This window comes from Carcharodon carcharias, chromosome 4 (genome assembly GCF_017639515.1).
Source record: "Carcharodon carcharias isolate sCarCar2 chromosome 4, sCarCar2.pri, whole genome shotgun sequence".
Taxonomy (NCBI): domain Eukaryota; kingdom Metazoa; phylum Chordata; class Chondrichthyes; order Lamniformes; family Lamnidae; genus Carcharodon; species Carcharodon carcharias.
In genome coordinates this window covers 186,223,191-186,511,548 of record NC_054470.1, presented here as the reverse complement: position 1 = coordinate 186,511,548, position 288,358 = coordinate 186,223,191, and the positions used below count along the sequence as shown (strand labels likewise).

Below are 288,358 nucleotides of genomic sequence, written 5' to 3'. Positions count from 1 at the left end.
CTATTATTGTTGTTGTTCTGCTCTTCACATGGTTGTTGGCTGCTGTGGAATACCTGAGTGATGTTTTCCCATCACTCCAAAGGTTAATGTAAGGTTACTGGATATTTGTCCTCCCCACCCCGCCGCCACCCACCCCCCCACCTTTCTCCCAGCTTTGCTTTTGAAATCACTGAACCATATCAACCCCTCAAGCCTTCCTGCGACCTCTCATTGGATTTGCCTTGGGACTGCTGGGTGTTAAGCAGCACTATTCATTTCCCTGTGCAAAAGCATTACACCCTCTGTGATTTGTAAGTATAGGAGCCCCCTGAGGTTGACCTCTCCTTTTTTGCATGTCTATGACCTTCTCTTAAGGGCAGAGTTCCTTTGAAAATAAGACATTGTCTGATTGCCCCTGGAATGTTTCTCTAGCAATTGGGCCCCAAGTGGAGCATTGTTTCCATTTGGGTATACTGCACTTTAGTGTAAGGCTGCCAAAAGAGACTTGCTAGAATGGCAGCAGGGGATGAGGGACTTCAGTTATGTGGAGGCACTGCAGAAGCTGGGATATTTCAACTTACTTTTTATTCATTTTACGGGATATGGGCGTCACTGGCTGGGCCAGCATTTATTGCCCATCCCTAATTGCCCTTGAGAAGGTGGTGGTGAGCTACCTACTGGAACCACTACAATCCATGTGGTGTAGATACAGCCACAGTGCTGTTAGGGAGGGAGTTCCAGGATTTTGACCCAGCGACAGTGAAGGAACGGCGATATATTTCCAAGTCCGGATGGTGAGTGACTTGGGGAACTTCCAGTTGGTGGTGTTTCCATGCATCTGCTGCCCTTGTCCTTCTAGATGGCCGTGGTTGTGGATTTGGAAGTGGTTAAGGAGAGATTTGATAGAGGTGTTCAAATCATGAAGAGTTTTGGTACGGTGTAGAAAAGGAGAAACTGTCTCCAGGAGCAGGAGGGTTGGTAACCAGCGGACAGCCTGTTACAATAATTGATTGTTTTTTTTTAAAAGCCAGTGGGAAGATGAGCAGAATATTTTTCACCTAACAACTTATGACCTGGATTGTGCTGCATGAAAGGACGTTGGAAAGGGATTCAATAATAACTTTCAAAAGGGAACTGGATAAACAAGGAAATATTTGCGAGGCTGTGGGAAAAAGTTGGGGACAATCAAAAAGCAGGCGCGATGAGGCGAACGGCCTCCTCCTGGGGTGTAACATTCTGTTGATGACCATATCTAGTTCTGACTCAGGTGCCCCTTCTATTGGTTTATCAGTGGACGGTATTGACAGCAGTTGAGTGTAAAACTCGGACATGGGGAACTGGAGGGAAGCTTCCTGGTTGTTTCGTCTGCTGACATGTTCCCGGGGTGGGTGGGTGGATCTGGATTCTGGAAGCTGAGTCCTCAATGGTGCCTCCATTTAACCCGCTGACCTTACTGGGTGAAATGTTGCTTTGGGTTTGGCATTGTGCCCTCATCCTGGGGGTTGGGGTAGGGGTATTGGTGAGAAGGGCTCGACTTGCCAAACATGGGGAAAGGTTTAGGGGGAACATTAGGGGGAATTTCTTCACTCAGAGAGGGGTGAGAGTGCAGAACGAGCTACCAACTGACGTGGTAAATGCGGGCTCACTCTTAAGTTTTAAGAATAAATTGGATAGATACATGGATGGGAGAGATCTGGAGGGTTATGGACTGGATGCAGGTCAATGGGACTAGCGGAATAATATTTCGGCACTGACTAGAAGGGCCGAATGGCCTGTTTTTCTGTGCTGTAGTGTTCTATGGTTCTATGTCAGCTGGTTTTATCTTTAGCAGCTAGTGACAGGATGTGATAACATGGCCCTGGACGCAGAAATCTCAGACAAGTGAAACAAAGATATGGGTGATTGAAATCAGGATCCTGAACACACAAACGGTGGAATTTTCCAGTCCTGCCAAAGTCGATGGACTTTTGATCAGCTCGCCACATCTTCCAGCCCCGCCCCCATCACGACTGGGCCTTAAAATTCCACCCACGGTTTTTAATTAACTCTTGCCTTCTGATATTGCCTGTAAAGTCCTAAACACCAGTGGCATTCATTACTCCGTATTGGCCTGCAGTGATGTCAGGTGAGATAAGAGCTTACAGCAGAGAAACAGACCATTCGGTCCATAGATGCTGTCATTTATGCTCCACCCCAGCCCCCTCCCTACTTTATCTAAACCTATCAACATAACCTTCCACTCCTTTCTCCCTCTTGGGCTTATGTGGTGGTGGCGTGTTACAGTTCACCCAGAGTCCAAGTGGCAATATGCACTTTTACATGCATGTTGTATTCTGGAGCAGTGGATAGTGATGGTAGAGGCTCCAATATTCTTTCCATCACATGGCTGACCATGAATCTCTCCCACTCTTACTTCCTACCTCTTGATGTGTTGGAAGGATTTGCAGATTAATAATCAACCTGCTTGGCCACATTGTGAATGCATCTTCCTTGGCCATCAAGTCCTGGGGTGGGACTTGAACTCAGACACGGATGCTGCCTGTTGTGTCACAAGACCTCCTCTAGCTTCCCCTTAAAGGCATCTGTGCTATTGGCCTCAGTTACTCCTCATATTTCACATCCTACCGCTCCCTGGGTAAAAGAGTTTCTCCTGAATTTCCTATCCGATTTATTGTCTTATCGACCCTTATTTTGGATTCCTTCAATGAGTTGAAGCATAATCTTACTGGGCAGAATTTTTACCGTATAACGGACTGGCGCTCGCAATCGAGCCCAGATGGCAATTTCACGCTGACTGGCCAATTAGCAGCCAGCCAGTGTGAATCGCGCGCTGATAACCTCAGCGCTGCCTGGGTGGGGTGGAGGGAGGAGGGTGAGCGCGGAAGTCAGCATGGGTGGGCTCAGTGAAGGCTCCCTGAAGGCACAGGGCTGCCTCAGGGAGCTGAAGATTTTTCACATCAAAAATAAAGTTTTCAAAAAAAAATGGAAATCAGGTCCCCTCATGTGACTCTGACGCATGAGCAGGAACATGTTGAAAAGGAGTTCGAAAAATCATGTTATTTTCGATTAAGATCGGGAACTTCATCCCGCCCAAAATCGTCTATCCACCTGCTAACCATAAGGTTGGACGGACAGGGAAAAATTCAATTTAATTAATTAATTAATAGACCTAATAGTGCTCTTAATTGTTGGCAGGCGTGCTGCCGACTCCCGCGCCTGTCCACCGATCGAAATATCGCACGAGTGCGCGATGACGTCGGAACGCTCACCTGATGTCATCACGCAATATTTTTCTCCCAATTGGCTCGGGTCTGAGCCTGCCTGACAAGGGAAAGATTCTGCCCTATTCTACGGAATCTATTGACAATTTTCCAGACTTCTCTTGGGTCGCCTTGTCAGTCCTCTCTATTCTAGAGGGAAGCATCACAGTATAGATCGATTTGTTAACTCATCTTCTGTTTGCTGTTGACATTTTGGGTTTGTTGGTTTTTTTTTTAGGAATACAAGGTCTCCAGCTTTGAACAGAGGCTGATCAGTGAGATTGAGTTTCGCCTGGAGCGTTCGCCCGTGGATGAGTCCGATGAGGAGGTCCAACATGATGAGCTGCCCGAACATGGCACCGCACCAACCTTCGAGAGGAAACTAAAACATGTCAAACTATTCGAGGGGACGTCAGTGACCTTCACCTGCAAAGTGACCGGAGACCCCATGCCAAAGGTACAAGCTGCAATGACAAGAACACAAGAATCAGGATCAGGAGTTTAATTTTTCAGCAGAAAAGGAGGCCATTCAGGCCATGATGTCTATGATAGCTCTTTGAAAGAGCTGTCCAATTAGTCCCCCAAGTTCTTCATTTTCAAATATATATCCAATTTCCTTTTGGAAATTACTGCTCCTAGCTGGAGAATACAGCGACACACTCTCACGATAAGGGGTTCATCGTTTAGGACTGAGATGAGGAGAATTTCTGACTGAGGTGGTTGTGAATCTCAGGAATTCTCTGTCCAGAGGGCTGTAGATGCTCCATCATTGACTATATTTAAGGCTGAGATAAACAGATTTTTGGCCTGGCAGGGATTTGAGGGATAAGGAGAGTCAAGGCAGAACATCAACCATGATTGTATTGAATGGTGGGTCCAAATGGTCTACTCCTGATCCTATTTCTTATGTTCTTATTGAATCTACTTCCACCATCCTTTCAGGCAGTGCATTCCAGATCACAACCTGCCTGAATTTTATATAGAAAATAGTTATTCTCCTTATCTCCTCTTGAGTTCCCTCTTGCCAATTATTTTTAAATGTCTTCTGGTTACCAATCCTCCTAGAATCATAGAACGTTTATGGCACAGAAAGAGGCCATTTGGCCCATTGTGTCTGTGCCAGCCAAAAAACGAGCTGCCCACTCTAGCCACCCGTTTCCTGCCAGTGGAGGTAATTTCTCTAATCTACTCCATCAAAACCCCGCATGATTTGGAACCCCTTTATCTCCCCTTAACCTTCTGTACCCTAACAAGCACAAACCAACTTCTTTAGGCTCTCCAGAGGAGAGAATGCAACAGGACAAAGCCTAGTGATAGCAGCTAAATGCTGCTTTCATTTACATAAGCGATACATTTGAAAAGTTTTGCTAGGTGTGGTAAGTAAGTTGAGTTGAATGTACCATGACACAGGTGACATCAAGAAAAGCCCTTCCATTCTTTTCTTTTACATTCCCAGACAACGAGGTCATTTTTATTAATTCAGTTGATGTGGGCGTCGCAGCAAAGCCAGCATTTGCTGTCCATTTCTATTGCCTTTGAAAAGGTGGTGGTGAGCTGCCACCTTGAACCACTGCAGTCCATGTGGTGTAGGTACACCCACAGTGCTGTTAGGGAGGGAGTTCCAGATTTTGACCCAGTGACAGTGAAGGAACGGCGATATATTTCCAAGTCAGGATGGTCCGTGGCTTGGTGGGGATCTTGCAGGCGGTGGTGTTCCCATTTGTCTGCTGCCTTTGTCCTTCTAGGTGGTAGCGGTCATGGGTTTGGAAGGTGCTGTCAAAAGAGCCCTGATGAGTTGCTGCAGTGCATCTTGGAGACACTGCTGCCACTCTAGGTTGGTGGTGGAGGAGGGAGTGAATGTTTAACCTAGTGGACAGGCTTCGTTCAATGTCACAATTTGTGATGTTTTTAAAAAATAATTTATTCAGCAAATGTGAGTGTCGTTGGTCAGGGCAAATTTATTGCCCTTTTCCAATTGCACTTGAGGAGGTGGTGATGGGTTGCAAACCACTGCCTTGAACGACTGCAGTCCATGTAGTTGGGTTAATTAGTGTTGTTGTTTTCTCTTCTTAATCACACTATTAACGAGACAGTCCAGTGTGGTCTTTGTAACACTGGAAAACATGTAGTTCCTCCTCCCCCCCCTACTGTCTGAATGTATGAAGAGAATGGGATTGTTCTTGGCCTTTCAGTACTAGTTAGTTACTCTTCTTTCCTCCACACCCCTGGTAGGTCTACTGGTTCAAAGATGGCAAACAAATCTCCAAGCGCAGTGAACACTACCAGATTTGTCGAGAGGCAGATGGAACTTGTTCCCTCCACACTGAAGCTGCCACGCTCGACGATGATGGGAATTACACCATCATGGTGGCCAACCCACTGGTAAGTGGAGTCACTTCACAGTTTTATACATGAGTGAGTGGAGAGGGGGGGGGAAGAAAAGTCTGAACTGCTTGTGAATGTTGTGTGGCAAAATTGGAAGTGAGAATGATACTTGGCTTTTGGAGCTGATGTCTTGGTGTGTGACTTTTTTTTCTTTGGTCATTGTTCATTCTCAGTCCACAGTGCTCTTCCAAGGCTATTTAAATCAACTGTAGATACTGAAAATGTTAGGGTTGATTAGTAGGCGAGGCGACACTGATTAGTTCAGCCAATCGGCACCCTTTTCTCCCTGTAGTATGAATTGTTGTGATCACTTGAAATTTGGTATTCTTGCATTTGTCCTGTTGAGTGCAAGTTGAAAAGCTTCGACAATATGCCTCCCTTTTCAGCAATATCCCAATTCCACCCTAGAGGCACGCTGTCTCAAAACCAGTGACCTCGGGACCCAAGTTTCTGATCTTGCGGGTTTTCAGGCTGGGTGGGTCTGGCTCAGACAGTTTGAGCCGGGTCGGTCCGGTCAAGGGTTGCTCGAAGCACGTGGTAAAGAGGCAGGCGTGCCAAGTTGATAACTAGTCGGTGTGCCACTGTGCCAACACAGTACCCAACCGAACAAACCAGTGTGTTATTTTACTCACATAATAATAATTAAAATTATAATGCATGGCAGTTTTCGGATAGCCGGGTTTGAGATGCTGGGTGGGATTTTCCGGCCCTGCCTACCACAGAAACCGCCGGCAAAAGGCCCATTGACTCCGGGCAGGAATTTCTGGTCCCACGGTGGTACCTGTTGCAAGCAACGGTTTAAATCTATTTTCAGTTTTCTCTCTCTTTCCACCCCACCCCCACCCCATCACGCTGAGGTCAGTTGGTAGAGAACTTCTCCAGGGTACATATTAAAATGCAGAGGCCAATATATTAAAGTGAAGTCAATGGACAACTTGGCCAATGGCGCATATTTTTTTCTTTCTGAACATGTTTGCTAAATCTGTTTTTTTTTAAAAAAAAAGTTCTGGCTAAAATTCTTCTGTACAGAATTCTCCAGGTATGCAATGATTGGATTTGTGGATGGTTTTTTTTTTATTTAAAGTTTCCTAATATTTTTAAAAGACAAGACAGAAAATCTGTTCACTTCCAAACCCCAGGACATGGTCTGTTTACATAGTTTTGGCGAGTTTGTGGTCGTGTTTTACCAACCCACTCATGTTCCTGTTTGGCCTGTCTACCTAACGTAATGCAGGATGAGTGAAGAACTCCAGCCCAACAAAACAGCATTTAAGAAAAGTATCAAACAACAAAAAAAAGTCTTTGCAGTGCAAAAAAAAATCAGTCAATCTAGTTCAGATCCAACAAAATTTGACTATGGACAGAATGAGCTTCCTGCACCCCGGGTTCCACCTGCGAGCACAGATTTCTCCTTAACCACTTGGCTACCCGACAACACCCAACCCTCCCCCACCCCCCTCCCCAAGTCGTAAAACCATACAGAACAGAAGGAGGCCATTCAGCCCATCGTGCCTGTGCCAGCTCCTTGAAAGTCCCACTTGCCTGCCCTTTCCCCACAGCCAATGCACAATGACCTGCAGCCACAGGGAGTATGATACCAACAACAAGGGATTTTTGTTTTATATTTATTCTTTCGTGGGATGTGGGTGCCACACACAAGGCCAGCGTTTGTTGCCCATCTCTAACTGCCCTTGAACTGAGTGGACAAGGGCCAATGTGTCATTGCTGGAGTCTGGAGTCACGTGTCGGCCAGACCAACTAAGGATTGCGGATTTCCTTCCCTGAAGGGCATTAGTGAACCTGATGAGTTTTTATATATATATATTTTTTTAAAAATGATAGCTATCACTGTCACCATTACTGAGACTACTAGCTTTACATTCTAGACTTATTAATTGAGTTTAAATTCCACCAGCTGCCATTGTGGGATTTGGACCCATGTCCCCAGAGCATTAGCCTAGGCCTCAGGGTTACCAGGCCAGTGACATTACCACTACACCATAGTCTCTCCCAATTCTGGAAATAGGCCACACCTAGAGAGTGGGGAAAAGACAGAACAATGTCTCTTGCTCTAAACAGTAACATCACTCTCTTCTTACTCAGAAACATTTCCAATTTTTTTATATTGAGCACTGATTATAGAACACAGGAGAAGTTTCAGAGTTCAACACCCACCCCATCTGTAAAGGACATGAAAGCAGTTCAGAGCGTAAATGAGTCGCCACCCAACTGTATGTTGAAGTGCAGATATCCTGTGATTTTGAATGAATTTCCATTTGGATGGATCCCAATTATATTTCTTCATCCACCTGCTTCCGGCTCTGTCAGCTGTGGCTTAGAGTTGCTTCTGAGCCAGAAGGTTCCAGGTTCAAGTCCCAGTCCAGGACTTACAAACATATAAATTTAAGAATTAGGAGCATGAGTAGGCCATTCAGCCCCTTGAGCCTGATTCGCCATTCAATAAGACCATGGCTGGTCTGATTGTGGCCTCAACCCCACATTCTGCCTATCCCTGATGACCTTTGACTCCCTAGTTAGACAAGAATCTAACTACCTCCACCTTAACAATACTTGTTAATCCTGCCTCCACTGCTCTCTGGGGAAAGAGAGTTCTAAAGACTCTCAACCCTCAGGAAAAAACTTTCTTCTCATCTCCATCTTAAATGGTGGATGCCTTATTTTTAAACTGTCCCCTGGTCCTAGTGCTTGAGCACAAAAATTGACGCAGTGCTGCACTGTCCTTTAGATGCGATGTTCCCTGGTAGGCACCATTTTGAAGATGAGCATCCCCAGTACCCTGGCCAATATCTATCCCTCAAATCAATACCACAAATGCAGATTATTTGTTTATTATCACATTTTAGTTTGTGGGAGCCATGTGCAAACTGACTGTCGCATTTCCTACATTACAACAGTGACTACACTTCAAAAAAAGAACGTCATTGTCTGTAAAACGTTCTGAGATGTCTGGTGGTCATGAAAGGCGCTATATAAATGCAAGCCTTTCTTCTCTGTCTTTTATTTAAGATACTGAGACAGTATTGCCCGAACAGTACCTGGGCCTGATAACTCTATACCCCACGATGTAAAGGGCTGAATTTTCAATCTCGAGTCAGGAAAATTCCCAACTCCACAAACCCGACTCAGGGGAAAGCGCGCAGGACTTTCTCATTTTTGTTCGGGGGGGGTGGGGGTTGTGGCGGGTGTTAACAAGAGTTGGATGAGCCCGACACTTCTGGAAAGAGTTCTGGAGGGGGAGTGGCCACAGGGGCTGCTGGGTGCAGAAGCGGGCTGTGTGAAAGGCCTGCCTCGGCACTCTTTCTGTCCCCATGAAAACTCAGGCCAAAGTTTTCTTTTATGTGGGATATGCATGTACAGAAACGTGCCAACCGACCAAGCCTTGCCTGCCTGACTTCATCTCACCCTAGGTGACAGTGGCATAGTGGTATTGTCACTGGACTAGTATTCCAGTGACCCAGGGTAATGCCCTGGGGACCTGGGTTTGAATCCCACCACGGCAGATGGTGGAATTTGAGTTCAATAAAAGTCTGATGATGATAACCTATGAAACTGTGTAAAAACCCATCTCCTTCACTAATGTCCTTTAGGGAAGTAAATCTGCTTTCCTCACCAGGTCTGGCCTACATGTGACTCCAGACCCACAGCAATGTGGTTGACTCTTTAAAAATGTCCCCTGGAAATCTGAAACAAAAACAGAAAATGCTGGAAAAAAAAACTCAGCAGGTCTAGCAGCATCTGTGGAGAGAGAGACAGCGCTAATGTTTCGAGTCCACCATATCGAGGCAGACCCCTCTCCAATATTTCTATGCTGTTCACCTTTTCCACATCCCAACTCCTCTCTGGGTAAAGAAGTTTAGTGAATCCCTGCATTTCCGGGGTCAGTAACATCAGGTAGAATAGCACTGAATAGAAACTGAACCCACAAATCTGCTGTGATGAGCCACCATCTTCTAATTAACTGAACTATAATTGGCCCAGCACACTCCATGCGTTGCCATAGCTTCCAGGGCCATGGGCCAAGCGTTGGAAAATGGGATTAGTGTAGTCAAGCCTTTGTTGACCAATGTGGACACAATGGGCCGAATGGCCTCTTTCTGTGCTGTAAACGTCTGAGCCTGAGTCACATCGTTGCATATTGCCAGTGTTTACCAAGTGGAGGCAAAAGTCTTGAATTAAACTTTGGTACTGCAAGGTGGATTACATGTTTTCTCGAGCGGTTCATTGAGATGGGTCAATTTTTTTTTAAATATTCACTGGGTCCCTTGGGAAGGTGGTGGTGAGCTGCCTTCTTGAACCGCTGCAGTCCATGTGGCGTAGGTACACCCACATTGCTGTTAGGAAGTTCCAGGGTTTTGACCCAGCGACAGTGAAGGATCAGTGATATATTTCCAAGTCAGGATGGTGTGTTGCTTGGAGGGGAATCTCCAGATGGTGGTGTTCATCATTTAATCTATTCTGCATAGTGTTTATTCTTTAATGCGATGTGACATCACTGGATGGGCCAGCATTCGTTGCCCATCCCTAATTGCCCTTGAACTGAGTGGCTTGCTAAGCCATTTCAGAGAGCAGTTAAGAGTCAACCACATTGCTGAGGGTCTGGAGCCACATGTAGGCCAGACCAGGTAAGGATGGCAGATTAACTTCCTTAAGTGGGCATTGGTGAAGCAGATGGGATTTTAATGACAATCAATGATAGCTTCATGGTCACCATTACTGGGACTAGCTTTCAATCCCCGATCTTATTAGTTGAATTTAAATTCCACCAGCTGCCATGGTGGGATTTGAGCCCTTGTTCCCAAAGCATTATACTCAGCCAACCATTCTGCTCACTGACCACCTGAGCTCCCCCTTTTATCAAACGTCATTGGCTGCATGTACCCAGCGAATCCATTCACCCATCTTCACCATCTTCAGACCCTCTGCCTTCACTATATCAAATCACAAATTGCTGACAGCAACCAACCCCACCACCCCCCAGGCTTTTACAAGTGCAAATGAGTCAATCGGCCTTCCTCATTTAATCTATAGTGCAGTGATTGGATTATTCATCCAGAAACACAGGGGACAGGACCAATAATTCAGAGAACGAAAGATCATATCCCATCCTGCTGATTTGTAATCAGTTTTTTTTTGAGTCTGGAAATAAAGCACTGGTATCTGTAAAAGTGGTTGTGACAGTGCCTGATTGTCATTTTGATGTATAAAAATCCAGACTGGCTCACTGTCCATTTAGACAAGGAAATGTGAGAAACTGAGAAAGATTTATAGCACAGAAGGAGACAGTTGTCTGTGCTATCTGGTCTAACGCCACTCTCTAGCTCTTGGTGTGTAATCCTGTGACAACACTTCAAGTGCATATCCAAGGGTTTGTTTACATGTGAACGAGGGTTTCTACCTATACCACCTGTTCAGACAGGGTGTTCTGGACCAGCTGTCCTCATCCAGTCTGGCCGACATACAGTCTCACATTGTCCTGCTTGACTCTGAGCTACTCTCCCGAGCAAAACACTCCATCGTATCAAACAGCAGCAGTTCAAGCAGAAGGCCTCCCACCTTTAGTTGTTACTAAGGTGTTAAAGACAGAGGTGTGTGCATGTGCTGTTATTCTCGTTGTTGGTCTTAGATGAACTTGTGGTCTGTGCTTACAGATACTGCTGAAGGCAAGGCTATTGGTAAACTTTACCCTTTCTTGAAAATTATACTAACCAATTAAAGTACAGACTTAGCTCGAGGCTTTACATAGAACTATCTCTCAGCATGCTCTGTCATGTGATCTTATGTCACTGATGTAGACTATGGACAGGATTTTCTGCACCCACCTGCCGCTGGGATCTTCCGGTCCTGCAGCAAGTCAATGGACTTCTGGCTGGGGCACCACAGTGGGTCCCACCGATGACCGGGCCTGAAAATCCCGGCCTATACATGTGCGTATTTAACGTTAACCCTTTAAACTACACATTTTTCTTCCCTTTCATACAACACATTGTTTTGGCAGGATCCCTTCACATGGATTCCTAAACAGTCAGAAACCAGCAGTCAGTCTGTCAATGAATCAGACTTGGTTGAGTCTGAATTGAGTTGACTGATAAACTATGCTGCAAAGATATTTTTGATTTGAGCCTTTTTAAAAAATTTTTTTTTTATATGTTGGATCTGACTCCATCTACATTATATTCGATAGACCAAACAGGAGCTTCAGTGGGTTAGTGAAACATAACCACAAACTACCCAGAAATATGTAAATGGTCAATTTCCCTCATATTTGAAGTCGAACAGATTTCCGTTTTGCTTTTTAGGAAAAGGCACATGGAGCCCACAAGTCCAGTCTTTGTGTGTGCATGTCTGACATTGCACAGGAGGATTTTACCACAATCTCTTCATAGATTTTGTACAGCTCAGTTGTGCAGTTTAAGTTACCACTCGGCTAAGCCTTCAATAAAAACACATCCTTCGCTAGCTTGAGCCATCTAAGCCAGTGACTGAGCTTCATGATATGCAGGAAGGTTTCAGGTTCAATCCCCCAGGCCCAGAAGTTGCGCTAAGGTTCTTAGTGCTTTGGCTAATGCTTTCTGCCTGTCCAGTCTGATTATTCCAAAGTGTAAGGATGGAATGGGTCTAGGTCAGCAATGTGAGACATGCTGTCTGTATTACACTGGGCCAGTTTCTACTTTCCAAATGAGTTGGAAAATATTACCAAGATCCAATCATAAAATCATATAAATTTACAGCACAGAAGGAAACCATTTGGTCCATCACATCCATTCTGACTCTTGGTCCAAGGTCTTGTAGGATTTCCAGCATCTGTAGTTTTTTTGTTTTTATGTCTTGTAGGTTATGGTACTTCAGGTGCACTTCCAAGAACTTATTAAATGTTGAGTGTTTCTGCCTCTACGACCCTTTTAGACAGTGAGTTCCAGATCCCCACCATCCTCGGGGTGAAAAAGATTCCCCTTGGATCCTCTCTAAACTTCTTGCTTCTTACCTTAAATCTATGCCCTCTCATTATAGATCCCTCAACCAATGGGGACGGCAGTTTCCTATCCACTACATCTGGATCCCGCATCATTTTATACACTTCAATTAGGTGCCCCCTCCGCCTCCTGTGTTCCAAAGAAAACAACCCGAGCCTATCCAATCTTTCCTCATAACTAAAATTCTCCAGTCCAGGCAATAGCCTTGTCAATCTCCTCTGCACAATCTCTAGTACAATCACCTCTTTCATATGGTGCAGGGACCAGAGCTACACACACTGCTTCAGCTGTGGCCTAACTAAGGTTTTACATAGTTCCAGCATCATCTCCCAACTCTCTGCCTTAACTAATAAAGGCAAGTATCCTGTGTAGGCCTCCTTGACCACCTTATCTAACTGTCCGTTTACCTTCAGGGGTTGGTGGACATACACACTAAGGCCCCTCTGTTCCTCTACGTTTCTCAGTATCCTAAAGATTTTTAATTTCATGCCAAGTAAAAGCAGCGTTCTCCACTGGTTGGAGTCGTACCTAGTACAAAGGAAGATGGTTGTGGTTGTTGGAGGTCACTCATCTCAGCTCCAGGACATCACTGCAGGAGTTCTTCAGGGTAGTGTCCTCGGTCCAACCATCTACAGCTGCTCCATGAATGGCCTTCCTTCCATCAGGTCAGAAGTGGGGATGTTTGCAGATGATTGTTCAATTTCAACACTTTGTGACGACTCAGATGCTGAAGCAGTCCACTTCCAAATGCAGCAAGACCTGGACAATATTCAGGTTTGGGCTCATAAGTGACAAGTAGCGTTTTCAGCACACAGGTGCCAGGCAATGACCATCTCCAGCAAGAGAGGATCTAACCACCTCCCCTTGACATTCAGTTGCATTACCATTGCTGAATTCCCCTACTGTCAACATTCTGGTGTTTACCATTGACAGGAAACTGAACTGGATCAATGCTATAAACACTGTGGCTACAAGAGCAGGTCAGAGGCTAGGAATCTTGCAGTGAGTAACTCACCACCTGACTCCCCAAAGCCTGTCCACCATCTACACGGCACAAGTCAGGAGCATGATGGAATACACTCCTGGACGAGTGCAGCTCCAACAACATTCAAGAAGCTCAACACCATCCAGGATAAAGCAGTCTGCTTGATTGGCACCCCATCCACCACCTTCAGCATCCACTCCCTCCACCTCTGACACAGTGGCAGCAGTGTGTACTGTCTACAAGATGCACTGCAGCAACTCAACAAGGTTTCTTCGACAGTACCTTCCAAACCCGTGGCCTCTACCACCTAGAATGACAAGGTCAGCAGATATTTGGGAACACCAAGGTCCCCTCCAAGCCACTCACCAGACTGACTTGGAAGTATATCACCATTCCTTCACTGTCGATGAGTCAGAATCCTGGAGCATCCTTCCTAACCCACATGGACTGCAGCAGTTTAAAAAGGCAGCTCACCACCACCTTCTCAAGGGCAAATAGGAATGGGCAATAAATTCTGGCCTTGCCAGCAACACCCACATCCCATGAGCGAAAAATTTAAAAAAAAGCCCAGGAACACACTCAGGAATGCCAACGGACTCCCAGAGCATCCCTAAAGCATCTAGTGCCCGACCGAGGGATCCAGCGTCAGGAAGATGAAGGGCCTGCTGAGTATTGAGCCCCTGCCCTTGCGTCCAACACACCCCTCTCCCCCTCGCCAGCTGCCCCTTCCTGTGACCCCCTTCCTGCCCTCAGATACCTGTGGCCGTGGTCCCTTGTTGATCCTAGGCCTCTGGTGAGTTTGTTGCTGGCAGCAGCCATTGCTCCTGGTGGGGCTGATGGGCAGCAGAAAGCTGCCAACCTTGGATTGGCCAGCAGCACTCAGGAGGTGAGACTTCTGCCGCCGGGGTCCTAAACCCTGCGGAAGGCCCCATGCTGGCCATTTAACTGCCTGTGATTTAATTAAGGCGCTTAATTTAGGTTGCGTCTTCCCCCAGTGAATTGACGCGGGTCTCCCGCCAGTTCTCCAACCAGTGGATGGGACCCGTGTCAGGAACACTAAACCCCACCCTGTGTGTTTGTATTGTTGTGGTGCAGAAATTTGTACTTTTTAACTGACCTTTATTGCTAGGCTATAGGGGTTTGGAAATAAGAAAGGCATTTTGCACTCGTAGTGCTTCCCACAGTTTCTGGGTCTCTAAAACTGTTTCACAGCCAATTAGGTACTTTAAGTATAGTCATTGTTTTAATGTAGGAAAAATGCAGCGGCCAATTTGTCTACACCAAATCCACACAAACAGCAATAAATGACCAACTGATCTGTTCTCGGAGGTGGTGTTTGTGGCGGCCCTGCCCTGTGCCTGTGTGATGTCCAGCAACCCTCTTACTGGATCTGGGTTTGTTTAGTAACCATGGTTACCTATCCTACCAACACGTGTGGTCCAGACCAGAATCACAACAGCACAGAAGGAGGCCATTCAGCCCATCATGTCTGCATCAGCTCTCCTAATGAGCATTATGGCCTAGTGCCATTGCCCTGCCTTTTCCCTGTACCCCTGCACATTGTTTCTATTCAAATAATCACCTAATGTCTTCTTGAATGCCTCGATTGAACCTGCCTCCACCACACTTCCAGGCAGTGTATTCCAGATCCGATCCACTCGCTGTGTGAAAAAGTTTTTCCTCGCATCACATTTGCTTCTTTTGCAAATCACTTTAAATCTGCGCCCCCTCGTTCTTGATCCTTTTACGAACGGAAACAAATTCTCCCCTTCCACCCTGTCCAGCCCCCTCATGATTTTGAACATTTCTTATCACATCTCCTCTTAGCTGCCTTCCCTCCAAGGAGAACAGTCCCCAAACCCTCCAATCTATCCTCAAAGCTGAAGTTTCTCACCCCTGGAACCATTCTGGAACCAGCATGAGTATGGTGGGCAGTTCTGGTCTCCATATGATACAAAAGATAGCGAGGCAGTGGAGAAAGTGCAAACAAGGTTTACAACGATGATGCAAAGACTCAAGGTTATAACTATCAGGAAAGACTGAACAGGCTGGAGTTCCTTTCTCCAGAACAGGACAGATTATGCGGTAGTGGTAATGACAGTCAGAATTCAGAGGCCCAGGCTAATAATCTGGGGACACAGGTTCAAATCCCACCACAGCAGCTAGTGGAATTTAAACTTCAGTTAACATGGCTGGAATCATAAAGCTAGTCCCAGTAATGGTGACCATGATAACTCTCATCGATGGCTGTAAAAACCCATCTGGGTCACTAATGCCCCTTTAGGGGAGGAAATCTGCCATCCTTACCCGGTCTGGCCTACATGTAACTCCAGACCCACAGCAATGTGGTTGACTCTTAACTGCCCTCTGTAATGGCCTAGCAAGCCAGTCAGTTCAGGGGCTATTAGGGATGGGTAACAAATGCTGGCCTTGCCAGTGATGCCCACATTCCATGAAAGAATTTTTTTTTTAAATAAGGCTAAGGAGTGACCTGATCAAGGCGCTTAAAATCCATAGCAGGGTTGATAGTGTAGTGAGTAGACTTTTCTACTCATGGGGACAGTCCAAACCCAAGGACCATAAATATAAGATAGCCACCAATAAGTAATTCAAAAGTAACCTCTTTGCCCAGACAGTAGTTAGAAATTGGAAATTCCTACCAGATGGAGTGATTGAGAACAATGGATTAGATGATTTTTTTAAGGGAAACTTGATAAACACATGATGGAGAAAGGAATAGAAGGATATGTTGATAAGATGGGAAGAGACTCATTTGGCACATAAACACAAGCACAGCCAAGTTGGGCTGAATGGCCTGTGTGGTAATCTGATGTGTAATATACTTTTAAGAAGAATGTTATAATGGAAAATCACATGATCTTAGTATCCAATAGCGCAGTAGTCATGCTACATCAGTAGTCAGTAGTGAGTAGTCTAGAGTTCGTCTGTAATGTTAGAGACAGGGTTTGAGTTCTACGTACACCAGTGTAGCTGCTGAGTTCCTTTGTAAATGAATAGAATGTGTTCTACGTAAGAACTGTCTGCTGATCTACTGTCTATTGTACCAACTCAGCCATCCTGAAGCAAGTGTGCAACCCGGATCCATTAGTCCAACAAAACTAGTGATTGGGATCCAAACAGCCTGTCTCTGTGCTGTAAATTCTAGGTAGCTAGCTGAGTGTGAGAGGGTTGCCAGAACTGCGAAAATTGTGTGTAGCCTTCAGTATTGCTGTATATAGAGTTCAGACTGCCTTTTCCACTGTTGGTGCAATGCTTGTGGCTAGTAGTACCATCAATATCTAATTCCAGCCATAGATTGCTGTATGAACCAATTATCATAGCATTATGTGTGATTTCAAATATTAGAATTTTATGAATATAATTTTTTTATATTCAACAGCTTGCGCTTTATATAACGGCATAAAGATAGTAAAACAGTAGGTTTTGAGGAGTGTCTAAATAGAAGAGAGAGAATGAGATTTAGAGAGGGAGTTCTGAAGCTGAGTCTAAGCAGCTGAAAACTTAACACCAAACATTGGAGAGGGAGAAATCGGAGCTGCTAAAGGGGCCAGAATTGGAGGAGCATAGAGATCTCAGCAGTTCACTGGTTTATTGGACCTGCCATGAATGTTTTGATTGTTTCTTGCTCTTTTCACAGGGTAGGACCAGCTGCACGGGCAGATTAATGGTTCAAACTGTGAGCCAGAGAGGACGCTCTCCCCGCTCCCCTGCTGGGCAGTCACCTGGACGGAGGTAATGTTATTTCCTTACGTGGAAGGATCCAGGAGTCTTGACAAAACCTACCCCTCTACCTCAATCTCAGGCATACATAGACGTTTACATAGAATGTACAGCACAGAAACAGGCCATTTGGCCCAAATGATCTACACTCGTGTTTATGCTCTACAAGAGTCTCTTTCCCCCCCACCCCGACCCCACCCCACCCCACTGCTCTTCATCTCCCCCCATCAGCCTATCCTTCTATTCTTCCTCCTTAATGTGTCTTCCTAGCTTCTCCTTAAATACCCCAATGATATTCACCTCAGCTACTGGTGGGAGTGAGCTCCACATTCTGACCATTCTCTGGGTAAAGGAGTTGCTCCTGAGTTCCCTATTGGATTTTTGAATAACTATCTCATATACATGGCCCCTGGCCTTTGGTCTGCACCACAAGTGAAAGCATCTCTCTGTCCACTGGATCCCTCCATAACCTTAGAAATGTAACAGGTCACCTCTTGGCCTTCAGTTTTCTCAAAGGGGCCTCGGCCTGCTCAATCTGGTCTGATAACCTCTCAGTTCTGGTCATCATCTTTGCAAACCACTCCTTCACCAGTGTCTCTGTGCTTCTTGTAAGATGGAAACCAGAACTGTGCATGGTGCGATCCAACCAAGATGAGACACATGCTTGACATTACATTTGTCTTGGTAGTACATCCATCCTTTTCATTTTCTAATTAAGAAAGAAGAGTCTGCCAGGGAAAAAAGGCAGCAAGGACTCTGTTGCTGAAAGAGTAACGATGTCTTTGGATTTCAGTGGTGACTCCGCTGGAACTGGTCCTGTACCGAATATGAGCCTCTCTGATAAAGTCCGCCTCCCTTCGCCCCACCTTCAGGCTTTTGTTTCTAATCTTTTGTAATTAAATGGCTGGGAGTAGCTACATGGCAATAACCCAACTGAGTGAGGGAAATTTGTAAACCAGTCGAGTTTTGCTCTCAACCACTTGCATTTATACAGCACCTTTTAAACATGCTTAAGCATCCCAAGGTGGTTCACAGAAATGTAGTCTGACAAAATTTGACATCCAGCCACATTAAGGAGACATTCAGATGGCCAGGCCCTTGGTCAAAGATAAAAGCAAAATATTACGGATGCTGGAAATCTGAAATGAAAATAAAGTACTGGAAAAACTTAGCAAATGCAGAAAGAGAAACAGAGTTATTGTTTCAAGTCCAATGTGACTCTTCCTCGGAACTGAAGAGAGGTGTAAAATGCCTAATCGGAAGGTGAGATGCTGTTCCTCCAGTTTGCATTAGGCTTCACTGGAACGTTGTAGCAGCCCGAGGACAGACATGTGAACGTGAGAGCAAGATTGGGAATTGAAATGGCAAGCAGACTGGAAGGTCGGGGTTCTGCTTGTGCATTGAGCGAGGGTGTTCCACAAAGAGGTTTTAAGCTGAGTCTTATACGAGGTAGAGGAAAAAAGGGAGGTAATTCCAGAGCTTGGGGCTTTAGTGGCTGTGCTTTCAGCTGCCAGTGAAGGAAGCAGGGTTTGTACAGGCGCCAGAGTTGGAGGATTGCAAGGACCTCAGAGGATTGAAGGGCTGGAGGAGGTTGGAGTCAGTGGAGGGTGAGGTCATGGAGGGATTTGGATGCAAGAATCGGTTTAAAGATGCAAACTTTTTTACAAAATTGTGAATCAGTAACCATACCCATTTATGCATTCCATATACTACAGAGGTTGTAATGGGAACTCATCCAAGTATTGTAAGTACAGGAAAATGAAGCACTTCCCACACTAAATTGGAAAATCATGATCCTTTCCTGTGAGATTTGTCTGTATCAAATTGAATAAATTGGTCTTGAGTGACATGCACTTTTATTGTATTTGAATTAGCTAGTGCTTTCTTTAACGTAACACCAATTCGGGGTCCGACCTGTTATTGTTCAGTTGGATCAGGATACCTTTCATGTCCAGTGTTGGTGTCAGTCATGGCTCAGGGTGTAAAACTCTCACCCGTTAGTCAAAAGCTTGTGGGTTCAAGTCTCACTCCAGAGGCTTGAGCATATAATTTATGCTGACATGTCAAGTGCAGTACTGAGGGTGTGCTACACTTCCTGAGGTGCCGTCTTTCAACTGAGCAGTTAATACAAGGCCCCCGTCTGCCCCCTCAAGTGGACAAAAGATCCCTGGCATTATTTTGAAGAGGATCAGGGGAGCTTTCGCTGGTGTCCTGGCCAATGTGCATCCCTCAATCAGCATCACTAAAGCAGATGATCTGGTCATTATCACACTGCTGTTTATGAGAGCTTGCTGTGCCCAAATTGGCTGCTGCATTTCCAACATTACAGTAGTGACTACACTTTAAAAGTACGTCATTAGCTGTAAAGCAACTTGGGATGTCCTGATGTTGTGAAAGGTGCTATATAAATGCAAATCTTTCTATTTTTGAGAGACTTATTAATGGCTCCTGTGTGCATAGTCAATAAACAGCCCAGTGACTCCTCCAATACTGAATATTGAGCAATCCTGGTTACACCAGCAAATTGTCCTTTTATTCCTAGCTTCACACTCAGTTAAATAAATTTAACTGCCCTTGTTGTGCTAGTGCATATGCCTTTGTTACTTTTTGGAATTGTAGAGTACTGCAGCACAGAACCATTTGGCCCAGCCTGTCTGCGCTGATGCTTTGGAAAGAGCTCTGTAATTAGTCACATTCTCTCACTTTTTCCCTATTGCCCTGTAAACGTTTCGTCACAAATAAGGAACCACAGACTGACCAAATCAGATTGTTTGGATCATGCATTTCCGGTGGATTTATCATTGCAGATCGAGGAGAGACATCCGTTGGAATACATAAGACAATTTTTTAACCCAATTTCCTTTTGAAAGTTACTCCAACCTCCCTTTCCAGGCGCTGCATTCTGGGTCGTCACAACAACAACAACAACTTGCATTTATACAGCACCTTTTTGTGCAGTAACATGTCGCCACATAAGTGGAATTCCTCTCCTCTCACATCTCACGGCTCTTTTGCCATTTCGCTTGAACCTGTGTCTTCTAGCTGCTGATTGCTGTGCCAGTGACTCCAAGAAATGCCACTTTACTCTTGAGCTGCAGCTGTAGTTGGTGTGGACACCAAATGGGGGGGTGGGGGTTGTGGGGAGTGGATATTTTATTACAGGAACCTCGCTGAGGCATCTGGTCCTTCAAACAACTAGAGCGATAATTTTAATCCAGACTTGGATGAGTACAGCAGCTTATGGTATCAAAAATGTCTCAAAGCACTTCAGGCAATGAATTTCTCTTTGAAGCTAAGTGGTGCTAATCAAGGAATTGTTTTTTTATTTAAAAAAAAAAGTGAAAGATCCCAGGATTTCAGACCTAATAACATGCTCATGCTAGCTTTTTCTTATATTGGATCATTTCATTCTTCAATGAAGCCCTAAAAGCTTGTAGTAAAATTTCCCAGAAAAGCTCACGGGGTATGTTTTCTTTTGTGCAATTAGATATTTAAGGAGACACGAGCATTTCGTAAGGAGGGGGGGGTGTGCGTGTGGCTGACCTGTCTTCATGCTGTTTCAATAACAGTTGGCATTTTTGGGGGTTGGGGGTGGGTAGTGGGTGGGCAGGAGCGAGGCAGGGGGTCTTGTGTTCCAACAAGCGATTCTTTCAGTAAAGCATTTCTGGAACATTTTAAGGAGAAGTTGACCGGAGACAACTCATTTACTGCCCTCCATAATTGTTGCCTGTTTCTGTTTGACAGTCCAGCTGGAGTTTATAACTAAATATCTTGTCAAAAGACCCAGTTTCTGTTTCACTGACTGTAGGCGTGTACTTGTTCACATTTGGGACTGAAGGCTTAAAGTTTTTTTTTAAAAAGAAAGTTTGACTTGTAAATGCAATAAACCAGCTCCATTTGTGCAGCCGGGCTTTACACTGCAATCTGATCTTGAAATTTTAACTTGGGACGTTACTTCCATCACTTCGTGGAATTGGGAATCATGAAATCTGTGCGTCAGAGTCCACCCTGACACTGAGACATTCTTTAACCTCCAAGTCGGAAGACGTAAATCAAAAACTTTCATTTATATTGCGCCTTTCGTGACCACTGGACATCAAAAGCGCTTTACAGCCAATGAAATACTTTTGAAGACGGTGGGTTCAGAATCACGCTCTGGAGATTTGAGCATGAAATTGAGCCTGGCATTCTCAGTGCAGTGCTGAGGAAGTGCTGCACTGTCAGAGGCACCACCTTTTTAATGAAACATTCAAACTAGGGCCCCAGCTACCCTCTTGGGAATTACAATTTACAGGCCATTCAGCCCAGCAGGTCCATTCTGGTGTTTTATTTCACATAAGCCTCGATGCTATTTACCTCAGTTACCCCCTGTGACAGCAAAAGTCACAATCTAACCACCTCCTGGGTAAAGAAGTTTCTCCTGAATTCCCTATCAGATTTATTAGCTGCTATTGTATATTAAGGTACCTAGCTCTGGTCTTGCAAGTGGAAACATCATCTCTATGCCTACCCTATCTAACCGTTTCATCATTTTTAAAAACTTCTATCCAAATCACCCCTCAGCCATCTCTTTTCTAGAGAAGAGAATCCCTGATTGTTAAATCTTTCCTGACAGGAATGGGTTAAGGGGACAGTGTTAGCAGTAATGTCACTGGGTTAGTAATCCTGAAAGCCAGGCCAAAGCCCTGGGGACGTGGCAACTGGTCAAATTTCAATTCAATTGATAATTCTGAAATCGAAAACTAGGCTCAGTGATGGTGACCATCGGTTTGGCATTTAAAAACTCATCTGGTTCACTTATGTCCTTTAGGGAACAAAATCCGCTATCCTTGCCTGGTCTGGCCCACATGTGACTCCAGACCCACAGCAATGTGGTTAACTCTTAACTGCCCCTCTGAAATGACCTAACAAGGTCAGTTCAAGGGCAATTAGGGATGGGCAACAAATGCTGGCCTTGCCAGCAATGCCCACATCCCATGAAAGAACAAAGAACTCTCAATTCTAATATCATTCTATCAATTCCCTTTGCTTAAAGGACTGTTCAGTCAAAGGTATTATACCAAGGTGAATTGGGGCAAATGGATAAACAGTAGCAAAAGTAAACTGAGCTAGCCTTGTTATTATTTTTCCCAGTGGGGGAAGGCAAACAAAGCAAGGGAATACTCAATAAATGGCAAATTACTGAGAGGGGTTGAGGAAGCAAGAGACCTTGGAGTGCATGTCCATAGGTCCTTGGAGGCGACAGGACAAGTGGACAAGGTGATCAGGAAAGCATATGGAATGCTTTCCTTTATTGGACAAAGTATTGAATACAAAAGCAGGGATGTAATGCTGGAACTGTGTATAAAACACTGGATATAATGATGAAACAGTATAAAACACTGGTTAAGTCACAGCTAGAATTGTGTGCACCATTCTGGTCACCATGTTACAGGAAGGACATAATTGCTCTAGAGACAGTGCAGAGGAGATTTACAAGAATGTTGCCAGGGCTTGAAAATTGCAGCTATGAGGAGAGATTGGATAGGCCAGGGTTGTATTCCTTAGTACAGAGGAGGCTAAGGGGTGATCTAATTGAGGGGCCTAGACAGGGTAGACAGGAAAGACTTGTTTCCCCTAGCTGAGAGGGCAGTTACCAGGGGCATAGATTTAAGATACCTAGAGAAGGAATAGAGGGGAAATGAGGAAAAACCTTTTCTCACAGCGGGTTATGGGGCTTGGAACTCGCTGCCTAAACGTTGGTGGTTGAGGCTGAAACGTTCAACTCATTTAAAAGGTACCTGGATCTGCACCTGAAGTGCTGTAACCTACAATGCTACAGGCCAGGTGCTGGAAAGTGGGATTAAAATGAGCAGCTAGTTTTTTTTTTCCCTTTGGCCAGTGCAGACACGATGGGCTGAATGGCCTCTTTCTGTACCATAACTTTCCTATGGTTCTATGGGTAACCATATTCTCCGAACATTGGGATTATTTAAAAACCTGTGCCAGCTAATGTGATTTTTGTATTGTCCTTAGACCTCGATCCCGTTCCCGAGACAGTGGAGAGGAGACTGAAGCCATCCAGGAACGCTTCTTCCGGCCTCACTTCCTCCAAGCACCAGGAGACATGGTCATTCAGGAGGGGAAACTCTGCAGGATGGACTGCAAGGTAACCAGAAATTCATGATGACAATAAAGGCAAAATACTGCAGATGCTGGAAATCTGAAATAAATACAGAAAGTGCTGGAAAAACTCAGCAAGTTTGGCAGCATCTGTGGAACGAGAAAGGGAGTTAACGTTTCAAGTCCAATATGACCCTCCTGCGGAACTCAACTGGAAACTCTTGCCAAGGCTAAAAGAAATAGCTTGATGTGGTGTTCTTCCGCCAGGGCCCAGTAGGCAGCACTCTTGCCTCCTGAGTCAGAAGGTCGTGGGTCCGAGTCCCACTGCAGAGGCTTAACGCAGTATCTAGGCTGGCACTCCCAGTGCAGAACCAAGGGAGTGCTGTGCTGTTGGGGCTCCTTACCTTTCATCTGAGATGTTATACCAAGGCCCCAGTTGTGACACTGAGCAGAGAGAAATGGGATTGAGTAGATAGCTCTGATGTGAACTAATCCCGGCATGGGCACAGCGAGCTGCATGGATTCTTTAAGCTGGAATTTCTGATTCTATCACCTTTGACCCTGAAGGGGAAGAGGTCCTGTGATTCTGGCATCATGGGGCAAGTAAATTGTGCATCTGGTTTAAGCATTAGTTTATATTTGAATCTGTGGCATTTGTTGATGTTTTCTGTAATGGTGGTGACCCCAGGTCATCCAACAAAACTTAAAGACTTCCAGATGAAAGTTTCAGCCCTTGTTTGCTTGATGATCCTTCGTATACAAACATTTTTGTTCTGTTTTAGTGGTTGAGGTCTGTCTTGAACTGGAAAGGAAATCATGCTGGTATAAGATAAACCTGACATAAGGCAAGCGTGCTTAGTCTGTTGCTTACATCTGGAGGAACTACAGAAGTCATGCAACTCAAACAACTTAACCCATCTTGTCTTAACTAATGTACACTTGTTGTTTTGCACTCCGGTGACATTATGGTTCCCAATCGTTAACACCAATACAGTCTGCCATCCTTACCTGGTCTGGCCTACCTGTGATTCCAGACGCACAGCAAAGTGGTTGACTCTTAAGTGCCCTCTGAACAAGGGCAATTAGGGATGGGCAATAAATGCTGGCCTAGCTAGCAACACCCACATCCCATGGACAAATGAAAAAAACTCACTGTTCCTGTTTGGTCCAGGCAGCTGCCTATGTTGGGTAAATAGGGTTGACCATTTACCATCACCCATTGGCACCATGATGAAGGTGGCCCTTAAACTGTATTAAGCACACTGGGTGATTTGGGTACCTGTTCACACCAGCCCCCTAGAGCTACTGCCGGCTTGTTGAGCCAGATGCATCCTGACGCCATTTGAAACGTTGGCAAGAGATTGTTTCCCTCATTGGGTTAAGTTTGATACAACTTGAAAGATAATTAAGAACTGTCCTAGCTCCTTTCTAAGATGAGAGAGAATGGCCGTTAGGGGGAGGCTGTGGCGTAGTGGTAATGTCACTGGACTAGTAATTCAGAGGCCCAAGCTAATGCTCTAGGGAGGAACAGGGATTCAAATTCCACCACAGCAGCTGGTGGCATTAAAATTCAGTTAATAAATCTGGAATTATAAAGCTAATCTCAGTAATGGTTACCATGAAACTATCATCGATCATTATAAAGACCCATCTGGTTCACTAAGGAAATCGGCTGTCCTTACCTGGTCTGGCCAACATGTGACTCCAGACCCACAACAATGTGGTTGACACATTAGCCCCAGGCCACTCAGTTCAAGGGCAATTAGGGATGGGCAACAAATGCCACATCCCATGAAAGAATAAAGGGAAAGAGAACTTGACAAAAACAAAAACTGCGGATGCTGGAAATCCAAAACGAAAACAGAAATACCTGGAAAAACTCAGCAGGTCTGGCAGCATCGGCGGAGAAGAGCAAAGTTAACATTTCGAGTCCTCATGACCCTTCAACAGAACTAAGTAGAAATAGGAAAGGGGTGAAATATAAGCGGGTTTAAGGGGTGGGGGGGGTAGTTGTGGCACAAGCAAGTAGTGATAGAAGGAGATAATCAAAAGATGTCACAGACAAAAGAACAAAGAGGTGTTGAAGGTGGTGATATTATCTAAACGAATATGCTAATTAAGAATGGAGAGCAGGATAAGCAAGGTAGCTCTAGTGGGGGTGGGGTGAAATAAACCATGGGTGGAATACATTTAAAAATAATGGAAATAAGTGGGAAAAGAAAAATCTGTATAAATTATTGGATAAAACAAAAGGAGGGGGGAAGAAACGGAAAGGGGGTGGGGGTGGAGGAGGGAGTTCAAGATCTAAAGTTGTTGAACTCAATATTACGTCCGAAAGGCTGTAAAGTGCCTAGTTGGAAGATGAGGTGCCGTTCCACCAGTTTGCGTTGAGCGTCCCTGGAACAATGCAGCAAGCCAAGGACAGACATGTGGGCAAGAGAGCAGGGTGGAGTGTTAAAATGGCAAGCGACAGGGAGGTCTGGGTCATTCTTGCGGACAGACCGAAGGTGTTCTGCAAAGCGGTCACCAGTCTGCATTTGGTCTCTCCAATGTAGAGGAAACCACATTGGGAGCAATGAATGCAGTAGACTAAGTTGGGGGAAATGCAAGTGAAATGCTGCTTCACTTGGAAGGAGTGTTTGGGCCCTTGGACGGTGAGGAGAGAGGAAGTGAAGGGGCAGGTGTTGCATATTTTGCGTTTGCGTGGGGAGGTGCCGTAGGGGGTGATGGAGGAGTGGACCAGGGTGTCACGGAGGGAAAAAACTGGAGGAACAGCGCCTCATCTTCTGACTAGGCACTTTACAACCTTCCGGACTGAATATTGAGTTCAACAACTTTAGATCTTGAACTCCCTCCTCCATCCCCATCCCCTTTCTGTCTCTTCCCCCTCCCTTTTGTTTTTTCCAATAATTTATATAGATTTTTCTTTTCCCACCTATTTCCGTTAGTTTTAAATGTATTCCACCCATGGTTTATTTCACCCCACCCCCCCACTAGAGCTACCTTGCTTATCCTGCTCTCCATTCTTAATTAGCATATTCTTTTAGATAATATCACCACCTTCAACACCTCTTTGTTCTTTTGCCTGTGACATCTTTTGGTTATCTCCTCCTATCACTGCTTGCTTGTCCCAACAACCCACCCCTCCCCCCCAAACCAGCTTATATTTCACTCCTTTCCTATTTCTACTTAGTTCTGTTGAAGGGTCATGAGGACTCGAAACGTTAACTTTGCACTTCACCAGAAAAAGAACTTGGCCTGTTTGTCTCATCCTCCTACAGACAGCAGCCAGTTCCAAAACTTTAATCTCTGAAAAGCTGACTGATTCATTAGTTTGTCAGAGTAGGTTTCTGAATTACCCTCTCTTCAAGAGCTGATCACTGTCTTGAATTCTCCACAACTTCACGCAGCCATTTCTTTGTTACAAAAACAAAAACAGAATTACCTGGAAAAACTCAGCAGGTCTGGCAGCATCGGCGGAGAAGAAAAGAGTTGACGTTTCAAGTCCTCATGACCCTTCGACAGAACTTGAGTTCGAGTCCAAGAAAGAGTTGAAATATAAGCTGGTTTAAGGTGTGTGTGGGGGGGGCGGAGAGAGAGAGAGAGAGGTGGGGGGGCGGGGTTGTGGTTGTAGGGACAAACAAGCAGTGATAGAAGCAGATCATCAAAAGATGTCAACAACAATAGTACAAAAGAACACATAGGTGTTAAAGTTAAAGTTGGTGATATTATCTAAACGAATGTGCTAATTAAGAATGGATGGTAGGGGGAGAAGAAAAGAGTTGACGTTTCGAGTCCTCATGACCCTTCGACAGAACTTGCGGGAAGGGTCATGAGGACTCGAAACGTCAACTCTTTTCTTCTCCGCCGATGCTGCCAGACCTGTTGAGTTTTTCCAGGTAATTCTGTTTTTGTTTTGGATTTCCAGCATCCGCAGTTTTTTTGTTTTTATCTATATGGATGGTAGGGCACTCAAGGTATAGCTCTAGTGGGGGTGTTTTTTTTTTTAAAAATAATGGAAATAGGTGGGAAAAGGAAAATCTTTATAATTTATTGGAAAAAAAAGGAAGGGGGAAACAGAAAGGGGGTGGGGATGGGGGAGGGGGAGCTCACGACCTAAAGTTGTTGAATTCAATATTTAGTCCAGAAGGCTGTAAAGTGCCTAATCGGAAGATGAGGTGTTGTTCCTCCAGTTTGCGTTGGGCTTCACTGGAACAATGCAGCAAGCCAAGGACAGACATGTGGGCAAGAGAGCAGGGTGGAGTGTTAAAATGTCAAGCGACAGGGAGGTTTGGGTCATTCTTGCGGACAGACCTCCCCCCTCCCCACCCCCTTTCTGTTTCCCCCTTCCTTTTTTTTCCAATAAATTATAAAGATTTTCCTTTTCCCACCTATTTCCATTATTTTTTTTAAAAAAAACACCCCCACTAGAGCTATACCTTGAGTGCCCTACCATCCATTCTTAATTAGCACATTCGTTTAGATAATATCACCAACTTTAACTTTAACACCTATGTGTTCTTTTGTACTATTGTTGTTGAAATCTTTTGATGATCTGCTTCTATCACTGCTTGTTTGTCCCTACAACCACACCCTCCCCCCTCCACCTCTCTCTCTCTCTCTCTCTCTCTCCGCCCCCCACACACACACCTTAAACCAGTTTATATTTCAACTCTTTCTTGGACTCGAACTCAAGTTCTGTCGAAGGGTCGTGAGGACTCGAAACGTCAACTCTTTTCTTCTCCGCCGATGCTGCCAGACCTGCTGAGTTTCTCCAGGTAATTCTGTTTTTGTTTTTGTTTTGGATTTCCAGCATCCGCAGTTTTTTTTTTGTATTGTTTTTTGTTTTTTTTTGTTTTCATTTCTTTGTTATACCATCCACCGGGTATAGTGGGCAAGTTGCATTGGCATGAACGATATCCGCTGTAAAACAACATATTAAAAAGGGAAACTTTCCCTCGGCGTTGAATGATCTGCTGTCTGTTGGCAGTAAGTGTCGTGTGTGATACAGAACAGTTTCCACCCTGTTCGGGTGAATGTGGGACTACAACAAACTACCCACAATGCTGTTCAGAATAACAAATTCACAACCTCAGGATTCCCCTAAGTGCTTAACAGCCAATGGAGTATATTTAAAGCCATAATGTATGAAATGCAGCAACCAATTGTACACAGACCAAAAAGCAGTACGATAATGACCATGGAATTTCTAAGCAATGGTTGATTGAGGGATAAATATTGGCCAGGACACAGGGGAGAATCCCTTTGAGTCTCTTCCAAAGAAAGTCATTGGCTCCAACATTCATTCACACAGCTGACCAGGAGTGCCTCCCAAGCTTTCTGTCTGCCATTGCGGTGTGCTGGAAGGATTTGCAGGTTGATACTGAACCTGTTTGTGAATTCACATTGTGAATTCACCTTCCTTGGCCATCAAGTCCCTGAGCTTGTGGCTCAGAGGCAGAGAGGTTTACCCATTGCACCACAAAACCTCCATGAAATATCTGTAGCAGTGCATTAATGTTCACTGCAGAAGATAGAAAATGACAGCAGAAGATCCTGGACCAACCCAGCATCTGCCTGACCTGCTGAGTGTTTCCTGATCTTATCTCCAGCTTCCAGCATTTGCAGTATTTTGCTTTTATGGGGCTGCATATTATGGTGGGGGGGTGGGGGGTGTGTGCGGATGGCTTACACCCCCCACCCCAGAAGGAAAGTCAGTATGAAGCCAACTCACTCCATGCCAGCCCACCCCCACCCCACAACCGTAATGCACAGCGGGCAGGCTTAATTGGCTGACCGGGGAGGAAGTCTGGCCCTCGGCACCTGCTGGCCACTCAGATTGGCCGGCAGCTCCAGCCGTCCCGGCAGTGCCAAAATCTCATGAGCAGACACTGCCGGGACTGCAACCAGTCCTAAGAAGGCAACTCAATGAATGTCAGAACCCCAAGTCCAGGGTATTGGGCGGGGAGGGTTTGACCAGCTTGGGTGGGGGTCGCGGGCAATGGTGGGGTAGGGGTTGGTGTCGTTTGAAGAGCAGGTGGGTAGGAAAAAAGGGAAGGGGTACTATCTTAGGGGGCTGCCCCTAAAACGCTTTTAAAATTTTTCTTAACAAAAGCAGCCTGCCAGCTCACCTGACTGCCCACACTAACCATATTATGGCACGGGCAGCACATTATTGAGGACAATTGGTTTATTAACGAGCTCAGTTGATCCTTGATTATTTATTTATTTACATATGGCAGATGGACTGCCGATTTCGGGGTCCGCCCACCTACTATATTATGGGGGTGGAAAGGTGGCGGGGTTTTGTGTGTCCCTCTGCCAAAAACATGCCCAGCTGTGGGTGGGAGGGGCACATAAAAACCAGCCCTTTGTCTTAATGCAGCTAGTTATAGAGCAGGATTCCAATGCTTGGGTTTCATTAACTAGACAAAATGGAGAGGATCTATTAGTTTCTGGTCGAACACTCACTGCTGACAGGAGCTGAAAAATCCAGTTGACCAAAAAAATCTTTAACATGATGACAGTATCAGCCGTGACTCAGTCAGACTCTTGGCTCTGACTCTGAAGGGCATGGGATCAACCCCCACTCCAGAGACCTGAGCACAAAAGAGCTGGCATTCCAACGTTGTACTGAGGGAGTGCTGCACTGTCAGGGGTGCCTTCCTTTGGATGAGTTGTTAAAGCGAGGCTCCTGTGCCCCCTCAGGTGGAAGTAAAAGGTCCCATGGCACTTTTTTGAGGTAGAGCAGGGGAGTTCTCGCCAGTATCCTGACCGATTAATTTATCCCTGAATCAACATTACTAAAGCAGATTCTCTGGTCATTCTGATCACAGTGGGCATCATTCAGCCTCATTCTACGCTGTAACCATTCTACGATTATCTCAGTGCTGTTCATGGGAGCTTGATGTGTGCAAATTGGCTGCCGTGTTTCCTACATGCTGAATCAAAATCCTGGGAATTCCCTTCCTTACAGCACTGTGGGTGTACCTATATCACTTGGACTGCAGTGGTTGAAGAAGGTGGCTCACCATCACCTTCTGAAGGGCAATTAGAGATGGGCAACAAACGCTAGCCTAGCCAGCAACACCCACCTCCCATGAAAGAGTTTTTTTTAAATTACAACAGTGACGACACTTCAAAATTACTTCATTGGCTGTAAAGTGCTTTGGGTATCCTGGAGGCTGTGGAAGGCACTATATAAATGCAAGTCTGCCTTTTTCTTGTAACAATGAAGTTGGGGGCAGGTGGGAAGCTCCCATTAGCTTTTGAAACTCAGGTCATCACAGACTGGATCGCACTCACATTTTAAACAGTAGACTAAAGAGAATTACGTTTCTGAAAGAAAGACAGAATGTTAACATAAATAGCCTCGAGGCATTTCTGACAACAGCTCTTAATAGACATTATACACATATGTATAATTTCCACTGAGGTAACACAAGTTTTAAAAAAAAATGCATAACATGAGACACTTGAGGTCACATCCATTCTGGGCTGAGTCAGATTGTCTGAGATGTGTAGTCAAACCAAATTAAAGATGTGGAATTCAGCTGTCTGCTTCTGAACCAGCAGAGCGAGCTGACACTGCGTTGGTAAGGTTACACCTTCCCCAGCTCATGGTAAGAATTTGCAACATGAAGGACATTGTACTAATATCACCTCACTTGTGCTCTTGATCAATAGCAATAAAAACTCGCCGCTATCAGCGCATAACCTCTTCTTTCAAGCCCTACAATGACTTTTCAAGGTTTTGACAGCCAAACCAATTTGTATAGTGTCGGTTTAACAAGTATTTCTGTAGCTTGTTACTTGAGCGTAGTTAGTGGCTTTGGGCTGGGTTTATATCAGATGTGTTGCATTGTGCACAGGTGCAGTTCTAACATCTACCAAGAACCTGTTTACGTTCCTGCACTGAAGCCTCACAAAGAGGACCCTTATCTCCACATCTCTGGGCATGCATGTCCCTTATCTCCAGGCCTCAGGGCGTGGGTGTTTTCCCACGGGAAAGTTCTTAACTTATGTTTTTGTTAAATCACCTCTTGCTGCTGAAGTGTGTGCGAGTTGAAATGTAAATATACAAGCGTTACAAAATTGACTGTCAGGAAAAGGCCAGCTGGTCTAGCAAGTGTAGTCCACACCAGGATGGTTGGAGAATCAAGACTTAACACATGCCCCAACTCCGCCCCCCCCCCACCCCCCCCCAAACCCAGGGACGAAACCACACAAAAAACCCAGGGTCAATAAGGAAAAGAGATCCTCTGGAAAGTTGCTCTCTCCAGCCCCTTCAACTGAGTGACACCATTCCAGGAGATCCCACGACCAAGTGTAACTTGCCTTCTATATGATGCCCTCACTATCCTGTTCAGAAATCAATCCAGTTCCCTCCTTGAAGGTAGAGATTCAACACTCACCACAGCAGCCATTACTCCAGTACTCCAGAGGCTCTATTCTCTCTGGGGAAGAAAAGAACTATCTAGCATCCTGACCATTCCCACTCTTAAACTTATTCATGAGCCCTGTCCTTCTCAAAGAATCAATCAAGTGGATTGGCATATAGAATGCTTACACTGCAGAAGGAGGCCATTCATCCCACTGTGTCCATGCTGTCTCCTTGCAAGAGCAATTCAACTCGTCCCACTCCCCTGCTGCCTTTTCCCACCACTACCCCTCACAGCCCAGCAATTTTTTTCTCTTCAGGTAATGATCCAATTCTCTTTTGAAAGCCTTGATTGAATCTGTCTCCACCACACTCGCAAGCAGTGCATTCCAGATCCTAACCAACTGCAGCATTTTTTTAAAAAGTTTCTCCTCATTTCATCATTGCTTCTTTTGCCAATTACCTTTAAATCTGTGCCTTCTCATTCTTGATCCTTCCACCAACAGGAATACTTTCTTCCTATCTCCTCTCCCCAGACCCTTCATAATTTTTCATACCTGTCAAATCTCCTGTCAACCTTCTCCTCTCCAAGAACAATACTCTGCATAAATTGTACTGCAGTTTTTCCTTATCACAACTGTGACCACACTTCAAAAGCACTTCATTGGCTGTAAATCAATTTGGGATGCCCTGAGGACATAGAAGGCACTACTTAAATGCAACTTGTCATTGTACTTTGCATAGGCAACTAAGCACCTAGTTGTAGACTTATTTCAATAGCTCACGCATAGTATGCACAGACACTGAGGAATGTTTGCAGAGCAAAAGTATTTAAACGAAAGGAGAAAATATTTTTTCTTTTAAAAAGGCTTTCATTTGTATAGCACCTTTCATGTCCTCAGGATGTCCCAAAGTGCTGTACAACCAGTGAAGTACATTTGAAGTGTACTAATTTTTGTAATATAGGAAATGCAGCAGCCAATTTGTGCACAGTCAGCTCCCACAAATAATAACAAAAGAAATGACCAGACCATCTGTTTTGTTTTGGGATAAATAATTACCAGAACATGGGAGAACTCCCCTGCTCTTCCTCAAAATACTTTTTTTTTTACGACCACCTGGGAGGGAAGATGGGGCCTCAGTTTAACGTCTCATCTGAAACACAGCACCTCTGACAGCACAGCACTCCTAAGTACTGCGAAGAAAGTGTCAACCATGATTTTTATGTTCAAGCCTCTGAGGACATGAACCAAAAACCTTCTGACTCAGAGCTGAGACCGTTACCAACTAAGTTCAGACTGACATCTAAGGCTGACACACAAATGGAAACCTTGGCTTGCAAAGTAATAATGCACTTCAGGAGAATGTTACAAGCCTGTGGTGTGATCAATCTGTCACCTGTTTCACACCTATCAAAATCTTCGATGCTAGAGGGGAAAGCTGTTGTGTTTTGTGCTCACTAGCTCTCATTTGTGTGTTCTGACAGGTCAGTGGCCTACCAACTCCAGACCTAATCTGGCAATTGAATGGGAAGCAGATCCGTTCAGACAGCAGCCACAAGATGCTTGTGCGTGAGAATGGTGTACACTCCCTGGTCATTGAACCAGCCACTGCCAGAGATGCCGGGATGTACACATGCATAGCCACCAACCGAGCTGGCCAGAACTGTTTCAGTCTCGAGCTAATAGTTGCAGGTACAAAATTTTCTCCTTTGCTTCCCACCCACGATAACTTAAGTTCCACTGCTCCAGGTTTCAGATTAAAGTTGGACTCAATACCTAGTCTGAACTCTGAAGATTGACATTTAGTCCCATCTGAGATGGGTCCAGGTCAGAGGCTATGTTACTGAGCATCAAACAGAGAGAGGCTTTCAGAGTTCCACATTACATTGCCCAGTCTCCATCAGATCTGCCAAACTGGGTATGTATTCTGGCTAACACTCTTCTCATTTAGCCTCAGAATATCCCTTACAGTGCCTTACAGCCATTGAATTGCCTTTAATGCAGTGTAACCACTGGTTCAGTGTAGGGTACACACCAGCCAATTTATGCACAGGCAAGCTCCCAAGCAATGAATTAATGACCATGTCATCCGTTTAGGTGTTAGTTGACAGATGACTGTCGGCTAAGACACCAGGGAGATTATCCATGGCGACCTTCAAAATGGTGCCATGGGATATTTCAGGTCCACCTGAGAGGAGACGGACTTCAGTTGGATGGCACCTCTGGCAGTGTGCCACTCCCTCAGTACTGCACTGGGCGTGTACTCTGGACTATACGTTGAAGTTTCAGGCATGGGGCTTAAACGCATGGCATTCCAATTTAGAGACAATATTACCACCCATGGCTAGTGCTTCAGTATGAATATTTAACATACCTGCACTGTATCCCACCTTGCCCCATTCTAACACAGGCACTTGTTTTATGTGGTTTAATCCCCATGTCGTGGGTGAACAAAACGTGCAGAAGTTTAGTCTGATTGCAATGTATTGCAATTATTCGCATACGGGGATGTTCACGATTTTGTAATCCTTTTATCACTTTACACTTTATTTTTATTTTAATGATTGTCTCTGTGTTATGAATTGCGATTGCTTGTTTTATTTGTACTGTCATGACCATTCGACACATGCCACCAAGATGATTCTTTTCCAGGAACCAGTTATCTACCCATCTATCTGATAAGTATTCCTACGGGAACAGTATCAGCCTGGGAACGTGCTCCCACACATCCCCAAGGGAGAAAATCTAATTCGTCAAAATCACAAGTTTTTATGACAACTCATCCACTGAAAGCAGTTTTCTGCTGAATATCTTGTGACTGAAGCATGATATGCTGCCTTGGGGCATGTGCCAATATAACTTTAGTGAGGAAATAATTAAGAAATGAAGGTAATGGTTCAAAGATGTAGTCAAATACATTAAGGAATGCTCTGCTGTCAAGTCTATTCCTGTTCAAAGCGCTGCGTTGCAGAGTTTAACAGAGGGGTAAAAGTTGAACTAAATCCCTTACATGGACCACAGTTACTGTCTAAGCCCCCTCTCAGATGTGCATCCAGGTGTGTGCCCTGGTACCTGTGCCTCCGAAATGCCACCAACCATCGATAACCGATCACTGGATGTTCTCACTCTTGGCGAATTGCTTTGAGGAAGAAATTCTTACTCTTTGTAGGGAAGCCCTGCCTTAACTGTTGGGACACTGAACTGAGCAGCAATCCACAATGGGCTGAGAGTGGGACATTGTTTGTCCCACTCCAACAGGTTTTCTTCAGGGGGTTAGAGAAGACTCGGAAAATGAACAGAATCTTGGACTTCAATCTTTAACCTAAAATAAGAAACTGCATGGTTTTTTACTTGCTGATTTCATTCTGTTCTTTCCTCACAGCTAAAGAGATGGTCAGAGCCCCGGTGTTTATAGAGAAGCTGCAGAACACCGGCGTGGCAGAAGGATACCCAATACGGTTAGAGTGTCGTGTCTTTGGTGTGCCATACCCTCAGATCTTCTGGAAGAAGGACAATGAATCTCTCACTCAGAACACTGAGAGAGTAAGGTGAGCGGGTTCATGATTCCTGCCTGGTTTGCACTGCCAGGAGTTGACTGTCATGATGTGCATGCACCTTTAAGGGAGTGCATCTTAAACTGCGGTCTATCACTATCCACAACAAGACAGGCTATGATATATAACCCCATTTACTCTGTAGACTCTGGAACACAGCAGCAGTCCTACAGACCAAGCATATCTACATAGCCTCCCAGTTACCATTGTCTGTATTTAGTCTTAATTTCAAATAAAGAACCCACATTATTGTTTTACCAATCCTCACCATATGATTACTACCTTTGTGACAAAGAGAAGAACGCAAAGTTGACCTCTTGAATTGTTTTTATTCATTCACAAGATGGCAAGGCCAGTATTTAATGCTGATCTCTGATGGCCCTTAAGCAGGTAGTGGTCAGCTGCCTTCCTGAATACAACTGAGTAACTTGCTCGGCCATTTCAGAGGATGGGTAAGAGCCAACCATTTGGTGTGGGTCTGGAGTCACATATAGGCCAGACTGGGTAAGGATGGCATTAATGAACCCAGCAGGTTTTTGCAACAAGAACTGAGCCAGCTTTATATTCCAGGTTTATTAGTTGTTATATTTTCCAGCTGCTATACTGGGATATGAACTCACGTCACCAGATCACAATACGGGTCTCTAGATTACTAGTCCAATAGCATAACCATTGTGCCACCATATCCCTAAACTGGAATGCTTCCTTTTTGTTAAAGGAACGCCCTCAGCACTGTGGGCGTACCTACACCACATGGACTGCAGCAGTTCAAGAAGGCAGCTCACCACCACCTTCTCAAGGGCAATTAGAGATGGACAATAAATGCTGGCCCAGCCAGTGACACCCACATCCCTTGAAAGATTTTTTTTTAAAAAACTTGTAAAACCAAATCAACTAGAAACCACAAAATAGTCATTTATTTTCTGGTTGACGGGATAAATCTGTCATTTGATCCTTCCAGAGATGGTTGTTCAAAGACTCTAGTTCCTTTGTAGTGACTTTGCGATTACTTGCATTAAGCATGTAAGTAGCTATTAGTCTGTCCAGGGAGAACAACGGCTCCTTTTTTGGCATCAGCCTAAGCCAGTTTCTCTTTTTTCAATAAAAAAAAATTCCCCCAACTATTTCGTAATACATTGAAATGCTAGGTTTCTGTCTTCTGTAAACAATCAAATTCCATAAATTCCTTCCATGCTGAAACACTCTCCTCAATTGTAACCCTCAACTACGGTAGCCCTCCATCAGATAAGAGGAGAATAATTAGTTTGTTCAAACTGCTTCAATTTTGAAGCCACCCATTGAAAGGTAAACCTGATAGCCAAAGCTTTTTTAAATATATGTATGTGGATAAAATACATATGACAGTTAACACACAGCCATTTTCTGCACTGTTCTGCATCTCCTGAGGTAGATGCATTCATTATCGACAATAACTTGTATTTATATAAAGTCTTTAATGTAGAAAAACATCCCAAGGCATTTCACAGGAGTGGTTATCAGACAGAGCTTTGGACAATGAGCCACTTCAGGAGATAATATGCAAGTTACTAAATGTTTTGTCAAAGGAGAGGACAGTTAAAGGGGTAATTTCCAGGGCTTATTTTCCAGGTAGCTTTTCATTGTCAGCAAAGTAAAGTTGGAACATGCACCCTCACCTGCAAAAGCTCTAGCCTACCTAGTTTTGGATCATGCAACTCCGAGTGCTGCGTCACGCTAACAGGAATACAGCCAAACTGCAGAGATATGGTTCCCCTGCATTGTCTGCAGTACAGGTGAAGAAGGGTCCATGATTCTACAGTTGTAGAAACTGTTTTAGCTATGTAAGTGTGCAGAGTCAGTCCTTCGCATTTTACTTTACTGCAGCAACTCACCAAGGCTCCTTAGACAGCACCTTCCAAGCCCGCGACCTCTACCATCTAGAAGGACAAGGGCAGCAGATACATGGGAACATCACCACCTGGAAGTTCCCCTCCAAGTCACTCACCATCCTGACTTGGAAATATATCGCCGTTCCTTCACTGTCCCTGGGTCAAAATCCTGGAACTCCCTCCCTAACAGCACTGTGGGTGTACCTACACCACATGGACTGCAGCGGTTCAAGAAGGCAGCTCACCACCACCTTTTCAAGGGCAATTAAGGATGGGCAACAAATGCTGGCCCAGCCTCTGATGCCCACGTCCCATGAGCAGATAATAAAAAAGCCCAGTAAGGGACAAGCTGGTCCTCCGTTCTCAACAGGCAGGATACAGACTGTACCCAACCAGCCCATGCTTGCAATGCTTAAAACACAGTGTCCAACATTAGATGTGATTCTACGATTGCACAACATTTGCTAAATAATCCTGTGCTTAGAATTACGCTGACAACCAATTTAAGATTGTTAGTTGGGCTCACAATGTGGCACATTTGCCTGTAATAGAAGCTACATATATTAATACACAGGGCCCTGTTCTTTGCAGACAGAACATATACATACATTGTGCCTTTTTCAGCTAAACAAAATAAGGGACAGCTGGTTCATTCCCCAGGGTAATGCCTTGACCAATCGAAGTCAAACTGCCCTGGTTTAAATTTCAAACAACGCTTGACTGTTAACTATCAGTCACAATCAACTGGTGCACTCTCCATGGTAATGCATCTACCAGTCAGATTCCACTTCCCAACCAAGTCAATTGCAGATTGTCCTGATGGGTGCAAGGCTAAAAGCTTCGACAAAAAATGTATTTTTTTAAGCCATATTCAAGTTCTGTCCTACCAAATGACTGTTTAAACAGTTCTTTTAAGGATGAGACTTTAAAGAAAGACAGTGCCATTGGTGTCATTGGGACATTCCCAAAGTGCTTTGCAGCTAACTAGTTACTTTTGAAGTGTGGTCAGTGTTGTAATGCAGGAATCATGGCACACGATTTGCACACAGCAAGCTCTCATAAACAACGTTGCAGTAATGACTGGATAATCTGTCGTGCCTGTTGGGGTTGAGGGATAAATATTAACCAGGACATCGATGAGAACTCCCTGCCCTTCGTAGTGGACATGGGACCTCTTGTGCATACGTGAGAGCGCGGACAGAGCCTCGTTTACTGTCTCACCCGAGGGGTGGCACCTCCAACAGTGCAGCACGCCCTCGGTACCTGCACTCGGAGTGTCAGCCAAGAAGTTGTGCTCATGTCTCTGAAATGGTGACTTGGACCCACGATGTTCTAACTCGGGTGAGGACGCTACCACCTGAGCCATGGCAGAGAGGAGGGATCGTAGATCTTTAAAACGCTGGTGGGCCTTTTTATTGCTTTTTAAATGACGTTAGTAACGTTTTAAGATCTGATTGGACTTTTCTAGAGATTTGTGTGTTTTGAACTTATTTTATTACTCTTGTTAGAGTGAAATCCATTTTCTCCATTACTTGGGTTAAGTCCGAATTTAGGCAATTGTTATACTTATTAACATTACGGGTGGAATTTTACGGCCCAGTCGGGGCAGGGTCAAGGCTGTAAAACGCGGCGAGCCATTCAAAAGTCCATTGAATTTGGCGGGACCATAAACACCCGATGCTGTAAAATTCCGCCCTGTGAGAATGTGCGGAGATCCGTTCTCCATGTGAGAAAACAGGTACAGAGGCCCTGGGGGAAAAAGTGCAACTAAGATTTACAATGATGTTACAAATTTACAAGTGGGGAGATGATGGTTATAGCGGTGTCACTGGACTAATAATCCAGAGGCCCAGGCTAATGCTCTGAGGATAAACGCAAAATACTGCAGATGCTGGAAATCCGAAACAAAAACGTAAAAAGAAGAGTCGTGCAGACTCGAAACATTAACCCTTTTTTTTTTCTCCACAGATGCTGTTAAACCTGCTGAGTTTTTCCAGCGTCTTCTGTTTTTGTTGATGCTCTGGGGGCACGGGTTCAAATCCCACCATGGCAGCTGGTGGAATTTACATTCAATGAATAAATCTGGAATATAAAGCGAGTCTCCGTAACGGTGGTGACCATGAAACCATCATTGGTCACAAAAACCCATCTGCTTCACTGATGTCCTTTAGGGAAGGAAATCTGCCATCCTTACCTGATCTGGTCTACCCACAGCAATGTGGCTGACAATTAACTGCCCTCTGCAGTGACCTAGCAAGCTGCTCATTTCAAGGGCAACTATGGATGGGCAACAAATGCTGTGATGCCCATCAAAGAATAAAGGGGAGAAAAATTAAGTTATAACTACAGAAAAGGACTGAAACAGGCTGTGCTCTTTTTCTCTTGAAAAGAGAAGGCTGAGTGGTGAGCTGATAGAGGTCTTTAAGATAATGACAGAGTTTTTGATTGACTAGATGATGGTTCCATTTGTCAAAGAAAGCAGAATTACGGGCAATAATTATAAGATGGGCACTAATAAATTGAGTAACGGGGATTGCGAGAAACTATCTTTACCCAGAGTGTGTTTGGAACGTGGAGCTCACTGTCGCAAGCAGCAGTTGAGACGAATGACATAGATGCAGTTAAGGGGAAGCTGGATAAACAGATGAGGGTGAAACGAATAGAAGGATATGGTGATAGGGTGAGGTGAAGAGGGTTGGAGGAAGGCTTGTGTGGAGCATAAACACTAGCACTGACCAGTTGGGCCAAATGACCCCTCTCTGCACTGTTAATTCCAGGTAAAATAATGGGATTTCATTGAATGATTCCTTACTGTAGTTCAAATTCTGTTTGAGTAACCTTGATCATTTTTTCATTTCCCAGCATGCATCATGACAACAAGGGCTACATCTGCCTGTTAATTCAGCCAACCACAAAGGAGGATGCTGCATGGTACACTGTGTCTGCTAAAAATGAGGCTGGGATTGTATCCTGTACAGCCAAGCTGGATGTTTACTGTGAGTCCAACTCTTCCTTTCAACAACTCATTTCCCCAAAAGTGTAACATTATTGCTGATTTGAGAGAAAAGAGATCAAGAAGGACTTGCATTTATATATAGAGATTCCGGGGCCTCGGTTCAATGTCTCTTCCGAAACACGGCACCTCCAACAGTGCAGCACTCCTTCTAATACTGTACTGGACCCACGACCTCCTTTTGTTTAGGTAGCATTTGTCACATCCTGCAACTGTCTCAAAGCATTTGGTACAGCCAGTGACATACAAAGATTAGAAAGATTAATGGTATGGGGCCTAATTCTAAAGTTTAAAGGTTAATAGAAAATGCTGGTTTGAGGACAATTGAAAGATTGGTCTTTTAGATGGCACCTTTCAAAATGTCCCAGTGCATTACAGCCAATGAAGTGCAGTCACTATTGCAGATGTTATGACACAACTGCAATGGTCTGGTTGTCAGACCTTCGTTAAACGTGTTAAATTTTGTCTCCACCTCATAACACATTGAGTGTTATCCCCAACAATGATCTGAACTCAAACTCTCGCTCGATTTGTAATGCTCTCTGACAGAAAGAAAGACTTGCACTTATTGCCTTTCATGATCTTGGGGCCCAAAGTGCTTTATAGCTAATGGGAGGAGTCTTTTTTTGACTATTTTCTGAAATGCTTTTTTTTTTTAAAACCTGCAGCTCCTCAGTGGCACCAGACTCCCAGCTCCAAGCCAAAGAAAGTGCGACCCTCCACCAGTCGCTACGCAGCACTTACCGACCAAGGACTCGACATCAAGTCGGCATTCCTGCCCGAGGCTAACCCTATTCACCTTGGTCCTCAATCCAACCTTGTCGAAAGTGATGACCTGTAGCTAAACTCTTGGAGAGAGGGGACGCGAGAGAGAAAGAGGAGGTATCGGGATTACATGCAGAGGGAGAGAAACTGCCTCTCGTGGGGAGTGACTACATCCAGACCATCATTTCGTCAAGTCCGTACACACTGAAAGCCTTTGTTTTTTTTTTAAAAATATGCATCGATACAAAAAAACCTTATGTATGGGATAAGGTGAAGAAATTTTGAACTGCAATCGGGAAGAAGGTATTGGTGGCCAAGCGAGCTGGCACTGGATAGAATTGGATTTGGCACATGCACACATTTTGTTATCCATGTCCCACCTTGCATGGCTGGATTATAAAGTAGGTATTTTGCTACACAGTGGCTTCAATTTATTATAAACCATTATATACACATTGTTAAAAGGATATATCTCAGATAATCAGCGTCACCAAGTGCCTGGGCTAAAACTATATTATTCAGGTTGGGTCAAGACTTGGGTATGATGTGTTCCATTAGTGATAACTCTGAGGGTTTTTTTTTTGGAAAGGGGTTATACTAAAGGGAGAGCGGTGTGGTCATTTGTGCATTCTGGGAGTCCTAATTCAAATCCAGCTTTCAACACACTTAGGAACTTTAGACAGGGCTGTTCCTATAAAACAGCAGAAGGTGCTACCAACTCAGATATCTGATGAGGCAGTTAGCTCTTCACTTCCTATTGACAATGCAGTCTTTCTCCGACTCTGGTGTACATCACCCAATTTTGTTTAAGCACTTGCAGCCTTTTCATCTTCTCTTAACTCAGTCTGCTAAAGACGCTGCTCATGGGGAAACTTCTGATGCGGCTTTTATAAAGCAGAACAGTTAATCTATTTGACCACCTGTGTGCATTGTACTACTTTTTTGGGTGTATTAGACCGAAGCCAAGGGTGAATTTTGGCTGGATTGGCACGGTTTTAAGGAGCTTGAGGCATGGTTCTGTGAACCAATCCGCATCAGGGCAGTTGTGGTCTCTCCCTCGATTCGGAATTGTCCGACTGATGCCGCCTTCTGGGAGAATGGCAACAGATCCACCTGCCGTGTTGGGTTGAGTTATTGGCAGATGCACAACTGTACAGAAGCCCTAGGCGCGTGCATGGGGAAGGGTATGCACTGAAAGCTCCAGTGAGGAAAGCACAGTGGCAACACTGGTAATGGTGCTGATTCTCCAGGCCTTGACTAACCCCCCTCCCTCTATACGCAGCTCTCCCTCTATACGCAGCTCTTCCTCCATCCTTGGCCATTTCTCGCACGTGTAGCATCGTATGGATCTCCATGACATGATTCCGCTATACTCTAGCGATGGAACCACATTGACGATCATGGAGTACCCAATGTTTAAAGCAGCCCTGCCTCCAGGTTAAGGTTAAAGAGACAGAAAGCATCACTTTTGGATTGGAATAGGAAGTGGGGGGGAAGAGGAAGAAGGGAGGGTAAATGCTCCCAGTGCTGTAGTTTTCCCTGGTAGCTGGAGTTTTAGTTCAACTATTGCATGTTATTCTTTTTTTTTAAAAAAAGCACCTCTTTATTGAATCATCTTAATCCCTGGAAGTCCTGAAAGTTTTTAATGCCTATAGCACTCCTTGGTGCATTTAGGTTGTTTACTATGAAGTGGGCTCACTTCAGACTTAATATAACAGTTGATTTTTGGTAGAGTGGGTGGCTGATAATTCCTTTTATCCACCTTTCTGATTTGGCAATAAGATGGTTTTTGATAGTGCAGAGAAGGTGATGGTGGTTGGAGTTAGTTAGCTGGGCCAGTTAATAATTAGGTGATTATGTTGATGTGATAGAAGCTCGAAATACGTTTGCCGCACAGATTATAGCTCACTTGCCCTGGGAGTATTTTTGCTGTCATGATACAATGGCCACTAATTTAGAAGCACCAGGTTAATCACATTTGGAGAGTGTGGCAGGAGATATAGCTTCCATTGTCTTGAAAAGGATAACGTTATATTTAAAGTTTTAAGACGGGAGTTAGCCAAGGTCTCTCTCACTCACACACACACACACACACACACAGCTTCCAGAATGCACTTTGTTTTTTAAATGTGCTAAACTGTGTGTAAACTGCCTTTTTAATGGCAATTTGTTCTTTATGGTGATGAGGAAAGACCCAAGGCGGGATTAACCCGAGCTGGTTTAGTTTCAGATTCCCTAAAACATGCCCTTGCCAAGTATTAAATAGATCGCTCACCAGAGGCAGCCAGTACGTTGCTGGAGTTGGTTTGTCTGTGCCAAACGCTGTCTTAACCCGCCCGTTCCCGGGTGCTGATGGTTTTCCATTTGCCAACCCCAACAACCGAGCCCCACCAGTGAGGGGGTGGGTGGGCGAAACCCTAAGCGTCCTCTCTGAGCCCGGAGCGGCATTTCATTCAGGCGTCAGCAGCAGTTGGACTCAGGACCGGAAAAGGAACATGCAGAAGGACTTTGGAAGCACGGAGTAACTAGATGATGGTACAAGGACGCTTCACATTATATCAAAAATGACTGTGTATCCTCGAAAACAAAAAAGAAAAATGCACACATTCATTATTTAAAAATACGCAAACTTAAGTGTCTAAATTCGGCTCAGACCTTGCAATTAATCTGCTGTTGTTGTTGTTTGAGGTATTGCGTTGAAAGAATTGTTCTAATGCTATCTGGTACTGTATATCCCAGCATTTTAACTGCTCAATATTTTATAAAGAGAATCTGTAGGCGTTAGTGCAACTGGTTTCACCCGTTTAGCTAACTGATTAAGGTTGCCACTGATGCAAAGTGGTTGAGAACCGGAAAAAATGTGATTGGTACAAACGCAGGTGGAAACTACGACACCCAGTAGTGCCTTTTTGCGATGCCTGAGGTTCTTCGATTGCAACCCTCGTATCAGCAAATATTTGAATGTAGCCTGCTAAATTCCTACAAGCTTCACCTGCCTTGGGCTGGACTGCTCACTTTCTCAATTTATTGCAGCGTATTTTACTGAAAATGCTTCTTTTTCTGTGACAGTGTAAAGTTTTTTTTAAAAAATGCTGCATTTGCTGCTTCTGGCTTGTTCTGCTGAGATTTGTTCTTGTGCCGTTTATAAATTTAATAAAAATGTTGGAATAATTTGAGTGGTGTTTATTTTACATCGCCTGGCACTCGGATACCAAGCTGAACACCAGCTGCTCCCACGGGATATGGTTGGCTGTCTCTTACCCCCCTCATTTGAAGTGGTCATTGTTAAATTCTGAGCCCAGGTAGGGGCTGGACTTTTACAGCCCCCACCCTCCCGCCGGGGGCAGGGTCATAAATTGAGTGGGAAGGCAGGGGTGCTGTGCCCACATCACCAACCCACCTCCACTAGAATTTTACCAGTGGCAGGATAGTTGTGGGACAGCTCACCCTCGGGTCAATTGAAGCCCCGTAAGTAACCGATTAATGCCCACTTCAGAACCTTCTCGCGCTGACTTGCAGGACCCCGGGAGGAGTTCAAGGGGGGGAAGCCCGACAGGTCACCCTTCTCGGGTTTTGGGCGGGAATGGGGGAGGTGTGTCTCTCATAACGGCCCCCAATCCACATCTGGCAACCCCCCAAGGTCTGCTCCCTCCAACCATAAGACATAGGAGCAGAAATTAGGCCATTCGGCCCATCAGGTCTGCTCTGCCATTCAATCATGTCTGATAAGTTTCTCAACCCCATTCTCCCACCTTCTCCCTGTAACCTTTGATCCCCTTACCAGTCAAGAACCTATCTATCTCGTTCTTAAATAAACTCAATGACCTGGCCTCCACAGCCTTCTGTGGCAATGAATTCCATAGATTCACCACTCTCTGGCTAAAGAAGTTTCTCCTCATCTCTGTTCTAAAAGGTCTTCCCTTTACTCTGAGGCTGTGCTCTTGGGTCCTAGTCTCTCCTACTAATGGAAACATCTTCCCCACATCCACTCTATCCAACCCCCAGCCTGCTAGACCCACAGCAATGTGGTTGACTCTTAACTGCCCTTGAAATGGTTGAGTAAGCCCTTCAGCCGAAGGGCAATTTAAGGGTGGGTGACAAATGCTGGCCTTGCCAGTGACATCCACGCCCTATCAATGAATAACAAGATCTTCTTTATGAAGTAATAGTCGGTTGAAATAAAGACTTGCATTTATAAAGCGCCTTTAATGACCTCGGGACATCCCGAAAGTGCTTTTCGGTCAATTATTGAAGTGTAGCCACTCCTGTAATGTGTAAGAAAGAACAGCAATGGGGTGGGAACATCATCGGCCCCATGCTCCCCTCCAACTTGCCCACCGTTCTGATTTGGGTGTGTATGGTCCATCCCTTCAATACCCTGGAATTCCCAACCTATTGGTGCTATGGGTGCCCCATAATGAAAAGGACTCCAAGCAAAAGGCTCACCACCATCTCAAGGCCGCTGAGCAATAAATGCTGCCTCGCCAACATTGCCCACTTCCTTGGAACAAATATATTCTTTTCAAGCATTTAATCCAGGTGCGGTGTTTAAAGGGGAGATGGCAGTCCATACGATTTGCCAAAACCTGGGCCTCGAGATTGTAGAATCATGCTCCTTGCTTTTCAATTTTGACAGTACCTGTTCCCTGTCATGAGTTCAGTGTCACCAATTATTGGTGGTATTCCTTCATTACAACCGTGAACACTTGGCAGAGCATTAATGGATTAACAATCTCAACATCCACCTTTTTTAAGGGGAAAGAAAAACATAATCATGTAATCCTTTCCCAAAATTAAGCACTTTTATTGTCCTGCCCTCAAAAATTACCTTGCTCCTGATTAACATTCTTGGAGTTAAGTATAGGTTTGCGAGGAGAGTCTCTGTCCCACAGCTACCATCATAGGCTGCATTGTCACCTTTCTGACGCTGCAGAGGTAAACCTAATACGGAAAGGAAGAGGCTTACGTTGTTCACTACCTGTGTCATTTTAGGGAGTAAACTCTGGCAGGCTGATCGTTTAAACTATCCAACAAGTTCATTTGAAATGCAAAAATTTCTCCTCTTTCCCCCACTCTTTCCCACTACACTAAGTTTATGATGATTTGAAATAACTAATACTTACAAAGCACCTTTAATGTATTGTAAAAATGTCACAAAAGGCCATCTAACATCCCACAAACAGGTTAAAAACTGGACTATGGGGAATGAGCAGGGTAGTGGGGCACATTTGATAGCTCTTTCAGATGGGCCGAATGGCCACCTCCTACACACTATGATCCTATGGGCTGGATTTAATGGGTTTCCAAGGTCCCCGCTCCTGGGGGCTGACCCACAGACTTTTAATGGTTGATTGGTCGTTAATTGGCTTGAGGTGGGATTTCCATCTCGAGCAGGAAGCCCCGCCTCAGAAACCTGCTGGCCAATCAGAGGCCAGCGGCTCTCTAGTGCCAGGAGCATCACCATTTTCATACTGGAGGAAGGTTTGCAGTGGAGTTCCCCAAGGGTTGGTGTGTTAGGACCTCTCTCTCCCTGATATATATTAAAGATCTAGACTTTGCTGTACATGGCCCAATTTCAAAATTTGAAGATGATATGAAGCTTGGAGGCATTGTGAACTGTGAGGAGGATAGTGTAGAACTTCAAAATGACATAAGACAGATTGGTGGACCAGTGGCAATTTAATGCAGAGAATTGCGAAGTGATTCATTTTGGCAGGAAGAACAAAGAAAGGCAATATAAAATAGCGTACAATTCTAAAGGGGTACAGAAGCAGATGGACCTGGGTGTATATGTGCACAAGATGAATTGAAGGTGGCCAGACAGGATGAAAGTCTGGTTAATAAAGCATACAGTATCCTAGGCTTTACTGATAGGGACATATTGTACAAGAGCAAGGAGGTTATGTTAAACCTGTATCAAACACTGGTTCGGACTCAGCTGGAATATTGTATAGCGTTCTGGGCACTGCACTTTGGGGAGGATGTGAAGGCATTAGCGAAGATACAGAAAAGATTCATGAGAATGGTTCCAGGGATGAGGAACTTCAGTTAGATAGATAGATTGGAGAAGTTGGGGCTGTTCTCACTTGAAGAGGAGGAAGCTTAGAGGAGATTCGAAAGAGGTGTTCAAAATCATGAGGGTCCAGACAGAGTAGATTGTAAAATACTGCTCCCATTGGTGGAAGGATTGAGAACAAGGGGGCACAGATCTAAGGTAATTGGAAAAAGAAACATTGGAGATGTGAGGAAAAACTGGAATACACTGCCTGAGAGTGTGGTGGAGGCAGGTTCAATCGAGGCATTTAAGAGAGAACTGGATTACTATCCAAAGAGCTACAGGGAGCAGGCCGGGGAATGGCACTTGATAAGTTGCTCCTTCGGATGGCCAGTGCAGACACAATGGGCCAAATGGCCTCTTTCTGTGCTGTAACTATTCTGTCATTCTGCAATATCTTGGGGATGAGACGTTAAACTGAGGTACTGTCAGGTAAAGGTAAGGAACTCTTTGAAGATGTTCTCCACAGTTTCCTGACCAAGATTTAGCCCACAACCAACAGATTATCTGGTCATTTATCACATGGATCTTGTGGGATCTTGCTGTGCGCAACTTGGCAGCCCATCCCCTCCATTGCACTTCAAAGTACTTCACTGGCCATCAAACACTTATGGAAGTTTTGAAAGGTGCTATATAAATGCAAGTCTCTCTCTCAGTAAAGTCACAGCCCTTTGCAAGAAATTCACTCCATGTTTCAATGTGAAAATCATTAGGTTAATGCAGCAGCGTCCCTATAATTTACCCCCTTTACAAGCTCGACACCCAGTCTCCCAGGGTACAAACTGCCCTCGGGACAAGGACAGCCCTCTGGCCTTCTTTCTGCAAGAGAATGGGATCACATTCACACCCACCCACTGATCTCCTGTCTGTCTCTCTTTCCCCTCCCCCGACAATCCAAAGAAATTGGGAAGGCGGGTTGTGGGGGGCTGGGGGGAGGGGCGTTGTCGTGTGAAGGGTAAAATAAAGGGTAATAATTCCCAACATATCTCTAATCCTCCCTCACTAATCCTGCCAGATATTTACTTCGATATGGATCAGACCCTCAACTGGACAAGTACTTAATGTCACTGTTGCTTCGGCACACTGGTCTGGAAGCCTTTAATCCAATGAAAACATAAAGCAAAGTCAGCCAGTAAGAGAGAAAGAGAGAGAGAGAGAGAGAGAGACAAAGACACTACATCTGCTAACAGAAGAGAAACCAGGATTAGGGAAGTGCACTGCTTTGAGTAATCTCTTTAACCAGGCACATAGCTAGCTACCTGTTGCCCATGTGTAGCCTGGTTTCACTAGCCCTTATAACCTTCCCTTACATTCGGGAGATTTATTGGAGCAGTACACTTCACACCAACTAGGGCCAGGCAACTGATGGGTTCCTCATAAAACATCCCGAAAACTCTTCTGATCCCTGCAAATCCTGCATCTGTCGAGGGATGTTTTTAATGGCGTGCAGAGATTTGCCAGCTACTGCCCTGCATAAATCCACGACAGATTTCCCGGACCTTGGCATCCCCGACTCCCAAAAGGTGGAAGATTTACAGTGCAGGAGGAGGCCATTCAGCCCATCCTCCCTGAGCCAGCTGAAAATGAGCCATCCGGCCTAATCCCGCTTCCCAGCTCCTGGCTCACAACCCCCCTGGGTCGCAGCACCTCAAGTACCTATCCGAGTGCTTTTTTTTTTAAATACGATGAGGGTTTTCTGCCTCTACCACGCTTTCAGGCACTGAGTTCCAGGCCCTCAATACCATCAAGGTGGAAAAAAAAATTCTTCTCAACTCCCTTCCTGATCCTTCCGCCGATTATTTTAAATCCATGCCCCATTTTTTATTCCTTCACGGGCTGTGGGCATTGCTGGCAAGGCCAGCATTTGTTGCCCATCCCTCATACCCCAAGTGGCTTGCTGAGCCATTTCAGAGGGCAGTTCAGAGTCAACCACGTTACTATGGATCTGGAGTCAACATGCAGGCCAGACCTGGTGAGGGTGGCAGATTTCTGAAACAGGTGAATTTTTGCAACGTACGAATCAGGAGCAGGAGTAATCCCCTGGAGCCTGCTCCACCATTCAATAAGATCGTGGCTGATCTGAATGTAGCCTCAACCCCACGTTCCTGCCTACCCTCGATAACCTTTCACACCCCCCCCCCCCCCGTTAATCAAGAATCTATCCACCGCTGCCTTAAAAATATTCAAAGAAACCGCTTTAACTGTCTTTTGAGGAAGAGAGTTCCGAAGACTCGCAACGCACCGAGAGAAAGAATTTCTCCACATCCCTGCGTGGAATTGTCCCAGATTTGCACCAAGCCTGGTAGCGAACAGGTAAAACGACAATGGCGGGTTTTCACGTGGTAGCGTCCAAAACCCGCCTCATTACTTATGTATTCCTGGGAAACACGCCGTTTCCATAGCGGGCTGACTTTCATTCACCCGCCACACCTCACGCCGGGCGCCATATTTAAAGTCCACCCACCCGCGCACATCTCAGTGTTTCCAGCCCACAACTGCTGCAGGGAAGACATCCATGAGAGGCAAAGAGACTGCAGCCTCCAGGTTTAGTAACGCCTTTTGGATGCCATGGAGGACCACCAAAGATGTCCTCTACCACAGCTCTGGCCACAGGGTGGGCAGCGGTGTGACCAACCAAGCTTGGCAGCTGTGGTCAGTGCCAACGCTCTTCAAAAGAGGATCTCCTCTTTTCACTCCTCTCACACTCTCAACTCACACACTCTCAAACCCATCACACATCCACAGGGTCCTCACTCACTGCCAGTTCAAGGGACATCACCATTCACTCTCTCACACACACCTACATTGCCCTCATCCTGGCCATGGGCCCACACACCACCCACACAGGCCAGGCATAGTTATCATCTGGCCTGGCAGGCATCCTGCTTACGCTTTCTCCATCTCTATTCATGCAGGACAAGCTGGCGCACAACAAGAGGGAGAGGTTGCAGACTGGTGGAGGAATACCTGAAATCAAGTTCCTCACGGAGAGCCATCCAGCTGGCCGGCGATGACCGGGACCGGTCCTGCGCTGACAGTGAAATTGGCGCTGCTCTACCAAGTGAGGATCCAGCAGTGCAACATCCATCAGGTAACCATGCTGTGAGAGATGTGTCCTCTTCCACAGGCCACTGCCATGCACTTATTATCTCTCCTTGCTATCGTAGGCACATCCGCCAAATGGCCAACGGAGTCCATGACCCAGGGCCTCCAATCAAGGCTCGAAGAAACCTCTGAAGAAAATCTGAAGGCACCCTCCCTGAAGTCCCATCACAGCACTCACCCACAGCCTCCACCAGCACAGAGACACACACCTCGGTGGGACCTAGCTTTAGAGTAGCCTCGGGATCACAGTCTGGTGAGCACATCGCACTGTCTGATCCACTGCAGTTGGAGGCAGGGACTTCCCATGTCCGGCACTCAGGGGACGGCTGAAAGCCAGGAATTTGCTGGGTCTGAGTCAGATGATGAGCCTCTGGTCTCGGTCATGTCACAGTTGCTGGAGCTGCAAAGACAAGCTCAGGAACATCAGGAAGGGAAGTCCGCTGCATTCCTCAGATTGCAAGACACGATGGGGGAGACCGTCCGTCTTCAGGCTGAGGCGATAACACCGACATGACAACGCACCCAGGTCAACACTGGTAATGTGGCAGCCACCATGGAGACCTTAGTCCAGGGTGTTGCTCCTGCACTGCTGCACAGGTTCAACTCCATCGCTCATGCCATAGTTGGCCTCCATTAGTGTGTAGGCGAGAGGGGTGCTGGGCAGCTTGATCTCACTCCAGCTACCCATGCTCCTCACAGAGTCAGCCAGGGGCCCTCGGACACCCATAGGGAGGAGGATCAGCAGGTGCAACTCCGGGGCCATCCACCCAGGTGACTCTGGGAGTGTTCGGCTCATCAGGCTCCCCTCTCCCTGTTACCTCCGCAGCTCCAGCTCCACAGGCCGAGGAGGGTGCCACTGCCACACAGCAGGACCCCAAAAGCAGGCCGGGGCCCTCTAGGTCTCGGCCCTCCAGAGGACGCCCGCCAAAGTCATCACAGACAGGGCGTCACAGTCAGCAGGGCTGCCTCCACCTCCCTGTGGATGTCCGGGGAACACAAAGACATAGCGGCAGGGTTAGGACAGTTAAGAAGATGTAGTTGCACAGCCTGGGCACGGGTGTTGATCACTTGTACATAATGTTCACTATTGTCAATAAACTCCTAAGAATGTCTGCCTGCCTGTGGCTCCTTGTTCTGATGAGCAGTGTTCTTGTCAATCAGATGTGAAATCTTGCTGCACAAGATAAAGGCAGGTGTCTCAGTCCAGGACCTCTTCCCTGTGGTTCTGTGCAGCCTTCAGAACCACAGTGATGGTCCAGCCTCACACTCCCTGGAAACATTACTGATGCCTGCACCTCGGCGATGCTGGTCATTGCTGCCAGAATGTAGTGGGCAGACATCACAGAGTTCTCTCATACTCTCTGTGTGCTCTCAGCACCTTTAAGGTGGGGCTGGCCCCCATCTCTTCAGCAGCTGTGACCAGTGACGCTGTGCACCAGCTCCTGAAGGGCTCAAGTCTGAAGGTGGACAAAAGAGCAGGCGATTTTAAAGTTTCATGGCTGCGTCTCTATGATATGGCCCTGATCACAGAGCGCAAGCGAGCTGCCCTCGGCCAGACAGGAGTCAGACATTCTCAGAGGGTATGTGAAGATTTATGGAGTGTCCTCACTGCATGTTGTCATTATTCTCCTGCAGTCAAGCAACTATTAGGGCCTCCACCACATCTCCATGACAGGAGCCTTATCACAGAGGGTATTCACGCTGCCATAAGCCAGACTGGAGTCAAACATTCACAGATGCGATGTGAGGATCTATAGGGCCTCCTCACTCCATGTCATCATCATCCTCCATAAATCTAGCAGCTATGAGGGCCTCCCGAGTGCGCCTCCCTCATGTGGCCAGTGTGAGGGCCTCAACCCCATCATCACCATCTTCGAGGACCTCCTCACCTCATCCCTGTCGCGATCCTCCTCACCGGAGGAGACATGCAGCTTCCACATCTCCTCCTCAGCCAGCTCCTCACTCCGTTACAGCGCCAGGTTGTAAAGGGCGCAGCAGACGACGATGATGATACACAACACCCTCTGCGGACTGTATTGCAGGGATCCACCAGACCGGTCCAGGCACCAGAACCTCATCTTCAGCATCCCGATGGTCTGTCCACTCAGTTGCGAGTTGTAGCATGAGCTTCATTACAGCGTCGCTCTGCTGCAGTCTGAGGCTGCCACATGGGTGTCATCAGCCACGGCCTCTGTAGGTAGCCCTTGTCCCTGAGGAGCCATCCCTGCAGCTTCTGTGGGCCCCGGAACACATCAGGGATCTGTGACCAGCTGAGAATGTAGGAGTCGTGCACACTCACTGGAAACTGTGCGCACACCTGCAGAATGCGTTTCTGATGGTCCCACACCAGCTGCTGTTGGCCGTGTGCTGTGATGGAGATCTGAGCACCACATGAGTGCAGTCATTGGCACCCTGCACCTGTGGGAAACACGAGATCTGGGCAAATCCAATCGCTTTTGCATCCTGGCTGTCCTGGTCCCAGGTGAAGGGCACAAAGTTGTGTACCCTCATGAAGGTGGCATCTGTGACCTCATGGATGCATTTGTGGGTGGAGGCTTGTGAGATCCCACAGAGGTCACCTGTGGAGCCCTGAAAGGAGCCACTGGCATAGAAATTGAGCACCACAGTCACTTTCATGGCCACAGGCAGTTGATGCCCTCCATGTCCCCATGGCGCCAAATCCTGCAGTAGCTGACAGATGTGACCAACCAGTTCCCTAGACATGCACAGTCTCAGGCAACACTGGTTCTCAACCAGCTGCCGGAATGAAAAGCAGCATCTATAGACCCTGGGTGTTGCTCATTGCCAACCAGCGATGGCTCACTGTGGCTCATCAACAGCATGTGCGAGACCCCCAGCCACCCCTTCTTCCAGAGGGTGCTGCTCCTCCCTCTGCGCAGCCAGGCACCTCTGTCGCTCTGTCCTATGTCGTCTTCACTCTCTGTAAGCCACGAGACACACAGTCAGTTCACCAGGCTTCATGCTCCTCACATATTCCTCCTGCAGGGTGAAAGAGAGAGACACATGGTTAGCATGGGTGTACTAAGAACCTGTCCTGGTTAAGTTAACACATCCCGGAGAGTGCTGGCCACCACATGGATGACCAGAGTTTAGTGCGCTGCATGGCTGTCCGAAACCCCGCCCACCTCCGCCCCACTCCACCTGACCGATTGGCAGCAGCTTTACCCATTGGACTGCAGGCTGTGCTCTCAGCTCAGACACAGGCATTCTCCTAACCCGCACTGCAAGGCTGCACTGTTAGCTTGAACCATGGGGGAGACTGGTCCAAACCGGGATGATAACATTGCGAGGGGCTGTGAGCACCTCCACCAGTGACTGCTCCATGGCCAACTTTAGCAAGTAGATTGTACAATGTGCCCAGTCATTCAACTGTTCTGCAGTCCACTAAAACACTGATTAGTTACAGTCTGTGCCCGAGGAGTGAAAAGCTCTGGAGCAGTTAGTGGCACTTTCATGTCTCTGCATTTCTTGAGTGGGCAGATAAGCTAGAAGCCCGACTCCAAGCATATCAATTGCTGTGCCTGAACTGTCTCAGTTGCAGAGGAATGGTCACTTTATATAAGGTGTCCCTACTGCGTTGCCGCTTCCCTCGCCCACCCTACCACCCAATCCCCACCCCCGCTGAATGCTAGCGCACTATATTCAACCGCAGGGCTGCGCTTGACCCCTCCAATGTGCCTCAAGCTTGAAGTCCCACAGGTGACCCTGCTGAGCGCTGTGCAACGTTACTGTGTACTCCCCTCCGAGGTTACTCTCAACGTGCAGACCACCAAGTACACACCTCTTATATGCTGTTGTGAAACACGTTGGCGTGTTTTCCCGCCAAACTGGGCAGGCGATTCCAGAGGGACTGGCCTAAAAATGATATTCAAAGGCTGGGAATCATGCGACGAGTAACTCACCTCCTGACTCCCCAAAGCCTGTCCACCATTAACAAGGCACAAATCAGGAGTGTGATGGAATACTCTCCACTTGCCTGGATGAGTGCAGTCCCACAACACTCAAGAAGCTCAACACCATCCAGGGCAAAGCAGCCCACTTGATTGGCACCTCATCCACAAACATTCACTCCCTCCACCTCCGACGCACAGTACCAGCAATGTGTACCATCTACAAGATGCACTGCAGGAATTCACCAAGGCTCCTTAGACAGCACCTTCCAAACCCACAACCTCCACCACCTAGAAGGACAAGGGCAGCAGACACATGGGAACACCACCACATGGAAATTCCCCTCCAAGTCACTCACCATTCTGACTTGGAAATATATCGCCGTTCCTTCACTGTCGCTGGGTCAAAATCCTGGAACTCCCTCCCTAACACCGCTGTGGGTGTACCTACACCACATGGACTGCAGCGGTTCAAGAAGGCAGCTCACCACCACCTTCTCAAGGGCAACTAAGGATGGGCAATAAATCCTGGCCCAGCCAGCGAAGCCCATATTCCGTGAATGATTTTTTAAAAAGATGTATTAAGTAAGGTCCCTGACATCCAATGGCAGGAAATGCAAGCAGGTTTCGCACCATCATGAAACCAATCACACCATATTGTCCACTCACTCCACCAGACACCCACCCCCAACACCAGCAGGCCGGGAAAATCCTGGTCTCGGTCTTAATTCCAGATTTTACTAAACGAGTTTAAATTCCACCAGCTGTGGTAGTGGGATTTAAACTCATGTGCCCAGAGCATTGGCCTAGGTCCCTGAATTACTAGTCCAGTAACATTACCACAGGGCCATCATCTCCATGCTACAAAGTGAGCCTTCCTATTCACTGTGTGCAGTGTTCTCATTACTTCACACACATCAAAATCTCCTCTCAGCCTCTCCTGGCAGCTTCTGTAAAGAGAGAAACAGCATTTCACATTGATGACCTATCATCAGAACTATTTCTTTCTCTACAAGTGCTGCCAGGCCTTTTGATTATTTCTAACATTTTCTGTTTTTCATTTCAGATTTCCAGAATTCAAACTGTATTTTTTTTTAAACATTAGCGAACCTTACCATCACATCCAGCTTTTCATTCCCAATTGTCTTTTAACAGAAACACAAATTTGGAACCTATTATGATGGGATTTGAACTCATGGTTTTAGACTGCCTTATTAATCCAGTAACATAACCACTGCGCTCAAATCTGGGAGGAAGGTGTCCATACGCTCACTTAAGTAGAAGGTGAGTGCCGCAAAGGGTGAGCACAGGGAAAATTCCTGACCTGAAAGGGTCAGCAGTACCACATTCTCGCAGCAATAAATGACAGCCTATAGCCAGGGCCCTCCATATCCCACCATTTAATTCCTGGCATTGGGGATCAGGGGTCACTCCATTCAAGTGTGCTTCAGGCTGGGATCTCCTGTTGAGTAAGGGGAAATTAAGCCTGTCCTCCTCCACTCCTTTGCTACTCACCCATTCTCCATACGCACCAGAGATTGTACCCAAATCCTTGCTGCAACTTAGTTATCTCCTTGAATCGTCCATCATATCAGCCAGTTAAAGGAAGATGGTCTTGCATTTATGCAGCACCTTTCATGATGGCAGGAAATCCCAGAGATATTGTTTCAAAAACATATTTTATTCATAAAATTACATTGCATAACAGTTAAAAGTGGACATCACCAGAAGTTCAATAGAGTTCAGGCCTTGCTCCGTGCAGCACGTGACTCTGTGAGGTGCCTCAATGCAATTGCAATCGCATGTGATATTTACAATATGCATTCCATGTCAAAGGTACCCCCGCAAGGGCTTTGCACCATTTCTAGCCTCTTGGTATACCACGACAGATGGACCTTAGACTTTGACCTTTCCCCATTGAGCATTTGTGGTGGTTAACCCAAGCCTTAGTGCATCTCTCAATACATAGGCCTGGACTTTGTCATGTGCCGGTCTGCAACGCTCAGTCGTGGACCACTCCTTGCACAGGAAGACCAGAGAATCCCAGAGTGCCCTCACAGCCAATGAAGTGTAGCCACTGTAATGTCGGAAGTGCAGCAGCCAATTTGCACACATCTAGCTCCCACAGCAGCAGTTTCGTGGTGACTGAATAATCTGTTTTTAGGGAGTTCGTTACATTGGTCAGAATTCCACTACTCTTCTTTGGAATGGCACCATGAATTTATTTTGTAACCATCCAAGGACAGACAGAGCCTTGGATGGTTGTAATTCAGGCACTACAGCACTGGCAGGTTCAGCGCAGAGTTTGTGCTCAAGTCTCTGGGGTGGGGATTGAACACACAACATTCTGACTCAGAGGGAAGCTAACTGAGTTAACAATCATAACAAGTGCATTGCAAAATCCCAGGAAATGGCACTGCACTGTCAGTAAATTGTGACTTGTGAGAAAATTTGTTGGCTCTAATGAATTTTGTTCTTTCCCTGTGCAATCAAAGCAGAGAAGAGGTTATTGTTAGCACTGAAGTGTACAAGCAGAGATATTGTTGAAAAGAGACATGTCACCAAAGCTTTTCATATATAGTTCACCTTTGCTTTCTCCATGGCAACCACTTGGCCAATCAGAGTCGACTCACCAACCAGTCAGCACCCTTTTCTCTTGTGGTATAAATTGTTGTGATAGTCTGAGATTTGGCATTCTTGCGTTTGTCCCGTTGAGTGCAAGATGAAAAGCTTCAGCAACATGTCTCTCTTTTCGGCAATATTCAAGCTCTGTACTAACAAGCTGAGATCTCAAAAACATTCTTAAATTTGTTATCCAAACGTCTCATTGATTCAAGAGCTAACACATGTCCGGCAGATTCTGCATTCTACCCAGAATAGGTTGCTGCTTTTGTCGGTGCTCACTGCCCTTAATAAGTTTCTCAATAGACACTTGACCTGGTCCAAGGGGTCCTTTCTGTCACCTCATTGTGGTAGTTTGACCCCACCTCCTCCTCCCCCCCCCCCACCTCCCCCCCGCCCCCGATCTCCTTTGGCTTTTCATTCACTTCCATTCATGTTCAAGGAACGATCCTTCACAAAAGTCCGCTCACATCACATTTCACCAGAATTCAGCCCCTTGTTGGTGCTTTACAAAGCAGGAAAGAGGGAGCTGGTGGAGCTGCTTTCCTCCGGTTGCCTTTTAAAGACAAAGCGTGTAGGGCTGGAACAGCTGAAATTGCTCTTTACACAAACACATGAAAGGGGGGTTTCTAATCCTTCAGTTGAAAGGCAGAGTTCAAAGAGACAGGTGTGTCCTGGGTATGGTTATAGGACATCATCGTTGCAACAGAAATAAAACTAAGGACGACGATCACAAAAGAGGCGCTTAACAACGTGAAGGAGTTTCTGCACGGCTGCAATATGAAAGATAGTGACCATTCAACTAAAGTAGAGCCATGGGCTCTTTTACATCCCACCTGAGAGACCTGATAAGGCCTTGGTTTCATATCTCATTTGAAATACAGCACCGCTGACGGTGCAGCATTCCTTCGGTACCACCACGAAATGACAGCCAAAATTATGTTCTCCAGTCTAGATGCGCAGCACAGCAAGCTTCTGACTCAGAGGCAAAGTATTGCCACTGTGCTACAGCTGACACCTGTCTGTGTGAAAATTTAATGCCTTTGTAAGTTAGCAGACTGGCACACGATGCTTCCCCCTTTAGCATTTGCCAACAGCTTTAAGCTCTATTGTAAAATTACATGTGCACAAGCAACAGAATAGATTCATTGGGGAGTAGGTTTCTTTCACTTTCTCTGTGTTAAAATGCTTTCTAATGATATCAAGTTTTTAACTAAGCCTAGCAATCCACCTCTATCAATGGCCCGAATTTTCCGGGGTCCTCTCCTACTTTGCCCCCACCCCAAGCCAAACTCCGCACTTCTGGCCGGAACTTTTGATCCCTGGTAGCGGTGACAAGAGCGAGTCAGAGGCTAGGAATCCTGTGGCAAGTAACTCACCTCCTGACTCCCCAAAGCCTGTCCACCATCCACAAGGCACAAGTCAGGAGTGTAATGGAATACTCCCCGCTTGCCTGGATGAGTGCAGCTCCCACAACACTCAAGAAGCTCAACACCATCCAGGACAAAGCAGCCTCCGTGATCACAGTGCAGAAGAGGCCCTTCGATCCATCAAGGCTGCACCGACATGTGAGAAACATCTGACCTACCCACCTACCTAATCCCATTTACCAGCACTTGGCCCATAGCCTTGAATGTTATGACGTGCCAAGTGCTCATCCAGGTACTTTTTAAAGGATGTGAGGCAGCCCACCTCCACCACCCTCCCAGGCAGCGCATTCCAGACCATCACCACCCTCTGGGTAAAAAGGTTTTTCCTCACATCCCCCCTAAACCTCCTGCCCCTCACCTTGAACTTGTGTCTCCTTGTGACTGACCCTTCAACTAAGGGGAACAGCTGCTCCCTATCCACCCTGTCCATGCCCCTCATAATCTTGTACACTTCGATCAGGTCGCCCCTCAGTCTTCTCTGCTCCAACGAAAACAACACAAGTCTATCCAACCTCTCTTCATAACTTAAATGTTTCATCCCAGGCAACATCCTGGTGAATCTCCTCTCCACCCCCTCCAGTGCAATCACATCCTTCCTATAACATGATGACCAGAACTGCACACAGTACTCCAGCTGTGGCCTCACCAAGGTTCTATCCAACTCCAACATGACCTCTCTACTTTTGTAATCTATGCCTCGGTTGATAAAGGCAAGTGTCCCATATGCCTTTTTCACCACCCCACTAACATGCCCCTCTACCTTCAGTGATCTGTGGACACACACTCCAAGGTTCCTTTGTTCCTCAGAACTTCCTAGTGCCATGCCATTCATTGAATACTTCCTTGTCAAATTACTCCTTCTAAAGTGTATCACCTCACACTTTTCAGGGTTAAATTCCATCTGCCACTTATCTGCCCATTTGACCATCCCATCTATATCTTCCTGTGGGCAAGAAGACAGCTCACCACCACCTTCTCAAGGGCAACTATGGATGGGCAGCAAATGCTGGACTGGGCAGCAACGCTCCCATGAAAGAATACATTTTTTATAAAGCAGACTCGGGAAGCTCCATCAGCATCCAGAGCGGACTGGAATTGTTCAGGTGAGCCACAAGACTCAATGTCAGACAGACCTCAAACCTCAGGATATTAGCTCGCACTGAGCGTCAATATAACAGGGACTAAACAATCTACTCCCATTCCTGTATCTCTGATCTAACAGACAGCTGTCTTCCACCGTGTGGAGTCTCAACTCATTAACTCAAGACTCCCTGCAATATCAACTGAAGAACTGTGCATCTGCCCCTAGTCAAACTCTAGTCATCTCTAGATGGAGACAAGGAAAGTGGAGACTTGCATTTATATAGCACCTTTCACAACCTCAGGGCTTCCAAAAACACTTACAGACAATGAAGCATTTTTGAAATGTTGCAATGCAGGAAAATGACCTGGCCAATCAGCTCCTTGATATTGTGTGTTATTTGGTTACTGTGTTTAATTCCATGATAAAGAATTGACCACAGGGTGCTTTGGGGCATCCCCAAGGTGTGATAGGCTCCACATTACTTAAGGTGATCAGATTTTCAAAAGTCAAACCAGGGCACATTGACCAGCTCCAGGTCATGTTGAGTTTCCCATTTAGGGGATAGGAGAGTCCATGTGATTGTCCCCCACTCCAGCAGAGTACTGAGCTGTTCCTCTCCAGCCCCCTCATCACTGAGCACTTTTACCTGGAGCTGACACATCCTCCGCTTGTGCTTGCTAAGAGACGCTGTCAACGCCACATCCGGGGAAGGAGAGGCCCAGACAGATTTCGCTAGAGCTCCCGCTTGGGAATGTCTCCCTGGGATCAGCTGTTAATCATCCCCAGTGTGGGGTCCCCCTGCAAAGCCCTCCTCAGTTCACATTCCAACGGCCACCCGGTTCCCACTTAAAGGGCTGGCCAAAAAGAAAAATCTGGAAACTGGGACCTTTGACCCACTCTGAGGAAATTGTTGGGACACCAGGACATTTAATGAAAACCTGGGACCGTTCCGGAAACCCAGGATGTCTGGTCAACCTAACGTTAATACAAATTGTTCATCTTTCTCTCTTAGTAGAGAGCATCATGGGAGAAAGAGCAGAGACATTCTAAGTTAAATCCTGCGCACTATCACCATTCGTCACTTACCTTCCAACTGTTAACCTTTTTGTTTTACTTCATACCCTTTAAGCTTCCAACTCTTGCAATTTTTCCCCACCTCTGTTTCTGCTCAAAGTGTTGACAGAGCAAAGTATTACAACAGAAGGTGTCTTTACTTGACTATTCCAATGCTTTCCTGGATAGTTTCCTACCTTGCAACCTGCATATTCTTGAGCTCATCTAAAACTCTGTTGTCCATATCCTGACTCGCACCAAATCCCATTCACCCATCACTCACTGTGTTCGCTGACCTACACTGGCTCCCAGTCCAGCAATGCCTCAAAATTTAAAATTTTCAATCTTATCATTCTCACATTGTTGTTTCTGGGAGCTATTTTGTGCAAATTGGCTGCCTCGTTTCCCACTTTGCAACACTTTCAGAGTATTTATTTTATTCTTTCATGGGATGTAGGCGTCGCTGGGTGGGCCAGCATTTATTGCCCATGCCTAATTGCCCTTGAGAAGGTGGTGGTGAGCTGCCTTCTTGAACCGCTGCAGTCCATGTGGTGTAGATACACCCACAGTGCAGTTAGGAAGGGAGTTCCAGGATTTTCACCCAGGGACAGTGAAGGAACTGTGATATATTTCCAAGTCAGGATGGTGAGTGACTTGGAGGGGAACTTTCAGGTGGTGCTGTTCCCATCTATCTGCTGCCCTTGTCCTTCTAGATGGTAGCGGTCATGGGTTTGGAAGGTGCTGTCTAAGAGCCTTGGTGAATTCCTACAGTGCATCTTGCAGATGGTACACACTGCTGGTACTGTGCGTTGGTGGTGGAGGGAGTGAATGTTTGTGGATGGGGTGCTAATCAAGCAGGCTGCTTTGTCCTGGATGGTGTCAAGCTTCTTGAGTGTTGTGGGAGCTGCACTCGTCCAGGCAAGTGGGGAGTATTCCATCACACTCCTGACTTGTGCCTTGTTAATGGTGGACAGGTTTTGGGGAGTCAAGAGGTGAGTTACTCTCTACAGAACCCCCAGCCACTGACCTGCTCTTGTAGCCACGGTATTCATATGGCTAGTCCAGTTCAGTTTCTGATTGATGGTAACCCCTGGGATGTTGATAGTAGGAGATTCATTGATGGTAATGCCATTGAACATCAAGGGGCGATGGTTAGATTCTCTTTCATTGGAGATGGTCATTGCCTGACACTTATATGGCACGAATGTTACTCGCCACTTGTCAGCCCAAGTCTGGATATTGTCCAGGTCCTGCTGTATATGTACTTGATTGTCTATAAGGCACTTTGGAAAGTTCTGAGGTCATGAAAGGTGCTGTATAAACCATCTAGCCAGTGGTGCCCACATCCTATAAAAGAATTTTAAAAACCTATGAAAGTATCATTGATTGTCGTAAAAACCCAACTGGTTCATTAGTGTCCTTTAGGGAAGGAAATCTGCCATCCTGACCTGGTCTGGTCTACATGTGACTCCAGACCCACAGCAACGTGGATGACACTGAGCTACCCTCTACAATGGCGTAGCAAGCCACTTAGTTCAAGGGCAATTAGGGATGGGCAAAAAATGCTGGACTTGCCAGTGATGCCCACATCCCATGAAAGAATTTTTAAAAGAACAATGTTTTTAATATCACGATGAATTTTCTGCAGGATTCCGCTCAGCAGCGTCCTGTGAATTAATCTTCAATTACTGCAGATTCCGACAGGATAACCCCAGAGGGTTGGCAAGCACTAAACTGCATCCGGAGCAGTGTTCATGGCTGTCCATGTGTTCTTCGCTTGACAAAATCAAAAACAGAAATACCTGGAAAAACTCAGCAGGTCTGGCAGCATCGGCGGAGAAGAGCACAGTTGACGTTTCGAGTCCTCATGACCCTTCAACAGAAATAAGTAAAAATAGGAAAGGGGTGAAATATAAGCTGGTTTGGGGGGGGGGGGTGGTTGTTGGGACAAGAAGAGCTAGGTAAAGGACCAGTGATAGGTGGAGATAACCAAAAGATGTCACAGACAAAAGGACAAAGAGGTGTTGAAGGTGGTGATATTATCTAAAGGAATGTGCTAATTAAGGGTAGAAAGCAGGACGAGCAAGGTACAGATAGCCCTAGTGGGGCTCCAGTTCAACGCAGTCTGGAGGAACAGCACCTCATCTTCCGACTAGGCACTTTACAGCCTTCCGGACTGAATATTGAGTTCAACAATTTTAGATCTGACCTCTCTCCTCCATCCCCACCCCCTTCCCCTTTCTTCCCCCTCCTTTTTGTTTTTTCCAATAATTTATACAGATTTTTCTTTTCCCACCTATTTCCATTAATTTTAAATGTATTTCCATCCATTGTTTTATCTCTACCTTTTAGCCTTTTTAGATTCCTTCACCCCACCCCGCCCCCACTAGGGCTATCTGTACCTTGCTCGTCCTGCTTTCTACCCTAATTAGCACATTCCTTTAGATAATATCACCACCTTCAACACCTCTTTCTCCTTTTGTCTGTGACATCTTTTGGTTATTTCCACCTATCACTGGCCCTTTACCTAGCTCTTCTTGTCCCAACAAACCCCACCCCCACCTTAAACCAGCTTATATTTCATCCCTTTCCAATTATTAATTAGTTCTGTTGAAGGGTCATGAGGACTCGAAGCGTCAACTCTTTTCTTCTCCGCCGATGCTGCCAGACCTGCTGAGTTTTTCCAAGTATTTATTTATGTTTCTGTTTTTGTTTTGGATTTCCAGCATCTGCAGTTCTTCGCTTTTATCACTGCTTTTTGCTTGAGTTCCTTATCCAATTGGTCAGGGAAATTGCTGAGGGCAATCTGATTTGAATGGCTGACTGTTAAGAAAGATTTGGGGCAGCCTTGGTAAATATACATTTTCTCTTGTGTAAAGATAACGAAGAAAACCATTAGCAGTGCACATCTCATCAAGAATGCTGCATCAGATCCCCAGCGGTATGTGAAATAAAGCTGTGAGAGACTGCCACCTCCTGTTAGGATGAGGTAATTCCAGAGAAAACTAAATAAAACTGACAACCAGGAAGATTTCAGCAATAGTACCTTGCATTCATGTGGCACCTTTAAAGTAGCAATCCCGGTTATATACTGGAAAGCTAGTTAGTGTAAGATAGTAATAAAATCAATCTGTACTGGACAACATTCAGACTTGGGCTGATAGCTGTAAGTAACATTCACACCACACAAGTGTCAGGCAATAACCATCTCCAACGAGAGAGAATCTAATCATTGCCCTTTGACATTTAATGACATTACCATCACTGAATCCCCCACCATCAACATCCTAGGCGTTACCATTGACCAGAAACTGAACTGGACTAGCCATATAAATACTGCGGCTGCAAGAGCAGGTCAGAGACTGGGAATTCTGCAGCGAGTAACTCACTTCCTGAGTCCCCAAAGCCTGTTCACCATCTACAAGGAATAAATCAGGAGTGTATTGGAATACTCCCCACTTGCCTGGATGAGTGCAGCTCTCACAACACTCAAGAAGCTCGACATAATCCAGGACAAAGCAGCCCGTTTGGTCTACATCCCACCCACAAACATTCACACCCTCCACCATGGACACAGTGTAGCAGCATTGTGTACTATACACAAAATGCACTGCAGCAACTCACCAAGGCTCTTTCAACAGCACTTACCAAACCTGCGACCTCTACCACCTTGAAGGACCAGGGCAGCAGAGAGATGGGAACAACATCACCTGGAAGTTCCTCTCCAAACCACTCACCATCCTGACTTGGAAATATATCGCCGTTCCTTCACTGTCGCTGGGTCAAAATCCTGGAACTCCCTCCCTAACAACATGACATGGACTGCAGCGGCTCAAGAAAGCAGCTCACCACCAGCTTCTCAAGGGCAATTAGGGATGGGCAATAAATGCTGGCCCACCAGCGACACGCGCATCCCATGAACGAATATTTATTTTGAGTGAAATATTCCAAGTATGCATCTTCTAATTCAGCAACAACCCAGGATCAGTGTCTCTTTACATCAGCTCAAGTGAAATCCCAAATAATACGCTTAATGCAATTAAACATGCACGATATACAATTAACAAAGCCTCCCAAAGTGTTTCGCAGACAAAACATGACCCCACATCACCTATATGAGGACAGATGACAGAAAGGCTGCTCAGAAAGGTAGGCTTTAAGGTGCGTCTTAAAAGAGAAGAGGTGGAGAGGTTTAGGGAAGGAATTCTGGAGGTTGCCAGCTCAAGGCACGGCTGCCAATGATGGTGTGATGAAAATGGGGGAAATTTCCTTGCCAGTTGCAGAACCCATGTAAGAAATTGGGGTCTTGAATAAACAGATATTTTCTGCATAATATAACACCCCGTAAAAAACTTTCTCAAAAAGGCAACAACTTTTAAACAGTCTGTAGAAACAGGCAAGATCACTTAGTTCACATTGTCATTCCTAAGTTAAGATGGCGTCTTCTGTACCCCCCTTATCTATGCAATTGTTTAAAAAGGACTCGGACATGACCCTCCACAAGATGTCAACTAAAAAGCTGACTTCGAGCGGGGTGGCGCACAAGGGGGGTGGTACCCACCCTGATGTTTGGAGTACCTGTCCTGTATCCATTGGTCAGAATAGTTAGGTGGATGACTGACACTGGATAAGCTACCAGCTCCCCAAAAAGGGTATTTAGATTGCTGTCATATTGGTGAGGGGCTGCCGTACTGCTGGTGAGGGGCAGCTGAGGTGCTGGTGAGGGGCAGCTGAGGTGCTGGTGAGGGGCTGGTGGGGGGTTGAGGTGCTGGTGAGGGGCTGAGGTGTTGGGGAGGTGGTAGTGCCCGTTGGGCAGCTGCCTTCTTCAGACAGAAGATGGACCAGAGGAGGAGGAGGAAGACCGAGAGGTCGAGGGAGGAGTTTCCCAACACTTCGACTAGCGAGCAGAATGCTGTTATCACAAGCTGTTTGCTTGTTTTCCTGTCCAATTAGTTAATGAATCATATCTAAACTGGTGTTTCTTAATAAACTCAATAAACCATCTTAAAATTACATCCGGATAGTTGACTGCCTGCTTAGGTATCTGTGGGCCCGAATCCAGGAATCTTACACCCATTTTGATATGAAAGCCAGCAGTGGAAGACTTCCCTCTACTGTTAGCAAACCAGCATTGCAGTTGTAGCAGAGACCAGGAGGGCAGAAATTACAATTGCTTAACACCCTCAGATTAAATTCCCTCATGCTATTTCAATGTGCTATTCATAAAATTACATGGGTAGCTCCTGTGTTAATTTATACAGGGGGATGAATTTGGCCATGAATGCATTAAGCATTTGGATAATATGCCCATGTTAAATTTTCACCAGCTCAGCTCCCACCCTCTTCTTTCTTCCCGATGTTCTCCTAGATTTCCAATCCCTTCCCTCCAGAAAGTGTCACTCTCTGCTTGAGTACAGTTCCCCAGCTAAGCAGCCATTGTTCATGTGTGCACCTCACTAGCCACCACAGACACAAAAATACTCACCACAGAGGGTGTCCAGGATTGCTGTCGTCGGCTGTGCCTTACAAAATGTGGCTTTACAAAGGGGAGAGGAATTGCCAATGGAGGAGCTGCTAACCTCCTCAGGTGAGGATGAGGGGGAGGAATATGAGAAGGAAGAGGACAGAGATCTTGCGAAAGTTCACCCAGACGCCAGGGCCATCCAGAGATGTACCAGGGCTATCAGGGACAATCTCACTCTCCAATCGTTTTGACCATGAGCGATGCATCTACCTGACCATCATTTCCTTGTCCGCAAACCTTTGCCTGCTCTGATTGTGCACCCACATCTGCCAGCCTCCATCCAGAGCTACCTCACTACACACATCCTCTACCCTCGAGGAGACCAAGGACAGTAGGTCATTCCCGCATGGGGATAAAAAGAGATGAATGCCACCGAGGATACCAGCTGTGCACTGGCCCTCAAGTCAATGAAGCTATCGTGAACCATCTCTCTGCTCCTTGCCCACATTGTCAAGGCCATGATTGCATGAGTGGCGTTCATCAGTGACCTCCGCCACTCTCCTTGGCCAGTCACTTACGGAGAGGTCAGCAGATGCTGCATGTGCAGCCATGTCACATTGCCCTGGGAACACAAACCACATCACAGACATTACTGTCCAATAAAGACCGACCTCTAACACAGGGGAGGCAGCGGCATAGTGGCTTTGTCACTGGACTAATGGTCAAAAAACCCATGGTAATATCCTGGGGGCTCGAATTTGAATCCCACCAGATAGTGAAATTTGAATTCAGTAAAAATATCTGGAATTAAAAGTTTGACGAGTCCTACAAAAACCTGCTGAACTTACCTAGTCTAGCCTGCAACGTGGTTGACTCTTGCCCTCTGAACAAGGACAAATAGGGATGGGCAATAAATGTCCACATCCCCATGAATGAAAGGGGAGATGTCCCCTTCATTGAGCCAAACATGAAGTAAAACAGTGAAATTTGTCATCCCAACCAATGTGTATCTAGGTGGGTAAACAACATATATTGTGATATCTATATACAAGTATGCACCATAACAGTGTCCTTAATACTTCTTATGACCTCGACATCATCATGATGAGGAGGCAGGCTGCTGTGAAAGTCCCCTGCCATGAGATTGTATGTTAACATTTACAATGTGCTTGTGTGCATGGTGCCTCCCGACACATAAGCGGAAGCGGTGCCCTCCATCGAGAGCCGTGCTCTACTTATTAAATTCCATCCATGGTGTTTAAAGTGATTGAAGCCTCTAACAGGGGAAAGAGAGAGAAATTATTTCCTCTGGTGGGGTGGGGGGTGGTGGTGGGGGTGGGGGGGGGGGGGGGGGGGGGGGGGGGGGGGTGTTCCCAACCAAGGACTCGTAACCTCAAAATACTCCCTGTGCCACGTGCTAGTGAGTATAGGAATAGGAGAATGGAGAGGACGAACGCAGGGCTGTAGAGATGGTGCAGGAGGGAGGGCTTTAGTTTCCTGGATCACTGGGTCTGTTTCTGGCGAAGGTGGGGCCTGTACAACTCGGACAGGCTGCACCTGAACCGGAACGGGACAAACATCCTTGCGGGGAGGTTTGCTAGTGCTGTTGGAGACTGGGGGATTAAACTAATTTGGCAGGGGGATGGGATACAGAGTGGAAGTACTGTAGGGGGTGATGCACAGCCAAATAAAGAAGAGAAACTAAGTCAGTCTGGAAGACAGAGCAAATATAGACCGGTTAAAGCACAAGGGAGTAATGCAAGGTTGGATTGTATCTATTTTAAGGCAAGGAGTCTTACAAGTGAGGCAGATGAATTGAGGGCCTTGATTACCACATGGGAATATAATATTGTTGCTAATTTGCCAAATTTCCCTGGATCCCATGGGCTCTTACTTTCTTGCCCATTCTCCCATGCAGGACTTTGTCAAGAGCCTTACTGAAGTCCATGTAGACTACATCAACTACACTACCCTCATCTACACAACTAGTAACCTCCTCAAAAAGTTCAATCAAATTTGTTAGACATGATCTCCCCCTGACAATGCCATGCTGACTGTCCCTGATTAATCCCTGCCTCTCCAAGTGGAGATTAATCCTGTCCCTCAGAATTTTTTGCAATAGTTTCCCTACCACTGATGTTAGACTCGCTGGCCTGTAATTCCCTGCAACCCTTCTTGAATAATGGTACCACATTCACTGTCCTCTAGTCCTCTGGCAGGTAGCCAGAGATAGGTGCTTGATGGCCGGCATGGACACGATGGGCCGATGGGCCTGCGTGGTTATAACCCTCTGACTCTATGACTCTAGAGCTAGGTCATTTAGGGATGATGTCACGAAGCATTTATTCACACAAAGGATAGTGAAAATCTAGAACTCTCTTCCCCAAAAGATGTTGGGCATCGATTGAAAATTTCAAAACTGAGATGGACAGGTTCTATTAGGCAAGGGTATTACAAAGTATTTACAGCACAGAAACACAGGAAATAGGAGGAGGAGTAGGTAATTCAGCCTTTCAAGCCTGCTCCACAATTCAATATGATCATGGCTGATTCTCTATCTCAACACCATACTCCCGCTCTCTCTCCATACCCCTTCGTGCCTTTGGAGTCCAGAAATCTATTTCCTTCTTAAATATATTCAGTGCCTTGACCTCCACAGCCCTCTGTGGTAGAGAATTCCACAGGTTCACTGCCTTCTGAGTGAAAAAGTTTCTCCTCATCTCAGTCCTAAATGATCTACTCCGTATCCTGAGACTGTGACCCCGTGTTCTAGACCCCCCACAGCCAGAGGAAACATCATCCCTGCATCCAGTCTGTACAGCCCTGTCAGAGTTTTATACTTTCCAACGAGATTCCCTCTCATTCTTCTAAACTCCAGTGAAAACAGGCCTAGTCAGCCCAATTTCTACCATCCCAGGAATCAGTCCGATGAACCTTCGCTGCACTCTTTTTGTTACAATTCTATATTTTCTTAGGAAAGGAGACTAAAGCTGCACACAACACTGCAGCTGTGGTCTCACCAAGGCCCTGTACAGCTGCAGTAAGACATCCTTGCTCCTGGACTCAATTCCTCTTGCAATGAAGGCCAACATACCATTTACCTTCTTAACTGCTTGCTGCACCTACATGCTTGCTTTCAGTGATCCGTGTACAAGGACACCCAGGTCCCTTTGTACATCAACATTTCCCTATCCATCACTATTTAAGTAATACTCTGCCATTCTGTTTTTCCTACCAAAGTGGATAACTTCACACTTATCCATATTATACTGTATCTGCCATGTATTTGCCCATTCATTCAACTTGTCTAAATCACCTTGAAGCCTCTTAACATCCTCCTCATCATTCACATTCCCACCTAGTTTTGTGCTGTCAGAAAACTTGGAAATATTACATTTGGTTCCCTCATCCAAATTATTGATATATATTGTGAATAGCTGGGGCCCAAGCATTGATTCTTGTGGTACCCCATTAGTCACCGCCTGCCACTCTGAAAAGGACCCACTTATTCATACTCTTTGTTTTCTGTGTGTTAACCAACTCTCAATCCATGTCGATTTATTACTCCCAATCCGATGTGCTTTAATTTTACGCACTAACCTCTTATGTGGGACTTTATCAAAGCTTTCTGAAAATCCAAATACACCACATCTGCTGGTTCTCCCTTATCTATTCTGCTAGTAACATCCTCAAAAAATTCCAGTAGGTTTGTCAAACATGATTTCCCTTTCATAAATCCATGTTGACTTTATCTACTGTTTCGGTGCTGCTTCATGCTCTCACCTGGGCCTGGAAATATTTATCAATTTTACTTCCAAATTCCACCCCTCTTTCACTTTCACGTGGTCCATCTCTGACACTTCCCTTCCCTACCTTGACCCCTCTGTCTCAATTTCTGGTGATAGACTGTCCACCAATATTCATCACAAGCCCAACGACTCCCACAGCTACCTCAATATAGCTCCTCACACCCCGCTTCCTGTAAGGACTCCATCAATTCTCTCAGTTCCTTCACCTCCGTCGCATCTGTTCTGATGATGCCACTTCCCAAAACAGTTCCTCTGACATGTCTTCCTTCTTCCTTAACTGAGGTTCCCCCCTGCACTGTGGTTGACAGGGTGCTCAGCCATGCCCGACCCATCTCCCGGGCATCCATCCTCACACCTTCCTCTCCCTCCCAGAACCATGATAGGGTCCCCTTTGTCCTCACTTATCACCCCACCAGCCTCGCATTCAAAGGATCATCCTCCACCATTTCCACCAACTCCAGCATGATGCCACCACCAAACACATCTTCCCTTCACCCCCCGCTGTCGGCATTCCATAGGGACCGTTCCCTCCTTGACACCCTGGTTCACTCCAATCTCACACACAACACCTCATCCTCTTCCCACGGCACCTTCCCATGCAACTGCAGAAGGTGCAACACCTGCCCTTTTACTTCCCCCCTCTTCACCATCCAAGGGCCCAAACACTCCTTTCAAGTGAAGCAGCATTTCACTTGCACTTCCCTCAATTTAGTCTACTGCATTCACTGCTCCCGATGCGGTTTCCTCTACATTGGAGAGACCAAACGTAGACTGGGTGACCGCTTTGCAGAACACCTTCGGTCTGTCCACAAGCATGACCCAGACCTCCCTTTCGCTTGCCATTTCAACACTCCACCCTGCTCTCATGCCCACATGTCCGTCCTTGGCCTGCTGCATTGTTCCAGTGAAGCTCAACGCAAACTGGAGGAACAGCACCTCATCTTCCCACTAGGCACTTTACAGCCTTCCGGAATTAACATTGAGTTCAACAACTTCAGATCATAAACTCTATCCTCCCTTTTTTTAATCCCTTTTTCTACATTCATTTTTATTTTTATCTATTTTTATTTATCCATCATTATTCATCCGTGGTTTTATCCCTTTTTTATCCCCCTTCTATCCCAATTTCTATCCTTTTTTTCCCCACCACTGCCCCCTCCCCCCACCCCATCCCTATAGGGTCATCAGTCACTTGTTCCATGTTGTTCTTTCACACAATGCTTACCCTGGATCTGCTATTATCATATTCTGCTTTCTTACCTTTATGAGACTATCAGCACCTTTTTTAGCACTAACCACTACCGTTAACACTCCCTTTGTCCTTTAGGTCGTAACATCTTTGTCAATCACTCCTTTGTCCCCACCTATCACTGGCCTTTTATCCAGCTCCACCTGTCCCAGCCCCTCTTCAACAGTATAAATTTCATCACATTTCCACCAGCTCTGAAGAAGGATCACACGGATTCGAAACATTAACTCTGTTTCTCGCTCCACAGATGCTGTTAGACCTGCTGAGCTTTTCCAGCAATTTTCTGTTTTTGTTTCAGATTTCCAGCAACCACAGTATTTTGCTTTTATTTTGACTTTGCTTAATCCCATTGATATATTCTAAATGTCCTGTTATCATATCCTTTATAATTGAGTCTACCTACTGAGCTTAAGCTAACAGGTCTGAAATTCGTTGTTTTCTCCCTCTCTCCTTTTTTAAATAGTGGGGTTATATTTGCCACCCTCCAATCAGCTGGGGCTGTTCCAGAATCTATAGAATTTTGGAAGGTGACGACCAACACATCCCACTATTTCCATGGCCACTCCCTTTGGCACCCTGGGATGTAGATTATCAGGCCCTGGGGATCCAAAGCAAACACATCTGTACCAAGTGTTTGCAGCTCGAGGAACTTCAGATCCGAGTTGAGGAGCTGGAGTCCGAGATGCAGGCATTGCGGCACATCAGAGAGGGGGACAGTTACCTGGACACTTCACTCCAGGAGGCAATCACAGCTCTCAGATTAGGTCATTCAAACTTGGTCTGTGATCAGGGCCAGGAGAGTGTGACTGCAGGTGAAGCAGGTTTGGGGACCCAGGGGGCAGCATTCATGGAGTCTCAGCCCCTGCAGCTGTCCAACACTTACAAGGTTCTTGCAAGCTGAGTGGACGAGAGCAGGGACTGCAGAGAGGATGAGTGAACTAACCAAGGCACTACGGAACGTAGTTGTGTTAGGGGACAGTATAATTAGGGGGATAGATACTGTTCTCTGCAGCCGTGATCATGAATCCCAAAGGCTGTGTTGCCTGCCTGGTGCCAGGGTTAAGGACATCTCCTCAGCACTGGAGAGAAACTTAGAATGGGAGGGAGGGATCCAGCTATTGCCGTCCACATTGGTACCAACGACATTGATAAGACTAGAAAGGAGGTTCTGCTGAAAGAATGTGAACAGTTAGGAGCTAAATTAAAAAGCAGAACATCCAAGGTAATAATCTCGGGATTGCTACCCGAGCCACAGGCAAACTGGCATAGGGTAAATAAAGTCAAGGAGTTAAATGTGTGGCTCAGAGATTGGTGTGGGAGGAATGGGTTTCAATTCATGGGGCACTGGCACCAGTACAGGGGTAGAAGGGAACTGTTCTTCTGGGATGGGCTTCACTTGAACCGTGTTGGGACCAGAGTCCTGGTGAATTGAATAACTGGGCTGTAGAGAGGGCTTTAAACTGAATAGAGAGGGGGAGGGTTCTGCAGAGGGGATACATAGGCTTACAAAGCAAGGCCTTTATTTCAGAGGGGATGGATTATAAAAATAAGGAAGTTTTGTTAAAACTATACAAGGCACCAGTTAGGCCACACCTAGAATATTGTGAACAGCTTTGGTCCCCTCATCTAAGGAAAGATGCACTGGCATTGGGGGCAGTCCAGTGAAGGTTCACTGGGTTGATCCCAGGTATGGAGGAATTGTCTTCTGAGGAGAGGTTGAGTAGGTTGGGCCTGTGCTCATTAGAGTTTAGAAGAATGAGAGGCGACCTTATTGAAACATATAAGATTCTTAGGGGGCTTGACAGGGTAGATGCTGAGAGGCTGTTTCCCCTTGTGGGAGAGCCTAGGACCAGAGGGCACAATCTCAGTGTGAGGGGTTGTCTATTTAAAACAGAGATGAGGAGGAATTTCTTCTCTCAGAGAGTTGTTAATGTGTGGAATTCTGTACCACAGAGGGCTGTGGAGACATTGAATATAAACAAGGTTGAGATAGACAGATTTTTAATCAGTAAAGGAATCAAAAGTTATGGGGAAAAGGCAGGAAAGTGGAGTTGAGGATTAGCAGATCAGCCATGATCTCACTGAATGGCAGAGCAGGTTCGATGGGCTGAATGGCCTACTTCTGCTCTTACATCTTATGGTCTTATGGTCTGGGGATTTATTGGCTTTCAGTCCCATTAATGTCTCTAGCACTATTGTTTTAGTAATGCTAATTTCCTTCAATTCCTCCTTCCCACTAGACTCTTGGTTCCCTAGTATTTCTGGGAAGTTATTTGTGTCTTCCTCCATGAAGACAGAACTAAAGTAGTTGCTTAGTTGCTCTGCCATCTCCTAGTTTTCTATTATAAATTCTCCCGTTTCAGACTATCACTGACCTAAATTGGCCTTCACTAATCTTTTTCTTTTTACATGCTTATAGAAGCTTTTACAGTCTGCTTTTATGTTCCTTGCAAGTTTACTCTCATACTCTATTTTTCTCCTCTTAATCAATCTCTTGGTCCTCCTTTTCTGAATTCTAAACTGTTGCCAATCCTCAGGCTTGATACTTTTTCTAACAACTTTATCTGACTCCTCTTTGGACCTAATACCATCCTTAATTTCTTTTGTTAGCCATGGTTCCTGTTGTGCTTTTGCACCTGAAAGGAATGTACAACTGTTGCAATGCATACATTCGTTCTTTAAATATTAGCCTTTGTCTATCCACCTTCTAATGAAGTTCTCTGATCTACCTTTGCCAGCTCACAACCCATACCTTCATAGTTTCCTTTGTTTAGATTTAGGATCCTAGTTTCAGATCGGAGTCCTTCCCTTTCCATCCTGATGAAGAATTCTATCGTGTTATGGTCACTGTTCCCTAAAGGACCCCACACAACAAGACCATTAATTAAACCCTTTTCATTACACAGTACCAAAACCAGGATAGCCTGTTCCCTAGTCAGTTCTTCGACACACTAGTCTAAAAAAAACCATCTCGTACACACTCGAGGAATTCATCCACCACAGTATTATTGCTAATTTGGTTTGCACAGTCTATATGTAGATTGAAGTCAACTATGATAACTGTATCACCCTTGTTACACACATCTCTAATTTCCTGTTTAATGCCATCCCCTACCTTATCACTACTATACAGAAAACTCCCACTAATGTTTTCCGCCCCTTGTTGCTTCTTAGCTCCACCCAGACTGATTCCACATTTAGATTTTCTAAGCTAATATCCTTCTCACTATTGCACTGATTTCATCCTTAACCAACAACACCACCTCACCTCCTTTTCCCTTTTGCCTGTCCTTTCTAAGTATCGAGTACCCTCGGGTATTCACTTCCTAGCCTTGCTCTCCCTGCAGCCATGTCTCCGTAATCCCTATCATATCATACCCATTTATATCTATTTTCATTGTTAATTCATCTACCTTTTCGCGAATGCTCTGTACATTCAGATATAGTGCCTTTAGACTTGCCTTTTTAACATTTTTACACATTTTCTTTGTTTTATGGCCCTATTTGCTGCTAACCCTTGTTCTCCTCTGTCCTTCCACGTTTGCTTTCTACTTTTCTGTCTTTCATTCCTGTTAGGCCATTCAGCCTAACAGATTCATACTAGCACATGAGCGCCCTACTTTATCTCATTCCTTTCCACTTCAGCTACGTATCCAACTCCCCCTGAAGTGCATCAATGCTTTTTGCCTCAATAACTCCATGTGATAGCAAATTCCACATTCTCACCAATCTGGGAAAATGGGATTTCTCTATAATCTCCATTGAATTTATTAGTGACTACCTTGTATCTATGGCCCTTAGTTCTGGTCTCCCCCTTAAGTGGAAACATCTTCTCTACCACTATCCTCTATCCGAAACTTTTCATAATCTTAAAATCTTCCACCAGGTTACAGCACCCACCCAACCTCTACCCCCCACCCCCACACCGCTGCACCCCACCCACCCCCCCCCCGCCCCCGCCACCCAAACCACCACCCCGCCACTTCGGTCTTTTCTAGAGGAAAGAGCCTCAGTTGGGAGTTGAGATACAGATCAGCTAGAACAGGCTTGAAGGGTGAATAGCCAACTCCTTTTCCCAACCCGAGTCATTGCTCTGAGAATGCTGGAGGAACTAGTGGAGCTATAGCGCCACCTCGTGACCATAGCCTTCATTACGTGTCTCTCTTATTTTCCCCATTCCCTTCCCTCCCAGAACCATGGCAGGGTTCCCCTTTTCCTCACCTTCCACCCCATCAACTTCTGTATTCAACTTTTAGTCATCGCCATTTCCGTCACCTCCAATGTGAAGCCACCACCAAACGTATCTTCCCTTCCCCTGTCAGAATCCCGAAGGTGTCCTTCCCTCCCCATCACCTTGGTCCACTTCTCGGTCACTCCCGACACCCCCTACCTTTCCTATGACACCATTTCGTGCAAGTACAGGAGATGCTACACCTGTCTTTTTACCTCTTCACTTTTCACCGTCCGAGGCCCCGAACAATCCTTCCAGGTGAAACAGTGATTTATTTCTTTCAATTTAGAATAATACAGTCTCCTCTACACTGGGGACACCATACACAGACAGGGTGACCGCTTCGTGGAATATCTCCGTTCACTCCACAAACGTGACCCTGAACTTCCTGTCACTTGCCATTTCAATTCTCAACCTTGCTCCCACTCTGACCTTTCTGTCCTTAGTTTGTTATGGTGTTCCAATGAGCCTCAACACAAGCTTGAGGAAGCTTGGGTACGCTACAGCCTTCTGGGCTCAACATTGAGTTCAATCATTTTAGATCATAACATCTTGCCCCATTTTGTTTTGCATTTTTTTTTGCTAGTTTTGGGGTTTTTGCTCTTGTTTCTTTCTTAATCCCTTTACTTTGCATTCAGACAGTCACTATCCTGCCATTGTAAATGTGTTGGAAGCAGCTCAGAGAAGGTTTACCAGACTAATACCTGGAATGGTTGGTTTGTCTTATGAGGAAAGGTTGGACAGGTTAGGCTTGTATCCGCTGGAGTTTAGAAGAGTAAGGGGTGACTTGATTGAAACATTTAAGATCCTGAGGGGTCTTGACAGGGTGGATGTGGAAAGGATGTTTCCTCTTGTGGAAAAATCTAGAACTAGGGGTCACTGTTTAAAAATAAAGGGTCACCCATTTAAAACAGAGATGAGATGACATTTTTTCACCCAGAAAGTCATAAGTTTTTGGAACTCTCTTCCTGAAAAGGTGGTGGAAGCAGAGTCTTTCAATATATTTAAGGCAGAGGTGGATAGATTCTTGGTAAGCAAGGGGATGATAGGTTATCGGCGGTAGGTGGGATGCAGATTTCAGGTTACTATCAGGTCAACCATGATCTTATTAAATGGAGGAGCAGGATCGAGGGGCTGAATGGCCTACAGCTGCTCCTTGTTCGTATGTTCATATTCACACCTCCTTTAATCTCTTTTGTTTCTTTGCTTGTCCCATTACCAACATCTTTGCCTTTTGAACTGTGAAACCTTTTGTCATTTAGTTTCTCCTGCTCTCCACCCTATCATGGAACCTTCCCTTTGATCCTCTTGCCAGCCCTCCCCCCACCACCACCACCCCCCCCCCCCACCCCCACGACCCTTTCACTTGTTCAAAACTCATTACATGTCTAACCTTTCCCAGTTCTAATGATAAGTCACAGAGGCCTGAAACGTTAACTCTGCCTCTCTCTCCCTCTCCACAGCCGCTGTCGGACCTGCTCAGTACTTCCAGCACTTTCTGTTTTTATTTCAGGCTTCCAGCATCTGTAGTATTTTGATTTTGTTTTATCTGCAATTACCATGTTGCTGTGACCTCTTCGCCTGGGGAATTCCCGTTATGACTTTGTCAAGAGGCACAGATCCAAGTAAGCTGCGGGAATCAGTGGTGGTACCTCTGCTATCGGGGTGCAAGCAGCAAGCTCAATGTTTCTCTAAAATAAAAACAAAATACTGCAGATGCTGGAGATCTATAATCTGAGTGGAGGTGGTTCTGAAGGAGAGTCCTATTGGACTGAAGACGTTAACTCTGTTTCTCTCTCCACGGACCCTGTCAGACCTGCCGAATTTTTCCAGCCCTTTCCGTTTTTATTTCAACCTTTCGCTACCCTGTTCATTTACTTGTAGAATCGGACGGCACAAAAGGAGGCCATTCGGCCCATTGTGCCTGTTCCGGCTCTTTGAAAGAGACATCCAATTAGCCCCACTCCCCAGCTCTTTCCCGTAGCCCTGCAGTTTCTCCCCCACCACCCCCTTTTTAACAACATATCCAAATCTTTTTTGCAAGTTACTGTTGAATCTGCTTCCACCACCCTCTCAGGCTGCGTGTTCCAGATCTCAACAACCCGCTATGTAAGAAAAAACATTCTTTTCATTTGCCCCCACATCACCACTCCTGTCCCGCCCCAGGATTTTTTGGTGATTATCTTAAAACTGTGGTCCTCTGATTACTAACACTTCTGCCCCTTGAAACAAAACCTTTCTTAATTTCAAACGTCTCTACTAAATCTCCGCTAATCTTCTCTGCTCTAAGGAGAACAACAAGAATTTGCATTTGTATAGCACCATTAATGTAGTAAATTGTTCCAAGGTGCTTCACAGAGGTGTTATCAAACAAAATTTGATAAACAGCCACCTAAGGGGGTATGAGGGCAGATGACTAAAAGTTTGGTCAAGAGTTAAGGAGGCATCTTAAAGGAGGAAAGAGAGGTGGAGGGTCTTAGGGAGGGAATTCCAGAGTTTAAGGCCCAGGCAGCTGAAGGCACGGCCGCCAATGGCGGACACAGATAGGAAGGGGGCAAGGCCATGGAGGAACTTGGATACAAGGACGAGAATTTTAAAGTTGAGCCTTTTCTCAGTTAGGAGATAATGTAGGATGGCGAGCCCTGGTTTGAAAGGTGAATGGGACTTGGTGCAAGGACACAGTAGAAGGGTTTTGGATGAGCCTCGATTATGGAGTGTGGATGATGATAGGCTGGCTAGCAGAAAATGGTCTGCCACCCGTGATTGGCCCCCAACCGTGATTTCACGCCAGCTGGCCAAATAACGGCCAGGGTGAAACGTGCTCTGAAAGGGCTCCGCGCTGCCAGGGCAGGGGTCAGGAGGAGAGCGAGCACTGAGGTCTCTGCAGGCGTCGGGGGAGCTCGCAACGAAAGCTCCCTGAAGACAGAGAGCTGCCTCAGGGAGCCGAAGAATTTTAAAACAATACAATAAAGATTCGGAGATTCTGAAAAAAAAATGCCCCTGCATAGGACTCACTCACGTGAACATATACATAATAAAAGTTATGTCAAAACAATTTTTTTTAATTGTTGGAAGCCTTATCTTACCTGTGGGTGAAGTTTCCTCAAAAATGCAAAAGGCCGCTTGGCCAATTCGCCGGAACGCCAACCAGGAGGTTGGACCAGCGGCGAAAAAACTCTTAATTAATACTTTAGTGGCCTTAATAGGCCCCTTAAATGCCGGCGGGCGCGCAGCCAACTCTAGCATGCGCCCACCAACCAAAATATCGCTCAAGTGCGTGATGACATCAGGACACATGCCTGACACCATCGCACGTTATTTTACACCCGATCAGGTCGGCCCGCCCGTGGGATGTAAAATTCTGCCCTAAGTTGTTTTTTTTTTAAGTTGTTTTTTTTTAATAAATCTTTCCATGTCTAAAATCCTAAAGGTGTTACTGGAGTTCTGTGCTTCTGGGGTCGGTAGCTTTTCCTTCTCGTTTTAAAAATACAAAATAAAATGGTTTATGATCGGTAAGACAGGTTTCCCTCTGGGGTCTGGCTTGCTCAGCAAATGACATCTGCTGTGGTCATAACAATCCCCATACCCCACGATGTCATTGGCATCTAGAAACCTCTTGATCTCTGTCTTGAACAAATTCAATGATTGAGTTTGCACAGCCCTCTGGGGTAGAGATTTCCAAAGGTTCCCCACCCTCTGAGTGAAGAAATTCCTCCTCATCTCAGTCTTAAATGGCCTGCCTCTAACTTCCCAGACTTTGTCCCCTGATTCTAGACCCACCCAGCCAAGGGAAACATTCCTTTTTGTATCTACCCTGTCTAGCCCCTTAAGAATTTTTAAAGTTTCAATGAGACCATCTCTCATTCTTCGAAACTCCAGAGAATACAGGCTCATGGACTGCAGCAGTTCAGGAAGGCAGCCCACGACCACCTTCTCAAGGGCAATTAGGGATGGGCAATAAATGCTGGCCCTGCCAGCATTGCCCTTATCCCATGAAAGAATAAGAAACAAGTCTCAATCTCTCCTCATAGGACAATCCCGCCATCCCAGGAATTAGTCTGGACTAATTCCACCGCAATCCTTCTATGGCCAGTATATCCTTCCTTAGGGAAGGAGACCAGAACTGTACACAATACTCAAGGTGCAATATAACCCAGGTGCTATACAATTGAAGCAAGGCATCTTACTCCTGTACTCAAATCCTCTTGCAATAAAGGCCAAAGTGACAGCCAGAAAGTGACAGGCAGTCAAGGGAAAGAAAAGCAGTCACTTGGATGGAGCGAAGTCAAAAACTTCAATCAGTGGAGGATGTAGCTCATCTCTTCTCCTTCCAGAGCGACCATAGCCAAACATCGCAAAAACTAATTATCTGATCAATATCACATTGCTGTTTGTGGGATCTTGCTGTGCAAAACTGACTGTTGCGTTCTGACATTGCAACAGTGACTACACTTCAAAAGCACTTCAGTGATTGGAAAGCGTATTAGGACATGAAAAGCACATATGATTACATTGGGTATACAGCACAGAAACAGGCCATTCTGCCCAACCAGTCCATGCTGGTGCTTATGCTCCACTCAAGCTTCCTCCCATCTTTTCTCATTTAAATCTACCATCGCAGCCATCTAGTCCCTCCTCCCTCATATGCTTGCCTAGCTTCCCATTAAATAGATCCATACTATCCACTTCAATTGCACTCCCTGTGATAGCAAGTTCCACATTCTCTCCCCTCTTTGAGTGAAGAAGTTTCTTCTGAATTCTCCATTGGGTTTATTGGTGACTATCTTACATTGATGACCTCTAGTCAGTGTATAAAAGCAAGTCTTTCTTTCAATGTAAGCAGGAATCAGGGTAACAGCAGAGATGGTGACATCTTTTTTATTAATGGTTGAGTTGCAACATTACGCTCATCAGATACTCACCCAGTATATTGCTTCTGGTTACAGCCTCTTCAACCCTAAGGCGCAGGTTAATATCTCAGTAAAGCCTTACCAGTGGCTGAAGGCAATGTATCTGGTGCAGTTGCTAAAGCAGCGATGGCTGGAATCGCGAAACTGCTTCATGAAGCAGCATCAAAGCAGAAGCATGGGTTTCAATGAGCAGGTTTGGAATCAATTCTGGGCGCTATCATTGCCAGCCTTGACTCAGCCAGTAGAGGGAGCCGATATCCACTTCAAGTGCAGTGACCGTCCATTGTAAATTTTGTATGGGGCCTTTAGATAACAGATTTCACAGGTACAAAATGTACATTTTCATTTACCATTCCTTGGAAGCTAAAACTTCCTTTACCATTCAGTAAATGGTTAATGCTCCTGCAATCTCTGCTCCTTTTATACTCAAAGCACGTGTTGATTCTTTCACAGGACCTCAAACTTGTGGAGCTTTTTTTCTCCATCAACCTGCCCCACAATCTTTACACCTTTCGAACCCATGGTTCATGTTACCCGCTCGTTGCTTCCTGATCTATATAATCTCTTTTATGTTTTCTACCTTGCTGGAGCACTGCACCATTGGCCTTACTACCCTTCATCATGGTTTCACAATTAAATAACTTTTTAAAAAATTTTGAGAGTACCCTACATATATATATATATATTCAAAAAAAAGTCATTTCGTGGACTTTGGAATGATTAGAAGGGCCAAGAGCATGGGATCAGGAGTAGGCCATGCATCTTCTCAACCTGATCCTTCACTCAATTGGTTCACAGCCAAACTGTGTCACAATTCCACTGACTATCCTTTGTTCCATATCCCTTGACACCTCCATCCAACAATAATCTATCCGCAATTGGACAATTTCAATTAACCCAGAGCCCTTTGGAGAGACTGAGTTTCCTAACTCCACTCTCCTTTGTGTGGGGGAAAGAGTGCTCAGTGGGTAGCCTTCCTGCCTCTGTGTAACAAGGTTGTGGGTTCACATTTCACTCTGGGGCCTTGAGCACCTAATCTAGGCTGACACTTCTGCACAGGCCTGAGATGGTGCTGCACCGCCAGAGATGCACATGGCAATGTGTAGGATGAATACGCCGGGCCTCTTTTCTCTATAAGAGATGGCTGAGGGATAAACTGATAGTGTAGACAGGGAGAACGTTTCCACTTCTTTATTATTCTTTCACTGGATGTGGGCTTTTATTGCCCTTGAGAAGGTGGTGGTGAGCTGCCTTTTGGACCTCTGCAGTCCATAGTGCTGTTAGGAAGGGGGCTCCAGGACTTTGACTCAGTAACACCGTACAGCGATATATTTCCAAGTCAGGATGGTGAGTGGCTTGGAGAGGAAATTCCAGGTGGTGGTGTTCCCATGTGTCTGCTGCCCTTGTCCTTCTAGATGGTAGTTGTTATGGATTTGGTTGGTGCCATCTAAGGAGCCTTGGTGAATTCCTGCAGTGCACCTTATAGATCGTACAAAGAGCTACTACTGCTGCTCTTGTGGCCACAGTATTTATATGGCTAGTCCAGTTCACTTTCTGGTCAATGTAACCCCCAGGATGTTGATAGTGGGGGATTCAGTGATGGTAATGCCATTGAACATCAAGCGGCGATGGTTAAATTCTCTCTTGTTGGAGATGGTCATTGGAATGTTACTTGCCACTTGTCAGCCCAAACCTGGATATTGTTCAGATCTTGCTGCATTTGGACCTGGACTATCTGAGGAGTTGCAAATGGTGCTGAACTGTGGAGGGGGTGGGGGGGGGGGGGGGGGGGGGTGGGGTTGGTGTTTAAAACTAGGTATATAAATATAAAAAATAGTCACTTAAGGCATGAAATGCACTTAAGCATAAACTAGGTAAACATCAGGAAGAAAGAAATAGAAGGATGTGCTGAAGTATTGGTGCGAGGAGTCTCATGTTGGGTATAAACACCAGCACAGACAAGTTGGGCTGAATGAATAATTCGGTGCTGCACATTCCATGTATGCAACAGGGTGATTTTCAAGACAAGTATCCCAAAAGATCAGTCTATCCAAAGCCTCCCAACTTTGGCAACACCTTTCTGGGAAAAAAATTGAATACCCATCTCTCTGCAATCACAGAATCACAGAATCGCAGTGCAGAAGAGGCCCTTTGGCCCATCGAGTCTGCACCGACATGTGAGAAACACCTGACCTATCTACCTAATCCCATTTACCAGCACTTGGCCCATAGCCTTGAATGTTATGACGTGCCTAATGCTCATCCAGGTACTTTTTAAAGGATGTGAGGCAACCCGCCTCCATCACCCTCCCAGGCAGTGCATTCCAGATCGTCAGCACCCTCTGGGTAAAAAAGATTTTCCTCACATCCCCCCTTAACCTGCTGCCCCTCACCTTGAACTTATGCCCCCTTGTGACTGATCCTTCAAATAAGGGGAGCAGCTGCTCCCTATCCACCCTGTCCATGCCCCTGACAATCTTGTACACCTCGATCAGGTCGCTCCTCAGTCTTCTCTGCTCCAACAAAAACAACCCAAGTCTATCCAACCTCTCTTCATAACTTAAATGTTTCATCCCAGGCAACATGCTGGTGAATCTCCTCTGCACCCGCTCCAGTGTAATCACATCCTTCCTATAATGTGATGACCAGAACTGCACACAGTACTCCAGCTGTGGCCTCACCAAGGTTCTATACAACTCCAACATGACCCCCCTATTTTTGTAATCTATGCCTCGATTGATAAATGCAAGTGTCCCATATGCCTTTTTCACCACCCCACTAACATTCCCCTCCGCCTTCAGAGATCTCTGGACACACGCTCCAAGGTTGCTTTGTTCCTCAGAACTTCCTAGTGTCATGCCATTCATTGAATACTTCCTTGTCAAATTACTCCTTCCAAAATGTATCACCTCACACTTTTCAGGGTTAAATTCCAACTGCCACTTATCTGCCCATTTGACCATCCCGTCTATATCTTCCTGTAGCCCAAGACACTCAACCTCACTGTTAACCACCTGACCAATCTTTGTGTCATCCGTAAACTTACTAATCCTATGCCCCACATAGTCATCTATGTTGTTTATATAAATGAGAAATAATAGGGGACCCAGCACAGCTCCCTGTGGTACGCCACTGGACACTGGCTTCCAGTCACTAAAGCAGCCTTCTGTCATCACCCTCTGTCTCCTACAACTAAGCCAATTTTGAATGAACCTTATCAAATTACCCTGCATCCCATGTGCATTTGTCTTCTTTACAAGTCTCCCATGTGGGAGTTTGTCAAAGGCTTTACTGAAATCCATATAAACTACATCAACTGCACTAACCTCATCTACACACCTGGTCACCTCCTCAAAAAATTCAAATTTGTTAGGCATGACCTCCCTCTGACAAAGCCATGCTGACTATCCCTGACCAAACCTTGCCTCTCTGAGTGGAGATAGATTCTCTCCTTCAAAATTTTCTCCAATAGTTTCCCTACCACTGACGTGAGACTCACTGGTCTATAGTTCCCAGGCTTCTCTCTACAACCCTTCTTAAATAGCGGAACCACATTAACTGTTCTCCAGCCCTCTGGCACCTCCCCTGTGGCCAGAGACGAATTAAAAATTTGGGTCAGAGCCCCTTGATCTCCTCCCTTGCCTCCCTCAGCAGTCTGGGACACAAATCATCCAGACCTGGAGATTTGTCCATTTTTAAGCCTGCCAACATCTCCAATACCTTGTGGAGTGCCCTATATCAATTTGCTCAAGAACCTCACAGTCTCTCTCCCTGAGTTAGATACCTTCATCTTCATTGTCTTGGGTGAAGATGGATGTGAAGTATTCATTCAACACTCTACCAATGTCCTCTGGCTCCACCCATAGATTGCCCCCTTCGTCCCTAATGGGCCCTACTCTTTCTCTGGTTATCCTCTTCCCATTGATATACATAGAATATCTTGGGAATTTCCCTACTTTTACCAGCCAGAGCTTTCTCATATCCCCTCTTTGCTCTCCCAATTGCTTTCTTAAGCTCCACTCTGCACTTTCTGTACTCCACTAATGCCTCCGCTGATTTGCTTCCCTTGTGCCTGCTAAAAGCCTCTCTTTTCCTTCTCATCACATCCTGAATACCTCTGGTCATCCAAAGTTCTCTGTGCTTGTTACTCCTTCCTATCACCCTGGAGAAAACATGTTGAGCCTGTACCCTCCCCTTTTTCTTTTTGAACGCCCCCCCTGCTCCCCCCAACCCCACTGCTCCTCTGTAGATTTCTCCACAAGTATCTGTTCCCAGTCTACCTTGGCCAGATCCTGCCTTATTTTACTAAAATCCGCTCTCCCCCAATCCAAAACATTTTTTAGCAACTTGTCTATTTTTTTGTCCATAACAAACTTAAACGGTGCCATGTTGTGGCACTTTCACTAAAATGCTCCCCCACCACCACCTCAACCACCTCTCCGGCTTCATTCCCCAAAATTAGATCCAGCACTGCACCGTCCCTTGTTGGACCCTCTCCATATTGACCTAAAATGTTCCCCTATGCACATTTCAAGAAATCCACTCCGTCCAAGCCTTTAACACTATGTCTATCCAAATTAATGTTGGGAAAGTTGAAATCACCTAATATAATTACCCTATTGTTATTGTTTTTACACGCCTCTGCAAATTATGCACAAATTTGCTCCTCAATTTCCCGCTGACTGTCTGGGGGTCTATAATAAACACCTAACAATGTGGCTGCCCCTTTTTTTATTCCTAAACTCTACCCACAAAGCTTCATTCAATGCCCTCTCAGATATCATCTCTCCTTTCTGCAGTAACTGACTCCTTAACTAATGCAATGCCTCCTCTTTTACCCCCTCCCCTGTCTCACCTGAAGACTCTATATCCTGGAATGTTGAGCTGCCAATCCTGCCCCTCCCTCAACCACGTCTCAGTGATGGCTACTGTATCACAATTCCATGTGTCAATCCTCACCCTTAATTTATCCGTTTTACCAGTAATACTCCTGGCATTAAAGTACAGGCCATCCAGCCTTGCCTTATTCCCTTGAGACTTAATTCAGCTGTACTCCCTCTGATTTGATTGTTTTACTGTATTATGATGTGTCTCTATTCTGCTAACATTCTGTGTCCCCTCCCCCTGCCGAATTAGTTTAAACTCCTCCCAAAAGCACTAGCAAACCCACCCACAAGGATGTTAGTCCTGCTCTGGTTCAGATGTAGACCGTCATGCTTGTACAGGTCCCACCTTCCCCAGAAATGGTCCCAGTGATCCAGGAATCTAAAACCCTCCCTCCTGCACTCATTAACTTTTGTGACTGCAGGAAAAGTTTGAGCATGAATTTACGTGCAGCCTGTTTGCATAAATGCAGAGTAAATGATCCTTCAGTTGAATCAGTGATATGCTAACAAGCTTTGCCAATTACTATGATTACCTCCGTCACACGATACTGCGGTTTGTTTTTCACTAGTGTTACCTGTTCTCAGATCCTTGGACACAGCACCTGTCAGTAGATGATATCTCAAGTTTCTTTAACATTACACAGTTAATTCCATACCTTGCGTCAGTGCATTTGGGGTGTGTAAGAAGCCTTCTGGCAGTATGAAATCAGCAAAAGTTACCAACCGCTAGGCTGAGAAAGCAGGGAGAGAGGTTTGCTTGTGTGTGTCTATGTCTGATCATGGGATGGATCCACAACACTGAGCAACAACACTCCACTGAAAAAATAATCACTGGATAGATGATTTGGTCTTTATCCCATTGCTGTGTGGAGTGTCAGCTGTGTCAGTAGCACTCCCACCTCTGAACCACAAGGTTCTGGGTGATGTATTAGTCTGGATTGAAGATTGGTTAACACACAGAAGACAGAGTCAGGATTAATGAGTCTTTTTCAGATTGGAAAGACATAGCTAGTGGAGTGCCACTCGGGCAGTCCTAGGGCCTCAATTATTTACTATCTATATTAATGACTTGGCGGAGGGGGCAGAGTCTAATGTATCCAAATTTGCTGATGATACTAAAATAGGTGGGAAGGCATGTTGTGATGAGGACACAAGGAATCTGCAAGGGGATATAGACAGGTTGAGTGAGTGGGCAAAAGCTTGGCAGATGGAGTTTAATGCAGGAAAGTGTGAGGTCATGCATTTTGGTGGGAAAAATCAAAAGGTCGACTATTATTTAAACGAAGAGAGACTCAAAAAAAGTGCAGCACAGGGATCTGGGTATTCTTCTGCATGTAACACCATGTCATGTGTTTGTGTACTTCTGCATGTAAAGTGCAGCAAGTAATTAAGAAGGCAAGTGGAATTTTGGCCTGTTTGCTCTGGGGTTGGAGTTTAAAAATAGGGAAGTTTTGTTACAACTGTACAGGGTGTTGGTGAGGCCACACTTGGAGTACTGTGTGCAGTTTTGGTCGCGTATTTAAGAAAGATTATACCGACATTGGAGACAGTTCAAAAGAGATTCACTAGGCTGATTCCTGGGATGAAGGGGATGACTTATCAAGAACGGCTAAACCGGTTAGGCCTTTATTCATTAGGATTTAGAAGAATGAGGGGTGATCTTATTGAAAAGTACAAGATTCTGAGGGGGCTTGACAGGGTAGATGTTGAGAAGATGTTTCCACTAGTGGCGAACAAGGGGACATAGTTACAGAATAAGAGGGTGTTCATTTAAAACTAAGATGCAAAGGAATTTCTTCCCTCAGAGGATAGTGAATGTCTGGAATTCTGTTGTGGAGGCTAGATCACTGAAAGTATTTAAAGAGGTAGACAGATTTTTAAATATCGGGGAGTTGAGGGTTATGAGGGGCTGCTCGAAAGAGGAGTTGAGACCTGGGGCAGATCAGCCATGATCTTATTGAATGGTGGTGCAGGCTTGAGGGGCTGAATGGCCTACTCCTGCTTCTATTTCTTATGTTCAAGACCCGCTCCAGGGCTGGAGTGCAAAAAATTAAGGCTGACACTCCAACGCAGTACGGAGGGAGCACTGCATTGTTGGAGGTGTTAGCTTTCGGATGAGATGTTAAACTGAGGTCACATCTGCCTGGTGGATGTAAAAGATCCCATGGCACTATTCAAAGGAGAGCAAAGCAGTTATGCTCGGTGTCCTCAATTGACATCACAAAAACAGATTATCTGGTCATTATCATGCTGTTAACCACGTTCACAGAAAATGAATACTTGGCTGTGATGCTGATAGAAACAAAGCGGAAATTGCTGTTTCTGAGACCTTAGTGCATGCAAATTGACTGCTGCGCTTCCTACATCACAACAGTGACCATAATTTAAAAGTATGTTAGCAGTGCAGTGGGACGTCCTGTGGTGTTGCATAAATGCAAGCAGTTTCCCTCCGATTACAGGATTGATCGTCACTGTTTTGGGGTTTGTTTTCCGAGATGCAGTCCATTATTTATTGGAAAACTGCGACACAGTGGCCTTAATTCTAATGGCTGGCATTCCATCATTAATGATGTCTATGCATGATACACCAGTCCACTTGTGTCTGAGATATTAGTCTCAAATTTGCTTTCCTTCAGCTTTTGTTGTTTACAATAGATACCGAGCATTTTATTCGTGCTGTTCAGAGTTCTAATCTGACCGCTTATGGTATTGTTCCGACAGTGGCATCAGAACATAGGAAATTGAAGCGGGGTAGGCTATTCGGCTCCTTGATCCTGTTCCACCAGTCAACTATATCATGGCTACCTCAACATCATTTTCCCACCCTATCCTCATAGCCCCGATATCTTTAATATCTAGAAATATCTGGCAGCTGACAGCAGTCGTGACACATTTTAAGGCATGTTGCAGTTCATACACTAAATCATTTTTACTAAAGAAAAGCCGCTTTAAAAGAAGTTTATAAAAGCAGTTAATTAAAATAAACTGCACTGATCCCATGTGGGTTCGTTCCTCTGTAGATTGACAGCTGAATGTAGCGGAGGACTTTAATGGATCACGACATCTAGAATCTGGCTTTATGGATAATAAATCCTTTCAGTTAATTTCCACCTTTGACAATGCGGCACTCCCTCAGAATAGTGCTAGACTGTCATCCTGATCAGGTAATATGGTACAAACTGACACTGGCAATCCTCTGAAATAGAGAAAAGAATCTGAATGAGAGACAAGGGTCTGAATCAGAGACAAGGGTCTGAATCCGAGACAAGAGTGTTGCTATTTGAAACAAGCAAACAGATGGCAAATCTGGTCACCTGAATAGGTAGATAAAGTACAGAAAAGCAAATTGCTGCAGATGTTCAAAATCTGAAATAAAATGCTGCAAAACACTCAATAGGACAGGCAACATTTATGGAGAATGAAAAACAGAGTTAAAGTTGCAAGTCGATGACCTTTCATCAGCACTGAAAGATGTCAAGGATTTAACCATTTTTAAAGCGGGTTCAGAGACAGGGGAAAAGGGGGAAGGGCAAAGAACAAAAAGGAGAAGTCTGTGATAGAATAGACAGCAGGAGAATCAAATGACAAAAAGGGATGAAGGTAGAAGGGAAGACACTTGTGACAGTGCAAGTGTGATTTGGCAAAATTTTATTGGTTTTAATATGAATCAAATTTGTTCCAATTTATTTTATGTTACAGGAATGTTTTAATTACAGTGCCTCAACATCTCTAAATTCAAATTATCAGATAAAACTATCGATATCATCCCCTCCTTTGCTTCGAGCGAGCTTCTCGATTGAACAATCATTCAGAGTTAGCTGTGTATGGTGGGAATATACCCTCCTTGCACACTGAATTCAACGTAATAATTGCACCTTAATATAAATTCATCCAAAGCCTCATCCAAATAAGCAAAGCTCCGTAGATGCGACCACAAGAAGGTAAGGTTAGACTGGGTCACTCTAACGAGGAGGAAACACTGACCACAAAGCTTGGTCCAATGGACTCAGTCAGGGCCCGTGGATGGCTTGCTACAGAGCAAGAACACCAGGGTCACATCCCCTTGGAATCTGGTGGAAAGGATAATTTGAGTGTAGCATTAAGAAGACCTCCTGATCCAATGCGTGCAACAAAGCACTTATAATGGAGGCAAATCTATCATTCTCAACACTGAGTAAAACGACAGATTTATTACATGAGCAGTATTGTGCGTTGAAGAGTTTTCAGCAATAAATTACCTCTTTGTCACACTGTCATTAATTGAGCAATGCACAGCAAACAACTGAGTCCCGAGCCAGTGGCAACAACTAAACTTGAACATCATTCCTCGAATGTAGGAATGATCCCTCCCAGTATTGTTGCCAAAAGACAGGCAAAATTAGAACTCCCTACATTGGGAACAAGATCTCAATCAGTCTTTCGGATGAGACATTGAGCAAGACCACAAGTGTTCTTTCGGATGGTGCTATTCAAAGAAGAGCAGAGGAGTTCTCCCCTCTGTCATCGCTCATACTTATTCCTCAACTAACATCATTAAAAGTGATTATCTGGTCATTATCACATTGCCATTTCTGGGCACTTGCAGTGCACAAATTAGTTGCCACATTCCTTATGGTACAACATGGACTACGCTTCAAATGTACTTCATTGCTTGCTAAAGCGCTTTCGGGCACCTGAAGATTTTGAAAGGCACCTCATAAATGCAAGGATTTTCTTTCTTTCAAACTGGATCAGAAGCTATTATATTTCTCCAGCATAATCAAGGTGAGGCACCTTACTTCAGGGCCAGCATGTCTCCTCAGGCATTCTCAAGTCAGGTGTAGAATTGGTAAAATACGCTGTGAACCTCCCTCTGACCTGTTCCACCAATCAGCATGTCCTCCAGGGCACCCCTGTGCTATTTTGCTTACCAGCTATCCTTGTGATCCCACAGAGATATTGCCAAGTCAATGCTAAATTATGGCTAGGTAGGTTGGCGCACTGGCACCATGTCCACAAGGAACTGGGTTGACAGCAGTGAGATTATTACAGGCAGAAACCTCAAACAGCCCAGGTGGATGCTAGAAGTAAGTGTGTGACTGCACCAATTCTTACTCTGCCCCTGAGCAAAGCAAAAGAACAAGGTGCATTTTTATAGCTCTTTTCAAAGCCTCAGAACTTCCCAAGGCACTTTTACAGCCGCTGAGATTGTGCTGAAGTGAAGTAATCTATGAAATGCTGCAAGCAATTTGCAAAGAGCCCATTCCCATAAACAGCAATCCAATAATATCCAGATAATCATTTTAATAATATTGACTGAGAGATACATATTGCCAAGGACACTGGAAGAAATCCCAGCTTTTCTCCAAATTGGGTCTTTTATGATGATACCCTGAGAGGTACTGAGCCAGAGTTGACACCTGATCACTAATAGACACCTTGTGTGCAAATGAAATGTTAGAAACACAAGGAAGTGACATGCGTAATTTTCACAGAATCATCAATGTCAATTAATCTCTCTATTTTGTAATCAGATTACCCCAATTATATGTATATCTCCTAATCACCTTTGCTAACTCAGAGACAGAAGGTGATGGGTTCAAATTCCACTTCTGAGACTTGAATCCATAATCCAGACTCTCACTCCAGTGCAGCACTGTGGCAGTGCTGCACTCAGAGGTGTGGTCTTTTCGACAAGACCTCAGGTGGACGTAAATGATCCCACGACACCATTTTGAAGAAGAGCAGCAAAGTGCAAAGCAAATATCGTAGCTGAATAAGTCAAAAGCTGGATGTTATCTGAGAACACAATAATATAGAGGGTCAGCAGAAACTACACAGCTTCATCCAGTTCTAAAGATTTAAAAATACTAAGCACTTTCTCGTACCTCTCATTCCTATTCTCTGCCATTGGAATATAAACAGAAGTAAATAGACTTCCTTTGCTGAAAACATTTGATTAAATGTCACAGAGAACAAGAAAACAGCAACATAGTTGTAACAGTAGCTGTAAACAGTAATAATACAGCACAGGTGGCCATTAGGCGATTATGTCCATGCTAGCTCTCTGCTACAGCAACTCAGCAAGTACCACTCCTCCACCCTTTCTCTATAGCCCTGCAAATCTTCTTTCTTCAGATAATTATCCAATACCCCTTTGAAAACCACGATTGAATCAGCCTCCACCACACACACTGGCAGTGTATTCCAGATCCTAACCACTCACTGCTTAAGAAAAAAATTATCTTCATTGCCTTTGAATCTTTTGCCAATCACCTTAAATCTATGAGCTCTGGTTCTCAACCCTTCTGCTGATAGGAACAGTTTCTGTATACCTACTCTGTCTAGGCCTCTCTTCATTTTGAACACCTCCATCTAAATCTCTTCTCAGTCTTCTCCCCTCTAAGGAGGGCCGAGCTTCTTCAATCTATCCACGTAACTGAAGTCCCTCATTCCCAGAATCATTCTTGCAAATCTTTCCTGGACTCTAGAAAGCCTTCATATAGTTCCTAAAGTGCAGCACCAAGAATTGGACATAAAACTCCAACTGAAGCCCAACCCTTTATGAAGTTTATAAAACTCCCTTGCTTTTGTACTCTGTGCCTTTATTTACAAAGCCCAGATTCTGCATGCCTTCTGTAACATTCGATAAGGCAAACAATGCAAATTGTGAATAAGTCCTTCCAACAGCTTTTGGAGCAAAGGAATTGCATCCACAGAGGGCTAAAGAAAGCAGCAGTGTAATGCAAATCCAGTAGCAGAAAGAAATTTGTAATAAAACATTTTTGGAAGTACCTGGCAACTGACATGCTCCTGGTCACATATTACAAGATCTGCACATATCAGATTTGATCACAAGAACAATGCAGGTCATCTTCCACACTCCAAAGGTCTCTTGATACGTGCACAGGAGAACAAGGAGTTTCTGAGCTCTGGTACACCTGCATGTAACAAATGCCGTCACACCCTTTGGAGCTCTGCCCTTTCTCTATCTGGTTAGCTTGTTTACACAACTTGATCAACTTTAACCGATACAGTTATAGCATCCCATTTACTTCTGATTTATTTTGTTTTTGCCCCATTGACCCAGTCATCGACAGGAACTGGGTTCAATGAATTTTAAAATTGCACTTATGTTGCCTGTATTGACCCGTCAGAGGATGAAGGCTTCCTTGAGTTAAGCTCTCCTCTCATGTTGAGTACTGTTGGCCTTTGGAACATGGTAATGTTATGGGAAGTTTTAATCCAATTCAACCATCAGGGAACTTGTTGGGATCATTGCAATGTTGGTTTTACCCTGTGCCTGATTTTTACTCCTCGTTGAAGTCAGTATTGGGTTGGTGTAAATGCAGCTTTCCATGCAATTTGGTGGATTTCCCGCCTGGTGAGAAGTGCATGAAGGCTACAAGTGTTCACTCTACTCAAATTACTACTAAAACTGCCTGCATTTACATAAGGCTTTTTGTGTCCTAAAACACGCTCCAAAGCGCTCAAGGGGATGCATAATTATTAACAATGTGCCTCAAAGGAGGAGACATTAGAACAGGCGATCAAAGCTTGGTCAAAGAGGTGAGATTTAAGGATTATTTTAAGGGAAGAATGAGGTAGTGAGGTGGAGAGATTCGGGGAGGGAATTTCAGAACTTAGGGTCTAGGCAGCTGAAAGTAGAGTCCATGCTTTCATGGGTCTACGATTCCCTGAGCCTGGGGCTAGTTTTATTATGGAACACAACACATGGAGAGTGAGAGAGACTCCTACATCTCTTAATTCCATAACAAACAAAGTGGCAACTATGACTGCTGAGTGAGAGGATAGGTATGTGAGTACTCCCCAGGACTGTATCAATATTTGGAAGGTACAACCTCTCAATTTGAAAAACACGCAATGATACAGAACAGGAGGTTATTCAGCCTATCACTGACTAGATTAGACAAATTCAGCCGTAAATAAACTGTAGCTCTGGATAAAGAATTGTAATGCCCCTGGAGATTTAAAACAAGACAAACCAATGTGTTGTGCATTCCCAAACACGTATCCTACACAAAAACACACTGAAAGCATCCAGCAAACTGGATGTCCAACAGTACGAAGATGGAGTTTCTTTCTCAGTTTTACTGAGAGAATGGTAGCCCAAAAGAAAAATGATCCCATCTTTCATCTCCCAAAAGTCAGGAAAATCTGTATATCGTGTATAGCAAAACTTTCCACTTTGACAGCTAACAAGAAGTGTAAAACTGGCGTGACTGTGCATTCGTATTATACACATGCAAGCATGTGTATGTTGTGTGCGTGTGTGTGTGTGCACGCACGAAACATTCTCTCAGAACATGCGGAGGAAATGGTAAGTGCATTAACATCACATACTTACTAAGTGGTGGTGCTTTATTTATGAGATAGACAAGTCAAGACAAACCCACAAGCCCACATTTGAGATTTGAAAAATCCTACACTTCAGGTTTTAGATTTGATTTACTGCTCCCTAGTAATATTTAAGGTTACTCTGTGAAACACCAGAATCTATCAAGACATAGCTTCAATCTGCTGCAGGGGAGTACTGATGCTAGTTTCTCCAGCCACGGCAATTTTCACACATCTAAAAAGAAAAATCCAGGTTAAGATATGTAACATTTAATTTCATTCACGTACACAAACAGTTTTTTTTGTGAGTATGTCTCTTAAGGAATCATAAGAGAAAGGTTGGTCGCATCATTATATTTCAAGGACATTTTGTGTCCATTATAATAAGGTGCAGGCCATGTGGAAAAAGATGTGCTTAAATGTTTAAAGCAGGCCGCTAACCTACTCAGTGCTGTACCAACATGGTGCCAGAAGAACCTGCAGGTTGCTGCACCCCCCCCACCCCCCCATCCCCCCACCACCACTGCAATGTAGGTTTGAAGACCTGGAACCAAATGATTCTGGCCAGTACCACATCTCAGGTCCAAAACATTCAGGCACAGCACTGGGAGACAAGCCCGAGTCAATAGAGGAGACTGGGCCCAAAACAATCTAAGCTGAAGACTGTAATGAAGAGAGAATTTTGAAATAAAGAAAAGTGGTAAGTGGTCCTGCGCTATTGCAGATGGCCAAGCAGTATTGGTATCAGGTTCTGAGCTGTACGCCTAAGGTCAGGTCTTGGATAGCGAGCTGGGAGCTGTGGGTTCAAAAGGCGTCCATGTAGCCATTTAGAATATAGGCAGCTTGCACAGCTTGAACTACTGCATGGGGGCCATGAGCAAGGTACAGCAGGCCACTGGTTTACTGCACTTCAATAAGTTAAAAATCAATTTTTATTATCCCATGGGCTAACCAGGTCGTAAAAGGGCTTTTTGGGAATAGCTTGGCCACCCTGTCCACTTTTTCCGTGCAAGCCACAAACAGTTGGCCTTGGTCATAATCAGACATGCTTTGAATGGCAGGGGGAATTAAGAACGGGTGGTTACAGAGTGGAGACTTCCTCTCCTTCATAAATTTGTTTTCCAGTCTTACACTACCACTTCACAGTTTCCTTCTTGAGGTTTTCTTAATGTCATGACTATCTTTGGGGGCCCTCCGTACAAAACTACAAAGCAAGTTCTTAAACCTCTGCAATTTACAGTTCAGGTCAACACCATTACAAACCCACACCAGCCACAACACGCAGAACCACCATAGAACATTACAAGACCGTACAAGCTCTTGATAACAATTTTTTATAAATTCATTAAACCAGCAATCAGTAACGGAATTAAATGGGATGTGTGTAGAAGAGGTACTATGTCGAACTGAAGCATGAGGAGAGAATCCAGCTTCCCCTCTCAGATAATAACACTTATAAATTATCACAACTTTCAACATTTGACATTATAGAACTTTCACTTTACATGATGAATCAAGGACTAAAAAAAACTCTAATCCAATAAGTTACAAAGTTTTGTCTTAATTACAGCCTCTTTGTAAACAGTTGATTTCATTACGTTGCCAGACAATAGCTCGGGTGCTTGTGATTCAGTGAAGAGGGAAAAAAGTAGCTGATGACAGACTGAATGACAGTGAAAGGCACAGACTGAATCTTAAAGAATCACACAAGCTGTACACGCCGGGAGTCGTGTCACTGGTGAACATTCACTGTGCTGTTGCTGTACCTCTGGAAACTCAACACACAAAACAAGAAATCCAAGCAGCTAATACCTTCTGACAGAAGAATACAAATGGAGTCTTATATCTCCATTTCAGCTCTTGGTAGGAATATTCTGCTAAATAACCGGTGCTTTAGATTGTTGTGTGTGCTTCATGAACTTCTCGGTTGTAGATGGCGTGCATGTGCTTTATAAAGGGTCCTCAGATGCTCTCCACGAAGCTGCCAGGGAAGAGTCCGGTTTTTCCGTTCCGCTGCAGGGTGCCCTTGAACCAGCCGTCCTCACGCTTCTTGTGCACAAATACAATGTCGCCATCTTTTAGCTCCAGCTCAGCATCACTTTGCGGGGGATAGGATACGACAACTCTGTACCTGTTTGAAAAGAAACATATATCACTAGCAAGGCCTCAGCTGAAGCAGTGTGTTAAATTTTGAGCACCACATTTCAGGAAGGGTGTCAAGATCTTGGAGAGGGTACAGAATAGAATTGTACCAGGGATGAGAGATTTAAGTTACATAGATAGACAGGGAGAAGCTGCAGTTATTCTCCTCAAAGAGAAGGGTAAAGGGGTATTTTATAGAGAAGTTAAAATCATGAATTATTTCGATACAGTAAATAAGGAGAAACTGTTTCCAGCTTCCAATAGTCAGAGAACACATGTTTAAAGTGACTGGCAAATGAACCAAAAGTAATATGAGGAAACTTTGTTTAAATTATACAGCGAGTTATGGTGATGTGGAAAGCACTGCCTGAAAGGATGGCGGAAGCAGATTCAATAATAATTTCCCAAAAGGGCTTTGAAATATTTAGAAATAAGGGGAATGAAGGAGGTTGTGGGGCTAATTGGATAGCTCTGCCAAAGAGCCAGAACAGGCAGGATGGACCAAATGGCCTCCTTTTGCACTGTATCATTCCATGATTCTGAAATGAGGCAGTTCAGCTATTGGACACCCCTGTTTTAGAAGGGCAGCAACCATGTTGTGGTTCAGTTGGCGAGCGTTTAACAGTCAAATGGCTGAGAGTTTATGCTCCACTCCAGGACTTAAGCCCAAAATCTAGGCTGACACTTCTGTGCGGTACTGAGAGAGATTTGAAGATGAGCAGGGGAATTTTTTTTCCCACTTCCTGGCTGATATTTAACTCTCAACCAACACCTAAAACAGGTTACCCGGTCATTTTCTGATGTGGGACCTTGATGTTTGCAAATTGGCTGCCATGTTTCCTACTTTACAACATTACACTTCTAAAAGTACTTCATTGGTTAAAAAGTGCTTTGGGGCATAATGAGATCATGAAAGGTGCTATATAAATGCAAGTCCTTCTTTCTATAAATACAGAGCAACATTGTGATATCAACATGTAGCTGGGCCAAAGCCTGTGTGATCTCCTTAACAAGAGAATCATTTTCCGCACTACTTTTTTTACCTGATTGGCCATGGGGGATTTCTCTTATCTATTTGCCTCTTCCAGGAGATTATATGGTAGGACATTATGTTCTAGACATTATGTTCTGTGTCTTGATTGCCAAGATAGCCTTTTGCTGCCTGTCGATCGATGTATTGATAGGTATATGCCTCTTTAATGCTACAAGGTCTAAGTGATAGGTAAACACTAGACGAACTCAAAGATATCAGACACGGTAGCTCCATTATTACACACTCGCATAGACTCCGTACCTTCCAAGATGTCACCTTTGGTCTTTTGTACTGTTTTTTATTCTTTCATAGGAACACAGGATTTAGGAGCTGGAGTAGGCCATTTGGCCCTTTGAGCTTGCTCCACCATTCAATAAGATCATGGCTGATCTGAATGTGGTCTCAGTTTCACTTTCCTGTCTGCCCCTTTAACCCTTGTCCATCTAAAATCTACCTAACTCAGGCTTGAATAAATTCAACAACCCAACCTCCACTGCTCTTCTGGAGAAGAGAATTCCACATACGAATAACCCACTGAGAGAAAACATTTCTCCTCATCTCAGTGTTAAAAGGGAGACCCCTTATTCTTAAGCTGTTTTCCCTACTTCTAGTCTCTCCAACATGTGGTAACATGCTCTTGGTATCTACCCTGTCAAGTCCCCTTAGGATCTTCCCTGTTTCAGTAAGATCACCTCTCATTCTTCTAAACTCCAGTGGGTATAGGCCCAACCTGTTCAATCTTTCTTCATAGGATAAGCCCTTCATCCCAGGAATGAGTCAAGTGAACCTTCTCCATACTGCTTCTAATGCAATTATATCTTTTTACAAATAAGGAAGCCAAAACTGTAAACGATGCTCCTTACATGATCTCACCAAGGCTCTGTACAGCTGCAGTAAAACTTCCCTACTTTTAAATTGCAATCCTCTTGCAAAAAATGCCAACATTCCATCTGCTTTCTTAGACCCTTGCTGTACCTTGTTTTCATGGGATGTAGGCATCGCTGCCAAAACCAACATTTGTTGCCCATCCCTAATTGCCCTTGAACTAAGTGGCTTGCTAGGCCATTTCAGAGGGCAGTTAAGAATCAACCCCATTGTTGTGGGTCTGGAGTCACATGTAGGGCAGGTCTAGGTAAGGACAGCAGATTTCCTCCCCTAAAAGACATTGGTGAACTAAATGAGCTTTTGTAAAAATTGATGATAGACATCATGTTCACTATTACTGAGACTAGCTTTATATTCCAGATTTATTAGTCTAGTGACATTAGTGCTACACCACCATCTGTCTCCCCTTATTATTTTTGTAAAATCTCTTGCTTTCTCAAACGTAACTCAAATTGTCACCAGGCAGAGTTTGACATCTTGCATGTGACAGTAAAAAAAACCCCATGCTCTCAGAAAGACTATATGGGAGTTGAGATTATTAATGGTTTTCAGGGGTTTAGTTTTAGGTTGCAATATTTTACAACAGGCTGTAACTGGTGACTCTGATTTCCTATGTCTAGATGAATCAAATTTCAATACTCGGAATTTTTTTCAGCTACTGTTTCACACCACACATCCTGCGATTTTAACCATTCCTACATGGCAAATGTAAACTAACCATTTTGTAATTAATCAATCAATGCATGGGGTAAAGAAATCCCCAAGCATGGGCCCATCTTAGAAACAGCAAAATAATGCACTGTCTGACTCAACAGTAACTTTCAGAAAGGAATTGGACAAATACTTGAAAAAGGAGAAATTTTCAGGAAAGTGGGGAAAGAGCAGGCTTTAATGGGAACAATTCGATTGCTTTACCGAAGGGCAGAATGTCCTCATTCTGCTGTTTGTATCCATGAATGTAATATTACAGCCTCAGAAATTGGCTTGTCATCAAGCTGTTTGCAATGAAAAGGTGCAGAAAAGCACACGTTTTTACAACCACATTAACCTGGACAGGTTTGGGAGGACGAAAGATCAATACGAGCATGCTGATGTTTAGATCAAAGGAAAATCGGGAAGACCTGCAGCACTCCAGTTTCCCAGGTCGCTTGCCTCACAATATTCTAGGCACATGAAGGAAATTATCAATTAGCAGCCGGCAAGCAATCTGCAGCCTTGTTAGCACTAGGTTCTCCCCACCTGCTCCTGTTGCAGCTGGGATGCGTTAAAGGCAACCTCAATTCAATCAGTCCCGGAGCAAAACCACACAGAACATTTCCAATTAAATGGCACTTTCTAGACTAAATAAGCTATTTTAAAGACCATGCAAATAAGGTTATACTTTATGCCGCTTAATTTCACTGTGCCTCATTAGTCTCCCGTCTGTTTTCTTGCACTTTAATAGCATGCCAAATAAAAACTGGTCTTTACCAACTTTCTCCAAATTTACCCTCGTTCTTGAGCTTCAATTGTTTTTTTGTCTGCAGACCTTCTTCCACGGGCTGTTTTTAAAAAAGCCGTAAAATACCTGAAGCCACCTTCCGCAACCCTCACCCTCCCCACCCCAGCCCAGGTCTTTAAAATCAATAAAAACTGACATTAAATGATCCTCAATTACAATTTTACCACTTTATAAAAGTACCTCCAATAAAAGTACCCACTTTGTCAATTGCCCAACTGGTAAATTCCAATATGATTAAAAAGGTGCAAAATATTGCACTCACATACTGGAAGTACCAATCAAGGTCAAAATGGTTCATGGTTTATTGAAAAGCACGGTTTCTCTGTCTTTCTTTCAGATGAGACGCCAAACCAAGGCCCTGCCTCGGCTAGATGTAAAAGATCCCGTGGTACTAATTTGTAGAGCAAATGAGTTCTCCCTAGTGTGATGGCCAATATTTATTATTCAGCCAAAATCACAAAATTGAGAAATTATCTGATCATTATCACATTGCTGTCTATGCAACCTTGCCATGTGCAAATTCATTGCTGCATTTTCCACATTACAACAGTGGCTACTTTGGGTGGCTATGAAGTGTTTTGGAACATCCTCTTGTGAAAGGTGCTGTGTAAATGCAAATTTTCCTTTCTCTTTCCAACCACATTGCTTTTGGCTCTGCCGCTCATTGTCCCTGTCTGGTGAGGCACATCACAATGTTAGCACACTCGCAAGCAGCACTCAAGCAGAGGTCTCAGCCAGTCTGTTCCCATGGTAACCCTTAGCTGAAGCAAAATAAAACAAAGTTATTTGGCTTCGCAGTTGCTGCTTTTCTAATATGTCACGTGCTCAAGATTAAAGTTTAAAAAAAAGTAAAAATGTAAATAAATAACATCTACAATGTTCCAAATGCACTCCACAACTTTTCTTGAGAAAACCTCATGCAAGGTACCTTCATAGAGAAAGACTTGCATCAATTAGTGGCAACCAATTTGCTCGAACTGAACACAGCGCTCCAAACAGAGAATGAACAAAGCTCTCTTCAGGGGAGACTGTGGCATAGCGGTAATGTTGCTGGACTAGTAATCCAGAGGCCAGGTTAATGTTTTGGGGGCAAGGGTTCAAATCACACCATGGCAGCTGGAGGAATTTGAATTCAAATAATAATCTGGAGTGGGGGAGAAAAAGCAGCTTGTCTCAGTACTGGTGACCATGAAACTGTTGTTGATTGTCTTAAAAACGCATCTGGTTCACTAATGCCCTTCAGGGAAGGAAATCTGCTGTCTTTACCTGGTCTGGCCTACACATGATTCATGACCCACAGCAATGTGGTTGACTCTTAAATGCCCTCTGAAATAGTGTGGCAAGCCACTCAGTTCAAGGAAAATTAGGGTCAATGCTGACCTTACCAATGATGTTGATATCCCAGGAAGGAATAAGTTTTAAAAAACTGAAATATCATTTCCCCCTTTTTCTACTCCAGTCATCTTGAAATCAGGTGAATATTCCATTAGCCTTTCTGATTAATTTCTGTATATTTAATAAGACCATAAGATGTAGGGCAGAAGCAGACCATTCAGCCCATCGAGGCTGCTCTGCCATTCAATGACATCACGGCTGACAATCCTCAACTCCACTTTCCATAAAACCATAAGGCATTGGAGCAGAAATCAGGCCATTCGGCCCATCAAATCTGCTCCACCATTCAATCATGGCTGATAAGTTTCTCAACCCCATTCTCCCGCCTTCTCCTGTAACCTTTGATCCCCTTACCAATCAAGAACCTATCTATCTCGGTCTTAAATACACTCAAAGACCTGGCCTCCACAGCCTTCTGTGGCAATGAATTCCATAGATTCACCACTCTCTGGCTAAAGAAGTTTCTCCTCATCTCTGTTCTAAAAGGTCTTCCCTTTACTCTGAGGCTGTGCCCTCAGGTCCTAGTCTCTCCTACTAATGGAAACATCTTCCCCACGTCCACTCTATCCAGGCCTTTCAGTATTCTGTAAGTTTCAATCAGATCCCCCCTCATCCTTCTAAACTCCATCGAGTATAGACCCACAGTCCTCAAACGTTCTTCATATATTAAGCCTTTCATTCCTGGGATTGTTCTCGTGAACCTCCTCTGGACCCTCTCCAGGGCCAGCACATCCTTCCTGAGATACAGGGCCCAAAATTGCTCACAATATTCTAAATGTGGTCTGACCAGAGCCTTATAAAGCCTCAGCAGCACATCCCTGCTTTTATATTCTAGTCCTCTCAAAATAAATGCCAACATTGCATTTGCCTTCCAACTACCGACTCAACGTGCAAGTTAACCTTAAGACAATCCTGGACTAGGACTCCCAAGTCCCTTTGCACTCCACATTTCTGAATTCTCTCCCCAGTTAGAAAACAGTCTATGTCTCTATTCTTCCTACCAAAGTGCATGACCTCACACTTCCCCACGTTATATTTCATCTGCCACTTCTTTGCCCATTCTCCTAACTTGTCCAAATCCTTCTGCAGCCTCCCCGCCTCCTCAATACTACCTGTCCCTCCACCTATCTTTGTATCATCTGCAAACTTAGCCAGGATGCCCTCAGTTCCTTCATCTAGATCATTAATATATAAAGTGAAAAGTTGTGATCCCAACACTGACCCCTGCGGAACTCCACTAGTCACCGGCCGCCATCCTGAGAAGGACCCCCTTATCCCCACTCTCTGCCTCCTGACAGACAGCCAATCTTCTATCCATGCTAGTACCTTGCCTGTAACACCATGGGCTCTTATCTTACTGAGCAGCCTCCTGTGCAGCACCTTGTCAAAGGCCTTCTGGAAGTCCAAGTAGATAACATCCATTGGCTCTTCTTTGTCTAACCTACTCGTTATCTCCTCCTCATCTCTGTATTAAATGGGCCACCCCTGACTCTGAGATTATGCCCTCTAGTCCTAGACTCCCCCACAAGGGGAAACAACCTCTCAGCATCTACCCTGTCAAGCCCCCTAAGAATCTTATATGTTTCAATAAGGTCCCCTCTCATTCTTCTAAACTCCAATGAGTACAGGTCCAACCTACTCAACCGCTCATAAGAAAATCCCTCCATACCTGGGATCAACTTAGTGAACCTTCTCTGGACTGCCTCCAATGCCAGTATATCTTTCTTTCGGTAAGGGGACCAAAACTATTCACAGTATTCTAGGTGTGGTCTAACTAGTGGTTTGTATAGTTTTAGCAATACTCACCTATTTTTATACTCCATTCCCTTTGAAATAAAGGCCAATATTCCATTCGCCTTCCCTATCACCGCGGAACTTGTATGCGAGCTTCCTAGAATCTTTCTCCCTCACTGGGATATATCTTTGTTGTGAGTCATGAATTATTTTCTTAAATGTCTGCCATTGTTCATCAACCATCTTTTCTGTTAAACTCCTTTCCCAGTCGACTCCAGCCAACTCTACCCTCATTCCTTTGTAATTACCCTAATTGTTGGACATCCAATTATCTTTGTTCCTCTACAGCTTCTCAACATTAAGAAAATACGATTCATCTTTCTTGGATCCAAAGCAGATGACCTCACCGCAAGGAAATCCATTTGCCACAGCTAAGCCTACTCACTTAATCTGTCTATATCTTCACCAGAAGGAAAGAGATAAGGAACAGCTCTGCTGGGGTGCTCAAAATTATACAGGGTCTTAAAAATTTCTCCTGATTGAGGCAACTAGAAGACATAAATTAAAGTACACCATCAAATAACGGAGGGAGGGGTGAGCAGAATATGTTGCCTGCAGCATGGAACTTTTTTATTATTATTAATTTACAGGATTTGGCCTTCGCTTGCTATTGCCCATTACTAATTGCCCTTGAGAAGGTGGTGATGTGCTGCCTTCTTGAACTGCTGCAGTCCACAGTTTTTAGGGAGGGAGTTCTATGATTTTCACCCAGTGACAGTGAAGGAACAGTGGTATATTTCCAAGGCAGGATGGTGAGTGGCTTGGAGGGGAACTTCCAGGTGGTGGTGTTTTCATGTAACTGCTGCCCTTGTCCTTCGAGATGGTAGCAGTCATGGGATTGGAAGGTGCTGCCTAAGGAGCCTTAGTGAATTTCTGTAGTGCATCTTGTAGATAGTGTACACTGCTGCCACTGTGTGTTGGTGGTAGAGGGAGTGAATGTTTGTGGAAAGAGCTCGAATCAAGCGGGTTGTTTTGTCCTGGATGGTATCGAGCTTCCTGAGTCTTATTGGAGCTGCACCCATCCAGACAAGTGGAGAATATTTCATCACACTCCTGACTTGAACCTTGTAGATGGCGGGCAGGCATTAGGGAGTCATGAGGTGAGTTACTCGCTGCAGGATTCCTAGCCTCTGACCTGCTCTTGTAGCCACAGTATTTATGTGGCTTGTCCAGTTCAGATTCTGGTCAATGGTAACTGCTCCCCCCACAACCCCGCGCATGTTGATAGTGGGGGATTCAGTGATGGTAATGCCATTGAATGTTCAGGGGCAACGATTAGATTCTCTCTTGTTGGAGTTGGTCATTGCCTGGCACTTGTGTGGCGCAAATGTTACTTGACACTTGTTAGCCCAAACCTGGATATTGTCCAGATCTTGCTGCATTTGTGCATGGACTGCTTCAGTAACTGAGGAGTTCATGAGGCCAAAAGTCAATTAAATCTAAATTTTTCCATCCTGTCTGCAACAATGCTGCTGTGGGTGGGCCCGGAAAATCCCGCCCAATAATTCTGTGCCATTTATTTCATGTTCAGCAGAAAGTGACTTTTAGACGCTGCAACTGAAGTTACTAACAGACCACGTCCATCAGCTGTGATAAAGTCAGTAAAGTAGAGAAGCACAAATTGGGGAGGGTGAGAGGACTCAGTGCTGAGAACTGAGAGAGAGAGAGATCAGGCTGCCCTCAATTTCCAATGCCCACTGCAAAACTCACACTCATCACCTGATTTTCCAAAGAAATTTTCTGACTTTCTTTTTTATTGTTATTGGAGTTAGGTTACCATTTTGCAAAAAACACTACTAGTAGATTTTCAATATTAATGATTAACCATTAGAAATTGGATGGTTTCACATTTTCTAAACATCAAGATACAAATGTAAAAAAAAAAACAAAAAAACTGCGGATGCTGGAAATCCAAAACAAAAACAGAATTACCTGGAAAAACTCAGCAGGTCTGGCAGCATCGGCGGAGAAGAAAAGAGTTGACGTTTCGAGTCCTCATGACCCTTTGACAGAACTTGAGTTCGAGTCCAGGAAAGAGCTGAAATATAACCAGCTTATATTTCAGCTCTTTCCTGGACTCGAACTCAAGTTCTGTCGAAGGGTCATGAGGACTCGAAACGTCAACTCTTTTCTTCTCCGCCGATGCTGCCAGACCTGCTGAGTTTTTCCAGGTAATTCTGTTTTTGTTTAAGATACAAATGTATCCGGGTGATTTTGCTGCAATTTGTGAATTTTGTGTTGCCAACAAATGATTTTGTTACTGATTTATTAACTTCGCACTGTTGATGTAATGTCTGTGATTCACCAGGGGAGAGAGAAAGAGAGAAGAAGAAAAGAAAGAGTGAATCAAAGGGATATTTTGCGCGAGGGAGGGGGAGTGAAGAGCAGGTGGCACATTGCGAAAGGAAGGGGGGGAAAGCGAGGAGGGAGGAAACAATAGAGAGAGAATTACTCTTTTCATGTCATTGAATTAAGCCTTAAAAGCCTTAGTTAAAATAAGTTTTAGGATCACGAACAAGCAAAACTGAAATGTTCTAAAGTTCTTTAAATGGGACTAATACTTTAGTGAAGAAGGGATTATGGAGTGAGCAGCATGCAGTTTACATTTATTTTCCCATTTCACACAGAGATTATACTGAAACAATTAAATGAATACCTTTCACATGGTATGGATTTGGATTCCAGCTGAACTGAAGCCATGGATGAGCAAGGCTGCCTTGGAGGAGGAGCAATGGGAACGCCAGAATCTAAAGAAGCTGTCTTTCGATGAAGTGTTTCCAGCGTTGCTCCTTGGGCCTCTGTATCCACAGGGCAGGACCCGGCTCTGCCGTGGCTAACACTTGAAGGGACTTCTGGCCCCACAGCTCCCTGGAGAAATGTCTCTGAAGCCGCCTGTTCAGATTCTAACGTAGGCGAGGAAGGTGGTGAGGGCCGAGACTTTCGCTTCGTAGATGCGCCTGACAGGAGTTTTAAGAAACCTTTCTTTTCCTTCTGTGAGGCATCAAATAAAGAGTTTAAAACAATAACTTCCAATTGCAATCAATGTCACATTTAACAGAAGAGTCTGATAGTTGGCACAGAGAACATTGGTTATCCATTAACATGCAACAAATAAACAAGAACATGCTCCTAGTGAAAAGTATGCTCACGGACAAAATTCTATAAAATCACTCTTTATCTGCTTCCACTTTTCGTCAATTTTCTTCCTTGATCTCTCGAAGGCATAGACATCCCAGAGGTGCTGTATAGTTCCATGGGTGCTGTTATCACCCAAATGGTCATTCTTCATGTGAAAGCCTGGCCTGTGAGAGCTGGCGGGCTTTGTGTGTGAGGGGTATCACCATGGAGCCTGCCCTTGTCCCTCACCAAAGCACACTACCCAGTAGGAGGCTCTGGATGTAAATTGGGAACGCCACACAAGTGCCAGGCAATGACCAACTCCAACAAGAGAGAATCTAATCGTCGCTCCTTGACATTCAATGGCATTACCATTGCTGAATCCCCCGCCATCAACATGCGGGCGGGGGGGGGGGGCGTTTACCATTGACCAGAATCTGAACTGGACAAGCCACATAAATAGGCAAACTATCCTCTGCCTAAGCTAATGGGTTACGGCTAATTGTAACGGCCTGGCTGGCATTAGTTATCATCAGTATAGACCAAGGCACCAGAGATCAGGGAGGGTGCTAGTGCAGGTATCTGTTGAGAACAGGATCAGACTTAGCTGTGATTCTCCTGTCAAATCTCAGTATGAAGGCTTTTTAAAAAGAATTCTTGGGATGAGGGTATTGGCCAACATTTATTTACTGCCATCCCTAGTTGCCCTGAGGTGATGGTGAGCCACCTTCTGAATCTTTGTGTTGGTTTGATATAATTGCCTAGTTTGCAAGTCCATTTCCAATGGCAGCTCAGGGTCAATATGCACGATATGAGATAAGCATAGGCCAGATCAGCAGGTTTCCTTCCCAAAAAGGATGCAAACGAACCAGGTTGGTTTTAACAATAAACCAAGTTTCCTGTTGATTTTTTAAAAAAATTATTCTTTCATGTGATGTGGGTGTCATTAGCAAGGCCAGCATTGCTGTCCACCCCAATTGCCTGGCTTACTTGGCCATTTCAGAGCGTAGATAAGAGTCAACCATATTGCTGTGGGTCTGGAGTCACATTTAGGCCAGACCAGATAAGGACGGCATAAAAACTGAAAACACTGAAAAAACTCAGCAGGTCTGGCAGCATCTGTGGATGGAGAAACAAAGTTAATGTTTTGAGTCCAATATGGCTTTTCTTCGGAAATGAAGATGGATTTTATGCTGTTGGAAAAGGGAGGAGGATCAGGTGGGACGAAAGGTAAGGTCATGGACAGGTTAGAGGACGTGGGAGATTAAATGCCAAAGATGCAAAAGGCAAAGGGAGTGGTAATGGTAGTAGTAAAGGAACAAAGCATTGGTCCAGAGTAGATGTTAACTGCAGAATAGAATTTGTTGAACTCAGTGTCGACTCCAGAAGGCTGTAAAGTACTGAGACTAATTTTATATTCCAGATTTATTAATTGAATTTAAATTCCACCAGCTGCCTTGGTGAAATTTGAACCCATGACCCCAGAGCATTAACCAGGCCTCTGGATTACCAGTCCAGTGACATCAACACTACACCACCATCTCCCCAATTCTGATCTTAGTGATGACTGATTTTTATTTCTTGATTTTAAAAAAATGGATTAAAATCCTCAACCTGCCATGGTGTGATATGATCTTGCTTTCTGATTAATCTTGGTGATTATTACACCACGCCTTTCTATCTCACTAGTGCAGCAGCGTAACTAGGAATAAAACTCTCAATGCTGCTTGCTCAGCTTTTTAGTCACAGTGCACCAAGTGACATTTTGACTGCAGGGTTGGAGAAGTGTTTGAGAAAGGAAAGTTGGGGGGTGGGGAGTTGATTAATCTAGTTAAATTGTATTCACTGTATGTAGTTGACAATAAAAGCAATCACGCTGTTGCCTCCCACATTAACAGTGCTGTCAGCTGCAGCGAGACTGCAGCTTCACTGCAACACAATTCTGAGTTATTATTCGGCACGTTCAGTTTTCACAATTTGAAATCATTATGAGAACAATATGTTCCCAACGAGGATGCCAATTTAAATTTATTGATGACCGTTATTTTCTTGTTATAATTATTGGTTCCCTGCCCCACTCCAGTCAAGTAAAACATCTTATAGAAAACAGCTTCTCTTCAGATCAATGGCTATTGACAGTGTGACAAGGGGCTGAGATAACAAATTAGTCCCTGAAAAGGCATTCTCAGGTCAGGAACACAAGATACACAACCAGAAGGGTGGCCTGTATCGAAGTCAGCCCACCTCTCTCCGCCATATTCCTGGCCCATGACAGCCTTACCCTCCTTGTCAGATTTTCCATGCTTCCCTCCCCCTTTGCTATTATACGTTTGCCGTTTACACCTCCTCCGGACCCAGCTTTTTCTTCACTTGACCCATTATGCCCACAATTGCCTTGCACTAACATCGTTTTTGTGATGAAATCCGTCATTTGCAAGCTGGAGTTTCAAAGCCTGTATTTATTTGAGACTGTCCCTAACTGAAACAGAAAACAGGTGCAGATTTCTAGTGGAAGAACTTGTTAACTGCATTTCCTGGCTGTGACATCAGACTTCTGTGAAATCAGCCTCTGGTAGGTTGCTAGGGAAAAGGAATCTGATTGGGAAAAAAAGAACAGCTCAGTGATTGGATTTCAGCCAGTGGCCAAAAAACAGGCTCAAAAAGGTTCAGTGTGGCTGTGAATCGATGTGTGAGAGCTAACTGAAAAGACGGGAACCTAAAAAACTTTGTGTGTAGTCCAGGCACTCTGAGGAGCTGGGTGGTTTTAACCAGAGTCAACCATACTGTGTACTGAGATATTATTGAAGAGTCAAACGATGGTGATTCTGGGCAGCAGGAATGTCGTGAGCTGAGTGAAAGAGGTTCTGCAGAAGTGTGCCTTTTTGGCGATAATTATATTGGTAGAACTCAGATGGAGTAAAGTGGATGTTGGATGATCAAATCATGCACAAGGGAAAGGAGTTAAACTCTACTTGAGGAAGCCAGAATTGTGCAAGACAATGGGGAGTGTATTTTTGCTGGGGAAACAGCCAGTAAATCTGACAGACTTATCTTTGTTGTATTGGCTATTTACAGTGTAATGCATAGGTTCTACTGAATACCATTTGCCTGTTAAATTCAGGTTTATTTTATATTGATTTTGGTTTGACCGTTATAGTAAAAGTTTTAAAAGGTGAAGCCTTGTCCATTAGTTTCTTCTACTGGTGTCTTTTGGGAGATCACGTTATTGATCTCCACAGGGATTATAAAACTTTTGTCATTTAATCTCTCCTGCCTTTCACCCTATCACAGACCTTCCCCTTTTGCACTTTCCTCCCAGTTCTCCTTTTTCCCTGACTCTGGACTTGCATAAAAGCTTTTAATCTCTAACATTATCCACTTCTGATAAAAGGCCACCATCCTGAACGCTAACACTGTTTCCACAGATGCTGCCAGTTCTGATTAGAGTTTTCCAGCATTTTCTGTTCCAGCACGTGTAGTATTTTTGCTCTTGCTCCTAATTTACTGTTGTTTTAGAGGATATGCCATCATCTGAGTTCTTCAGAAGGGAGATATGCATCAGCTTTGCAATCGCATCAGAAAACAGTACTACATTGAAAGGAAGACTTGAATTTATATAGTGCCTTTCACAACCTCAGACATCTGAAAGCCTTTACAGCCAATGAAGTATTTTTGAAGTTTAGTCACAGTTAGGACATAGGAACAGGAGTAGGCCATTTGGTTCATTAAGCCTGCTCTGCAATTCAAACAGCATATGGCTGATCATCTACCTTTACATCATTTGTCCCCAATATCCCCATATCCATTGATGTCATTAGTATCCAGGAATTGATCGATTTCTGTATTGAACATGGTCAATGATTGAGCTTCCACCATCCTCTGCGGTAGAGAATTCCAATGAGTCGCCATACTCCGAGTGGAGAAATTCCTCCTCAACTCAGTCTGTCCCTTATTCTGAGACTGTGTCCCCTGGTTCTAGACTCACCAGACAAGGAAAACGTCCTATGCACATCTACCCTATCATGTCCTGTAAGAATTTTTAAGTTTCAATGAGATAATTTCTTCTTCTTCGAAACTCTAAAGAATACTGGCCCCCGGCCCAGTTTCCTCAATCTCTCCTCATAAGACAATCCCGCCATTCCAGGGGTCAGTCTGGTGAACCTCTGTTACACACCCTCTACGAAAAGTATATGCTTCCTTAGATAAGGAGACCAAAACTGTACACAATACTCCAGGTGCGGTCTCATTAAGGCTCTATACAACTGCAGCAAGGCATCTTTACTCCTGTACGCAAATTCCCTTGTGATGAAGACCAACATACCATTTGCCTTCCTAACTGCTTGCTGCACCAACATGTAAGCTTTTAGTGACTCCTGAACAAGGTCAGACAGTCTCTCTCTGGATACCAACACTTCCCAATCTCTCACCACTTAAGAAATGCTCTGCCTTTCTGCTTTTCCTACCAAAGTGGATAACTTCGCACTCATTCACACTATATTCCATCTGCCATGTTCTTGCCCACTCTCTGTTGTGATGTAGGGAAACGCAGTAGCCAACATGCACGCAGCAAGCTCCCGCAAACAGTATTGTGATAATAACCTGATAATTTTTTAAAGAGGGAAGTTGGTTGAAATTTAAATATCGGTCAGAACATTGGGGACAAACCCCATGCTTCTCTTCAAAATAGTGCCGTGGGATCATTTGGGTCCACTGTGAGGAAATACGAGGCCTCGGTTTAACATCTCATCCCAAAGATGGCAGCTCTGACAGGGCAGCACTCCCTCAGTACTGCACTGAAGCATCAGCCTTGGTTTTGGTATTCAAGTCTCTAGTGTGGGGTTTGAACCAACAACCTTTTATCTCAAGAGACGTGTGCGCTATTCGCTGAGCCACTTTTCCAAGAAATTTGAAAAAAAAAGAAAAACACCTCTCACCTTTTCTCTGCTCTCCCTTTCAAATTTATTAGCAGCTGAGGCTGTCACAGGCGGGGTGGTAAGAACTGCTGGAACAACACAGGCTGCGATGCCTGGTGTCTCTCCCTCCAGAGACGTAGCACTGATGTTCGGAGGGGTTATGGCAGCGGTAGCAGAAGTTAGAGCAGTACCTGGCCTCGCTAACGTGGGAGCGGCAGCAACGGTAAAAGGGACAACAGCCTGCTGTGGGTGCTGCGAGGACACGACTTGCTGAGGAGCCACTGTCGTCGTAGGGATGGGGGAAACTGGGTTGTGGGCTTGTATGGGAGTCACTGCTGCAGTCGGTCTCTCCTGGCCCTGGGCAGCAGCTGTTGGGTGAAAAAAATTTCATTACTTAAATATTACTGAATTACAAAGCAAAGGGAGTTACGTGAATAGACTAGAGAAAACTGAATTGTTCTCCTTAGAGCAGAGAAAGATAAATGGAGAATTAACAAATATGCTTAAAATTATGAAAAATTTTGATAGAGAAAATAAGGACAAACTGCTTCTATTGGTAGGAGGTCAGTAACCACAGGACACAGATCGAAGGCAGCTGGCAATAAAACCAGAGAGATGAAGACAATTTTTTAATATGCAGTGAATTATGATCTGGAATGCACTGAAAGGGTGGTGGAAACATATCCATTAGTAATCTTCAAAAGAGAATTGGATATATATTGAAAGGAAAAATTGGCAGACCTATAAGCAAAGAGCAGGGAGTGGGAAAAATTAGTTACCTCTTCAGAATGGCACAATGGGCTGAATGGCCTCCTTCTATGTTGTATGATTCTATGATAAAAGCCCCAAGCAAAAACACAACTCAAGGAAAGTTGTCTAGTCAGTATCAAGCTACAGAAAATCAAGCCAGCAATTACAAAGAAAATCATGGGGTAGAGAGAAACTACTATCTTTGCTGAGGAGGTCAGAACAAGCAGGTATAAGCTTAACATTAGCGCTGGTATGTTCAGGGGTGATGTCTTTACATAAAAGGTAGTGGAAATCTGGAACTTGAGATTAAGGCTATTAAGGCCATTTGTCAATGGGACATTTAACAACTGAAGTTGATAAGGCTTTTGTTAGATCAGGGTATTAGAGGATATGGACGAAGGTGAGGAGATAGAGTTAAGATAGAAATCAGCTCTGATCCAAATAAATGATGGAACAGGCTTGAGCAACTGAATGGCCTCCGCCTGTTCCTTCCTACATTTCTAAGCTTGTCAGCCTGATGCGGAAAAAGTGAACCAATTACAGGAACTTTGATTTAAAACTAAGACAGGAGGTATTGTTGTAGAAGTCTTCACATGGGCTAATTAGAAACTAATGAGGCCCATTAGAAACCAATCAGGCCAGGTGCTGGGAGGGGAAGTTAGAACCAGATGAGCAGATCATGGAATGTACATTGGGAAATACAAAGGATCGATCTGAGAAGAGGGAGTATGTATTTCAGGCAAAAGGTGAATATTGCTCCTGCAGGAGATTTAAAAAGATCAGAGGAAAAAAAATAGGTGAACAATGTGAGGAAGATAAGCAAGAAATGGTGGCTCTTGCCTTGTCACCCAACTCACTGGGATCAATAGTTTGAGTAACATTGTATTTAATGAATGGCAACATTAATGCCACACTGAACTCACCTGTCCGAACAGCATTGCGAGCCTGGTTGACCGTCATCTGACCCGTCATATGCATCAGAACCTTGGCCTGTGGATTGGTAGCCTGTACATGTGCAGCTGATATCACTGCAGTAGGGATTGGTGGGGTTGGACTAATTGGTCTGCTGAAGTCCAGGCCATTTCCAGGAGCTTTGGACTGAGGCGTCACCACTGGCAAAGGCACAACTGCGGTCACTCCTCGCGCGACCTGTGCCGTCACCACCACCGGCAGTTTGGACTGCCCTGTTGCAGAAGATGCCCTACAAATAATTAAAAATTGCAAGATTGAAATAACAGGCTTAAAAGATCAAAAGCAAAATACTGCAGATGCTGGAAATCTGAAATAAAAACAGTAAACACTGGAAATATTCAGCAGGTCTGGCAGCATCTGTGGAGAGAGAAACAGAGTTAACGTTTCAGCTCTGTGACCTTTCAATAGCTTAATATGAAGTTTCCCTTCTCATAAATGCAGGATTTCACAGACCATTCTGCTGACGAGCTCTTTCTCATGTTCAGTGATAGCTGAGGCTAGGCTAACTTAAAAAGGAGTTGTATTATTTAATTAGCTATGCAGTTCTGTTGCTACTCCTACCAGATCATCTGCTGTCATAGTTTGTCACGCTTGTCTGTCTTGCACCATCCTCACACAGCTACTGCAGCTCCTCTGCAACCACTTCTCTTTGAAGTCTGTCATCCAACTACGCCTACTACTTTGCCCTCTCGAAGAGATCTCTGTAGCTTTTCAGCTCAGATCAAATGGCCGAAATGCTGACTTTTTTTCTGTTCTTTTCTGCTATTTCAAGTCCCTCTTCATTTGTCATATGATCTGTATATGGAATTTTAAGCCTACATCTGAACATCTACATTACAAAGGCCTCTATTTTCTTTCAGAAATCTTTATTTATTGTCTAGGTTTCTGAGGCATACAGGAAAGTGATTAGAATGCAGGATCTTAGTAGTTTTTGCTTGTTACAGGTTTGAGTTTTCTTGTTGTTAACACATTCTTCATCTTCACAAAATTACTCTGGCTATCTCTATCCATTTTCTGACTTCAGCATCACATCTACCATCTTCTGTTACCATTTGTCCTAAATAGACAAACTTATCTACTTGTTCCAGTGTGACACCGTCCGCTTCAATCTTCATTCTACTTTCTCCTAATGTATTCCTTTCAAATACCATTGTTTTTGTCTTTTTGGTGTTCATACTCAATCCATATTATAAACTTTACGATTTTACTTGATCTACGATATTTTGTAGGACCTCTTCTGATTTTGCAAACAGCACTGTGTTGTCACCGTACCACAAGTTTATGTTCTTGCCTTCAATTTTTACCCCTGGAAGTACATCTAATTCTCTGAATATTTGCTCTGTGGACAGATTGAATAATTTTGGCAACAGTACACAGCCTTGTCCTATTCCTCCCTTCTCTTGAAACATATCTAATTGCCCATCTTCTAGTCTGATGCTCGCTATTTGGTCTCAATATAGGCTCTGGAGAAATCTCACATCTTTACAGTCAATGTCACTTTTCAGGAACACCTCTATTAACTTTTGATGATAAACACGATCGAATGTTTTTTTCCCTAGTCTATGAAGCATATGTAAATGTTCTCGTTTCCTTCTAGATATTTGTTGAAGATTGTTCTTAGGTTAAATATTCCCTCTTTTGCTCCTACTCCAGGTCTAAAGCCAGGCTGTGTTTCACAAATTTCTACTTTAAGTGTGTTTTCTTTCTATTATGATTTTCAAGATCACTTTAATAAGATGACTCATTAAGCTTATAGTTCTAAAATGATTACTCTAGGTTTCTTATATAACTTAACCAGTAATGAATGTCTCAAGTCACTTGGAATGTATCCTTTGGTACATATTTGATCACAAATTTCTGTTATCACTTCTATTTCTGTTTCTGCAAGGGCTTTTAGATGTTCTGTTCATCTCTTCATCTATGCCTGGAGCTCTTCCTGTACTCATCATTTTCAAAACATTTTTTATCTCTGATATCAGAATGTTTGGTCCATCATTTGCCTCTCTATCTTGAGGACTCCCTCGATTTGGATCATTGTACAATTCACTTATATATTCTGAGCATCTTGTTGCTACTGCTTCCCTATCAAACAATATTTCACCATCTTTGTCTTTTATGCACCTACTATCTATTGTTATCCCTTTCTTTCTATTTGTCAAAAATTTCACCTTCTGGTGCATAACTCTCATGCTGTGATTTCTTTCCACTTCCAATTACTTCATAACATACCTCATTGTAGCATTTCTCTTTAGACTCCCAACATGCATTATTTGTTTTCTTTCCAATTTCATCATACTCAGGTATGTTTCTGTCCTCTTTCTACCATCCTTGTGAGCATGTCATCTGTCATCCATTCCTTGCGTCTTTTTTCTTTTCCGTTCTGTGCTAATCCTCCCATTAGAGAAAATGGTCAAGCAGTATATCACTGCTGCTACCCTGCCAGGGCTACTGATTTACAAGAAAACTTGCTGGGCAGGCTGCAACTACACTTTTCTACCCACCTGCAGAATGGCTTTGTTAAGCAAGCTGTTCATGGTATAACACGTCAGACACACTGTTTTACGTCTGTTGCACCAGCTAATCCTGAGCAAAGCGGGACCCAAATGGGCATATTACAACTATAAAAAAATGTTTAAATAAGCAACCCCACCCATCCTTCCATCCATTTCTGGATATCTTCATCAGAATGGAAGACATGGTAAAGTATCCACCTGCATTTATGCAAAGCATCCCTCCAGTGTTAAGTGGGGTGGGTGAGGATGGAAGAGGAGAATGGTGCAAGATGATAAAAAATAATTAAGAGAGATGGTTCAAAAGCATGGAAATAGGTTTTTAAGAGGTTTCTGAAGGGAGGAGAATTGTAGGAAGGTAATGTAGTTTAGGTAGAGTTATTCAAATAGCAAGAAATAGTGACCAGAAAGACAAAAAGCCTCCTAATGTAGGAATATATTTAGGCAGACAAAACCTGTCATACAGAATGATATCCCTTTGGATTTGCAAGAAAATGTGTCATGGATTTGCTATCAGGACACATGGGCCCAATGTGTACTTTAGACTAACATACAAACGCCTGAAATCCTTAACTCCTTACAACTTCTCCATTCCACTGGCTCCAATTCTTAATGGTCATTCCACAATATAGACAAGATTTTATTATATTCCTAAACAATTTATTTGTTAATCCAGTTTAGACAAGGTCAGGTTTAGAGTCATAGAGTTATACAGCAGAGAAACAGGCCCTTTGGCTCATCGTGTCCATGCTGGCCATCAAGCACCTATCTATTCTCCCATTTTCCAGCACTTAGCCCATAGCCCTGTGTGCTATGGTGTTTCAAGTGCTCATCTAAATGCTTCTTAAATGTTGTGAGAGTTCCTGCCTCTACTGCCCCCTCAGGCAGCATGTTCCAGATTCCAACTGCCCTCTGGGTGAAAAAGCTTTTCCTCAAATCCCTTCTAAGCCTCCTGCCCCTTACCTTAAATCTATGCCCCCTGGTTATTGACATGTCCACTAAGGGAAAAAGTTTCTTCCTATCTACCCTATCTATGCCCCTCATAATTTTGTATACCTCTATCAGATACCTCAGCCTTCTCTACTCTAAGGAAAACATCCCTAGCCTATCCAGTCTCTCCTCATAACTGAAACGCTCCAGCCCAGACAACACCCTGGTGAATTTCCTCTGCACCCCCTCCAGTGCAATCACATCCTTCCTAAAGTGTGGCGACCAGAACTGCTCACAGTACTCCAGCTGTGGCCTAACTGGTGTACTGTACAGCTCCAACATAACCTCCCTGCTCTTATATTCTATGCCTCGGCCAATAAAGACAAGTATCCCATATGCCTTCTTAACGACCTAATCTACCTGTGCTGCTGCCTTCAGGGACCTATGGGTATATACACCAAGGTCCCTCTGATCCTCTGTACTTCCTAGGGCCTTACCATTCATTGCATATTCCCTTGTCATGTTAGTCCTCCCAAAATGCATCATCTCATGCTTCTCAGGATTAAGTTCCATTTGCCACTGCTCTGCCCATCTTACCAGCCCATCTACATCATCCACCTCATTATTTATGACACCACCAATTTTCATGTCATCTGCAAACTTACTGATCGTACCTCCTATATTCATGTCTAAATCATTAATATTACTACAAACAGCAAGGGTCTCAGCACCGATCCCTGTGGTACACCACTCATCACAGGCTTCCAATTGCGAAAACAAACTTCGACCATCGCCCTCTGCCTCATGACACTAAGCTAATTTTGAATTCAATTTGCCAAATTGCCCTGGACCCCATGGGCTCTTACCTTCTTGTCCATTCTCCCATGCAGGACCTTGTCAAGAGCCTTACTGAAGTCCATGTAGACTACATCAACTACACTACCCTCATCTACACAACTAGTAACATCCTTGAAAAATTCAATCAAATTTGTTAGATGTGATCTCCCCCTGACAATGCCCTGCTGACTATTCCTGATTAATCCCTGCTTCTCCAAGTGGTGATTAATCCTGTACCTCAGAACTTTTTCCAATAGTTTCCCTACCACTGATGTTAGACTCGCTGGCCTGTAATTACCTGGTTTATCCCAAATACTTGAATAATGGTACCATAGTCCTCCAGTCCTCTAGTGGCCAGAGATTTAAAAATTAGTGTCAGAGCCCCTGCAATCTCCTTCTTTGCCTCACATAGCAGCCTGGGATAGATCTCATCTGGGCCTACGGATTTAGCCACTTTTCAGTCCGCTAAAACCGCTAATACCTCCTCCCTTTCAATGCTAATTTGTTCAAATGTATCACAGGCCCCCTCTCTGATTTCTACATCTACATTGTCCTTCTCCATAGTGAACACAGACGAAAAGCAATCATATAAAACCTCACCTATGTCCTCCGGCTCCATGCACAGATTGCCACTTCGGTCCCTAATGGGCCCGACTCTTTCTCTGGTTATCTTCATGCCCTTAATATATTTATAAAATGCCTTGGGATTTTCCTTTATCTTGCCCGCCAGGATGCTGATCCCCACAAGGATGTTGATCCCGTTCCTGTTCAGGTGCAACGCGTCTGACTTGTACAGGCCCCACCTTCACCAGAAACAGACCCAGTGATCCAGGAAACTAAAGCCCTCCCCCCCTGCACCATCTCTTCAGCTACGCATTCACCCTTCCTATACTCACTAGCACGTGCCAGAGGGAGTAATCCAGAGATTATAATCTTTGAGGTCCTGCTTTTTAATCTGCTACCTAGCTCCCTAAATTCTTGTTGCAGGACCTCATCCCTCTTTCTACCTATGTCGTTGGTACCAATGTGAACCACGACCTCTGACTGTTCGCCCTCCCCCTTCAGAATGCCCTGCAGCTGTTCTGTGACATCCTTGATCCTGGCCCTAGGGAGGCAACACATCATCCTGAGGTCACATTTATGGCCACAGAGGCGCCTGTCTGCACCACTCACTATTGGGTCTCCTACCACTATTGCTCTTGCACTCTTACTCCTCCCGCCTTCTGTGGCTGAGCCACCCACAATGCTGTCAACTTGGCTCTGGCTGCACTCTCCAGAGGAATCTTCACCCTCACCGTTTTCCAACACAGAAACGGTTCTTGAGAGAGATACACTCTGGGGCTTTCCTGGCTACCTGCCTGCCTCCCTTCTTCTGACTGTGGTCACCCATTCCCTCTCTGACTGCACTTCCTTAAGCCGTAGAGGGACTACATCTAAAAACTTGCTATCCACGCAGCCCTCAGCCTTGTGGATGCACTGCTGTGTCTCCAGCTGATGCCCAAGTTTATTTGTGGGATGCTTTCTTTAATTTGCACATATTACAACAATTTGAATTTATTTAATGCCTTTACATAGTAAACATCCTAGGGTGCTTCACAAGAGCAGACTCTGACAAAAAAAGATACCAGGTGTAAGAAGACGACATTAGGACAGATGGCCGGAAAGCTTTGTCATGGAGGTGGGCTTTAAGGAATGTCTTAAAGCAGTAAAGAGAGATGAGAGGTTTAGGGAGCGAATTCCAGAGCTTAAAGGTGAGGTAGGTGAAGGCACAGCGATCAATAATGGGACAAAGGAGAATGAATTGGAGGAATGCAGAATTCTTGGAGAGTTGTAGGGCTAAAGGAGGTTACAGATATAGGGAGTGGGTGATTTGAATACAAAGATGAGAACTTTAATATCATGGTTTTCAGGCCCAACATGCACAATGAATTTAACAACATCTGGTCAAAGAAAATTACTTTACAAAGCTCGTTTGAAACACAAGGGCATAATTTGAAGCCGTGACAGAAAATAAATGAGTATTTTCAGCAGACAAAGCTTATTAATTTAAACATTTCTGCTTTAAGAAAGTGGTGTGTTTAAGTAAGGTCGCTACCAGTAGAGGTTAAATTTTAACAATGATGAGTTACTGTAGTCTTAAAACTTAATTCTGTGTATCAATCCATCCTAAGATTAAGAAAAACCTCAACTACGCGCTCACCATAAAATGTCATTTCTGGCTGACAACTTTTATTCATCATAAATTCCAACATCTACATTGAAAATGGAAACTACTTACACAAACTTATACTGCAATTCCACCCTCCTGTCAGTGGTAACGCTTTAGTGCCGAGTATTGCATCTCTCAGCTTCTCAGTCTGTATTGCAGAGAAATTCCAATGCTACAACTAAAGCTATATTTCTGAGATAAGCTTTAAAAATTAGCTATAAGTAATATAAAGTCAAAGTATAGAAAAGGAAGAGAATGCATGATGAAAAGTGAAGTGACTAACAAGCAATAGGTTAAACATTTTGGATGTAGCGTATGTTTCCAGTCAGTGCCAAACTTACTTCTTGTAATGTTTTGCTCCATCACACTTGGTTGATAAGGGCCTTGGGACATTTGATTACATTAAAGGTGCTATATAAATAGACATATATCACAAAGGATTCCACAGGAGAAATGGCACAGAAACACGCCATTCAGCCCAATCAGTCCATGCTGGCATTTATGCTCTGCTTAAGCGTCCTCCCACCTTTCTTTGTCTAAACCTATCATGGTAGCACGTTCCATAGTCTCAGCACTGCCTGTAACAGCAGTAATAAAAAAGTGCTAGAAAAACTCAGCCAGAATGGCAGTATCTGTGGAGAGAGAAACGGAGGCCAGAATGTTCCGGTCCTGCCCACTGCGGAATTGGAAATTCCCCCTCAAAGTCAACAGACCTTTGGCTGGTCCATCAAATTTGCCGTCCCACCCGTGACAATTTCCGCTGCGAGAAGCATCGGAAAATTCAGGTAAGAGTTAACGTTTCAAGTCCAATATGACTCTTCTTCAGAACAGCCTGATGTTGTAACAGCCCTAGTGTTATATTAAAAATGAAGTGTGTACTCTAATTCACCATGCGATCTCATTAGCAAGTTTTATTTTATTCCTTTGTGGGGTGTGAACGATTCTAGAATGTGAGAAGAGGTCATGTGCCCTCTACAGTCTGTGAGGTCTTGGTATTGTTTGTAATCCTTTTTTCATACGTAACTAGGCCAATTAAGAAATCCGTTGTGAGTCAACCACACCGGTGTGGGGTTGGAGTCACAATCTAGGCCTGATCGAGTTAGGATAGCAGATTTCCTTCCCTAAATGGCATCAGTGAATTAGAGGGCAAACTGGCAGTCTCATCCTAGTCACGTATTACTGATGCCAGCCTTTTTAATTTCCAGGTTTTAATTTATAAAACTGAATTCAAGTTCCCAAAGTAGGTGCAGTTTGAACGAATGTTCTCTGGATTATCAATCCAGTAACATGACCACTACATGACACAGGAGTAAAGTGGTGCAAAGTAATATCATACTTTGAATTAGGTTCAGAGAATTGACTTACTGACCTGGTTACAGGAGCCATGTAATTCCCAGGGAAGACACCAATTTTGCCTGTGTGCATAGATGTTCCCTTGAACCATCCATCTTGACAACGCTCAAGCACAAGAAATATCTCTCCCTTTCGCAACTCAAGCTCATCCTCTTTGCGGGGAGTGTATGGATATAAAGCAACATACCTACAAATAAAGTATGAGGAACTTATCAGTTGAAGGAGGCAGGTTGGCTCTGGCTGGAGATAAAGGCTACTGCACAGCTGTGAATCCCATAATTAGTGGATTCATTTTAAGAGTGAAGAGAAATTGCATTGCGGCCTTAAAGAGACAAATATCTATACTTTAAACAGCACAAAAATACATTGTGCCTTCGAAGGCATATGAGTTCTGTTCTTGTAAAACACATCCTGACTCATTGTGAGCAATACTACAAGTATGTAAAACAAATACAAGATGAAGGGAATCTAAACAATGTATTGTTAAACACTAAAATATGTAAAATTTCATTTACATTTTATCTTTTTCAAAACTCATTCATATGCATCTAACTTCCTCAGAACTTAAAGCACATATGAGCATGCATTATGTTTTGTGTTAAAGAGACACTTCAATTCTAGTGCATGGAGTGCAATGTTAGGATGCCATGATTAAGAAACTAGCAGGTAATGAGCAATGAGGTGAAGATATTTGCTGAAATTAATAATTGGGGCATCTCTGGAAAAAGAGGAGACCAAAATGTGATTCGGAAAATGTATTCAAAATTAATAAAAAGGGATCGATAGGGCAAATACGGAAATGATGTTTTCACTTATAAGATGATCCAAAACAAAGGGTCATAATTATGAGGTAGTCACTAATAAATCTGAGGTGCAACCTGATCGAGGTGTACAAGACAATGAGGGGCATGGACAGGGTGGATAGGAAGCAGCTGTTCCCCTTAGTTGAAGGGTTAGTCACGAGGGGACATAAGTTCAAGGTGAGGGGCAGGAGGTTTAGGGGAGATGTGAGGAAAACTTTTTTACCCAGCGGGTGATGACGGTCTGAAATGCGCTGCCTGGGAGGGTGGTGGAGGCGGGTTGCCTCACATCCTTTAAAAAGTACCTGGATGAGCACTTGGCACATCATAACATTCAAAGCTATGGGCCAAGTGCTGGTAAATGGGATTAGGTAGGTAGGTCAGGTGTTTCTCACGTGTTGGTGCAGACTCGATGGGCCAAAGTGCCTCTTCTGCACTGTGTGATTCTGTGAAATCCAATAGGGAATTCAGGAGAATTTTATTTATTCAGACAGGTTAGAAAGTAGATAAAAGCAAAAAACCGCAGATGCCGGAAATCCAAAACAAAAAATAAAAATAAAAATAAAAATACCTGGAAAAACTCAGCAGGTCTGACAGCATCTGCGGAGAGGAACACAGTTAACGTTTCGAGTCCGTATGACTCTTCAACAGAACTAAGTAAAAATAGAAAAGAGGTGAAATATAAGCTGGTTTAAGGGTTGGTGGTGGGGGGGGGGGGGGGGGGGGGGGGTGGGGGACAGGTAAAGCTGGATAGAGGGCCAGTGATAGGTGGAAATAACCAAAAAATGTCATAGACAAAAGGACAAAGAGGTGTTGAAGTTGGTGATATTATCTAAGGAATGTGCTAATTAAGGCTAGAAAGCAGGACAAGCAAGGTACAGATAACCCTAGTGGGTGTGGGGTGAAGGGAAGGGATCAAAATAGGCTAAAAGGTAGAGATAAAACAATGGATGGAAATACATTTAAAAATAATGGAAATAGGTGGGAAAAGAAAAATCTATATAAATTATTAGGGGAAAAAAAGGGGGATCGGAAAGGGGGTGAGGATGGAGGAGAGAGTTCAAGATCTAAAATTGTTACTCAAAATTCAGTTCGGAAGGCTGCAAAATTCCTAGTCGGAAAATGAGGTGCTGTTCCTCCAGTTTGTGTTGAGCTTCACTGGAACAATGCAACAGGCCAAGGACGGACATGTGGGCATGAGAGCAGGGTGGAGTGTTGAAATGAAAGTGACAGGGTGGTCTGGTTCATGCTTTCGGACACACCAAAGGTGTTCTGCAAAGCGGTCACCCAGTCTGTGTTTGGTCTCTCCAATACAGAGGAGACCACATTAGGAGCAACGAATGCAGTAGACTAAATTGAGGGAAGTGCAAGTGAAATGCTGCTTCACTTGAAAGGAGTGTTTGGGCCCTTGGACGGTGAGGAGAGGGGAAGTAAAGGGGCAGGTGTTGCACCTTCTGCGGTTGCATGGGAAAATGCCGTGCGAGGGGGTTGAGGTGTAGGGGGTGATAGAGGAGTGGACCAGGGTGTCCCAGAGGGAATGATCCCTGTGGAATGCCACCAGGGGGTTGAAGGGAATTATTCCTCCAATAATTTATATAGAAGGTAATAAGGGAGCAGACCGCAGGGTGGAAATATGAAGGCCAAGGTCTCAACAGCAGCAACAGGCAGGAAGTTTCAGTCAGGTGTTTGCTTCAGGGAAATGAACCTTATAGATGGGTGATGAGGAAAAACAGGAATGAAACAAAATTAAATTTCAAAATCACCCTTTTCCAACTTCACCTCGCCTATAAATAAATTGAATTCATTATATACATTTTTTTTGTTACTTACATATTTGGCCGCACTTGAGGCCTTGGATGTGCCACCTGCTCTGTTGGCCCCAATGTCGGTCTTGGAGTATTAGAAGCAGAGGTGGTAACTACAGCATTCGAAGGAGGTGGTGGTGGAGGCGGTGGGTGATTCTCCTGCGTAAACACAAGACATGGTGTTAGGGCAGTATACAGGCACAGCATATACAGCACAGAAGGAGGTTACTAAGCTCAATTGCTATATGTCAGCATTTATGCTCTACACGAGTCTCCTCCCACTCTTATTTCATTTTAAGAATATGCTTCCATTCCTTTTTACCACATATACTTATCTAGCTTCCCCTTGAATACATTTATGCCTTTCTCTTCAACAACTTCTTGTGGTTCCATGGCCAATTCAGAATTCCCGATTGATTTATTAGTACCCATCTGATATTCATGACATCAGTTTTGGAAACATCTTGTCTACGTCTACCCTATCAAATCCTTTTCAAAATTTTGAACAACCCTATTAGGTCATCTGTTGGCCTTTTTGTTTCAAGAAAGACCAGCATGAACCAGGCATGGAGCAATCGCAATTTGATGGGATAGGCTGGATGGACTATCCAGTCTTTTCAAGGAGCAAAAGCCAAATATTGTGGATGGCAGAGGTCTGAAATTAAAAACAGAGTGCTGGACAAACTCAGCAAGTTTGGCAGCATCTGTGGAGAGGCCAATATGACCCTTCTTTGGAACTTCCTTCAGAACTTCTTCGTGTTCTGAAGAAGAGTCATATTGGACTCAAAACATTCACTCAGTTTCTCTCTCTACAGATGCTGCCAGACCTGCTGAGTTTGTCCAGCACTTTCAGTTTTTATCTCAGGTCCTTTCCTGGCCCTTCTTCGTAAGTATATTATTAAAGTGTGTGTTATGTGTATGTGTCAGGTGAAGAAAGGGATCGGGTGATGTGGTCAAGTCGTGCCAGGGTGGAATGGGCTGTACAAGCAAGTTTTGTCTTCTTCTGTCTTTCTTAGAAACAAAGAAATTTTACAAGCCATTCAGCTCATTGTATCTGTGCACTCTTCATATTTTCTTATCCCTAAATTGGCCTAATTATCTTCCTCTGATTTTCTTTGCCTCTCTCAGGAGACTGTGCAATGTTGGGTTGGAGGATAAGGGAGGGGAGCTGAGATTGGAATTTTTTTTATTCTTTCGTGGGATGTGGGCATCACTGACATGACCAGCATTTGTTGCCCATCCCTAATTGCACTTGGACTTAGTAGTTTGCTAGGGTATTTCAGAGGCCAGTTAACCAGAGTCAACCAGAATGTTGTGGGTCTGGAGTCACATATAGGCCAGATCAGATAAGGATGGCAGATTTCCTCCCCTATAGGACACTGGTGAATCGGATGAGTTTTTACAAAACATGAGGATAGTTTCAGTATCACCATTACTGAGACTAGCTTTCAATGATTATATTAATTGAATTTAAATTCCACCAGCTGCTATGGTAGGTTTTGAACCCATGTCCCCAGAGCATGACTTGGCTTCTGGATTACTAGTCCAGTGACATTACCATTATGCCACCATCTCCCTTTCATGTTGATCTCTGAAAGTTTTAAGCTATGTCAGGATGGACAGTACCGATAGACCACCTGTTTCTTCTCCTGGCTTTTTTCAATTGCCGGCATGATTGTGTGCTCAGTTTCAGGCACAAGACATGGATGTCGAGTGTTCAGGCAACCAATCAAAAGGCAGCCACTGTCACAAAATGAGCTGAATTTTCAAACAGAAAGCTTTCTAAGTGCAAATTATGGAAGAAATGTATCCCAGGCTGTTGAGTGAGGCAAGGGAGGGGATAGCAGGGTTGCTGGCAATAATTTTCAATATCTCTCTGGCCACAGGAGAGGTGCCAGAGAACTGGAGGACAACCAATGTGGTACCGTTATTCAAGAAGGGAGGAAGGGATAAACCAGGGAACTACAGGCCAGTCAGTCTAACCTCAGTGGTGGGGAAACTATTGGAAGCAATTCTGAGGGACAAAATTAATTTACACTTGGAGAGGCAGGGATTAATCAAGGACAGTAAGCATTGTTTTGTTAAAGGGAGGTCACGTCTGACCAATTTGATTGAATTTTTCAAAGAGGTGACCAGGTGTGTAAATGAGGAAAATGCAGTAGACGTAGTCTACTTGGACTTCAGCAAGGCTTTTGATAAGGTCCCGCATGGGAAGCTGATGACGAAGGTAAGAGCCCATGGGATCCAAGGCAATTTGGCAAATTGGATCCAGAATTGGCTGAGTGGCAGGAAGCAGAGGGTGATGGTCGAGGGGTGTTTTTGTGACTAGATGCCTGTGTCCAGTGGGGTTCCACAGGGATCAGTGTTGGGTCCCTTGCTGTTTGTGGTATATATAAACGATTTAGACTTGAATGTAGGAGGGTTGATCAGTAAGTTCGTGGATGACATGAAAATTGAAGGGGTAATAAATAGTGAGGAGGATAGCCTTAGATAACAGGAGGATATAGGCGGGCTGGTCAGATGGGCTGATCAGTGGCAAATAGAATTTAATCCGATAAGTGTGAGGTGATGCACTTGGGCAGGACAAACAAAGATCGGAATACACAATGAATGGTAGGAACCTGGGAAGTACCGAGGATCAGAGGGACCTTGGTGTGCATGTCCACCAGTCCCTTAAGATAGCGGGACAGGCAGGTAAGGTGGTTAAGAAGGCATATGGGATACTTTGCTTTTATTAGCCGAGGCATAGAATATAAGAGCAGGGAGATTATGCTGGAAATGAAAAAACACTGGTTAGGCCACAGCTAGAGTATTGCATGCAGTTCTGGAATCTGCATTATAGAAAGGATGTGGTTGCACTTGAGAGAGTGCAGAGGAGATTTACCAGGATGTTGCCTGGGCTGGAGAGTTTTAGTTATGAGGAAGATTGGATAGACTGGGGTTATTTTCCTTGGAGCAGAGGAGATTGAAGGGGGACATGATTGAGGTGTATAAAATTATGAGGGGCATAGATAGGGTAGACAGGAAGAACTTTTCCTCTTGGTGGAGGGATCAATAACCAGGGGGCATAGATTTAAGGTAAGGGGCAGGAGGTTTAGAGGGGATGTGAGGAAGAGATGTGAGGAAGAATTTTTTCACCCAGAGGGTAGTGGGAATCTAGAACACACTGCCTGAGAGGGTGGTAGCGGCAGAAAACTTCATAACATTTAAGAAGCATTTGGATGTGCACTTGCGATGCCATGGCATACAAGGCTATGGGCCTAGTGCTGGAAAATGGGATTAGAATAGTTAGGTACTTGTTTGACCGGTGTAGACTCGATGGGTTGAAGGGCCTTTTTCTGTGCTGTAGACGTCTATGGCTCTAAGAAATTGCTGAAGAAAGAGACAGGTCTAAGTTTTTTGTCTTGCACTCATCAGGACATGAAAGACTTAGGAATGTCCTGATGAGTCCAAGACAAAAAGCTTAGACAAGTCTCTTTTTTCAGCAATACTCAAGTTCTGTTCTACCAAATGATTATTTATTGAAGAAAGTTTAGAAAGTGGGTTCCACTCCAACATAATTTTTAAAAAAACACAACAGAACATTGTGGCAAACTATTGGGCACCAGTCTGCTGAAATATCTTCAAGTTGTTCAGGTGGATTAACTGGTATCGTACCACAAATTTCAACCCCATAATTCAAACACTGCAGCAGAAGATTAATAATAAATATCCTTTGACGCATTCTCCTCTAAAATAGCTTTACATGCAATTTTAATGAGCCTGAGAACCATCGCTACACTGATCAATTAGGTCGCATGCTATTTCAGTCATAATACTGTTTAAAATCCTTAACACTGCCAAGCTTTTAGCAAATGCAACAGCATTTCAGTTAAAAGCTACATATTCTTATGTTGAACTTTCAAATAGATGATAGTGCAGTGGTGCTGAATTTTACAGCAGTCAAAATATGGACGTCATGCATCTTACAAAATGTGAAAAGTATAATGGAGAGAATGAATAAAATATTTTCTGTGACGAAAGTATAATAATTTTCATAATATTTTTCTGGTCTTTTGTAAAGTAGGTTTATGGGTGTAAGTATAGGTGGTTTTGTCTGTGTGATTTAATTACATTTGGAGTCAAGCAGACTGCAAGCTTGAAATCATCAACAGAAGCCAGGTGTAGAAAGGTGCTTGAAATGCTAATGAGTAAACATGGATGCTGGCTTAGCATATAAATTGTGAAGGTAATTTGCATTTTTAGATAAGAGAAGGGATTGTTTGAATTTCAAAGGCATGTTAGTCTGTTTACAACTAGTCATATAAGTAAGGCTAAGGAGTGTGTTTATTTTTCCCCAAAGATTACTGACAATATTGACAACATGAAAGTTTTTATATTATGAGGAAGACACCGTTTCAAAGACAGATGGAACAATAGAATTTGCATATTAAAGCGAGAGAAACATATATAAAGGAGAATGAAAGGCTATGTGAGGAGGGGGCCATGTAAGATCCAACAGGAGTGTGTGTAACAGCCTTCAAGAAGCCTTCAGCCATTTGGATATAAGTCTGCTATGTAAAGTAACTGAAGTTGGGGAAGCCATTTGGAATTCCACTGTCAAGTGGATACTGTGTGTTAATTTGTTGGTTTTGTTTTAAATCCAAAATCTATTTTGGACTGTTGTCTTAAAGGGGGTATATAACTGGGAATCAAGATAATTAGGAATTTTAGGAGTTATAGTAATAAGTAATTGTAGTCTTATATATGTGCTTGAAAACTTTTATTTTGTTAACAAATATTCTAATTTAATTTTTAAGATCTCTAAAGGTCTTGATAGACTTATTACTTCTGAATTCAGTGCATGTATCTTCTTGTAATAAATACAAATTGCAAAACCATTATGATAGCGCGACCAATTTTCCCTTGTGGATTTGGTCCGCTTGGCACACATCATCTGCCACGTCATAATATTTCCATTCCTCATTCTTCCCATGGAAATCTCAAGAGGAGCCATCAATGTTACTCTTCTTGATCAACAATAAAGAGGCATGTTTATATAGTATGAGAACAAGACAGTCTCTATCTAGCTACTTTTAACTGCCGCAATGTCTTAAACTGACATGCAAACTCTCAAGTTCCTAGCTGACAGTTCAGTAATCCAACACTAGGCAACCCAACACCCTTAGGATAATGTGTAGGGGAGAAGATAAAAGCAGACATGTGTATAAACTGAAAGTGTCTCCTTTGGCAGTGGCCAAAAAGGAACTGCTCTGATCGTTGATCATATTCTGTGAGCTTCTGATCAGGATGAGGATGTTACTATTATAGGAAAATTAGACATTGGGAGATCTGGAGTGCAGCAGACAAGTCAGATTAAGTTACATGCTGCGGTACAAATCAGTGTTGATTCTGGGATATATTGTGTTGTTTTCACACCTGTCTCAAAAGGGGCATCAATACAAAAGAATGAGTTCAGGGAAGGATGATCAGACTGATTTCAGTCTTTCAGGGAGCAAGTTATGAAGAAGGACTCAAGTGACTAAACTTATTTTCACTGAGGGAAAAAAAAAACAAGAGGAAAGTTATTTCACACAATGAAAGGCCCAGATCTAACTACAGTAAATGCAATGTTAACTAGAACAATGGGCACAAGATAAAAGCAGCAACTATGATATTCACAAGCCTCAACCAAGGTTAGAGCTTAGAAAGAAATAAAAACAAAGCGCTGGAAAAACTCAGGTCTGGCAGCACCTGTGGAGAGAGAAGCAGAGTTAGCATTTTGAATCAAACATGACTCTTAGGAGAATTTTCTCCCTTCAAGTATTTATCCAATTCCCTACAATTGAATCGGGTTCCATCACCCTTTCAGGCAGTGCATTCCAATTCAGTGTTTAAAACAAAGTTTCCTCTTCTTCTCTCTGGTTCTTTTGTCAATCACCTTAAATCTGTGTCCACTGGTTACTGGCCCTTCTGACACTGGAAGCAGTTCCTCCTTATTTATTCTATCAAAACCACTCATGATTTTGAACACAATCGAATTTCCTCCAAATCTTCCCTGCCCTAAGGAAAGCAACCTCAGCTTCTCCAGTTTCTCCATATGACTGAAGTCCCATGTCTGGTGTGTACCATTCTTGTAAGTCTTCTTTGCACCCTCTCTAAGGCTTTGACATGCTTCCTAAAAGTATGGTTCCCAGAATTGGACACAATACTCCAGCTGAGGCCCAATGATTGCAAAGGTTTTGCATAACCTTTTTTTTATTCATTCATGGGATGTGGCTGTCGCTGGCTACTTATTGCCCATCCCTAATTGCCCATGAGAAGGTGGCGGTGAGTTGCCTTCTTGAACCACTGTAGTCCATGTGGTATAGGTACACCCATAGTGCTGTTAGGAAAGGTGTTCCAAGCGGAATAGAGCATAAACATATAGAAGTCAAGGATCCTATAAGCTTACCTTTTCAAACAGCCTTCTCAACTTGTCTTGCCACCTTCAAAGATTTGCATAACTACGTCCCAATGTTTTTCTGTTCCTGCATCTTTAAATTGTACCATTTAGCTCATAATGCGTTTCCTCATTCTTCCTACCAAAATGTATCACACTTCTCTGAGTTAGATTTCATCTGCCATGTATCTGCCCATTTCACCAGTCTATGTCAGCCTGAAATCTATTACTAGCCTCCTCACTGTTTACCATATTCTGAGCTACATCCCAGAGTACTTAAGAAAGTGGCCCTAGAAATCGTGGATGCATTGGTGGTCATCTTCTGAGATTCTATAGACTCTGGAACAGTTCCTACAGATTGGAGGGTAGCTAATGTAACCCCACTATTTAAAAAGGGAGGCAGAGAGAAAACAGGGAATTATAGACCAGTCAGCCTGATGTTGGTAGTGGGGAAAATTCTCGAGTCCATTATAAAAGATTTAATAGCTGAGTACGTGGAAAACAGTGGCAGAATCAGACGGAGTCAGCATGGATTCATGAAAGGGAAATCATGCTTGACAAATCTACTGGAATTTTTCGAGGATGTAACTAGTAGAGTTGATGAGGGGGATCCAAGTGGATGTGGTTTATTTGGACTTTCAGAAGACCTTTGACAAAGTCCCACATAAGAGATTAGCGTGTAAAATTCAAGCACATGGGATTGGGGGTAGTGTATTGAGATGGATAGAAAACTGGTTGTCAGACAGGAAACAAAGAGTAGGAATAAACGGGTCTTTTTCCGAATGGCAGGCAGTGACAAAGGGGTACCACAAGGATCGGTGCTGGGACCCCAGTTATTCACAATATATATTAATGATTTAGATGAGGGAATTAAATGTAATATCTCCAAATTTTCAAATGACACAAAGCTGGGTGGGAGGGTGAGCTGTGAGGAGGATGCAGAGATGCTTAAGCTTAAGAGTGATTTGGACAAGCTGAGTGAGCAGGCAAATGCATGGCTGTTGCAGTATAATGTGGATAAATGTGAGGTTATCCATTTTGGTAGCAAAAACAGGAAGGCAGATTATTATCTGAATGGCTATAAACTGAGAGAGGGGAATGTGCAACGAGACCTGGGGTGTCCTTGTAAACCAGTCGCTGAAGGTAAGCATGCAGGTGCAGCAGGCGGTAAAGAAGGCAAATGGTATGTTGGCCTTCATAGCCAGAGGATTTGAGTACAGGAACAGGGATGTCTTGCTGCAATTGTACAGGGCCTTGGTGAGACCACAGCTGGAATATTGTGTGCAGTTTTGACCTCCTTACCTGAGAAAGGATGTACTTGCTATAGAGGGAGTGCAGCGAAGATTTACCTGACTGATTCCTGGGATGGCGGGACTGACATATGAGCAGAGATTGAGTCGATAAGGATTATATTCGCTGGAGTTCAGAAGAATGAGGGGGATCTCATAGAAACCTATAAAATTCTAACAGGACTAGAGAGGGTAGATGCAGGAAGGATGTTCCCGATGGTGGGAGAGTCCAGAACCAGGGGTCACAGTCTGAGGATATGGGGTAGACCATTTAGGACTAAGATGAGGAGAAATTTCTTCACCCAGAGAGTGGTGAACCTGTGGAATTCGTTGCCACAGAAAGTAGTTGAGACCAAAACATTGTAGGTTTTCAAGAAGGAGTCAGATATAGTTCTTGGGGCAAAAGGGATCAAAGGGTATGGGGAGAAAGCGGGAGCAGGCTATTGAGTTGGATGATCAGCCATGATCATAATGAATGGCGGAGCAGGCTCGAAAGGCCGAATGGCCTACTCCTGCTCCTAGTTTCTATGTTTCTCTATCATCTGTAAACCCTGAAATTAAGCCCTGTGGTTAATGTTCATATTAAAAATACCAGTGGGATCCATGGGGAACACCACTATATACTTCCCCGCAGTCTGAGAAAACAGTTCACCAGTACTCTCTGCTTCGTCTCTTAGCCTATTTTGTTTCCATGCTGTCACTATCCTTTTAATTCCATGGACTTTGATTTTGCTAACAAGTCTAATATGATACTCTATTAAATGCCTTTTGAAAGTCTATATATATATATATAAACCGCACTTCTCTCATTAACTTTGTTACTTCATCAAAGAACTCCAGAATAGAGTAGATAGTCAGAAGCTTTTTCCCAGGGTGGAAGAGTCAATTACTAGGGGACATAGATTTATGGAGAGAAGAAAACTATAGAGGAGATGTGTGGGGCAAGTTTTTTACGCAGAGGGTAGTGAGTGTCTGGAATTCGCTGCCAGAGGAGGTGGTGGAAGCAGGTACGATAGTGATGTTTAAGAGGCAGCTTGACAAATACATGAATAGGATGGAAATAGAGGGATACGGACCCCGGAAGTGCAAAATGTTTTAGTTGACGGGCAATATGATCGGCGCAGGCTTGGAGGGCCGAAGGGCCTGTTCCTGTGCTGTACTTTTCTTTGTTCTTTGTTCTCAAAGTTAGCAAAGTTAGACTTGCCTTTAACAAATTCGTGCTGACTTCAATTTATTAGCCCATACTTTTCTAAATGGCAATTAATATTGTCCCAAATTATTGTCTCTAAAAATTTCCCCACCACCAATTATTAGGCTGAGTGGTCTGTAGCTGCTAGGTTCATCCTTTCCTCTTTTTTTGAGGAAAGCATAACATTTGCAAATTGGAGTGGAACTGAACTCACCATTTCGTCAAACAGAGTAGGAGCAGCAGGTTTCCTTCCCTGAATAAGATCAGTGAACCAGCTGGATTTTTAACAATAATTCACTGCTACTAATACCAGCTTTTTATTTTTAAAAAACCTGAATTCAAATTCTCAAACTATTGTTGTGAGATTTGACCTCTTACTTTTCTGGATTATTTGGTAGGCTTCTGGAATACCAGTCCAATAACTATTAATGCCAATTAAATGTGCTGAATTTGTAATCTATCGCAACTTGGTTCAGTTAATGGGTTGCAAAAGTAGCAGTGAGCAGTGTAAGTAGCAGTGAGCAGTGTAGCCAATACACTGCTGCATATAACATTCAACAGTCTTACAGTCAATTTCATCGTTCCACAGATTTCAGATTTGCTCAATTATCCCTGTTGTTAACATGAACATTATTAACATGAGTAAAATAAAACCCAATGCAACAAAACACTTGGCTTTAAACTGTAACCTAATGCACATCATAATTCAAATGTTCCACACCCAATACACTGGGATGAAACCTATCCATTCACCACCTGGCAGCCTTTGATGTGCAGCTCAGTGAAAGCCACGAACACAGATCACAATGACTAGCCTATCATTGTCTCTTTCTATGCCTCTATTTACGTTCAGAAGCCTTTGAAGTTGTGCATTCATGAGGGTCAGTAATCTTTAGCAATCAGACCTGAATAATGGTGACTCATGAATAGCTGCAATCCTTTGTCATGCCACTTTGTCCACATGAAGCTCTTTTAATAAGAATAGTTCAGTTATAGTTGCTGATTAATGAAACCTCTTGCTGATTAAGAACAGATTTCCAACTCCTCTCCAGCTCTGAATACTGACACTCCTGGGAAACCTGACACAATAATATAAATGTGTGCACGTACACCATCAAATTACCTTATAGGAAGCACCAGGCAAGGCACTTAGTGTGTCAACTGTAACCTTTTGCACATTGCAAAAATTTAGATGACAAACATATGAAATTAACAGGCGTGAAAAGACCAACTGGGTCCATTAAACCTGTCCCACACCACGATGGTCAGAGCAGCACGACTAAACCCTCAACCCATACAGTGCCCCGCAGCCATTCAATCTCCTGGGAAAGGCAAAAAGAGAAAACATAAGCAGGAAAATTTCTCTCCAACCTCATCAGTCGATCGAAACCAGTCCAGAAACAAGCGTTATTTTTCTCTATTTTTATGCCACCAAAGTGTAGAGCTGTGTGACTGGGATGATAGTTTACAGAAAGTGAACAATTTTTGCTTTTATTTCCTCTGATCCTGCTTTCTGCATTGTTGCATAATTTGACAGTTGTAGAAATCATGCACCAGCAAGTCAACTAATAGATAAATCTGATCAGTCAGGTATCCAGCACCCAATGAGATTTACCTGAAAAACTTGAAAGGGGCATGCAGCCTTTGAGACTTGTATTAAAGATCTCTCTGGATACTGCACTGTTTTTAGTCTGATCACCCACACTACCCTTATACTATAATCTGAAAGGAGCCATAATGCCATTAGCTCCAATCACTTGATTTGCCCAGCAGACATCTGCATTGTCAACTGGTCCTGAGCACGGCTGCCTTGCAACAGTAATGTTCTAAGCAGGAGAAGGATGCATGAACTGAGAAGATGACAAAATCTGCAAACAGACAAGTTCCTGCGTAAGAGAAATCCTACGTAACTGGATAAATTGTCACTTTGTTGAAGGATCAGTTGTAACTTACCCTTTTCTTACACACAGCTTGGCAGCATTAGCGTTGACAATGTTTTGTAACCTTTGGCATCAACTTTACTCAAGGCCACTGTTGAATTCTTGGCATGAAGAGGTGTCTGACAAGGAAGCAGTGTGCATACTCTGCAGCCCAGTTACTTAGGCATTCAGTGCTCGCCTATTGTGTCAGGAAGTACGATATAAACTTAGGGGTGTGCAGCACAAACTACATGCAAATTTGTCAAAGATGCGTTATCTCCTCGTAACTGAAGTCAAACATGGGCAAGGAAACCTCCTGCTGATAACCACGTACTGCCCTCCCTCAGCTGATGAATCCTCCATGTTGAACACCACTTGGAGGAAGTACTGAGGGTGGCAAGGGTGCAGAATATACTCTGGGTGGGGGACTTCAATGTCCATCACCAAGAGTGGCTCAGTAGCACCACTACTGACTGAGCTGGCCAAGCCCTAAAGGACGTAGCTGCTAGACTGGGTCTGCGGCAGGTGGTGAGGGAACCAACAAGAGGGAAAAACATACTTGACCTCATCATCACCAACCTGCCTGCCGCAGATGCATCTGTCCATGACACTATCAGTACGAGTGACCACCGCACTGCCGTTGTGGAGACGAAGTCTCACCTTCACATTGAGGATACTCCACTGTGTTGTGTGGCATTACCACTGTGTTAAATGGGATAGATTTCGAACAGATCTAGCAACTCAAGATTGGACAACCATGAGGCTGTGGGCCATCAGCAGCAGCAGAACTGCACTCGGACACAATCTGTAACCTCAGGGCCTGGCATATCTCCCACTCTACCATTACCACCAAGCCAGGGGATCAACCCTGATTCAATGAAGAATGTAGGGGGTATGCCAGGAGCAGCACCAAGCATACCTAAAAATGAGGTGTCAACCTGGTGAAGCAATAACACAGGACTACTTGCATGCCAAACAGCATGAGCAGCAAGTGATAGACAGAACTAAGCGATCCCACAACCAACGGATCAGATCTAAGCTCTGCAGTACTGCCACATCCAGTCATGAATAATGGTGGACAATTAAACAACTCACGTGAGGAGGAGGCTCCACAAATATCCCCATCCTCAATGACAGGGGAGCCCAGCATATCAGTGCAAAAGATAAGGCTGAAGCATTTGCTACAATCTTCAGCCAGAAGTGTCAAGTGGATGATCCATCTCGGCCTCCTCCGGAGGTCCCCAGCATCATAGATATCAATCTTCAGCCAATTCAATTCACCCACGTGATATCAAGAAACGGCTGAAGGCACTGGATAGTTCAAAGGCTTTGGGCCCTTACAATATTCTGGCAATAGTACTGAAGACTTGTGCTCCAGAATTTGCTGCACCCTTAGCCAAGCTGTTCCAGTACAGCTCCAACACTGGCAGCTATGTGGAAAATTGCCCAGATATGTCCTGTACATAAAAAGCAGGACAAATCCAACCCAGCCAACTATCACCCCATTAGTCTACTTTCGATCATCAGTAAAGTAATGAAAGAGGTCATCAACAGTGCTATCAAGCGGCACTTGTTTAGCAATAACCTGCTCAAACGCCCAGTTTGGGTTCCACCAGGGCCACTCAGCTCCTGGCCTCATTACAGCCTTGGTTCAAACATGGACAAAAGAGCTGAACTTCAAAGGTGAGGTGAGAGTAACTGCCCTTGACATCAAGGCCACATTTGACCGAGTGTGACATCAAGGAGCCCAGGCAAAACTGGAGTCAATGGGAATCAGGGGGAAAACTCTTCACTGGTTGGAGTCATGCCTAGCACAAAGGAAGATGGTTGTGGTTGTTGGAGGTCAGTCATCTCAGTTCCAGGGCATCACTGCAGGAGTTCCTCAGGGTAGTGTCCTCAGCCCAACCATCTTCAGCTGCTTCATCAATGACCTTCCTTCCATTATAAGGCCAGAAGTGGGGATGTTCGCTGATGATTGCACAATATTTAGCACCATTCACGACTCGTCAGATACTAAAGCTGTCCATGTCTAAGTGCAGCAAGGTCTGGACAATATCCATGCTTGGGCTGACAAGTGGCAAGTAACATTTGTGCCACACAAGTGCCAGGCAATGACCATGTGCAACAAGAGAGAACCTAACCATTGCTCTTTGACACTCAATGGCATTACCATCACTGAAACCCCCAATATCAACATCCTGGGGGTTACCATTGTCCAGACACAGGACTGGACTAGCCATATAAATACTGTGGCTACAAGAACAGATCAAATTTTAAGAATCCTGCAATGAGTAACCCACCTCTTGACTCCCCAAAGCCTGTACACCATCTACAAGGCACAAGTCAGGAGTGTGATGGAATGCTCTCCACTTGCCTGGATGAGAGCAGCTTCCACAACACTCAAGAAGCCTAATGTCGCCCAGGCCAAAGCAACCCACATTGGCACCACATCCACAAATATTCACTCCCTCCACCATGGATGTCCAGTAGCAGTAGTGTGTGCCATCCACATGATGCACTGCAGGAATTCACCAAGGCTCCTTAGACAGCATCATCCAAACCCACGACCACTATCATCTAGAAAGGCATGTGGGGCCATCATGTCCATCCTTGGCTTGCTGCATTGTTTCAGTGAAGTTCAACGCAAACTGGAGGAACAGCATCTCATCTTTGGACTAGGCACTTTACAGCCTTCTGGACTGAATATTGAGTTCAACAATTTTAGATCATGAACTCTCTCCTCCATCCCCACCCTCTTTCCGATTTTCCCCCTCCTTTTTGTTTTTTCCAATAATTTATACAGATTTTTCTTTTCCCACCTACTTCCATTATTTTTAAGTGTATTTCCATCCATTGTTTTATCTCTACCTTTTAGTCTATTTCGATCCCTTCCCCCCACCCCACCCCCACTAGGGCTATCTGTACCTTGCTCGTCCTGCTTTCTACCCTTAATTAGCACATTCCTTTAGATAATATCAACACCTTCAACACCTCTTTGTCCTTTTATCTGTGACATCTTTTGGTTATCTCCACCTATCACTGGCCCTCTATCCAGCTCTTCTTGTCCCACCCCCCCATCCCCTTAAACCAACTTATATTTCACCTCTTTTCTATTTTTACTTAGTTCTGTTGAAGGGTCATTCGAATACAAAACGTTAACTGTGCTCCTCTCTGCAGATGCTGCCAGACCAGTTGAGTTTTTCCAGGTAATTTTGTTTTTGTTTTGGATTTCCAGCATCCGCAGTTTTTTGCTTTTATATTATCAATCAAGAACCCCATCACTATTCCTTTATTGTACTTCTGAATGACTTGCTAGGCAAAATGATGGGGCTTAGAGGGAAAAAAGCGACAGAGGCATTCATATAAGATGCAAAATCAAATGCTTCTGCTTTTTCTCTTGTGACTGCAAACACTAAGAATTTCTGATAACCCCAGCACCACCCCCTATATTTAATTTAAACACCATGTATAAAAGCAGCAACTAATTCCCACATTACAATAGACACAAAGTTGGAGAATGTTGTCACTGAGACAAATGTTGTCACTGGCACTTCAAACACATTTGTGAAAGCAATTCAAATTAAATCTTGCCATCCCAAACAATTCCCAGGAGCAGCAACAAATTCTGTCACTTCAAACACAGTCATATATCTTCCACTTAAATTGCTGCAATGTTTCAGTTCTATTTACCCACATACACTATGACAGGCACCAAGTGAGAAGGTTTCAATTTAGTATCTTTTTGAAAAATCTTTTCTCGATGATATATGTTTAAACCTGACAAATCTCAGAATACTTTGGCGTCTAATTAGGTAACCCTTTAATCATGCTATGCTTGTTAAAAACACCTGGGAGCCTTGCCGATCTGCTGACTACAGCTTATCATTAGAAAGCTGGAGCATTAACTGTGAATACAGAGGAATGTAATCTGGTTAAATATTTATCCTACTTCTTCAGCGAGTGCTGGTAGCTGGTTCACATGACTTTCCATTCCGTCTACTCCAAAGACAGTTTATGGTTAGCTGCATCTTTTAAGTCGACAGTAAAACTCAAAAATATCACTTATGAAAGAGGTGTGAAATAAGCCAGTCAGGGCCTCATTTGCAGAGGTTGTCTGGCATACCTTAAGGCAGAGTGGATAGAAGGCAACAAAAATAGTGAAGGAAAGAGGAAAAAAAAATTGAAGAGCAAGAGGTAGAGAAGGAGTGCAAGACAGATTTATGGAAAGTATATAGAAGCAAAGCAAAAGGGAGATTAAGAAAGTAAAATGTGAATCTGAAAAGGCTTGAATTACAGGAACCATGCTGAAAAGAAGCATTAGTATTATACTTGGGAAAACTCAGCAGGTCTGGCAGCATTGGCGGAGAAGAAAAGAGTTGACGTTTCGAGTCCTCATGACCCTTCAACAGAACTAGGTGAATCCAAGGATTCACCTAGGATTTCCTTGGATTCACCTAGTTCTGTTGAAGGGTCATGAGGACTCGAAACGTCAACTATTTTCTTCTCCGCCGATGCTGCCAGACCTGCTGAGGTTTCCAAGTAATTCTGTTTTTGTTTTGGATTTCCAGCATCTGCAGTTTTTTGTTTTTATTAGTATTATACTTGTTGGAATCAGTGGACTTGCAATAAGTGCTAATGGAAAGCCCATCCCGAGAGACCAAGAGAAAAGTTTAAGTCCAAGTGAAGAGTCACTTGGTAGTACAGAACTTGAATTTAGTTGAAAAGAGAGACAATGCGCCAAAGCTTTTATGTCTTACACTCATCAGGACAAATGCAAGAATGCCAAATTTCAAACGATTACAGCAATTTATACTACAGGACAAAAGAATACTGACTGGTTGGCTGACGCATTGTCATGGAGAAAGCAACAGCTCCCCAAGCTCCCAGATAATTCAAAAAAGGTGCAAGGCTTGAACATATTCCTTTTGTTTGCAGAGAATGGGTACCTGCGTATAAACGTATGTTGCTTCTAGCAAGCTTAAATGAACCATGTTACGAGCTCGACTGATTATCTTAAATTGGCTGCTAGTATAGCTAATAGTGGAATCAGGATTGTTCAGCAGTTGCTGCCTAATTGCGGAATCACATCAATCAGTAGATGTGATTGCAGAGGAGGTTTACCAGGATGCTGCCTGGTCTGGAGGTTATTAGCTATGAGGAGAGGTTGGAGAAACTCGGATTGTCCTCACCAGAGCGACAGAGATTGAGGGGCGACTTGATAGAAGTTTACAAAATTATGAGTGGCATGGACAGAGTAGATAGAAGCTTTTTCCCAGGGTGGAAGAGTCAAATACTAGGGGACATAGATTTAAGGTGAGAGGAGAAAACTATAAAGGTGATGTGCGGGGCAAGTTTTTTACGCAGAGGGTAGTGAGTGTCTGGAATTCACTGCCAGAGGAGGTGGTGGAAGCAGGTACGATAGTGGGGTTTAAGAGGCAGCTTGACAAATACGTGAATAGGATGGGAATAGAGGGATACAGAAAAGTGCAAAATGTTTTAGGTGACGCGCAATATGATCGGCGCAGGCTTGGAGAGCCGAAGGGCCTGTTCCTGTGCTGTACTTTTCTTTGTTCTTTGTTCTAGACGTTTTATGTGTCTTGCAAGTGCGAGTTGGTTGAGTATAGACTATACTTTGCTTATTACATCATGTATGCATTTCAGTGCCGGTGCAATGACAGATATGTGGCTTATACGTCCCAGTGACTGAAAAAGTATTGTCTCAAAAATTTGAACAATAGGTTAAGCAAGCTGTTTCACGCTGCTATTATGCAGTGTCTACGTGAATGGTATTTTACACCAATAGGATGCTGCTATCAGTCCAAAAAAAGTGTTCTGCCTATCATACAATTATATCATACGATCATGTGTAAAATTCAGTGCTGGTGCGATGCCAGGTATGTAGTCTGTACATCCCAATGATTGGCTGATGGAATCAAACAACACATTCCTTCGATTGTTCATAATTAATTGTTTGAAATTTGGCATTCTTGTGTTGTTGTGACCAGATGAGGGCAAGAAAAAAAGTTTCAGCAAATGTTTCTCTTTCAGTAATATTAATGGGGAAAGTCAGAGTTGAACCATGTAAAGATAAGGGATAGGAAATTTGAAGCATAGTTAAGATCAAGGTGTAGGCATGATACAGCTTCAACTACAGCCACTGATGTAAGAGAAAGGGCAGATACGGTCCCCTAACTGTGAGACACCATAAAACAGCATGAGGGGAGAGAGTACAGCAAGACACCATAAAACAGCATAAAGAGAGATAGTAGCGAGACACCATAAAGAATGGGTGTCTCCAAGGCGTGGGAGGGACCATGGTGTCCCACTGGTCAGCCACCGCCCACCTCAAGTTGAGCAGCTCCCGATGAGTCAGGTGCTGACCTGGCATGGTCCATCTGCTTCAATGGGTTCTTGGAGCTTAGAATCTCTGCTGAACAAGTGAACAGAATCCATCGCACCAGGCAAACAAATGAAACAAACAAAAAGAAAGAAGATGCCAACTCTTCGATTAGCAAGCTGGAATGTCAGGACCATGTGCAAGGGACTGACAGAAGACTTGCAGCTGGTTGATAAAGCATGCAAGACAGCTGTGATCGACATGGAACTTGATAAGCTGAACACTGACGTAGCTTCCGTACAGGAGATCAGGCTCGCTGTGAGCGGATCACTGAAAGAAAAACATCACACCTTCATCTGGCAGGGTAAGAGCTCAGAGGAGACGTGAACAAGGCGTAAACTCTGCTGCAAGGAACTCACTACTCTCGATGATAGAACCTCTCACAAATGGATCAGAGCGTGTTCTCTCCATCCACTCCTCAACTCAAACAGGGACAGTTAACCTCATGAGCATTTATGCTCCAATGCAGTGCTTTACGACAGATCTACTCTGTGAAGATAAAAACAAAAAAACTGCGGATGCTGGAAATCCAAAACAAAAACAGAATGACCTGGAAAAACTCAGCAGGTCTGGCAGCATCGGCGGAGAAGAAAAGAGTTGACGTTTCGAGTCCTCATGACCCTTCGACAGAACTTGCGTTCGAGTCCAAGAAAGAGTTGAAATAGGAAGGGGGCCGGAGTAGGACTGCAACAAGGAATGTTCCACATACCCCATAAAGAGACAGGCATAGCTGGGGCCCATGCGGGTACCCATAGCCACACCTTTTATTTGGAGGAAGTGAGAGGAGTTGAAGGAGAAATTGTTCAGTGTGAGAACAAGTTCAGCCAGACGGAGGAGAGTAGTGGTGGATGGGCATTGTTCGGGCCTCTGTTCGAGGAAGAAGCTAAGGGCCCTCAGACCATCCTGGTGGGGGATGGAGGTGTAGAGGGATTGGACGTCCATGGTGAAGAGGAAGCGGTTGGGGCCAGGGAACTGGAAATTGTTGATGTGACGTAAGGTGTCAGAGGAATCACGGATGTAGGTGGGAAGGGACTGGACAAGGGGAGAGAGAAGGGAGTCAAGATAACGAGAAATGAGTTCTGTGGGGCAGGAACAAGCTGAGACGATCGGTCTACCGGGGCAGTTCTGTTTGTGGATTTTGGGTAGGAGATAGAAGCGGGCCATCCGAGGTTGGGAGACTATCAGGTTGGAAGCTGTGGGAGGGAGATCCCCAGAGGAGATGAGGTCAGTGACAGTCCTGGAAACAATGGCTTGATGTTCAGTGGTGGGGTCATGGTCCAGGGAGAGGTAGGAGGAAGTGTCTGCGAGTTGACGCTCAGCCTCCGCGAGGTAGAGGTCAGTGTGCCAGACAACAACAGCACCACCCTTGTCAGCGGGTTTGATGACAATGTCAGGGTTGGACCTGAGAGAATGGAGTGCAGTAGGTTCAGAGAGAGACAGGTTAGAATGGGTGAGAGGAGCAGAGAAATTGAGACGACTAATGTCGCGCCGACAGTTCTCAATGAAAAGATCAAGAGAAGATAAGAATCCAGAGGGAGGGGTCCAGGTGGAGGGAGAATATTGGAGATGGTTAAATGGATCCGTTGAACTGGGAGAGGACTCCTGCCCAAAGAAGTGAGCCCGGAGACGAAGACGGCGGAAGAAGAGTTCAGCATCATGCCGAGCCCGAAATTCATTGAGGTGAGGGCGTAAGGGTATGAAACTAAGTCCTTTGCTGAGCACTGAACGTCAGCATCGGAGAGGGGAAGGTCAGGGGGTATAGTGAATACACGGCTGGGGTTGGGATTGGAAGAAAGGGTGGGGACGGAGGAACAGACAGGGGTGGAGGGTCCTAGATGGGTGTTGGTGTCAATGAGTTGTTGCAGCTTGCGTTCCTTAGCACTTGAGAGAAAGAGAAAAAGTTTCTTGTTGAGGCGTCGGATGAGCCGAAGGATAAAATGAAACTGGGGGCACGCGCAGCTTTGAAAAAGGGTACGGCGGTGCTGCTGGAGGGAGAGGTCGAGTGTGTTCATATGGCGGCGCATGGCACTGAGTGTGGATTTCAGAATGTGACGGGAACAGCAGTCCGAGAAACGTTTTATGTCCCGGAGATACCTGTAATCCTGGGTGGGTTCGAAACATGAGGGGTGGAATTTCAGTTGAAATCCACGTGGGGTAAGTCGGAGACGGAGACAGTCACTGAGAAAGGAGATATGGCTGTGAAAGCGGGTTTTAGTAAACACCTTGTCAAACACTAGGAGGGAAATGGAAAGCAAGGAAGGTGAGCAAGACAACAGAGAGATACGGAAATCTTGTCGCAGAGAGGAACAGAACTTCTTCAAGGAGGTAGGCATTTCTTGAAGAGCAGTGGCAGTCAATTAAACACAGAGATAAAAACAAAAAAACTGCGGATGCTGGAAATCCAAAACAAAAACAGAATTACCTGGAAAAACTCAGCAGGTCTGGCAGCATCGGCGGAGAAGAAAAGAGTTGACGTTTCGTGTCCTCATGACCCTTCGACAGAACTTGCGTTCGAGTCCAAGAAAGAGTTGAAATTTCAACTCTTTCTTGGACTCGAACGCAAGTTCTGTCGAAGGGTCATGAGGACTCGAAACGTCAACTCTTTTCTTCTCCGCCGATGCTGCCAGACCTGCTGAGTTTTTCCAGGTAATTCTACTCTGTGAAGACCTTGACACTGCTATCAGCAGAATCCCCAAGTCAGATCATCTTTACCTACTAGGGAATTTCAATACAAGTCCAGGCATGGACCATGAGGCATAGCCCTCCTGCCTTGGACATCACAGCCTGGGAAAGATAAATGAGAACAACAGAGGCTGCTTGAACTTTGCTGCTACCATATGCTTTGTGTAACTAACAGCTTTCAGAAAAAACCATGCCACATGGTGTCCTAGAGACATCCAAGATCAGGACATTGACACAAGCTGGATCTGATCATCACCAGATGTGATCAACTGACTGTGATATACAGGTCACTCCTTGGTGTGCACTAGGGCGAGGATGCAACTCTTTAAGATTTTACATTCAAAGCAAAAATGCCTTTCTTGCATCGACGTCAGCCAAATTGCCTACCCAGATAAAAACCAACAGTTTTTCCACTCAATTGAACAGGCACTCTCCTGTGCTTGATGAGTTCAGGTGGTATAGCATCAGCTCCTGAACCTTTGCCACACACTGTAGAGGCGAAATGGAACTTACTTCCAGACATCACCTACAATACCTCAATCTCAATATACGGGAAGCAAGAGTAGAAAATTGCTGACTGGTTTGAGGCTAACTGTGGTGGAACCATTGAAGCCAAGCGGTCTGTTCTCATTAATTACAAGACAGATCCAAGTGAGAAAGCTCTGAGTATACTAAGAGCCGCTTGAAGTAAAGATCAACAGACTACTAGGTGGTGCGCCAATGACTGCGACTTACAACTTTGGCAGAATATCCAGATGTCCTTCAATAAAGGGAATGTCATGGGCATGTCCGAAGGAATCATAAGGTAATAGGTCCATCTGAAAGAAAATGGTTCGACTGAAAATAAAGGTAGGAGACGTCATCTCCGACTGCAAGAAACAGTTGGAGAGATGGGCAGAACATTCTCGAGTTGTACTCTAGGAAGAACACTGTCACCGAGGAAGCTCTAGACAGCATGGAAAGCTTACCTGTCTTGGCATAGCTGGATACCAAACAGAGTGAAGGAACTTAGCAAAGCTTTGATTCGTTTGCCATGGGCAAAGCTCTAGGTGCTGATGCAATACCACCTGAACTCATCAAACATGGGAAACCGGCACTCCTGCAGCATTTATACGAATCCCTTTGTCTCGACTGGAGGGAGGGGACAGTGCTCCAAGATATTCATGATGCAAAGATTGCAACCCTGCCCAAGAACAAAGACAACTGCAATGATTGCAACAACTATCGAGGCATCTCCCTGCTGAGCATTGTGGGAAAAGTATTTGTCCACGTTGCCCTTGTCAGACTGCAGGTCTTGGCTGAAAGCATCTATACTGAATCCTAGTGTGGATTCAGAGCTGGAAGATCTACAATTGATATGATCTTCTCAGTCTGGCAGCTTTAAGAGAAATGCTATGAATAAAGGAGACTACTATATAATGCCCTCACCGAGGCATTCGACCATGAGAGCAGAGGCAGTCTATTTAAACTGCTGGAGAAAACTGGCTACTTGCTGAATCTGCTCAGTGTGATCCCTTCTTTCCATGACAACATGATGAGTAAGGTCAGCTATGACAATGCGTCATTGGAACCCTTTAAGATCCACAGTGGGGTCAAACAGGGTTGAGATTTGACACTGATACCCTGATGTATTCTTCTCTTTACTGCAGTCATACGACTTCTGGTCATCTACTTACATACCAGAACTGACGGAAAGCTGTTCAGCTTAGCTCGCCTGAGATCCAAGAAAAAGGTGTACCAAGACCTCATCAGACTTGCTCTACATGATGACACCACAACAACATTTCACACTGAGGACCATCTGCAGCAGCAAATGGACAGAATCTCTCAGTCCTGTAAAGCATTTGGTTCGACCATCAGAACCAGGAAGACAAATGTCATGGTCCAGGATGTTACCATACCATCATCCATCAGCATTGACAATGTGACGCTGGAGGTTGTTGATAGCTTTACATATCTAGGCTTCATAATCACTAGCAATCTGTCATTTGATACTGAAATCAACATGCACATCACAGAAGTTACAACTATTATGTCCAAGTTGAGTAAGAAAGTGTGGAACAACAGCAACCTGACTGAGAACACCAAATTATGAGTCTACCAAGCCTGTGTCCTCAGCAGAGTCCTCTACTGTGCTGAGACATGGACAACATATGCTAGGCAGGAGAAAAGGCTGAACAGTTTGCACCTCCACTATCTCAGACATATCCTTAGCATCTCTTAGCAGAACAAGGTCACTAACTCAGACCTTCTGGACAGTGAACTGGACACTGGGTCACAATCTCTTGGGTGTCCATACCTCTGCTACAAGGACACCTGCAAGCGAGATATGAAGGTGGTGGACATCGACATTGACAACTGGGAGACAGTCAGTGGCAGTCATGACCTCTGGAGGCTGACTGTTTGGAAGGATGTTTGAATAGGCAAGACAAAACAAGAAGCTCATCTGGCCAATAAGAGGGCTCAGAGAAATCAGAGAAAAGCGAATTATGCACCTTCTCAGCCCACTGTCTTCCCCTGCAGCGAATGCAGCAGAGCTTGCCAGTCAGATTGGGGCTCCTGAACCACACCAAGAGCTGTTTAACATACAGTTGACCACCATGGTGCAAACCGTCACCTTACAAGACAGAAGACTGCCACCCATTGCTAGGTTAGTGCATTGTTCTTACATTAACGAGCTTAAATGGCTAATTCATTTTCATCATTGTTGAAAATTTTACATTTATATATTACAAACTCCACATGAACAGGGGAGAGAGCTCAATCTGAGTGAAACACAGCCAGAGTGAGTGTGGATATTGGCAATTTGGTGCACAGTGGGAATTGAACTGGTAAGTCTTTCTCTTTAATTTCTGTAAATTCAGTAGTCTAGTAAAAAGGTTGGTAAGATAGATGATTCAGCTGACTGTGTGACAGTTAACTGTCAATCACCTGAAGCCTGATTAGGGCCTGAATAAGAAGTGTTAAATACTATTTGAAGATTAACGAGCAAAAGTCACCTCAGCTCCATGGAAGAAGGACTGTTTAGAAACATACTACGTGTGCTTGCACATGAACAGGGGAGAGAGCTCATCCTGAGTGAGACACAGTCAGAGTGAGTGTGGGAATTCAGTACAGAGGGGAAAAGGTGCTCTTTGCATTTTTTCTTTGCTATCCAACTTCTTAAATCTTCAGAGCATGCTCTTGCCCTGCTGCAGCTGTAGAGGCTACAAGGGAAAGGAATGACTGGTAAGTAGTGGCTAAGATCGAATAAGTATTTACCACTTTAATCGCTTATAGTTTAAGGTCTTTTTGTGGTTTATAGTTTGCATATTCTACAGTAATAAGGATCAGGAAAGAAGGGCCCTAGAGTAATTGATTTAAAAGGTTTAATTTAAATGGATAAATCATGGCAGGAGAGCTCAAAGCCATGGTCTGCTTCTTGTGCTCCATGTGGGAAACCAGGGACATTTCCAGTGCCCGGGACCAGCATGTGTGCAGGAAGTGTGTCCAGCTGCAGCTCCTGGAAGCTCGGGTTTCAGAGCTGGAATGGCGGCTGGGGACACTGTGGAGCATCTGTGAGTCGGAGAGCACCATGGATAGCATGTTTAGAGAGGTGGTCACACCGCAGATGAAGGAACTTGAGGAAGGAAGGGAATGGGTGACCACCAGGCAGTCCAAGAGAAACAGGCAGATAGTTCAGGAGTCCCCTAGGGTTCCGTGTGCAAATCGGTATTCCATTATGAAGGCTGATGAGGGCGCTGGTTCCTCCAGGGAATGCAGACAGAGCCAAACTTCTGGCACCATGGGCAGCCTGTCTGTACAGGAGGGGAGGAAGAGAGGAAGGGCAATAGTAACAGGGGACTCTATAGTCAGGGGAACAAACAGGTGCTACTGTGGCCGTCAACGTGACTCCAGGATGGTGTGTTGCCTCCCTGGTGCCATGGTCCGGGATGTCACTGAACAGCTGCAGGGCATCCTGAAGGGGGAGGGTGATAAGGCAGAGGTCATGATACATGTTGGTACCAATGACATAGGTAGAAAGAGGGGTGAGGTCTTGCATCAAGAATTCAGGGAGTTAGGCAGTAGGCTAAAAAGCAAGACCTCTCGGGTTGTAATCTCTGCATTATTCCCAGTACCACGTGCTAGCGAGCTCAGAAATAGGAGAATAGCGCAGATGAATACATGGCTTAAGAGTTGGTGCAGGGGGGAGGGTTTTAGATTCCTGGATCACTGGGACCATTTCTGGGGAAGGTGAGACCTGTACAAGCAGGACAGTCTACTCTGAACCAGAGCGGGACTAACATTCTAGCGGGCGGGTTTGCTAGTGCTGTTGGGAGGAGTTTAAACTAATTCGGCAGGAAGAGAGGACACAGAATGTTAGCAGAAGAGGGACACACCACAATACAGTAAAACAATCAAGTCAGAAGGAGTACAACTGCATTAAGTTTCAAGGGAGTAAGGCAAGGCTGGGTGGCCTCTACTTTAATGCCAGGAGTATTACAGGTAAAACAGATGAGTTAAGGGTGAGGATTGACACGTGGAATTGAGATATAGTAGCCATCACTGAGATGTGGTTGAGGGAGGGTCAGGATTGGCAGCTCAACATTCCAGGATATAGAATCTTCAGGTGGGACAGGGGAGGGGGTAAAAGAGGAGGAGGCATTCCGATATTAGTTAAGGAGTCAGTTACTGCAGTAAGGAGAGATAATATCTTGGAAGGAGCATCGAATGAAGCTTTGTGGGTAGAGCTTAAGAATAAAAAAGGGGCAGCCACATTGTTAGGTGTTTATTATAGACCCCCAGAAAGTCAGCGGGAAATTTGAGGAGCAAATATGTGCACAATTTGCGGAGGCGTGTAAAAACAATAACAATAGGGTAATTATATTAGGTGATTTCAACTTTCCCAACATTAATTGGGATAGACATTGTGTTAAGGGCTTGGATGGAGTGTATTTCTTGAAATATGTACGGGAGAAGTTTTTAGGTCAATATGTCAAGGGTCCAACAAGGGATGGCGCAGTGTTGGGCCTAATTCTGGGGAATGAAACCAGACAGTTGGCTAAGGTGGCGGTGGGGGAGCATTTTAGTGAAAGCGACCACAACATGGTACAGTTTAAGTTTGTTATGGACAAAGAAATAGACAAGTTGCAAAAACTTATTTTGGATTGGGGGAGAGCGGATTTTAGTAAACTAAGACAGAATCTGGCCAAGGTAGACTGGGAACAGCTATTTGTTGGGAAATCTAGAGGAGCAGTGGGGGGGGTGTTCAAAAATGAAATGGGGAGGGTACAGGCTCAACATGCATGTCCCTCCAGGGTGATAGGAAGGAGTAACAAGCCCAGAGAACTATGGATGGCCACAGATAGTCAGGTTACGATGAGAAGGAAAAGAGAGACTTTTAGTAGGTACAAGGGAAGCAAATCAGCGGAGGCATTACTGGAGTACAGAAAGTGCAAGGTGGAACTTAAAAAAGCAATTAGGAGAGCAAAGACGGGATATAAGAAAGCTCTGGCTGGTAAAAGTAGGGAAACTCCCAAGGTATTCTATAAGTATATCAATGGGAAGAGGATAACCAGGCAAAAAGTAGGCCCCATAAGGGACCAAGGGGGCAATCTATGGGTGGAGCCAGAGGACATCGCTAGAGTGGTGAACGAATACTTCACATCCGTCTTCACCCAAGAGAATGAGGATGAAGGTATCGAACTCAGGGAGAGAGACTGCGAGGTTATTAAGCAATTGATACAGGGAGTGACAAGGTATTGGAGGTGTTGGCAGGCTTAAAAGTGCACAAATTTCCAGGTCCAGATGATTTGTGTCCCAGGCTGCTGAGGGAGGCAAGGGAGGAGATCACAGGGGCTCTGACCCAAATTTTTAATTCATCTCTGGCCATGGGGGAGGTGCCAGAGGACTGGAGAACAGCTAATGTGGTTCCACTATTTAAGAAGGGTTGTAGAGATAAGCCAGGGAACTACAGGCCAGAGAGTCTCACGTCAGTGGTAGGGAAACTATTGGAGAAAATTCTGAAGGAGAGAATCTATCTGCACTTGGAGAGGCAAGGTTTGATCAGTGATAGTCAGCATGGCTTTGTCAGATGGAGGTCATGCCTAACAAATTCGATTGAATTTTTTGAGGAGGTGATCAGGTGTGTAGATGAGGGTAGTGTAGTTAATATAGTTTATATGGATTTCAGCAAAGCCTTTGAGAAGGTCCCACATGGGAGACTTATAAAGAAGGCAAATGCACATGGGATACACGGTAATTTGATAAGGTGGATTCAAAATTGGCTTAGCTGTAGGAGACAGAGGGTGATGACAGAAGGATGCTTTAGCGACTGGAAGCCATTGTCCAGTGGCATACCACAGGGGGCTGTGCTGGGTCCCCTATTATTTGTCATTTATATAAACAACATAGATGACTATGTGGGGGGTAGGATTAGTACATTTGCGGATGGCACAAAGATTGGCTGGGTGGTTAATAGTGAGGTTGAGTGTCTTGGGCTACAGGAAGATATAGACTGGATGGTCAAATGGGCAAATAAGTGGCAGATGGAACTTAACCCTGAAAAGTGTGAGGTGATACACTTTGGAAGGAGAAATTTGACAAGGAAGTATTCAATAAACTAGGAAGTTCTGAGGAACAAAGGGATCTTGGCGTCTGTGTCCATAGATCTCCGAAGGCGGAGGGGCATGTTAGTGGGGTGGTGAAAAAAGCATATGGGACACTTGCCTTTATCAATCGAGGCATAGATTACAAAAGTAGGGAGGTCATGTTGGAGTGGTATAGAACCTTGGTGAGGCCACAGCTGGAGTACTGTGTGCAATTCTGGTCATCACGTTATAGGAAGTATGTGATTGCACTGGAGGGGGTGAAGAGGAGATTCACCAGGATGTTGCCTGAGATGAAACATTTAAGTTATGAGGCGCATGGACAGGTGGATAGGGAGCAGCTGTTCCCCTTAGTTGAAGGGTCAGTCACTAGGGGACAAAATTTCAAGGTGAGGGGCAGGAGGTTTAGGGGGGATGTGAGGAAAAGCTTTTTTACCCAGAGGGTGCTGACGATCTGGAATGCACTGCCTGGGAGGGTGGTGGAGGCGGGTTGACTCACATCCTTTAAAAAGTACCTGGACGAGCACTTGGCATGTCATAACATTCTAGGCTATGGGCCAAGTGCTGGTAAATGGGATTAGGTAGGTGGGTAGGTCAGATGTTTCTCACATGTCGGTGCAGACTCGATGGGCCAAAGGGCCTCTTCTGCACTGTGGTTCTGTGATTCTGTGAATTGTAACTTAGTTTCGAGGGTTCAGAAACAGAATCAATGTACAAATGTACTGACTCATCAAGATGGATTCCACCAGGTTGGTAATTCAAATTTAGAAATTGATGCTAAAGAAACAACTACATGTTCTCAATACACATAAAATACTTACCCCAGGGGCAACAGAGTAGGTGCCCTCTACAGGGAAGACACATGGAGCTACAGTATTCACAGGACTGCTGGGAGGTGGGGTCACTATTAAACCAGTAGTGCTAATGTGGACCTGTTAATAGAGAGAAAGTTTAACGTCACACCCAAAGTACTTCATTGTATCATCAGCAAATCATATCTCAAAACCTGAATAAGTTCAACATAACATAGAAAGCAATGTTCAAGTAGCAGATCCATTTGAATCAACAATATTTGGGATTATGTTAATCATAAGAAATATCACCAAAAATTTACATTTTCATGGAGACATCTGAACACTTAACAAAGGTTGTCATTCCAACATCATCTGAAAGAAAATGCAGCAGAGAGCAAAACCATGATGACAAAGTTTAAAGGAAGGCCATGACAGGGTAGACATAGTTTGAGGGAGGGTTTTAGCAATGTCACACTGATGGCGGGGTGGAGAGCATGATGAACAAGCAGTGATTTTCTATCGAACAAGGGGAGAGTGCATACAGGCTGAATAACACTCTTGAGAAGCACAAAAGCATTTGGAGACATGGATACCAATTCACTGGAATGCAAAGCCAGCAGAAATAAGCAACAATGAATGAGATTTGCAGTTTCAGAATAAAATGCAAATCAATACTTGTAATCATTATTATACAACTCCACACGCTCATGGGTGATCCAGTAATTTCTTCCATCACTTGGTTAGCTGGAATACTGAACAATGGACCCCCGCAAACTATCAATATCATTCTCTCCTTTCAAGCACAATGTGCTTTACTGGTAAGGATTCCAAATTAAGTATGCAGTGTTTTAACTTGAAATCAGTAGATCTCACCTGAATGCAGATGATTTCAACATTAATCCATGCCAGAACTCAAGCTTTTGACCTGGTGGCTAAAGTTGCAATCCTAGAGTTAAGTGGGTTTCATACTTACACTTAACGGAAGGTTACTACACTTGCTGGAACTTTGAAAACAGTGACACCTTAACTGATCCAAACATTTCTTTGAATCTACATTTTTTAACCACCAGGTAAGCTAGAATTAATATACAGACCACCGGGAGAATAAAGTGGAAATTACAGAGCATCATTTCAGCCCTAATATGACAAAGTTTTGGGCAACAATGCTCCCTTTCTTCCACACCAAGTAATTCCAATTTTTGTGAGGTTGTAGTGTTGCAAAGTCCAAATGTACCAAGTTTATGATAAATGAAAAGAAAGCTACAATTCAGACTTTTCTCTGTCCTTGGAACCAAAGATCAACATTTGGAATGGAAGGAATTGGCACAAACGTTTCCACATTCAAGAACTCAAAAACCACAGTCCCTAAAGGCTGGAAACTTGGGAGAATCCAATGGTGATGCAAATCAAACCGGCAAATCCAAAAGTGCATATTGAAATGTGACAATTCACTTTGTTGATTATAAAACCAGCAATTTCTCTTCATGAAACCTGGTGCATACATGTGCTGAAACCCTCAATTTTAAAACTTCATCTTAACCTTTTACTTAAATTTTACCATATGTAGGGCATTTTAATTAGCTGGATTACCTCTACTCAAGTGCCTGTTGTATACCTATTATGGTAATGCTATGCCTATATTAAATAAAATGGGAAATATCAATAAGTTCCTTAATAAAGCTTCTTCGGAAGACCAAAGCTAGGGGACACTGGTCATGACCAGTACCATCTAAAAGGACAAGGGCAGCAGATAGATGGGAACGCCACCACCTGGAAGTTCCCCCCAAAGTCACTCACCATCCCGTCTTGGAAATGTATCGCTGTTGCTTCACTGTCACTGGGTCAAAATCCTGGAACTCCCTCCCTAAGAGCATTGTGGGTGTACCTAAACCGCATGGACTGCAGCGGTTCAAGAAGGCAGCTCACCACCACCTTCTCAAGGGCAACTAGGGATGGGCAAGAAATGCTGGCCCCACCAGCAAGGATCAGATGGACTTTGACCTAGTTTCTATGTTGTACATTTTATGCAATTCTATTTAAAACATCTGAAAACTATCAGGGGAAGTAGATTTTTTTTGATATCATAATTATTAAACCTCAGGGCCTAGAAGCATTTTTGTATTGACTCACAATCATTAAGGCAACAAAACTTGCATTATATAGTCCTTTTAACATTGGAAAACATTCCATGGCATTTCACAGGTGTAATTAAACAAAGTTTGACACCAAGCCACATAAGGAGATATTAAGGCTGGCGACCAGAAGCTTAATCAAATAGGTGGGTTTTAAGGGGCGTCTTAAAGGAGAGGGGTAGAAAATGAGAGGATTAGGAAGGGAATTCCAGAGCTCAGGGTCTGCAGCTGAAAACATAGCCACCAATGGAGGCGCAAAAGAACATCTGGGGAAAAATACTCCCCCCTGTTGGGGGTGGAAGTGCAGGAGTGGGCGTGAACAGGCGCGTCTCCGATCGGCGCCCCTGATTGGGGGCGCGCCGCCATTTTACATGAGCGGACCAATTAAGGCCCGCCCAGCGTGACGTGCGCCAAGAAGCGCTATGCTCGCCGACCTAAAGATCCTGCCCCTGGGTTTGGCTCGGTGTGCTCTTATCAAACATCTCTGAGGTACGGTGACCATTTCAACATTTGAACCTGCTGTTCAACATTCACTAAACATCCATCTAGAATCAGCCTCAAATGTGCGACTGTAAGATTACATAAGCCAGTAGAAAAACAAACCATGCTCATTACACATTATCGGGGTTCCTGTTTTCATTGCCAAGAACATAAGAGTTGCTCTTTTTTTTCCAATTTGTTCATGGGGTGCGAACATCCCTGGGAAGGTCAGCATTTATTGCCCATTCTTAAGTGGCTTTGAGAAGGTGGTGGTGAACTGCCTTCTTGAACCTCTGCAGTCCATGTGATCTAGGTATACCTATAGTGCTGTTAGGGAGGGAGTTTCAGGATTTTGACCCAGCGAAAATGAAGGGATAGCAATATATTTCCAAGCCAGGATGGTGAGTGGCTTGGAGGGGAACTTGCAGGTGGCGGTGTTCCCATGCGTCTGCTGCCCTTGTTCTTTAGTTGGTAGAGGTCAGGTTTGGAAGGTGCTGTCAAAGGACACTTTTTGAGTTGTGGCAGTACAACTTGTAGATTGTACACACTGCTGCCACTGTGCAGCAACAGTAGAGGGAGAGAATTTTTGAGGGATGAATGGGTTGCTGATCAAATGGCTGCTTTGCCTGAAAGTTGTTGAACTTCTTGAGTATTATTGGGGCTGCATTAATCCAGGCCAAGTGGTGACTATTCCATCACACTCCTGAATTGTGCCATGTAGATGGCGGACAGATTTTGGGGAGTGAGGAAGTGGGTTACTCACCACAGAATTCCCTGTGATAAAAACAAAAAAACTGCGGATGGTGGAAATCCAAAACAAAAACAGAATTACCTGGAAAAACTCAGCAGGTCTGGCAGCATCGGCGGAGAAGAAAAGAGTTGACGTTTCGAGTCCTCATGACCCTTCGACAGAACTTGAGTTTTTGTACAGAATTCCCTGTGTCTGATCTGCTCTTGTAGCATATTTACATGGCTGGTCCAGTTCAGTTTCTGGTCAAAGGTAACCCCCCAGGAAGTTGATGGTGGGGTATTCAGCGATGGTAATGTCATTGGAAGCCAAGGGGAGATGGTTACAATCTCTCTTGCTGAAAATGGTATTTGCCTGGCACTCGTGTAGCACGAATGTTACTTGCCACTTACCAGCCCAAACCTGAATGTTGTCCAGGTCTCGCTGCATGTGGGCACAGATTTCTTCAGCACCTGAGGAATTGCAAATGGCATTGAACATTGTGCAATTATCAGCAAATTTAGCCCCTCTTCTGACCTTATGATGGAGGGAAGGTCATTGATGAAGCAGCTGAAGATGGTCGGGCCTAGGACACTACCCTGAAGAACTCCTGCCGCGATGTCCTGGGGCTGAGATGATTGGCCTCCGACAACTACCACCAACTTCTTTTGTGCTAGGTATGACACCAACCAGTGGAGTGTTTTCCCCCCTCGAATCCCATTGACTTCAATTTTGCTAGGGTTTCTTGATGCCACGTTCAGTCAAATACCGCCTTGAAGTCAAGAGCAGTCATTCTCACCTCAACCCTGGAATTCAGCTCTTGTCAATGCTTGGATCAAGACTACAATGAGGTTTGGAGCCGAGCGGCCCTGGCGGAACCTAAACTGAGCATCAGTGACCAGGTTATTGCTCAGTAACTACCTCTCTAATGATAGAGCAATGATGGGGCAATAATTGGCTAGATTAAATTTGAACTGCTTCTTCTGAACAAGACATACCTGGGCTATTTTCCACATTGTCAGGTAGATGCCAGTGCCACAGCTGTGCTGAAACAGCTTTTCAAGAACCAGTTTCATTCTAATTTGTTTGTTCAAGCTACCTTTTATTCTATGCATATCTAATTAAATGCTACCCCTGAAGAAAGCTTTCATCACAGGCTATTCTGCACCTGTAGCTCCCTTCGTCGAAAATCCTTTGTAGTCTAATTATTAATATCCTAAAGACTTATATTGGTTCCACAAAATCATTTTAATATTCTTGGAAAGATCAAAAGATAAGATTTGGGAGAGGAAGACCATACTTAGATGTTCCATCCAGAAAGCCTGCAGTTCTCTCATCACAACACTCAGCTACTTCTTAGAAAAGTTTCTCTTCACTAGTCGCCCAAGAGGATCAATCTGTGCGCTGGCATTTGTCCTAATTTTGACTTTCAGCAATGTGAATCTGTGTTCCTGGCCTACCGGTTTGAAGTATGGTGCAGTTAGAGATTTATCTTTTCTATTTGATTTACAATTTTAAAAAACCTCAACAAAAGTCACTTCAAAGTCACCAACTTCCAAGTCTGAAAAGCCCCAGTTCCTTTGGGATTTCAGCATTACTCCATCGTCTGATGCTTGAGATCTGTTTCATGGTTCTTCTCTGCACTGCCTTCTAGGCTTGAATATCCCCCTTGTGTTTTGGTGAGCAAAGATGGACTATACTCTAGGGGTGATAAAAGCAAAATACTGCGGATGCTGGAAATCTGAAACAAAAACAGCTGGAAAAACTCAGCAGGTCTGACAGCATCTGTGGAGAGGAAGACAGAGTTAACATTTCGAGTGGGTATGACTCGTCATCAGAACTCATTCTGATGAAGAGTCATACGGACTCAAAACGTTAACCCTGTCTGCCTCTCCACAGATGCTGTCAGACCTGCTGAGTTTTTCCAGCTATTTTTGTTTTTGTATACTCTAGGGGCGTTCTGATTGAAGGATTGTGCAGCTTAAGCTTGATTTTCCAATATTGTCCTCTGCGCATCTGGTTCTTTGGCTCATCATTCCATTTACTTTGTCAATTGCTATTCCACAGTTAACACAGAGAGAGCCTCATCATAGAAATGGATAAAGTAGTTAAAACACAAAAATAGGCCATTCAGCCCAACTAATCATGTCGGCAATTACCCTCTGTACATAAGAGCAAACAGTTCCGTCCGCCTAGATGAACAAGGGCAGCAGATGCATGGGAACACCATCACCTGAAAGTTCCCTTCCAAGTCCCTCACCATGCTGACTTGGAACTATATCGCCGTTCCTTCACTGTCGCTGGGTCAAAATCCTGGAACTCCCTCCCTAACAGCACTGTGGATGCACCAACAACACATAGGCTGCAGTGGTTCAAGAAGGCAGCTCACCACCACCTTCTCAAGGGCAACTAGAGATTGGCAATTACACTGACATACCAGAAAAAATTTTCAAAAATCAAAATAAACGACTTGGATTCCATATCTTTTATGTCCCTTTTCTTCATCCATCTACCCAAACTAATCTTGAATGTTTCTGCCTCAATCACTAACCCTGGAAGTGAATTTTATAGCTTTACAACTAACTGTGTAAAGAAATTTCTCATGCCAGATTGTTGTAAAAACTCAAATGATTCACTAGTGCTTTTTTAATTCATTTGTGAGATGTGGGCGTCGCTGGCTATGCCCGCAATTATTGCCCATCCACAGGAAATCCTGATATCCTTACCGATAGCAAGCCATTCAGTTCTATAAAAAACACTACATACAAGCAGTTCACCACCATCTGCTCAGGGTAATGAAGGATGAGCGATAAATGCTAACATTGCCAGTGATGCCTGTCCTGATAATGAATAACCAAAAATCTCTTGCATTTAATCTTGTATCAATGGCCTTATTGCAGCACCCAATTGTCTCATAAACTGCTCCAATGTTGAATACGGTCCACGGACATCAATCAAGTATCTAAATTATTGAACATTAAAAATAGAGAAAAGTTTTGTTTGGCGCCCTGGAAAAGTTAATGAGCATATGCTAATGAGAGAGAGAAACAGAAAGACTGTTCCTGACAATTCAAAGCCACTCCAAAGCGTCTTCCGAGAAAAGTGCGAAGTGCATGATCCTACTTGGCCTTCTCCCAAGGCCCCATCCGCAGATATGTCTAGTTAATTCAGTTCACTTCAAGTGATATTAAAGAGCAATTGACTATACAAAGCCTCCAACAATATTCCAACTGCAGTGCTCCCTTAGTCAAGCTGCCCAGTGCAGCTATGACACTGGCAGCTGATAAACAATGTGGAAGAACTGACTAGTTTCCCTATTGGCAAGAAGCAGAATAATGTAAACAAGCCAATCATGGCTTCCTCAGCCTTTCTCAATCATCATTAATAAAATGCAATGAGTCAACAACAGCACCATCAAGCAACACCCGTTTTAAAAGATTTTAAAAGATTATCAAGCAACACCCGTGCACCAATGTTCAATTTGGGGTTCCGCCAGAACCACATGCTGCATATCTCAACACAGCCTTGGTTTGGATGCAAATATAAAAGCTGAATGCATACCTGAGTGGTAGCTATACAAACAACAGAGCAACATCTCACATGCAACAAAGAGAGCCAGCAAAATAAAGGACATTGGCCAGTCGAAAGAGATCCCGCTAGGGTCTAATATGACACCAAGGAAGATGGCTGTGGCTGACAAAGAGGCCAAGCTTCGCAGCCAAAGGCACAGATACTTCGTTTTTCAAGGAAGTGTCTTCAGCTCAAACATCTTCAACTTCTTTATCAATGACTTCCCCTCTTTATAAAAAGTCAGAAAGCAGGGCTGCTCGCTGATGACCAGTGTACAGCTCTTTTCACAGCTCCTTCAATAATGAAGCAGCCAGAGCTGAGCTAACTCTTCAGTTTCAGAGCATATAAATACATGCCTCTCAGTGTGACTTAGTGCTGGAATGCAACATTGAACAAGAGTGCTGGGAGTTGGATGAGTGAGGGAATCCTAATCTCTTTCTAAAAATCTAATTTTGTTTGTATTTAACATCATTTTGAAATTTACTGTTTAAATTCTAAATTTCATCCAGGCTTAAGCAGGGATATGCAAGCTCTCCACTGGAGTGCAGCTGAAGTTAGTTAATTAAGGAAACTAGCTTAAACTAGTTTTTCAGTATGTGGGGCTGAGCTAACTCTTTAGTTTCAGAGCATATAAATACAAGTCTCTCAGTATACCTCAGCACTGAGTGTGACTTTCAACAAGAATGTGGGGAGTTGGATGAGTGAGGGTGTTAGGTGAAGAAGATGCTCCTTTGCTTTTTCTAACTTTCTTACCCTGTAGGAATTGGTTCTTACTCGGCTACAGAGGTAGAAACTAACTTGAGTATCTGGTAAGTGGTTAAGGTAATTAGCTAAATAAAATAATTAAGTAGTTAATTAAAACACATTAAGGATGGCAGGACGGATGCTATATCATGGCTGCAGCATGTGGGACTCCTGGTTGCCACTGTGAATAAGGAAGTGAACATAAAAGTAAGGGTGTTATACATCAGTTATACAGGGCTTTGGTGTGCGGTTTTGGTGTCCTTATTTAAGGAAGGATATAAATGCACTGGAGGTGGTTCAGAGGAGGTTTACTACATTGACACCTGGAATGAATGAGCTATCTTATGAGGAAAGGGCTTGTTTCCACTGGAGTTTAGGAGAGTGAGGGGTGACTTGACTGAAGTATACAAGATCCTGAATGGTATATAATTCCTCTTGTGGGTGAATCCAGAACTAGGAGGCACTGTTTTAAAGTTAGGAGTTGCCCTTTTAGAAGAGAGGTGAGGAGAATTTTTTTTTCTCTCGGAGGGTTGTGCGACTTTGGAACTCTGCCTTGGAAGGCGGTGGCGGTGGAGTCATTAAATATTTTTAAGACAGAGGTAGATAGAATCTTGTTAGGCAAGGGAATCAAAGGTTATTGGGGGTAAATGGGGATGTGGAATTTAAAACACAAACAGATTAGCCATGATCTTATTGAATGGCAGAACAAGTTTGAGGGGCTGAATGGCCTACTTCTGCTGCTATTTCGTACATTCATATATATGTCTGCAGTGAGTGTTTGCAGTTTGAGGAGCATTAACTCAGAGATTGAGCTGGAGGCTGATCTGCAGATCCTGCAATGCATCAGGGTGAGGGAAAGTTACCTGGACATTTTGTACCAAGTGTCAGTCACACCGTTTAGGATAGGATCTTCTGATTTGGTCAGTGGTCAGGGACAGGAGGGTGTGACTGCGAGCGTGGCAGATAAGGGGACACAGAGGAGAGAGGTGCAGGAGTATAAGCCTTTGCAATTGTCCAACAGGTTTGAGGTTCTTTCAGCTTGTTTCGATGAGAGTGGATGAGCTGACTGGCCATGGCATCATGGTACAGGAAGCCATTCAAATGGGAGAAGCAAAAAGGAATGTTGTGGTAGTAGGGACAGTATAATGAGGGGAATTGACAATATTCTCTGCAGCAAAGAACAAGACTCCAGACACCTGTGTTGCCTGCCTGGTGCCACGGTTCGAGACATTTGCTCAGGACTGGAGAGGAACTTGCAGTAAGAGGGGGGAGGATCCAATCATCATGGTCCATGAAGGTATCAACGACACAGATAGAAATAGGAAAGAGGTTCTGCATAGCCAGTATGAGGAGTTAGGCACTAAATTAAAAAGCAGAACCCCTAAAGTAATAACCTCTGGATTATTACCTGAGCCACGTGCAAACTGGCATAGGGTAAATAAAATTAGAGAAGTGAATGTATGGCTCAGTCTGGTGTGGGAGAAGTGGGTTCCAGTTCCTGGGCACTGGCACTAGTACTGGGGAAAGTTGGGGCCATACTGTTGGGACGGCCTATACCCGAACCATGCTGGGGCTAGTGTTCTAGTGAGCCACATAACTAGGGAGGTAGAGAGGGCTTTAAATTAAACACAAGGGGCAAGGGATCAAATTTGAGAAGTGTTAAATCAAAGAATAGAGACAAGGCAAGAGAGAAAGGTATTAGTGTGGGAAATGATAAACAGACCAAGATAGGAAGGGACTCAGAATACAAATCTAAGAATAAATCAGCAGATAATGCTAGAGTTAACAAAAATAATAAAAGAATAAAGCAAGAGGCTCTGTATCTAAACGCACGTAGCATTCAAAACAAAATGTGTACTGAGAGCACAAATAGAAATAAATAAGTACAATCCGATAGCCAATACAGAGACATGACTGCAAGATGACATGGATTGGGACCTGCATATTGAAGGGTACATGACATTTAGGAAGGACAGGAAGCAGGGAAAAGGTGGGCGGGGGGGGGAGGCTCTCTAAATTAAGGATGGTATTAGCACAGCAGAAAGGGATCATTTTAAGTTCAGGAAACCAGGATGTAGAAGAGGTTTGGGTAGAGATGGAAAGTGATAAAGATACCTGTGAGAGTGATGTGCAGGCCCACTAACAGTAAAAAAAAAAACGATAGGACAGGGCATAAAGGAGGGAATAATGGGAGTTCGTCAGAAAGGTATGGTGATAATCGTGGTGGATTTTAATTTACATATAGACTGGAAAAATCAGATGATCAAAAGTAGCCTAGATGAGGAATTCATAGAATGTTTTCAGGATAGTTTCTTAGAGCAGCATGTTTTGATGCCAACCAGAGCTATACCAGACCTGGTATTGTGTAATGGGATAGGATTAATTAATGACCTCACAGTGAAGGTACTCCTAGATAACGGTGATCATGATGTGATTTCTATTTTACATTCAGGTTGAGGGAGAGCAAAGTGGGTCTAAGATGAGTATTTTAACTTAAATAAGGGCAATTATGAGGGCATGAAAGCAGAGCTAGCTAAAGTGAACTGGCAAATCAGGTTAAGTGATAGTCAATAGAGGTGCAGTGGCATACATTTAAAGGGATATTTCAGAATACACAGGACACATTCCAATGAGAAAATTCCAAGGGCAGGACCCACCATCTGTGGTTAACCAATAAAGTTGAAGATTGTATCAAACTTAAAGAAAAAGCATGGATGGCAGGTGATAATGTTGGACAGAAAATTTAAAAAAACAGCAAATAATAACTAAAATATTAATAAGGAGGGAAAAATTAGAAGTAAAAGCTTGTTAAAAATATAAAGACAGGTTGTAAGGGTTTCTATAAATATTTAAAAAGATGAGTTTAAAAAAGTGAATGTTGGTCTTATAGAAAGTGAGTTTGAGGAACTAATAATGAAAAATAAAGAGATGGCAGAAAAATTGAACAGGTATTTGCATTGGTCCTCACTATAGAGGATATGAGTAACATCCCAGAAGTGGCTGTAAATCAGGAAATGGAAGGGAGTGAGGAACTCAAGAAAGTTACAATCACCAGGAAAGTGGTACTGAACAAATTGTTAGATTGGTGGGCTGACAAGTCCCTAGGTCCTGGTGGACTTCATCCTGAGGTCTTAAAAGAAGCAGCTAGTGGGATAGCTGATGCATTGGTTTTAATTTTCCAAAATTCACCAGATTTGGGGAAGGTTTCATTGGATTGGAAAATAGTGAATGTAACTCTATTCAAAAAGGAAGGGAGACAGAAAGCAGGAAACTAAGGCCAGTTAGCTTAACATCTGTCACAGGGAAAATGTTAGAAGCTATTACTGGTGACATTTTGGCAGGGCAATTAGATAAAATCAAGGTAATCAGGCAGAGTCAACATGGTTTTGTGAAAGGGGAATCGTGTTTAACCAATTTATTGGAGTTCTTTGAAGTAACATGTGCTGTGGATAAAGGGGAATCAGCGGATGTGCTGTACTTTGATTTCCAGAAGATATTTGATATGGTGACATATCAAAAATATGACATATTGCAGAAAATAAAAGCTCATGGTGTAGGCATGGATGGAAGGTTGGTCAGATAACAGGAAACAGTAGGGATAAATGGGTAATTTTCTGGTAGGCAAGATGTAACTTGTGGCGTGCCACAGGGATCAGTGCTGGGGCCTTAACTTATATAAATGATTTGGATGAAGGGACTGAAGGTATGGTTGCTAAATTTGATGATGATACAAAGATAAGTTGTGAAGAGGACATAAGGAGGCTACAAAGGGTTATAGCTAGTTAAGTGAGTGGGCAAAGATCTGGCAAATAGGAGTATAATGTGGGAAAATGAAAAATTGTCCGTTTTGGCAGGACAAATAAGAAAGCATATTACCTAAATGGTGAAAGATTGCAGAGCTCTGAGATGCAGAGGGATCTGGGTGTCCTAATACAAGAGTCATAAAATATTAGTATGCAGGTACTACAAGTAATTAGGAAAGCTAACAGAGTGTTATAATTTATTGCAAAGGGAATTGAATGCAAAAGTTGAGGGGTTATGCTTCAGTTATATGGAGCTTTGGTGAGACCGCATCTGGAGTACTGTGTACTTTTACATTTTTCCTTAAATAAGGAGATCAGTAGTGCACTGGAAGCAATTCAGAAAAGACTTACTACGCTAATACCTAGAATGGACGGGTTGTCTTATGAGGGAAGGTAGGACAGGCTAGGCTTGTATCCACTGGAGTTTAGAAGAGTAGGAAGTGACATGATTGAAACATATAAGATTCTGAGGGGTCTTGACAGAGTGGATGTGGAAAGGATGTTTCCTCTTGTGGGAGAATCTAGAATGAAGGATCACTATTTTAAAATAATGAGTTGTCCGTTTAAGATAGAGATGAGAATTTTTCTTCTGTCAGAGGGTTGAGTCTTGGGAATTCTCTTCCTCAAAAGGCAGTGGAAACAGAGTCTTCAATATTTTTGAGGCAGAGCTTGATAGATTTTTGATAGGCAAGGGAGTGAAAGGTTATCAGGGATAGGTAGGAATGTAGAGTTGAGATTACAACCAGATCAGCCACGATCTTACTGAATGGCAGAGTAGACATGAGGGGCTAATTGGCCTACTCCTGCTTCTAAATGATATGTTTGTGTGTAAGTGAATATTCAATTCCCTTTTGAAGATAATATTTCTTACATTTAAGGTCACAACAGAGCCTTTCAGAACAAATGAGTAGCCACAACTACCAGGCAAGTTACCTGAGAAGGAGCGCTGCAGGAGAGTCCACCCAATTCACTGATGCGAGCTGCGGCTGTTGGGTTACTGGAGCTTATCAGGACAGGAGGGCTGATCTCCATAGAGTGTCGGTTTTGAGATGACTGAGACGCTTTGTTGGACATAGTTAGCGAGGTGAACGAGTGGCGCTTTTTGGTGTTCTTTTTCGTGACGTCTCCAGGTTTCTGGGCAGAATTGTTGTGCGCAGCCCCTGAGGTATTGCTGCTTCCTTCGCCTGAATCACCACTTCCAGAAGTGGAGGTTGGAGGTTTATCGATCTGTATTAGCTGTTTGGCTGTTGAGTTAAACTGGAAATATATGAAAAAAAAAATCCTCAAACCACAGAAATTATTGCTGTCTGTGCTAAACCAATACTTATCCAAATGGCTGGTATTCAGTGCTGCTGCTGCTGCATCAGTAGACTCAAATTTCAATTTTGAATGCAGTCCAAATTAAATCTTGAAACATTATCTTTGCCGTTTACATTTATTTCATCACTAAAAACATTACTCTGAACAAACTGGAGGTTGGTGCTATTAGCATGTTTGCAGCTTTGCACAGCATGATAATTATAGAATTTGATTAGCACTATTCAGTGTTAATCAAATTAACAGTAAGGACTGTGAACTAATAAGCAGAATGGGTTTACTGGCTGGAGCATAAATTAGCAGTGGGAATCAAATAAAATATACAGAAATACATAATTAGTCGCTTGGTAGTACAGAACTTGAGCATTGTTGGAAAAAGAAACTTGATGTCAAAGCCTTTGGTCTTGCACTCATCAGGACAGGTGCAAGAATGCCAAACTTCAAAGGGAGCAACAATTTATACTACACAAGAAAAGGGTGCTGATTGGGACTCTGATTGGGACTCTGATTGGACAAGGTGCTGCCATAGAGAATGCACCTGGGAACCACTGCCCCACAGTCTTTTGTTTCATTCAAAAAAGGCACATTGCCTGGACATGTTCCTTTTGCCTGCAGAGGACGGGTCCATGGTAGAGTTAAGGCCAAAATCAAATCAGCCATGATCATATCAAATCTGGAGGAGATGGTGGCACTGTGGTAACGTCACTGGGCTAGTGATCCAAAGGCCCTGGTCACCTCTTCAATTAGGGATGGGCAACAAATTCTGGCCTTGTCAGCAAGGCCCAGAGCACATGAAAGAATGAAGAAAAAGGATGGAGCAGGCTTGATGGGCCAAATGGCCTCCTTCTACTCCTTTTTCTCATGACCTTATGATATAAGCTCCCACAAACAACAATGTGATAATGACCAGATTTTTTTTGTGATGCTGGTCAAGACACCAGAGAAAAGTCCACTTCTCACATTAAAATAGTACCATAGATCTTTTCTGTTCACCTGAGAGAGCAGACGTGACCTTGGTTTAATTTCTTACTGTAGCGGAGGCAGTGCAGCCCTTCTTCCGTGTCTCCATGGAGCATTACCAGCTTTTGTGCTAAAGTCTCTGGAGTGAGACATGAACCTATAACATTCTGACTCAGAGGCAAGAGCACCACCATAAGCCAAGGCTGACTGTTGAAAAACAACACCTCCAACAATAAAACATTCAAGTGCTCAAATTCATAATAGGACTTGAATTGTGACTCAGATGAGAGTGATACCCACATTAGCAATTAAAGGAGGTTTTTGAAGGCATAGCAGCAAAAAGAAGTGATTTTGTAATGAGAGCTACAGAAGACCGTGGCTCAAAGATCAAAGGTGAATCATTACATAAACATATGGACAACAGGAATCGTTGCCCAATTCAATTGTCAAAAGCCCACGATGCTAAATAATTCACAGTTGGAGGTGCATTTGGTTATATATAGAAATATATAAAACAATGTTTTAATGACCTAAAAGAGAGAGGTTAGTAAGCACTGTACAATAGTGAATAAAATTGAATTTAATAAACACTTGCCTGCCCTACTTCTACTGTTGTCGTGACTGTGGTCAGACAAACAGGAATAATATGAATAAAGTCACCCACCAATATCTAAGCATAAAAAACATGACCACAAGCTCAACTCAGCTGTCCCACATGAAGTGTATTAACCACTGACTGGAAATTTCCATCTTCTGTTGTAATAACATGATTGCATTGATTGCAAATACACTGTAACCTCTCCAATCCAGAATGCTTGGGACCAAGCCATTTGTGGAATTTGGATTTCTGGATTATAGAATGACATTAGAATGCCTAACAATTGTGAGAAACAGAAAACACCGTAGACATAAATATTTACTTGAAACATAAAACGGTGATTAAAACATTATAAAGCTATAATAAAAATGTTTTCTTATCCAAATACTGTATCTTCCATGTTTCTGCTCCCAAAGTACTATATTCAAATGATGCAGATGATGTCAAGAGAACAGATGATTCTACTCAAAATATTTCTGGACAACTGGTATTTTCAACATTAGATTTCTGCACTGGAGAAGTTACAATGTAGTTGTAAAACTGTTCTCCACTGTACTGTATAACAAATACAAGACTTCCCTGCAATATATATTCTACATAGCAACACTAAGTGGTACTTTCACTAGGAAACTTGGGCGAACAGCATATCACAAGTGTGTCAGTGACCTTCCCAAAAGTAAATCCACCATGCTTTACAATAAAAACTTATTGAAAATACAGTGTTAACAGAACATTTGCACATATACAAAATCAAAATACTGCAGATGCCGCAACTCTGAAATAAAAACAGAAAATGCTGAAAATATTCAGGTCAGGTAGCATCTGTGGAGAGAAACAGAGTTAACATTTCAGGTTGATGACCTTTCATCAGAACTTTCATCAGATAGATACATATAGATCCCACCTTAAAGTAATTACTTACCTCAACGTACGAAATTGGGAATATTCCTATCTTGTCTCCCAACATTCCTTCAGCCCAGTTTTCATCCACTCGCCGTATCACTATCAAGATATCATCCTGAAGTGAAACATAAACGAGTTACCTGAGAAACCAGTAATTCTATTTAACAAAGTAAACAAAGTCTATCTCAGTAGAGAGAGCTAGGGTTTGGCAGCTGTACGTCCAATAATTAACTGCAGTTTGGTAAGTGGTAGGTGATTTTGGTTACAGACCAATGGCTGATTTTAATGATTCCTCATGTGAAATGGGATGAGTCACCACTCAGAGGTTTATAATAAAACAAAACCAGAAGAGTTGGCACTGATCTGACATTACAAAATCCTTTCCTGATCCGTATTATAGCACAGGCAAGTCTGCATTACTGAAACAACCCTCAGATTTTACAGTTTGGTGCAAATAGTACAAAGAACGCAAAGCTTCTCACAAAATGCACAGGGCAGGAATCTGGTATTTTATGACTACCAAAGGAAAACCACTCCTCAAATATTTTGAAAGTTGCATTGTGATAGATCATGGAATAGCTTGGGCAAGGAGTGATACCATTTAAGCTAAGTAGAAAAAGTGCACCACCATTTTCTATGGGGCAATTATGGATGGGCAATAAATGCCAGCCTTGCCAGTAACACTCGCACCCCATGAATGAATAAAAAGGGAAGCTCTCACCTTTGAAAATGGCAAGCAGTCTTTATCCGCTTCCTTATCTTTCACTTCAAAGTCATAAAGTGCTTTGCACTGTGGCGGAGGCTGAGGTAAAGGTTTAATAATCTGAACAAAGTTGGTGGGGAAAAAACCATGGACACCATTGACTTCCCCTTGGTACCAATTTTCATCCACTTGTCGTCGCAGGATAATGATGTCACCCTTGTTGAACTTGAGATCACTGGGATCTTTTCCTTCATAGTTATACAATGCTTTGGCACATGGTAGTTGAGGTATACCCTGCAACACAATACAAGTACAATTTTATTAAATTTAATTCCCCATCACCATAAATTATGTAACAGTTCATACTTAATTCTCACAGAGTCAGAAGTACCATTTTGAAGGTGAACCTGCAAATTTTCTCACATCAAACATCTGCCTTTGGTGATTTTTTCCCCCCTAAATTTGCACCTATCAATGCGAGGGAATGAGACATTATAACAGTGCCTGCGATTCAAAAAGTGCTTCATTGGCTGTAAAGCACTTTGGGATTTCCTATGTTTGTGAAAGGCATATTCTTTCTTACATCTTAGGTATCCTGTATTGGCATCAGTTATGCCTGTTGGGGCTTTTAATCTGTTCCAACAGCATTCCTCAGTCCCAACTTATGCAAATCTTTCACATTACATCATTCTGAACTTTTCTGTTTTTCTATATCAGTCATCTGTCTGTTTTTTTTTTCCTTTATTCTTTCATGGGATATGAGTATCGCTGGCAGGGCGATTTGTTAGCCATCTCTAATTGTCCTTGAGTTGAGTGGCTGGCTAGGCCATTTCAGAGGGCAGTTAAGAGTCAACCACATTGCGGGAACCTGGAGTCACATTTAGGCCAGAACAGGTAAGGATGGCAGGTTATTAATTGATTAATTGAATTTAAATTCCACCAGCTACCATGGTGGGGTTTGAACCCTCATCACCAGAGCATTAGCCTGGACCTCTAAGTTAGTCCAATGACAATACCACTACACCACCATCTCCCCCTGACCTACAGACTGTTCCATGATGTTGATCAGTACATTGCATAAACTAGGACAAGGCTTCCCAAACTTACCTCACTTGAGATTCTCACATTGAGCTGTCATCTGATTGACTTGGGCTACACTCAAATGCAACTCTCAAGAGAAGCAAAGAGACATAGCTCTAGCTCACTGTATCACTTAGTCCATCACCAATAATAACACTCTCCAAATTCTGAAATCTGGGTCTTCAAAGTTTGTCCTTCTCGTGAAGCACACTAAAATCTTTGTATGAGATCCAAAATTTACCAGACATCGTACACTATGAAATGAGCGAACTTTACAAGTCTAATATAAAATTTAGTGACAAGTCTGGGAGTTGCTAATGTAGGTAGAATCCTGTATTTGTATATCTGTTAGAAATGTTACATTGCATTCCCATAGTTTTCAGACAGTCCTAGTTGAAACTGAAATAAAGAACAGACTACAGCATAGAAGGATCTCTTAATAATGGATAATGAAATAATTCAATGCCTTGCAGCAAACAACCTTCAAACATTGAGTGTATTATTAATTTGAAGTGGATCATGAATAATCTTTTGGCAGGTCGAGGCAATGATGCAATGAGACAGGAAGTAGGGTCGGAACTCTGTGACCTTTGGGACTGGCTTGATTGCTGAAAATGGTATTTCAAACACTGCCATCCAATGTGCCCAAGGATAAGATGGGTGGCAGGGAGGTTAGTTAAGTACATGCAGTGATGGATAATCATGGTCGTCTGGGGCACCCCTGATTGCCTCAGGAAGTCTGGAAGAAATTTACAGATTTTCCCCTTGAAACATTAATCATGGACTTCATTTTTAAATCTTAACTTTCCCAGGAGTTTGCATTACTCATAATTCAGTGGGTGGAGATTGAGGCTAACTGCCCAAGGGATAGGGTGAGCATTCATGTGTCTTTTTTTGCCTTCCTCTTTGTATATAGGTCAGGTTGTACAAGGGCAAGTCACTTGATGTGGGAATGTACATTTTGTTATCAGAATCTCTGGTAAACATTTCAGTTACCAATTCTTACTTTATATGTGGACACTAAATTTTGAAGGCTTCCCCCATCCAGTCTACCCTGCCCCTCCCCTCCAAACTCAGCGAAACAAGACAAATACTTCAACTTGGGATACTAGATTAGCTTTAATGCCTTGTAAATAGACTAAACCACCTTTTCGCAGAGCAGCCATGACAGTTAGGAACATAGGAACAGGAGTTGGCCATTTAGCCCCTCAGTGAGATCACCATGTACGAAAATACCTTTGGCTAACAAAAATCTATCCATCTCAGTTTTAAAACTGACAATTAATCTAGCATCAATTACCACTTGCAGCATAGTTTTGCAAACTTCTACAATGCTTTGTGTTCAAGTGTTTCCTAACTTCACTCCTAAAAGACCTGGCTTATGCCCTAGTCTGAGGCTGCCCCCCACAGCCAGTGGAAATAGTTTCTTTCCAACTGCCCTCAAATCCGCTGTTATCTAAATTCCAGAGAATACAACCCTCGATAATCTCCCTTCGTAATTTAATCCTAGTTTATCAACTTTTCAAATGCTTGAAATTTTCAAAGAAGTTTGAGCTTTATTGCATAGGATGAAAATGAAAATATACAAAACGTGGATGATAGCAGACCTTTAGTTGTGATAACAGTTTATCTTCAGTTTCATTCTACACACCTTCTTTATTGCAACTGACAACTTCTGTTTGGAAACCAATGCTTTCACATTGCTGTATTTCATTTCACGGCCCTCCATCTGAGGCAGCTGAGACATGCGCATGTCAGCATGATTTATAACTGGGAAACATAATGAATTGGTAATGTAAAAAAAAATGAATAGCTGGAAACAAATTGAAATATGCAGCCCAGTTTGATCTGCATAAATCAGAACATCTGAAGCCTATGTGTTGGTGACGAATGCCTCCCAAAAATGAACTGCCAATTGTAACTAGTTGTACAAAAATACATTGATATTCATGAAACAGAAGATTTCTTTGGATTTTTTTAATAATTGCCAATGTCCATAGAAATGGGACATCAACAGCTGCTTAGCAACAGTCACTAAAGTGGACCAAAAAAAGGGAGCTCAAGTCAGTGTTCCATTTTAATGGCCATAAATACAGGTTTGTTTAAGGAGCAACCTTGCCTACAGGTAGCTAAGTGGGGAGAATAAGCCACTGCCTTTATACTGAAATTGCTTATGTGCAAAGGGGCTGGGGTGCAGACAGTGAAAAAAAACTCACTTTCAACCAAAAGGTTTTCACAAGCCACAAGTTGATTGGTGAATAAAACCACAAATCTGTTTTATGAGGCTGGGAAATAGAAACAGTGGGGGGCAAGATTGGTAATTTAAATATGATAGCAAGGCTGGAGGTCTCTCGTTTACACATCATTTCAAATTTGACTCTGGTTGTCCAGATTTCCGAAGCCTTGGGAATCTGGGCAGCTAAAGAGAGGCAAGGACTGCTGGATCCAGCATATCTGCCTCACCAAGTCCCTGTGATCAAACACCTTCCCTCTCCCCCACCCACCTCCCCCCCCTTCAACCCATACAATCTCCCCCCAAAGCCCCACCAGCCTCTGATTCCTCAGACCTCCAAATACCAGCACCCACATCCCCTGTTAAACTTCTCTCTTACTGTAATGGAGAAGTTTGCAAATTTCTGGGATCTAAATGTTGCATGACTTCTCACATCTCATGTCCATACGAGCATCACACATCATGAGTTCTGAGTAAGTGCTGCGCTTATGCCAGGAAAGTGTTAATAGTTCCTGGCAATTGAAACATAACAGAATCACTACGTGGCTACCATGGATCATTTAATTACTGGGCCATCATGAGCAACTGCCTTCAATAAAATTTCCCAGGCAAGGTACAAGATAAAAGTATTTTAATTGCCCTGGCAGGCATGGTATAGTATTCAAAGGAACATAAAGACACAAAAAACCCATTCAGATCACTGAAGTTCATCAATTTAGACGACTGAGAATTGAGAAGTGTCTCTAGTATATGGAACTTTGCTTCATGGTATCCAGTTGTCTTGTGAGGAATACAATTGTTTTTGACGCCATTATCTTGTCGGGTGGATAATTTCTAGCACTCGCTGATGGCCCAGCAACCACATTAACTGTTTAACTGCCACTGACAACCATGCTGGCTAAGCCACAGGCTCTGGAATTCACTCCCTATACTTCCCTTTTTATGTTGAAATGGACAGGTTTAAGTGGCATTGCGCAATACTGAGATCAAGTACTTGTTTTAGCTTTAATAATTTCCATGAAAACAAAGGTGAGAACCCCAGAATGCTACATCTGACCAATTTTACCATATGGAAGGAGTGTTGGCTGATCAGTGAAGCAATGCAGAGAAGAATTGAGGCTGAAACATTATGGTTTTTGAGGTGAATAATGAAGGTATTTTGGACAAGTTACACTACCAATAAAGAGGTGCTAGTAAAATCTGAGAAGAAATCTGCTGATCAAGCTCAGGAAGAGTCAGTTGGAATTTCTTGCGCACACAATAAGAATTCATGATTTAGAAAGGCTAATGCTGATCGGAAAGGTCGATGGTAAAAGAGATCGAGGTAGATGAAGAACGATCTTTCTAAAGAGCCTCCCAAGAGTCTCCAGAGCAAGATTAACATGGAGGTCCATGGTCACCAACACCTTCTTAGGGCATGGTACCTGAAGAGAGAGAGAGAGAGAGAGAATTTCCATGAAATGCCTTTTGGCAACATTTTTTGCCAGCACCTGAAAACAACCATAGTCTCATTTTATGGGGGCTATTATACTGATGTCGGAAACCACTAGGAAATACTCTGCAGGAATCCTGCAGTTAAGCACAGTGACAACCTGGCAAACAATATGAGCAGCTGCACAGCACAAAAAGCTTCATATCACAAAGGGATACTTGGGAAACAGAACGCTATTTGGGTTGCAGTAATAGAGGTTTTTCCAGAAGTCTTTGCAACTAACTCTATTGTATGGATGCTTTTTCTTGCTTGTGCTCATTGCATTGCATGGTAAAAGTTATCTGAAGACAGAGAAATGCTAAATTTCAGTGCAGTCTACTGACAGTGGCGCATATTTTTAGTTCTCCAAAGCTTTTAGCAGCTGTGTCCACTTCATCTCCATAAGCTTTGAATGAGTTCAGCAGCAGTATTATCCAGTGCTTCCCCACATCCCCTCCCCACTCCAAAAAAAAACATTCCTTTTAAGTTTTCTGTTATCCTCAAAACGTTGATTTCTGGTGCAAGGGTGCTTGTAATCCTGTACTTCTATAAATTAGCCATTATTCATGCGGGGCCTAGACAGGGGGTGTGAACAAGACTTCTTTGACTATGGAAGGCACTGCTATCCTGTCCTCATTTTATCCTCAGTCACACACACACCTGGTTTGGCTTAGTTGCCTTTAGGCCAATTTTAGTGCCCTATTGCCACCCAATGGGTTTATTTCATTCATCAGTCAGGGAAACCCTTGCTCTATTTTAATCCTGTATTTATAAGTGGAAATTAGTGCTTATTAAGTTCTGGACATATACAAGATTAAACAAAATGCACAAAATTCTAAAAAAAGACTGATTTCATTTACTACATGAAATAAAAGCTCATGGTGTAACCAGTGAAGTGCCACAGAGATCAGTGCTCAGGTCTGCAATCTATAGCAATAATTTGGATGAAGGGACCAAATGTAGGTTGCTAAATTTGCTGATGACACAAAGATAGGAAGAAAGTAAATTGTGAGGAGAACATAAAGAGTCTACAAAGGCGTTTAGATAGGTTAAGTGAGTGGGCAAAAAATAATCTGGAAAAATGTGAACTCGTCCACTTTGGCAGGAAGAATAGAAAAGCGGTATATTATTTAAATGGAGAAAGAATGTAAAACTTGGCAATAGGGAGGGATCACAAAAAGTTAGTATTGGTCTATCAAATGACTGGAAAGCAAATGAATGTTGTCATTTATTGCAAGAGGAATGGAATATAAAAGTAGGGAGATTTTGTTACAATTGTATAGGGGATTGGTGAGACCACATCTGGAGTACTGTTTACAGTTTAAATCTACTTACTTGAGAAAAGATTTAATAGCATTGGAAGCAGTTCAGGGAAGGTTCTCTTGACTGACGCCTAGGATGAAGGGGTTATCCTAAGAGGGAATGTTGTACAAGTTGGGCCTGCATCTACTGGAGTTTAGAAGAATGCGAGATGATCTTATTGAAACATATGAGGTCCTGCGAGGAATTGACAGGGTGGGTGCTGAGAGGATTTCCCCTTCGTGGGAGAGACTAAAACTAGGGGAAACAGTTTTATGAAAAGGGGTATACCACTTAATACGAAGATGAGGAGAATATTTTTCTTTCAGGGGTTTGTTGGTCAGTGGAATTCTCTTCCTCAGAGAGCATTGGAGGCAGGGTCATTGAATACTATTAAGGCTGAGTTAGATAGATTCTTGATTGACAAGGGTGTCAAAGGACATAGCAGGCAGGCAGGAAGGTGGAGTTGAGGCCGCAATCAGATCAGCAATGATCTTATCAAATGGTGGAGTAGGCTTGAGAGGCTGAATGGCCTGCTCCAGCTCCTAATGAGTATGTTTGTAGTTGGGGCTATTTTCCTTGGAGAAGAGAAGTTTGAGAGGAGATTTGGGAGAGGTTTTCAAAATCATGAGGGGTTTGCACAGAGCAGATAGGGAGAAACTGTTCCTATTGTTGAAAGGATCGAGAATCAGAGGGCACAGATTTAAGGTAATTGGCAAAAGAAGCAATGGCGATATGAGGAAACACATTTTCATGCAGCAAGTGGTTAGGATCTTGAATCCACTGCCTGAGAGTGTAGTGGAGGCAGGGTCAACTGAGGGTATCATAAGGGAATAGGATCATTATCTGAAAAGGTAAAATTGGCTGGGCTATGGGGAAAACAAAAGGCAGGGCAATGCCACTAGATGAACGGTTCCTTAAGAGGGTCAGCAGAGAGATGATGGGCCGAATGGTGGCCTTCTGTGCTGTAACCATTTGATTATTCTATGATAAACTGGAACAGAAGTGAATGAACGAGGTAAAAACAGGAAATTACCTCCCATGATCTCTGTTGCCATAGACTAGTATATTAGTATTCATCTCTCACTGCAGGTCCACTCCTAATGGTGAGCTTTGTCAATCAGCCATTTTTAATTTTCATCGCTAAATAAAAACATTGCTATGCCTTTAAGTACTGAGCATTGCAGCCTGACAATTATTGGACTAGCATTAACAGACAGGAAGACATACCTTTAAAAAAGACTTTTTCAAAATCATTAGCACCGATTTAATGACATTTTTTTTTGATTCATTCACGGGATGTGGGCTTCGATGGCTGGGCCAGTATTTATTGCCCATCCCTAATTGCCCTTGAGAAGATGGTGGTGAGCTGCCTTCTTGAATCGCTGCAGTACATGTAGTATAGGTACACCCACAGTAATGTTAGGGAGTGAATTCCAGGATTTTGACCCAGCGACAGTGAAGGAACAGCGATATATTTCCAAGTCAAGATGATAAGTGGCTTGGAGGGGAACTTCCAGGTGGTGGTGGTGTTCCCAACTATTTGCTATCATCATTCCACTTAAATGTTGAGTTATAAGGCTCGAAGTGACAACTAAAAAAGCAGTGGAATACAAATGGTGGAATCAACTTCTGTTTGATTGGACAGTATGTTGCTGCTTTATTTCCTCTATTGTTTCAGCTGAAATGTACTCACGTTTGATGTACAGTATTGTAAAGTGCAAAGGCTTGTCACAACTTAGAACCCGTAACACTTATCACTACCCCCTTGAAATAAAAGTATCAGCTTTCGTTCCAGTTGCAAAATGTTGGAGTAACTCTTTTTTGCAGTCACCTCAAAACTAAGGAAATTATTTCTAATGCATCTTGAAGCGTATATTTGACTGACCCCTGTACATAACTTGATGTTTAAAATGGTGCACACTGCAGCAATTTATGAAGGTCAAAGGTTTATTGGAAAAAATTAAATGTCACTGCAAATGCTGAAAGTTATTTTATAATGCAGCTGGGTTTTCCAAATGTGGTTCCTGTGTAATGGATGACAAGTAAAATGTAAAACTGCTGACATGCAGCAAGACTGACAGCCTCCAACTCCTGCAAAAAACACTTCTTCACTGTAATTGATCTTGGTAACATAGAGAATCGAATAGTACAGCCGATTCTTTCAAAGGCCAATCCAGCCATACAATCTATTGTTTCCCCACGGCCCTGCAATTTCGTTTCCCTTTCAAGACCGGGCAGTTTTATACGCAGTCTCACGAGATCCATGCTTGTGACATCAGCACAGATCTCACGTAATATAGAATTACCCTAAAAGCTGCTATGCCTACCAGCATTTGAAAAGAGGGAAGATTGGTTAGCGTCTAGGGCACTCAAAATATTAATGCTCCTGGTTCTCTTTTCAGACGCTAACAGCGTTTTTTGACAGCACCTTCCAAACCCACCACCTCTGCCACTCAGAAGAACAAGGGCACAGGCGCAAGCAAGTTTCCCTCCAAATCATATGCCATCCAATATCCCCGTTCCTTCACTGTTGGGTCGAAATCGAGGAGCTCCCTTCCTAATAGCATTGTGGGTGTACCTACACCACTTGAACTGCAATGGTTCAAGAAGAAGGCTCACCACAACCTTCTCAATGGCAATTAGAGATAAGCAATAATGTTGTCCTTGCTGGCAATGCTCACATCCCATAAGTAATAAAAAAAACTTGCATTTTACCTCTAGTATTATTTTGCTTTTATGAGCCATTAAATGGCCTGTTCAGCATTTTTCAATAGTTTACCGACAATCATGGTTTACATTAGCATTTGAGGAAAGGCAACTTGAGTGAGTTACAGAGGCAGCTGTCGGCATCGTTGGAATTATATCCCCAAAAGAGAATGACAAAACAACTTACACTTATATAGCATCTTCCATGACTTCAGGGTGTCCTAAAGCACTTTCTGCCATTGAGCTCCTTTTCTGCAGTATAGCCACTATTGTGAAGTAAGAAACATGGCTGCCAATATATGCAAAGCAAGCTTCCACAAACATTAATGCGGTAATGACCAGATAATCTGTTTCAGTGATGACAGCTGAGGAATAAACATTGGTCAAGAGATGCAGGGGCAAACACCCCTGCTCATCTTTAAAATGGTGTCAAGGGATCTTTTACGTGCACCTTAGAGGGCAGACGGGGCTTTGGTTTAATGTTTCATCTGAAAGATGGCACCTCGGGCAGTGCAGCACTCCCTCAGTACTGCACGAAGTGTAACCTAGATTCTGCGTTCAAGGCTTTGGAATGCTGTTAAAACCCATGACCTTCTGATTCAGAGACGAGTGTTCCTAACTGAGGCACAGCCAACAGAAAGAATATGTTTCTTAATACGTTCGGAAGAAGGAGTAACATTTTGACCCTGTATATCCAACCCATGCAAGTAAGAATTACAGTCTAAAAACTTGAATCATAACAAGAACCGGATTTTAAAGAATGAAAGTCAACTCCACTGTGCAGTCCAATGAAATTAAAAAGTCTGTTTCAAACTTTATTGGGCAGACCACACTTGTCTGATTCAACTTATAATGCACAGGCCAGAGACTGTGCATGTGCATTTTATATAAATATAAATATACATATGGGTCTCTGGTCCAACCAGCCTTCAGGAAAATAAGATTGCATTTTAAAAAACTACAAAATCTACTCAATACTAAGGAGAGTACAAATAAAAAAGGTTAACAGTTGAATGGGTTCGCAATGACAGATTAATGAGCCTAGTTGTGAGGGCGAGAGCCAGCTTGGTGGAGAAAAAGGGACAGCAGTCTACCAAGTCAGGGTGCAGGAGGCTTGGAAAGGTTCTTCAGTCTGCTTCAAAATATTATAATTAGAACCCTTAAAATTCTAGAATATTTTAAAACAAGGTAAAAATCACACATTAAGTTGTTGTTTGCTCATGTGAGAAAACTTTATAAATATGCAGTCAACAACATTTTTTAAAAATTCACCTTTCTTTCGAGAAGGTTTCTGTTGAGAATTTTTAATTGCACTTGAGTTGGTGCCATCAAACTGTGGGATCGCCCATTAACAAAGCCATCATGATGCATAACTGAATGTGATTCTGCAGCAAATTACACACGTCGGCTTTTGATTTTGAGCTGGCAACACTGATGTCACCAGATAGGAGCGTTAAGTCAGAGTAGTGAGTGAAATATGAATACATGGGAGTTGTCTCCAGGACTAATGTTACTAGTTAAACACTATGTAAAGTAATCTAGCATCAGGTGAAAATTGCCTTTTTAAAGGACATGCCAAAGCAAATATTGCATCAATGCAATCACTTGACATGGCACAAAACACAATTCATGTGCTGACTAAATATTGATGAGTTGATTGCACTGATGCCTAGGTGACAGTGAGTTTATGCAATAATCTTTAAACACTCTAACTTCTATTTGAATGTAACCCAGTTAATTCTCCACTGTTCATACAGTTCCAACAAAAGGAGTTTTAAACCAGTTTTTAAAAACTTATTCTTTCACAGGATGCAGGCATCACTGTCTAGACCAGCATTTGTTGCCCATCCCTAAATGCCCTCAAGAAGCTTGTGGTGAGCTGCTTTCCTGAACCGCTGCAGTTCATGTCATGTAGGTACACCAACAGTGCTCTCAGAGAGTTCCAGGATTTTGACCCAGATGCAGCGCATCTTGTAGATGGTACACACTGCTGCCACTGTGCGTCGGTGGTAGAAGGAATAAATATTTAAAGAGGTGAATGGAGAGCCAATCATGCAGGCTGCTTTATCCTAGATGGTGTCAAACATCGAGTGTTGTCAGAGCTGCATTCATCCAAGTAAGTGAAGAGTATTCCATCACACTCCTGACTTCTGCCTTGTAAATGGCGGACAGGCTTTCAGGAATCAGGACTTTAGTTACTCGCCACAGAATTTTCAGCCTCTGACTTGCTCTTTTAGCCAAAGTGTTTATATGGCTGGTCCACTTCAGTTTCTGCTCAATGGTAATCTGAAGGATGTTGAAAGTGGGAGATTCAGCGCTGGTGATGTCATTGAAGGCCATGGGTTAAATGGGCCCTGACTGTTGGAGATGGTCATTGCTTGGTACTTGTGTGGCATGAATGTTACTTGCCACCTACTGCTCAAGCCTAAATGTTGTCCAGGTCTTGCTGTATAAGGATATGGACTGCTTCAGTATCTGAGGAGTCGTGAATGGTGCTGAACATTGTGCAATCATCAGCGAACTGCCCACTTCTGACCTTATGATGGAGGGAAGGTCATTGATGAAACAGCTGAAGGTAGTTGGGCTGAGGACACTACCCTGAGGAAGAGCTGCAGCCATGTCCCACGACAGAAATGACTGACCTTCAACAAGCATCTTCTTTTGTACTAGGTATGAGTCCAACCAGTGGAGCGTTTTCCCCTGATTCCCTATTGACTCTAGTTTTGCTCGCACTCCTTGATGCCATGCTCAGTCAAATTCTACTTTAGTGTCAAGGGCACCTCACTTCACCTCATGAGTTCATCTCTTTCGTCCATGTTTCGACCAAGACTATAATGAGGTCAGGAGCCAATTGGCCCTGGTGGAACCATATTGACCATCAGTGAGCAGGTTATTGCTGAGTTAAGTGCCACTTGATAGCAGTGTTGACGATACCGTCCGTCACTTTGCTGATGATCAAGAGTAGCCTGACGAGGTGGTAAATGGCTGGGTTGGATATGTCCTGCTCTTTGTGGACAGGACTTACTTGGGCAATTTTCATGTTGCCAGATAGATGCCAGTGTTGTAGCTGTAGCTCATGGAACGGCTTCTCTAAGGGTGCGGCTAGTTCTGGAACACAAGTACTCACTACCATTGCTGGAATGTCAGGGCCCATAGCCTTTGTAGAATCCAGTGCCTTCAGCAATTTCTTGGTATCACATGCAGTGAATCGAATTGACTGGATACTGGCATCTGTGATGCTGGGGAGCTCAGGAGGCCGTCGAGATGTATCATCCATCCAACTTGGCTCCTGGTGAATGCAAGTACACAGCTCAAAATATTGCAAATAATTCAAGCCAAACGAGCAATCTCACTCTTGAGCAGCTGGTGGGAGCAAACATATGCTTGCACAGTCGGGAACATTGATTTCACATAGCAGGCAAGGCACATTTGCGTCCAGAGCAATGGAGTTCTGCTCTACATCCAGACTCATGCTGTACCTTACTGGAAAAGCACTGCATTTCTGGCACTGATGATACAAAAGTAGGAAAGAAAATCAGAAACACTCACTGTGCGCTTAACAAATTAAATATGCTTAAAGGACAAGATAGTACCATAACACGCATCCAGTCCATCACAAACACTCAAATGCCGACCCCAAACTTGCTGTCTCTTAAAAGCAGCAAATAAATCAACACAGGCAAAACTTTGGTAAATTGTTCTCCCACTTCTTTGCTCCAGGAGATGACTTGAATAATTCCTTATAAGGATTACTGGAAATAATTAGAAATGTCTTCACTCAAGGAGATGCCTTTTAAAAGGGCTGTCCATGCTGGCCACATCTGTGGTTGCCATGTGCTTCCCTGTTCCTCATTCATGTTAGCATAATGTAATTTCACTGGGATTGAAAAGGGTTTCATGTGAAAAACCACAGACACTAATTTCTTTGTGGAATGGCTGAACTATTTATTTTAAGGAATTAGGGTCATTAACAATACCCATGAGTTTCTGTCAAGCAATTTGTATTCCACTTCACCTCTCAAAAGTTGTAGCAGGCAGCCACTGAGAACTAGGTAATTTTTTTGAATGTCATGTTGCCATTGCCCTTTCCTCAGAGCACACTTAATGTGATGCAGCAAGGGACATTTTAAGAGGAGAGAGAACACGACCTTACATGTGCTTCATGTTTCAATTGTTGGTATGCAATCAAAGTACAGTTCTGTCCTAACACACAGCTGATACAATACAATGAGACAATTGCTCAATTACCTGCTGGATTTGTATTTAAAATTTCTATCAATCCTTCGTTTCAACCACTTGTGTTCACATTGTGCCTTCAATGTAATTAAAATTTACCATGTGCTTCACAGAGACATCATAAAACCAAATATGACCCCAAGCCAAGGAGTTATTAGAGCAGATGACCAGAAGCTTGGTCAGAGAGGTAGATTTTAAGGAATGTCTTAAAGGAGGAAATAGATGTCCAGGGCGAAGAGGTTTAGGGAGGAAATTCCAGACCTTAGGGCCTAGATAGCTGAAGGTGGAGCAATTAAAATCGGGGTCGCTCAAGAGGTCGGAATTAGAAGACTGTCGAGATCGCAGAGCCAGAGGAGCTTACAGACACAGAGTGGGGCAAGGACATTGAGGGATTTGAAAAACTGGAGAATTTTAAGATTGAGGGGACGTTTAACCAGGAGCCACTGTAGATCAGCAAGTATGACGTAATGGGGAAATGGCACTTGCTGCAAGGTTAGTACACGGCAGCCAAGTTATGGATGACTCTCAACTTTACAAAGGGTAGAGTGTGGAGGGCTGGCTCGGGTGTGTTAGAATAGACAAGTCTGGAGGTAACAAAGGCATGGATGAGGGTTTAAGCTGCAGAAAAGCTGAAACGGGGCGTGGACAGGTAATGCTGTGGAGATGGAATTGGATGGTCTTAGTGATGGCATGAAATTGCGGTTGAAAGTTCACCTCAGGTCAAATATTACATGAAGGTTGCAAACAGTCTGGTTCAGCCTCAGACAGTAGCCTCGGAGAGTTGCCACAGAGAGTGATGGAGTCAGTTGTGAGGGAGCAAAGACCAGGGAGAACTGAAGACAGTGGCTTTGGTCTTCCCAATATTTAATTTGTACACATTATGAGCAGTAAATGCACAGTGAAATAGATACCTTAAAAAAAAAGGAAAGTCATCTCTAGGTGAGGCAACATTCTAAGAATGGATGAACCCTTGGACATGGTTATGGATTTCCCCACCTGCACTTCTGCAGAATCAGGAGACTGCTCAACAAGTCAACGGCCTTGCAACATCTGCAGAACTGAGCCCAAGTTTGTATTTCACTCTTGGCCAGACTTCAAAGGAGCTGTGCAAAAGATCTCTGTAGGCTATCGGTAGGTGGGAGTTCCCATTCACTGGCAACCCAGGTAATAAAAAAATCCAGCCGCTTAGTGACAGTATGTCGACGCATTAACTGCAGGCTAAACTCAAACTCTACAATACAAAAAAGCAGATGTTTGCCATTGAATCAAAGTTTTTGACTGATTAATTTTGTGTACTATCATACAAAGAAGTGACCAACCAAGTCTGAGGACATCAAATTTGAAATGAAAAGGCTGCTCAATGCGGAAATGAACAAGACATTATCCTGATTTGGAAACGTATCGCCCCATTCCTTCACTGCTGCTGGGTCAAAATCTGAGAACTCGCTACCTAACAGCACTGTGTGAACACCTTGCAAGAATTGCAAAGATTTAAGGTGACAGCTCACCGCCACATTCTTAAGGGCAACTAGGAATTCAAGCAGCTGGTATCAACCCACGATCCAAATGAATGTGGAATTGTGGAACACGTGCAGCCTAAAGCCAAACACTTCACCATTGATCCAAAGGTAGAGGGGCCAGGCTTTGACCTCCTTTGAAGTATTCAACCAAATCCACATAGTACACAGACAAGTCTGCCACCTCCTTAATAAATGGAAGATGAGAAGGACCCAAAGCACAATTTGGCCAAGAGTCTCAGACCATGGAACATATCATATCAAGCTGCCCACAAATATCTGACATGGGAGGCACCTCAGGAGGCCATTGAATGGTTAGCTAAACTCAACATCCCATTATAAAGTTTATAAGTCATACAAAGTAGTTATCAAGGCATCTTTGAAAAAAATCCTGACCTTGCTCATAATTATTTAGATCTAATAGTTAAAAAATAAAGACACATTTATTTTACTTTAGAAACATGCAAGTTGCAGAAGCTGATAGGTCACTGACCAAATCAGTGAGCATAAAAATAGATTCATTCTGTAACATTACAACACTTTATAACCTTGATGATATCTCTTTGATGAGCCATTTCAGAAGCATGACCCCTTGTCTCAGATGTACAGCACTCACACAAGCCAAGAGCTCAAAACTGTTTCTGTTAAAAGCTTCTGCTGAAATCTGAAAGAATATGACGACTGGGTTGTAAGGAATGCAGATTCATTCTGCGCTTTTTAGGGCAGGACAAAGCTCAGATGAATTTAATACTTGCAGCATACTTACATGCCTCTCACACACTTTCAAATGGTATGTAAATTACAGAAGTCCACAAGCTACTTGGGTAAAGATGCAACTTACTCAGTGAACTTCACTACAACAACAAAGTGCATTTATCGACCTCGACAGAGTAAACGATGCCAAGGCACTTCACAGGAAGGTTATCAGAAAAAATATGACACTGAACCATATAAGAAGACAGATGACCAAAAGCTTGGTCAAAGAGGTAGGTTTGAAGTAGATAATTCTTTGAAGCCACAATTATTCTTAAATATATTTTCTCACGGGATGTGGGCATTGCTGGCAAGGCTAGCTTTTGTAGTCTATGCCTAGTTCCTCTAGTTCAGAGTGTAGATAAGACTCAACTATCTTAATGTGCCACAAATAGGACAGATCAGGTAAGGATGGCAAATTTCCTTTGTAAATGGCGCAGTGGTAAGCCAGCTGGTATTTTAAGACAATCTAACAACTTCATAGCTAGCTTTACTGATGCCAGCTCTTTATACCCAGATTTTTTAAAACTGAAATTAAATTCTCAGGTTGTTGATTTGAACTGACATTCTTTAGTCCCAACCTCAGAATCATTAGTCAGGATCACTCTGGGTCACTCATGCTGCCACAACTGTTGTCCTGTGAAACCAAATAGATTCAAAAATTGGATAAAACAGTATATATACGCCAGAACATCTATCCATATCTGAACAGTGCTATTGTCAACCAGTCTCAGGGAAACTTCCTTACACAGCAAGTGGTTAGGATCTGGAATGCATTGCCTGAGAGTGGAGGCAGATTCAACTGTGGTTTTCAAAAGAGACTAGGATCATTATCTCAAGAGGAAAAAATTGCAGGGCTATGGGGAAAAGGCTGGGGGATGAGACAAAGTGAAGTGCTCTTGCAAAGAGGTGGCACAGACATGACGTGCTGAATGGCCTCCTTCTGTGCTATGACCATTCTATGATTCTATGAGAAGTTGAATAACAGTATGGGTATACACGCAACTTTATTAAGGAAGTGAAGTCACCACCCACCTCCTCTCTTTCAAATACAGTGGAATCTCCACTATCCTTCCAGTTGGCAGAATTTTTTGCTCAGTGTGCAGGCACATGCCTGACACGCTCGAGCGTAAAATAGCGTGCGATGACATCGGGCAAGCATCCCGAAGTCATCACACACTCGCACAATATTTCAGTTGGTGGGCGCATGCTAAACTCGGAAGCTTGCCCACCGACAATTAAGAAGGCTTTAATTAAGCCCATTAACGGTGCATTAAATTGGGATTTTTCACTGCCCGTCCAACCTTACGGTTGGCGGGCGAATCGACCAGGCGACCTTTGCATTTCTCAGGAAACCTCATCCAAGGGCGGGATGAGGTTTCCGTCATCAAATAACAAATAAAGATGTTTGGACAGAATTTTCATGTTGTATATGTTCAGGTGACTGTTTCCGACATTTGAGTCTTCAGGGAGCTTTCATTCCACGCTTCCCCATGCCTGCGCTGACCTCAATGCACGCCCTCCTCCCACCCCCAACCCAGGCAGCGCTGATCATATCAGCGTATGCTTCTCGCTGGCTGGCGGTTAATTGGCCAGCCAGTGTGAAATCGGGGTTGGCGGTCTGTTTCCCGACCGCTCCTGGGCCCCTAATCGCACCTGCCTGCCAAGCTGAAAATTCAGACCACAGTATCCACCAGTTTTTACAGAACAAAACCTTCCCTGAGAAGTGACCTCATTAAACAATGTACTTTGCTATTTGAAACATAGAAACATAGAAAATAGAAGCAGGAGTAGGTCATTTGGCCCTTCAAGCCTGCTCTGCCATTCATCATGATCATGGCTGATCATCCAACTCAATAGCCTGCTCCCGCTTTCTCCCCATATCCTTTGATCCCTTTCGCCCCAAGAGCTATATCTAACCCCTCCTTGAAAACATACAATGTTTTGGCCTCAGCTACTTTCTGTGGTAGCGAATTCCACAAGGTCACCACTCTCTGGGTGAAGGAATTTCTCCACATCTCAGGTCGTCAACTCCTTGAGGCAGTTCCTTGTATTTCATCTCCTTAGTGAATACTACACACCTTTTCTTTTGATACCTGCAATTATCTACATTCCAATGTATTAGTCCTCTTCAGTTTATTACAGAACCATATGTGTTTATGGATAAAATTTGAAAACCCAAAACCCTTTATTCACTGCACCAGTGGATCAGGGGTGCTCTCCTCTCTCACACTGCCTAATATAGCCTCCATTTTATTTCCAATGCACCAAAATTTAAAAAAAAACACTCAATAGCGGATGTTAATGCTTGCAAAATATATGACGTGTGTTACAGGATAACTGTTACAGTGACTGCACAGAAACAGGTTATTTGGCCCATGAATAAAGATTGAGCAGAATATTCTCTGGAGTTTAGCAGAATTGAAATACATAAAATTAGCTTGACAGGAAAGATAAAGAAGGCTGTTTCCCTTGCCCAGTGAGTCTAGAACTTGGGGTAATACTCTCAAAATAAGGGTTTAGCCATTTGAAGAGATAAGGAGAAATTTCTTCACTCAAAGGGTTGTAAATCTTTGGAATTCTCCACCCAAGAGAGCTGTGGATACTCAATTCTTGAGTTTACTCAAAACTGAGTTCAATAGATTTTTGAACAAAATGAGAATTGTGGGATATGGGGATAGGGCGGGAGAGCAGAGTCAAGGTAGATTAGCTATGATTCTACTGAATGGAGGAACAGGCCTGAGGAACCATACAACCTACTTTTTATTTATGCCATTATTCAAGGGCTGTGGGCAAGGCCAGCATTTATTTCCCATCCCCACTGCCCAAGAGAAGAGGGTGACGAGCCACCACTTTGAACCCCTGCAGTTCCTTTGGTGTAAGTAGACCTACCTTGCTGTCAGTCAGGGAGTTCCAGGATTTTGACTCAGTAATGATGAAGGACTGGCAATCTATCTCCAAGTCTGGAGGATATGTGGCTTGGAAGTGGCTGGTGTTCGCAGGCGTTGTGGCCCCTGACCTTTAAGGCTGTAGAGGTTGCAGCTTTGGGAGATGCTGTTAATGGCTCTGCAAGTTACTGCAGGGCATCTTGCAAATGTTACACACTGCTCCCAATATGCTGGTATGAATATTTAAGGTGGTGGATGGGGTGTCAATCTTTGAGTTATGCTCATCCAGACAAGTGCAGAGTATTCCTCTATACTCTAAGTGATGGTAAAAATGGAAGAGTACTGATTCATCAGTTGAGGGAGGGTGGCAAGTGGTAATCGGTAGGAGGTTCCCTGCCCACATTTCTCTGCTGCCGGGAGACTTCAAGGGTCCAGAGTCAATGTTGAGGACACTTAAGTCCACTCCCTCCTGCCATATGATGGCAGGAGATGTACACAGAACTATGATAGATAATATTTCATTTTGATATTATATATAGTTAAACAGTAAAATTCAAAACCAATTTTGGCAAATGTTTAAGTTTTTGCTCAAAATAAGGCTAAAAGGAAAAGGCGGTGGAGTTGCATTGCTGGTTAAAGAGGAAATTAACGCAATAGTGAGGAAAGATATTAGCTCCGACGATGTGGAAGCTGTATGGATAGAGCTGAGAAACACTAAGGGGCAAAAAACGTTAGTGGGAGTTGTATATAGACCCCCAAAGTGTAGTGGTGATGTTGGGAAAGGCATTAAACAAGAAATTAGAAACGCATGCAAGAAAGGAACATCTGTAATTATGAGTTACTTTAATCTGCATATAGATTGAGCTAAATCAAATTAGTAACAATACTATAGAGGAGGAATTCCTGGAGCGTATATGGGATGTTTTCTGGACCAATACAGTGATGAACCAACTAGAAAACAGGCTATCCTAGACTGGGTATTGTGTAATGAGAAAGGAATAATTGGCAATCTAGTTGTGCAAGGCCCCTTGGGGCTGAGCGACCATATGATAGAATTCTTCATCAAGATGGACAGTGACATAGTCAATTCTGAGACTAGGGTCCTGAATCTTAATAAAGGAATCTAAGATGGTATGAGGCGCAAGTTGGCAATGATGGGTTGGGAAACGTTACTTAAAGGGATGACGGTGGATAGGCAACGGCAAACATTCAAAGAGCGCGTGGGTGAACTGTCTGGTGCAAAAGTAAAACAGGAAAGGTGGCCAAACCATGGCTTACAAGGGAAATTAGAGATCGTATTAGAACCAAGGAAGAGGCATATAAATTGGCTAAAAAAAACAACAGACCTGAGGACTGGGAGCACTTTAGAATTCAGCAATGGAGGGCCAAGGGATTTATTAAGAAGGAGAAAATAGAGTATGAGAGTAAGCTTGAGGGGAACATAAAAACTGACTGTAAAAATTTCTATAGGCATGTGAAGAGAAAAAGATAGGTGAAGCCAAATGTAGGTACCTTACAGTCAGAAACAGAGGAATTTATAATGGGAAACAAAGAAATGGCTGACCAACTAAATACATACTTTGGTTCTGTCTTCACAAAGGAGGACACAAATAACATACCATAAATGTTGGGGAACACAGGGTTTAGTGAAAGGGAGGAACTGAAATAAATCAGTATTAGTAGGGAAATGGTGTTGGGGAAATTGATGGGACTGAAGGCTGATAAATCCCCGAGGCCTGATAATCTACATCCCAGAGTACTTAAGGAAGTAGCCCTAGGAATAGTGGATGCATTGGTGGTCATCTTCTGAGATTCTATAGACTCTGGAACAGTTCCTACAGACTGGAGGGTAGTTAACGTAACCCCACTATTTAAAAAGGGAGGTAGAGAGAAAACAGGGAATTATGGACCAGTCAGCTTGACGACAGTGGTGGGTAAAATTCTAGAGTCCATTATAAAAGATTTAACAGCTGAGCACTGGAAAACAGTGGCAGAATCGGACAGAGTCAGCCTGCATTTACAAAAGGGAAATCATGCTTGATAAATCTACGGAATTTTTTGAGGATGTAACTAGTAGAGTTGGTGAGGGGGAGCTAGGGGATGTGGTTTATTTGGACTTTCAGAAGGCTTTCGACAAAACCCCACATAAGAGATTAGCGTGTAAAATTAAAGTGCATGGGATTGGGGGTAGTGTATTGAGATGGATAGAAAACTGGTTGGCAGACAGGAAACAAAGGGTAGCAATAAACAGGTCTTTTTCCGAATGGCAGGCATTGACTAGTAGGGTACTGCAGGGATCAGTGCTGGGACCCCAGTTATTCACAATATATATTAATGATTTAGATGACGGAACTAAATGTAATATCTCCAAATTTGCAAATGACACAAAGCTGGGTGGGAGGGTGAGCTGTGAGGAGGATGCAGAGGTGCTTCAGTGTGATTTGGACAAGCTGAATGAGTGGGAAAATGCATGGCAAATGCAGTATAATGTGGGTAAAAGTGAGGTTATTCACTTTGGTAGCAAAAGCAAGAAGGCAAATTATCTGAATGGCTGTAAATTGAGAGAGGGGAATGTGCAACTGACCTAGGTGTCCTCATACACTAGTCATTGAAGGTAAGCATGCAGGTGCCACAGGCGTTAAAATAGGCAAATGGTATGTTGGCCTTCATAGCCAGAGGATTCAAATACAGGAGCAGGGATGTTTCGCTGCAATTATACAGGGCCTCGGTGAGACCACACCTGGGATAGTGCGTGCAGTTTTGGTCTCCTTATCTGAGGAAGGATGTTCTTGCCATAGAGGGAGTGCAACGAAGGTTTACCAGACTGATTTCTGGAATGGCGGGACTGACATATGAGGGGAGATTGAGTCGGTTAGGGTTATATTTGCTGTAATTCAGAAGAATGAGGAGGGATCTCATAGAAACCTATAAAATTCTAACAGGACTAGACAGGGTAGAGACAGGGAGGATGTTCCCGATGGTGGGGGAGTCCAGAACCAGGGGCCACAGTCTGAGGATAAGGGGTAGACCGTTTAGGACTGAGATGAGGAGAAATTTCTTCCCACAGAGAATGGTGAGCGTGTGGAATTCGCTACCACAGAAAGTAGTTGAGGCCAAAACATTGTATGTTTTCAAGAAGGAGTTAGATATAGCTCTTGGGACGAAAGGGATCGAAGGATATGGGGAGAAAGCAAGAGCAGGCTATTGAGTTGGATGATCAGCCATGATCATAATGAATGGCAAAGCAGGCTTGAAGGGCCGAATGGCCTACTCCTGCTCTTATTTTCTAAGTTTCTATCTCAACACTGCCACATGACAGCTTACTCTTTTTAAGGATACAACTAAAATTAACTGAGTATGTGAAACATTTGCAACTTTCAATTTAAACTTTCCTAATCAGCTTTGACCTCTGATGCTCTTGTACAAACAGATGGTTCAGGGGGTTGGAAGACTGGCAAAATAAGCTGGGTACCCATTTTTTCATTTGGAAATAGTTCTCCATTCTGAGGCACATATGGAACCAACATAGAAAAACAGAGAGGAATTTGAAAATGGCTGACATTGATTATTCAGAAAAGACACATTCATACAGTTGCTACCTGTTCAGTCTTTAATTCCAATATTTTAAACTAATTACGTTAGGTCATCATCTGCTTTTGCTAATTCAATTTTAAGATGGAACGGCAACACATTATTCTGTACCGGACAATGTGAAAATTACTAGACTCTGCATGTGTGAATCAATCTTTCCCTGCTTCAGTTATCAATTTTTAAGAAAGGCGGAGCAAAATAAAGACAAAATAGAGGCCTTTAAAATGCAAAACAGTTTGCTGTTTGTAGGTGCAGCCTTTCAAGGCCGAGCTCAATTCCCTCCTAAAAAAAATTTGCTTCTGTGGACAACAATCCATTGCTTAAAGAGATTCACTATAGTGAGTCCTACAAATTTCAGATCCTGATGTCTGTGATCCATTCCATGAGGTGGTTTAACAAATGTATACGTTATACACTGCAGTACACAGTACCCTAAGATACGAACTTGCAATTCAGTTTGCATACAGCCGCAGGAGAAAAAGATACCTACTGCAAATAGCACCTTGCCAACCTCTGCGTGATGAAGACCAACTCCAAATCGAGCAGCTGCAGAGCTCACAGGAGGTGTCCCTGGGCCATTGATGATGCTCACTCAACCGTACAGAAAACTAAAGGAACTCACACAAAAGCAGAGTGTAAACTGGATTTAACAAAATAGATAGAGACTTGAATGGCAACACACCCCCGATGTAATGCAGAAACATCAGAACCCTTTAGAGATTCCTCCTCACAAACTGCATCAACTGATTTTTACACAATGTCTCGCACTACATGTTTTCTGGTTTGTCTCCTCCAATGATCAGCTGTCCCTCCAGAAGCAGCATACATCATTAGGAGCAACATAAATACTAATTAATCTTTGATGCAAAACAGAAAATTAATTTCAAGCACAGCTCGTCTCAGGCCACGCTGCTTGCAATCTGGGTATCTGCAATGGCACAGACTTATTAACCTGCAACCAGATCAGATTTCCCAGACAGCATGTGGTAGAATGACTGGCAGATCTGGCTCATACTTAAGTCTATCATGTGCAGGGTGGCTGGATTTCCAGGATTAAGTAAATTAATAGTACATTCCAAACAAATGCACAGATTTGTGGGACTTTTAAAAAATTTACCCGCAACTAATGTGTAAAATGTACAGCACAACAGGATGTTCAGCCCAACAAGTCTATGCAGGTGTTTATGTTCGACATAAGCCTCTTCTCACCGTATTCCATCACAAATGATCATCATATCCTTCCTTCCTCATTTACTTATCTAGCTTCCTCTTAAATGCATCTATGCTATACACCAAAACTGCTCCAGTTTTGCTCCAGGAAGCAAATTCACATTCAAACCACTCTCTGGTTAAAAATACCTTATGAAAATCAGAACAGAATTAACAAATGAGATTAAATTATGCTGCCAAGCAAGACTCAACCTCAATCAATTATACTGTGATTAAAATGGAATATAATCATGTGAGGGGGGAGGGAAGAGAAAAAATATCATACCTAGATTGAAGATTTTGTAGTCATGTTATTCTTAACTCATTTTCTGTCTTACAAAAAACATTAAGTAGTATTTGTGGCTGTTTTGCTCCTAATAATGAGTGCTGCTTTCTAGAGGGAAAGCTGGTCAATGGAGGTGGTGAAAAAAGCTAAAGAATGGTTATCAGGAGAAACTGAGTTACAGTTAGTTGATGCAAATTGTGAGGAGGAATCTCTAAAGGATTCTTTCGTTTCTACAATAAATGGGCAGGGGTACCATTCCAGAGGTACATGTCTCTACCCCGTCAAAGAATGAACATCCATTTATTTAATTTTGCACCTTAACATACCTTTAGGATGTGCCAAAGCACAGTCAATGTAGTTGTGTTGGCAAACATGGCAAGCATTCTGTACATAGTAAGCTCTCAGCAGAAAATAAAACAGCCAAACTGTTACAGTTCTGTTGGACTCCCTGTTCTTCTCTGCTGTTGCTAATGTCAATAGGTTTCAGTTTTCCCGCAACTGAATATATTAAATGACATTTAGTTCTTATAAAGGTTCAGCTAGAATTCCTTAATCCAGTGGTGCTCAATCACTTTGCATGTACACATGGCCTCCTGTCCTAATTGCTGACAGTCTGAGTGAGCTAATTAAAGGGAAAGAGGGCTCTTTCAGTACAATAGAAACAATGCCAGTCAGCAAATTTAGAAATCTTACAATCTTGGGTTCTTCATTTGAAAATCTGCACCTAACTACATCCACTTAATTGGGTAAGGTCTCTTTGAACGCTGTCAATTGTTCTTACTTAACACCTGGCCATATATATAGCTTTATCTCATTAAACAATGTGTTGTTAACCAGGGCATCCTTTTCAACGTTGTTTATAAATAGTATGAGCAGCAGAGGCCCAGGGCAAATTGCTGAGAATGCCTACTCCTCCAGATCAGACATGAGTTAACAGCGAGGAGGGCGACAGGGTATTTGGTGGGGTAGGGGGTGGAGAATAGGGCAAGAAGGGAAGGGAGAACAGAGAGAGGGAAGGAGGCAAAGCAAGAGAAGAGAGAAAGAGAGAAAAGAGCGGGGAGGAAAATATTACATTTAGAGATCCACGATACTGCCAATGTGTGAAAAAAGGATCTTCTCGAGTCCACCCCCTCTGTGTCACAGTGCAAGTTCTGCCTCTGTCCATCCTCCTTTCAACAATGTGCTCTATTAATTTACTTCTGTGATGCGCAACACAAGATCTAGCTCAAGAAATCTGAACAGTGTAATCAGCTGAAATAGTGTTTGGGGAGTAACTTCTGGGTTGGTTTTTACTGGTTGTAAAAATCAGGGAATTATGTCACCGATATGGGTGGAGCTGAGGAATGGGAAAGGTGTGACCACACTAATAGGGTTATCTTATAGACCGCCCAATAGTCAGAGAGAATTGGAGGAGCAAATCTGTAGAGAGATAGCAGACAATGTAAGAAACAGAAAGTTGTGATAGTTGGAGATTTTAACTTTCCACATATTGACTGGGATTCCCAGACTGTAAAAGGGCTGGATGGCTTGGAGTTTGTCAAATGTGTTCAGGAAAGTTTTCTAAATCAATATATAGAGGTACCAACGAGAGAGGATGCAATACTTCATCTCCTATTAGGGAACCAGACAGGTCAGGTGACAGAAGTATGTGTAGGTGAACATCTTGGATCCAGTGACCACAATGTCATTAGTTTTAAGCTAATTATAGATAAGGATAGGTCTGGTCCTCGAGTTGAGATTCTAAATTGGAGAAAAGCCAATTTTGTGGAAATGAGAAAGGATCTAGGAAGAGTGGATTGGCATAAGTTGTTTTCTGGCAAGGATGTGTTCAGTAAGTGGAAGGCATTCAAAGGCGAAATTTTGAGAGTGCAGAGTTTGCATGTTCCTGTCAGGATTAAAGGCAAAGTTAACAGGCATAGGGAACCTTGGTTTTCAAGGGGTATTGGTGATCTGGTTAAGAAGAAGAGCAAGGTGTATAGCAGGTATAGGCAACAAGGAGCAAATGAGGTACTTGCAGAGATTAGAAAATGTAAGAAAATACTAAAAAAGGAAATCAGGAAGGCAAAAAGAAGACATGAGGTTGCTTTGGCAGATAATGTGAAGGTAAACCCGAAGGGTTTCTACAAATATATTAAGAGTAAAAGGGACACAATTGGTGCCCTTGAAGATCAGAGTGGTCGTCTATGTGTGGAGCCTCACGAGATGGGGGAAATCTTAAACAGTTTTTTTGCATCAGTATTTACTCAGGAAACTGGCATAGTGTATAAGGAAGGAAGGGAAACAAGCAGTAGTTTCATGGAACATATAGAGATCAAAGAGGAGGAGGTGCTTGCTGCCTTACTGCGAATAAAGATCGATAAATCCCCTGGGCTTGATATGATATTCCCTCGGACCTTGAGGGAGACTAGTGTAGAAATTGCAGAGGCCCTGGCAGAAATATTTAAAATGTCCTTAGCCACGGGTGAGGTGCCGGAGGATTGGAGGGTAGCTCATGTTGTTCTGTTGTTTAAAAAAGGCTCCAAAAGTAAACCAGGTAATTACAGGCCAGTGAGCCTGACGTCAGTAGTAGGTAAATTATAGGAAGGTGTTCTGAGAGATCGGATATATAATTATTTGGACAGCCAAGGGCTGATTAAGGATAGTCAGCATGGCTGTGTGTGTGGTAGGTCGTGTTTAACAAACGTTGTAGAGTTTTTTGAGGAGGTTACCAAGAAAGTAGATGAAGGAAAGGCTGTGGATGTTGTCTACAAGGACTTTAGTAAGGCCTTTGACAAGGTCCCACATGGGAGGTTAGTTCAGAAGGTTCAGATACTTGGTATCCATGGAGAGGTTGTAAACTGGATTCGAAATTGGCTGTGTGGGAGAAGATAGAGACTGGTAGTGGATGATTGCTTCTCAGACTGGAGGTCTGTGACTAGTGGTGTGCCTCAGGACCATTGTTGTTTGTTGTCTATATCAATGATTTGGAGGATAATGTGGTGAATTGGATCAGCAAGTTTGCTGATGACACTAAGATTGGAGGCGATGTGGACAGCGAGGAAGGCTTTCAAAGCTTGCAGAGAGATCTGGACCAACTGGAGAAATGGGCCAGAAAATGACAGATGGAATTTAATGCGGAAAAGTGTGAGGTGTTACATTTTGGAAAGTCAACCCAAGGTAGGACATACACAGTAAATGGTAGGGCACTGAGGAGTGCGGAGGAACAAAGGGATCTGGGAGTTCAGATACATAGTTCCCTGAATGTGGCGTCACAGGTAGACAAAGTTGTAAAGAAAGCTTTTGGCATACTGGCCTTCATAAATCAAAGTATTGAGTATAGGAGTTGGGATGTTATGGTGAGGTTGTATAAGACATTGGTGAGGCCAACTTTGGACTATTGTGTGCAGTTCTGGTAGCCTAACTACAGGAAGGCTATCAGTAAGATTGAGAGAGTGCAGAGAGGATTTACTAGGATGTTGCCAGGTCTTAAGGAGTTGAGTTACAGGGAAAGATTAAACAGGTTAGGACTTTATTCCTTGGAGCGTAGAAGAATGAGGGAAGATATGAGAGAAGTTCACAAAATTATGAGGGGTATAGACAGAGAAAATGCAAGTAGGCTCTTTCCACTTAGATTAAGAGAAATAAACACGAAAGGACAAGGCTTTAGGGTAAAAGGGGAAAGGTTTAGGGGGAACTTCTTCACTCCGAGAGTGGTGAGAGTGTGGAACGAGCTACCATCTGACGTGGTAAATGCAGGCTCACTCTTAAGTTTTAAGAATAAATTAGACAGATACATGGATGGGAGAGGTCTGGAGGGTTATGGACTAGGTGCAGGTCAATGGGACTAGCGGAATAATATTTCGACACAGACTAGAAGGGCCGAATGGCCTATTTTCTGTGCTGTAGTGTTCTATGGTTCTATGGATTCTTCTATGACATTAGAGGGAGAAAAAAAATCAAACAAATGTACAGGTGATAGATCAACATATTAAAAAGTTGACATCTAATAAGAAATCTCTCAACAGGGATGCTTAGAAAGACCTTTAAAAAACAATGCAACTTTCACCTCATGTTCTAGGGCACTACAAATATTAAACTGGCCACACAATCGCATAAGTCATGTTACACCTACCAGGAACTATTTGCAAGAAAAATGAGAAATGGTAGTGTATGCTTTGGTGTAGCTCTCCAGAGAAATGTTTCTCCCCACGCCCTTCAAAGCAGATTAAATTGGCAAGCCTCTTGGGTCTTGAAGTAAATCGCTTTTCATACCTCTGTTTACCATCATAAATGTACTGCTGACAATAACAAACTGGTTAGGTTTCTTCACACAGAAGTTCTCAGGGGCCCCGTGGGAAAGTCAGGCTTCCAGACACAACAGGAACCACTATTTGATACACAAACAAGCATGCCCTTTAAAGGATACAGATACAACAAACGGTTGGGAATGCGTTGCAAAGCTGTAACATAACTGTGGGAGATCAAATTACACCGTGAACTGCAAAAGTAATGTTCACTGTATCAATGATTTGAACCACAAAATTATATTCTCACCATCTGTTATTCTACCTAATACAGCAGCCCCATAATTACACAATCTGTGGTTCATGACCCTGGAAGCCACTGCGTTACCGAAAGATAAACTTTACTGACCATTTGGCAGAGACTTCTTGTGCAGTTTTGAAGACAAAATCTGAACAGGGCAGGACTTTTGAGAACAGTTGAGAGACATGGAGTTAAAAATCACACAGGTAACAATTTGTAGTTTGTTGGTGCATGTCCAGCAGGTAATCACACTGTGAAAGCAAAGGCTCACTTTTCTCCCTTTTGTTGGTATTCTATTCAGGTCAGAAACAATGTACTGCCAGTCCAAAAGGAAATCTTTGCATTTATATAGTGTCTTTCACCACCAGAAGAAATTTTAGTGCTTCACAACCAACAAAGTGCTTTGTTTTGAAGTGCAGTCAGTGTTGTAATGCAGGAAAGGCAGCAGCCGAATGTGCACACAGCAGATACCCACAAATATACAACAACAATGATGACAAGATAATCTCTAGTTAGAGATGTTGACTGAGGGATAAATGCTAGCCAAGAGAAACTCCTCGGTTTTTCATGGAATGATACCATGGAATGTTTTACATCCACCTGAGAGGCAGAAAGATAGCACTTCTGACAGTGCAGCACTCCATTAGCACTGCAATGGAGTGTCAGCCGACACTATACGCTCAGGTGGACGGACAAAATCCCATGGCACTACTTTGACAAAGAGAGGCAGAGCTTTCTCTGATGTCCTGGCTAAACTTATCACTAAACCAACATCACTAACCTACAGATTATCCAATCGTTATCACATTGCCGACTGAGATCCTGCTGCAAGCCAATTAGCTGCCCTGATTCTGACATTACAGTGACTATCCATCATGGTTCACTAATGTCCTATAGGGAAGGAGATCTGGCTGGCCTTGCATGGTCTGGCCTACACATGTGACTCCAGACCCACAGCGATATGGTTGACTTTTTAAATGCCCTCTGAACAAGGCAATTAAGGACAGGCAATAAATGCTGGCTTAGCCAGCGACGCCCACATCCCATGAACAAATTTTTTTTAAAACGGCTTCATTAACTGTAAAGCGCTTGAGTCTGCCTTTTTTCAACCCAGTATTGCTGGCATGAGAAAGTAACTTTTGTCAGCCAATAACACTGGGCAGCAATACAATTTTATCTGAAAGTCAATGTGAGTGTGTGTTTTAAAAAAAACTGACACTGTGTACTTTTTTTTAACAACTTCTTGACTCAGGGAGAGGAACACTGATCTCTATCCTGACAGTGTTAACCTGTCACCAATTCAAGATAACACTGATGTCTGATAAATTTGCTCTCTATTCATGTTGACTTGACACTTGCCCCTTGATATTTTAACCCAGCAACCCAGCTAACATCTTAAAATTTTGTGAAGCAATAGAATAACTAACCTTTTCAAACCACATTCACAAAATTGTTAGCTAATCAGGTCCCTTAAATTTAGCTGTTTTAAAAAACGACATTTCAATAAATTGCACCCAACTTAATGTGAATGACCTAAATTAAGAAATGTGGGAGATGGTAATATAGTGGTAATGTCATTGGACTGTTAATTCAGCAGCCCACGTTATTGCTCTGGGGACATGGTTTCAAATCTCACCAGGGGAGCTGGTGGAATTTGAATTCAATTAATAAACCTGGAATATAAAGCTGGTCTCAGTAATGGTGACCATGACAGCTACCATGGATATTTACAAAAACACATCTAGTTCATGAATGTCCTTTAGGGAAGGAAATCTGCCATCCTTACCTGGTCTGACCTACAACTGACTCCAGACCCACAGCAATGTGATTGACTCTTAACTGCCCTCAGTTCATGGGCAATCAGGGATAGGCAACAAATGCTGGTCTTTCAGGCGACGCCCACATCTCATGAAAGAATAAAGAAAGAAAATGCAAATGGAATTGGAATGTGCACTGGCTTACAACAACAACAACTCACATTTATATTGCACTTTCAATGTTGTAAAACGTTCAAATAATTAACGAAATTTGACATTAAGCCAAATAAGGAGATATTAGGACAGGTGACCAAAAGCCTGATGTGGATCTTAAGCAGTGCCTTACATGACAGAGAGCAAGGCAGAGAGGCAGTGAGGTTTAGAGAGGAAATTCCAGAGCTTAGGGCACCGGCAGCTGAAGGCACGGGTGCCAATGGGTGGTGTGTTGGATATCTGTAACCATTCTGCGTATCACCCGATTTCCTTTGATTCCTAACTGGCACCACAATAGCAGGTGATTCAGTTTGTACCCGTTTGGCATCTGTCACAGTAATTCTCGTTAATTGTCCAAATGCTTGGATCATAAAAACTCAAGTTTTCTTCTTTTATACATTTCCATGTACACACATACATGCAACTTGGATTTATCATAATTCTAGGCAACATCGCACAAAATTATATTTATGCCATGACAAAAGTGTACTTACACAATAAACATGCAATCAGAACATACTGTGAAATGCAGATTTGTGAACGATTTACAGCATGCAAACAGGCCATTTGGGTCAGTGCTCATGTTCATGCTTCCACTCGAGCCTCCTCCCACCTCTACTTATTCTAATACTATCAACATATCCTTCTATTCCTTTCATCCTCATGTACTTATCTCACTTCCTCTTAAACGCACCTATGTTACTCGCCTGAACTACTTCTTGTGTAGTGAGTTCCACATTCTAACCAATCTGAATAAAGATGTTTCTCCTGAATTTGTTATTGGATTTATTCGTGACTATCTTGTATTTATGCCCTCAAGTTCTCCCCACAAGTAGAAACATCTTCTCTATATCTACCCTACTAAACATCTTCATAAATTTCAAGCCCTCAACAGTTAACCCCTCAGTCTTCTCTTTTCTGAAAAAAAGAGCCTCCAGTCTGTTCAATCTTTTCGGACAGTATTCACCTCTCTGGATTCTTTGACTCTCAAATGATCCTTGTGAATCTTTGCTGCACATTCACTGTTGCCCCTATAACCTTTTGTAATATTGGGGCCAGAAGTGTGCGCAATAGTCTGTGGTCCAGCCAATGGTCTATACAAATAGAACATAACTTCTCTTTTCAGTCCCATTTCTCCATAAGTGAACCCTAGTGCTTTGTGTTCCCAATGGCCTTAACCTGCATTGTTACTTTTAATGATTCGTGAATCCATACCCCTAGATGCCCAAGTTCCTCAACCTTGTTTAAACTTATACTTTCTAAGGTGTATGTGGTCTCCTTATTCTTCCTGCAAAAGTGCACAATTTTACATTTTTAAAGTGTCATTAGGAACAAAATATAAAGAAAAGCATTCAAAATTTACAGAGCTGGGCTTTTGAATTCAAATTACAGGCCAGTGCAGGGTTAATTTACACTGCCTTTTGAACCAAAGGCTTTTCACTGAGTGTGTCATAGCAATTTTATGTTTTAAAAACCTGGTAATGTACATAAGCACTGTGCAAATCAAATACCTTTCTAAAGCACTGAGAAAAGCTAAGACAGTTAATTTAGAAAGAATACCTTTTTTTGAACCTGACCTGGACAAATTTTGAAATCAATACATTTGAATTTGCTGTGCATTCCAGGCAGGTCTCCCATTGTGCATAATGTTCTGATTAATACCACTTAATCTCTTGAAAATGTTTTTAACAGTTTTAGTTCCCCTTAATGAAGGGTCAATAGTACCTAGGACGCCGGTCATTGCTGTGTATAGAACCATGTTTAATGAATTTCATGTATGCTCCAAATTACTTAAACACTGTGCTGGCAAATTATACTGAACAACCATTATTCATTTCTTAGTTTTGTTCATTTCATTTCCCCAAGGTAAGATTTACATTTTTTACATGACTGAGAGGACTGCATAATTAGAAGTGTGATACAAAGATTATATATTGTGTGCTCATTATACTTATCAAGCCATAAAAAATAATAGTTACCCAAAATGAAAATTCCTCCACCTAACACCCTCCAGAAGAATTAGAGACTTTTCACAAACTAATGTAGATTACTTAATGGTTTGGCTCGTTAAACCAGTCCCTACGCCTGACAACAACGCTTGTGGCAGCTAAACAATAATTTGAACAATTTATAAACCAATCCCATGCTCTGTTCCCATGGTTTTTAGTCTGGTTAGTAGTCTTCTGTGTGGAACTGTGTGAAATGTCATCTGAAAGTCCAGAGGGGGAGTTCACCAATCCTTTAACAAGACAAAACAGGGAAATTCACTCTAGAGCACACCTCACTGCAATCCTGTACAAATCCATCAAGCTGTTATTATTATTCATTATAAATTGTGATCCTGTTCCTTTGGTCTGTCTCAACTTATCACAGCATGGTCATCAGGTTAAGTAAATTTGCACATTTGCAAACCCTCTTCATTTCAATTTTCAAGCCATTTTTACTTTCATTTTCCTGCTACTGACATCACACTTCACCTCTTCATTATTAAGCTTTCTGGTGAAACATTCTTTTATTCAACGCTCCGAATATTGCCAGATTTAAAAAAACACATTTCCATTTTTTCTTCTGGGCAAGGCCTGGAGTAATTTTGCTCAGTAACTACTGCAGGAACAGCTCAACGGTACATGCGTCAGAAAGCTTCATGAATTTATACCTAGAGTTTGCGTTTTGACAACCGTTATAATTGATTTTGAATCCTGCAGGCCCCTAAGTTTAATATATTGAACATTGGATAACCCATGTATAATAGAATAATCTGACCCTGTTGATTGCTGCAACACAACACAATCCACCAGCACCATTTTTCTTTGCACAAGGATGCGAAAAAGTAACTTGTTGCAAAGCCTTTATAATGGTCTATAAGCAACTTTTCAGTGTGAGCTGGGGTGACTTCCCCTCAATTCTGCCTATGCGGAAGCTGTTTCCATTTAATACACCATTCTGATGGCAGAGTTGCAAGAAAGGATCAATAGAAAATCATAAATCAATACTAATGATAAGCCGGCCCCAATCAATTAAGTTGATCTGTGAGACAGGTAACCCCAGCACATTTGCTGCTGAAACATTTTTGCCTCTGTTACCTCGAGACTTGACTATTCCAGTGCACTCCAGGCTATTTTCCCACATTCTACCCTCCACAATCTTGAAGGCATCCAAAGTGCTGCCATCCGTGCCCTTACTCGTAGCAAGTGCTGTTCACCCATTTCCCCTGTGTTCACCGACCTACACTGGCTTCCAGTCAAGCAACACCTTTATTTTAAAATTCTCATGCTTGTTTCAAATCCACTCACGGCCTCACCCCCTATCTCCATAATTTCCTTCAGGCCACAACCCTCTGGTATCTGTGCTTTTAATTATGGCCTCTTGAGCAGCCCTGATTTTGATTGCTCCACCATGGCGTGTCTCAGCTGCCTTGGCCCTAAGCTCTAGAATTCTCTCCCAAAACCTCTCAGCCTATCTACTTCTCTTTCTTCCTTTAAAAGTCTTTCGAAATTCCCTCCCTACGTGACCAGGCTTTTAGCCTTCTGCCCTAACATCGTTTTATGTAGCTGGGTGTCTAATTATGCTTTACAACGCTCCTGTGAAGTGCTTCGAGATGTTTTATTATGTTAAAGATGCTATATAAATATAAGCTGTTGTAATAATTTAACATTGTATTGAATAATCCTTCCACAAAGGAGCCAGATAAATAAGTATCCAGTGGAATATGGGATTGGAATTTATGAGGATAGCTACAGAATGAGATGGTTGGAACTGTGCTGCATCCTGTGGAGAGCAGCAAGACAAAGCTTCAGAGTGCAAATCTGGGACAATTCTGCCCTAAGTACAGTAACGGGCATGAAAAGAGGTGTTTTATCCACTGGCTGCAATGGCGGATTTTCACGCCATATCACGTTCTCTTCCCGCCTGATTAATTATGTAGCCACAGGAAGCAAGCCATTTTGCTGGTGGGCAGCCTCCGATCTTTCCACCAAGCTGTTAGCTTGCCACTCTTCACACCCAGGCGCCATATTTAAACTGTAGCTGCACACGCACTTCTCGATGCTTGCAGCCTAGGACTGCTCTGGTGAAGACATGACCCCAAAAGCCAAGAAGAGTGCAGCTGTCCCCCGTGACATATCCCTGGGACGCCTTCTGGACGCTGTGGAGGCCCACTGCAATGTTCTCTAACCCCGCTCTGGCTACAGGAAGCACATCAGTCTCACTACTCTGGCTGAGGAGGTGGGGGCAGAGGTGGTCAGTGCCAATGCTGCATACAAGAGGTCGGCCATCCAGTGCAGTAAACAGATAAATGATCTCATCCTTGCCACCAGGGTAGGGCAACCATCTTATCACTTTAAATTCACACATACAAAAGGCCATCATAAATGCATTCACTGGCATCTCACACACTGCCAGCTCAAAGGACATCACCACTCACTCTCTCACAAATACCCTCATATCTCCATCTGGCCTCATCTCCTCTAGAGACTGCCTCCTCAGCCCTCACCATCTTGAGCTACTTGCACAGATCAACATGTGCACCCACACACCCTAGGATACCCCCCTTCCCCAGTACAACCCTTTCCCTGCAGACTCTTTCCTTGCCTGAGGCCACCTGGCCCCCTTCTCCAAGCAAGCCGTAGCCCTGCAGCCATTGAAAGGCCACCCCTGCCTTATAGCTGGTCTGGTAGGTAGTGACCTGCCTGTGAGCCCCCCTAAAAGTGATGTGGGGCTGCCTGCAAAGCCTGGTACTGATAGATGCAAGTGCTGCCTGAAGCAAGGTAGGCAAACAAACCTCAAAGTCTCAAGTGAAGTGTAGCTCGCCAGGTGCACATCACTTACGTACAGTTGTGAAACATACCAGCGTGCAATCACACCTACATGCCCAGATGATCCAGCATGGGGGGATGACGAGCAGGGCTTATAATGAGATGCCAAAGTATTGAAATTAGGTTCCTGAAACATGGCCTGCCATTGATCGTGGAGCGGACAATTGCAAACTGGTTTCCCAAAGGCATAAAACTGATTTTTGGCCTTCTCACCATATTGTCCGCCCAGGCCCACCATACTCCTGCTGTCAACAGGATCGGATGATTCCGGTGGTGGGTTGGTGGAGTAGGTAAATGTTCTGTATCTTTACTAGATTATCTTTCGGATGATAGTGGGCTGGAATTGCAGTTAGACTTTCCCTCATAGGTTTAGATGGGTGATTGTCCATGATTGAGTATATAGTACAGGAGAAGGGACAGTTTAATGGGCCTTTTCTTTTTTCATATTTTAAAGCGCAGGGTAAAATTACCAACATAAGTTTTGGGCATAAAATGTGCAACTTGAGAATGGAAACCTCAAAGCTAATTCATAGAAATCATGTGACACAAAGGTTTTGTGGAATGAGGTAATGTTGGCAGAGTTTACTCTGGCATCAAGAGCGGAATTAGACTCTTTTGAACAAGTATATTGGCTTCCCATCCTGCAGGGCAGCAAGTTTCCACAAAGAATAATTATGATAGACCTCAATGCTTACCACTGGTGAAACTAGAATGAAACCTGGGACTATCCTGTTTTCTATGTCTCAGTACTCAGGCAGTGACCCACTAATCCATGGAGGGGGAGAACAAGGATTTAGTTTTCCAAGTAGTTATTCTCAAAGGTTTTCATGTCCCGAAGTGAGTCTCTATCCACCAACAACTGGCAAGATAAGTCCTATTTCTATAGGGATCTCTGAAAGACTGCTGGGAAGTGTTCATTCTGTATTGACAATAGAACTTCCTTCTGCACTCAACTGGAGGTCACTGTATCAGCTGATACTGAAAACTGTGCTAATGGCAAATCTCATCAGCTCAAAACATCAACACTTCAGTCAGCATCAATTCTAGTATCCAGCACCTGCAGAACCCTCAGGCTTAAGGGGGGGGGGTTGATGATTAGAAGCAGTGCGTGTTGAACACCCTAAGTGACCTCCAACACCCGCAGCCCAGCTGTGTGTGTTGGTGCAATATATATCTCTGCCAGTGATTCTGTTTCACACTCTCTGGTATTTGTACTGACTAGAAGCTCAATGTGCTAAGCTTTTTTTTATTTGTTCATAGGATGTGGGCGTCACTGGCCAGGCCAGCATTCATTGCCCATCCCTATTTGCCTTTGTTCAGGGGGCATTTAGGAATCAACCACATTGCTGAGGGTCTGGAATTACATGTAGGCCAGACCAGGTAAGGACAGCAGATTTCCCTCCATAAAGGACATTAGAGAACCAGATGGATTTTTACAACAATCAGCAGTGGTTTCATGGTCATCATCAGACTTTTAATTCCAGATTTTTTTATTGGATTCAAATTCCATCATCAGCCGTGGTGGGATTCCCAGGTCCCCAGAGCATTACCCCAGGTCTCTGGAATCCTAGTCAGTGACAACACCACTATGCCACTGCCTTAAGACTTTGTTATTATTATCCTATTAAGCAATTCAAGCCTTCTGGCAAATTTGAAGTGGCTATCACTCGAAAAGTCACGCAATGTTGGAACACAAAAGCTGCAGGTACTACAGAACAGGGATCATGATTGAGGCATTCGCTCTTTGGTGTTGAAGTGAAAGGTTCATAACGTTCAATATAGTTCTTAAATCCGTGAACTTACATCAATCCAATGCCAAAGATGAACGATTGGACCCGCTTTGTCTAATGTCATGGTAGGCTGTTACTGACACAAATCCTCTCCAGCTCACTAAGATGCTTCTCTGACTCTTCAAGAAATTTCATTGAAAACTGAACACATTTTTCAATAACTTTTGTAGACTAGGAAAAGACTGGTTACTGAAGGATTGAGAGTAACAAAAACTGAGTGCAATCAGGAGTTCGAACAGCTACCATCAAAAGACATTATCAAAGGTTGCAGCTCAGAACATGCCTCCATAGAGAGCAAGCAGTTAGGAAGGTGGAGAAAAAGAGCTGTTGCACGAGGCGCTTTCCCACAGTTCAAAGGGAAAATTCATGTCATGTATTTTTTACCCAGAAATATACTTTGTTCCTAAAATTTATAAAGATAATTACAGTACAATTCAAATGTGGTAGTTCACATTACAATGCAGATCAAACATAGCACAGGGCTCTCTAAGGTGCCTCACTCCACTTACAATGCAGACTGGAGCTACATTTGCAGTACATTAAAACTTTCCTCATACATACAGCCTGATTGGTTTTAAACTGGTTTCAGCCCCTTGGTGTACAATGGCAGGAGGCCCTAAACGGTGACCTATGCCAACTGAGACTTTGTAATGGCTGCCCCAAGAACACACATCGTACTGGACCACAGAATGCACTAGTCTGCAACATTCAATCGTGGATAGCTCCTTGAGCTGGAAGGCCAATTAGTTTTGGGCAGGCCAAAGAGAGCCTTTAACCGAGCTGATGTTTGTCTCGGTGTGCACTTCGGTACAGCAAAGAGTCCTGTGTTAAGGGGCTGCTTGGGATGAACCTCAACAACAACCACAGAGTCACAGACAACCACTGGATCTCTTTCCAAGCATTCTTTGCAAACGCACATTCCTGAAGGAGATGACCAATGGTCTCTTCCCCAGTAAAGCCATCTCAAGGACAGTACACAGTATCAGAGAGCCCATATGTGCATGAAGGAACTGAAAGGGAATGCTCTTCTCACTACCAAACAAGCTGTTTCTTGGTGCTTGTTTAAAAGTTCAGCAATATAATATATTACACAGTATTAAACATGTGCCCAAACTTAGATCACAGTACACTATTTTTTATAACATTGCTCACAATAAGACAAAGGTTACACTGTTATGGCAAGAGGGTGGGAGGAGGAGCCTGTGTTTAGGAGTGGTGAATGAGGTTACTGAAAAGATTTGGAAAGTTGTTGTTGAAAGGTGTGCTCAAACAGTGTACTGGTTTTGTTTCAAATTGGAGCCATTTAGTTTTATTGTGGGTGTGGCTAACTTATCACTTCACATTCGTGACAAATATAGGAACTTTATTTATGTAAAGCCTGGTTATCCATGGTGTGGTTCACCATGCACTGTCTAACCTACCAAGTAAAGATCTAAACCTTTTCACAACCTCATCCCTGTTAGTTTTCAGCTCCACATGTTATCCAGTTAAGGCCAACACAGTTCTTCAAGCCAGAGACTGCTTGATGGGCAGTGGTTGCCTCAAGAGGACCAAGTCATTATTCTGCTGCCACTAAGATACACCAGGCAATTTGGCAAACCTCACTACAATTCCAAGTAATGGATTTTGGAGACATGCCATGACAGAACCCGACCCTTCAATTGTGGCTGGAAAGCAAATGCAACCTTTAAGTCACGAGCCTACTACCCAGGATCGCAATTTTAAACTTTGTCGCGTGAAACTCTTTAGAACATTAGGGCAACATTAAGGAGTCTTAAAATCAATGGGGTTCAGTTGTGCAGTGAAACAGTGCTGGTTGCCTGCCAGGTAACTAAAATTTAAACAGTAACCATTAAATCAGAACCAGCCTTAAAGTAGAGTACTATACAAAGCAACTCCACCAGTACTTTGTTCCAAATAACTAAATGTGCAGTAAAAAAAAATCCAATCTGAAAATAATTACAGGAAAGATAGTATAGCAACTCCTTGGGAAACTAATCAGTTTGCAGTTTTTAAAAATTCATTTATGGAACGTGAGCGTCGCTGGCTAGGCCAGCATCTATTACCCATCCCTAATTGCTCTTGAGATGGTGATGGTGAGCTGCCTTCTTGAACCGCTGCAGTCCATGTGGTGTTGGTATATCCACAGTGCTGTTAAGGAGGGAGTTCCAGGATTTTGACCCAGTGACAGCAAAGGAGCGGCAATATATTTCCAAGTCAGGATGGTGAAGTTCAAATAACCACAAGTCATTAATGTTAAATGGCTTTTTGTAGGTGGGGGGAGGTTGCAAGGGAGGCAAAGGATTTTTGTGGGATGGGGGTGGCATTAAAAACAAGATTAAAAACCAGTAAAGCCACATAGTTCAGTTACTGTAGCAGCTCAAATTGGAAGTCAGGTACAGAAAGTGAAATGTCACTGGAAGAAAGCCAACTATTTCCATGGTGTCACTGCAATGACCACATCACTCCAAACTAAATTGTTTGATGCACCAGGTTGCATTTTGTTGGAGGATTTCTCACTGCAATAGCATTTGCTTTACATATAAATCCAATTATTATGCTGGGGGCAGAGTGGGGGGTGGAGGAAGAAGAATTCCGATCAGAGTGGGACCACCAGATGCCAGGGTTGCACCAACCTCACCATACTAGGGTGTGAAAACTTTTAGTCACACTGGCATCATAGGTACATCAGGAACCACATATAGAGCTTGAAGCCATTAATTTACAAACACCACAGGTTGCAGAAAACTAATAGGTTGCCGTTTTTGGACTTGGGATTTATCCCATGAAGAAGCTACAATGCTAAGAATTGCCCTTGGCAAAACTTCAGCTTCACAAAATTCAGGCAGGACAAGTCATAGAACAGTAAAGTAACTGTAACAGGACTCAGCTGTCCGAGCCTCATGTGGTGAACTGCCAAAGCCCAGAGGACTGCAGATTAGATTGTCCCGCTTTACAGCACTAATGCATATAAAGGAAGCCAGGAAAGGTAGTATGCAGATGGAGAAAGTTATTACCAGGCCATTGTTGCAAGCCTTGGAGCAGCTGGCAGAGGAACAGTACTGGTTGGAAGGACTTCTTCACAGGAGGGATTTATACCCTCATCATCTGAGATTTTAGCATGGTGGCTTTTTAGTTTTTTTTTAAATTAGATTTGGAGGAACGAAAGTGTTCTTTTCAGCTATGTGACAGAACAGCCAGAACGCAGTCTTCTTCTCCTCTGCTTGGTTGGAATCAAATTTAGTTATGTATGCTATAATGGGCTTCGATCAGAGATAGCTAATAGCAGCATCGCCAAGCTGAGAATGGGACTGGCTGGCAACTTATTATTGCTGAACTACAATACTATTTAATTTAACTGCAGTACCTCTTCACATAAAAGCCTTTGAACATCTTTGAACAAAAAAATTGTTAGCTTTACATGTCAACTCAGAAGAATTCAGAACTGGCATGTTAACTGGGAATTTTCGAGTCACTTAGCAAAACTGTGAGCTTACTATAAGACAAAGATTGCCAGTATTTAAAACAGACAAGGAACCATGGTGCAAATCATTCATAAACTTCACAATTTAATTTTCCAGCAATGGTCATTTTCTTCCTAAGGCATATAACAAAAATCTCCCAGCATCTGAGATAATTTTTATATGCTGAGACATATGAAAAGTACCAGCTCTGAACAAGAAAATAACCAAGGTAAAATCACAACAGGAGTTAACCACTCTTTACCAATAGTTACATCCACAAAGGGCAACTATTTAAAATTAAAAATGATGGCAGAATGGATCAAGGTGGGAAAAAAAATCAATGGGCATAGAGAGGGATAAAGCAATGAGTGGGACGCACATTCAAGAGAGTTATACTGTGGTGCATCTTCGGTGCAAAGTTTTCGATTTCATTCTATCTGTCACTAATTCATAATGAAAGAAAGCGCTTCAGAGACTGGATTTTGGCTGCTCTGACCCAATATCTAAAACAGACAGCACATGATTAATCTATTCCTCTGTTGTTCCAATTACAGATATTGTAAGAGTCAAGGCTTTGACTGTTTCATTTAGCTTTTAAGGTTCTGAGTGACGAAGAGCTCAATTATCTCAATTGCATAACACACTAGGACAGGTGGTTGACACTGAATGTAGCAATCTTGTTCAATCTTGTTCTGTACGTGGGCACAACTAAAGCAGAACTAGAGGGTAACCTTTGAGAAGTACAGTATCAACATTGCTAGAGTCCTTCATCTTTCTGGGGCATTGTTTTAATAATCTATCGCCAAAGTCTCTCAACCTCAGAATTTCTTGCTTCTCTATTTTCTGCCTTTGCAGCTGATAACCATGGGGAGGAGTTGATTCTTTCCTTTTTTCGACAAGGGTGAAATAGTGGCTTAAAGTGCAATGTATATGAAAGTAAAAGAATAAAATTCCAAGCAATAAGTGCCACACTAAATTAATAATTCTAAACAGTGTGATGAGTCATACGGACTCGAAACGTTAACTGTATTCCTCTCTGTAGACCTGCTGAGTTTTTCCAGGTATTTTTGTTTTTGTTGTTGATGATTTTTAAAATTCATTTACAGGACGCAGGCGTTTTGTGTCTTTTAGATTGTGGACAGGCTTTGGGGAGTCATGAGGTGTGTTACTTGCCACAGGATTCCCAGCCCCTGACCTGCTCTTGTAGCCACAGTATTTATATGGCTAGTCCAGTTCAACTGCTGGTCAATGGTAACTCCCCCCCCGACCTCCTCCCTTCCAGGATGTTGATAGTGGGGGAATTCAGCGATGGCAATGCCACTGAATGTCATGGGGCGATGTTTAGATTCTCTCTTGTTAGAGATGGTCATCGCCTGATGCTTGTGTGGCGCGAATGTTACTTGCCACTTGTCAGCCAAAGCCTGGATATTGTCCAAGTTTTGCTGCAGTTGGACAAGGACTGCTTCATGCACTGAGGGTTCGCAAATGGTGCTGAACATTGTGCAATCATCAGCAAACATTTCCACTTCTGACCTTATGAAGGAACAGCTGAAGATGATTGGGCCTACACTGAGGAACTCCTGCAATAATGTTCTGGAACTGAGATGATTGACCTCCAATAACCACAACCATCTTTCCTTTGTTTTAGGTATGACTCCAACCAATGGAGGGTTTTCCCCAATTCCCATTGACTCCAGTTTTGTTAGGGCTCCTTGATGCTACACTCAGTCAAATGCTGCCTTGATGTCAAAGGCAGTCACTCTCACCTCACCTCGGGTATTCAGCTCTTTTGTCCATATTTGAACCAAGGCTGTAATGAGATCAGTAGCTGAGTGACCCTGGTAGAACCCAAACTGAGCATCAGTGAGCAGGTTATTGGCAAGCAAGTGCCACTCGATAGCACTGTTGATGACCCCTTCCATCACTTTACTGGTGATCGAGAGTAGGCAGATGGGGCGGAAATTGGCCGGGTTGGATTTGTCCTGCTTTTTGTGTACAGGACATACCTGGGCAATTTTCCACATAGCTGGGTAGATGCCAGTGTTGTAGCTGTACTGGAACAGCTTGGCTAGGGGCGGGGCAAGTTCTGGAGCACAAGCCTTCAGTATTATTGCAGGAATATTGTAAGGGCCCCTTATATAGCCTTTGCAGTATCCAGTGCCTTCAGTCATTTCTTGATGTCACGTGGAGTGAATCGAATTGGCTGAAGATTAGCACCTGTGATGCTGGGGACTTCCGGAGGAGGCCAAGATGGATCATCCACTTGGCACTTCTGGCTGAAATGCAAATACTTCAGCCTTATCTTTTGCACTGATACGCTGGGCTCCTCCATCCTTGAGGGTGGGGATATTTGTGGAGCCACCTTGTACAGTGAGTCGTTTAAATTTCCACCACCATTCATGACTGGCTATGGTAGGGCTGCAGAGCTTAGATCTGATCCATTGGTTGTGGAATTGCTTAACTTTGTCTATCACTAGCTGCTCATGCTGTTTAGCATGCAAGTAGTCCTGTAATGTAGATTCACCAGGTTTTTTTTAAATGTATTATTCATTCAATGGATGTGGGCTTCGCTGGCCGGGCCAGCATTTATTGCTCATCACTAGCTGCCCTTGAGAAGGTGGTGGTGAGCTGCCTCCTTGAACCACTGCAGTCCATGTGGTGTAGGTACACCCACAGTGCTAATTGTGGGACCTCATTGAGGTGTGTTGACATCTCATTTTTAGATATGCCTGGTGCTGGTCCTGGCATGCCCTCCAGCACTCTTCATTGAACCCTGGCTTGATGGTAATGGTAGAGTGAGAGATATGCCAGGCCATGAGGTTACAAATTATGTTCGAGTACAATTCTGCTGCTGCTAATGGCCCACAGCACCTGTTAGATGCCCAGTCTTGAGTTGCCAGATTTGTTCAAAATCTAACCCATTTAGCATGGTGGTCATGCCACACAACACAATGGAGGGTGTTCTCAGTGTCTAGGTATGACGTCATCTCCACAAGGACTGTGCGGTGGTCACTCCAACCGATACTGTCATGGACAGATGCATCTGCAGCAGGCCAGTTGGTGAGGACGAGGTCAAGTATGTCCTTCCCTCATGTTGTTCCCTCACCACCTGCCGGAGACCCCATCTAGCAGCTATATTCTTTAAGGCTCGATGAGCTCGGTCAGTAGTGGTGCTACCGAGCCACTCTGGTGATGGACATTGAAATCCTTTACCCAGAGTACATTCTGCACCCTTGCCACCCTCAGTGCTTCCTCCAACTGGTGTTCAACATGGAGAAGCACTGATTCATCAGCTGAGGGAGGGCGGTACGTGGTAATCAGTAGGAGGCTTCCATGCCCATGTTTCACTTGATGCCATTAGACTTCATGGGGTCTGAGGTCAATGTTGAGGACTCCCAGGGCAACTCCCTCCCAACTGCATACCACTGTGCCGCCACCTCTGCTGGGTCTATCCTGCCGTAGGGACAGGACATACCCAGGGATGGTAATGACATTGTCTGAGAAATGATCTGTAAGGTATAATTCCGTGAGTATAACTATGTAAGGGTGTTGCTTGGCTAGTCTGTGAGATAGCTCTCCCAATTTTGGCACAAGCCCCCAGAGGTTAGTAAGGGGGACTTTGCAGGGTCGATAGGGCACGGTTTGCCATTGTCATTTCCGGTGTCTAGGTTGATGCCGAATGGTCCATCCAGTTTCTTTCCTTTTAATTGACTTTTTAGCGGTTTGTTTAAAAATTCATTCAAGTGATGTGGACTTCGCTGATTGGGCCAGCATTTATTGTCCATCTCTAACTGCCCTTGAGAAGGTGGTGGTGAGCTGCCTTCTTGAACTGCTGCAGTCCATGTGGTGTAAGTACACCCACAGTGCTGTTAGGGAGGGACTTCAAGGATTTTGACCCAGCGACAGTGAGGGAACAGCGATATATTGCCAAGTCAGGATGGTGAGTGGCTTGGAGGGGAGCTTCCAGGTGATAGTGTTCCCATATATCTGTTGCCCTTTTCCTTCTGATGATTTGGTGGATTTGGAAGGCATTGTCTAAGGAGCCTTGGTGAGTTCCTGCATCTGGGTCTCCTGGGTTATGAGTCCAGTGACAATACCACAATGCACAGTCAAGGTTAATCTGATCTAAAATAGCTTAGAAACAGCCAGGTTGCTCCAGGTAGAGATTTTTCAGCTTTGTTTTTGAGGGAGTGGGGAAAGAGAAACAGAAAAATAGGGCTAAATACAAGTTCAATGTTGCCTTTAAATACTATTTAACTTACTGAACAGACAGGAAAGGCTGCATCCAAGACTAATTGTCCATATTCCAGAGTAGCAGAATGCAACAGATATAATAATAACAACGTGGTTATGGCAATGGGCTATCAATCTAGAGGGATTGTGAATTCAAATCTCACCATGGCGCATGTTGAAAAACTGAATTGGTTGAACACTAGGAAAGAATGGCAATCAAAATTCTTACATTGTCATAAAAGTGTATTTTTGATGTATACCAAAGTCCATCAGTGATATAGTTTATCTAAGGAAACCTGCCAACTCAATTAGGTCTGGTAATCTGGTCTACAAGTGTCACTAATCCATATGACAAAGTCGGCGTCTGATGTCCTCTTAAGTGGTCAGGCAAATTACTTCATTGTAAACGCAATCACAAGACAACAAACCTTCTCATGGCAACTCAGGTTAGGCAAAGGAGATAGCCTTGCTGGTGTCAACCATATCCTGAGAATAGATTTTAAAGTGACCGTAAAGTTCAAGGTTGTGAAAGGTAAATTAATTGCAATAATCAAAACCCATAGAGTGATTAACTGCTGGATCACTTGGGCAGGAATGCAGGCTGAGAAAAAGAAAATCATTGAATAGAATTGTAGAAAACTGGAAGTGGTCATTCAGCGCATCATGTGTGTGCCAGTTATTCAAGTAGTTCCACTGTCCTGCCCTACCCTTCCCCAATGGCCCTTCAAATATTTAACCAATTCCTTTTTAAAGTTATTACCGAGTCTGCTTATACCCCTCTTCTTTCAGGTAGTGTATTCTAGATCATTGAAACAGCTGATATTGTAACAAGAACATGAGGTTTGTATACTGAGAACAGCATAAAATGGGCTGAAGAGTCTTCTATATTTAAGCTTAGCATATGATCCCATTGTTATGTTGTGCCAAAACACTTATGGGCATTACCAGTTGGAAGGACAAAAGCTCAATACTCCCTTTGAAGCGTTCATGTCATTAATTGTATTATTCTCCAAACAAAGTGACATTGGTAATGCCAAATTTGTTGGCTCAATTGGTTAGAACACAGTGCTAATAACGCCAAGGTTGCAGGTTCAACCGCAGTATGGAGGCTGCTTTGTCTGAAATGCTGAGATTCCTTGTGGTACAGGGCAATTCTGGGATCAGCAGATGATTAAATTTGAGTTCAGTAAATGACGAGGAAGATAGTAATAGACTTGAAGAGGTGGCTAATGGAATGGGTGAACAGACAAAGTTCAGTGCAGAAAATATGAGGTGATACACTTTGATAGGAGGAATGAGGAAAGACAATATAAGCTAAATAACAACATTTTACATGGTGTGAAGGAACAGAGGGGGAGCTGGAGGATACTTCTGCACAAATTTTTGGTGACAGGACTCGTAGCATAAAAGTACAAAAGCCAGGAAATTATACTAAACTTATATAAAATAGTAGTTCAACTCCAACTGGAGTTGGGTATCTGAGTCTGGGTACCACACTTTACACTTTAAGAAGAAAATTAATGCTTTGGAGAGCGTACAGAGGGAATGGAAGAGATTTACTAGAATGATTTCAGGGATGAGGGACTACCTCTGGTCATGCTAGTAGCTACTCCGACCAGGAGATCTGCTGTCATAGTATGTCACCCTTGTCTGTCTTGCGCCATCCTCACACATCCACTGTAGCTCATCTGCAACCGCTATGTCGTCCGTCATCCAATTATACCCAGGCCAACTCCTCTGTCTGCTGCCCTCCACTTTGCCCTCTAGTAGAAATATTTGTAGCGCTTCAACTCTGATCAAATGGCCAAAATACTGCCATTTTATTTTCTGGATGTCACTTTTTAGATTTCCTTTTGTCTTGCAATTTCAAGCACCTCTTCATTGGTCTTATGGACTGGATGTGGAATTTTAAGCATACGTCTTAGCATCCACATTTCAAGGGCTTCTATTTTCTGCCACAGATCTTACCCAATTGTCCAGATTTATGAACATACAGGAAAGTGGATAGAATGTAACATCTCAATGTTTTTTCATTGTTAACAGCTTGAGTTTTCTTGCTGTTAACACATCTTTCACTTCACAAAATTATTTCTGGCTATCTCTATCCTTCTTCTGACTTCAGCATCACATCTGTTATGATTTGTCCTAAGTAGATTAAACTTATCCACTTGTTATTGTGTGGCACCATCCACTTCAATTTTCATTCCTTTGGTTCTGAAGAAGTAATATTGGACTCAACACATTAACTCTTGTTTCTCCCTCCAGAGATGCTGCCAGACCTGCTGAGTTTTCCCAGCACTTCTTGTTTTTATTTCAATCTTCAGTTTAGTTTCTTCTACTGTATTCCTTCAAACTACCATTGTTTTTATCTTTTTGGTGTTCATACTCAATCCATATTCTAAACTTCCAGATTTCACTTGATCTACTATATATTGTAGGGCCACTTCTGATTGTGCAAGTAGCGCTGCGTCATCAGCATACCGCAAATTTGTTATGTTCTTGTCTCCAATTTTTCACCCTTGGAAAATATAAGACTACAGTTGTATGGACATAAACTAGAGAAACTTCTCTTTAGAAAAGTGAAGGTTAAGAGGGGATTCGATGAGATTTGACCTCAACAGGATGGTTAAAATCGTGAAAGGTTTAGATAAAGTAAATCAAGGAAAACTATTCCTAATGGCTTTAGGGTCAATAATCAGAGGGTACAGATTTAAGATGATTGGCAAAAGAACCAGAGATGACTTGAATGTTTTTTAAACAGAACACAATGGTTAGCATTAGGAATGCATTGCTTGGTAGGGTGGTGGATACAGATTCCATAGTAGCCCTAGAAAGGAAATGGATAAATTCATGAAGGAGAACAAGTTGCAGGGATATAGGGAAAGAGCTGAGGCGTGGGTCTAACTGGATTGCTCTTCCAAAGAGCTGACACAGACTCAATGGGCCAAATGTCTCCTTGTGTGCTGTATTATTCTAAAGTTGATCATTATCATGTGGTATTGAACAACTGCAATGAAATCTCAACATAAAACAAACATCGCCAATGCCCTGGTTAACATACCTACTGCAGCAGAAATACAAGCTCCCACACAGCTTTATCCATACCGCTGTGCACCGTTAGCAAGCCATTTCTGATCCATTCTCAAACTTCATTTAGCTGTTCCTCCTGTAGATGGTTGTGCTGTAAATCATTTTATTGTACTAAAAGTACAGTAACCATTTACCTTTAACTAAACAATGAGAACATTTAACTTTCAGGTACAAGACATAATTTTCTTCAGAGATTGTAGCAAACGTTACTTGACTGACACAATCTTTAACTGACACTTTCACCTCAGAAGCCATCCGCAAAGTGCAAACTGCATTTGGTCTGTTAAACTCGACATCACACGTCGCGTCCTGGTAGCATGTTAATTAAATGTTACATCTGCAGCTGGAACAAGAAACAACCAAATAAATCAAGCCAGGCGAGTAAACAGCAGGGGTAGGTGGGGTAGGGGTTTCCAGGCTTTTCACAAGCAGCTTGTCAGGAGGTCAGCAGCTGAACACTGCTTTTATAATTCAAAGCCCTGAGATACTAGCATTCAACATTAATTACAAGTCAATTTGCTTTTAGCACACTGAACACATTGCATAAATAAATCTTTTGCTACAATCTACCATGCAGTGAGTCAGTATTACCAAGCAAGAATTTTTAATAACTTAATCACAGATTAGCACATAGTTCTACAAAATGTTTAAATATTTTCTCTACACAGTAAAGTACTGTTTTCCAAATCAGTGGATTTTGAATTTCAGGCCGATACCATGTCATATCTGTCTGGTTTATGGCCTGTAATAGATAAATAAGATTGACTGCGACAACGCAGTAGTTACCATTTCTTAAATGAACGGATGGATCTCAGGAGTTGAAAAACATTCTTCTGTGTTTATGCAAATAGAAGGAAAGGTTTCTTGTCTACTCAGAGTGGGGGAGGGAGGGGATAGGCCAAAGGGGCAGTAAACCTTCAGGAGGTTTTGTTTACATTAGGAACGGCATGAAAGTATCATCCTATCTTCCTTGGAAGAAATACCTTTCAGCCTTCTGAGCATCAGGAAAAAATGTGATCTCAGTAATAATGGAATTTTTGAACTTTCTTGCTAGCCTATAATGGTTTTCAGTTTAAGTACAACAAAGGTGGGAAAGTAAATCAAAAAGGAATGCAATACAGACTACAATCATTCCTTATTATAGCCCTTCCTTTGACAGTAATACATGAAATACTCTAGAATGAAGACATGTTGCAAGGAATATTTTACCAATCATTTGTCCATTAGGGAGTCACAAGTCTTTCATCATGTCCACCCTCAAACATCTGATCTGATGAAGGTGTCTGATGAAACATTGGGCCAATGGTCATGCTTTCCAGAACTGTATGCGTAAGATTTAGTTTCAGCAATTTGCTACCCAATTTGTTTGACAGGCTGCATTTCTGTGAATATATGCACTCATCCAGTGCCTTGTGGATGGTGGACAGGCTTTGGGGAATCAGGAGGTGAGTTACTTCCCACAAACTTCCAAGCCTCTGGCCTGCTCTTGTAGCCACAGTATTTATATGGCTGCTCCAGTTCAGTTTCTAGTCAATGGTAGCCCCCAAGATGTTGATAGGGGGGAATTCAGCAATGGTAATGCCGCTGAATGTCAAGGGGAGATGGTTAGATTCTCTTGTTGGAGACGGTCATTGCCTGGCACTTGTGTGGCATGAATGTTACTTACCGCTTATCAGCCTAAGCCTGAATGTTGTCCAGGTCTTGTTGGATATGGATGTGGACTGTTGTAGCATCTGAGGAATCATGAATGATGCTCAATATTGTGCAATCATCCCTGAACATCCCCACTTCCGACCTTAATGATGGAGGGAAGGTCCATGAAGCAGCTAAAGATGGTTGGGCCTAAGAAACTACCCTGAGGAACTCCTGCAGTGATGCCCGGGGACTGATGTGATTGACCTCCAACAACTATAACCATCTTCCTTTGTGCTAGGTATGACTCCAACTTGTGGAGGGATTTCACCCGATTCCCATTGTAAAAAGACAAATTTAAAGGCACTGTATCTGAATGTACGGAGCACTCGCAATAAGGCAGGTGAATTATCAGTGCAAATAGATGTAAATGGGTATGATATGATTGCGATTACAGAGACATGCTGCAGGGTAACCAAGGCTGGGAGCTGAATATCCATGGGTATTCAATATTTAGGAAAGACAGGCAAAAAGGAGAAAGAGGTGGCATGGCGTTGTTGTTTAATTGCAATAGTGAGAGAGGATATTGGCTCAGGAAATCTAGATGTAGAATCAGTCTGGATGAAGCTAATAAGCAGCAAGGGGCGGAGAACATTAGTTCTCTATAGGCCTCCAAACAGTAGTGGTAAGTAGTGGACGATATTAAACAGGAAACTAGAGATGCATGTAACAAGGGTGTTACAGTAATCATGGATGACTTTCCTCTACATATAGGTTGGGCAAACCAAATTAACAATAAAACTGTGGCGGATGAATTCCTGGGTGTGTTCAAGATTTTTTTTAGACCAGTACGTCGAGGAACCAACTAGGGAACAGGTTATCCTAGATTTGGTTTTGTGCAATGAGAAGGGGTCAATTAATAATCTTGTTGTGTAGGGTCCTTTAGGAAATAGTGACCATAACATGATAGAATTCTTCATCAGTTTGGAAAGTGAAGTAGTCTGATCTGAAACTAGGGTCCTAAATCTAAACAAAGGAAACTACGAACATATGAGGCCTGAGTTGGCTAAGATAGATTGGGGAATGTCAATGAAAGGCATGATGGTGGATAGACAATGGCTAATATTAAAAGAGCAAATGTATGCACTGCAACAGTTATATATTCCTCTCTGGCACAAAAAAACAACAGGAGAAGTGGACCAACAATGGCTAACAAAAGAAATTAAGGATAGTATTAGATCCAAAGAGGAGTCATATAAAGTTGCTAGAAAAGGTAGCAAGCCTGAGGATTGGGAGCAGTTTAGAATTCAGCGGAGGAAGACCAAGAGATTGATTAAGAGGGGAAAAATAGAGAATGAGAGCAAACTTGCAAGGAACAAAAAAGAGCACTGTAAAAGTTTCTATAAGTATTTAAGAAGAAAAAGATTAGTGAAGACAAATGTAGGTCCCTTACAGTCCGAAATGGGAGAATTTATAATAGACAACAAGGAAATAGCAGAGCAATTAAACAACTACTTTAGTTGTATCTTCACAGAGGAAGATACAAATAACTTCCAAGAAATATTAGGGAATCGAGGGTCTAGTGAGAAGGGAGAATTGAAGGAAATTAGTATTACTAAAAGAGTACTGAAGAAATTAATGGGACTGAAAGCCAATAAATCCCCAGGGCCTGATAATCTACATCCAAGAATACTAAAGGAGGTGGCCATGGAAATAGTGGGTGCGTTGGTTGTCACCATCCAAAATTCTGTAGATTCTAGAGCAGTCCCGGCAGATTGAAGGTGGCAAATGTAACCCCCTATTTAAAACAGAAGGGAGGGAGAAAACAGGGAATTACAGACTGGTAAACCTAATATCAGTGGTAGGGAAAATGTTCGAATCTATTATAAAGGATATGATAACAGGACACTTAGAAAATATTAACGGTGTTAGACAAAGTCAACATGGATTGATGAAAGAGGAATCATGTTTGACAAACCTACTGGAGTTTTTGAGGGTGTAACTAGCAGAATAGATATGGGAGAATCAGTGGACGTGGTGTATTTGGATTTTCAGACAGTTTTGAAGAAGTCCCACATAAGAGGTTTGTATGCAAAATTAAAGCACGTGGGATTGGGGGTAATATATTGGCATGGATTGAGAACTGGTTAGCACACAGGAAACAGAGTTGGAATAAATAGGTCTTTTTCAGAATGGCAGGTGGTGACTAGTGGAGTACAGCAGGGATCAGCTTGGGCCCCAGCTATTCACAATGTATGTCAATGATTTGGATGAGGGAACCAAATGTAATATTTCCAAGTTTGCTGATGACACAAATCTAGGTGGGAATGTGAGCGGTGAGGAGGATGTTAAGGGGCTTCAAGGCAATTTAGACAAGTTGAGTATGTGGGCAAATATATGGCAGATGCAGTATAACGTGGGTAAGTGTGAAGTTATACACTTTGGTAGGAAAAACAGCATGGCAAAGTAAATGTCGGTAGATTGGGAAATGTTGATATACAAAGGGATCTGGGTGTCCTTGTACACCAATCACTGAAAGCAAGCAGTCAAGAAGGCAAATGGTATGCTGGCCTTCATTGCGAGAGGACTTGAGCACAGGAGCAAGGATGTCTTACTGCAGCTGTACAGGGCCTTGGTGAGACCACACCTGGAGTATTGTGTGAAGTTTTGGTCTCCTTACCTAAAAAAGGATATACTTGCCATGGAGAGAGTGCAACGAAGGTTCATCAGGCTGATTCCTAGGATGGCAGGACTGTTGTTTGAGGAAAGATTGGGCCGACTAGGCCTGTATTCACTGGAGTTTAGAAGAATGAGAGGGGATCTCATTGAAACGTATAAAATTCTGAAAGGACTGGACAGACTGGATGCAGGGAGGTTGTTTCCCCTAGCTTGTCTAGAACAAGGGGTCACAATCTCAGGATACAGGATAGGCCATTTAAAACTGATATGAGGAGAAACTTCTTCATTCAGAGGTGGTGAGCCTGTGGAATTCTCTACCACAGAAGGCTGTGAGGCCAAGTCACTGAATATATTTAAGAAGGAAATACATAAGATTTCTAGACTCTAAAGGCATAAGGGGTGTAGGGGGAGAGCAGGAGTATGGCGTTGAGAAAGAGGATCAGCCATGATCATATTAAATGGCGGAGCAGGCTCGAAGGGGCGAATGATCTACTCCTGCTTCTATTTTCTATGACTCCAATTTTGCTCAAACTCCTTGATAGAATCATAGAAACTAGGAGCAGGAGTAGGCCATTCAGCCCTTCGAGCCTGCTCTGCCATTCAATATGATCATGGCTGATCCTATATCTCAACGCCATATTCCGGCTTTCTCTCCATACTCCTTGATGCCCCTAATATCCAAAAATTTATCAATTTCTTTCTTGAATATACTCAGTGACCCGGCCTCCACAGCCTTCTGTGGTAGAGAATTCCACAGGTTGACCAGCCTCTGAGTGAAGAAAGTTTTCCTCATCTCAGGCCTAAATGGCCTGCCCTGTATCTTGAGACTGTGGCCCCTGGTTCTAGACTCCTCAACCAAGGGAAACATCCTCTCTGCATCTAGTCTGTCTAGCCCTGTTAGAATTTTATACGTTTCAATCAGATTCCCTCTCATTTTTCTAAACTCTAGTGAATACAGGCCCAGTCAAACCAATCTCTCCTCAAAAGACAGTCCTGCCAACCCCGGTATCAGCCTAGTGAACCTTCACTGCACTCTCTCAATGGCAAGCACATCCTTTCTTAGGGAGGGAGAGCAAAACTGCACGTAATGCTCCAGGTGTGGTCTCACCAAGCCCCTGTATAACTGCAGTAAGACATCTCTGCTTCTGAACTCAAATCCTCTTGCAATGAAGGCCAACATACCATTTGCCTTCCTAATTGCTTGCTGCGGCTGCCTATTTACTTTCATTGATGCCATACTCAGTCAAAAGCTGCCTTTATGTCAAGGGCAGTCACTCTTACCTCACCTCTTGAGTTCAGCTCTTTTGTCCATGTTTGGACTAAGGCTGTAATGAGTTCAGGAGCTGAGTGGCCCTGGTGGAACCCAAACTGAGCGTCAGCAGGCTATTGCTGAGCAAGTGCTGCTTGATAGCAATGCCGACAACACCTTTCATCACATTGCTGACTGATTGATAAAATTATAGTATTATTCTTACTAAATAAGCTTGAAATGGTACACAAGAAAAATCTTTTACTGGCAGCAGCTTGATTCTGACTCGTGAACTGATGCTGTGCTATTTGGACCAATGTGTTATGCTTTCCAGAACTGCACACATAGGATTTAGTTTCTGCAATTTGCTACTAATTATACTGTTTTGACAGGCTGCATTTCTGTGAATATATGCCTAGGCCCAATATTTCATCAGACTCCTTCATTAGATCAACAGTTCGAGGGAGGATGGGTGACCGCACCAGGGTAAGTGACTCTGTTTTCCGCATGGATGATATTCTATACCTGTACTGATCAATCCCTCTACAAGAGAACTTTCAAGCACATTAGTAACACTTACAATTGAAATTGGCCTGGCTGGACAATTGCTTCACCTTGATGTTACGCAGTGTGCATTGTTTCAACATTAATCCAGCTGTCAAATGCAAATTGCACTGCATCAAGGTGAAACCACGTTGCTGTTCAGCTTCCAATGCTCTGGTATAACATTCAGCTAGATCCAGTTCTCAAACAATTCTAAATGCTCATCCATAGCCCTGTGATGCCAAAGTTCAGATATAATCTGCGTTTCGATTTATCAGTCTTAACCACTAGAATTATATTTTGTTGTCCGTCGATTTAAGAATGTGCAAAAGCATCTATAGATTAGTTCCCGTGTTGCACAACTATCAGAATATGATTGCTTCATGTGTATTCTATTTGGGAGAGAAATAACTTCATCAAAAATCTGTCTAACTCAGCCTTGAACATATTCAATGATCCAGCCTCCACTGCTTTCTGTGGAAGAGAATTCCAAAGTCTAACATTCCTTTGAGAAAAGAAATTCTTCCTCATCCGCATTTTATTTTAAAATTGTACCCCCTTGCTCTAGATTGCCCTACGTGGAGAAACATCCTCTCAGCATCAACCCTGTTAAACCCCCCTCGGGATCTTGCATGTTTTAATAAGATGGGTGCAAACAGTAGCACAGTGGTAATGTTACTGGACTAGTAATCCAGATGCCCAGACTAATGAGCTGAGGACATGGGTTCAGATCCCACCATGGCAGCTGGCAGAATTTTAATTCTAATAGTTAAGTATGGAATTGAAAGCTAGTCTCAGTAATAGTGACTACCATCAACTGTGGCAATACCCAACTTGTTCACTAAGATGGAAATTACAATAAATACGCTGTCAAATGCTATTTGGAAATCCAACATACTGCATCTACCAGTTTCCCTTTATCAACTCCTGCCAGTTACATCCTGAAAGAACTCTAATAAATTCGTCAAACACGATTTCCCTTTCACAAAACCAGGTTGACTCTGCCTGATTGCATTAGGATTTGACGAGGATTTCTTAGCTTTATTATAATGTAAAGAAGTGTAGTTTGTTGCATAACAAAAGCCTTTAAGTCTAAAAGCACAGTGCAGTCAATAAATATTTTCATTATTGAAGTGTAGTCGTTATTGCAATGTAGTGTCATGACAGCGGACCATAGCCTGAATTACTTACAGACATATTGAACTTATAAGATATGTCTTTTTTTTAAAAAAAGGACAAACAAGCAAAAGCTGGTTGATACTGTAAAGTAATCACTCACTGGATAATTCCTATTACACTTGGCCAACTTGTCCAGAGAGTGGAATGCCGTGCCTAAAAAGGTATCAAGGCCTACTTCAGACAGAGACACTTCAAAGGAAAAGATGCAATACAAAAACTGAACAGTAATCTCCTGTGGTTCCGGAGATAATGAAGAATGTTTATCATCTCAGCAGAAACCATCTCCTGTGAGTTATATCAGAGACTGTGAACATGATGTGAGTTGAAAAAAAATGGCGACCTGGGTAAAAGACATGTTTATTTTTTCCATTTCCAGGAATACACAAAAAAAGGGGTTAAAAAGCCAACAACCCTAGTTTTGTGTGCGAGTTTTGGTGTTCCAGGATAGTGTGCGAGGGTGGGCTATGAAGGTCACAGCTGAAGAACATCAACTAGGCATCCCTGCACTTGCAGGTAAAAAAGTTCTCCCTCTCTCTGATTGCTGGAAGCAAGTCATAAGTCATCAAAGCCACAGCCGAAAAGGAAACAAGACAAGTCCTTTCAGCTAAACTGCAGAACCAAGAATCTTCAAAACAACTGCTCAACTGCCCAAAGTAAGCTATACTGGAATAATCCAACTTAATGGCCATCTACTCCTACTCCTCACAAACCGGCCAAAGGCTGATTGGTATATTTTTTTAACTTTTATTTCTGGATTCACTTCTCATTTCGACGAAGTGACAAAGCTGATCGACAATGGAAGGGCAGTGGATGTTATATACATGGATTTCAGTAAGGCCTATGACAAGGTCCCTCATGGAAGACTGGTACAGAAGGTAAACTCGCACGGGATCAGAGGTGAGCTGGCAAGATGGATACAGAATTTGCTTGGTCATAGAAGACAGAGGGTAGCAGTGGAAGGGTGATTTTCTGAATGGAGAGCTGTGACTAGTGGAGTTCCGCAGGGATCAGTGCTGGGACCTTTGCTGTTTGTAGTATACATAAATGATTTGGAGGAAAATGTAACTGGGCTAACTAGTAAGTTTGCAGATGACACTAAGGTTGGAGGAGTTGCAGATAGTGAAGAGGATTGTCAAAGGATACAACGGGATATAGATTGGTTGGAGACTTGGGCGGAGAAATGGCAGGTGGAGTTTAATCCAGACAAATGAGAGGTAATGCATTTTGGAAGGTCTAATACAGGCAGGAATTATACAGTAAATGGCACTGACGGGCAGAGGGATCTGGGTGTACAGGTCCACAGGTCACTGAAAGTGGCAATGCAGGTGGATAAGGTAGTCAGGAAGGCATATGGCATGCTTGCCTTGGCAGAGGTATTGAGTATAAAAACTGGGAAGTCATGCTGCAGCTGTATAGAACCTTGGTTAGGCCACACTTGGAATATTGCGTGCAATTCTGGTCGCCACATTACCAGAAGGTTATGGAGGCATTGGAGAGGGTGCAGAGGAGGTTATGCTTCTGGGTCTACCAGGATGCTGCCTGGTCTGGAGGTTATTAGCTATGAGGAGAGGTTGCAGAAACTCGGATTGTTCTCACTAGAGTGACAGAGATTGAGGGGCGACTTGATAGAAGTTTACAAAATTATGAGTGGCATGGACAGAGTAGATAGTCAGAAGCTTTCTCCCAGGGTGGAAGAGTCAATTACTAGGGGACATAGATTTAAGGGGAGAAGAGAAAACTATAGAGGAGATATGCGGGGCAAGTTTTTTACGCAGAGGGTAGTGAGTGTCTGGAATTCACTGCCAGAGGAGGTGGTGGAAGCAGGTACGATAGTGGTGTTTAAGAGGCAGCTTGATAAATACATGAATAGGATGGGAATAGAGGGAAACGGATCCCAGAAGTGCAAAATGTTTTCGTTCACGGGCAATATGATCGGCGCAGGCTTGGAAGGCCGAAAGGCCTCTTCCTGTGCTGTACGTTTCTTTGTTCTTTATTACTAGTCTGTGTGTTCATGGGTTGCATTTTTTCTCTCTCGCATTTTAGTAACTAATTAACTCACTCACTCCTTAACTCAAGAAAGTCTGTTAATTGGCTCCTTTTAAAATAGAAGTACATATGGACTGGGAAAAGGTATCCACGAGGGAAGGGATCCTTTTTTAAGTTAATCTTGTTGCAACCAACCGAGGGGATTGAATGAAGAAAGGGAGCTAGTTCATTCCTCCTGACCCAGGAGCATAACAATTTTGGGGTACTTTGTCTGGGATCATAACAAATTGGGAGAACCTTGCTGGGGACCGGGACTGGTAACAGTAGGAATGAGCAGAGTGCTGGAGATATCAAAAAATACCATGGCACATTTCAGCCATTTCTACCACCTCAAGAAAATGGTTCTGAGGCAATCCCAAAACCATATTGATAGAATTGCACCATTTAAGTATCTTGGCTCAATTGATAGCACTTTTGCCTCCAAGTAAGAAATTATGGTTCAAACTGCACTTCAGCACATCATCTGGGATGACACTTTTAGGAAGCGCTGTATTGTTGAGACTATATTTTGGATGAGATGTTAAACCAAGGTCCCAGCTGCTCATTCAGGTGGGTGTACAACATCCTGTGGCACCAGTTGGAAAGCAGGGAACTTCACTTGGTGTCCAGGCAACATTCATCCCTGGCCCAGCACTACCAAAATAGGATAAGTGGACATTCGTCTCATTGTCAGCTGTGGGACTTTGCAGTGCTCAAACCGCCTAGATTCAAAACTAGTTCATCAATTGTGAAGGTCTACGGGACATCCCATATATAGATGCAAGTTCTTTTCTTCCTTCCATCCCAAGTAGATAGATATGTTGGATACACAATAACTATAGTTACTGACCCCTTTCAGAATGAGCTTAAGGTGATCTGGTTCTCAGCTCAAGAATAGCACTAATATCACCAAGTTCCATACCAGCTATATCCTCCATGGCACCAAACATCATGGCTACCTGGGCAGGTCGGATGCTAGGTATTCTCTGGCAAGCGGTGAGGGAGACAACAAAAAAAATCTAAGCTCCAAAATGTGCCTTTTTAAACAGTGAATGCTATTCATGATACAGCAGACAAGGAAGTAAGAGTTATCGAACAAGGGAGCAGGAGTCGGCCATTTGCCCCCTTGAGCCTGCTCTGCCATTCAACTAGATCATGGCTGATCTTCTACCTCAATGCCATCTTCCCACTCTATCCCCACATCCTTTGATGTCATTGGTATCGAGAAATCTAGCAACCTCTGCTTTGAACACACTCAATGACTAAGCCTCAACAGCCTCTGGTTTAGAGAATTCCAAAGATCCTCCATCCTCTGCCTGAAGAAATTCCTCCTTATCTCAGTCCTAAATGGCTGACCCCTTATCCTGAGACTGTGTCTCCTGGTTCTAGGCCCTTCTAGCCAGGGGAAACATCCTTCCTGAATCTACCATGTTGAGCCCTGTAAGAATTTTGTACACTTTAATGATATTACTCCTCATTCTTTTAAATTGAAGAAAATACTGGCCTAATTTCCTCAAACTCTTCTCATAAGACAATTCCACCAACCCAGGGATCAGTCTGGTGAACCTTCCTTGCATTCCCTCCATGGCTAGTATATCCTTCTCAAGGTAGAGACCAAAACTGCACACAATACTCCAGGTGCGGTCTCACCAAGGCTCCATGCAACTACAGCAAGACTTTCTTTGTCCTGTACTCAAATCCCCTTGCAATAAAGGTTAATATACCATTTGCCTTCCTAATTGCTTGTTACGCCTGCATGTTAGCTTTCAGTGACTTACGAACAAGAACACCCACATCCTTTAGGATAACAACACTTCCCAATCTCTCCCCATTTAAGAATAACTCTGCATTTCTGTTTTTCCTACCAAAGTGGATAATTTCACATTCTTCCACATTATATTACATATGCCTGTTTCTTGCCCACTCAGTCTGTCTAAATCCCCTTGAAGTGTCTTTGCATCCTCCTCACAACTCAAATTCCCACCAAGTTTTGTGTCATCAGCAAACTTGGAAATATTATATTTGGTCCCCACATCCAAATCATTGATTGTGAACAGCTGGTTCCCAAGCATTGATCCTTGCACCACCCCACTAATCACAGCCTGTCAACCTGAGGATGATCCTTTTATCCCCACTCTCTGCTTTTTGTCCGTTAACCAATCCTCAATCCATGCCAGCATATTACCTCCAATCCTATGTGCCTTAATTTTGCTTCCTAACCTCTTGTGTGGGGCCTTATCGAAAGCTTTCTGAAAATCCAAAATCCACTAGTTGCCTCTTATCTACCATGGTAGTAACATCTTCAAAAAACTCCAATAGGTTTGTCAAACATGATTTCCCATTCACAAATCCATGTTGACTCTGCCCAATCCTACCATTATTTTCTAAGTGCCCAGTTATCACAAACTTTATAATATTCTAGCATTTTCCCTACTACTAATGTCAGGCTAACTGGTCAGTAGTTCTCTGTCTTCTCTTTCCCCTTTCTTAAATAAATCATGGTACAGCAAAGGACAGAGGGCCATTGTTTAAAATTGTGATAGAAAAGTATTACTACAGCCGTAGATTTACTTACGTAATGCGTTTGGATCAAGTTTTCACAGGCCGCCCTCATATTCTCGGTGCACAAGAGAGGTAATTCATTCAGACACGAAGCAGCCTTGCCAATACACCTACTTTGTTTCCCTTTAGGCACCTACACAATCAGCCTTTTAGTTTGACTTTGAGAACACATTCATCCATTATAGACCTATTTTCCTCTTTACAGCTGCTCTTTGCTAAAAATAGCTCATCGTTATGGAGTGAGGGAAAGAATTAATTCTTTCAAGTGAGCGATTCCGGGACAAGCACTTGCTAAGCTCAGACACTCAGTACCAATATCGACCTATCAGCTGTTGCACTGAAACGACACTGAAGAAACCGGGATGGGGGCACAACAGAGCTGAATCATTGGGTTAAGGAAAAGTGAACTCTGCTCACAAATTCCACACGTTCAGAATTTGGATGTTTCTCAGGTCATGTGGAGACACATGAAAATAAATGCCTACTCTCATTTGCCTGGTTACACCTTGTTACTAATTCTACACCATCACTCTAAATGAGTCAGCAGGAATAATGTGCAGAGACAGCTCACTCCGCTGATATATATTTCAAGTCCAGACAAGCAAGCTGTTTCAAAATAAAGTCCAACACAAAAGATTTCCATAATGAACACTTAGATGATGCAAACTAACGTTGTTCAATAAATTGCAGCAAACTGATTAGGAAGACCAGAATGCGATTACAGGGAGCCTTTCGTTGCAATTCCAAATCACACTTTGTTACTTTATGAATATTTACTAGAATGGTGCCAGGATTGAGGGCTTTCAGTTTTGTGGACAGACTATGTTCATATAACTTTCCTTAATTTCAACAATCACATTTACCTTATTGCCATTTGTGGAATCTTGCAGACACTGGTTGTTGTAATATGCCTTTAAAGGATATCAGCATGACATCACTAGAAGGGAAAAGTATATGTTTTTTTCTATTATTCATTTATGGGATGTGGGCGTCGCTGGCTAGGCCAGTATTTATTGCCCAACCCTAACTGCCTTGAGAAAGTGGTGATGGGCCACCTTCTTGAACCGCTGCAGTCCATGTGGTGTAGGTACCTCCTGTTAGGGAGGGAGTTCCAGGACTCTGAGCTAGCGAGAATAAAGGAGCGGTGATATATTTCCAAGTCAGGATGATGAGTGGCATGGAGGGGAATTTCCAAGTGGTGTTCCCATGTTTTTGCTGCCCTTGTCCTTCCAGTTGAGAGCGGTCGTGGGTTTGGAAAGTGCTGTCTGAGGAGTCTTGGTGAGCTCCTGCAGTGCATCTTGTTGATGGTACACACTGCTGCCACTGTGTGTCGGTGGATGGACGGAGTGAATGTTTGTGGATGGGATGCCAATCAAGCGGGCTGCTTTGTCCTGGATGGTGAAGAACTTCTTGAATCCTGTTGGAGCTGCACTCATCCAGAAAAGTAGAGTATTCCATCACACTCCTGACTTGTGCCTTGTAGATGGTGGACAAGCTTTGGGAGTCAGGAGGTGAGTAACTCAATGCAGGATTCCTAGCCTTTGACCTGCTCTTGTAGCCACTGTATTTATATGACTAGTCCAGTTCAGTTTCTGGTTAATGGTATCCCCCAGGATGTTGATAGTGCAGCATTCAGCGATTGTAATGTCGTTGAATGTCAAGGGACAATGGTTAGATTCGCTCTTGTTGGAGATAGTCATTGCCTGGCACTTGTGTGGCATGAATTTTACTTGTTGTCCAGGTCTTCCTGCATTTGGAAATGGACTTCAGTATCTGTGGAGTCACAATTGTTGCTAAATGTCAGTTTCACTTTTGCTTTATAAATGAACCCACAGCGTGTTTACCCAATCCCTTGTGAACGATTGGTGCCTTGTATCTTGTAAAATAAATATGCCTAAGGTATTATATCACTCAAATAACACAGCACTGGCTGTGTGCCTTTTTTATATTTATTCTTTCATGGGATGTGCGCATCATGCCAGGGCCAGCATTTGTTGCCTATCACCTTGAAAAAAGTGGCTTGCTAGGCCATTTCAGAGGACAGTTAAGAATCAGCCACATTGCTACGGATTTGGAGTCACATGTTGGCCAGGTTAGGTAAAGATGGCAGATTTCTTTTCCTAAAGGACATTAGTGAATCAGATGGGTTTTTACAACAATCGAGGATAGTTTCTTGGAGACCACTACTGAGATTAGCTTTCAATTCCAGAGTTTATTAATAGAATTAATATTCCACCACCTTCCATGGCAAACCCCTGTCCTCAGAGCATTAGCCTGTGCTTCTGGATTACTAGTTTAGTGACATTACCACTATGCCACCATCTTCCTGTTTGCTTAAACTGCAACAGTGACTACACCTCTGAAGTACTTCACTGACTGTGAAGTGCTTTGGCATATCCAAAGGTCATGAAAGGTGGCATATAGAAAGCTGTGCTTTCTATTGTTTAGTTCTACCAAATTAGCTATCCAAACCTATTTATATATATATTAAAACAAAGTTTCACAATCCCATACAAAGCAAGTATTAATTTTTCTAGTGTATAAACAAAATCATACTTATAACACATGAATCTCATTTGTTTTACGTGATAGCATTTTGCATCTCATTTTTAAAGATGTAGGATTCTGTTTTCTGCTTTTTCCCCCTCTTACAACAACAACTTGTCTTATATAACACCTTTAATATAATAAAATGCACTTCGGAGGCATTATAAAACAAAATAACATGACACGACTACAGAAGGAGATATTAGAGCAGATAATCGGAAGTTCGGTTGAAGAGGTAAGTTTTAGAATGTCTTAAAAGAGGGATAGGAGAGATAGAGAGGTAAAATGAGGTTGATCCAGAGCTTATGGCCTAGGCAACTGAAGGCACGGCATCAATGGTGGAGTGATTAAAATCAGTGTTGCTCAAGAGGCCAGAATTATAGGAGCATAGAGATCTTGGAGGCTTGTGGAGTTGGAGGAGGTTACAAAAAGGGGGAGGGCCAAGGCCAAAGAGGGATTTGAAGGCAAAGATGAGAATTTTAAAATCGAGGCATTGCTTAACCGGGAACCAGTGGAGGTCAGCAAGCAAAAGGGTGATGAATGAACAGGATTTGGTGCAGGTTAGGATTTATACATTTAACTGCATCTGCTCGCTTGCCTAACCTGTCTATGTCCTTCTGCAATCTTCAAAATTGGCTACATCCCCATTGCCTGATGCTGCAAGCAAATTCTGACATTAAGCCCTTATGCAAATATCAAATCATTTACGTATGAGAAGAACAAGTGAGTTACTAACACACTCCCTGGGAAAAATAACATTTGATAAGGTTTGAATATAACTGGTTTATTTATTCATTAAAACATTTCCTAATAAGCAGTGATGCATACGTTTATTACATATCCAGAAATTAAAACACTGATTTCTGTTATCTCCTCTGTATCCTTCAGCAGTCCGTCAATCCACATTTCCATTTTATCCTATATATACTGGGCTTTAATTATCACAAGTCTCTCTTGCGGCTCTTTTTGAACATCCAAAATACACATCAACTGCATTCATTTCATCTATATTCATAGTAATTTTCTGGAAAATTTCAATTAAATGATTAAAGCATGAACTTCAGTTTACAAACCCACAATGAGCACCTCTGATTAATTCATACCCTTCCCCGTGCTCACGAACAGTCCAAAAAAAGGGAAACCATTTACATTTCTTTGCTGATCTGACTCTTAGCACCTGTTCACCAAACTTAATATGATTTGATGTACCTAGCTTATAAATATTAGAATATATTTGCACAAAGGCACGATATCAAATAGGGAATATGGTTAACTAAGATTAGGGAGGCAAATGGAATGTTGGTGTTTATTGCAAGGGGAATAGAGTAGGGGAGGTTATGCTACAGTTAAACAGTGCGTTGGTGAGACTGCATCTTGAGCACAGTGTACAGTTTTGGTCTCCTTACTGCATTAGAAGCAGTTCAGAGAATGTTCACTTGACTGATTCCTGAGATGAAAGGGTTATCTTAAAGGAAAGGTTGGACAAGTTAAGTCTGTATCCAATGGAGTTTAGAAGAATGAGAGGTGATCTTATTGAAACATCTAAGATCCTGAGGAGACTTGACAGGGTGGATGCAGGGAGGACGTTTCCTCTTATGGGAGAGACTAACACTCGGAGAGACAGTTAAAAATAAAGGGTCTCCTGTTTAAGATGGAGATGAGGAGAAACTCTTTCTCTCAGCGGGTCATTAGTCTGTGGAATTCTCTTCCCCAGAGTGCAGTGAGGCTGGGTCATTGAATATTTTAATGCTGAGTTAGATAGATTATTGATTAACAAGGGAATCTAAGGTTATACAGGGTAGACAGGAAAGCAGAGTAGAGGCCATAATCAGGTCAGCCATGATCTTATCAATTGACGAAGCAGGCTCGAAGGGGCTAAATGGCCTACTCCTGCTCCTAATTCAAATGTTCGCAGTAGGGCATAGACAGGCAAATAAATTGCACAGATAAATTTTTGATTGTGCAGATAAATGTTCAACTCGCTTTTTTGTAAAAATATGCAAGGCACTGACAATTAGGAGTGATGATCTAGATGCCGGGGAGAAGCCAGCAGGTTAGGAACAGTTGAAATTGGTGTCCCAATTCAAAAAGGTTGACAGCTACAGACCTTAGTCTAAATTCAGTTTGTAAAAATAATGCAATCAATTATGAGTTAATTTAAAGGTTATCTATACAATAACCTAATTAACAGCAGGATGGACTTAGAAGTGGCAGACTATGCTAGACCAGCCTTAAACATCTTTGAGGAAGTGACATCCAAAATGGAGTACGGAAAGGCCTAGAATGTTTTTACACTTCAACTTCCAAAAGCACTTCAATAGAGTTCCAAATGAAAGTAAACTTAAAGCTGTCTAGAGTGTGGAACTCGCTACGACGAGTAGTACTTGAGGTGAACAGCATTCATCACTGGTCATTTAATTCATTGCTGACTGTGGAATCTTGCTATGCAGACACTAGCTGCTGTGTCTGCCTGAATTGCAACTGTGATTATACTTCAGAAGTAAATTGCTGGGCTTGTAAAGCACTTTGGAACATCCTGATGTTGTGAAAGGTGATGTATAACTGCAAATCCTTTTTTTCTGTTTAATTTTATCAAATTAGATGCATTTAAGGGGAAGCTGGATATGCATTTGAGGGAAAAAGGACCTCAAATGTTAAAGTCACCTTATGACAGAGATTTCTCCATTTGGGTCTGTCCAAGGTAATCCTCTATGTAAGCCACATGACTAACCCAATGAAGCTGAGCTCTGATGTGCATGCTCTCAATGCCAAGTATGCAGCATTTTGCAAGAACCTCAGCGTTGGGGATTTTATCCTCCCACCTGATGCTGCAGATGGATCTCACCCAGCGAAAATTGAATTATTTTCGTTGTTTTATGTGATGCTGGTAGGTTGTCCTATTCTCACGTCCTTGTAGACTTTAGTTTGTTCTGAGACAAACTCCATGCTTTTTCCAAAGTCGGAGAGTGAACCTGTCAAATGCTGAGTTTTTGCCAGGCGATGATTGATTTTGTCATCCAGCGTCGTGTTACTGGAGAGGATACTGTCAAGATAGCAAAGCTTCTGTACTGAACAGAGGGATATATTGTTGGTAGTGGCTGTAGAGCCTTGGAGTAATGTAAATACTATGTAACGTTAAAGTCAAGAAATCTTGGGAATGGGTAGGAAACAAGCAGTATGGTAGAAAATGACAGGTATTTGTCAGAACAGTAATGTCAGGGTTGGGGTTGTGTTACAAGTAGTAAATGATATGCTTCAGCAATCAGTTCTGGGATTGCCATTTCCATAAATTATTCAGATTCATTAACTATGAAAATTGGTCAAATTTGCTTATATTATCTAAGAGTCCTTGTAGCCAAGCAGATACAGAGATCATTCCTGGGCCGAAGAGTCTGTGTTCTCATAGGTCTGCCAGCATATATAAAGAGACTAAGTTGATATTTTGATGGGCAGAAAGACGAACGAGTGGGTTAGCTGAAGAATAAAAGTTCAAGAATCAAGAGGGCTGCTAAGTTTAGTTAGAGAGAGAAAGACAGCCAAGTACAGACATTGGAAATAAAAGCCTGACAGCCTTGTTCTGGCAACAATTGAAGGAGAAAAGGAGGATAAAAATGGAAGAGGAAGAAAAAAAACCTGATGGACATAGACTGAGGGAGGCTTGAAGAAAACCAGAGAAGAAACAAGATGTTAATGACCCCACTAAGGCTATGGTGACAATGAATGAACAAGTGGGTTTCAGTAGAATTCATCGAGCAGTTCACAAATGTATAGAATGAACTGGATGAAAAAATATTTGGCCTGAATAATGACAGATGAAATTTAATGAGGACCAGTTCGGAGTGCTGCATACCACAAGAAAAAATGCATGGTGTAGGTACGCCATGAATATCACCGAAATAGCAAAGAATGGAAGTCAAGTGAGGGCTAGAGGCTTGGTGGAATCAATGTTCTGCATTGCCAATCAATACAGAACAATCAACAAACCGATATAAATGTTTTAACTACATAGCCAGAACAGTAGAATGAGTCAGAGAAGTTAATATCAAACTGTACAATGCCCTAGTCAGGCTGTACCTTGACTGTGTTCAGTTCTGGTCACTGAGATACAAGGGGGCATTCTAACATTGGAGACAATTGCATAGAAAAGACGGATCTTCGGTCTCAAAGGTGAGAGATATGAGGAAATTTTGGAGAACTTAGATCTTTTCTGAATAATGATCTTAAAGAGGAACAACAAATTGTAAAAAAAAATCACAACAGTAGCTCTGGACAAATTACTTTAAATTAAATTGTGAAAATCAGATAAGGAAACATGAGCCTTACATGCAATGTAGACCATGGGAACAGAGAACACACAAGACAGGAATCAAAATATCAATTTAATGAGTCTTTTTATATATGCCGTGTCTCCAGGCCTTGTCTCCAGGCAGCAGACTCAGAGGGAGGAGCACCAGAGCAGAGAGTATAAATCTAGCTTACCTCGGGGATTCGTGGCCTTGTCTCCAGGGAGCAGACTCAGAGGGAGGAGCACCAGAGCTGGGAGTATAAATCTAGCTTACCTCAGGGATACGCGGCCTTGGCTCCAGGGAGCAGACTCTGAGGGAGGAGCACCAAAGTGGTGACCACAGGGCACAGAGTAACTGAAGCCAAAACTGAAAAAGTCACAGGAAAGCCGTGACCTGATTGGTTGGTAGGAAATCTGCACCAAATTTGAAAAAAAAACACTGCAAAGCTAATTAATAAATTAGTTAACTAAGTAGAGATGGCTGGGCAGGAGATGTGCTGTAGCTGTATGATATGGGAGCTGGCAGATCACATTGCAAGCCGCAGTGACCACATCTGCAGCAAATGTTGGTTGCTGGAGGAACTCCGGCTCAGAATTGATGAGCTGGAGTCCGAGCTCTGGACGCTGCAGCACATCCAGGAGGGGGAGAGTTACCTGGACGCTTTGTTTCAGGAGGCGGTCACACCCGATAGATTAAGTACCTCAAATTCGGTCAGTGGTCAGGGTCAGCAGGGTGTGACTGCAAGTGAGGCAGGTAGAGGGATCCTGCGTTCAGGAACAGAGGAGCCTCAGCTCTTGACCTTGTCCAACAGGTACGAGGTATTTGCTCCCTGTGTGGATGAGGAACAGGGCTGTAGGGAGGATGAGCCAGCTGACCACGGCACTGTGGCACAGGAGGCCATTCAAGAGGGGGGAGCAAAAAGACAAGTGGTAGTTGTAGGGGATTGTATAGTTAGGGGAATTGATAGCATCCTTTGTAAGCAGGATCGAGAGTCCCACATGGTATGTTGCCTGCCCGGTGCCAGGGTGAGGGACATCTCTGACCGGCTTGAAAGGATGTTGGAGAGGGAGGGGGAGGATCCAGTTGTTGTAGTCCACGTCGGGAAAAATAACACAGGTCCTCTTTCCTAGTCTTACCTATTTGGGGATTATCAGGAACTAGGAACTAAATTAAAGAACAGGTCCTCAAGGGTGAAAATCTCCAGATTACTACCCGAGCCACGTGCAAATTGGCATAGGGATGCGAGAATAAGGGAAGTAAACATGTGGCTAAAGGAGTGGTGCGGGAAAGTGGGGTTCCATTTCGTGGGGCACTGGCATCAGTATTGGAACAGGAGGGATCTGTACCGTTGGGACAGTGTCCACCTGAACCGATCTGGGACCAATGTTCTAGCGAAAAGGGTAAATAGGGTGGTCAACAGGACTTTAAACTAGAAAGTGGGGGGAGGGAAGGGTAGGGTAAAACTCCAAGAAGTATGAGTAATGGGAAACAAAGCAGCAGGTTATTATGTGGGGTTTGGGCAGCCGGGGGGGTGGATTCAACTTCAAGGAAAATTATGAAAAAACTGAAAAGAAAGGAGAGCCCAGGAAAGGCTATTAAAGTCTCCAGAACACAAAATAGGACAGAGTGTTTGGAAAGGGCTAGGAATCGAACTTCAAGCACATCAGATAAAGGGATGACAATGAGAAGGGGGATGGGAAATACAGGTCTGAAGGTGTTGTATCTGAATGCATGCAGTATACGAAATAAGGTAAATGAGCTTGTGGCGCAGATTGAAATTGGCAGGTATAATGTGGTGGGCATTACGGAGACATGGCTGCAAGGGGATCAGGACTGGGAGCTAAATATCCAAGGATATACATCCTATCAAAAAGATAGGCAGGTTGGCAGAAGGGGTGAAGTTGCTTTGTTAGTAAGAAGTCAAATTAAATCGATAGCAAAAAACGATGTAGAGTGAGATGATGTGGAATCTGTGTGGGTAGGGTTGAGGAACCGCAAAGGTAAAAACCATAATGGGGGTTATGTACAGGCCTCCGAACAGTAGCCAGGATGTGGGGCACAAGATACACCAGGAGATAGAAAAGGCGTGTAAGAAAGGCAAGGTTACAGTGATCATGGGGGATTTCAATATGCAGGTAGACTGGGAAAAACAGGTTGGTAGTGGATCCCAAGAAATGGATTTGTGGAATGTCTACGAGATGGCTTTTTGGAGCAGCTTGTGGTGGAGCCCACTAGGGAACAAGCAATTCTATACTTAGTGATACGTAATGAGGCAGATTTGATAAGGGAGCTTAAGGTGAAGGAACTCTTAGGAGGAAATGACCATAATATAATAGAATTTACCCTACAATTTGAGAGGAAAAAACTGGAATCAGATGTAACCGTATTACAGTTGATTAAAGGCAACTACAGAGGCATGAGGGAGGAGCTGGCCAGAATTGACTGGGAGATGAGCCTTGCATGGAAGACAGTGGAACAGCAATGGCAGGAGTTTCTGGGAGTAATTTGGGAAACACAGCAAAAATTCATCCCTAGGAAGAAGAAGCATACTAAAGGGAGGACGAGGCAACCATGGCTGACAAGGGAAGTCAGGGACAGCATAAAAGCTAAAGAGAAAGCATACAATGCGGCGAAGAGCAGTGGGAAACCAGGGAAGCCTACAAAGACCAATAGAGGACAACTAAAAAAGAAATAAGGAGGGAAAAGATTAAATATCAGGGTAAACTAGCCAGTAATATAAAAGAAGATTGCAAGTTTTTATTAGATATATAAAGGGTAAGAGAGAGGCAAAAGTGGACATTGGGTCGCTGGAAAATGACGCTGGAGTAGTAGTAGTGAGGAACAAAGAAATGGCGAAGGAATCGAATAGGTACTTTGCGTCAGTCTTCACGGTGGACGCGAGTAACATCCCCAAAGTTCAAGAGAGTCGGGGGGCAGAGGTGAGTATGGTGGCCATTACCAAGGAGAAGGTGCTAGGAAAACTGAAAGGTCTGAAGGTGGATAAATCACCTCGACCAGATGGATTACACCCCAGAGTTCTGAAGGAGATAGCTGAAGAGATAGTGGAGGCGTTAGTGGTAATTTTTCAGGAATCACTCGAGTCAGGGAGGGTCCCAGAGGACTGGAAAATCGCTAATGTAACCCCCCTGTTTAAGAAGGGAGTTAGGCAAAAGACGGGAAATTACAGGCCAATTAGCCTGACCTCGGTCGTTGGTAAGATTTTAGAGTCCATTATTAAGGATGAGATTTCAGATAGTTGTAAGTGCATGGTAAAATAGGGCAAAGTCTGCATGGTTTCTTCAAGGGGAGGTCATGCCTTACATACCTGTTAGAATTCTTTGGGGTGGTAACGAGTAGGTTAGACAAAGGAGAGCCGATGGATGTTATCTACTTGGACTTCTTGAAGGCCTTTGACAAGGTGCCGCACAGGAGGCTGCTCAGTAAGATAAGAGCCCATGGTGTTAGAGGCAAGGTACTAGCATGGGTAGAAGATTGGCTGTCTGGCAGGAGGCAGAGAGTGGGGATAAGGGGGTCCTTCTCAGGATGGCGGCCGGTGACTAGTGGAGTTCCACTGGGGTGAGTGTTGGGACCACAAATTTTCACTTTATACATTAATGATCTAAATGAAGGAACTGAGGGCATTCTGGCTAAGCTTGCAGATGATACAAAGATAGGTGGAGGGACAGGTAATATTGAGGAGGCGGGGAGGCTGCAGAAGGATTTGGACAGGTTAGGAGAATGGGCAAAGAAGTGGCAGATGGAATACAATGTGGGGAAGTGTGTGGTCATGCACTTTGGTAGGAAGAATAGAGGCATAGACTATTTTCTAAATGGGGAGAGAATTCAGAAATCTGGAGTGCAAAGGGTCTTGGTAGTCCTAGTGCAGGATTCTCTTAAGGTTAACTTGCAGGTTGAGTCTGTAGTTAGGAAGGCAAATGCATTTATTTCGCGAGGACTAGAATATAAAAGCAGGGATTTGCTGCTGAGGCTTCATAAGGCTCTGGTCAGACCACATTTAGAATATTGTGAGCAATTTTGGGCCCCGTATCTCAGGAAGGATATGCTGGCCCTGGAGAGGGTCCAGAGGAGGTTCACGAGAATGATCCCAGGATGAAAGGCTTAACATATGAGAAACGTTTGAGGACTCTGGGTCTATACTCGATGGAGTTTAGAAGGATGAGGGGGGAATCTGATTGAAACTTACAGAATACTGAAAGGCCTGGATAGAGTGGACGTGGGGGAGATGTTTCCATTAGTAGGAGAGACTAGGACCTGAGGGCACAGCCTCAGAGTAAAAGGAAGACCTTTTAGAACAGAGATGAGGAGAAACTTCTTTAGCCAGAGAGTGGTGAATCTATGGAATTCATTGTCACAGAAGGCTGTTGAGACCGGGACATTGAGTGTATTAAGACTGAGATAGGTAGGTTCTTGATTGGTAAGGGGATCAAAGGTTACGGGGACAAGGTGGGAGAATGGGGTTGAGAAACTTATCAGCCATGATTGATTGGCGGAGCAGACTCGATGGGCCGAATGGTCTAATTTCTGCTCCTATGTCTTATGCTGGCTGACCTATGAGAACACAGACTCTTCGGCCCAGGAATGATCTCTGTATCTGTTTGGTTACAAAGTCACAAAGAACACCTCTGTTGGTCATTAAGTGTCAAAAATGCAACATGCCCTGACTATTTCAACACTTAAGCTAATTGAAGGCAGTTTTATACAGGGTGTCCGCAAATTCCAATGGTTGTCTCTGGGCAATTTTTCCAGCTGGGTGCTACAATAGAGATGTGCACCCTGTGGTCTCAGACTGAAACATTGTGAGACTTTCTCCAACAACAATTGTTTGCCATTGCGCTGTCCTCTCTCACTCCAGATTTATGCTGCAACTTTAGAGTTAGTAACCACTTTATATTAATGTTGTAGTTACTTAAAGTAAATGCTGCGCATTTAAGTTTTACAGCAGAATACAATAAAATACATAATTCAAAATACATAAGTGATCAGCTCCTTGTTGATTTCAGCTTTTGGACTGGTATTGCATTCACACAATCTGCTTATGTCCTTGGTTTCTTTTGACCCAAGACCTTGTTTTCCTTCAATGATTGGCGAGAAAAGTGTCTTTGAACCATTTCAAAAGCACAATGCTTCAGATGCCAGAAATCTGAAATAGAAACAGAAAATGCTGGAAATACTCAGCAAGGCTTCTGTGGGAAGAGAAGCACAGTTAAAGTTTCAGGGTGACGACCTTCCATCAGGACCCTTCAACCTGAAATGTTAACTCTAGTGGTCTTTAAAATTATAAAGGGGTTTGATAGGGTGGACATAAGGAAGATATTTCCATTTGTAGGTGGAGATCAAAACTATGGGTCATAAACGTAAGTCACGAATAAAGCCAATAGAAAATTCAGGTGAAACTTCTTTACCCAGGGACTGGCGAGAACGTGGAGCCCAATACCACAAGGAGTTATTGTGTGAGTAGCATCGATGTCTCTAAGGGAAAGCTAAAAAGCACAAGAGGCAGAAAGGAATGGAAGGATATGCTAATAGGGTCAGACTAAGTATAGTGGGAAAGGGATTGTGTGGAACATAAACACTGCCACAATGCAGCTGGGCTGAAAGCCCTGCTTTTGTGCTGTAGATTACATGTTAGGAAATGCACAATTTCTCCAATTACAAAGTATGCAGGGTTTTCCGAAATAAGTCACACAGCAAAGCACTGCCAGATCCAATTTGCACAATCGGTTGACAGGACTGAAAAACTGAACTCACATTTGCAGTATACATCCATAAACAGAAACCCTGACAGTCAAGGCTGAACAGAATGTCATCTTATAGGGTGTTTGTGTATATGCATACACACACACACACACACACACACACACACACACACACACACACACATTATATATGTTACATACATATATAGAATGTATAGATTATATACAGTAAAATATAATAACATTTCAAACCATTTACTGCACTACAGGATGTCATAATTGCATTTGCTGCTGTTCAGTTGCCCAGGAGTTAATGAATTAAGTTTGGATCTCATGTCTTTATCATGCAGTTATTTCTAGCAATTAAATTTCCAGTGGCAGTGTTTCATTCTGCCAGCTGAGCCTGCACATGACGATGTAATACCAGTAAGACTGCACAGCTCAAAGAGCTGAGCTCTCCTGCTGTTTTCAACAATAGCCTTGCAGATGTACCTTCCAAACAAGCAGCATGATGCAACTGTAGTCTGTGATCTAGCAGAAACTGGGTCCAATTTGAGACAGCTGTCATGCTATCTTATTCCAGCCCATCACCAGAAAGAAAAAAAAAGTGCCTAGAATGTACAGTACTATCAAAGTCACTCATCCTTGAAAGAATTGGCTTAAATTGAACCTGGAAACTGGTAACAATGCTCTGTTAAAAATCTCATTTTCCATCTACGAAATAATTCAAGTTCCCTTTTTAATTTCTGAAGCTTCATTGCACTGGCAAATGAAACTCTGAGGCTTCAGACACCAGTTGGTCAGTAGGGAATCAAAGCATGCAATCTTGGGAATGACTGAACACAGAGGAGGGACAAAGAAGTGTTTTTTTTTGGAGTGTCAAAGTCACAGATTACAGCTAATGAGCAAAATGGGAAACTCAATCATACCCCAAAAAGGAAAAGTCAGAATTTCCCCATTTGTAATGGAATATTTTTGCCTTCATTCTTTAAAAAGGAAATGTAATGATCGCTCACAGGTGATTTAAGAGATTTGTGTGCCACAACAAGCATTTTTTAAAAAGCACAACCTAAGTGCCCTAACTTACAAGGATCTAGACCGAAAGCCGGAAAGTGGGATTAGGCTGGATAGTTCTTTTTGAGCTGGTACAGACATGATGGGCTGAATGGCCTCCTTCTGTGCTATAAATTTCTGTAATCCTTTAACTCAAAAAAAACATTGGCTGAACTTCAGTCCTTAATTCCCATAAATTCATAGAACTTCTTCAGTACGTTTCTCAATACTTTACGACACGGTACGTTTATTGTCATTTATGATCTAGAATTTTAAGAAAACTGCTGTGTGTCAGGAATTCTGATGAAAGATCATTGACCTGATATGTAAACTCTGTTTCTCTCGTCACAGTTGCTATCAGATCAGCTGAGTATTTCCAGTATTTAATTTTTTATTTCAAATTTCCAGCAGTATTTTGCTTTTGTATTGTCCCTCAACCAACATCAGCAAGAACAGATTACACTGTCACATTCCACCTTACTGCTTGTGGAGCCTTGCGCAAAAATTGGCCTTCACATTTGCCAAACACATGCAGCACATTAAACAGCAATCCTTTGATTGCAAGGTGCTTTGGGGTGTTCCGAGATCATGATAAAACTCCTAAATTCAAGTTCTTCTTTCTTTCATATTTCACATTTCACAACAGTAATCCATGAATTTAAAGCAGCCGTAATGCCACCTTTTTACCTGTTCAGACGTGTTGCGTTTTTAATCGTCAGCACAGCAATGTGGACAGTTAGAGGAAACTGTGTTATGTGTCATAATGGAGGGAATAGGGAATTGGTGGATAATTGATGCACCACTTTTTTTAAATCTTGCGTAGCAATACCCTAGTGATGGGGAGGAATGCAGGCAATACAAGTTAAAATTGTAGTTCTTATTTAACAGGAGAGAAACATGGAGTACAAATAACACACGAAATATGAGCAAGCTGCACAATAACCTAATATCGCACTCACTGGTTGATAGTTGAACAGCCAGTCCAACTTACAAGTGCTCAGAATCCAAGTTCCACTGCACTGAACTGAGCAAAAACAAAGTTCTGAATCCAGCCTAAATTTCATGAACACCAAGCATTTCTTCTAGTAAAAAATTTTACATAAAAAATCATGGCACTAAATTTTCTCTCTGCTTTCTTGTAATTTTTTTTTCCCTTCGTTCGAAACCTAGAAATAAGGCAGCCCTTTTTTTCCTCCAAATCCAGATCACATACCCAGTAAAACAGCAGGTTTCCTGCTCGAGGCTGTGCACAAATTAGTATCAAGCAAATGAGTAGCGTGGTCCACTGCCAGAAACAGACTGGGAACTCACTATAAGCAGTTTTATTCAGCAGCTGTCCAGCCACTTATTTTATTTACTTTTTTTCATTCTCTTATGGGATGTAGGTGGTCCTGGCGAGGTCAGTGTTTGATGCCCATCCCTAATTGCCCTTGAACTGAATGGCTTGCTAGGCCATTTTAGAGGGCAGTTAAGAGTCAGCCACATTATTATGGTTAAAAACAAAAAAACTGCGGATGCTGGAAATCCAAAACAAAAACAGAATTACCTGGAAAAACTCAGCAGGTCTGGCAGCATCGGCGGAGAAGAAAAGAGTTGACGTTTCGAGTCCTCATGACCCTTCGACAGAACTATGGGCCTGGAGTCACATGTAAGCCACGCCAGGTAAGGACAGCAGATTTCCTTCCCTAAAGGACATTGGTGAACCAGATGGGTTTTTACAACAATCGATGATAGTTTCATGGTTACCATTAGTGAGACAAGCTTTTGAATTTCAGAATTTTAATTAATTGAATTTGCTGGGGCTGCTGGGGTGGGATTTGTAACCATGCCTCCAGAGCATTAGCTTGGGCCTCTGGACTACTAGCCCAGTGATGTAACTATTACACCACCACCCCCTAAATTTCTATCCAATTACTTATTCATATGATATCTATGCAATTGGATTCCTGCCAATTTATTTCCAAGCTTTATGAAAGCCACTCTCAAAATTGGAACGACATTTTAAAAGAAACTGTATGACGAGCTCAAAAAAAAGTAAAAAAGAAAACTGAGCCAAGTGACAAAAAATATTTTTCTTTTCACAAGACAGTCAAGGAATAAAAGTTCTGTGCTGCATTAGTTTAACTCGCCAGTGCAGGATAAAATTTCGACCTTGGTGGACAGAGTAATTGAAGGTATCTACAAAATGCCTTCTAAGGAACTGCTTATGCCCACCCCACAACTGCCCCCACTGATTTAGAAACTATCTTTCTAAAGAATATTTATTCAGTAATTATCCAGCCCCTCTTTAATTTCACCTCCTGCCACCACCTCGAATTTTGGATAAGAGTAAGGAAAAGTAGTGGTTACGCTCCTGCAATAGTAATCTGTTGGTCATGAGTTCAAATGCTGAATTGTGAACCAGAATTCTGGAAAAAAAATAACTGTCGAGAATGTCAGAAAAAATTGGTTCATTCATGTTCTTCAGGAAATGGAATCTGGCCTAAAAATGACTAGTCCCAAAATACCTGCTTGGCTTTCGCTGCTCTTTCAAATGGTCTAGCAAGACAACCATTTCTAAAAACAGTGCTGGGAAACAGGAAGACATCTTACTGCCACATCCCTGCAGTAATTAGGGTTGGGGAATAGACATGGACTTCCCCTATCCAGCAACAAGATCTAAAAGATACCAACTTTGAGCTTTAGCATAGGTGGAATTAGCTGACAATGCTACAATTGGAAAGCATAGGAGCCGGCTATTCAGCCCATCGTGCCTGTGCTGACTCTTTGAAACAGCAGTCATGCTTGGCCCCACACATCCAATCTTTTGTCCATAACCTTGCAAGTTTAACATCCTCAATTACCTGCCCAATTTCCTCTTAAAATTATTTACCAGATCCACCACCTTTTCCAGGTCCTGACAATTCCCTGAATGAAAACATTTCTCCTCATCCAATGCTTTTAAATCAATGAGCTCTAGTTATTGACTGCACAGGAGGCCTTTTGGCCCATCAAGATCATGCCAGCTCTCTGTGGATCAATCCAGTCAGCCTCATTTCCCCAATCTATCCCCATGGGGGAAAGGGACTGACTGGATTGCTCCACAAAGTGCTGGCATGGTCCCAAAGGGCCGAATGGCATCTTCTGTGCCATAATGACTCTAGAACTCACAGTGGGAATGGTATTTCCTTTATCTACTCTATTTAAACTAAAGAAAAATCATATTATCTATACAGTGAATGATTGAAGAGCTCTGAGATTCAGAGGGATCTGGGTGTCCTAGTGCATAAATTACAAAAGGCTAGTATGCAAATACAGCAAGTAATTAGGAAAGCTAATAGAATGTTCTCGTTTGTTGTGAAGGGAATCAAATACAAAAGTAGAGAGGTTATGCTTCAGTTGTACAGGGCACTGGGCAGACCACATCTGGAGTACTGTGTACAATATTGGGTCTCCTTATTTAAGGAAAGATGTAAATGCATTAGAAGCAGTTCGGAGAGCGTTTACTAGACTAATACCAGGAATGGGTAAGTTATCTTATGAGGAAAGATTGGACAGGTTAGGCTTTTATCCACTGGAGATTAGAAGAATAAGAGGTGACTTGATTGAAACCTTTAAGATTCACAGGGGTCTTGACAAGGTGGATGTGGAGAAGGTGTTTCCTCTTGTGGGAGAATCCAGAACTAAGGGGTCACTGTTTAAAAATAAGGGGTCGCTCATTTAAGACAGAGACAAGGAGACATTTTTCTCTCAGATGGTCGTGAGTCTTTGGAACTCTCTTCCTCAAAAGGCAGTAGAAGCAGAGTCTTTGAATATTTTTAAGGCAGAGCTAGATAGATCCTTGTTTAACAAGGGGGTATTAGGTTATCGAGGTTAGGCAGGAATGTGGGGTTGAGGTTACAATCAGACCAGCCATGATCTTATTGACTGATGGAGCAGGCTCGAGGGGCCAAGTGCCCTATTCCTGCCCCTAATTCGTATGTTCATTTCACCTCTTAATTTCTTCTGTTCCAATGCAAATGATGCTAACTTTTCCAACCTCTCCTCATAACTGAAGCCAAGCTTCCCTGGTGACATCCTGTTCACCCAGAGTTCCTTTCTTTGACCACCACCCAGCAACTCCTGCTGGGCAAGTGCATGTTGATAATGACTTGCAGAGAGCACAGAACACAGCAGTGGTGCCTCCATTCCCGCTGTCAGCATTCATTTACAAACATAAAACAAAAATAAAACCCACGTAGATAAGGAACTGGAGGACAATAACGTCTCAATAGAGAGTGAGTATCTTCAGTGCTTGGGGTGGGAAGAATGTAAAGTGGAATAAAAGTGACAGGAGAAAATAACATTTCATTCACTACGTTGTATTCCAGCACCACAGTCAAGCTCATCTGTAAAGGATTCAAACTAAAGAAAAAAATAAAAAGGGATGTAGATAGAAAGGTGAAAATAATACCTGGAACCATTTACTTGCTTATTAAACACTTAACTATTCTGGCAATTTCCTCACCCGCCCTATAAAACAGAAAATTCCTTGGCTTCTGTTTAAATACTGTGAGAAACATTTCTTACATTAACTTTGTGAGGGTGAGCTTTCTCACTTAATGGCTTAAACTTAAATTTCTGTCTCAACACATCTAATTTACCACCGTTGCTATAGTGTGTACATTTCTACTATTTTTGTTTTAAAAAAACATTATTTCCTGTCGTCTAAATCTCATCTGAAAAAGCTATAGCTACTAAGATCCTCAGCCAATGTTTTAACAGTAGGAGGCTATGCTTTTGCTGTATACTTGAAATTGAGTGAAATTCTACTTGAAGGTGACGACAGACTTATCAAACTAATTCTTCCACCACACAGTGAATTATACGCAATGTAGTTTAATTGCTTTGGAAACATCATACTAGAGAAAATATCACATCTAAATTCCTCACACACACAAGGTAAATTCTGCCAGGCACAAAAGGAGAAAATAAGGGAGAAAATAAAAATGACAGCTAAAAGCAATCTCCTCTTCCTCTGCTGTAAAAATAATGGCTTTGCCAAATTAATAACTGTTAAAGAGGTCAATATTAATCTGGCACGACAGAAGCTATCGCGATAGCACAATGCAACGGTTATAACCTTTCCGTGACATAAGTAGTTTACTTTGAGCCTTGCCTTCAGCTTGCAAAACAAACAGTATCACCCGAGGACCATCCCAGCTCTCCAACATGTCTTGTGTTTGCCAAAACGAATCAAGCTCTTCTCTTGTGCTGAGGACAGCTGACAAGGTTGAAAATAGAAGAAAAATTTATCACTGCTGTCGAAGTTATGCACTGAGGCCATGTGACTAAACCAGGACAGCTCTCAGGATAGATGGTCTAAAAAAAAGTTCAAAGTGAAGACCAGAGAGAAATATGTTGGCCTACTTTAAGCAATTATTACTAGCTTTTCCATGGCATTACTCATGGGGAAATATTTGAAAAATTAGAAGTCTCCATCACAAATGGCTGCTGGAAGAAAGTTTCTTTCTTTTTTTTTCCCTTTTGATTTCTTACCTTTTTACTTGTTTTAGATGTTTCTTCTCTTTTGACCGATCAAGCTTTTTGGATGTCTATTATATTCTTCCTTGCTTATATTTAAAGTTCCTTGATTCTTATAGTTTTGGTCTGCCTTTATCCTGTTTTAGAATTATGATAGATAAGAGGCCTTTGTTGACATGATGCTTCACACCACCTGAGGCTGACTAGAGGTTGCACAAACAGCATTAGTTTTGACTCAGTGGCTAGCACGCACATAACCTTGAGTCAGAAGGCTATGAGTTCAAGTTCCACTTCAGAGACTTGAAATCAAGATCAGGTTCACACTCCAATGCAGTCCCTGGTTTTCCCTGGTTACCTGGTCAATATTCATCTCCCAACCAACGCCTGAAACAATTTACAGCTTGTGGGAGCTTGCTGTGCACAAATTGGCTGTTGCGCTTCCTACATTACAACAATGACCACACTTCAGTATTTCATTAGCTGTAAAATGCTTTGGGGAATCCCAAAGACATGAAAGGCCCTATGCCTCTCTTTCTAATTTAGGAGATGAGGCTTATCTGAGCAATCGCAGCTTGAAGCAAAGCAGAAGACATGTTTTAGGTTGTGGATAGAAAAGCAGGCTCTGCCTGACCACAGGTGAAGCTGTGGTTGCAAACCTCAGAGGCTTTCCAAATGTCTGCCAGAATCAAAGACACTGCTGTGAGTGTCCCAGGACAAGAGAAAGATTTTGTGTCTGCATGCTTCAGACACACAAGAACGGTGAAATCCGGCCGAGAACCAGGAGGGTAAAAGACCTCTTAAATTAAGACCTGTTTTAATTTATCAATTATGCTGCACTTCATCTCACTACAATCATTCCATTCTCCAAAACAGTATTTTCTTCAGCTTGAGACACTCAACTGAAGCAAATCCAATAACATTTAGCAAACAAGGGGGCAAATGCCACGTGGTCCAGCATCACATAAGTAAATATCATATAATCGGCCATCTGGGAAAATTTCCAACTGGAGTCAACAATCCTATATACGATAACTGTGCCTGGTAATTGAAGGGGTGGAGTGGTGTTACCATAGGGCAAGTTGTCATGGTAACTAAAAAGTTGCTATTTTGAGTGTTTAAACAAATTGCTTTTTTTGCAAAAGTCCTTTTTGTGAGATCCTGTTTTTCTTCAGGTTGTATCTTTTTTAAATGGTTCAAATTCTATAGTTGGAAACTTATAAGAATATAAGAAATAAGAGTAGGCCATTCAGCCTGCTCTACCATTCAGTAATATTATGGCTGATATGATTGTGGCCTTAACTCCACTTCCCTGCCTCCCCCACCACCATACCCACACACCACCATCCCACACCCCCCAACCATAATATTTGACTTGCTCGTCAACCAAAAATCTGAAATTTCCACCAAAGAACACTAAACTTATAGTAATTATAGAGATACAACAAACCTTTTCAATAGTGGGAGAATATTTAACATTTCCTCTGCACAAACAGGAACTGACAGGTCAAAAAGAGCTTGGTTGCTCTTCTTATTCTTGTCAACTGTAAATTGGTTTTAATCGTTCAGATATTTTACAATCAAACATTTTACATTAGAAGCCTGTCAAACAGGACCTCCCAGGCACCTCTGAACCAAATGGGTGTTGCTCAGGGGTTACATTTTATGAATAAAAGCAAAAACTGCAGATGCTGGAAATCTGAAACAAAAATAAAAATACCTGGAAAAACTCAGCAGGTCTGACAGTATCTGCGGAGAGGAACATAGTTAACGTTTCGAGTCCGTATGACTCTTCAACAGAACTAAGGAAAAATAGAAAAGAGGTGAAATATAATCTGGTTTAACTGGGGATGGGACAGGTAGAGCTGGATAAAGGGCCAGTGATAGGTGGAGATAGCCAAAAGATGTCATAGACAAAAGAGGTGTCGAAATTGTGATATTATCTAAGGAATGTGATAATAGGTGACATTAAGGGTAGAAAGCAGGACGAGCAAGGTATAGATAGCCCTACTGGGTGTGGGGTGGGGGGAAGGGATCGAAATAGGCTAAAAGGTAAAGATTAAACAATGGATGGAAATACATCTAAAAATAATGGAAATAAGTAGGAAAAGAAAAATCTATATAAATTATTGGAAAAAAGGGGGATCGGAAAGGGGGTGGGGACGGAGGAAAGAGTTCATGATCTAAAATTGTTGAACTCAATATTCAGTCCGGAAGGCTGTAAAGTGCCCTGTCGGAAGATGAGGTGCTGTTCCTCCAGTTTGCGTTGAGCTTCACTGGAACATTGCAGCAGGCCAAGGATGGACATGTGGACATGAGAGCAGGGTGGAGTGTTGAAATGGCAAGCGACAGGGAGGTCTGGGTCGTGCTTGCGGACAGACCAAAGGTGTTCCACAAAGCGGTCACCCAGTCTGCGTTTGGTCTCTCCAATATAGAGGAAACCGCATTGGGAGCAGTGAATGCAGTAGACTAAATTGTCCTTTTGTCTATGACATCTTTTGGCTATCTCCACCTATCACTGGCGCTCTATCCAGCTCTAATTGTCCCAACCCCCCAAACCAGCTTATATTTCACCTCTCTTCTATTTTTCCTTAGTTCTGTTGAAGAGTCATACGGACTCGAAATTTTAACTGTGCTCCTCTGCGCAGATGCTGTCAGACTTGCTGAGTTTTTCCGGTATTTTTATTTTTGTTTTACATTTTATGGAATTCATCTTAGATTTTATGAAAATCTTCAGGATTTTCCAACTGTCCATGCAGCACCTAAATGAAGTCTTTCAGCAAATCAGTTGACATGTAGATATGCTTAATTGCTCAGCATCGTGATGAATTGCACACAGATACGCAATCAAATTTCTTGAGGAACACTAATTAAATGATGAACTTGGCCTGATATAATTTTATAGATCTTTCAGACGCCTGTTTTTGAGAGTTTTTTTTACTCTGAATGACAATTAGAGAAAATTAAATTCCTTTGGCACCTTCCACTTTCTCAACGACATCTAGGGCATTTCAAAGGCTCTGGAACTAATCGTGTTCCCCCCACTGAGCACTTTGAATTTGCAGTTCAGCTTGTAAAATAGAGCAACAGCTTGTCACTGTGAACTCTCGAGCAATGGTCCCTCTGTCCACGAATGCATGCTATTATTTTATTGCATGGAGTTAATTGTCAAATTTCATTCCACCCAACAGGAAGGTGTTTACAACCAACTGAACATACTCAATCTACGCATTTTACTTGGCTCCCGTTTGCACATGCCACTGCATCAGCCCTGGTTCAGCTAGTAGCACTCTTTCACCTCAGAGTCAGAAGGTCCACCCTACTTCAGAGACCTGACACTTCCAGTGTAGCAATGAGGGAGTGATGCACTTTTGGAGGTCTTATGAATGAAACGATAAACTCTAGCAGGAGAGATAGATGAAATGATTAGGGATATGGGATACGTTCCTTGATAGCCAAGGCATAAGGTATAAGGCCAGGGAGATTATGCTAGAACTGTATAAAACACTACAAAAATAAAAATACCTGGAAAAACTCAGCAGGTCTGACAGCATCTGCGGAAAGGAACACACTTAGCTTTTCGAGTCCGTTTGACTCTTCAACAAAACTAAAGAAAAATAGAAGAGAGGTGAAATATAAGCTGGTTTAAGGGTGAGGGGGGAGGTGGGACAAGTAGAGCTGGATAGAGGGCCAGTGATAGGTGGAGATAGCCAAAAGATGTCATAGACAAAAGGACAAAGAGGTGTCGAAGGTGGTGATATTATCTAAGGAATGTTCTAGCAGAAAGGATAAATAGGGTGGTCAACAGGACTTTAAACTAAAAAGTGGGGGGGAAGGGAAGGGTAAAACTCCAAGAAGTATGACTAATGGGAAACAAAGCAGCAGATTAGCATGTTGGGGGGTGGATTCAACTTCATGGAAAATTATGAAAAAACGAAAAGAAAGGAGAGCCCAGGAAAGGCTATTAAAGTCTCCAGAACACAAAATAGGACAGAGTGTTTGGAAAGGGCTAGGAATCGAACTTCAAGCACATCAGATAAAGGGATGACAATGAGAAGAGGGATGGGAAATACAGGACTGAAGGTGTTGTATCTGAATGCACGCAGTATACGAAATAAGGTAAATGAGCTTGTGGCGCAGGTTGAAATTAGCAGATATAATGTGGTGGGAATCATGGAGACATGGCTGCAAGGGGATCAGGACTGGGAGCTAAATATCCAAGGATATACATCCTATCAGAAAGTTGGCAGGCTGGCAGAGGGGGTTGCTTTGTTAGTAAGAAACGAAATTAAATCGATAGCAAGAAATGATGTTGGGTCAGATGATGTAGAATCTGTGTGGGTAGAGTTGAGGAACCGCAAAGGTAAAAAAACCATAATGGGAGTTATATACAGGCCTCCGAACAGTAGCCAGGATGTGGGGCACTAGATACACCAGGAGATAGAAAAGGCGTGTAAGAAAAGCAAGGTTACAGTGATCATGGGGGATTTCAATATGCAGGCAGACTGGGAAAATCATGTTGGTAGTGGATCCCAATAAATGAATTTGTGGAATGTCTACGAGATAGCATTTTGGAGCAGCTTGTGGTGCAGCCTACTAGGGAACAGGCAATTCGAGATTTAGTGATGTGTAATGAGGCAGATTTGATAAGGGAGTTTAAGGTGAAGGAACCCTTAGGAGGAAGTGACCATAATATGATAGAATTTACCCTGCAATTTGAGAGGAAAAAACTGGAATCAGATGCAACGGTATTACTGTTGAATAAAGGCAACTACAGAGGCATGAAGGACGAGCTGGCCAGAATTGACTGGGAGATGAGCCGAGCAGGAAAGACAGTGGAACAGCAATGGCAGGAGTTTCTGGGAATAATTTGGGAGACACAGCAAAAATTCATCCCTAGGAAGAAGAAGCATGCTAAAGGGAGGACGAGGCAACCATGGCTGACAAGGGAAGTCAGGGACAGCATAAAAGCTAAAGAGAAAGCATACAATGTGGCAAAGAGCAGTGGGAAACCAGGGGATTGGGAAGCCTACAAAGACCAACAGAGGACAACTAAAAAAGAAATAAGGAGGGAAAAGATTAAATATGAGGAAAAACTAGCCAGTAATATAAAAGAAGGTTGCAAGATTTTTTTTTTTAGATATATAAAGGGTAAGAGAGAGGCAGAAAATGCTGGAAAATGACGCTGGAGAAGTATTAGTGGGGAACAAAGAAATGGCGAAGTTCAAGAGAATCGGGGGGACAGAGGTGAGTATGGTGGCCATTACCAAGGAGAAAGTGCTAGGAAAACTGAAAGGTATGAAGGTGGATATATCACCTGGACCAGATGGATTACACCCCAGAGTTCTGAAGGAGATAGCTGAAGGGTGGAGGCGTTAGTGGTGATCTTTCAGGAATCTCTCGAGTCAGGGAGGGTCCCAGAGGACTGGAAAATCGCTAATGTAACCTCCCTGTTTAAGAAGGGAGTGAGGCAAAAGACGGGAAATTATAGGCCAATTAGCCTGACCTCGGTCGTTGGTAAGATTTTAGAGTCCATTATTAAGGATGAGATTTCAGAATATTTGGAAGTGCATGATAAAATAGGGCAAAGTCAGCATGGTTTCATCCAGGGGAGGTCATGCCTGACAAATCAGTTAGAATTCTCTGAGGAGGTAACGAGTAGGTTAGACAAAGGAGAGCCAATGGATGTTATCTACTTGGACTTCCTGAAGGCCTTTGACAAGGTGCCACACAGGAGGCTGCTCAGTAAGATAAGAGCCCATGGTGTTACAGGCAAGGTACTAGCATGGGTAGAAGACTGGCTGTCTGGCAGGAGGCAGAGAGTGGGGATAAGGGGGTCCTTCTCAGGATGGCGGCCAGTGACTAATGGAGTTCCGCAGGGGTCAATGTTGGGACCACAACTTTTCACTTTATATATTAATGATCTGGATGAAGGAACTGAGGGCATTCTGGCTAAGTTTGCAGATGATACAAAGATAGGTGGAGGGACAGGTAGTATTGAGGAGGCGGGGAGGCTGCAGAAGGATTTGGACAGGTTAGGAGAATGGGCAAAGAAGTGGCAGATGGAATACAATGTGGGGAAGTGTGTGGTCATGCACTTTGGTAGGAAGAATAGAGGCACAGACTATTTTCTAAATGGGGAGAGAATTCAGAAATCTGGAGTGCAAAGGGACTTGGGAGTCCTAGTGCAGGATTCTCTTAAGGTTAACTTGCAGGTTGAGTCAGTAGTTAGGAAGGCAAATGCAATGTTGGCATTTATTTTGAGAGGACTAGAATCTCAAAGCAGGGATTTGCTCAGGCTTTATAAGGCTCTGGTCAGACCACATTTAGAATATTGTGAGCAATTTTGGGCCCCGTATCTCAGGAAGGATATGCTGGCCCTGGAGAGGGTCCAGAGGAGGTTCACGAGAATGATCCCAGGAATGAAAGGCTTAACATATGAGAAACATTTGAGGACTCTGAGTCTATACTCGATGGAGTTTAGAAGGATGAGGGGGGAATCTGATTGAAACTTACAGAATACTGAAAGGCCTGGATAGAGTGGACGTGGGGAAGATGTTTCCATTAGGCGGAGAGACTAGGACCCGAGGGCACAGCCTCAGAGTAAAGGGAAGACATTTTAGAACAGAGATGAGAAGAAACTTCTTTAGCCAGAGTGGTGAATCTATGGAATTCATTGCCACAGAAGGCTATGGAGGCCAGGTCATTTATTGTATTTAAGACCGAGATAGATAGGTTTTTGATTGGTAAGGGGATCAAAGGTTACAGGGAGAAGGCGGGAGAATGGGGTTGAGAAACTTATCAGCCATGATTGAATGGCGGAGAAGACTCGATGGGCCGAATGGCCTAATTTCCGCTCCTATGTCTTATGGTCTTATAGCACTGCACACAGTTAGTCACCGCATTAGAGGAAGGATGTGATCACACGAGAGAGGGTATTGAGGAGGTTTATGAGGATGTTGCTTGGAATAGACAATTTTAGCTACGAGCCTGGGTTTGTTTTCTTTGCAAGAGGTGGCTGAGAGAAGATTTAGTTGAGGTGTATAAAATTATGAGACACCTGGATAGCATGGATGAGAAGGATCGGTCTCCCTTAGCAGATCGGTCAATAAATTAATTAGGGAGCATGGATTTAAAGACGGGGCTTGGAGGCGGGAGGAGAAATTGAGAAGAAATTTATCACCCATAAGGTGGTGGGATTCTAGAACTCATTACCCGAAACAGTGATAGAGGCAGATCCTATACAAGACTACAGCCCAAGAGCTGAAAAGTGGGATGAGGCCGGATAATTCATTTGCGCCAGGGGGTCAAATGGACTCCTTCTGTACCACAAATTTTTATAATTATATAACTTATCTGTCCTCTCAGGTGGCCTTAAAAGAATTCATGGCACTATTTTGAAGAGCAGTTGGAAAGTCTTGACCAATATTTAACCCTCAAACAACACTTAAAACAGATTATCTGGTTATCACATTAGAATTGTGGGATCTTGCTGTGTGCAAATTGGCTGCCACATTTCTTGAAATCACAGGTGCACACTACAAAAAGTAGTTAATTGGCTGTAAGGCACTTTAGGGCATCCTGAGATGCTATATAAAATAGCAAGTTACGTATCAGAACTGAGACTCAGAATTTCTAGGCAATTACAACACAATTTAAACAAGGTCCACCCACCAATTGATCTTATCTCTTACTAAGACAAGATATCCGGATACCCAGCTTTTTCTTGGCAACAGAGACCAATTTCAGTCCATCAATATTGAAAGAAAAAGATAACAGAGACAGCACTCTCATCTGCTTCCATATTCAAACTCAGCCTTATTAATACATCAGAATGTTTTTTTGCAGTCCTTTTGATTTTGAAGATTAAAAAAATGTAAATAGGTAATGCCACTAAGGTGCACAGTTGTGACTAGCTCAAGAAGCCTGGGCTGCATTTGCGCTCGATGTAATATCAGAGCAAAGTTTCACTCAAGGCAGATCATACTCCTGATTCACGTCATAACAGCAGAATCAGTGTCAACTGAAACTGCTCTACATAGACACAGCAGCTCTTGTGTGAATGCAACCCCAGATAAAAATGTCGTTCATATGTGGAGGTGCAGTCAGGGTAGAAAGTGTTATCGGACTGCAGTCGTCAACCAATTGTTGCAAGTTGGAGTTAAAAATTACAAATTGTAATAGTGCATAGGCAAAAACTAGGGTATAGACACTTAAAACTTTTGTTTTAAACACAAATTTAATACAATTTAAAATTCTCAGTTGAAGCCGGGAGGTTTAACTTCCCAAGCTCCTTATCTGAAGACATTGTAAGAACTATGGAGTAAGGGTCGGGGAGATGATTTGCTCTAACGGAGAGCCAGAACAGACACGACAGGCTAAATGGCCTCCTTCTGTGCTATAACCATTCTATGATTCTATTAATGGTGCAGATTGTAAGCACTTTCTTTCGACGTGATGATACTAGATCTTTCAATAGAAATGTGTTTCATTTTTGGATAATGGTGCTACAAAAGCAAGTGGTTAAGTTCCAAAATCAGTTCAGCTTCCTAATGAAAATTGACAAAAAGCTCATTTCTGAAATAGAACGCGATATTTCAAATAATGAAGCACCCTTTATTGGATGAGTGTGAACGACCCAGAGCTGACGGAATACTCTTGGGCAGCTCTGCTCTGAACTGCTGGAATGAGCATGTGTTTGGTCAGGTCCCTGTGGGGAAGTGGGAAGCATTTTGCTTTAAATAAGGAAGGTATTATAGGGTATCTTTACTCTGCATCTAGTATTGGTCCAAAGTGTTTTGGCTATCCACTGACAACAAGATGATGAAGTAAATATAGAGGCATCTGGCACCAGGATCCAACCTGTCACTGGAATGAGGCATTAGGAAGCTGTCTCTTTGGAGTCGGTACAGACCTTCATACTCAATTTTAACTTCCAGGTTTGGTATTGGTGTGAAGCAATCTGGTTCTATATTGACCTTAAGCTGGTGGAGAGTGAAAGCACGGCTAAAATGACCATTACAGGAATGCAAGGTAAAGTTTGCAATAGCATTCAACAAGTAAACAAAATCTGTTATATTTGTCTGCCAGTAAACTGCTAGAAACTATTTTGCTTAAAGCATCAAGATGCTGCAGCAACCTCAAAAACGCTGATTAGTTAAAAATATCTTTATAGTACAAATCATAGTCAACTCAGACTTGCATTACCAGTACCAGTTCTGACCATTGTTAACATTTGGACTTAATTAGAAAGGAAGCAGCCAAAAAAGCAAGTTTTTGCGTAAAATAACTCTCTCAGGCTGGAGCATTATCCTCCTGTATACCTTCCTCATTTCCTCTTCAGCATTCATGGTGGTTTGCTCAGTCGCTTATGCAACTACAGCAACACACTGGAGTCAAATGAGTGCATAATTCAATAGTTTTCCTTCATTTGTTGGTGTGCTTCACCTGAAGTTGAAGATATGAGATCTGACTTCACTTTGTTGAAGATACAAATTTCAGCACAACAAAAACTGAAGTCACCGTTAGCCAAACAAGAGGTCACTGCCAGTACAACTGCCCTGAGTGTTTCTCATGTGCATCAACACTCAAATTGGAGTGATTTCAGAACCAGTCACTGGCACCAGGGCTCCCTTAACCAACAGTTCAAATTAGGCAAGAATTTATTTTTCAAAAACTAAAGAATCACACATGCACACAGCCAGCTAGTACATATAGATTTACAGTCTTCCAGACTTAACATTGAGATCAACAACTTCAGATCATGAACTCTCTCCTCCATCCCAACCCCCTTTCCGATACCCCCTTTTCCAATAATTTATAATTTTTTTTTTTAATATATATTTTTCTTTTCCCACCTATTTCCATTATTTTTAAATGTATTTCCATCCATTGTTTTATCTCTACCTTTTAGCCCATTACAATCCCTTCCTCCCATCCCGCCCCCACTAGGGCTATCAGTCCCTTGCCCATCCTGCTTTCTACCCTTAATGTCATCATTAGCACATTCCTCAGATAATATCACCACCGTCAACACCCATTTGTCCTTTTGTCTATGACATCTTTGACAATCTCTTCTTTGCCTCCACCTAACACTAGCCCTCTATCCAGCTCTGCCTGTCCCACCCTCCTCAACCAGTTTATATTCCACCTCATTTCTATATTTCTTAGTTATGATGATGAGTCATACGGACTCGAAACGTTTACTATATTCTCTTCGCAGATGCTGTCAGACCTGCTGAGTTTTTCCAGCTATTTTTGTTTTTGTTTCAGATTTCCAGCATCCGCAGTATTTTGCTTTTACATACAGATTTATATTTGATTTCCAAATGAAAAGTCAGTGGAAATCTGAGCAGAGAGGAAGAATTTTTAAGCAGTTGGTGAGGGGATCAAAGACATTGGTAAGTAATCTCAGAACTGCTTCAAACTACAGTACAAATAGAAAGGGTTTTTGGGCCAGTTAGGATTTAGGCAGCCATGATTTTACAGCTTCTTCCTTCCCCCTCCTATTGAAGAATTCCCCTGACTCTGCACACCAGGCAGTTTTATTAGGAGGGTCAAAATTACAAACATGCATAGCCATGTTCCAAAGTAGTTCCATGCCACAAATGCATGAAAAGCAAAGCATCAAAATGATCTCCAACTAGAATGTGACACTGGATCACGCCACATGTCTACTCCTCATATTCATAGAATCATAGAATGGTTACAGCACAGAAAGAAACCACGCAGTTCTCTCAACCTGTCCTCAACATCTTCAATTATTTATGCACAAATATACCCAGGCTGCTCTGCTCCTGCACCCCCTTCAGGATTGTACCCTTTATTCTACTTCATCTGTCTGCTTTCTTTCTACCAAAATGAATTACTTCACACTTCTCCACATTGAATTTCATCTGCCACTTGTCCACCCATTCTATCAAAATGTCAATGATCTTTTGAAGCTCTAGTTTATACTATTGTCCTCACAGTTCACATTACTACCAAGTTTCGTATTATCTGCAAATTTTGAAATTGTGTCCTGTACGCCAAAGTCTGGTCATTAATATATATCAGGAAGCGCAAGGGTCCCAACACTGACCCCCTAGGGAACTGCACTATAAACCTTCCTCCAGTCCAAAAAGCAACTGTTCACCTCTGTCACTCAGCCAATTTTGTATCTATGTTGCTACTGTCCTTTTTGTTCCATGGGCTCTAATTTTGCTTGCAAGTCTGTTGTGGGGCACTTTATCAAATGCCTTTTGGAAAACCAAGTACACCACATTAACAGTATTACTCTCATTAATGTTCTCTGTTATCTCTTCAAAAAACTCCAGCAAGTTAGTTAAACAAGATTTGACCTTAACAAATCCATGTTGGCTTTCCTTAATTAGCCTGTATTTGCACAAGTGACTATTTATTTTGTTCCAAATTATAATTTCTAAAAGCTTCCACAGAATCAAGGTTAAACTCACTGGCCTGTAGTTGCTGGGCTTATCTTTACACCCTTTTTCAACAAGGATGTATCATTTGCAATTCTCCAGTCCTCTTGCACCATCCCTGGGTCGAAGGGAGATTGGAAAATTATGGCCAGTGACTGTGCTGTTTCCACTCTCACTTCCTCAAGTATTTTTGAATGCATCGCATCCGGTCCTGGTGGCTTTTCAATTTCCAGCACAGACAGCTATGCAATACGACCTTCTGATCAATTTTAAACGTTTGAAATGTCTGAATTACCTACTCTTTCACCATGACCTGCGCAGCATCTTCTTCCTTGATAAAGATAGATGCAAAGTATTAACTTAATACCTCAGCTATGCCCCCTGCCACAAGAACACTAGAAATAGGAACAGGAGTAGGCCACATGGCCCACCAAGCCTGCTCTGCCATTCAATATGATCTTGGGCTTCAACTGCGCTTTCCCGCCTGCTCCCCATATCCCTTGATTCCCTAACAAACCACATATTGTCTATCCCAGCCCTAAATGTATTCAATGATGGAGCATCCACAACCCTCTGGGATAGAGTTCCAAAGATTCACAACCCTTTGAGTGAAGTAATTTCTCATCTCAGTCCTAAATGCTCGGCCCCTTATCCTGACATTGAATCCCCCATTTTAGATTCCCGGATCAGCGGAAATCCCTTTTTCGGCCTTTAATTGGCCCCAGTCCTCTTTTTACTATTTATATGCCTGCACATGACTTTGGGATTCCCTGTTGCTGCCAGTCTCTTCTTGTACTGTCTTTTTGCTTCTCTTATTTGCTTTTCCAATTCCCCTCTGAAGCTTCTGTTTTTGACCTGGTTCTCAACTGTGGTATCCATGTGACATCTGTAATAAGCACATCTTTTCTACTTCATCTTAATCTCTACCTATTTTGTCATCCAGGGGGCTCTGGATTTATTTGCCCTACGTTACCCCTTCATACGAAAAACTGTAATTGAACTGTTTCTTCTTTAAAAGCAGCTCATTGTTCAGTTACAGTTTTGCCTGCTAATCTTTGATTCCAATTTATTTGGGCCAGATCCATTCTTATCTCATTGAAATTGGCTTTCCCCCAGTTAATTATTCTTACTCTGGATTGCTCCTTGTCCTTTTCCTTAACCGATCTAAACCTCACGATACAATGATCACTGTCCCCTAAATGTTCCCTTACTGACACTTGATCCACTTGACCGATCTCTTTCCCAAGAATCAGCTCTAACAGTGCCTCCCCTCTTATTGGACTGGACACATATGGCAGAACATTCTCCTGAATACCCTCTAGAAACTCTTGCCCCTATCTGCTCTATACACTATTACTATCCCAGTCTATACTTGGATAATTAAAACTCCATCATAACTACTCTATAATTCTTCCACCTTTCTGTAATTTCCTTGCAATTTCTTTCCTCTACATCTTTCCCACTAGTTGGTGGCCTATAGACTACACCGAACAATGTAATTACACCTTTTTGTTCCTTGGCTCTAGCCAAATAGATTCTGTCCTTGACCCTTCTGGGATATCCTCTGTCTTCAGCACTGCAAAGCTGTCCTTAATCAATACTTCCACCCTCCCCCTTTTCTTCCTTTCCTACCTTTTCTGTCAGCCTAGCATCCAGGAATATTTAATAGTCAGCCCTGCCCTTCTTTGAGCCAGGTCTCTGTTATTGCCACTACATCATATTTCCTTTTTATTGGCTTTTTAGCATTTTTTTAATTCATTCAAGTGATGTGGGCTTTGCTGGTTGGGCCAGCATTTATTGCCCATCCCTAATTACCATTGAGAAGGTGGTGGTGAGCTGCTTTCTTGAACCGCTGCAGCCCATGTAGTGTGGAAACACCAAAAGTACTGAAATTAGTAATCTGGACATTACTAATTTTGAGGTCCTGCTTGCGAATTGCTTACTTAGCTACCTAAATTCTGCCTGCAGGACCACATGCCTCTTCCTATTTATGTCCTGGGTACCAATGTGGACAGAAACCACTCTCTACCCGCTGCGGCTGCTCTGCAGCCATTCAGTGCCATCCTTGATTCTGGCACCAGGGGGGGTCAACATACCATCTGTAGCGGCAAAAACATTTGCCTGTTTCCCCAACTATCGAATCTCCTATCACTATTGTATTCCATGACCCTCTGTACATCTGAGCCACCCGTGGGGGACATGGACTTGGCTGTGGCTGTACTCCCCAGACGGACCACCACTCTGACCAATATCTAGAACTGAATAACTGTTTGGGGAGCGGGGTGCACTCAGCAGACTCCTGCACTACCTGCCTATTTCTTCATGACTGCCTGGTGGTCACCCATTCCCTCCCTCCCTGCATAGTCTTAAACTGTGGGGTGACCACATCTATAAACATCCTATCCACAAAGCTCTCAATCTCGCAGATATGCCGCAGTGAGGCCAGCTGCAGCTCAAGTTCCAAAACCCGGAGCTCAAGCTACTGCAGCTGATGACACTTCCTGCACATATGGCTATCCAGGATACAGGAAATGTCCTGGAGTTTCCATATAGAGCAGGATGTGCTCTCCAGGAGTCAAGGCTGGCCTGCCATTCCTCTATTAGATAATAAAACTTGCTACTTAAACAAATAAGACTCACCAGATGCTCACTTTTCTTCTGTTTTCACTGTTGTAGGCAGGTTAATTGGAATGTTTTACTTAACACTTATTATAAAAATTGAATTTTTAAATTTTCCCGCTCCATAGTGAACTTTGGTGAAAGGGAAACAAATACTCACCAGTCAATCAACTCATGGCCTTCCTGTGATGTCAGTTTGTTTTTTCTCTCTCTTTTGCTTCAGTGAATTGTTTTTGTTTCACCTTCTAATAACTCTCTTTGGAGAACTTTCCAGTTAAAAAGGAGGAAAAGGTGCTCTTAATGTCAAATATATTAATTATTTTCAAAGCAAGATGAAGTACAGCTACAACCACTTCAACTCTGCTTATCCTGAACAAGTGCCTATATCAGGAAAATGATGCTGACCATTTGCCATTAACTTAGATACCAATTAGAAAGGCTTCACTTCAGCAGTATTAAGTGTGCCAACTATTTTGGTCAGATCCAGTAGCTGTTCGCAATTTGTTGATGTACACACTTCAGCCCCATTCAGCTGTCCAATAATGCAGGCGAAACTTACCAGACTGCTACCTCTTTTGCATCACTACTGGGACATTTAGACAGAGGATCAAGATTCCCTCTGTGCTTTAACATCAGACACCACACAGAGCAGGTAAAGTGCACTAACATCAACTGCCCTGCTGTAGGCGGTGGGGATTGTACAAGTTCTTCTATTGAAAATGTGCTTTCAGGATGTGGCAAATGCAGCCAAGATTAAAGTTACTATCCTATCCTTACCTGTTCCAAGGTGCTGGTGGCTCTCTTCCCTGAAGTGCTGCAGTCTTTGTGGTAATGGTGCCACTACAACTGGTGTTAGGTTGAGAATTTTAGGATTTTGACCTAGTGGTGAAGGAATGGTCAAGTCAGAGTTGTTGTGACTTGGAGGATACCTGAAGATGATGGTGCCCCTGTAACACTGCTGCAATCACCTTTCTCAGTAGCAGAACTGCCATAGTGCAGCTCAGTTGCCAAGTTCACTGCAGATCTGAGCCTGATAGGACAACAAATTCTCCATTCATTCGTTGGTGTGTGTTTAATTCACTTGCGCCTTAGCAGCTTGTACTTGAGGAAAAAGAGAAACAATAAGCCAGGGCTCTCTCTCCTGATTTCAATACAGCAACAGCTACTGGAAGTTTCACGCATGTGCATTCTGGTTGACAACAGGGGAGCATTTGGCTGTGATGCCTCCAAAGTCAAATAACATGATGACAATATCGTTTTAAATTTAGGCTTGATTAATAGGTGAGGTACTGCAGACTAGCTTTGGACCACTTAAGAATTCTAGCATGAATCAGCGCCTCTTGCAGAAGGGTGGCTAAGATTAGCAGATTAGACATAACCACAGAATAGCAAAAAAATAGTTGTGCCATGAAAATACCCCTCTCATTAATTCCCTCCAGCAACTTTATTATTTCCTTTAAGTACCAAAAGTACTTCACATACATTATAAAGAAGTGATTGCTATGGCAAAGTGTGGCAGCAATAGACAAAGCCCACTAATGGACAACAAACAAATCAGTTTATTAGATATTGATGGCGCTGATTGAGAAAGGATATCAAGAGAATTTCTTACTGTCGTAATAGTGCCATAACATCATTAATATCCAACTGAACCAATGAACAATATGCTGACAGTGCTACATTCCCTCAGTAAGTGCTGCAATCGTATGTAGGCTGCTGTAACTCTAGTACACTGTTTTATAGCCCTCTTGAAACATGGGCACGGAAATAATACAAAGTCAACATTAGAAAGTCCCTTAATATAATGTGGCCAAAGTAGTATTTGACTTAGTCACCTTAAACATCCACTCCCTCCACCACTCACGCACAGTGGCACCAGTGTGTACCAACTAAAAGATGCCCTGCTGGAACTCACCAAGCCTCCTCTCACAGTACCTTCCAAACCCACAACCACTACCACTTAGAAAGACACACGGGAACACCAAGACCTGGAAGTTTCCCTCCAAGCCATTCATCATCTTGACATGGAAATATATCACCATTCCTTCACTGTCGTTGGGTCAAAATCCTGGAACTTCCTCCCTAACAGCACTGTGGGTGTACCCACATCAAATGGACTGCAGCGGTCCAAGAATGTAGCTCACCACCACCTTCACAAGGGCAGTTAGGGATGGGCAATAAATGCTGGCCTAGCCAGCAATGCCCATATCCTATTAATGAGTTAAAATAAAGTTCCCCAAGTCCTACACAACAATCCTGCCCTCAAGGAAATCCCTTACAAGAGCAGGTGTGAATTCTTCCATTTCCCGCAGTTGCTTGCTTACCTTACAGCATAAATATAAAATTGCTACCATGCCAACCCAGAAGTGCAAGGAACGGAAACAAAACCGACTCCAGCATCCAGGAGGACAGGGCAGTCCTTTGCCTTCAGGAGCCTGGGGCTTGAGCCGAGGTATGCCTTTTTGTTTGAAGAGTACACCCACTGGGGAGCCATCAGAAAGAGATCTATCCATCTTTATCACACAACTGACCTTTATTCTCGTGCCCCCCAAAAAAAAATGATGCTAGATGATTTTGTTCATCTCCTTTATAATATTGTCCCAATATCCATGGGAGCATTGCATTGCAACTGCCAGCTCATCAACTTCCACCCAGGAATCTATTCTGATCTTATCAGTTTGGGGTTGGATTCAAAAAGCACAGAGTTGAGGAGCTGGAGTCCGAGCTACAGACATTGCGGCACATCAGGGAGGGGAAAGTTACCTGGATACTTTGCTCCAGGAGGTGGTCACACCCCTTAGATTAGGTAACTCAAATTTGGTCTGTGATGAGGCATAGGAGGGTGTGACTACAGGTGAAGAGGTATGGGGACCCAGGGGACAGCATTCATGGAGCCTCGGCCCCTGCAACTGTCCAACACTTACAAGATTCTTGCAAGCTGAGTGGACGAGAGCGGGGACTGCAGGGAGGATGAGTGAACTGACCACGGCACCATGGTACAGGGAGCCATTCAAGCGGGGGGAGGAAATAGGAACGTAGTTGTGTTAGGGGACAGTATAATTAGGGGCATAGATACTGTTCTCTGCAACTGGAAGCATCAGTGCCGAAAGCTGTGTTGCCTGCCCGGTGCCAGGGTTAAGGACACCTCCTCAGGGCTGGAGAGGAACTTGGGGTGGGAGGGAAGGGATCCTGCTATTGGCGTCCACATTGATACCAACGACATTGATAGGACCAGAAAAGAGGTTCTGCTGAAAGAATTTGAACAGTTAGGAGCTAAATTAAAAAGCAGAGCCTCCAAGGTAATAATCTCGGAATTACTACCTGAGCCACAGGCAAACTGGCAGAGGGTAAATAAAGTCAAGGAGTTAAATGTGTGGCTCAGAGATTGGTGTGGGAGGGATGGGTTTCAGTTCATGGGGCACTGGCATCAGTACTAGGGTCTAGGGTAAAAGGGAGCTATTCTTGTGGGACAGGCTTCACTTCAGCCGTGCTGGTACCCGCGCTGGATTGGACTGGGAAAGGAATTTAGCAGAAAAGATGGTTTATGAACAATGGCAGACGCTTAAGAAAATAGTTCATGACTTACAACAAAGTGAGTGAGAAGGATTCTAGGAAGGGGATAAACCAACCATGGTTGACCAAGGAAGTTAAGGATAATATCAAAGTGAAAGAAAAAATATACAATGCGACAAAGGTTAGTGGTAAGGCAGAGGACTGGGGAATTTTAAAAAACAACAAAAGATGACCAAAAAATAATAAAGAAGGGGAAAATAAACTTTGAGGATAAACTAGTAAGTAATATAAAAATGGACAGTAAGAGCTTCTTTAAATAAATTAAAAGGAAGAGAGAGGCCAAAGTGAACATAGGCCCCTTAAAGAATGAGGCTGGGGAAATAATTTTGGGGAACCAGAAAATGGCACAGGAGTTGAATAAATACTTTGCATCAGTCTTCACAGTAGAAGACCCTAATAGCATTCCAAAAATACTAAATAATCAAGGGCAAAAGTGGGGGGAGGAAATAAATACGCATCAGCATTCTGATAAAGTTCTACACTCAAAAGCTAACAGGCCCGGCTGTGCACCTCCAACATTGTTTTTCCTTATCCATTACTTATTGAAATAAACTCAACACAAAAGCATCTATTTGTATCATTTTATTTTTTTAATTTAGATTTGACTGGTGCTATTCAGTATAGTGTTTCTTTCCCCAGTGCCTGAACATCCTCACTGGATCTAAACAGAAAAGAGTAACTTCTCATAGGAATTGACTGCACCCATCTTAATTAAAAGTGGAGGTGCTTCTTCACATCACATGGGGTTTATTTAACACAGAAGCTTCCTGCTGATTAAATATGTTTTTCACAAACACAAAACAGTGATTGATCTGATCTCCTTCTGACTAACATTCCCTTCACACAGAAATTCCTTCAGTTATCCTTGGAATTCATATTGTGTTCCACAGTCTGCCTTTCCTCAACTTAGAATCTGTCACTCCCGCATTCCCCAAGGGTCAAATATTAAAAGAATTAGGCTTTCTTGCTGCAACAAATTTGTTAAAGATCACACAACTAGGCTGTGGCATACCCCAAAGCAATAAGCTTAGCCTGAAAATGGACACCAGATTGCCTGGTGAAGTATATTGGGTTGAAATGCAAATGTCCACATCTATCTCAGCCAAAATATACATGCATGCAATCTGGCTTTGGATTACTGACATTAGGAGATTGCGTTCATCACAGTTCTTTCCCCATTAACAGAAATGCACTAAAAAGACTAATTGCTGACGCTCTTTACAGGATCTTGCTGTGTGTAAAATAGTGCCCACATACACTTAGAAAATAGTCTGCAACTCTGCCTACCTTTGCCTCAGTTTAGCTCCTCTCCTGCTGGAATTCTTGGACCCCTCTAGATTAAGGGAAGTGGTGGCATAGTGGTATTGTCACTGGACTAGTATTCCAAAGACCCTGAGTAATGCTCCGGGTTCGAATCCCACCATGGCAAAAATCTGATGATGACCATGAAACCATTGTCAATTGGCGTTTGGAAAAAAAAAACATTTGGTTCACTAACGTCCTTTCCTTTAGGGAAGGAAATCTGCCGTCCTTACCTGGTCTGGCCGACATGTGACTTCAGGCCCACAGCAATGTGGTTGACTCTTAACTGCCCTCTGAACAAGGACAATTAGGGATCAGCAATAAATGCTAGCTTAGTCGACAACGCCCACACCCCATGAGGAACTAAAATAAAAAATTGTTCCAATGCTATCTTCCCAACAAGTTCCAAGCAAAACAAAAAGTAGGTGCCCATTTTTTCTCTCCTGTGCTTAAGTCTAATATCTCTATGGTAATGTTCGTTATGTGCCTTAGGATGTTTTACACTAAAGATGCTGTACAAATGCAAGGTGTTTTGTTGTCTTCATGTTAACTGTCACTTATCCACACTGGCTCTCTGTCTTCTAATGCATGGAATTTAAAATTATGTCCTCCAAAGCGCTCACTGCTCTTGCTCCACCCTACGCAGTAACTTTCTCCAGAGTCACTCTCCCTTCTGCATTCTTTGATCTTCTGATTGTTACGAAGACATGCGAAGGTCAAATATTGATTTTTAATTCATCAGCTAGAAACAGGGATTGGACTTTTTAAAAAGACAGATTTTTTGAAACAAACTGAAATGATTTCAACCTACAGCAAGATGGCTGAATCCCCACAGGCAGCCAATCTATGAAACATGTTAAGAAATCCAGACATATCTTCTCGTTGAGAGGGAGATCAGGAACTCTTAAGTCTGATGAGCCTCGGGAATTTCATGCATGTGTGAGTGGGAGTGGGCGGCACGTGTGCAATCTGGCATTTTTGTAATCCTTTGGGCCATGGACGGGCCCAGTGCACCTACTTGAAGAAAAACAAAAAGAAACAGCACGAAGACCCTGGTCACCTGACTGGGAGCAGAACACCATATTCAGAGAAGAGTCCCAGGCAAGGGACAGGAAGAGGGGAACTGGAGAGGTCCCAAAGGGAAAGGTCCCAGTTAAGAAGAGGAGCAGAGAAAAAGGCTCCAAGCAGAAAAAGGGCTGCAATGGCAGACTTTAAGTGGTGAGGGTCAGAAGAAGCCCTGGCAGTCGAAGAGGGCTCGGGAAATGCCCTGGCAGTCAAGGAGGGCTCAGGAGATGCCCTGGCGGTCGAATGGGTTCCAGGAGAAGTCCTGACAATTGAAGGAGGCAGCAATAGCCTGGTAATTCCATGCTGCAGGCCTTTGGGGCAAAGGTACTCCTTTGGAACAGTAGTATCCTGCTTGGCCCAGCTGTAGTTGTGCTTGTGAGTTGGTGCTTGACTGCAGACTCAGGAATCCATAGGAGTGGAATCTCAGGAGCCAAGAAACCCTGCGAGGTGGACCGTCGTTGAGACCGTCCAAGTTAGAACGACTTTTGGAGAGAGTTCCAAGGCAAGACCTTTGAAGGTGAAGACTGGAATCTGGAGAGAGACAGAATTTCAACAAGATTGGTTGATTCTGTGTTTGGACGTCTGCTTGCGTGGTTGAGAAATCCATGAACTCTGTCTTGGTCGCATCTCCCATTTATTGTGCAGTGTGGGGTGCTCAACCACAGTTTGCCTGTTAATTCGCATGTACCTCATATTAACACTGAATGCTAGAGTGAAAGGTATATATTGTAAATTGTTTTATCTTTCTAACCTTGTATAATAAAGTTTATTTTTGCTTGTTCAAAAGCCGTGGAATCTTGTGGCTTTATTCTCTTAGCAAGTGTCTTGAATCTCAAACTTTATCTGCTTTAAACAAAACCTTACTGGTCCTTAACCGGATTGTACCAAAAACTTGGGGGTCTGGTCCAGGATCATAACAAACTCATTGCAGACAATGACAGCCCCTAGGAATTGCAAACAACCCCCTTCCTGCCTTATTAAAGGCATCTATGTCAGCCATCTACAGTATTCAATAATTGGAAACAAACCATTCTGAGACTGATTACTTGAACAAAGGACCTTGATTCTAAGTTAACATCCAGACTTGATTCAATCAAGTTATGGTTAGAATATACAATTATTGTTTGAAACTGGGAAGTCACATGACAAACCAAGTGCTGTGTGTTTTTAAGGACATGGCTTTCAGAACATCATCAATAGTTGAGTGAAGGAAAGCCTCCTGTTCTCTCCACCTAAAAGCTGAGCCCTGTCTATCACTGTGGCTGTGACTCCATTCTGCAGTAGACAGATTTCAAAACAAAGATTTCAGTTTTACACCAGCTTCTCCAGGGGAGAAGAAAAGATCAGCTACAACCTTAAACCACCTCAGCACTGAAAGCAAGGCCCTCGGATCCTACCTGCAGCCGGATAAGACAGCAAGAGACAAACACAAGCTTTGTTTATCTTTTCTATGAACTCTAATTTGGCCAAATTTATCCTCCTACACTCTGTAATCTGCATTTGTGTGTGTGGAAGTCAAGACATATTTTAAATATTTTATACCCGGGTAGGTTTTAGTGCAATAGAAACCTTTACTTTATTAAACTCAAAAAAACTTATCTGACCAATTCTTAACAATCACAGCAAGTAAATAGCGCTGGCAAGTAGACGCCCAGAGCCCATGAAGGAATAAAAAAAGAGCAGGGAGAGGAAACTAATTGGATAGCTACTTCAAAGAATTGGGAAAGGCAAGATGAGCTGAATGGCCTCCTTCTATGCAGTACCATTCGATGGCATGATTTCCACAGACTAAATCACCAGATCATTGGAGATCTGAGTCATGGTTCTCATAGACCCATCAGCTCGCTGGAAACAATGCCTCAATGGGGCAATCAGATGGTCAGAAGAGGGCACAAACAGGCTGATCTGTTGCTCATTGCCAAAACAAAGCTCTATCATAATTGTGTGAGTCACTCTCACTCTGCAGATTTGTGTTTCACTGCCTATATGGCTGACATGCTTCCTCTCCACTCTGCGGCTGGTTGTCTCTGACTCATTTGCTCCACTAACTCCTGCATTTCCCACTGTTTTTGTTCAATTTACCGTTACCCTTGCATAAAGCTAGATTTAGAACCATCTGTACTCCCATAAATAAACCATTACACAGCTAAGTGGCAGTATCACAAAATTCTATAACGTTTAGTTTAAAACCATCTATTTTAGTCCTTGCTTTAGCTCAGCACTGTTTCCAGTTATTTTCTTCTTTTTAAGTCATCATTTTAAAGTGAATCTTTCCCTCTAACGGACCTGCACCAGATTGAATGTGCTTCAACCAGGTAATCTATTATAGCGATGTTGGCCAGATCACCAGGAACAACTCTCCTGTTCTTTGTTGAAATAGTGCCTTGGGATTATTTTTCTCGCATCCAGCTGAGAGGACAGGCCTTGGTTTAAGTTGCATCTTGAAAGACGGCATCCTGAACAGTGCAGTGTTCCTTGGTACGGTACTGAGGTCAGCCTCGATTTTGTGCTCAAGTTTCGGCAGCTTAACTCAAACCCTCTGCCTTCTGACTCAAGAGTGAGAGTGCGACCAACTGAGCTATGGCAGACATATCCGTAAAGTATACATGAAGTGTAGCAAATCTGATCTGAACTCAACCAAGGAAAGGTAACGAGTCCAAAGTCTGGAGATCCCGTGCTGCACCTGACACCAGGCAGAACACTATTTCAGATTCCCATTAATAAGAGGTCTTTAAAATTATGAAGGTTTTTGACGGGATGGAGGGGGGAAAACTGATTATTTTTTTTATTCATTCATGAGACGTGAGCATTGCTGGCAAGGCCAGTTTTTATTGCTATCTCTAACAACCCTTAAGAATGTGGTGATGAGCCATCTCTTGAACTGCTGCAGTCCATTCAGTGGGTCCAGAACAGGGAGGCATAAATATAAGAAAGCCACTTAACAGATCAGATAAAGCATTTAGAAGGAATTTCTTCACATCAAGAGTGGCAAGAACGTGGAAAGCATTACTGCATGGGAGTGGCTGAAGTGGACAGGATTTCAGGGAGGCTTAATGCACAGATGAGGGAAAAGATAAGAGAAAAATATAGAAGCAGAGTAGGAAGAGATAATAGGGAGGCACAGGTGAAATATAAACATTGTTTTGGAACAGATGGGTCGGATGGCCTTTTGCATGCTCTAGTTTTTATGCAATTCTTTAAAGGAGGTCTTTAACCAATAGATAACAGGAGATCTAGTCATCATGTAAACCAGCTTGCAAGGTCAGATTGGTATTAAGAAACCTCCATTCCATTATACAGTCTGTCAGTCTATCAAGATAGTTTTGTGCTTTCAACAGTGAAACTTATTGTTCGCATCCAAGCTGTTTTCAACTCATTCCTCAAGCCTGATCTTAAAAAAGGTATTATCTGAAAAACTGCACCTACTTCACTTAAAAGTACTCTTGACCTGTCATTATAATACGTGGCATGTTATTTCTGGATACACATGCCTTTGTCCTGTTTCATAGCAAGCTACTAGAAAAATAGACCCTGTGTCTTACTTTTCAAAAGGTCTTCAAAAACTGAAGATAGTGGGCATAAAGGCTTATCATATGAAATGAGTCCATTGTCTGCCATCAGACCATTTTAAAATCCAAGCATGTTGTCTTTTCACATCAGATCATGCTTCACAAAGCCTTTGAATTTGGCAACAATTCTCAAAGATGTTTGCTTACTTGTCTTTAAACCAACAACCTCATATTCAGCCAGCACTACTTGTCTCCACCCAACCCCAACCTTTCACAATTGACAGGAGGAATGTACAAGGAGAGGCCAAGATATTCTCAAATACAAACATCCTCTGGGTGAAATTACCTCACCTGAAAGCAATGAGTCAGTACAGAGAGATCTACCATTACCTCATATCGACAACAAAACCCCTTATCTAAATGACCGCATTATAGTTTAACCCGTCTGGATCGTGTGGCCCAGAGCAAGCCAATTTGTGTACTAAACAGGCCCCTTTAGACTACAACTAATCTTTGCTAACTGTCATGATTTACAGCATTAAGAAAGGCAACATCTAACTAGCAATGGGTAGTGCTGAAATGGATACTGCCCCATGGTCTTGCAATCAAAGCCTTAGGTACATTACAATTTGGATATTAAACAATAGGCTACTTTGCTTGACACCAGCTTCCCATCCTTACCGCCAAAGAAACTGCCTGGTTAAAAAAAACACATTGAAAGATTTCGTGCTAACACCTTGTAGCCTTTCAGACGTCATTCTACATCAGAGGGACATGCAATTGTCAGTTCACTGATGTAGATTTGCAGCTTTGAGGCGAAGAAAGAACTAGCATTTACATATAGCACCTTTCATGACCTCACAACATCCAAAGCCTATTAAGTTCATTTAAGCATAGTTGCTGTTGTAATGTAGGAAACACAGCAGCCAATTTGCATACAGCAAGCTCCCACAAATTGCAGTGTGAGAAAATGACCAGATAAATCAGTTTTTGGTGGTGCTGGTTGAAGAATATATTGGCACAAGACATGGGGAAAACTCTTCTTCAAGTAATGCTGTGGGATCTTTTGCATCCATCTGAGACATAATTTAATGTCTCATCTGAAAGAAGGCATCTCAGATATCATGACACTTCATCATTGTATTGCAGTGTCAGCCACGATTTTCATTCTCAAATCTCTGGAGTTTTTGCACACAGCCCTAATGTCAGCACAGTGCTTGTGTACCTGGATATGTGGATCCCCTTTTCAAAAATAAAACACAATTCTTTCCTTTCCCTTCCAGAAAAAGCAGCAAGCTGGTGGCGACACGCGATGCATGAGTGGCCATTAGTTCTGGCAAAAAACGTAGCAGTGTCACTCTTAGTGGCCTACCCCTACCTTACCACAGCAACTCTAAGGTCCACTCACTACAAACCAAGCAAAAAGCTGCAACTTCCAACCATGTCTGCAAGCTTGTGCATATTTTCTTCCTTCCTTTCATTCCAGGACAGTTGAATCTGCCCCACAACAAAAACAGGGTTGTTTCTACATCACCAGGGCTCTTCAGGCAATAATTCAGAGTCAAGTCTTAAAATGCTTGTGAAATGAATAGTATAAATGTGCCACAAGCAGCAGCACAGCCAGAAGGCTGGGAGCAGGTCACCCACCCACTTGGACACAGGTGTGTGATCTGAAGTGAACAGAAAGAGAGAGGAAAAATCCATGCAAGGGTTTGAAGGTGTACTATCTATTACTTGATCGTCCTGCCATTTAAGTTCAACTAAACAAGGAGCAAATATGAGTTTGTTTTTAAAAACATTCAAGTGAGTGGAATGTTCGAGGTACCAGCATCTGCAACATTTGACACTCAATTGTGCAGATGTTGTAAATTCAACTTTTAAAAGTTTCCTATTTTGTTTGTGCATGCTGGTAGCTTAGTTCTTAAAAAGGTCAAATGTCTGCATTTCTCTTTCCCTTACACGTGCACACAGACACATACAGACGCACACAGAGGTGCATACACACTTACTTCACCTATCTCTCTCTTTCAAACATGAAGTGTTGACATAGTTGGTGTACACTTTATTTTTCTGTTCATTACAGCATTTGCTTTCAGTGACTGAAACAGCCATCCTGTCAACTGCTCAGGAAGAATAAAAATGTCCAGAAAAACTTACAGAGCTAGTGTCACATCAGGTGAGGAGGTAGTAGCATAGTGGCGTAGTCGTGTTGTCACCGGACTAGTAATCCGGAGACCCAAGTTAATGCTCTGGGGACCCGGGTTTGAATCCCACCATGGCAGATGGTGAAATATGAATCCAATAAAAATCTGGAATTAAATGCCTAGGAAGGAAAACTGTCTGGTCTGGCCACAGTAAGGTGGTTAACTCTTAATGCCCTCTGAAATGGCCTAGCAAGCCACCCAGTTGTATCAAACTGTTACAAAGCCTAAAAGGAATGAAACCGAGCCACCCGGCATTAACATGGGCACTTGAAACGACAATGGCAAACTTGACCCTGCAAAGTCCTGTTTATTAACATTTTGTGCAGAAACTTGGAGAGCTGTCTCTCAGACTAGTCAAGCAACAGCCTGACGTAGTCATACTTACGGAATCATATCTTACAGATAATATCCCAGACACCACCATCACCGTCCCTGGGTATGACTTGTCCCAACGGCAAAGATGGCGACACAGTGGTATAGTCGGTAGGGAGTTGCCCTGGGAGTCCTCAACATCGACTCCGGAACCCATGAAGTTTCATGGCATCAGGTCAAGCATGGGCAAGGAAAGCTCCTGCTGATTATCACGTACGCGCAACCCTTAGCTGATGAATCGGTACTCCTCCATGTTGAACACCACTTGGAGGAAGCACAGAGGGTGGCAAATGCGCAGAATGTATTCTGCGTGAAGGACTTCAACGTCCATCACCAAGAGTGGCTCAATAGTAGCAGTTCAGGCTGAGCTGGACGAGTCTTAAAGGACATAGCTGCTAGACTGGACCTGCTGCTGGTGGTAAGTGAACCAAGAGGGAAAAACATACTGGTCCTCATCTTCACCACATATGCCTGCCTGCCACATATGTCCATGATGATATCGGTAGGAGTGACCACCAAGTCCTTGTGGAGACGTAGTCCCATCTTCACACTGAGCATACCCTCCACCATGCTAAGTGAGTTAGATTCTGAACTGATCGAGCAACTCAAGACTGATGTGGGCCATCAGCAGCAGCAGCAGCAGAATTATACTCAACCACAACTGTAACCTCATGGCCCAGCATATCCAACACTACTACAATGACCACCAAGCCAGGGAATTAACCCTGGTTCAATGAAGAGTGCAAGAGGGCATGCCAGGAGCAGCACCAGGCATACCTAAAAATGAGGTGTCAACCTGGTGAAGCTACAACACAGGACTACTTGCATGCCAACGACATAAGCAGCAAGTGATACAGCTAAGTGATTCCACAACCACAGATCAGATCCAAGCTCTGCAGTCCTCACTGGACGAGGAGGCTCCACAAGTATCCCCATCCCCAATGATGGGGGAACCCAGCACAGCAGTGCAAAAGATAAGGCTGAAGTATTTGCAACAATTTTCAGTGGGTGATCCATCTCGGCCTCCTCCGGAAGTCCCCAGCATCACAGATGCCAGTCTTCAGCCAATTCGATTCACTCCATATGATATCAAGAAACGGCTGAAGGCACTGGATACTGCAAAAGCTATGCACCCTGACAATATACTGGCAGTAATATTGAAGACATGTGCTCTAGAAATTGCCGTGCCCCTAGCTAAGCTGTCCCAGTACAGCTACAAGACTAGCATCTACCCAGCTATGTGGAAAAATGCTCAGGTATGTCCTGCAGACAAAAAAAGGACAAATCCAACCCAGCCAATTACTGCCCCATCAGTCTACTCTCAATCATCAGTAAAGTGATGGAAGAGGTCATCAACAGTGATACCAAGCAGTACTTCCTTAGCAATAACCTGTTCAATGGTGCTCAGTTTGGATTCTGCCAGGGCCCCTCAGCTCCTGACCTCATTTCAGCCTTGGTTCAAAAATGGACAGAAGAGCTGAACTACAGAGGCGAGGTGAGAGTGACTGCCCTTGACATCATGGCAGCATTTGACCCCTAGCAAAACTGGAGTCAATGGGAATCAGTGGGAAAACTCTCCAATGATTGGAGTCATATGTAACACAAAGGAAGAAGGTTGTGGTTATTGGAGGTCAATCATCTCAGCTCAGTATATCACTGCAGGAGTTCCTCAGGATAGAGTCCTAGGCCCAACCATCTTCAGCTGCTTCATCAATGTCCTTCCTTCCATCATAAGGTCAGAAGTGGGGATGTTTGCTGATGATTGCACAATGTTCAGCACCATTTGCGACTCCTCAGATACTGAAGCAGTCCATGTCCAAATGCAGCAAGACCTGAAAAATGTCCAGGCTTGTGCTGACAACTGGCAAATAACATTCGTGCCACACAAGTGCCAGGCAATGACCATCTCCAACAAAAGAGAATCTAACTATTGCCCCTTGGCATTACCATTGCTGAATCCCCCACTATCAACATCCTGAGGGTTACCCTTGACCAGAAACTGAACTGGACTAGCCATATAAATACTGTGGCTACAACAGCAGGTCAGGGACTAGGAATCATATGACGAGTAACTCACCTCCTGACTCCCCAAGCCTGTCAACCATCTACAAGGCACAAATCAGGAGTGTGATGGAATACTCTCAATTTGCCTGGATGAGTCAGCTCTGACGACACTCAAGAAGCTTGACACCATTCAGGAAAAAAGTAGCGCACTTAATTGGCGCCCTATCTATAAATATTCATTCCCTCCACCACCAACACACAGTGGCAGCAGTGTGTACCATCTACAAGATGCACTGCAGGAACTCACCAAGCCTTCTTAGACAGCACGTTCCAAATCCACGAACGCTACCATCTAGAAGGACAAGGGCAGCAGACACATGGGAACACTACCACCTGGAGGTTCCCCTCCAAGCTACTCACCATCCTGACTTGGAAATATATCGCCATTCCTTTACTGTTGCTGGGTCAAATCTTAGAACTCCCTTCCTAACAGCACTGTGGGTGTACCTACACCACATGGACTGCAGCAGTTCAAGAGGCAGCTCACCACCACCTTCTCAAGGGCAATTAGGGATGGGCAATAATTGCTGGCATAACCAGCAATGCCCACATCCCATGATTGAATTAAAAAAAGGTGTCAGCCATGGCTCAGTGGATAGAACGCTAGCCTCTGAGTCAGAAGGTTATGGGTTCAAGTTCCACTCCAGAGACTTAAGCATATAGTTTAAGATTAACATTACCAGTGCAATACGAGGGAGTCCTACATTGCCTGAGGAACCAACATTAATCCAAAGCCCCATCTGCCTCACAGATGGACATAAAAAATCCCATAGCACTGTTTCAAAAAGGAGCAGGGAAGTTCTGTATATTTTTCAATCCATAGACCAATATTACTCAGATTATCTGATCATTATCATTTGCTGTTTATGAGATCTTGCTGTGTGTAAATTGGCTGTTGTGTTTCCTACATTATAAGTCAGAATACTTCAAAAGTATGCCATTAACTTTGGCATGTCCTGAGGTTGCGAAGTATAAATGCAAGTTTTTATTTTTATTTTTATGAACTTCTAGTTGAGACAATGGCATAATGGTAATTTCATGGGACAAGTAATGCAGAAGTCCTCGTTAATACTCTGGGGACATAGGTTCAAATCACACCTTCGAAGCTTGCTTTCTGTTGCAGACTTGATATCAAACCAACCAGGTTGGAATGTCTATAAAGTTGAAAACAACCCAACTTTTAAGTACAGGTACCAATATCAACTGCTGTTGGTCACTGCCAAAATTTTTTTTTAACCATCATTATGTGGTTGTGGTGTAGTTTGGCTACAAATACACGATCACCAATATCCTAATCCCTTTCATGCAGTTATGCAGAAACCACTGGAATGGGTTGTTGGTTCCAAATATCTTTGCTGAGGAAATCACATGCTCGTGTCTCAAACCTGCCTGATCTTTGCTGACTACCTTTATCCACATAAATCATTTTGCTGGGAGTAAAAAAAACAGCTGTGATCTAAAGCCACACTGTTTAAAAAAAAGAAAAATTGAGTAACTATTTTCATGCCGTTGGGATGAATCTTAAATCTAGCCACCCACCTCAGGTTCTGACAGCTAATTAAACACTGTTCTAAATCTCAAATGAATAGCATAATTGCCAAAAACAACAACGTTCTCTTTTTGTACAAACTGTTCCACTTGATATGGTAAAGTGTTGGAACAAAACACAATAAATATGGCAATGATCCAATTCACTTAATTCTCATTACAAGTCCATCAAAACTAGAATGATCCAAAAGCAACTTAAAACGTTTGAAAACATTGCATGGATTTATATTTGGTCAGATTTTACCAAGCTTGAAATTATTTAAGAGTGGGGGAAGAATTAATAACAAAATAGATGTATATGGATTTCTGCAAGAAGCCCAAATAGCACTTTTGGCACCACCAAAATGCTAAAACCCTCAAATTTCTGCAGGAAGATAACTGGCCAAAGTTCCCATGCAAACTGTACACTACTGCCTCAAAGTAAAGCAAAGTGGCTTATTATAGTCCGTATCTTAAATTGTGCCATGCTTAAATGGTAAGAGATTTGGACTGCTTTATTAGAATTCTGACTGTCCGAGTAAATGATCTAACTTGTTGTATTGATAGAGATATTGGTGTTGTCATCCTAATTTAGTATTTGATTCCAGGGACAAGTACTGGACGAGCAGAACCACCATTATAAACTCTTGTCAATTAAAACTGACTTCTATATAGACCCATCGATAAAATTTTGCTGGCCCAAACCATAAATACCAGTACCAATTGTCAATGCAGAATTGGTAGTTTATCAGCCATCACTATCCTGACCCTAACCAGTCTTTTAACTTGCTGCTATGAAGTGCCTCCAAAATTGCAAGGTGTTTCAAGGTGCTTCACAGGAGCATTAGTTGACAACATTTGATACTGAGCTACATGAGAAGAGTCTTCCTTCGCCCCATCACTGGCAGCCATGCCTTCAGCTGCTGAGATCCTAAAGCTCTCTTTAAATTCTCTCCCTGAATTCTCTGCCTCACTACCTCTCTCTCTCACCCTTTAAGGCAGTGCTTAATGCCTACCTCTTTGACAAAGCTATTGGTCACCTGGTTTAAAACATCCTTCTGTGAGTTAGTATCAAATTTTGTCTGACTGCACGCCTATGGAGCACTTGAGACGTCTCACCTTAAAGGTGTTATATAAATGATAGCTGCTACTCTTGTTAAAGTGAGTTTTGTCACTTTTATCCCAAATGGACCACCACTGAAATCAGCCCAGAATGGAAGGTAACTGAAGCAACCATGTTTAGAAACAAATGGCATTCCATTTAAACCACAGATTAAGGAGGTAATTTGTCCTTAGTTTACTGCTGTGACACCAGCTGCTTCAGCAAAAGGTCTTTTTTTGAGGTGTTTAATCACTGCAGGAAGTTCTGAAATGCCAGGAAGAAAAAAAAGCCTTGAATGATTCTATGTTTCTGCTTCTCGTTAATGACGACACATTCATTTGTAGTAGTTATACAGTACTTGAGGTTTTAAGTAGAAACCAGCTTCAATACGAATAGTTTTAAGGAATGTTATACTAGTGTAAGACATCACATCACAAAACCTAAATCCACCTGGATTTGTTTTAAATGGCTCATCCTAGTTTCTAACACAATGGACCTTTTATATTTTATGGGATTGTGCACATGTGTGCGTGCACGTGGAAGTGGCGGGGGTGGGGGATGTAGCAGAGAGGCCTGAACAAGTCAGGTCCTGTGAAATATTTCTTTTAAAATCTATTCTCTTCACTGCCTTCACCTTCAGTATAATGCTCACATTCAACTGTTTCATTTGGTAAAGTACAACTTACTACTGAAGACTTCTTTTCCAGTAGTTTGCAGTAAAAGCAAATTTATCTGACCATGTCCCTGTCCCATAATAATGCACATTTGCCAGTAAAAGGGTTACACATCCAGGTGGATCTTCAGGAATATCAATAAGCCTCACAAAACATCTGACCCACCGCAACTTTCCAAATGTAATCTAAAACCAGCCAAATTGGACCATCTCTCCTAGCAGCTTTCTGGTATATTGCAGGCTTGATTTACTTGTGTTGTGATCAATGAACTATTTCTAATAGTAATACAGGACCCAACAACTTTTCAAAAATAAAATGGCTGGGACATCTGTCAGGCCAGGTGAGCTCATTTTTCTCTAAGCCTGTCCACATTACATTTGGTATTCACCAGTAAGTGCACATCTTGAACACACCTGCCCCACTACTTTTGGTCTGTAAAGAGTTGGATCCTCCAGTTTGCAGCCACCATGTCCCAATACTACGCTCAAAGCAACATGTTTAGCGAGAGCACAGAAAGGATTGTTTCTTTGGTTCTCTCGAATGTAGCTGATTTGTTTTCATTAACTGGTAACAGTGCTCTGCTGCCTCATATCTGTGATGAACAAGAGGAAACAAAGCCCCAACAAGCTAATTAATTGTGGGATCTGATTGCAGCTTCGGTCACACGTGCATTTCCAATGGTCAAAATCCAAAGATGCTGTGGCCCATTTCAGCATCTGGACCAAATCAGATGATATTGGTTAAATAATAATACATATTTGGATGGAGTATTCTCCTGGTCTTTATGTCTCATTACAATATCACAAAATTCATTTATGCACTGCACTAAAGGTGGAGGGTGGGGGAGAACTGGAAGCAACGTTTTGTATTTACATATTAACTGATCAGGTTTCAAAACATATCAAAGCACTTTGCCTAAGACTCACTTTGAAGTGCAGCCACTGATATCAAGGAAAGTTGGCAGCCATTTTGGGCACAACTAAGTGACGAGATGAATTGCAAATGTAACTGCTTATGGCGGCATTGGTTGAGAGGGCAATGCTGGTCACAACAACAGAAGACCGCTCTATTCCTCTTTAGAAACACCACAGGTAGGGACCTTGAACATCCATCCAACCCACAGGGAGAGGCAGATTAAGGCCTTGGTCCTTATGGTTTCAGCTGAAGCAAATCACCCAGAAAACTATGTAAATATTGCATTAAAAAGTCAGCCTGGGTTGTCCTGCTGTGGAGCTTTAACACAACCTTCAAACATGAATGTGTGAATAATGCCCACCATTAACACACAAAGCTAAGAGCCCTGATGTGGAATATTTTTAATGGCATGCTTTAATTTTTTGATTCTACAAATCATTGTATATATATATGGATATATATATCTATATGGCAACTCCAGATGTTAATCTAGTAATCCAAAATTTAACTACAGTCTTTGTAAAGAAAAACAAGATGTAGTATTTTTTGTATTACCAAAAAGTTCCATGACTCCATAAAAAGGTTCTGCATATCACTGAATATCACCATATAACCAAATTGTTTTAAAACAACCTAAGAAGCACAGGAACAGCAAAATGAAGGTAATTCTCAGAAGAGTCAGAGGGGAGATGAGAGACTTTTTTAAAAAAAGTGAATTGCTGTGATCTGGAATGCACTGCCAAAAAGGGAATGGAAGCAAATTTCAAAAGGGCATTGGGGAAATACTTGAAAAAGAAAAATTCACAGAGGTACTTGAAACAGCAGGAAAGTAGATTGGATAGCCCAGGCTTGGGCTGACAAGTCGCAAGTTAGATTCACGCCACATGAGTACCAGGCAATGACCATCTCCAACAACAGATAATCTAACCATCGTCCCTTGAAATTCAATGGCATTCCCGTCGTTGAATCCCCCACCATCAACATTCTGCGGGGTACCATTGAGCAGAAACTGACCAGGACCAGCCATATAAATACTGTGACTACAAGAGAAGGTCAGAGGCTGGGAATTCTGCAACAAATAACTCACCGCTTGACTTTCCAAAACCTGTCCACCATCTACAAGGCACAAAGTCAGAAGTGTGATGGAATACTCTCCGCTTGCCTGGTTGAGTGCAGCTCCAACAACACTCAAGAAGCTTGACATCATCCAGGGCAAAGCAGCCTGCTTGATCGTCACCCCATCCACAATAATGATTGAATTACTTACTGTATATACTAATGTGAAGCAGTAAGTGTTCTTCTCAGACCCACAGAGGACAGATTTGTCTCCTATTCCTAAACACTTCTTTAGACCTATGTAAATAATGGCAACACTTAAAAATAAAATAATGCTTCAGGGCTCCGCATTAACAAATGCCCATTTGCCTAAAGCAACTTTTATTTCTTTTGTTGGTGACCACCTTGTTTCTCCTTCCACCTTTGTCTGCTCCCCATCTGATGTTCCACAACACTGCATCCTTGGTTCCTCCTACTTGTAATCGATGCAATTACAACTTGCATTTTTGATAGTGCCATTAACATGGTAAAATGTCTCAAAAGGCTTCGGAGATGTTATCAAACAAAATTTGGCACTGAGCCACGCAAGGAGACTAAAAGCTTGATTGAAGATATAGGTTTTAGGAGTTTCTTAAAGGAGAGAGAGAGAGGCAGAGTGAATTCTGGAGCTTGGTGGCTGCCAGTGGTGTAGCAATTAATTCGGGCACACACGAGGACCTTGAATGATGCAGAGGTCTTGGAGGGTTGTAGGGCTGGGAGATGTGACAGAGGGAAAGTCAAGGCCATGGGGGATTTGAAAATGAGGATGAGTATTTCAAAATTGAAACACTGCCGGACAGGGAACCAATGTAATTCAGCCACCATGCTACCCCACAGCAATATCCCTCACGCCATATGATTAGCTTTTGTATGCGTGTTGATGAGTACCAAATCATTGAAACACTCAGTTACTATAATAGATGACTACCTACTCAACAAGAAGATCCTTTGGCCCATCATGCCTGTGCTGGCTTTTGGAATTTTAAACATTTATTCATTCACAGGATGTGGATATTGCTAGCTAGGCCAGCATTTATTGCCCATCCTTAATTGCCGTTGAGAAGCTGGTGGTGAACTGCCTTCTTGAACCAAATGCAGTCCATGTGGTGTAGGTTCACCTACAGTGATGTTAGGGAGGGAGTTCCAGGATGTTGACCCAACGACGTTGACCCAACAACGTTGAAGGAATGGCAATATATTTCCAAGTCAGGATGGTGTGTGACTTGGAGGGAACTTGCAGGTGCTGATGTTCCCATGCACCTGCTGCTCCTTCTAGGTGGTACAGGTTTGGAAGGTGTTGCCTCGTTAAGTTCCTGCATCGCATGACCTCTTGAAAGAGCTGAACACTTTCCTGAATGGTTTTGTCTCACAAACCTTTTGTACAATGTGGTACACACTACGGCCACTGTGCATCAGCAGCAGAGGGAATGGATGTTTAAGGTTGTGGATGGGGTGACAATCAAGCGTGCTGCTTTGCCCTGGATGATGTCAAGCGTCTTGAGCTTCCCCAGCCCCATAAACCCTTCAAGATCTCTGCAACACTCAAGCATCTCACTACAAAAATTAATTGCTACACCACTGGCAGTCACCAAGCTCCAGAATTCACTCTGCCTCTCTCTCTCTCCTTTAAGAAACTCCTAAAACCTACATCTTCAATCAAGCTTTTTGTCTCCTTGAGTGGCTCAGTGCCAAATTTTGTTTGGTAATGCATCTCCAAAGCCTTTTGAGACATTTTACCATGTTAATGGCACTATCAAAAATGCAAGTTGTAATTGCATTGATTACAAATAGGAGGAACCAAGGATGCAGTGTTGTGGGACATCGGATGGGGAGCAGACAAAGGTGTAAGGAGAAACAAAAGAAATAAAAGTTGCTTTAGGCAAATGGGCATTTGTTAATGTGGAGCCCTGAAGCATTATTTTATTTTTAAGTGTTACCATTATCTACTTAGTTATAAAGAAGTGTTTAGGAATAGGAGACAAATCTGTCCTCTGTGAGTCTGAGAAGGACACTTACTGCTTCACATTAGTATATACAGCGAGCAATTCAATCATTACTTCCCTCAGAGCAGGATAAGCAATATTGACTGTTAGCCTCATGCCAGCCTAACAATTACTGAAACCGCAGGGTAAAATGTTTACTCCATTTAATCTACTTTTACGGATAGATTTTTTTCACTAAAAGTCACCGCCAATACTCAATTCAGACAGAACTCCACAGTACGTTGTTGCAGTAGCTTATGTTATAATACACTGTTCATGCTACTTCTTCCTTTTTGGATGGGCAGGTCTCAGGTTAGTTCCCCCCATTACTTGCACTGTTCAGTAAAGATTTTTTTAAAATCTGAGCAAGTGGAGAAAATGACATATCTACGAATGTAGGTGAATATACTCTGGAGTGAAATCCATGGTTGTGTTTAAAAAGTAGGAGTCTCAGATGCAGAGCCAAAACAAAACATTCTAAGAACTAAAATTCAGAGGTATTGATTTCCATATATTTCAAAAAACAACTTTATCCAGCTATGCTCTGATTTTGCCAGGATCACACACCATATTCTTCCAGTAAGGAGATTGTTTACATGACTCAAGATTTCCATTGTTTATGCAGTGAAGAACGATGGACTGAGCCTTGCACATCAACAGAAACCAGTGCCCTTGGTAGTAAATTTATTTACACAACTGCCTCATGACCTCTTGAAAGAGCTGAACACTTTCCTGAATGGTTTTGTCTCACAAACCTTTTGTACAATGCATGCAGCCAGGTTTGCTACCTGTAAAAGTATGCAGTTAGCTTTATTGCTTTAAAGTCTCTTCAAATACCTCCACCATCCAGCAATTTTAAGCCACTCACTGCAGCCAAACATGTGGATTTCAGTTTCAAAGTCAGCAGCGCTCAGCCGACCAACCAGATCATCATGGGATGCTTGACTGCAACTTTTTTGTAAGAATGCTATTCTCCCAAATGAATTTGACGTCTTCAATGTTACATCAAGTTTGATGGCTTTCTGAATGAATGGATTTCTCTGTGTGGTCCTGAGGGCCCAGTTTCAATTCCTGATCTGTGCCTACAACTGCGGAAATACTATATTTGACTTCTGTTCTCCAAGGATCTTGTGGGGTGTGGGGGAAAGGAAGCAAGTTCCTCAGTCACTGCATGGTCAGGTATGCTGGAAATTGTGTCAGCACCTGAATACAGGGATGAGCCTCTGCTATGTTGCCACTATCACCTCCCCTGTCCCATGATTGGACAATGATACATACAGAAATACACTTCAATCCTTTTCCAATTGGAAGAGGTAATACATATTAAATAAATATGCATACTTGAAGTAAACTGAAAAACATTTCCGATTCATTACCAAGGCCATCTATATCCACCTCCCCAACATCACTGGTCTCTGACCCTGCCTCAGCTCATCTGCTATTGAAATGCTTGGCCATGCCTTGGTTATGTCTAAACTTGACTATTCCCAATGCTCTCCTGCCCAGCATCCCACCATTCACATTCTAAACATGAACTCATCCAAAACTCAGCTGCTCATGTCTTAAATTATGCCAAGTCCCGTGAACCCATGCCCTGTGTGCGCTGACGTACCTTGTCTCCCAAGCTGCAAAGCCTCAATCTTAATATTCTCATCCTTGTTGTCATATCCATCCATGGCCTCCCCCCTCCTTGTCTTTAAACTCCTCCAGTCCACAACCTTCAGAACTGTTGTCTTTCAATACCATCCTCGTGCATCCCTCATTTTTGTCTTTCCACCACTGGCACCATGCCATCAGCTGCCTAGGCCCAAGTACAGGGATTTCCTCCTAATCTCTCTGCCTCTTATTTTTATCTCCTCCTTTAAGATGCTCCTTAAAAACTACCTACTTGTCTGAGCTTTCAGTCTCCTGTCCTCTTACCTCATGTGGCTCGGGGTCAAATTTTGTTTGATAATCATTCTGGAGAAGCACTTTGGGACATTTTGCTACATTAAAGGTGCTATATAAATACAAGTTGTTGCTGCACAGATGTTTAAAATGTGAATATTTCTTGGAGATTCTGTGCTGCACTGATTCTGAAATAATTAAATTGATATGCAGGCATCTCACAAACTCTTCATGTTTGGCAACTATAGCAACAAAACTGAGAATTCCATTTCTAGAAATGTCCTTTCTTAATAATATAAATTCAGGTCGTACCCAAGCAGTCAGCACACCTGCACAAATTGCCAATAACAGCCACAAAAATATGTCTTGTCTGTCAGTGTTGAACTTTTTTAAAACAAAAAGATAAGAAAATGTTCCAAGACCTGAGGGTGAAGATTTTGGTTAAGGTTGAACTGCCACTACTTCCTTTCAATTCATTCCCCGGCCTTCCACTTTGAAGTCAGAATGCCACGGGGAATTTTGAATCATCAGTGGGCCATTTGGACAGATTCAAGCACCAGCAGATTGCTAAAGTCCTAGCTGAAATTTCCAGAAAAAACTACCTAGAATGAATTTTTATTAAACCTGGTCTCCCATTTTTCCAAGGGAGAATCCTGACAAGTTTCCAACAACAAACTGTGGCACTTAAAAAGGGATACTTAAATATCACACCAATTTCCAATTTACACTGCTACCCTGCAGCAAACACTGTTACCCTGACTCCTCAAAGTCTGTTCACCATCTACAAGGCACAAGTCAGCAGTGTGATGAAATATTCTCCACTTGCCCGGCACTTCATCCACCACATTAAGCATTCACTCCCTCCATCAAAAACGCATAGTGGCAGCAGTGTGTACCATCTGCAAGATACACTACAGCAATTTACCAAGACATCTTCGACAACACCTTCCAAACCTGTGACCTCTACCACCTAGGAGGACAAGGGTAGCAGATGCATGGGAACACCACCACCTAGAAGTTCCCCTCCAAACCACGCAAAATCCTGACTTGGAAATATATCGCCATTCCTTCACTGTGGCTGGGTCAAAATCCTAGAAATCCCTCCCTAACAGCACTGTGGGTGTACCTGCACCTCATGGACTGCAGTGGTTCAAGAAGGCAGCTCACCATGCTTCACCTTCAGGTACTAGGCAGAAGCACAAGTGGATCTCCTTTGCTGCTGAAACAGTCAGCAGATAAGTATTATTAGTGACGGTGAGATTCACATGTTTCCCATCTGCTGTGTTTTTTAAAATGCAAAAGCACCAATACACATTATGAAGAGAGCTCCCAAGCAGCCGCACTCAAACACAGAACTGTAATCTCCAAAGAGAAATCGCTCCACAATTTACATTTGCCCCTGGGATTGCTCTCAGGAGGCCAAAGCACCAAAAATCCCTGATGGTTAAAAAAAAGGAAGAATGCAACAACAAGCTTTCAGCAGACATCTTAAAATGCTGAGTCCTCTAGGCTACAATAGCTGAAACTTCCACTGGTGACCTGCAAAACTGTTTGTAAAAACACATTACTGAATGCTCAATTTCTGCCAAGAAGACAATGTAGTCTAGAAATTATTGTTTGTGATATTAGTGCACAGGAGCTTTCAAATATTCACATCAACTTACGACGCCTGCTATTTTAGCAGAGATGCTGGAAACGAATTGTTGTAAACCACCATTCTGATTGCACCAATACAGGATGCCAACTATTCCCGTGCTCACATTGCCCACAGTTTCTATCTAGGCTTGTTTAAATCGACTGATGCAAACTCAGATTCCACAGTACATGCAGATTCCCAAGAGAATCTTTCCAGCCATTGGCACAAACGCATTAGGATATGTCCCTACACTCTCTGGATGCCCAGGGATCATTTTCATCAGGGCTATACAAAGAACTCAGGTATTACACAGGCCAAAGGAATTTTCAAAGTCTGCTTGCACACAATGCTAAGTCTGGGAATGGCACACAAAACAACTTAATTCTGAATTCAACATTTTACCCACAAAAAATGAATGGAGAGGTGCTGTGTTTCTGGAATAACGTAATGCCAAACTTAGCTGTAAGGTCAGGGGTGCTAAACCCATAGCTCTTTCAGATTAAATTAGGCATGGAGCAATTTGACAGATTTGAAGCTGCACTAAAGCAGGTTCTGATGCAATAATTGAATAACACTATTGACCCATCTCACTAAAAATTGCAAACCCTGGCACATGTACATACACTCGAAGAATGAGAGACTGGGTTACTTTCCTCAGGGTAGATCACACATACTGGTTACAATATACATCAACACATCTTATAAACTCTATAACTTTGAAAAAAAGAAATGTTTCTGACAAACATGAACTGCAGCAGCAATGAGCATGAATTGGAGTTTAGCAGTATTCAAATATTGCATGCCTCACATCTTTAACAAATTGCCTCAACACACCGGAGATTGGCAGCTGCAAGCCATGCTCAGGTTTTTACATGAGCTTAAGTGAATAGTTCCTAATGCACTCAGTAGTCTATTAACCATCTGATAGATAGTGCTATGAGAGACACATATTAACAGTTACTGGGAAGTAGAGCTAGATCAGCAATCTTTGCTGAATTTATGAGTTGCTTTTTTTTTGATTTGGCATTCATAGTTTCACTTAAAACACATTGAATTGCGAATTACATTTCTCTATGCAAAACAAACAGAAAAACAGTAGCAGCTTACTGATGAACTGATTTGATTAGGTGGGTGGGCGGGGGGTGCATATTTACTATTTAGAACAAGGCTACAACAACTCTGCGAGGGATGGTTTATGTTGAAACTTCAGCAGGAGAGATTTCCATTTCTCAGATTGTCACATCGCAGTATAGACTGGGGCACGAGCTGACTGCAAAGCAAAACGATCTAATAACGCAAGGTAGCATGGAGGTGTAACACCAGCAAACAATTCATAAAAGTCCCAAGAGGATGGGGTGGGGGTGCGGTTGAGGAAGTCCAGCTCATAAACATTTGGGTGCAACATAAACAGGCTGGAATTTAATGCAAGTGCATGAAACTGTCACTCATGGTCTGTAAATACTTAGATTTTAAAGTTAATGCAAGAGAAGAACTGCACGTTTCGCCACGCAAACACAGAATGTGCTCCTGGGCAGAGGAGTTGCAGTGCCAGTTAACTAGTGTAAATAGGGCACTGCCTGGCTTAAAACCATACTGCAGCTAGAATATGCAGCAAATGGCTTGTGGGGACTTCCTGCCCAAAATCTGGCTGTTCAAATTCATACAGTGCTGGAACTAACCCTGACAAATATACGCACCAGGACCAGAAATCTGGGTTTAGTAAAGTTAAAAGGTTCATTACTATCAGAGCCCTCCTGAATAAACATTTTGAACTAGCAGTTTTTCTAGTAGAGAAGTATTTCTGAATAATCATTTGTCCAGTTACTTGCAAACGTCTCAAAACGCAGGAAGCATTTACAAATATTTACAAGTGACACCTTAATACCAAAATAACGAGGGAATGTTAAAGTTTCAACATGCAAACACTTTCATTCATCGATGTTTTAACTTAATTGTATTCACATTAACGCCTTGCACATGAAGACCAACTGTTAACCTACCCTGACCGGGGGGCTACGTGCCTGCACTCGGTGAATGCTCTGAAGATCCCGCAACGCAGTGCCACAATTGATGGTAGTAATGGCCCCATCACCTTGTACCCTGGCCGTACCACTGACATTGTTATTACCGTTGATGCTGCTGCTGCCGGGCCTCCTCGGCCGATGTTTGATACCGTCAAGCAGTCTGACCAGCAAGATATTGGTGGGGAGTTCGTCGACACTGCAGTCCACCAAAGTCCGGCATTCTGGGCAGCGCAGTTCACTCCTGGAGTTCAAGATGCCCTGCAAACACCGCCGGCAGAAGGTGTGCTGACATGGCAGCACTTTGGCCGTGGCATCCAGTCGCTCTAAGCACACGGGACACTCGAGCAAGTCCAGTAAAATGGATTCGTCCATTCTGTCTCGTTCTGCTTCCAAAGCTTCAGTCCGAGGCAGGTCTCCAAAGGAACCTCATCACAACAAAAGCTCCGCTGAATGATTAGCAACCTGATACCCTGCCAAGCTCGATCACGTCACATCCATTCCCTTTCACTTCAGCTTCAATTAACTATTTCAAATGCAAACAAACATGTGTAAATAGTGGGATACATTGGAATTAACACAGTACAGAATGCACATTAAGGAACTAGAGCTCCTGGCAAAATCTGGAGGACAAATAAAGTGATTGATTATTCTCCCCCATTTACTGCAACATGCACAATTTGTTCTTTTTTAAATTTACAACTAAAGAGGTCCCCTCTAATACAGAATCTTTTAGCAACAGAATAGCAGCACTAGTAAAATGGTTCCAAATATTTTGTCATAATGCAATACTTCCATTTCTTTGTCCAAAAATAAACAAAGGATCGGCATCTTAAAAAACAATATAATTTACAGGGTTACAGGGAGGGCAACGTAAATAGAACTAACTGTTTAGTTCTTTGAGAGAGCCGGCAGAAGCACGATGGACCGAATGGCCTCAATCTGTGCTGTATGATTCTAGGATACACTAGAGCAGATCAATCTGACTCGATTAATCAGCTGACGGACTAACACTCGCATGTACAGCAGAAGCTATTTACCCAAGTGAAGGCGATGCGAATGTGTGTCACTGATTAATATCACGGGTATTTCAAACATTCCGAGAGAGTCTATCACACCCCCACCGTTTCAAAAAAGGTCCAATCAAGTTATTTCTTAACTGCAGCGCTACACAGCAATGACGCCAGGGTAAATTATGCACTCTCCAGTTTGGGAAAACAACCAACCACCCGCAAACCGCCGCAGATTATCCCGCAGAGCTAGTTCAAGCAACTGAATTTTTATGCAGTTTTAAAACTCTGTGCAGGGGTTATTGCCTGCAGATTATCACGTAAAAGTACAGAAACGCTGCGGTCATTATTTGGTGATCGTATTTGCAACATCCCAAGGTGTTTCAACATTGAAAATCTCCTCAAGGAGACTATTTGAACCAGGTCCCCATTCATTCACCCTGGGCTGAGATGCGAGCAGTGAACAGCCATGACTTTGCAAGCGTTGAGTACATTACATCCACAACAGAAAGGAAAAACGTTTCACTACACTGGACTGTAATTTGAGCAAACTGCGTTTTAGGGAGGTGGGGAGAGCAAGAATTTTATCCTGAAATTATTCTTAAACTCATGGAGTAAAATCACCCACAATCTTCTAGGATTGGGAATTCTGAAAAAAAAATTAAAAGCTTGACACTAATGTGCCTGCTAATCATCGGAAAAGCGCGATTGTGTTTCAATCTGTTCTTTCCTCTCTGGGTCTGACAATCTTTCAGCAGAGCCCTGGAGCTGCCAAACGAGCTGTCCCCCGGGATGTGGGGACTCTGACAGACTGGACCTTGTCCCATTCGGATTTCTTTGTCACAGAGTTGTATCTCGCTCAATGGCAAATGGTGCGGGCATAAGGGGATTATAACAGGCACATTCAGCCAGCGAGGGTTGTGATCCTCAACTAACAATTTAGCAAAGGCAGACAACTCTCAGCTACAGTAACTATGAGGAGGGAATGAAGGGGCGGGGGGGGGGTAGGGTGGATGCGAGAGGGGGATGAAGGGCAGGGGGGCGAGAGGGAAGATGGGCAGGGGGGATGCGAGAGGGGGGATGGAGGGCAGGGGGGGTGAGAGGGCGGATGGAGGGCAGGGGGGGCGAGAGGGGGGATGGAGGGCAGGGGGGGCGAGAGGGGGGATGGAGGGCAGGGGGGGCGAGAGGGGGATGGAGGGCAGGGGGGGCGAGAGGGGGGATTGAGGGCGGGGGGGCGAGAGGGGGGATTGAGGGCAGGGGGGGCGAGAGGGGGGATGGAGGGCAGGGGGGATGCGAGAGGGGGGTGGAGGGCAGGGGGGATGCGAGAGGGGGGTGGAGGGCAGGGGGGATGCGAGAGGGGGGTGGAGGGCAGGGGGGATGCGAGAGGGGGGGTGGAGGGCAGGAGGGCGAGACGGAGAGTGAAGGGGGATCGGGGGGTGAAGGGGGATGGGGGGGTGAAGGGGGATCGGGGGGGTGAAGGGGGATCGGTGGGGGTGGTGTTGGGGATCCCAGGCCGGGGGGGGGGGGGGGGGGGGGGGGTTGGTGAAGGGGGATCGGGGGGGGGGGGGTGTTGGGGATCCCAGGCGGGTGGGGGGGGAGAGTGAAGGGAGATCGCGGGGGGGGGGTGGTGCCGTTGGGGATCCCAGGCCAGTGGGGTGGGGGGGGGGGGGGTGAAGGGGGATCGGGGGGTTGGGGATCCCAGGCCCGGGGGGCAGCTCTCCGCTCAACCGCCGCCCCTAATCCCACCCCCCCACTGTCCACCCGGGGACCCCTCCTCCACCCCCCCCCCAGACCCTCTCTAACTCGCCTCTCCCTCCCTCACTCACTCTCCGCCCGAGACCCTCTCCCTCCCTCACTCACCCAGTCAGTCAGTCTCTCTCTCCCTCTCCTCCGGAGCCGCCGCCACCGTTGCCAGGCCGCCCAGTGAGCCGTCTGCGCAGGCGCTGCGGCCCGAGTCCACGTCTGCGCACTCGGTGCGCGGGGCTTCAGTTGTTGGTGTAACCAGCCCTCCGTTGTTGCTGTATTGGCTGCCTCACTTTCACCCCCCAAACTAGTTCAGAAGTTTATCACAATAGTTCAAAGGCACCTGATATCTGTCTCACCACGCAGCTTGGGGAATCTGACTTTTTCTGTCATTTAATTTATCAAATCACAAACGAATTTATAAATGACAGATTGATAATTTTGCTGCAGTATCAGACTTGCTCCAAAGATATAAACCAAATGCTGGTAACTGTCCAATCCAATAAATCTCACACACACAGGGTGTGAATTTAAAATCCTACAATTTAATGAGAACAACTGCTTTGACAGAGAAAGGGACCCAAAGTGCTTTTCAGAGAGCAATGGATAAATATCACAGAGAAAGAATTGTGAGGAGAGACCAATTCCCAATCATAAGGATGGATCTGGGGGTAATTTTTGTAAAAAGGAAGAGGCAAATCAGGATCCACAGGAAGCCGGAGAGACTGAAGCCAAGTCAAAGAAATAACTTTTTGTACACAAGACAAATGTTCGACAATGAGATTGGTGTTGCAGTGGGTGGCAGATGTTACCAGGTAAGAAAGGAAGGAGAGATAGCAACAGAAACAAGTGTACAAATGCTCAACACGACCTTTGTTTCAACTGGTATGCCCATGTGTTCTGATGCACTTCCCTTTCTTAGTAAGTATTTGTTTGGAATTTAAAGAAAAAATTAAAGCAAAATAACAAGAAAATAAAAAGTCAGAAATGAAAAGGGGCCATTCAGTCCATCAAAGCCCATTCCCCCACTGATACCTTAAAACACTCAGCATGTTATCCAGTTATGTAGTGAATAAGTACAATATTTTGATGTGGTCACCTCACTTTATAAGAACATTAAAAAATTAGGAACAGGAGTAGGCCGTGTGGTCTCTTGAGCTTGCTCCTCAATAAGATC

The 288,358-nt window shown here is 43.3% G+C and overlaps 2 protein-coding genes across 8 annotated transcripts in view; one reads left to right on the top strand and one right to left on the bottom strand.

Annotated features, from left to right (window-relative positions):
- palld (palladin, cytoskeletal associated protein) overlaps positions 1-44,197 on the top strand; it is a 373,397-nt gene extending 329,200 nt beyond the window's left edge. For all 5 annotated transcript variants that reach the window (XM_041186090.1, XM_041186089.1, XM_041186092.1 and 2 more), the window contains 8 exons: positions 3,478-3,696; positions 5,472-5,621; positions 17,260-17,354; positions 23,358-23,490; positions 33,311-33,518; positions 35,209-35,374; positions 40,111-40,244; positions 40,930-44,197. In XM_041186090.1, coding sequence (XP_041042024.1) covers positions 3,478-3,696; positions 5,472-5,621; positions 17,260-17,354; positions 23,358-23,490; positions 33,311-33,518; positions 35,209-35,374; positions 40,111-40,244; positions 40,930-41,102 — 1,278 coding nt within the window. In that variant the 3' untranslated portion in view covers positions 41,103-44,197. The remainder of the gene's footprint in view (positions 1-3,477; positions 3,697-5,471; positions 5,622-17,259; positions 17,355-23,357; positions 23,491-33,310; positions 33,519-35,208; positions 35,375-40,110; positions 40,245-40,929) is intronic.
- Positions 44,198-94,492: 50,295 nt separating this feature from the next.
- sh3rf1 (SH3 domain containing ring finger 1) lies at positions 94,493-287,360 on the bottom strand. Of its 3 annotated transcripts, XM_041187064.1 has the most exons (12): positions 287,299-287,360; positions 284,408-284,954; positions 165,352-165,627; positions 164,650-164,745; positions 161,786-162,109; positions 149,424-149,534; positions 122,144-122,277; positions 119,530-119,700; positions 111,626-111,903; positions 109,974-110,320; positions 104,579-104,913; positions 94,493-95,303 (listed from the first exon to the last, which is right to left on the bottom strand). In XM_041187064.1, the coding sequence occupies exons 2-12, from the start codon at positions 284,801-284,803 to the stop codon at positions 95,135-95,137; spliced, it is 2,637 nt and encodes an 878-aa protein (XP_041042998.1). In that variant the 5' UTR covers positions 284,804-284,954; positions 287,299-287,360; the 3' UTR covers positions 94,493-95,134. The 3 variants fall into 3 exon arrangements, with proteins under 3 accessions (XP_041042998.1, XP_041042999.1, XP_041043000.1); XM_041187065.1 differs by lacking the exon at positions 119,530-119,700; XM_041187066.1 differs by lacking the exons at positions 284,408-284,954; positions 287,299-287,360 and adding an exon at positions 224,373-224,732.
- Positions 287,361-288,358: the final 998 nt, after the last annotated feature.

Excerpts from the sequence above, each read along its gene's own strand:
- sh3rf1 (XM_041187064.1), bottom strand. The coding sequence starts at position 284,803 with ATGGACGAATCCATTTTACTGGACTTGCTCGAGTGTCCCGTGTGCTTA. Across the intron at positions 165,628-284,407 it reads CACGTAGCCCCCCGGTCAGG|GGTATACCTCAACTACCATG; the intron begins GTAGGTTAACAG and ends ATTGTGTTGCAG. Across the intron at positions 104,914-109,973 it reads AAAGGGAGAGCAGAGAAAAG|AAGGAAAAGAAAGGTTTCTT; the intron begins GTGAGAGGTGTT and ends GATGCCTCACAG.